Source organism: Copadichromis virginalis, linkage group LG5, assembly GCF_057382275.1.
Source record: "Copadichromis virginalis isolate Kocher_CV1m ecotype Utaka linkage group LG5, C_Virginalis_male_GT1.1, whole genome shotgun sequence".
In the NCBI taxonomy this organism is placed as follows: domain Eukaryota; kingdom Metazoa; phylum Chordata; class Actinopteri; order Cichliformes; family Cichlidae; genus Copadichromis; species Copadichromis virginalis.
This window is the reverse complement of record NC_140622.1, coordinates 17,700,416-17,988,773: the sequence shown is the minus strand read 5'-3', so window position 1 is coordinate 17,988,773 and position 288,358 is coordinate 17,700,416. Positions and strand designations below refer to the sequence as shown.

General features: G+C 41.9%; 8 protein-coding genes and 1 non-coding gene across 20 annotated transcripts; 3 read left to right on the top strand and 6 right to left on the bottom strand.

The window, feature by feature from the left end:
- The first annotated feature begins 116,776 nt into the window (after window positions 1-116,776).
- On the top strand, window positions 116,777-189,748 carry ppfia4 (PTPRF interacting protein alpha 4). 4 transcript variants are annotated; one of them, XM_085456314.1, is made up of 31 exons: window positions 116,777-117,148; window positions 117,349-117,649; window positions 168,250-168,351; window positions 168,489-168,653; window positions 169,357-169,431; window positions 170,346-170,417; window positions 173,001-173,222; window positions 175,222-175,356; window positions 176,061-176,195; window positions 176,365-176,448; window positions 177,174-177,305; window positions 177,481-177,543; window positions 178,141-178,232; window positions 178,352-178,481; window positions 179,000-179,175; window positions 180,719-180,947; window positions 181,051-181,086; window positions 181,189-181,310; window positions 181,519-181,631; window positions 181,925-182,006; window positions 182,111-182,192; window positions 182,395-182,595; window positions 183,178-183,240; window positions 183,606-183,632; window positions 184,991-185,166; window positions 185,307-185,404; window positions 186,186-186,361; window positions 186,843-186,911; window positions 186,996-187,182; window positions 187,322-187,419; window positions 188,208-189,748. In XM_085456314.1, exons 2-30 carry the CDS (start codon window positions 117,392-117,394, stop codon window positions 187,378-187,380), a joined length of 3,561 nt encoding a protein of 1,186 aa, XP_085312440.1. In that variant the 5' UTR covers window positions 116,777-117,148; window positions 117,349-117,391; the 3' UTR covers window positions 187,381-187,419; window positions 188,208-189,748. The 4 variants fall into 4 exon arrangements, with proteins under 4 accessions (XP_085312440.1, XP_085312439.1, XP_085312441.1 ...); XM_085456313.1 differs by having other exon boundaries at window positions 178,979-179,175; XM_085456315.1 differs by lacking the exon at window positions 183,606-183,632 and having other exon boundaries at window positions 178,979-179,175.
- A 708-nt stretch (window positions 189,749-190,456) lies between these two features.
- On the bottom strand, window positions 190,457-192,153 carry myog (myogenin). 2 transcript variants are annotated; one of them, XM_085456318.1, is made up of 3 exons: window positions 191,428-192,153; window positions 190,746-190,845; window positions 190,462-190,657 (listed from the first exon to the last, which is right to left on the bottom strand). In XM_085456318.1, exons 1-3 carry the CDS (start codon window positions 191,959-191,961, stop codon window positions 190,539-190,541), a joined length of 753 nt encoding a protein of 250 aa, XP_085312444.1. In that variant the 5' UTR covers window positions 191,962-192,153; the 3' UTR covers window positions 190,462-190,538. The 2 variants fall into 2 exon arrangements, with proteins under 2 accessions (XP_085312443.1, XP_085312444.1); XM_085456317.1 differs by having other exon boundaries at window positions 190,457-190,845.
- Window positions 192,154-200,305: 8,152 nt separating this feature from the next.
- mdm4 (MDM4 regulator of p53) lies at window positions 200,306-208,910 on the bottom strand. 3 transcript variants are annotated; one of them, XM_085456311.1, is made up of 11 exons: window positions 208,797-208,910; window positions 207,862-207,949; window positions 207,704-207,778; window positions 207,469-207,602; window positions 207,301-207,350; window positions 206,778-206,842; window positions 203,106-203,202; window positions 202,872-203,032; window positions 202,506-202,700; window positions 202,325-202,393; window positions 200,306-202,237 (listed from the first exon to the last, which is right to left on the bottom strand). In XM_085456311.1, the coding sequence occupies exons 2-11, from the start codon at window positions 207,931-207,933 to the stop codon at window positions 201,668-201,670; spliced, it is 1,488 nt and encodes a 495-aa protein (XP_085312437.1). In that variant the 5' UTR covers window positions 207,934-207,949; window positions 208,797-208,910; the 3' UTR covers window positions 200,306-201,667. The 3 variants fall into 3 exon arrangements, with proteins under 3 accessions (XP_085312437.1, XP_085312436.1, XP_085312438.1); XM_085456310.1 differs by lacking the exon at window positions 208,797-208,910 and adding an exon at window positions 208,459-208,742; XM_085456312.1 differs by lacking the exon at window positions 208,797-208,910 and adding an exon at window positions 208,459-208,742 and having other exon boundaries at window positions 202,506-202,685.
- Window positions 208,911-210,427: 1,517 nt separating this feature from the next.
- LOC146709418 (sortilin-like) lies at window positions 210,428-228,727 on the bottom strand. Its single transcript, XM_085456308.1, has 20 exons — window positions 228,417-228,727; window positions 222,672-222,734; window positions 222,519-222,592; window positions 222,316-222,418; window positions 221,789-221,950; window positions 221,568-221,641; window positions 220,552-220,601; window positions 220,011-220,138; window positions 218,840-218,984; window positions 218,595-218,750; window positions 218,388-218,500; window positions 218,129-218,231; window positions 217,876-218,044; window positions 217,590-217,774; window positions 217,312-217,501; window positions 215,905-216,021; window positions 214,490-214,598; window positions 213,416-213,528; window positions 213,185-213,311; window positions 210,428-213,087 (listed from the first exon to the last, which is right to left on the bottom strand). Exons 1-20 carry the CDS (start codon window positions 228,651-228,653, stop codon window positions 213,073-213,075), a joined length of 2,433 nt encoding a protein of 810 aa, XP_085312434.1. The 5' UTR covers window positions 228,654-228,727; the 3' UTR covers window positions 210,428-213,072.
- Window positions 228,728-230,670: 1,943 nt separating this feature from the next.
- On the bottom strand, window positions 230,671-238,659 carry psma5 (proteasome 20S subunit alpha 5). Its single transcript, XM_085456307.1, has 10 exons — window positions 238,575-238,659; window positions 238,211-238,261; window positions 237,751-237,817; window positions 237,521-237,647; window positions 236,289-236,356; window positions 236,096-236,203; window positions 235,938-235,996; window positions 235,738-235,840; window positions 231,170-231,256; window positions 230,671-231,018 (listed from the first exon to the last, which is right to left on the bottom strand). The coding sequence occupies exons 2-10, from the start codon at window positions 238,237-238,239 to the stop codon at window positions 230,941-230,943; spliced, it is 726 nt and encodes a 241-aa protein (XP_085312433.1). The 5' UTR covers window positions 238,240-238,261; window positions 238,575-238,659; the 3' UTR covers window positions 230,671-230,940.
- LOC146709415 (matrix remodeling-associated protein 8-like) lies at window positions 232,292-251,950 on the top strand. 2 transcript variants are annotated; one of them, XM_085456306.1, is made up of 12 exons: window positions 232,292-232,303; window positions 240,497-240,523; window positions 240,608-240,910; window positions 241,666-241,767; window positions 241,859-241,992; window positions 244,161-244,340; window positions 247,083-247,224; window positions 249,456-249,614; window positions 249,709-249,733; window positions 249,813-249,898; window positions 249,986-250,057; window positions 250,139-251,950. In XM_085456306.1, exons 3-12 carry the CDS (start codon window positions 240,706-240,708, stop codon window positions 250,159-250,161), a joined length of 1,128 nt encoding a protein of 375 aa, XP_085312432.1. In that variant the 5' UTR covers window positions 232,292-232,303; window positions 240,497-240,523; window positions 240,608-240,705; the 3' UTR covers window positions 250,162-251,950. The 2 variants fall into 2 exon arrangements, with proteins under 2 accessions (XP_085312432.1, XP_085312431.1); XM_085456305.1 differs by lacking the exon at window positions 232,292-232,303 and adding an exon at window positions 239,469-239,943.
- Window positions 239,075-239,146, top strand: trnae-uuc (transfer RNA glutamic acid (anticodon UUC)). Its single transcript has one exon. It is a non-coding gene; the product is annotated as a tRNA-Glu (tRNA).
- Window positions 251,951-252,809: 859 nt separating the features above from the next.
- Window positions 252,810-271,239, bottom strand: per3 (period circadian clock 3). 5 transcript variants are annotated; one of them, XR_014920444.1, is made up of 23 exons: window positions 271,066-271,239; window positions 264,806-265,233; window positions 264,221-264,381; window positions 263,996-264,114; window positions 263,504-263,702; window positions 263,281-263,332; window positions 262,398-262,546; window positions 262,144-262,222; window positions 261,950-262,056; window positions 260,204-260,360; window positions 259,922-260,030; window positions 259,489-259,617; window positions 259,254-259,362; window positions 259,048-259,159; window positions 258,800-258,939; window positions 258,516-258,680; window positions 258,097-258,348; window positions 256,915-257,777; window positions 256,621-256,807; window positions 256,184-256,370; window positions 255,860-255,920; window positions 254,564-254,714; window positions 254,419-254,480 (listed from the first exon to the last, which is right to left on the bottom strand). XR_014920444.1 is itself a non-coding variant. In XM_085456304.1 (22 exons), exons 2-22 carry the CDS (start codon window positions 265,090-265,092, stop codon window positions 254,358-254,360), a joined length of 3,834 nt encoding a protein of 1,277 aa, XP_085312430.1. In that variant the 5' UTR covers window positions 265,093-265,233; window positions 271,066-271,238; the 3' UTR covers window positions 252,810-254,357. The 5 variants fall into 5 exon arrangements, 4 of the variants coding, with proteins under 4 accessions (XP_085312430.1, XP_085312427.1, XP_085312428.1 ...); XM_085456304.1 differs by lacking the exon at window positions 255,860-255,920 and having other exon boundaries at window positions 252,810-254,480; window positions 258,516-258,677; window positions 271,066-271,238; XM_085456301.1 differs by lacking the exon at window positions 255,860-255,920 and having other exon boundaries at window positions 252,810-254,480; window positions 271,066-271,237.
- A 1,787-nt stretch (window positions 271,240-273,026) lies between these two features.
- On the bottom strand, window positions 273,027-286,373 carry vamp3 (vesicle-associated membrane protein 3 (cellubrevin)). Its single transcript, XM_085456300.1, has 5 exons — window positions 286,265-286,373; window positions 276,521-276,599; window positions 275,080-275,238; window positions 274,763-274,814; window positions 273,027-274,280 (listed from the first exon to the last, which is right to left on the bottom strand). Coding segments are annotated over exons 1-5 (312 nt in total). The 5' UTR covers window positions 286,267-286,373; the 3' UTR covers window positions 273,027-274,260.
- Window positions 286,374-288,358: the final 1,985 nt, after the last annotated feature.

Below are 288,358 nucleotides of genomic sequence, written 5' to 3'. Positions count from 1 at the left end.
CAAAAAGCAGTAATATGCTGTCACTCAAAGACACAAAGTCCAATCTCTCCCAAAGGTCGCAGGCGTGATGAGACTCGAGCTCGGAAATGTTTGTTATGCCCTTTGTCTATAATGGTTAGAGCGCCACCTAGTGGGACGACTATACTCATGGTTGAACCAAATGAAATGTTAGCTGGTGGTTAAATGCATGAATTCCATCAATGTGACATCACATCGGACGTGCTGGTTTTAGGTGTTGGACGTGGCTCGACACGCCAGGGTGCGAGGGCCCTCATAACGCTGCTTGCAGCTTTAATTAGGGCCCGAGCACTGATAGTGCGAAGGCCCTATTGTAATTGCTCTGTTTATTATTATTATTATTATTATTATTATTATTATTATTATTATTATTATTATTATTAGGGCCCGAGCACTGACAGTGCGAAGGCCCTATTGTAATTGCTCCGTTTATTATTATTATTATTATTATTATTATTATTATTCCGGCAAATGAATCGGCCTTTTGAGGGCCTAAACATGCTCGAAAACTCATGAAATTTTGCACACGCGTCAGGTCTGGTGAAAATTTACGTATTTTAATGTTCCCAGACATGGCCAGGGAAAATTAGCTCAGTAGCGCCACCTAGAAAAATGAAAAACGCGAGCCCCCGGTATGGGTATGACCTACATGTTTGAAAGTCGGTACACCTATATAACGTTCAGAGTCGAACAAAAAAGTCTATTATGGCAATGTCCTAAACCCAACAGGAAGTCCGCCATTTTGGATTGAAGGTGACATTTTGGGTCTGATTTTACCGTTTCCATGCCTTGTACTTTAACGAACTCCTCCTTGGGATTTGGTCCTATAAACTTCAAATTTGGACAGTGTCAACTACACCCTTGTGCCATGTTAAATTGCGGAGCTTTTGAGTTTTCACAATACTATGAGGCCGTGGCGCCATGGCGAATTTCGATGACTCGCCATGAAAATCTTATTGCCTCTCATTTTGTCATACATTTTCTGACCTTGACCAAAGTGAACACATATGATAAGGCTCCACCCCTGAACATATTTCAACTGCCATATTTGACACCAGGGACAGCGCCACCTAGTGGGAACAGGAAATGTCATGTTTTACACTTTGGGGTACAGTATAGTGATGGGTGACACCTGCAGCCTCAAATTTCTCCAGGAAAGCCTTAAGGAGTTGGTCTTGGGGTACAGTGAAAACTGTGACTTTTCGCAAAAGGGTGTGACCCCAGCAGCATGGCGAACTTTGATGTCACGCCATGATGAAACAAATTAGTATAACTCAATGAAATCCAGTCTGTTCAGTACCAGACTTTACAGGCATGATGTCAGACCCGCCCTGAACAGATTGATGTGCCCATTGTCGGGAATACGTACAGCGCCACCTAGTGGCAACAGGAAATGTCATGGCTTTAATTTTGTTGTACTGATTTTCACAGGTTCATCGTGGCCACCTCAAAAGCGGTGAATATCAACATCAGTCCCTCGTGATGCTTCAGTGCAAAAATTGTGACTTTAAACTGAACGGCGCACCCTGGTGGCAACGCGGTCCACCATGAAAGATGAAGTGGCTTTTGAGGGGCTTGGAAAGTATATAGAGGCTTTAAATTTAGCACACCCCTCCAAATGGATGAAAGCTTTGTTGTCATGTGATCATTTTCATTGAATAGCGCGAAATGGCTCCACAGCGCCCCCTACAAAATTTCAAAACCACAGCCCCAGCTCTGTGTTTTATGTATGAGTCTGAAACCTGGTAAGCTTATAGGAGATATCAAGATGTACAAAAAAGTCTCTTGGAGCAATATCCCAAATCCAACAGGAAGTCAGCCATTTTAAAATTAATGTGCAATTTTGGCAACATTTTCCCCTCTTTTCAGGCTTCATACTTTGACGAACTCCTCCAAGGGATTTCATCATATTGATGCGATCTCCTGTGTGTGGAATCTAAAGACCTTTGTGATGTTAAATTGCGAAGCTTTTTACGTTCAAGGAAACGGGGTGGTCATGGCGGCACGTGGAGTTTCAATCACTGGCCAAAAAGCAGTAATATGCTGTCACTCAAAGACACAAAGTCCAATCTCTCCCAAAGGTCGCAGGCGTGATGAGACTCGAGCTCGGAAATGTTTGTTATTCCCTTTGTCTATAATGGTTAGAGCGCCACCTAGTGGGACGACTATACTCATGGTTGAACCAAATGAAATGTTAACTGGTGGTTAAATGCATGAATTCCATCAATGTGACATCAGATCGGAGGTGCTGGTTTCAGGTGTTGGGCATGGCTCGACACGCCGGGGGTGCGAGGGCCCTCATAACGCTGCTTGCAGCTTTAATTAGGGCCCGAGCACCGAGAGTGCGAAGGCCCTATTGTATCTGCTCCGTTTCTTATTATTATTATTATTATTATTATTATTATTCACCCCAAACAAGGGCCTTTTTGAGGGCCTAAACATGCTCAAAAACTCATGAAATTTTGCACACATGCCAGGTCTGGTGAAAAATTTTGTATTTTAATGGTTTTACATATGAGCACTGGGAAATGGCTCTAGAGCGCCACCTATGCCTTGTTAAATGCAGCCCTACGACCACATGGTTTGAGCTACATGTATGAAATTTGGCACACATGTGTATCATGCCAAGACGAACAAAAAAGTCTGTGGGCCCATTGACGCAAACCCAACAGGAAGTCCGCCATTTGAAAGAGAAGGTGACATTTTGGCTCTAATTTTGCCATTTCCATGCCTCGAACTTTTGCGAACTCCTCCTTGGGGTTTCATTTCATAACCTTCAAATTTGGACAGTGTCAACTACACCCTTGTGCCATGTTAAATTGCGGAGCTTTTGAGTTTTCACAATACTATGAGGCCGTGGCGCCATGGCGAATTTCGATGACTCGCCATGAAAATCTTATTGCCTCTCATTTTGTCATACATTTTCTGACCTTGACCAAAGTGAACACATATGATAAGGCTCCACCCCTAAACATATTTCAACTGCCATATTTGACATGAAGGACAGCGCCACCTAGTGGGAACAGGAAATGTCATGTTTTACACTTTGGGGTACAGTATAGTGATGGGTGACATCTGCAGCCTCAAATTTCTCCAGAAAACCCTTAAGGAGTTGGTCTTGGGTTACAGTGAAAACTGTGACTTTTCGCAAAAGGGTGTGACCCCAGCAGCATGGCGAACTTTGATGTCACGCCATGAAGAAACAAATTAGTATAACTCCATGAAATCCAGTCTGATCAGTACCAGACTTTACAGGCATGAAGTCAGACCCGCCCTGAACAGATTGATGTGCCCATTGTCGGGAATACGGACAGCGCCACCTAGTGGGAACAGGAAATGTCATGGCTTTAATTTTGTTGTACTGATTTTCACAGGTTCATCGTGGCCACCTCAAAAGCGGTGAATATCACCATCAGTCCCTTGTGATGCTTCAGTGCAAAAATTGTGACTTTAAACTGAACGCCGCACCCTGGTGGCAACGCAGTTCACCATGAAAGATGAAGTGGCTTTTGAGGGGCTTGGAAAGTTTAAAAAGTCTTGAAATTTGGCGCACACCTCCAATGTGGTTAAGGCTTTGTTGTTATGTGATCATTTTCATTTAATATCCCAAAATGGCTCCACAGCGCCCCCTACAAAATTTCAAAATCACAGCCCCTGCTCTGTGTTTTATGTATGAGTCTGAAACCTGGTAAGCTTATAGGAGATATCAAGATGTACAAAAAAGTCTCTTGGAGCAATATCCCAAATCCAACAGGAAGTCAGCCATTTTAAAATTAATGTGCAATTTTGGCAACATTTTCCCCTCTTTTCAGGCATCGTTCTTTGACGAACTCCTCCAAGGGATTTCATCATATTGCACTATTCTTCAGTGTGTGGAATCCAAAGACCTTTGTGTTGTTAAATTGCGAAGCTTTTTACGTTCAGGGAAACGGGGTGGTTATGGCGGCACGTAGACTCTCAATCACTCGCCAAAACGCAGTAATCTGCTGTTACTCAAAAACACAATGTCCAATCTCACCCAAAGGTCGCAGGCATAATGAGACTCGAGTTCGGAAATGTTTGTTATGCCATTTGTACATAATGGTTAGAGTGCCACCTAGTGGAACGACTAGCTAATCATGAATGAATGAGTTGAAATGTTAGCTGGTGGTTAAATGCATGAATTCCATCAATGTGACATCGATCGGACGTGCTGGTTTTAGATGTTGGGCGTGGCTCGACGCGCCGGGGGTGCGAGGGCCCTCATAACGCTGCTTGCAGCTTTAATTATTATTATTATTATTCACCCCAAACAAGGGCCTTTTTGAGGGCCTAAACATGCTCAAAAACTCATGAAATTTTGCACACATGCCAGGTCTGGTGAAAAATTTTGTATTTTAATGGTTTTACATATGAGCACTGGGAAATGGCTCTACAGCGCCACCTATGCCTTGTTAAATGCAGCCCTACGACCACATGGTTTGAGCTACATGTATGAAATTTGGCACACATGTGTATCATGCCAAGACGAACAAAAAAGTCTGTGGGCCCATTGACGCAAACCCAACAGGAAGTCCGCCATTTGGAAGAGAAGGTGACATTTTGGCTCTAATTTTGCCATTTCCATGCCTCGAACTTTTGCGAACTCCTCCTTGGGGTTTCATTTCATAACCTTCAAATTTGGACAGTGTCAACTACACCCTTGTGCCATGTTAAATTGCGGAGCTTTTGAGTTTTCACAATACTATGAGGCCGTGGCGCCATGGCGAATTTCGATGACTCGCCATGAAAATCTTATTGCCTCTCATTTTGTCATACATTTTCTGACCTTGACCAAAGTGAACACATATGATAAGGCTCCAGCCCTGAACATATTTCAAGTGCCATATTTGACATAAGGGCCAGCGCCACCTAGTGGGAACAGGAAATGTCATGTTTTACACTTTGGGGTACAGTATTGTGATGGGTGACATCTGCAGCCTCATATTTCTCCAGGAAAGCCTTAAGGAGTTGGTCTTGGGGTACAGTGAAAACTGTGAGTTTTCGCGAAAGGGTGTGACCCCAGCAGCATGGCGAACTTTGATGTCTCGCCATGAAGAAACAAATTAGTATAACTCAATGAAATCCAGTCTGATCAGTACCAGACTTTACAGGGATGATGTCAGACCCGCCCTGAACAGATTGATGTGCCCATTGTCGGAAATACGGACAGCGCCACCTAGTGGCAACAGGAAATGTCATGGCTTTAACTTTGTTGTACTGATTTTCACAGGTTGATCGTGGCCACCTCAAAAGCGGTGAATATCACCATCAGTCCCTCGTGATGCTTCAGTGCAAAACTTGTGACTTTAAACTGAACGGCGCACCCTGGTGGCAACGCGGTTCATCATGAAAGATGAAGTGGCTTTTGAGGGGCTTGGAAAGTTTATAGAGGCTTTAAATTTGGCACACACCTCCAAATGGATGAAGGCATTGTTGTTATGTAACCATTTTCCTTGAATAGCGCAAAATGGCTCCACAGCGCCCCCTACAAAATTTCAAAACATCAGCCCCTGCTCTGTGTTTCATCTATGAGTCTGACACTTGGTAAGCTTGTGTAAGATATCAAGATGTACAAAAAAGTCTCTTGGAGCAATATCCCAAATCCAATAGGAAGTCAGCCATTTTAAAATTAATGTGTAATTTTGATGACATTTTCCCCCCTTTTCAGGCCTCATACTTTGACGAACTCCTCCAAGGGATTTCATCATATTGAAGCATTCTTCAGTGTGTAGAATCTAAAGACCTTTGTGATGTTAAATTGCGAAGCTTTTTCCGTTCAGGGAAACGGGGTGGTCATGGCGGCACGTAGAGTTTCAATCACTCGCAAAAAGCAGTAATCTGCTGTCACTAAAAAACACAATGTCCAATCTCTCCCAAAGGTCGCAGGTGTGATGAGACTCGAGCTTGGAAATGTTTGTTATGCTATTTGTCAATAATGGTTAGAGCGCCACCTAGTGGCATGACTATAATCCTGGTTGAATAAGATGAAATGTTAGCTGGTGATTAAAAGCATGAAATCCATCAATGTGACATCACATCGGACGTGCCGGTTTGAGGTGTTGGCAGTGGCTCGACGTGCCGGGGGTGCGAGGGCCCTCATAACGCTGCTTGCAGCTTTAATTATTATTATTATTATTATTATTATTATTATTATTATTATTATTAGGGCCCGAGCACTGATAGTGCGAAGGCCCTATTGTAATTGCTCTGTTTATTATTATTATTATTATTATTATTATTTCGGCAAATGAATTGGCCGTTTGAGGGCCTAAACATGCTCGAAAACTCATGAAATTTTGCACACGCGTCAGGTCTGGTGAAAATTTACGTATTTTAATGTTCTCAGACATGGCCAGGGAAAATTAGCTCAGTAGCGCCACCTAGAAAAATGAAAAACGCGAGCCCCCGGTATGGGTATGACCTACATGTTTGAAAGTCGGTACACCTATATAATGTTCAGAGTCGAACAAAAAAGTCTATTATGGCAATGTCCTAAACCCAACAGGAAGTCCGCCATTTTGGATTGAAGGTGACATTTTGGCTCTGATTTTACCATTTCCATGCCTCGAACTTTGACGAACTCCTCCTTGGGGTTTGATTTCATAACCTTCATATTTGGTCAGTGCCAACTACACCCTTATGCCATGTTAAATTGCGGAGCTTTTGAGTTTTCACAATACCATGAGGCCGTGGCGCCATGGCGAATTTCGATGACTCGCCATGAAAATCTTATTGCCTCTCATTCTGTCATAGATTTTCTGACCTTGACCAAAGTGAACACATATGATAAGGCTCCATCCCTGAACATATTTCAACTGCCATATTTTACATCAGGGACAGCGCCACCTAGTGGGAACAGGAAATGTCATGTTTTACACTTTGGGGTACAGTATTGTGATGGGTGACATCTGCAGCCTCAAATTTCTCCAGGAAAGCCTTAAGGAGTTGGTCTTGGGTTACAGTGAAAACTGTGACTTTTCGCAAAAGGGTGTGACACCAGCGGCATGGCGAACTTTGATGTCACGCCATGAAGAAACAAATTAGTATAACTCAATGAAATCCAGTCTGATCAGTACCAGACTTTACAGGCATGATGTCAGACCCGCCCTGAACAGATTGATGTGCCCATTGTCGGGAATACGGACAGCGCCACCTAGTGGCAACAGGAAATGTCATGGCTTTAATTTTGTTGTACTGATTTTCACAGGTTCATCGTGGCCACCTCAAAAGCGGAGAATATCACCATCAGTCCCTCATGATGCTTCAGTGCAAAAATTGTGACTTTAAACTGAACGGCGCACCCTGGTGGCAACGCTGTCCACCATGAAAGATGAAGTGGCTTTTGAGGGGCTTGGAAAGTTTATAGAGGCTTGAAATTTGGCACACACCTCCAATGTGATGAAGGCTTTGTTGTTATGTGATCATTTTCATTGAATAGCGCGAAATGGCTCCACAGCGCCCCCTACAATATTTCAAAATATCAGCCCCTGCTCTGTGTTTTATGTATGATTCTGAAACCTGGTAAGCTTATAGGAGATATCAAGATGTACAAAAAAGTCTCTTGGAGCAATATCCCAAATCCAACAGGAAGTCAGCCATTTTAAAATTAATGTGCAATTTTGGCAACATTTTCCCCTCTTTTCAGGCACCCTTCTTTGACGAACTCCTCCAAGGGATTTCATCAGATTGGACCGATCTGCAGTTTGTGGAATCTAAAGACCTTTGTGATGTTAAATTGTGAAGCTTTTTACGTCCAGGGAAACGGGGTGGTTATGGCGGCACTTAGAGTTTGAATCACTCGCCAAAAAGCAGTAATCTGCTGTCACTCAAAAACACAATGTCCAATCTCTCCCAAACGTCTCAGGTGTGATTAGACTCGAGCTCGGAAGTGTTTGTTATGCCATTTGTACATAATGGTTAGAGCGCCACCTAGTGGAACGACTAACTAATCATGAATGAATGAGTTGAAATGTTAGCTGGTGGTTAAATGCATGAATTCCATCAATGTGACATCAGATCGGACGTGCTGGTTTTAGGTGTTGGGCGTGGCTCGACGCGCCGGGGGTGCGAGGGCCCTCATAACGCTGCTTGCAGCTTTAATTATTATTAGGGCCCGAGCACTGACAGTGCGAAGGCCCTATTGTAATTGCTCTGTTTATTATTATTAGGGCCCGAGCACTGACTGTGCGAAGGCCCTATTGTATCTGCTCTGTTTCTTATTATTATTATTATTATTCAGGCAAAACAAGGGCCTTTTTGAGGGCCTAAACATGCTCAAAAACTCATGAAATTTTGCACACATGCCAGGTCTGGTGAAAAATTTTGTATTTTAATGGTTTTACATATGAGCACTGGGAAATGGCTCTACAGCGCCACCTATGCCTTGTTAAATGCAGCCCTACGACCACATCGTTTGAGCTACATGTATGAAATTTGGCACACATGTGTATCATGCCAAGACGAACAAAAAAGTCTGGGGGCCCATTGACGCAAACCCAACAGGAAGTCCGCCATTTGGAAGAGAAGGTGACATTTTGGCTCTAATTTTGCCATTTCCATGCCTCGAACTTTTGCGAACTCCTCCTTGGGGTTTGATTTCATAACCTTCATATTTGGTCAGTGTCAACTACACCCTTGTGCCATGTTAAATTGCGGAGCTTTTGAGTTTTCACAATACTATGAGGCCGTGGCGCCATGGCGAATTTCGATGACTCGCCATGAAAATCTTATTGCCTCTCATTCTGTCATACATGTTCCGATCTGGACCAAAGAGCACACATATGATAAGGCTCCACCCCTGAACATATTTCAACTGCCATATTTGACATCAAGGACAGCGCCACCTAGTGGGAACAGGAAATGTCATGTTTTACACTTTGGGGTACAGTATAGTGATGGGTGACATCTGCAGCCTCAAATTTCTCCAGGAAAGCCTTAAGGAGTTGGTCTTGGGTTACAGTGAAAACTGTGAGTTTTCGCAAAAGGGTGTGACCCCAGCAGCATGGCGAACTTTGATGTCACGCCATGAAGAAACAAATTAGTATAACTCAATGAAATCCAGTCTGATTAGTACCAGACTTTACAGGCATGATGTCACACCCGCCCTGAACAGATTGATGTGCCCATTGTCAGGAATATGAAGAGCGCCACCTAGTGGGAACAGGAAATGTCATGTCTTACACTTTGTTGTACTGATTTTCACAGGTTCATAGTGGCCACCTCAAAAGCGGTGTATATCACCATCAGTCCTTGATGATGCTTTAGTGCAAAAATTGTGACTTTAAACTGAACGGCGCACCCTGGTGGCAACGCTGTTCACCATGAAAGATGAAGTGGCTTTTGAGGGTCTTGGCAAGTTTATAGAGGCTTGAAATTTGGCACACACCTCCAATGTGATGATGGCTTTGTTGTCATGTGATCATTTTCATTGAATATCCCAAAATGGCTCCACAGCGCCCCCTACAAAATTTCAAAACCACAGCCCCAGCTCTGTGTTTTATGTATGAATCTGAAACCTGGTAGGCTTATAGGAGATATCAAGATGTACAAAAAAGTCTCTTGGAGCAATATCCCAAATCCAACAGGAAGTCAGCCATTTTAAAATTAATGTGCAATTTTGGCAACATTTTCCCCTCTTTTCAGGCATCGTTCTTTGACGAACTCCTCCAAGGGATTTCATCAGATTGGACCGATCTGCAGTTTGTGGAATCTAAAGACCTTTGTGATGTTAAATTGCGAAGCTTTTTACGTCCAGGGAAACGGGGTGGTTATGGCGGCACTTAGAGTTTGAATCACTCGCCAAAAAGCAGTAATCTGCTGTCACTCAAAAACACAATGTCCAATCTCTCCCAAACGTCTCAGGTGTGATTAGACTCGAGCTCGGAAGTGTTTGTTATGCCATTTGTACATAATGGTTAGAGCGCCACCTAGTGGAACGACTAACTAATCATGAATGAATGAGTTGAAATGTTAGCTGGTGGTTAAATGCATGAATTCCATCAATGTGACATCACATCGGACGTGCTGGTTTTAGGTGTTGGGCGTGGCTCGACGCGCCGGGGGTGCGAGGGCCCTCATAACGCTGCTTGCAGCTTTAATTATTAGGGCCCGAGCACTGACTGTGCGAAGGCCCTATTGTATCTGCTCCGTTTCTTATTAGGGCCCGAGCACCGAGAGTGCGAAGGCCCTATTGTATCTGCTCCGTTTCTTATTAGGGCCCGAGCACTGACAGTGCGAAGGCCCTATTGTAATTGCTCTGTTTCTTATTAGGGCCCGAGCACCGAGAGTGCGAAGGCCCTATTGTATCTGCTCCGTTTCTTATTATTATTATTATTATTATTATTATTATTATTATTCACCCCAAACAAGGGCCTTTTTGAGGGCCTAAACATGCTCAAAAACTCATGAAATTTTGCACACATGCCAGGTTTCGTGAAAAATTTTGTATTTTAATGGTTTTACATATGAGCACTGGGAAATGGCTCTACAGCGCCACCTATGCCTTGTAAAATGCAGCCCTACGACCACATCGTTTGAGCTACATGTATGAAATTTGGCACACATGTGTATCATGCCAAGACGAACAAAAAAGTCTGTGGGCCCATTGACGCAAACCCAACAGGAAGTCCGCCATTTGGAAGAGAAGGTGACATTTTGGCTCTAATTTTGCCATTTCCATGCCTCGAACTTTAACGAACTCCTCCTTGGGATTTGGTCCTATAAGCTTCAAATTTGGACAGTGTCAACTACACCCTTGTGCCATGTTAAATTGCGGAGCTTTTGAGTTTTCACAATACTATGAGGCCGTGGCGCCATGGCGAATTTTGATGACTCGCCATGAAAATCTTATTGCCTCTCATTTTGTCATACATTTTCTGACCTTGACCAAAGTGAACACATATGATAAGGCTCCACCCCTGAACATATTTCAACTGCCATATTTGACATCAAGGACAGCGCCACCTAGTGGGAACAGGAAATGTCATGTTTTACACTTTGGGGTACAGTATAGTGATGGGTGACATCTGCAGCCTCAAATTTCTCCAGGAAAGCCTTAAGGAGTTGGTCTTGGGTTACAGTGAAAACTGTGAGTTTTCGCGAAAGGGTGTGACCCCAGCAGCATGGCGAACTTTGATGTCACGCCATGAAGAAACAAATTAGTATAACTCAATGAAATCCAGTCTGATCAGTACCAGACTTTACAGGCATGATGTCAGACCCGCCCTGAACAGATTGATGTGCCCATTGTCGGAAATACGGACAGCGCCACCTAGTGGCAACAGGAAATGTCATGGCTTTAATTTTGTTGTACTGATTTTCACAGGTTCATCTTGGCCACCTCAAAAGCGGTGAATATCACCATCAGTCCCTCGTGATGCTTCAGTGCAAAAATTGTGACTTTAAACTGAACGGCGCACCCTGGTGGCAACGCTGTTCAACATGAAAGATGAAGTGGCTTTTGAGGGTCTTGGCAAGTTTATAGAGGCTTGAAATTTGGCACACACCTCCAAATGGATGAAGGCTTTGTTGGCATGTGATCATTTTCATTAAATAGCGCGAAATTGCTCCACAGCGCCCCCTACAAAATTTCAAAACCACAGCCCCTGCTCTGTGTTCTATGTATGATTCTGAAACCTGGTAAGCTTATAGGAGATATCAAGATGTACAAAAAAGTCTCTTGGTGCAATATCCCAAATCCAACAGGAAGTCAGCCATTTTAAAATTAATGTGCAATTTTGGCAACATTTTCCCCTCTTTTCAGGCATCGTTCTTTGACGAACTCCTCCAAGGGATTTCATCAGATTGGACCGATCTGCAGTTTGTGGAATCTAAAGACCTTTGTGATGTTAAATTGCGAAGCTTTTTACGTCCAGGGAAACGGGGTGGTTATGGCGGCACGTGGAGTTTCAATCACTCGCCAAAAAGCAGTAATCTGCTGTCACTCAAAAACACAATGTCCAATCTCTCCCAAACATCTCAGGTGTGATGAGACTCGAGCTTGGAAGTGTTTGTTATGCCATTTGTACATAATGGTTAGAGCGCCACCTAGTGGAATGACTAACTAATCATGAATGAATGAGTTGAAATGTTAGCTGGTGGTTAAATGCATGAATTCCATCAATGTGACATCAGATCGGACGTGCTGGTTTTAGGTGTTGGGCGTGGCTCGACGCGCCGGGGGTGCGAGGGCCCTCATAACGCTGCTTGCAGCTTTAATTATTATTATTATTATTATTCACCCCAAACAAGGGCCTTTTTGAGGGCCTAAACATGCTCAAAAACTCATGAAATTTTGCACACATGCCAGGTCTGGTGAAAAATTTTGTATTTTAATGGTTTTACATATGAGCACTGGGAAATGGCTCTACAGCGCCACCTATGCCTTGTTAAATGCAGCCCTACGACCACATCGTTTGAGCTACATGTATGAAATTTGGCACACATGTGTATCATGCCAAGACGAAGAAAAAAGTCAGTGGGCCCATTGACGCAAACCCAACAGGAAGTCCGCCATTTGGAAGAGAAGGTGACATTTTGGCTCTAATTTTGCCATTTCCATGCCTCGAACTTTTGCGAACTCCTCCTTGGGGTTTGATTTCATAACCTTCATATTTGGTCAGTGTCAACTACACCCTTGTGCCATGTTAAATTGCGGAGCTTTTGAGTTTTCACAATACTATGAGGCCGTGGCGCCATGGCGAATTTCGATGACTCGCCATGAAAATCTTATTGCCTCTCATTTTGTCATACATTTTCTGACCTTGACCAAAGTGAACACATATGATAAGGCTCCACCCCTGAACATATTTCAAGTGCCATATTTGACATAAGGGCCAGCGCCACCTAGTGGGAACAGGAAATGTCATGTTTTACACTTTGGGGTACAGTATAGTGATGGGTGACATCTGCAGCCTCATATTTCTCCAGGAAAGCCTTAAGGAGTTGGTCTTGGGGTACAGTGAAAACTGTGAGTTTTCGCGAAAGGGTGTGACCCCAGCAGCATGGCGAACTTTGATGTCACGCCATGAAGAAACAAATTAGTATAACTCAATGAAATCCAGTCTGATCAGTACCAGACTTTACAGGCGTGATGTCAGACCCGCCCTGAACAGATTGATGTGCCCATTGTCAGGAATATGAAGAGCGCCACCTAGTGGGAACAGGAAATGTCATGTCTTACACTTTGTTGTACTGATTTTCACAGGTTCATCGTGGCCACCTCAAAAGCGGTGAATATCAACATCAGTCCCTCGTGATGCTTCAGTGCAAAAATTGTGACTTTAAACTGAACGGCGCACCCTGGTGGTAACGCGGTTCACCATGAAAGATGAAGTGGCTTTTGAGGGGCTTGGAAAGTTTATAGAGGCTTGAAATTTGGCACACACCTCCAAATGGATGTAGGCTTTGTTGTCATGTGATCATTTTCATTGAATAGCGCGAAATTGCTCCACAGCGCCCCCTACAAAATTTCAAAACAACAGCCCCTGCTCTGTGTTTCATCTATGAGTCTGAAACCTGGTAAGCTTATGGCAAATATCAAGATGTACAAAAAAGTCTCTTGGAGCAATATCCCAAATCCAACAGGAAGTCAGCCATTTTAAAATTAATGTGTAATTTTGGCAACATTTTCCCCTCTTTTCAGGCTTCATACTTTGACGAACTCCTCCAAGGGATTTCATCATATTGAACCATTCTCCAGTGTGTGGAATCTAAAGACCTTTGTGATGTTAAATTGCGAAGCTTTTTACGTTCAGGGAAACGGGGTGGTCATGGCGGCACGTAGAGTTTCAATCACTCGCCAAAAAGCAGTAATCTGCTGTCACTCAAAAACACAATGTCCAATCTCTCCCAAAGCTCATAGGCGTGATGAGACTCGAGCTCGGAAATGTTTGTTATGCCATTTTTACATAATGGTTAGAGCGCCACCTAGTGGGACGACTAACTAATCATGAATGAATGAGTTGAAATGTTAGCTGGTGGTTAAATGCATGAATTCCATCAATGTGACATCAGATCGGACGTGCTGGTTTTAGGTGTTGGGCGTGGCTCGACGCGCCGGGGGTGCGAGGGCCCTCATAACGCTGCTTGCAGCTTTAATTATTATTATTATTAGGGCCCGAGCACTGACAGTGCGAAGGCCCTATTGTAATTGCTCTGTTTATTATTATTATTATTATTATTATTATTATTATTATTATTATTCCGGCAAATGAATTGGCCGTTTGAGGGCCTAAACATGCTCGAAAACTCATGAAATTTTGCACACGCGTCAGGTCTGGTGAAAATTTACGTATTTTAATGTTCTTAGACATGGCCAGGGAAAATTAGCTCAGTAGCGCCACCTAGAAAAATGAAAAACGCGAGCCCCCGGTATGGGTATGGCCTACAAGTTTGAAAGTCGGTACACCTATATAACGTTGAGAGTCGAACAAAAAAGTCTATTATAGCAATGTCCTAAACCCAACAGGAAGTCCGCCATTTTGGATTGAAGGTGACATTTTGGGTCTGATTTTACCGTTTCCATGCCTTGTACTTTAACGAACTCCTCCTTGGGATTTGGTCCTATAAACTTCAAATTTGGACAGTGTCAACTACACCCTTGTGCCATGTTAAATTGCGGAGCTTTTGAGTTTTCACAGTAGTATGAGGCCGTGGCGCCATCGCGAATTTTGATGACTCGCCATGAAAATCTTATTGCCTCTCATTCTGTCATACATGTTCCGATCTGGACCAAAGAGCACACATATGATAAGGCTCCACCCCTGAACATATTTCAACTGCCATATTTGACATCAAGGACAGCGCCACCTAGTGGGAACAGGAAATGTCATGTTTTACACTTTGGGGTACAGTATAGTGATGGGTGACATCTGCAGCCTCAAATTTCTCCAGAAAAGCCTTAAGGAGTTGGTCTTGGGTTACAGTGAAAACTGTGAGTTTTCGCGAAAGGGTGTGACCCCAGCAGCATGGCGAACTTTGATGTCACGCCATGAAGAAACAAATTAGTATAACTCAATGAAATCCAGTCTGATCAGTACCAGACTTTACAGGCATGATGTCAGACCCGCCCTGAACAGATTGATGTGCCCATTGTCGGAAATACGGACAGCGCCACCTAGTGGCAACAGGAAATGTCATGGCTTTAATTTTGTTGTACTGATTTTCACAGGTTCATCGTGGCCACCTCAAAAGCGGTGAATATCAACATCAGTCCCTCGTGATGCTTCAGTGCGAAAATTGTGACTTTAAACTGAACGGCGCACCCTGGTGGCAACGCGGTTCACCATGAAAGATGAAGTGGCTTTTGAGGGGCTTGGAAAGTTTATAGAGGCTTGAAATTTGGCACACACCTCCAAATGGATGTAGGCTTTGTTGTCATGTGATCATTTTCATTGAATAGCGCGAAATTGCTCCACAGCGCCCCCTACAAAATTTCAAAACATCAGCCCCAGCTCTGTGTTTCATCTATGAGTCTGAAACCTGGTAAGCTTATGGAAAATATCAAGATGTACAAAAAAGTCTCTTGGAGCAATATCCCAAATCCAACAGGAAGTCAGCCATTTTAAAATTAATGTGTAATTTTGGCGGCATTTTCCCCTCTTTTCAGGCTTCATACTTTGACGAACTCCTCCAAGGGATTTCATCATATTGAACCATTCTCCAGTGTGTGGAATCTAAAGACCTTTGTGATGTTAAATTGCGAAGGTTTTTACGTTCAGGGAAACGGGGTGGTCATGGCGGCATGTGGAGTTTCAGTCACTCGCCAAAAAGCAGTAATCTGCTGTCACTCAAAATCAAAATGTCCAATATGTCCCAAAGGTCGCAGGTGTGATGAGACTCGAGCTCGGAAATGTTTGTTATGCCATTTGTCAGTAATAGTTAGAGCGCCACCTAGTGGGACGACTATAATCATGGTTCAATGAGATGAAATGTTAGCTGGTGGTTAAATGCATGATTTCCATCAATGTGACATCACATTGGACGTGCTGGTTTTAGGTGTTGGGCGTGGCTCGACACGCCAGGGTGCGAGGGCCCTCATAACGCTGCTTGCAGCTTTAATTAGGGCCCGAGCACTGATAGTGCGAAGGCCCTATTGTAATTGCTCTGTTTATTATTATTATTATTATTATTATTATTATTATTATTATTATTATTATTCCGGCAAATGAATCGGCCTTTTGAGGGCCTAAACATGCTCGAAAACTCATGAAATTTTGCACACGCGTCAGGTCTGGTGAAAATTTACGTATTTTAATGTTCTCAGACATGGCCAGGGAAAATTAGCTCAGTAGCGCCACCTAGAAAAATGAAAAACGCGAGCCCCCGGTATGGGTATGACCTACATGTTTGAAAGTCGGTACACCTATATAACGTTCAGAGTCGAACAAAAAAGTCTATTATGGCAATGTCCTAAACCCAACAGGAAGTCCGCCATTTTGGATTGAAGGTGACATTTTGGCTCTGATTTTACCGTTTCCATGCCTTGTACTTTAACGAACTCCTCCTTGGGATTTGGTCCTATAAACTTCAAATTTGGACAGTGTCAACTACACCCTTGTGCCATGTTAAATTGCGGAGCTTTTGAGTTTTCACAATAGTATGAGGCCGTGGCGCCATGGCGAATTTTGATGACTCGCCATGAAAATCTTATTGCCTCTCATTCTGTCATACATGTTCCGATCTGGACCAAAGAGCACACATATGATAAGGCTCCACCCCTGAACATATTTCAACTGCCATATTTGACATCAAGGACAGCGCCACCTAGTGGGAACAGGAAATGTCATGTTTTACACTTTGGGGTACAGTATAGTGATGGGTGACATCTGCAGCCTCAAATTTCTCCAGGAAAGCCTTAACGAGGTGGTCTTGGGTTACAGTGAAAACTGTGAGTTTTCGCGAAAGGGTGTGACCCCAGCAGCATGGCGAACTTTGATGTCACGCCATGAAGAAACAAATTAGTATAACTCAATGAAATCCAGTCTGATCAGTACCAGACTTTACAGGCATGATGTCAGACCCGCCCTGAACAGATTGATGTGCCCATTGTCGGAAATACGGACAGCGCCACCTAGTGGGAACAGGAAATGTCATGGCTTTAACTTTGTTGTACTGATTTTCACAGGTTGATCGTGGCCACCTCAAAAGCAGTGAATATCACCATCAGTCCCTCGTGATGCTTCAGTGCAAAAATTGTGACTTTAAACTGAACGGCGCACCCTGGTGGCAACGCGGTTCATCATGAAAGATGAAGTGGCTTTTGAGGGTCTTGGCAAGTTTATAGAGGCTTGAAATTTGGCACACACCTCCAAATGGATGAACGCTTTGTTGGCATGTGATCATTTTCATTGAATAGCGCGAAGTGGCTCCACAGCGCTCCCTACAAAATTTCAAAACATCAGCCCCTGCTCTGTGTTTCATCTATGAGTCTGACACTTGGTAAGCTTGTGTAAGATATCAAGATGTACAAAAAAGTCTCTTGGAGCAATATCCCAAATCCAACAGGAAGTCAGCCATTTTAAAATTAATGTGTAATTTTGATGACATTTCCCCCCCTTTTCAGGCCTCATACTTTGACGAACTCCTCCAAGGGATTTCATCATATTGAAGCATTCTTCAGTGTGTAGAATCTAAAGACCTTTGTGATGTTAAATTGCGAAGCTTTTTCCGTTCAGGGAAACGGGGTGGTCATGGCGGCACGTAGAGTTTCAATCACTCGCAAAAAGCAGTAATCTGCTGTCACTAAAAAACACAATGTCCAATCTCTCCCAAAGGTCGCAGGTGTGATGAGACTCGAGCTTGGAAATGTTTGTTATGCTATTTGTCAATAATGGTTAGAGCGCCACCTAGTGGCATGACTATAATCCTGGTTGAATAAGATGAAATGTTAGCTGGTGATTAAAAGCATGAAATCCATCAATGTGACATCACATCGGACGTGCCGGTTTGAGGTGTTGGCAGTGGCTCGACGTGCCGGGGGTGCGAGGGCCCTCATAACGCTGCTTGCAGCTTTAATTAGGGCCCGAGCACCGAGAGTGCGAAGGCCCTATTGTATCTGCTCCGTTTCTTATTATTATTATTATTATTATTATTATTATTATTATTATTATTATTATTATTATTATTATTCAGGCGAAACAAGGGCCTTTTTGAGGGCCTAAACATGCTCAAAAACTCATGAAATTTTGCAGACATGCCAGGTCTGGTGAAAAATTTTGTATTTTAATGGTTTTACATATGAGCACTGGGAAATGGCTCTAGAGCGCCACCTATGCCTTGTTAAATGCAGCCCTACGACCACATGGTTTGAGCTACATGTATGAAATTTGGCACACATGTGTATCATGCCAAGACGAACAAAAAAGTCTGTGGGCCCATTGACGCAAACCCAACAGGAAGTCCGCCATTTGGAAGAGAAGGTGACATTTTGGCTCTAATTTTGCCATTTCCATGCCTCGAACTTTTGCGAACTCCTCCTTGGGTTTTGATTTCATAACCTTCATATTTGGTCAGTGTCAACTACACCCTTGTGCCATGTTAAATTGCGGAGCTTTTGAGTTTTCACAATACGGTGAGGCCGTGGCGCCATGGCGAATTTCGATGACTCGCCATGAAAATCTTATTGCCTCTCATTTTGTCATACATTTTCTGACCTTGACCAAAGTGAACACATATGATAAGGCTCCACCCCTGAACATATTTCAACTGCCATATTTGACACCAGGGACAGCGCCACCTAGTGGGAACAGGAAATGTCATGTTTTACACTTTGGGGTACAGTATTGTGATGGGTGACATCTGCAGCCTCAAATTTCTCCAGGAAAGCCTTAAGGAGTTGGTCTTGGGTTACAGTGAAAACTGTGACTTTTCACGAAAGGGTGTGACCCCAGCAGCATGGCGAACTTTGATGTCACGCCATGAAGAAACAAATTAGTATAACTCAATGAAATCCAGTCTGATCAGTACCAGACTTTACAGGCATGATGTCAGACCCGCCCTGAACAAATTGATATGCCCATTGTCGGAAATACGGACAGCGCCACCTAGTGGCAACAGGAAATGTCATGGCTTTAACTTTGTTGTACTGATTTTCACAGGTTGATCGTGGCCACCTCAAAAGCGGTGAATATCACCATCAGTCCCTCGTGATGCTTCAGTGCAAAAATTGTGACTTTAAACTGAACGGCGCACCCTGGTGGCAACGCAGTTCATCATGAAAGATGAAGTGGCTTTTGAGGGGCTTGGAAAGTTTATAGAGGCTTGAAATTTGGCACACACCTCCAAATGGATGTAGGCTTTGTTGTTATGTAACCATTTTCCTTGAATAGCGCAAAATGGCTCCACAGCGCCCCCTACAATATTTCAAAACATCAGCCCCTGCTCTGTGTTTCATCTATGAGTCTGACACTTGGTAAGCTTGTGTAAGATATCAAGATGTACAAAAAAGTCTCTTGGAGCAATATCCCAAATCCAACAGGAAGTCAGCCATTTTAAAATTAATGTGTAATTTTGATGACATTTTCCCCTCTTTTCAGGCTTCATACTTTGACGAACTCCTCCAAGGGATTTCATCATATTGAAGCATTCTTCAGTGTGTAGAATCTAAAGACCTTTCTGATGTTAAATTGCGAAGCTTTTTCCGTTCAGGGAAACGGGGTGGTCATGGCGGCACGTAGAGTTTCAATCACTCGCAAAAAGCAGTAATCTGCTGTCACTAAAAAACACAATGTCCAATTTCTCCCAAAGGTCGCAGGTGTGATGAGACTCGAGCTTGGAAATGTTTGTTATGCTATTTGTCAATAATGGTTAGAGCGCCACCTAGTGGCATGACTATAATCCTGGTTGAATAAGATGAAATGTTAGCTGGTGATTAAAAGCATGAAATCCATCAATGTGACATCACATCGGACGTGCCGGTTTGAGGTGTTGGCAGTGGCTCGACGTGCCGGGGGTGCGAGGGCCCTCATAACGCTGCTTGCAGCTTTAATTATTATTATTATTATTCAGGCGAAACAAGGGCCTTTTTGAGGGCCTAAACATGCTCAAAAACTCATGAAATTTTGCACACATGCCAGGTCTGGTGAAAAATTTTGTATTTTAATGGTTTTACATATGAGCACTGGGAAATGGCTCTAGAGCGCCACCTATGCCTTGTTAAATGCAGCCCTACGACCACATCGTTTGAGCTACATGTATGAAATTTGGCACACATGTGTATCATGCCAAGACGAACAAAAAAGTCTGTGGGCCCATTGACGCAAACCCAACAGGAAGTCCGCCATTTGGAAGAGAAGGTGACATTTTGGCTCTAATTTTGCCATTTCCATGCCTCGAACTTTTGCGAACTCCTCCTTGGGGTTTCATTTCATAACCTTCAAATTTGGACAGTGTCAACTACACCCTTGTGCCATGTTAAATTGCGGAGCTTTTGAGTTTTCACAATACTATGAGGCCGTGGCGCCATGGCGAATTTCGATGACTCGCCATGAAAATCTTATTGCCTCTCATTTTGTCATACATTTTCTGACCTTGACCAAAGTGAATACATATGATAAGGCTCCACCCCTGAACATATTTCAACTGCCATATTTGACACCAGGGACAGCGCCACCTAGTGGGAACAGGAAATGTCATGTTTTACACTTTGGGGTACAGTATAGTGATGGGTGACACCTGCAGCCTCAAATTTCTCCAGGAAAGCCTTAAGGAGTTGGTCTTGGGTTACCGTGAAAACTGTGACTTTTCGCAAAAGGGTGTGACCCCAGCAGCATGGCGAACTTTGATGTCACGCCATGAAGAAACAAATTAGTATAACTCAATGAAATCCAGTCTGATCAGTACCAGACTTTACAGGCATGATGTCAGACCCGCCCTGAACAGATTGACATGCCCATTGTCGGAAATACGGACAGCGCCACCTAGTGGCCACAGGAAATGTCATGGCTTTAATTTTGTTGTACTGATTTTCACAGGTTCATCGTGGCCACCTCAAAAGCGGTGAATATCACCATCAGTCCCTCGTGATGCTTCAGTGCAAAAATTGTGACTTTACACTGAACGGCGCACCCTGGTGGCAACGCGGTTCAACATGAAAGATGAAGTGGCTTTTGAGGGGCTTGGAAAGTTTATAGAGGCTTTAAATTTGGCACACACCTCCAAATGGATGAAGGCTTTGTTGTCATGTGATCATTTTCATTGAATAGCGCGAAATTGCTCCACAGCGCCCCCTACAAAGATTCAAAATATCAGCCCCTGCTCTGTGTTTTATCTATGAGTCTGAAACTTGGTAAGCTCATGGAAGATATTAAGATGTACAAATAAGTCTCTTGGAGCAATATCCCAAATCCAACAGGAAGTCAGCCATTTTAAAATTAATGTGTAATTTTGGCGACATTTTCCCCTCTTTTCAGGCTTCATACTTTGACGAACTCCTCCAACGGATTTCATCAGATTGGACCGATCTGAAGTTTGTGGAATCTAAAGACCTTTGTGATGTTAAATTGCGAAGCTTTTTACGTTCAGGGAAACGGGGTGGTCATGGCGGCACTTAGAGTTTCAATCACTCGCCAAAAAGCAGTAATCTGCTGTCACTCAAAAACACAATATCCAATCTCTCCCAAACGTCGCAGGTGTGATGAGACTCGAGCTCGGAAATGTTTGTTATGCCATTTGTCAGTAATAGTTAGAGCGCCACCTAGTGGGACGACTATAATCATGGTTCAATGAGATGAAATGTTAGCTGGTGGTTAAATGCATGAATTCCATCAATGTGACATCACATTGGACGTGCTGGTTTTAGGTGTTGGGCGTGGCTCGACACGCCAGGGTGCGAGGGCCCTCATAACGCTGCTTGCAGCTTTAATTATTAGGGCCCGAGCACCGAGAGTGCGAAGGCCCTATTGTATCTGCTCCGTTTCTTATTAGGGCCCGAGCACTGACAGTGCGAAGGCCCTATTGTAATTGCTCTGTTTATTATTATTATTATTATTATTATTATTCCGGCAAATGAATTGGCCTTTTGAGGGCCTAAACATGCTCGAAAACTCATGAAATTTTGCACACGCGTCAGGTCTGGTGAAAATTTACGTATTTTAATGTTCTCAGACATGGCCAGGGAAAATTAGCTCAGTAGCGCCACCTAGAAAAATGAAAAATGCGAGCCCCCGGTATGGGTATGACCTACATATTTGAAAGTCGGTACACCTATATAACGTTGAGAGTCGAACAAAAAAGTCTATTATGGCAATGTCCTAAACCCAACAGGAAGTCCGCCATTTTGGATTGAAGGTGACATTTTGGGTCTGATTTTACCGTTTCCATGCGTTGTACTTTAACGAACTCCTCCTTGGGATTTGGTCCTATAAGCTTCAAATTTGGACAGTGTCAACTACACCCTTGTGCCATGTTAAATTGCGGAGCTTTTGAGTTTTCACAATAGTATGAGGCCGTGGCGCCATGGCGAATTTTGATGACTCGCCATGAAAATCTTATTGCCTCTCATTCTGTCATACATGTTCCGATCTGGACCAAAGAGCACACATATGATAAGGCTCCACCCCTGAACATATTTCAACTGCCATATTTGACATCAAGGACAGCGCCACCTAGTGGGAACAGGAAATGTCATGTTTTACACTTTGGGGTACAGTATAGTGATGGGTGACATCTGCAGCCTCAAATTTCTCCAGGAAAGCCTTAAGGAGTTGGTCTTGGGTTACAGTGAAAACTGTGACTTTTCGCAAAAGGGTGTGACCCCAGCGGCGTGGCGAACTTTGATGTCACGCCATGAAGAAAGAAATTAGTATAACTCAATGAAATCCAGTCTGATCAGTACCAGACTTTACAGGCATGATGTCAGACCCGCCCTGAACAGATTGATGTGCCCATTGTCGGAAATACGGACAGCGCCACCTAGTGGCAACAGGAAATGTCATGGCTTTAATTTTGTTGTACTGATTTTCACAGGTTCATCTTGGCCACCTCAAAAGCGGTGAATATCACCATCAGTCCCTCGTGATGCTTCAGTGCAAAAATTGTGAGTTTAAACTGAACGGCGCACCCTGGTGGCAACGCTGTTCAACATGAAAGATGAAGTGGCTTTTGAGGGTCTTGGCAAGTTTATAGAGGCTTGAAAGTTGGCACACACCTCCAAATGGATGAAGGCTTTGTTGGCATGTGATCATTTTCATTGAATAGCGCGAAATGGCTCCACAGCGCCCCCTACAAAATTTCAAAACCACAGCCCCTGCTCGGTGTTCTATGTATGATTCTGAAACCTGGTAAGCTTATAGGAGATATCAAGATGTACAAAAAAGTCTCTTGGTGCAATATCCCAAATCCAACAGGAAGTCAGCCATTTTAAAATTAATGTGTAATTTTGGCAACATTTTCCCCTCTTTCCAGGCACCGTTCTTTGACGAACTCCTCCAAGGGATTTCATCATATTGAACCAATCTCCAGTGTGTGGAATCTAAAGACCTTTGTGATGTTAAATTGCGAAGCTTTTTACGTTCAGTGAAACGGGGTGGTTATGGTGGCACTTAGAGTTTGAATCACTCGCCAAAAAGCAGTAATCTGCTGTCACTCAAAAACACAATGTCCAATCTCTCCCAAACGTCTCAGACTCGACTCGGAAGTGTTTGTTATGCCATTTGTACATAATGGTTAGAGCGCCACCTAGTGGAACGACTAACTAATCATGAATGAATGAGTTGAAATGTTAGCTGGTGGTTAAATGCATGAATTCCATCAATGTGACATCAGATCGGAGGTGCTGGTTTTAGGTGTTGGGCTTGGCTCGACGCGCCGGGGGTGCGAGGGCCCTCGTAACGCTGCTTGCAGCTTTAATTATTATTAGGGCCCGAGCACTGACAGTGCGAAGGCCCTATTGTAATTGCTCTGTTTATTATTATTATTATTATTATTATTATTATTATTCCGGCAAATGAATTGGCCGTTTGAGGGCCTAAACATGCTCGAAAACTCATGAAATTTTGCACACGCGTCAGGTCTGGTGAAAATTTACGTATTTTAATGTTCCCAGACATGGCCAGGGAAAATTAGCTCAGTAGCGCCACCTAGAAAAATGAAAAACGCGAGCCCCCGGTATGGGTATGACCTACACGTTTGAAAGTCGGTACACCTATATAACGTTCAGAGTCGAACAAAAAAGTCTATTATGGCAATGTCCTAAACCCAACAGGAAGTCCGCCATTTTGGATTGAAGGTGACATTTTGGGTCTGATTTTACCGTTTCCATGCCTTGTACTTTAACGAACTCCTCCTTGGGATTTGGTCCTATAAACTTCAAATTTGGACAGTGTCAACTACACCCTTGTGCCATGTTAAATTGCGGAGCTTTTGAGTTTTCACAATAGTATGAGGCCGTGGCGCCATGGCGAATTTTGATGACTCGCCATGAAAATCTTATTGCCTCTCATTCTGTCATACATGTTCCGATCTGGACCAAAGAGCACACATATGATAAGGCTCCACCCCTGAACATATTTCAACTGCCATATTTGACATCAAGGACAGCGCCACCTAGTGGGAACAGGAAATGTCATGTTTTACACTTTGGGGTACAGTATAGTGATGGGTGACATCTGCAGCCTCAAATTTCTCCAGGAAAGCCTTAAGGAGTTGGTCTTGGGTTACAGTGAAAACTGTGAGTTTTCGCGAAAGGGTGTGACCCCAGCAGCATGGCGAACTTTGATGTCACGCCATGAAGAAACAAATTAGTATAACTCAATGAAATCCAGTCTGATCAGTACCAGACTTTACAGGCATGATGTCAGACCCGCCCTGAACAGATTGATGTGCCCATTGTCGGAAATACGGACAGCGCCACCTAGTGGCAACAGGAAATGTCATGGCTTTAATTTTGTTGTACTGATTTTCACAGGTTCATCTTGGCCACCTCAAAAGCGGTGAATATCACCATCAGTCCCTCGTGATGCTTCAGTGCAAAAATTGTGAGTTTAAACTGAACGGCGCACCCTGGTGGCAACGCTGTTCAACATGAAAGATGAAGTGGCTTTTGAGGGTCTTGGCAAGTTTATAGAGGCTTGAAATTTGGCACACACCTCCAAATCGATATAGGCTTTGTTGTCATGTGATCATTTTCATTGAATAGCTCGAAATTGCTCCACAGCGCCCCCTACAAAATTTCAAAACAACAGCCCCTGCTCTGTGTTTCATCTATGAGTCTGAAACCTGGTAAGCTTATGGAAAATATCAAGATGTACAAAAAAGTCTCTTGGAGCAATATCCCAAATCCAACAGGAAGTCAGCCATTTTAAAATGAATGTGTAATTTTGGCGACATTTTCCCCTCTTTTCAGGCTTCATACTTTGACGAACTCCTCCAAGGGATTTCATCATATTGAACCATTCTCCAGTGTGTGGAATCTAAAGACCTTTGTGATGTTAAATTGCGAAGCTTTTTACGTTCAAGGAAACGGGGTGGTCATGGCGGCACGTGGAGTTTCATTCACTGGCCAAAAAGCAGTAATATGCTGTCACTCAAAGACACAAAGTCCAATCTCTCCCAAAGGTCGCAGGCGTGATGAGACTCGAGCTTGGAAATGTTTGTTATGCCATTTGTCGGTAATAGTTAGAGCGCCACCTATTGGGACGACTATAATCATGGTTCAATGAGATGAAATGTTAGCTGGTGGTTAAATGCATGAATTCCATCAATGTGACATCACATCGGACGTGCTGGTTTTAGGTGTTGGGCGTGGCTCGACGCGCCGGGGGTGCGAGGGCCCTCATAACGCTGCTTGCAGCTTTAATTAGGGCCCGAGCACTGATAGTGCGAAGGCCCTATTGTAATTGCTCTGTTTATTATTATTATTATTATTATTATTATTATTATTATTATTTCGGCAAATGAATTGGCCGTTTGAGGGCCTAAACATGCTCGAAAACTCATGAAATTTTGCACACGCGTCAGGTCTGGTGAAAATTTACGTATTTTAATGTTCTCAGACATGGCCAGGGAAAATTAGCTCAGTAGCGCCACCTAGAAAAATGAAAAACGCGAGCCCCCGATATGGGTATGACCTACATGTTTGAAAGTCGGTACACCTATATAACGTTCAGAGTCGAACAAAAAAGTCTATTATGGCAATGTCCTAAACCCAACAGGAAGTCCGCCATTTTGGATTGAAGGTGACATTTTGGCTCTGATTTTAACGTTTCCATGCCTCGAACTTTAACGAACTCCTCCTTGGGGTTTGATTTCATAACCTTCATATTTGGTCAGTGCCAACTACACCCTTGTGCCATGTTAAATTGCGGAGCTTTTGAGTTTTCACAATACTATGAGGCCGTGGCGCCATGGCGAATTTCGATGACTCGCCATCAAAATCTTATTGCCTCTCATTTTGTCATGCATTTTCTGACCTTGACCAAAGTGAAGACATATGATAAGGCTCCACCCCTGAACATATTTCAACTGCCATATTTGACATCAAGGACAGCGCCACCTAGTGGGAACAGGAAATGTCATGTTTTACACTTTGGGGTACAGTATAGTGATGGGTGACATCTGCAGCCTCAAATTTCTCCAGAAAAGCCTTAAGGAGTTGGTCTTGGGTTACAGTGAAAACTGTGACTTTTCAAGAAAGGGTGTGACCCCAGCAGCATGGCGAACTTTGATGTCACGCCATGAAGAAACAAATTAGTATAACTCAATGAAATCCAGTCTGATCAGTACCAGACTTTACACGCATGATGTCAGACCCACCCTGAACAGATTGATGTGCACATTGTCGGAAATACGGACAGCGCCACCTAGTGGCAACAGGAAATGTCATGGCTTTAATTTTGTTGTACTGGTTTTCACAGGTTCATCGTGGCCACCTCAAAAGCGGTGAATATCACCATCAGTCCCTCGTGATGCTTCAGTGCAAAAATTGTGACTTTAAACTGAACGGCGCACCCTGGTGGCAACGCGGTTCATCATGAAAGATGAAGTGGCTTTTGAGGGGCTTGGAAAGTTTATAGAGGCTTTAAATTTGGCACACACCTCCAAATGGATGAAGGCATTGTTCTTATGTAACCATGTTCCTTGAATAGCGCAAAATGGCTCCACAGCGCCCCCTACAATATTTCAAAACATCAGCCCCTGCTCTGTGTTTCATCTATGAGTCTGACACTTGGTAAGCTTGTGTAATATATCAAGATGTACAAAAAAGTCTCTTGGAGCAATATCCCAAATCCAACAGGAAGTCAGCCATTTTAAAATTAATGTGTAATTTTGATGACATTTTCCCCCCTTTTCAGGCCTCATACTTTGACGAACTCCTCCAAGGGATTTCATCATATTGAAGCATTCTTCAGTGTGTAGAATCTAAAGACCTTTGTGATGTTAAATTGCGAAGCTTTTTCCGTTCAGGGAAACGGGGTGGTCATGGCGGCACGTAGAGTTTCAATCACTCGCAAAAAGCAGTAATCTGCTGTCACTAAAAAACACAATGTCCAATCTCTCCCAAAGGTCGCAGGTGTGATGAGACTCGAGCTTGGAAATGTTTGTTATGCTATTTGTCAATAATGGTTAGAGCGCCACCTAGTGGCATGACTATAATCCTGGTTGAATAAGATGAAATGTTAGCTGGTGATTAAAAGCATGAAATCCATCAATGTGACATCACATCGGACGTGCCGGTTTGAGGTGTTGGCAGTGGCTCGACGTGCCGGGGGTGCGAGGGCCCTCATAACGCTGCTTGCAGCTTTAATTATTATTATTATTATTCCGGCAAATGAATTGGCCGTTTGAGGGCCTAAACATGCTCGAAAACTCATGAAATTTTGCACACGCGTCAGGTCTGGTGAAAATTTACGTATTTTAATGTTCTTAGACATGGCCAGGGAAAATTAGCTCAGTAGCGCCACCTAGAAAAATGAAAAACGCGAGCCCCCGGTATGGGTATGGCCTACAAGTTTGAAAGTCGGTACACCTATATAACGTTGAGAGTCGAACAAAAAAGTCTATTATAGCAATGTCCTAAACCCAACAGGAAGTCCGCCATTTTGGATTGAAGGTGACATTTTGGGTCTGATTTTACCGTTTCCATGCCTTGTACTTTAACGAACTCCTCCTTGGGATTTGGTCCTATAAACTTCAAATTTGGACAGTGTCAACTACACCCTTGTGCCATGTTAAATTGCGGAGCTTTTGAGTTTTCACAGTAGTATGAGGCCGTGGCGCCATCGCGAATTTTGATGACTCGCCATGAAAATCTTATTGCCTCTCATTCTGTCATACATGTTCCGATCTGGACCAAAGAGCACACATATGATAAGGCTCCACCCCTGAACATATTTCAACTGCCATATTTGACATCAAGGACAGCGCCACCTAGTGGGAACAGGAAATGTCATGTTTTACACTTTGGGGTACAGTATAGTGATGGGTGACATCTGCAGCCTCAAATTTCTCCAGAAAAGCCTTAAGGAGTTGGTCTTGGGTTACAGTGAAAACTGTGAGTTTTCGCGAAAGGGTGTGACCCCAGCAGCATGGCGAACTTTGATGTCACGCCATGAAGAAACAAATTAGTATAACTCAATGAAATCCAGTCTGATCAGTACCAGACTTTACAGGCATGATGTCAGACCCGCCCTGAACAGATTGATGTGCCCATTGTCGGAAATACGGACAGCGCCACCTAGTGGCAACAGGAAATGTCATGGCTTTAATTTTGTTGTACTGATTTTCACAGGTTCATCGTGGCCACCTCAAAAGCGGTGAATATCAACATCAGTCCCTCGTGATGCTTCAGTGCGAAAATTGTGACTTTAAACTGAACGGCGCACCCTGGTGGCAACGCGGTTCACCATGAAAGATGAAGTGGCTTTTGAGGGGCTTGGAAAGTTTATAGAGGCTTGAAATTTGGCACACACCTCCAAATGGATGTAGGCTTTGTTGTCATGTGATCATTTTCATTGAATAGTGCGAAATTGCTCCACAGCGCCCCCTACAAAATTTCAAAACATCAGCCCCAGCTCTGTGTTTCATCTATGAGTCTGAAACCTGGTAAGCTTATGGAAAATATCAAGATGTACAAAAAAGTCTCTTGGAGCAATATCCCAAATCCAACAGGAAGTCAGCCATTTTAAAATTAATGTGTAATTTTGGCGGCATTTTCCCCTCTTTTCAGGCTTCATACTTTGACGAACTCCTCCAAGGGATTTCATCATATTGAACCATTCTCCAGTGTGTGGAATCTAAAGACCTTTGTGATGTTAAATTGCGAAGGTTTTTACGTTCAGGGAAACGGGGTGGTCATGGCGGCATGTGGAGTTTCAGTCACTCGCCAAAAAGCAGTAATCTGCTGTCACTCAAAATCAAAATGTCCAATATGTCCCAAAGGTCGCAGGTGTGATGAGACTCGAGCTCGGAAATGTTTGTTATGCCATTTGTCAGTAATAGTTAGAGCGCCACCTAGTGGGACGACTATAATCATGGTTCAATGAGATGAAATGTTAGCTGGTGGTTAAATGCATGATTTCCATCAATGTGACATCACATTGGACGTGCTGGTTTTAGGTGTTGGGCGTGGCTCGACACGCCAGGGTGCGAGGGCCCTCATAACGCTGCTTGCAGCTTTAATTATTATTATTATTATTATTCACCCCAAACAAGGGCCTTTTTGAGGGCCTAAACATGCTCAAAAACTCATGAAATTTTGCACACATGCCAGGTCTGGTGAAAAATTTTGTATTTTAATGGTTTTACATATGAGCACTGGGAAATGGCTCTACAGCGCCACCTATGCCTTGTTAAATGCAGCCCTACGACCACATCGTTTGAGCTACATGTATGAAATTTGGCACATATGTGTATCATGCCAAGACGAACAAAAAAGTCTGTGGGCCCATTGACGCAAACCCAACAGGAAGTCCGCCATTTGGAAGAGAAGGTGACATTTTGGCTCTAATTTTGCCATTTCCATGCCTCGAACTTTTGCGAACTCCTCCTTGGGGTTTCATTTCATAACCTTCAAATTTGGACAGTGTCAACTACACCCTTGTGCCATGTTAAATTGCGGAGCTTTTGAGTTTTCACAATACTATGAGGCCGTGGCGCCATGGCGAATTTCGATGACTCGCCATGAAAATCTTATTGCCTCTCATTTTGTCATACATTTTCTGACCTTGACCAAAGTGAACACATATGATAAGGCTCCACCCCTGAACATATTTCAACTGCCATATTTGACACCAGGGACAGCGCCACCTAGTGGGAACAGGAAATGTCATGTTTTACACTTTGGGGCACAGTATAGTGATGGGTGACACCTGCAGCCTCAAATTTCTCCAGGAAAGCCTTAAGGAGTTGGTCTTGGGTTACAGTGAAAACTGTGACTTTTCGCAAAAGGGTGTGACCCCAGCAGCATGGCGAACTTTGATGTCACGCCATGAAGAAACAAATTAGTATAACTCAATGAAATCCAGTCTGTTCAGTACCAGACTTTACAGGCATGATGTCAGACCCGCCCTGAACAGATTGATGTGCCCATTGTCGGGAATACGTACAGCGCCACCTAGTGGCAACAGGAAATGTCATGGCTTTAATTTTGTTGTACTGATTTTCACAGGTTCATCGTGGCCACCTCAAAAGCGGTGAATATCAACATCAGTCCCTCGTGATGCTTCAGTGCAAAAATTGTGACTTTAAACTGAACGGCACACCCTGGTGGCAACGCTGTTCAACATGAAAGATGAAGTGGCTTTTGAGGGGCTTGCAAGTTTATAGAGGCTTGAAATTTGGCCCACACCTCCAAATTGATGAAGGCTTTGTTGTCATGTGATCATTTTCATTGAATAGCGCGAAATTGCTCCACAGCGCCCCCTACAATATTTCAAAACCACAGCCCCTGCTCTGTGTTCTATGTATGATTCTGAAACCTGGTAAGCTTATAGGAGATATCAAGATGTACAAAAAAGTCTCTTGGAGCAATATCCCAAATCCAACAGGAAGTCAGCCATTTTAAAATTAATGTGTAATTTTGATGACATTTTCCCCCCTTTTCAGGCCTCATACTTTGACGAACTCCTCCAAGGGATTTCATCATATTGAAGCATTCTTCAGTGTGTAGAATCTAAAGACCTTTGTGATGTTAAATTGCGAAGCTTTTTCCGTTCAGGGAAACGGGGTGGTCATGGCGGCACGTAGAGTTTCAATCACTCGCAAAAAGCAGTAATCTGCTGTCACTAAAAAACACAATGTCCAATCTCTCCCAAAGGTCGCAGGTGTGATGAGACTCGAGCTTGGAAATGTTTGTTATGCTATTTGTCAATAATGGTTAGAGCGCCACCTAGTGGCATGACTATAATCCTGGTCGAATAAGATGAAATGTTAGCTGGTGATTAAAAGCATGAAATCCATCAATGTGACATCACATCGGACGTGCCGGTTTGAGGTGTTGGCAGTGGCTCGACGTGCCGGGGGTGCGAGGGCCCTCATAACGCTGCTTGCAGCTTTAATTATTATTAGGGCCCGAGCACCGAGAGTGCGAAGGCCCTATTGTATCTGCTCCGTTTCTTATTATTATTATTAGGGCCCGAGCACCGAGAGTGCGAAGGCCCTATTGTATCTGCTCCGTTTCTTATTATTATTATTATTATTATTATTATTATTATTATTATTATTATTATTATTATTCACCCCAAACAAGGGCCTTTTTGAGGGCCTAAACATGCTCAAAAACTCATGAAATTTTGCACACATGCCAGGTCTGGTGAAAAATTTTGTATTTTAATGGTTTTACATATGAGCACTGGGAAATGGCTCTACAGCGCCACCTATGCCTTGTTAAATGCAGCCCTACGACCACATCGTTTGAGCTACATGTATGAAATTTGGCACACATGTGTATCATGCCAAGACGAACAAAAAAGTCTGTGGGCCCATTGATGCAAACCCAACAGGAAGTCCGCCATTTGGAAGAGAAGGTGACATTTTGGCTCTAATTTTGCCATTTCCATGCCTCGAACTTTAACGAACTCCTCCTTGGGATTTGGTCCTATAAGCTTCAAATTTGGACAGTGTCAACTACACCCTTGTGCCATGTTAAATTGCGGAGCTTTTGAGTTTTCACAATACTATGAGGCCGTGGCGCCATGGCGAATTTTGATGACTCGCCATGAAAATCTTATTGCCTCTCATTCTGTCATACATGTTCCGATCTGGACCAAAGAGCACACATATGATAAGGCTCCACCCCTGAACATATTTCAACTGCCATATTTGACATCAAGGACAGCGCCACCTAGTGGGAACAGGAAATGTCATGTTTTACACTTTGGGGTACAGTATTGTGATGGGTGACATCTGCAGCCTCAAATTTCTCCAGGAAAGCCTTAAGGAGTTGGTCTTGGGTTACAGTGAAAACTGTGACTTTTCACGAAAGGGTGTGACCCCAGCAGCATGGCGAACTTTGATGTCACGCCATGAAGAAACAAATTAGTATAACTCAATGAAATCCAGTCTGATCAGTACCAGACTTTACAGGCATGATGTCAGACCCGCCCTGAACAGATTGATATGCCCATTGTCGGAAATACGGACAGCGCCACCTAGTGGCAACAGGAAATGTCATGGCTTTAACTTTGTTGTACTGATTTTCACAGGTTGATCGTGGCCACCTCAAAAGCGGTGAATATCACCATCAGTCGCTCGTGATGCTTCAGTGCAAAAATTGTGACTTTAAACTGAACGGCGCACCCTGGTGGCAACGCGGTTCATCATGAAAGATGAAGTGGCTTTTGAGGGGCTTGGAAAGTTTATAGAGGCTTGAAATTTGGCACACACCTCCAAATGGATGAAGGCATTGTTGTTATGTAACCATTTTCCTTGAATAGCGCAAAATGGCTCCACAGCGCCCCCTACAATATTTCAAAACATCAGCCCCTGCTCTGTGTTTCATCTATGAGTCTGACACTTGGTAAGCTTGTGTAAGATATCAAGATGTACAAAAAAGTCTCTTGGAGCAATATCCCAAATCCAACAGGAAGTCAGCCATTTTAAAATTCATGTGTAATTTTGATGACATTTTCCCCCCTTTTCAGGCCTCATACTTTGACGAACTCCTCCAAGGGATTTCATCATATTGAAGCATTCTTCAGTGTGTAGAATCTAAAGACCTTTGTGATGTTAAATTGCGAAGCTTTTTCCGTTCAGGGAAACGGGGTGGTCATGGCGGCACGTAGAGTTTCAATCACTCGCAAAAAGCAGTAATCTGCTGTCACTAAAAAACACAATGTCCAATCTCTCCCAAAGGTCGCAGGTGTGATGAGACTCGAGCTTGGAAATGTTTGTTATGCTATTTGTCAATAATGGTTAGAGCGCCACCTAGTGGCATGACTATAATCCTGGTTGAATAAGATGAAATGTTAGCTGGTAATTAAAAGCATGAAATCCATCAATGTGACATCACATCGGACGTGCCGGTTTGAGGTGTTGGCAGTGGCTCGACGTGCCGGGGGTGCGAGGGCCCTCATAACGCTGCTTGCAGCTTTAATTATTATTATTATTAGGGCCCGAGCACCGAGAGTGCGAAGGCCCTATTGTATCTGCTCCGTTTCTTATTATTAGGGCCCGAGCACTGAGAGTGCGAAGGCCCTATTGTATCTGCTCCGTTTCTTATTATTATTATTATTATTATTATTATTATTATTATTATTCAGGCGAAACAAGGGCCTTTTTGAGGGCCTAAACATGCTCAAAAACTCATGAAATTTTGCACACATGCCAGGTCTGGTGAAAAATTTTGTATTTTAATGGTTTTATATATGAGCACTGGGAAATGGCTCTAGAGCGCCACCTATGCCTTGTTAAATGCAGCCCTACGACCACATCGTTTGAGCTACATGTATGAAATTTGGCACACATGTGTATCATGCCAAGACGAACAAAAAAGTCTGTGGGCCCATTGACGCAAACCCAACAGGAAGTCCACCATTTGGAAGAGAAGGTGACATTTTGGCTCTAATTTTGCCATTTCCATGCCTCGAACTTTTGCGAACTCCTCCTTGGGGTTTCATTTCATAACCTTCAAATTTGGACAGTGTCAACTACACCCTTGTGCCATGTTAAATTGCGGAGCTTTTGAGTTTTCACAATACTATGAGGCCGTGGTGCCATGGCGAATTTCGATGACTCGCCATGAAAATCTTATTGCCTCTCATTTTGTCATACATTTTCTGACCTTGACCAAAGTGAACACATATGATAAGGCTCCACCCCGGAACATATTTCAACTGCCATATTTGACACCAGGGACAGCGCCACCTAGTGGGAACAGGAAATGTCATGTTTTACACTTTGGGGTACAGTATAGTGATGGGTGACACCTGCAGCCTCAAATTTCTCCAGGAAAGCCTTAAGGAGTTGGTCTTGGGTTACAGTGAAAACTGTGACTTTTCGCAAAAGGGTGTGACCCCAGCAGCATGGCGAACTTTGATGTCACGCCATGAAGAAACAAATTAGTATAACTCAATGAAATCCAGTCTGTTCAGTACCAGACATTACAGGCATGATGTCAGACCCGCCCTGAACAGATTGATGTGCCCATTGTCGGGAATACGTACAGCGCCACCTAGTGGCAACAGGAAATGTCATGGCTTTAATTTTGTTGTACTGATTTTCACAGGTTCATCGTGGCCACCTCAAAAGCGGTGAATATCAACATCAGTCCCTCGTGATGCTTCAGTGCAAAAATTGTGACTTTAAACTGAACGGCGCACCCTGGTGGCAACGCTGTTCAACATGAAAGATGAAGTGGCTTTTGAGGGGCTTGCAAGTTTATAGAGGCTTGAAATTTGGCCCACACCTCCAAATGGATGAAGGCTTTGTTGTCATGTGATCATTTTCATTGAATAGCGCGAAATTGCTCCACAGCGCCCCCTACAAAATTTCAAAACAACAGCCCCTGCTCTGTGTTTCATCTATGAGTCTGAAACCTGGTAAGCTTATGGAAAATATCAAGATGTACAAAAAAGTCTCTTGGAGCAATATCCCAAATCCAACAGGAAGTCAGCCATTTTAAAATTAATGTGCAATTTTGGCGACATTTTCCCCTCTTTTCAGGCTTCATACTTTGACGAACTCCTCCAAGGGATTTCATCATATTGAACCATTCTCCAGTGTGTGGAATCTAAAGACCTTTGTGATGTTAAATTGCGAAGCTTTTTACGTTCAAGGAAACGGGGTGGTCATGGCGGCACGTGGAGTTTCAATCACTGTCCAAAAAGCAGTAATATGCTGTCACTCAAAGACACAAAGTCCAATCTCTCCCAAAGGTCGCAGGCGTGATGAGACTCGAGCTCGGAAATGTTTGTTATGCCCTTTGTCTATAATGGTTAGAGCGCCACCTAGTGGGACGACTATACTCATGGTTGAACCAAATGAAATGTTAGCTGGTGGTTAAATGCATGAATTCCATCAATGTGACATCACATCGGACGTGCTGGTTTTAGGTGTTGGACGTGGCTCGACACGCCAGGGTGCGAGGGCCCTCATAACGCTGCTTGCAGCTTTAATTATTATTATTATTATTCACCCCAAACAAGGGCCTTTTTGAGGGCCTAAACATGCTCAAAAACTCATGAAATTTTGCACACATGCCAGGTCTGGTGAAAAATTTTGTATTTTAATGGTTTTACATATGAGCACTGGGAAATGGCTCTACAGCGCCACCTATGCCTTGTTAAATGCAGCCCTACGACCACATCGTTTGGGCTACATGTATGAAATTTGGCACACATGTGTATCATGCCGAGTCGAACAAAAAAGTCTGTGGGCCCATTGATGCAAACCCAACAGGAAGTCCGCCATTTGGAAGAGAAGGTGACATTTTGGCTCTAATTTTGCCATTTCCATGCCTCGAACTTTTGCGAACTCCTCCTTGGGATTTGGTTGTATAAGCTTCATCTTTGGTCAGTGTCAACTACACACCTGGGCCATGTTAAATTGCGGAGCTTTTGAGTTTTCACAATACTATGAGGCCGTGGCGCCATGGCGAATTTCGATGACTCGCCATGAAAATCTTATTGCCTCTCATTTTGTCATACATTTTCTGACCTTGACCAAAGTGAACACATATGATAAGGCTCCACCCCTGAACATATTTCAACTGCCATATTTGACACCAGGGACAGCGCCACCTAGTGGGAACAGGAAATGTCATGTTTTACACTTTGGGGTACAGTATAGTGATGGGTGACACCTGCAGCCTCAAATTTCTCCAGGAAAGCCTTAAGGAGTTGGTCTTGGGTTACAGTGAAAACTGTGACTTTTCGCAAAAGGGTGTGACCCCAGCAGCATGGCGAACTTTGATGTCACGCCATGAAGAAAGAAATTAGTATAACTCAATGAAATCCAGTCTGATCAGTACCAGACTTTACAGGCATGATGTCAGACCCGCCCTGAACAGATTGACGTGCCCATTGTCGGAAATACGGACAGCGCCACCTAGTGGCCACAGGAAATGTCATGGCTTTAATTTTGTTGTACTGATTTTCACAGGTTCATCGTGGCCACCTCAAAAGCGGTGAATATCACCATCAGTCCCTCGTGATGCTTCAGTGCAAAAATTGTGACTTTACACTGAACGGCGCACCCTGGTGGCAACGCGGTTCAACATGAAAGATGAAGTGGCTTTTGAGGGGCTTGGAAAGTTTATAGAGGCTTGAAATTTGGCACACACCCCCAAATGGATGAAGGCTTTGTTGTCATGTGATCATTTTCATTGAATAGCGCGAAATTGCTCCACAGCGCCCCCTACAAAGTTTCAAAATATCAGCCCCTGCTCTGTGTTTTATCTATGAGTCTGAAACTTGGTAAGCTCATGGAAGATATTAAGATGTACAAAAAAGTCTCTTGGAGCAATATCCCAAATCCAACAGGAAGTCAGCCATTTTAAAATTCATGTGTAATTTTGGCGACATTTTCCCCTCTTTTCAGGCTTCATACTTTGACGAACTCCTCCAAGGGATTTCATCAGATTGGACCGATCTGAAGTTTGTGGAATCTAAAGACCTTTGTGATGTTAAATTGCGAAGCTTTTTACGTTCAGGGAAACGGGGTGGTCATGGCGGCACTTAGAGTTTCAATCACTCGCCAAAAAGCAGTAATCTGCTGTCACTCAAAAACACAATATCCAATCTCTCCCAAACGTCGCAGGTGTGATGAGACTCGAGCTCGGAAATGTTTGTTATGCCATTTGTCAGTAATAGTTAGAGCGCCACCTAGTGGGACGACTATAATCATGGTTCAATGAGATGAAATGTTAGCTGGTGGTTAAATGCATGAATTCCATCAATGTGACATCACATTGGACGTGCTGGTTTTAGGTGTTGGGCGTGGCTCGACACGCCAGGGTGCGAGGGCCCTCATAACGCTGCTTGCAGCTTTAATTAGGGCCCGAGCACTGACAGTGCGAAGGCCCTATTGTAATTGCTCTGTTTATTATTATTATTATTATTATTATTATTATTATTATTATTATTATTATTATTATTATTATTATTATTATTATTCCGGCAAATGAATTGGCCGTTTGAGGGCCTAAACATGCTCGAAAACTCATGAAATTTTGCACACGCGTCAGGTCTGGTGAAAATTTACGTATTTTAATGTTCTTAGACATGGCCAGGGAAAATTAGCTCAGTAGCGCCACCTAGAAAAATGAAAAACGCGAGCCCCCGGTATGGGTATGGCCTACAAGTTTGAAAGTCGGTACACCTATATAACGTTGAGAGTCGAACAAAAAAGTCTATTATAGCAATGTCCTAAACCCAACAGGAAGTCCGCCATTTTGGATTGAAGGTGACATTTTGGGTCTGATTTTACCGTTTCCATGCCTTGTACTTTAACGAACTCCTCCTTGGGATTTGGTCCTATAAACTTCAAATTTGGACAGTGTCAACTACACCCTTGTGCCATGTTAAATTGCGGAGCTTTTGAGTTTTCACAGTAGTATGAGGCCGTGGCGCCATCGCGAATTTTGATGACTCGCCATGAAAATCTTATTGCCTCTCATTCTGTCATACATGTTCCGATCTGGACCAAAGAGCACACATATGATAAGGCTCCACCCCTGAACATATTTCAACTGCCATATTTGACATCAAGGACAGCGCCACCTAGTGGGAACAGGAAATGTCATGTTTTACACTTTGGGGTACAGTATAGTGATGGGTGACATCTGCAGCCTCAAATTTCTCCAGAAAAGCCTTAAGGAGTTGGTCTTGGGTTACAGTGAAAACTGTGAGTTTTCGCGAAAGGGTGTGACCCCAGCAGCATGGCGAACTTTGATGTCACGCCATGAAGAAACAAATTAGTATAACTCAATGAAATCCAGTCTGATCAGTACCAGACTTTACAGGCATGATGTCAGACCCGCCCTGAACAGATTGATGTGCCCATTGTCGGAAATACGGACAGCGCCACCTAGTGGCAACAGGAAATGTCATGGCTTTAATTTTGTTGTACTGATTTTCACAGGTTCATCGTGGCCACCTCAAAAGCGGTGAATATCAACATCAGTCCCTCGTGATGCTTCAGTGCGAAAATTGTGACTTTAAACTGAACGGCGCACCCTGGTGGCAACGCGGTTCACCATGAAAGATGAAGTGGCTTTTGAGGGGCTTGGAAAGTTTATAGAGGCTTGAAATTTGGCACACACCTCCAAATGGATGTAGGCTTTGTTGTCATGTGATCATTTTCATTGAATAGCGCGAAATTGCTCCACAGCGCCCCCTACAAAATTTCAAAACATCAGCCCCAGCTCTGTGTTTCATCTATGAGTCTGAAACCTGGTAAGCTTATGGAAAATATCAAGATGTACAAAAAAGTCTCTTGGAGCAATATCCCAAATCCAACAGGAAGTCAGCCATTTTAAAATTAATGTGTAATTTTGGCGGCATTTTCCCCTCTTTTCAGGCTTCATACTTTGACGAACTCCTCCAAGGGATTTCATCATATTGAACCATTCTCCAGTGTGTGGAATCTAAAGACCTTTGTGATGTTAAATTGCGAAGGTTTTTACGTTCAGGGAAACGGGGTGGTCATGGCGGCATGTGGAGTTTCAGTCACTCGCCAAAAAGCAGTAATCTGCTGTCACTCAAAATCAAAATGTCCAATATGTCCCAAAGGTCGCAGGTGTGATGAGACTCGAGCTCGGAAATGTTTGTTATGCCATTTGTCAGTAATAGTTAGAGCGCCACCTAGTGGGACGACTATAATCATGGTTCAATGAGATGAAATGTTAGCTGGTGGTTAAATGCATGATTTCCATCAATGTGACATCACATTGGACGTGCTGGTTTTAGGTGTTGGGCGTGGCTCGACACGCCAGGGTGCGAGGGCCCTCATAACGCTGCTTGCAGCTTTAATTATTATTATTATTAGGGCCCGAGCACTGACAGTGCGAAGGCCCTATTGTAATTGCTCTGTTTATTATTATTATTATTATTATTAGGGCCCGAGCACCGAGAGTGCGAAGGCCCTATTGTATCTGCTCCGTTTCTTATTATTATTATTATTATTATTATTATTATTCAGGCGAAACAAGGGCCTTTTTGAGGGCCTAAACATGCTCAAAAACTCATGAAATTTTGCACACATGCCAGGTCTGGTGAAAAATTTTGTATTTTAATGGTTTTACATATGAGCACTGGGAAATGGCTCTAGAGCGCCACCTATGCCTTGTTAAATGCAGCCCTACGACCACATCGTTTGAGCTACATGTATGAAATTTGGCACACATATGTATCATGCCAAGACGAACAAAAAAGTCTGTGGGCCCATTGACGCAAACCCAACAGGAAGTCCGCCATTTGGAAGAGAAGGTGACATTTTGGCTCTAATTTTGCCATTTCCATGCCTCGAACTTTTGCGAACTCCTCCTTGGGGTTTGATTTCATAACCTTCATATTTGGTCAGTGTCAACTACACCCTTGTGCCATGTTAAATTGCGGAGCTTTTGAGTTTTCACAATACTATGAGGCCGTGGCGCCATGGCGAATTTCGATGACTCGCCATGAAAATCTTATTGCCTCTCATTTTGTCATACATTTTCTGACCTTGACCAAAGTGAACACATATGATAAGGCTCCACCCCTGAACATATTTCAACTGCCATATTTGACATCAAGGACAGCGCCACCTAGTGGGAACAGGAAATGTCATGTTTTACACTTTGGGGTACAGTATAGTGATGGGTGACATCTGCAGCCTCAAATTTCTCCAGGAAAGCCTTAAGGAGTTGGTCTTGGGTTACAGTGAAAACTGTGACTTTTTGCAAAAGGGTGTGACCCCAGCAGCATGGCGAACTTTGATGTCACGCCATGAAGAAACAAATTAGTATAACTCAATGAAATCCAGTCTGATCAGTACCAGACTTTACAGGCATGATGTCAGACCCGCCCTGAACAGATTGATGTGCCCATTGTCGGAAATACGGACAGCGCCACCTAGTGGCAACAGGAAATGTCATGGCTTTAATTTTGTTGTACTGATTTTCACAGGTTCATCGTGGCCACCTCAAAAGCGATGAATATCAACATCAGTCCCTCGTGATGCTTCAGTGCAAAAATTGTGACTTTAAACTGAACGGCGCACCCTGGTGGCAACGCGGTTCACCATGAAAGATGAAGTGGCTTTTGAGGGGCTTGGAAAGTTTATAGAGGCTTGAAATTTGGCACACACCTCCAAATGGATGTAGGCTTTGTTGTCATGTGATCATTTTCATTGAATAGCGCGAAATTGCTCCACAGCGCCCCCTACAAAATTTCAAAACATCAGCCCCAGCTCTGTGTTTCATCTATGAGTCTGAAACCTGGTAAGCTTATGGAAAATATCTGGATGTACAAAAAAGTCTCTTGGAGCAATATCCCAAATCCAACAGGAAGTCAGCCATTTTAAAATCAATGTGTAATTTTGGCGGCATTTTCCCCTCTTTTCAGGCTTCATACTTTGACGAACTCCTCCAAGGGATTTCATCATATTGAACCAATCTCCAGTGTGAGGAATCTAAAGACCTTTGTGATGTTAAATTGCGAAGCTTTTTACGTTCAAGGAAACGGGGTGGTCATGGCGGCACGTGGAGTTTCAATCACTCGCCAAAAAGCAGTAATATGCTGTCACTCAAAGACACAAAGTCCAATCTCTCCCAAAGGTCGCAGGCGTGATGAGACTCGAGCTCGGAAATGTTTGTTATGCCCTTTGTCTATAATGGTTAGAGCGCCACCTAGTGGGACGACTATAATCATGGTTGAACCAAATGAAATGTTAACTGGTGGTTAAATGCATGAATTCCATCAATGTGACATCAGATCGGACGTGCTGGTTTTAGGTGTTGGGCGTGGCTCGACGCGCCGGGGGTGCGAGGGCCCTCATAACGCTGCTTGCAGCTTTAATTATTATTATTATTAGGGCCCGAGCACTGAGAGTGCGAAGGCCCTATTGTATCTGCTCCGTTTCTTATTATTATTATTATTATTATTATTATTATTATTATTATTATTCACCCCAAACAAGGGCCTTTTTGAGGGCCTAAACATGCTCAAAAACTCATGAAATTTTGCACACATGCCAGGTCTGGTGAAAAATTTTGTATTTTAATGGTTTTACATATGAGCACTGGGAAATGGCTCTACAGCGCCACCTATGCCTTGTTAAATGCAGCCCTACGACCACATCGTTTGAGCTACATGTATGAAATTTGGCACACATGTGTATCATGCCAAGACGAACAAAAAAGTCAGTGGGCCCATTGACGCAAACCCAACAGGAAGTCCGCCATTTGGAAGAGAAGGTGACATTTTGGCTCTAATTTTGCCATTTCCATGTCTCGAACTTTTGCGAACTCCTCCTTGGGGTTTGATTTCATAACCTTCATATTTGGTCAGTGTCAACTACACCCTTGTGCCATGTTAAATTGCGGAGCTTTTGAGTTTTCACAATACTATGAGGCCGTGGCGCCATGGCGAATTTCGATGACTCGCCATGAAAATCTTATTGCCTCTCATTTTGTCATACATTTTCTGACCTTGACCAAAGTGAACACATATGATAAGGCTCCACCCCTGAACATATTTCAACTGCCATATTTGACACCAGGGACAGCGCCACCTAGTGGGAACAGGAAATGTCATGTTTTACACTTTGGGGTACAGTATTGTGATGGGTGACATCTGCAGCCTCAAATTTCTCCAGGAAAGCCTTAAGGAGTTGGTCTTGGGTTACAGTGAAAACTGTGACTTTTCGCAAAAGGGTGTGACACCAGCGGCATGGCGAACTTTGATGTCACGCCATGAAGAAACAAATTAGTATAACTCAATGAAATCCAGTCTGATCAGTACCAGACTTTACAGGCATGATGACAGACCCGCCCTGAACAGATTGATGTGCCCATTGTCGGAAATACGGACAGCGCCACCTAGTGGCAACAGGAAATGTCATGGCTTTAATTTTGTTGTACTGATTTTCACAGGTTCATCTTGGCCACCTCAAAAGCGGTGAATATCACCATCAGTCCCTCGTGATGCTTCAGTGCAAAAATTGTGAGTTTAAACTGAACGGCGCACCCTGGTGGCAACGCTGTTCAACATGAAAGATGAAGTGGCTTTTGAGGGTCTTGGCAAGTTTATAGAGGCTTGAAATTTGGCACACAACTCCAAATGGATGAACGCTTTGTTGTCATGTGATCATTTTCATTGAATAGCGCGAAATGGCTCCACAGCGCCCCCTACAAAATTTCAAAACCACAGCCCCAGCTCTGTGTTTTATGTATGAATCTGAAACCTGGTAGGCTTATAGGAGATATCAAGATGTACAAAAAAGTCTCTTGGAGCAATATCCCAAATCTAACAGGAAGTCAGCCATTTTAAAATTAATGTGCAATTTTGGCAACATTGTCCCCTCTTTTCAGGCATCGTTCTTTGACGAACTCCTCCAAGGGATTTCATCAGATTGCACTATTCTTCAGTGTGTGGAATCCAAAGACCTTTGTGTTGTTAAATTGCGAAGCTTTTTACGTTCAGGGAAACGGGGTGGTTATGGCGGCACGTAGACTCTCAATCACTCGCCAAAACGCAGTAATCTGCTGTTACTCAAAAACACATTGTCCAATCTCACCCAAAGGTCGCAGGCATAATGAGACTCGAGTTCGGAAATGTTTGTTATGCCATTTGTACATAATGGTTAGAGTGCCACCTAGTGGAACGACTAGCTAATCATGAATGAATGAGTTGAAATGTTAGCTGGTGGTTAAATGCATGAATTCCATCAATGTGACATCGATCGGACGTGCTGGTTTTAGGTGTTGGGCGTGGCTCGACGTGCCGGGGGTGCGAGGGCCCTCATAACGCTGCTTGCAGCTTTAATTATTATTATTATTATTATTATTATTCAGGCGAAACAAGGGCCTTTTTGAGGGCCTAAACATGCTCAAAAACTCATGAAATTTTGCACACATGCCAGGTCTGGTGAAAAATTTTGTATTTTAATGGTTTTACATATGAGCACTGGGAAATGGCTCTAGAGCGCCACCTATGCCTTGTTAAATGCAGCCCTACGACCACATCGTTTGAGCTACATGTATGAAATTTGGCACACATGTGTATCATGCCAAGACGAACAAAAAAGTCTGTGGGCCCATTGACGCAAACCCAACAGGAAGTCCGCCATTTGGAAGAGAAGGTGACATTTTGGCTCTAATTTTGCCATTTCCATGCCTCGAACTTTTGCGAACTCCTCCTTGGGGTTTCATTTCATAACCTTCAAATTTGGACAGTGTCAACTACACCCTTGTGCCATGTTAAATTGCGGAGCTTTTGAGTTTTCACAATACTATGAGGCCGTGGCGCCATGGCGAATTTCGATGACTCGCCATGAAAATCTTATTGCCTCTCATTTTGTCATACATTTTCTGACCTTGACCAAAGTCAAGACATATGATAAGGCTCCACCCCTGAACATATTTCAACTGCCATATTTGACCTCAAGGACAGCGCCACCTAGCGGGAACAGGAAATGTCATGTTTTACACTTTGGGGTACAGTATAGTGATGGGTGACATCTGCAGCCTCAAATTTCTCCAGGAAAGCCTTAAGGAGTTGGTCTTGGGTTACAGTGAAAACTGTGAGTTTTTGCAAAAGGGTGTGACCCCAGCAGCATGGCGAACTTTGATGTCACGCCATGAAGAAACAAATTAGTATAACTCAATGAAATCCAGTCTGATCAGTACCAAACTTTACAGGCATGATGTCAGACCCGCCCTGAACAGATTGATGTGCCCATTGTCGGAAAAAAGGACAGCGCCACCTAGTGGCAACAGGAAATGTCATGGCTTTAATTTTGTTGTACTGATTTTCACAGGTTCATCTTGGCCACCTCAAAAGCGGTGAATATCACCATCAGTCCCTCGTGATGCCTCAGTGCAAAAATTGTGAGTTTAAACTGAACGGCGCACCCTGGTGGCAACGCTGTTCAACATGAAAGATGAAGTGGCTTTTGAGGGTCTTGGCAAGTTTATAGAGGCTTGAAATTTGGCACACACCTCCAAATGGATTAAGGCTTTGTTGGCATGTGATCATTTTCATTGAATAGCGCGAAATTGCTCCACAGCGCCCCCTACAAAATTTCAAAACCACAGCCCCTGCTCTGTGTTCTATGTATGATTCTGAAACCTGGTAAGCTTATAGGAGATATCAAGATGTACAAAAAAGTCTCTTGGAGCAATATCCCAAATCCAACAGGAAGTCAGCCATTTTAAAATTAATGTGCAATTTTGGCAACATTTTCCCCTCTTTCCAGGCACCGTTCTTTGACGAACTCCTCAAAGGGATTTCATCAGATTGAACCATTCTCCATTGTGTGGAATCTAAAGACCTTTGTGATGTTAAATTGCGAAGGTTTTTACGTTCAGGGAAACGGGGTGGTCATGGCGGCATGTGGAGTTTCAGTCACTCGCCAAAAAGCAGTAATCTGCTGTCACTCAAAGACACAATGTCCAATCTCTCCCAAAGCTCATAGGCGTGATGAGACTCGATCTCGGAAATGTTTGTTATGCCATTTGTACATAATGGTTAGAGCGCCACCTAGTGGAACGACTAACTAATCATGAATGAATGAGTTGAAATGTTAGCTGGTGGTTAAATGCATGAATTCCATCAATGTGACATCAGATCGGACGTGCTGGTTTTAGGTGTTGGGCGTGGCTCGACGCGCCGGGGGTGCGAGGGCCCTCATAACGCTGCTTGCAGCTTTAATTATTATTATTATTATTATTCACCCCAAACAAGGGCCTTTTTGAGGGCCTAAACATGCTCAAAAACTCATGAAATTTTGCACACATGCCAGGTCTGGTGAAAAATTTTGTATTTTAATGGTTTTACATATGAGCACTGGGAAATGGCTCTACAGCGCCACCTATGCCTTGTTAAATGCAGCCCTACGACCACATCGTTTGAGCTACATGTATGAAATTTGGCACACATGTGTATCATGCCAAGACGAACAAAAAAGTCTGTGGGCCCATTGACGCAAACCCAACAGGAAGTCCGCCATTTGGAAGAGAAGGTGACATTTTGGCTCTAATTTTGCCATTTCCATGCCTCGAACTTTTGCGAACTCCTCCTTGGAGTTTGATTTCATAACCTTCATATTTGGTCAGTGTCAACTACACCCTTGTGCCATGTTAAATTGCGGAGCTTTTGAGTTTTCACAATACTATGAGGCCGTGGCGCCATGGCGAATTTCGATGACTCGCCATGAAAATCTTATTGCCTCTCATTTTGTCATACATTTTCTGACCTTGACCAAAGTGAACACATATGATAAGGCTCCACCCCTGAACATATTTCAACTGCCATATTTGACACCAGGGACAGCGCCACCTAGTGGGAACAGGAAATGTCATGTTTTACACTTTGGGGTACAGTATTGTGATGGGTGACATCTGCAGCCTCAAATTTCTCCAGGAAAGCCTTAAGGAGTTGGTCTTGGGTTACAGTGAAAACTGTGACTTTTCACAAAAGGGTGTGACCCCAGCAGCATGGCGAACTTTGATGTCACGCCATGAAGAAACAAATTAGTATAACTCAATGAAATCCAGTCTGATCAGTACCAGACTTTACAGGCATGATGTCAGACCCGCCCTGAACAGATTGATATGCCCATTGTCGGAAATACGGACAGCGCCACCTAGTGGCAACAGGAAATGTCATGGCTTTAACTTTGTTGTACTGATTTTCACAGGTTGATCGTGGCCACCTCAAAAGCGGTGAATATCACCATCAGTCCCTCGTGATGCTTCAGTGCAAAAATTGTGACTTTAAACTGAACGGCGCACCCTGGTGGCAACGCGGTTCATCATGAAAGATGAAGTGGCTTTTGAGGGGCTTGGAAAGTTTATAGAGGCTTGAAATTTGGCACACACCTCCAAATGCATGAAGGCATTGTTGTTATGTAACCATTTTCCTTGAATAGCGCAAAATGGCTCCACAGCGCCCCCTACAATATTTCAAAACATCAGCCCCTGCTCTGTGTTTCATCTATGAGTCTGACACTTGGTAAGCTTGTGTAAGGTATCAAGATGTACAAAAAAGTCTCTTGGAGCAATATCCCAAATCCAACAGGAAGTCAGCCATTTTAAAATTAATGTGTAATTTTGATGACATTTTCCCCCCTTTTCAGGCCTCATACTTTGACGAACTCCTCCAAGGGATTTCATCATATTGAAGCATTCTTCAGTGTGTAGAATCTAAAGACCTTTGTGATGTTAAATTGCGAAGCTTTTTCCGTTCAGGGAAACGGGGTGGTCATGGCGGCACGTAGAGTTTCAATCACTCGCCAAAAAGCAGTAATCTGTTGTCACTAAAAAACACAATGTCCAATCTCTCCCAAAGGTCGCAGGTGTGATGAGACTCGAGCTTGGAAATGTTTGTTATGCTATTTGTCAATAATGGTTAGAGCGCCACCTAGTGGCATGACTATAATCCTGGTTGAATAAGATGAAATGTTAGCTGGTGATTAAAAGCATGAAATCCATCAATGTGACATCACATCGGACGTGCCGGTTTGAGGTGTTGGCAGTGGCTCGACGTGCCGGGGGTGCGAGGGCCCTCATAACGCTGCTTGCAGCTTTAATTAGGGCCCGAGCACTGACAGTGCGAAGGCCCTATTGTAATTGCTCTGTTTATTATTATTATTATTATTATTATTATTATTATTATTATTATTATTATTATTATTATTATTAGGGCCCGAGCACCGAGAGTGCGAAGGCCCTATTGTATCTGCTCCGTTTCTTATTATTATTAGGGCCCGAGCACCGAGAGTGCGAAGGCCCTATTGTATCTGCTCCGTTTCTTATTAGGGCCCGAGCACTGACTGTGCGAAGGCCCTATTGTATCTGCTCCGTTTCTTATTATTATTATTATTCACCCCAAACAAGGGCCTTTTTGAGGGCCTAAACATGCTCAAAAACTCGTGAAATTTTGCAGACATGCCAGGTCTGGTGAAAAATTTTGTATTTTAATGGTTTTACTTATGAGCACTGGGAAATGGCTCTAGAGCGCCACCTATGCCTTGTTAAATGCAGCCCTACGACCACATAGTTTGAGCTACATGTATGAAATTTGGCACACATGTGTATCATGACGAGCCGAACAAAAAAGTCAGTGGGCCCATTGATGCAAACCCAACAGGAAGTCCGCAATTTAGAAGTGAAGGTGACATTTTGGCTCTAATTTTGTCGTTTCCATGCCTCGAACTTTAACGAACTCCTCCTTGGAAATTGGTCGTATAAGCTTCATATTTGGTCAGTGCCAACTACACCCTTGTGCCATGTTAAATTGCGGAGCTTTTGAGTTTTCACAATACCATGAGGCCGTGGCGCCACGGCGAATTTCGATGACTCGCCATGAAAATCTTATTGCCTCTCATTCTGTCATACATTGTCCGATCTGGACCAAAGAGCACACATATGATAAGGCTCCAGCCCTGAACATATTTCAACTGCCATATTTGACGTCAGCGACAGCGCCACCTAGTGGGAACAGGAAATGTCATGTTTTACACTTTGGGGTACAGTATTGTGATGGGTGACATCTGCAGCCTCAAATTTCTCCAGGAAAGGCGTAAGGAGTTGGTCTTGGGGTACAGTGAAAACTGTGACTTTTCACGAAAGGGTGTGACCTCAGCAGCATGGCGAACTTTGATATCTCGCCATGAAGAAACAAATTAGTATAACTCCATGAAATCCAGTCTGATTAGTACCAGACTTTACAGGCATGATATCAGACCCGCCCTGAACAAATTGATGTGCCCATTGTCAGGAATATGAAGAGCGCCACCTAGTGGGAACAGGAAATGTCATGTCTTACACTTTGTTGTACTGATTTTCACAGGTTCATTGTGGATACCTCAAAAGCGGTGAATGTCACCGTCAGTCCTTCATGATGCTGCAGTGCGAAAATTGTGACTTTATACTGAACGGTGCACCCTGGTGGCAACGCTGTTCACCATGAAAAATGAAGTGGTTTTTGAGGGGCTTGGAAAGTTTAAAAAGTCTTGAAATTTGGCCCACACCTCCAATGTGCTTAAGGCTTTGTTGTTATGTGATCATTTTCATTGAATATCCCAAAATGGCTCCACAGCGCCCCCTACAAAATTTCAAAACCACAGCCCCAGCTCTGTGTTTTATGTATGAGTCTGAAACCTGGTAAGCTTATAGGAGATATCAAGATGTACAAAAAAGTCTCTTGGAGCAATATCCCAAATACAACAGGAAGTCAGCCATTTTAAAATTAATGTGCAATTTTGGCAACATTTTCCCCTCTTTCCAGGCACCGTTCTTTGACGAACTCCTCCAAGGGATTTCATCATATTGAACCAATCTCCAGTGTGTGGAATCTAAAGACCTTTGTGATGTTAAATTGCGAAGCTTTTTACGTTCAGGGAAACGGGGTTGTCATGGCGGCACGTGGAGTTTCAATCACTCGCCAAAAAGCAGTAATCTGCTGTCACTCAAAATCAAAATGTCCAAACTCTCCCAAAGGTCGCAGGCGTGATGAGACACGAGCTAGGAAATGTTTGTTATGCCATTTGTCAGTAATGGTTAGAGCGCCACCTAGTGGGACGACTATAATGATGATTGAATGAGATGAAATGTTAGCTGGTGGTTAAATGCATGAATTCCATCAATGTGACATCAGATCGGAGGTGCTGGTTGTAGGTGTTGGGCGTGGCTCGACGCGATGGGGTGCGAGGGCCCTCATAACGCTGCTTGCAGCTTTAATTATTATTATTATTATTATTCACCCCAAACAAGGGCCTTTTTGAGGGCCTAAACATGCTCAAAAACTCATGAAATTTTGCACACATGCCAGGTCTGGTGAAAAATTTTGTATTTTAATGGTTTTACATATGAGCACTGGGAAATGGCTCTAGAGCGCCACCTATGCCTTGTTAAATGCAGCCCTACGACCACATGGTTTGAGCTACATGTATGAAATTTGGCACACATGTGTATCATGCCAAGACGAACAAAAAAGTCTGTGGGCCCATTGACGCAAACCCAACAGGAAGTCCGCCATTTGGAAGAGAAGGTGACATTTTGGCTCTAATTTTGCCATTTCCATGCCTCGAACTTTTGCGAACTCCTCCTTGGGGTTTCATTTCATAACCTTCAAATTTGGACAGTGTCAACTACACCCTTGTGCCATGTTAAATTGCGGAGCTTTTGAGTTTTCACAATACTATGAGGCCGTGGCGCCATGGCGAATTTCGATGACTCGCCATGAAAATCTTATTGCCTCTCATTTTGTCATACATTTTCTGACCTTGACCAAAGTGAACACATATGATAAGGCTCCACCCCTAAACATATTTCAACTGCCATATTTGACATGAAGGACAGCGCCACCTAGTGGGAACAGGAAATGTCATGTTTTACACTTTGGGGTACAGTATAGTGATGGGTGACATCTGCAGCCTCAAATTTCTCCAGAAAAGCCTTAAGGAGTTGGTCTTGGGTTACAGTGAAAACTGTGACTTTTCGCAAAAGGGTGTGACCCCAGCAGCATGGCGAACTTTGATGTCACGCCATGAAGAAACAAATTAGTATAACTCCATGAAATCCAGTCTGATCAGTACCAGACTTTACAGGCATGAAGTCAGACCCGCCCTGAACAGATTGATGTGCCCATTGTCGGGAATACGGACAGCGCCACCTAGTGGGAACAGGAAATGTCATGGCTTTAATTTTGTTGTACTGATTTTCACAGGTTCATCGTGGCCACCTCAAAAGCGGTGAATATCACCATCAGTCCCTTGTGATGCTTCAGTGCAAAAATTGTGACTTTAAACTGAACGCCGCACCCTGGTGGCAACGCAGTTAACCATGAAAGATGAAGTGGCTTTTGAGGGGCTTGGAAAGTTTAAAAAGTCTTGAAATTTGGCGCACACCTCCAATGTGGTTAAGGCTTTGTTGTTATGTGATCATTTTCATTGAATATCCCAAAATGGCTCCTCAGCGCCCCCTACAAAATTTCAAAATCACAGCCCCTGCTCTGTGTTTTATGTATGATTCTGAAACCTGGTAAGCTTATAGGAGATATCAAGATGTACAAAAAAGTCTCTTGGAGCAATATCCCAAATCCAACAGGAAGTCAGCCATTTTAAAATTAATGTGCAATTTTGGCAACATTTTCCCCTCTTTTCAGGCATCGTTCTTTGACGAACTCCTCCAAGGGATTTCATCATATTGCACTATTCTTCAGTGTGTGGAATCCAAAGACCTTTGTGTTGTTAAATTGCGAAGCTTTTTACGTTCAGGGAAACGGGGTGGTTATGGCGGCACGTAGACTCTCAATCACTCGCCAAAACGCAGTAATCTGCTGTTACTCAAAAACACAATGTCCAATCTCACCCAAAGGTCGCAGGCATAATGAGACTCGAGTTCGGAAATGTTTGTTATGCCATTTGTACATAATGGTTAGAGTGCCACCTAGTGGAACGACTAGCTAATCATGAATGAATGAGTTGAAATGTTAGCTGGTGGTTAAATGCATGAATTCCATCAATGTGACATCGATCGGACGTGCTGGTTTTAGGTGTTGGGCGTGGCTCGACGCGCCGGGGGTGCGAGGGCCCTCATAACGCTGCTTGCAGCTTTAATTATTATTATTATTATTATTATTCAGGCGAAACAAGGGCCTTTTTGAGGGCCTAAACATGCTCAAAAACTCATGAAATTTTGCACACATGCCAGGTCTGGTGAAAAATTTTGTATTTTAATGGTTTTACATATGAGCACTGGGAAATGGCTCTAGAGCGCCACCTATGCCTTGTTAAATGCAGCCCTACGACCACATCGTTTGAGCTACATGTATGAAATTTGGCACACATGTGTATCATGCCAAGACGAACAAAAAAGTCTGTGGGCCCATTGACGCAAACCCAACAGGAAGTCCACCATTTGGAAGAGAAGGTGACATTTTGGCTCTAATTTTGCCATTTCCATGCCTCGAACTTTTGCGAACTCCTCCTTGGGGTTTCATTTCATAACCTTCAAATTTGGACAGTGTCAACTACACCCTTGTGCCATGTTAAATTGCGGAGCTTTTGAGTTTTCACAATACTATGAGGCCGTGGTGCCATGGCGAATTTCGATGACTCGCCATGAAAATCTTATTGCCTCTCATTTTGTCATACATTTTCTGACCTTGACCAAAGTGAACACATATGATAAGGCTCCACCCCGGAACATATTTCAACTGCCATATTTGACACCAGGGACAGCGCCACCTAGTGGGAACAGGAAATGTCATGTTTTACACTTTGGGGTACAGTATAGTGATGGGTGACACCTGCAGCCTCAAATTTCTCCAGGAAAGCCTTAAGGAGTTGGTCTTGGGTTACAGTGAAAACTGTGACTTTTCGCAAAAGGGTGTGACCCCAGCAGCATGGCGAACTTTGATGTCACGCCATGAAGAAACAAATTAGTATAACTCAATGAAATCCAGTCTGTTCAGTACCAGACATTACAGGCATGATGTCAGACCCGCCCTGAACAGATTGATGTGCCCATTGTCGGGAATACGTACAGCGCCACCTAGTGGCAACAGGAAATGTCATGTCTTACACTTTGTTGTACTGATTTTCACAGGTTCATTGTGGATACCTCAAAAGCGGTGAATGTCACCGTCAGTCCTTCATGATGCTGCAGTGCGAAAATTGTGACTTTATACTGAACGGTGCACCCTGGTGGCAACGCTGTTCACCATGAAAAATGAAGTGGTTTTTGAGGGGCTTGGAAAGTTTAAAAAGTCTTGAAATTTGGCCCACACCTCCAATGTGCTTAAGGCTTTGTTGTTATGTGATCATTTTCATTGAATATCCCAAAATGGCTCCACAGCGCCCCCTACAAAATTTCAAAACCACAGCCCCAGCTCTGTGTTTTATGTATGAGTCTGAAACCTGGTAGGCTTATAGGAGATATCAAGATGTACAAAAAAGTCTCTTGGAGCAATATCCCAAATACAACAGGAAGTCAGCCATTTTAAAATTAATGTGCAATTTTGGCAACATTTTCCCCTCTTTCCAGGCACCGTTCTTTGACGAACTCCTCCAAGGGATTTCATCAGATTGAACCAATCTCCAGTGTGTGGAATCTAAAGACCTTTGTGATGTTAAATTGCGAAGCTTTTTACGTTCAGGGAAACGGGGTTGTCATGGCGGCACGTGGAGTTTCAATCACTCGCCAAAAAGCAGTAATCTGCTGTCACTCAAAATCAAAATGTCCAAACTCTCCCAAAGGTCGCAGGCGTGATGAGACACGAGCTAGGAAATGTTTGTTATGCCATTTGTCAGTAATGGTTAGAGCGCCACCTAGTGGGACGACTATAATGATGATTGAATGAGATGAAATGTTAGCTGGTGGTTAAATGCATGAATTCCATCAATGTGACATCAGATCGGAGGTGCTGGTTGTAGGTGTTGGGTGTGGCTCGACGCGATGGGGTGCGAGGGCCCTCATAACGCTGCTTGCAGCTTTAATTATTATTATTATTAGGGCCCGAGCACTGATAGTGCGAAGGCCCTATTGTATCTGCTCCGTTTCTTATTATTATTATTATTATTATTATTATTATTATTATTATTCAGGCGAAACAAGGGCCTTTTTGAGGGCCTAAACATGCTCAAAAACTCATGAAATTTTGCACACATGCCAGGTCTGGTGAAAAATTTTGTATTTTAATGGTTTTACATATGAGCACAGGGAAATGGCTCTAGAGCGCCACCTATGCCTTGTTAAATGCAGCCCTACGACCACATCGTTTGAGCTACATGTATGAAATTTGGCACACATATGTATCATGCCAAGACGAACAAAAAAGTCTGTGGGCCCATTGACGCAAACCCAACAGGAAGTCCGCCATTTGGAAGAGAAGGTGACATTTTGGCTCTAATTTTGCCATTTCCATGCCTCGAACTTTTGCGAACTCCTCCTTGGGGTTTGATTTCATAACCTTCAAATTTGGACAGTGTCAACTACACCCTTGTGCCATGTTAAATTGCGGAGCTTTTGAGTTTTCACAATACTATGAGGCCGTGGCGCCATGGCGAATTTCGATGACTCGCCATGAAAATCTTATTGCCTCTCATTTTGTCATACATTTTCTGACCTTGACCAAAGTGAACACATATGATAAGGCTCCACCCCTGAACATATTTCAACTGCCATATTTGACACCAGGTACAGCGCCACCTAGTGGGAACAGGAAATGTCATGTTTTACACTTTGGGGTACAGTATTGTGATGGGTGACATCTGCAGCCTCAAATTTCTCCAGGAAAGCCTTAAGGAGTTGGTCTTGGGTTACAGTGAAAACTGTGACTTTTCACGAAAGGGTGTGACCCCAGCAGCATGGCGAACTTTGATGTCACGCCATGAAGAAACAAATTAGTATAACTCAATGAAATCCAGTCTGATCAGTACCAGACTTTACAGGCATGATGTCAGACCCGCCCTGAACAGATTGATGTGCCCATTGTCGGAAATACGGACAGCGCCACCTAGTGGCAACAGGAAATGTCATGGCTTTAACTTTGTTGTACTGATTTTCACAGGTTGATCGTGGCCACCTCAAAAGCGGTGAATATCACCATCAGTCCCTCGTGATGCTTCAGTGCAAAAATTGTGACTTTAAACTGAACGGCGCACCCTGGTGGCAACGCGGTTCATCATGAAAGATGAAGTGGCTTTTGAGGGGCTTGGAAAGTTTATAGAGGCTTGAAATTTGGCACACACCTCCAAATGGATGAAGGCTTTGTTGTTATGTAACCATTTTCCTTGAATAGCGCAAAATGGCTCCACAGCGCCCCCTACAATATTTCAAAACATCAGCCCCTGCTCTGTGTTTCATCTATGAGTCTGACACTTGGTAAGCTTGTGTAAGATATCAAGATGTACAAAAAAGTCTCTTGGAGCAATATCCCAAATCCAACAGGAAGTCAGCCATTTTAAAATTAATGTGTAATTTTGATGACATTTTCCCCCCTTTTCAGGCCTCATACTTTGACGAACTCCTCCAAGGGATTTCATCATATTGAAGCATTCTTCAGTGTGTAGAATCTAAAGACCTTTGTGATGTTAAATTGCGAAGCTTTTTCCGTTCAGGGAAACGGGGTGGTCATGGCGGCACGTAGAGTTTCAATCACTCGCAAAAAGCAGTAATCTGCTGTCACTAAAAAACACAATGTCCAATCTCTCCCAAAGGTCGCAGGTGTGATGAGACTCGAGCTTGGAAATGTTTGTTATGCTATTTGTCAATAATGGTTAGAGCGCCACCTAGTGGCATGACTATAATCCTGGTTGAATAAGATGAAATGTTAGCTGGTGATTAAAAGCATGAAATCCATCAATGTGACATCACATCGGACGTGCCGGTTTGAGGTGTTGGCAGTGGCTCGACGTGCCGGGGGTGCGAGGGCCCTCATAACGCTGCTTGCAGCTTTAATTATTATTATTATTATTATTATTTCGGCAAATGAATTGGCCGTTTGAGGGCCTAAACATGCTCGAAAACTCATGAAATTTTGCGCACGCGTCAGGTCTGGTGAAAATTTACGTATTTTAATGTTCTCAGACATGGCCAGGGAAAATTAGCTCAGTAGCGCCACCTAGAAAAATGAAAAACGCGAGCCCCCGGTATGGGTATGGCCTACAAGTTTGAAAGTCGGTACACCTATATAACGTTCAGAGTCGAACAAAAAAGTCTATTATGGCAATGTCGTAAACCCAACAGGAAGTCCGCCATTTTGGATTGAAGGTGACATTTTGGGTCTGATTTTACCGTTTCCATGCCTTGTACTTTGACGAACTCCTCCTTGGGATTTGGTCCTATAAACTTCAAATTTGGACAGTGTCAACTACACCCTTGTGCCATGTTAAATTGCGGAGCTTTTGAGTTTTCACAATACGGTGACGCCGTGGCGCCATGGCGAATTTCGATGACTCGCCATGAAAATCGTATTGCCTCTCACTTTGTCATACATTTTCTGACCTTGACCAAAGTGAACACATATGATAAGGCTCCACCCCTGAACATATTTCAACTGCCATATTTGACATGAAGGACAGCGCCACCTAGTGGAAACAGGAAATGTCATGTTTTACACTTTGGGGTACAGTATAGTGATGGGTGACATCTGCAGCCTCAAATTTCTCCAGGAAAGCCTTAAGGAGTTGGTCTTGGGTTACAGTGAAAACTGTGACTTTTCGCAAAAGGGTGTGACCCCAGCAGCATGGCGAACTTTGATGTCACGCCATGAAGAAACAAATTAGTATAACTCAATGAAATCCAGTCTGATCAGTACCAGACTTTACAGGCATGATGTCAGACGCGCCCTGAACAGATTGATGTGCCCATTGTCGGTAATACGGACAGCGCCACCTAGTGGCAACAGGAAATGTCATGGCTTTAATTTTGTTGTACTGATTTTCACAGGTTCATCGTGGCCACCTCAAAAGCGGTGAATGTCACCATCAGTCCCTCGTGATGCTTCAGTGCAAAAATTGTGACTTTAAACTGAACGGCGCACCCTGGTGGCAACGCTGTTCACGATGAAAGATGAAGTGGCTTTTGAGGATCTTGGCAGGTTTATAGAGGCTTGAAATTTGGCACACACCTCCAATGTGACGAAGGCTTTGTTGTTATGTGATCATTTTCATTGAATATCCCAAAATGGCTCCACAGCGCCCCCTACAAAATTTCAAAACCACAGCCCCAGCTCTGTGTTTTATGTAAGAATCTGAAACCTGGTAGGCTTATAGGAGATATCAAGATGTACAAAAAAGTCTCTTGGAGCAATATCCCAAATCCAACAGGAAGTCAGCCATTTTAAAATTAATGTGCAATTTTGGCAACATTTTCCCATCTTTTCAGGCACCGTGCTTTGACGTACTCCTCCAAGGGATTTCATCAGATTGATGCAATCTCCTGTGTGCGGAATCTTAAGACCTTTGTGATGTTAAATTGCGAAGCTTTTTCCGTTCAGGGAAACGGGGTGGTCATGGCGGCACGTAGAGTTTCAATCACTCGCAAAAAGCAGTAATCTGCTGTCACTAAAAAACACAATGTCCAATCTCTCCCAAAGGTCGCAGGTGTGATGAGACTCGAGCTTGGAAATGTTTGTTATGCTATTTGTCAATAATGGTTAGAGCGCCACCTAGTGGCATGACTATAATCCTGGTTGAATAAGATGAAATGTTAGCTGGTGATTAAAAGCATGAAATCCATCAATGTGACATCACATCGGACGTGCCGGTTTGAGGTGTTGGCAGTGGCTCGACGTGCCGGGGGTGCGAGGGCCCTCATAACGCTGCTTGCAGCTTTAATTATTAGGGCCCGAGCACTGACAGTGCGAAGGCCCTATTGTAATTGCTCTGTTTATTATTATTATTATTATTATTATTATTATTATTATTATTATTATTATTATTATTATTATTAGGGCCCGAGCACCGAGAGTGCGAAGGCCCTATTGTATCTGCTCCGTTTCTTATTATTATTATTATTATTATTATTATTATTATTATTCAGGCGAAACAAGGGCCTTTTTGAGGGCCTAAACATGCTCAAAAACTCATGAAATTTTGCACACATGCCAGGTCTGGTGAAAAATTTTGTATTTTAATGGTTTTACATATGAGCACTGGGAAATGGCTCTAGAGCGCCACCTATGCCTTGTTAAATGCAGCCCTACGACCACATCGTTTGAGCTACATGTATGAAATTTGGCACACATGTGTATCATGCCAAGACGAACAAAAAAGTCAGTGGGCCCATTGACGCAAACCCAACAGGAAGTCCGCCATTTGGAAGAGAAGGTGACATTTTGGCTCTAATTTTGCCATTTCCATGCCTCGAACTTTTGCGAACTCCTCCTTGGGGTTTGATTTCATAACCTTCATATTTGGTCAGTGTCAACTACACCCTTGTGCCATGTTAAATTGCGGAGCTTTTGAGTTTTCACAATACTATGAGGCCGTGGCGCCATGGCGAATTTCGATGACTCGCCATGAAAATCTTATTGCCTCTCATTTTGTCATACATTTTCTGACCTTGACCAAAGTGAACACATATGATAAGGCTCCACCCCTGAACATATTTCAAGTGCCATATTTGACGTAAGGGACAGCGCCACCTAGTGGGAACAGGAAATGTCATGTTTTACACTTTGGGGTACAGTATTGTGATGGGTGACATCTGCAGCCTCAAATTTCTCCAGGAAAGCCTTAAGGAGTTGGTCTTGGGTTACAGTGAAAACTGTGACTTTTCACGAAAGGGTGTGACCCCAGCAGCATGGCGAACTTTGATGTCACGCCATGAAGAAACAAATTAGTATAACTCAATGAAATCCAGTCTGATCAGTACCAGACTTTACAGGCATGATGTCAGACCCGCCCTGAACAGATTGATATGCCCATTGTCGGAAATACGGACAGCGCCACCTAGTGGCAACAGGAAATGTCATGGCTTTAACTTTGTTGTACTGATTTTCACAGGTTGATCGTGGCCACCTCAAAAGCGGTGAATATCACCATCAGTCCCTCGTGATGCTTCAGTGCAAAAATTGTGACTTTAAACTGAACGGCGCACCCTGGTGGCAACGCGGTTCATCATGAAAGATGAAGTGGCTTTTGAGGGGCTTGGAAAGTTTATAGAGGCTTGAAATTTGGCACACACCTCCAAATGGATGAAGGCATTGTTGTTATGTAACCATTTTCCTTGAATAGCGCAAAATGGCTCCACAGCGCCCCCTACAATATTTCAAAACATCAGCCCCTGCTCTGTGTTTCATCTATGAGTCTGACACTTGGTAAGCTTGTGTAAGATATCAAGATGTACAAAAAAGTCTCTTGGAGCAATATCCCAAATCCAACAGGAAGTCAGCCATTTTAAAATTAATGTGTAATTTTGATGACATTTTCCCCCCTTTTCAGGCCTCATACTTTGACGAACTCCTCCAAGGGATTTCATCATATTGAAGCATTCTTCAGTGTGTAGAATCTAAAGACCTTTGTGATGTTAAATTGCGAAGCTTTTTCCGTTCAGGGAAACGGGGTGGTCATGGCGGCACGTAGAGTTTCAATCACTCGCAAAAAGCAGTAATCTGCTGTCACTAAAAAACACAATGTCCAATCTCTCCCAAAGGTCGCAGGTGTGATGAGACTCGAGCTTGGAAATGTTTGTTATGCTATTTGTCAATAATGGTTAGAGCGCCACCTAGTGGCATGACTATAATCCTGGTTGAATAAAATGAAATGTTAGCTGGTGATTAAAAGCATGAAATCCATCAATGTGACATCACATCGGACGTGCTGGTTTGAGGTGTTGGCAGTGGCTCGACGTGCCGGGGGTGCGAGGGCCCTCATAACGCTGCTTGCAGCTTTAATTATTAGGGCCCGAGCACTGACTGTGCGAAGGCCCTATTGTATCTGCTCCGTTTCTTATTATTATTATTATTCACCCCAAACAAGGGCCTTTTTGAGGGCCTAAACATGCTCAAAAACTCATGAAATTTTGCACACATGCCAGGTCTGGTGAAAAATTTTGTATTTTAATGGTTTTACTTATGAGCACTGGGAAATGGCTCTAGAGCGCCACCTATGCCTTGTTAAATGCAGCCCTACGACCACATAGTTTGAGCTACATGTATGAAATTTGGCACACATGTGTATCATGACGAGCCGAACAAAAAAGTCAGTGGGCCCATTGATGCAAACCCAACAGGAAGTCCGCAATTTAGAAGTGAAGGTGACATTTTGGCTCTAATTTTGTCGTTTCCATGCCTCGAACTTTAACGAACTCCTCCTTGGAAATTGGTCGTATAAGCTTCATATTTGGTCAGTGCCAACTACACCCTTGTGCCATGTTAAATTGCGGAGCTTTTGAGTTTTCACAATACCATGAGGCCGTGGCGCCACGGCGAATTTCGATGACTCGCCATGAAAATCTTATTGCCTCTCATTCTGTCATACATTGTCCGATCTGGACCAAAGAGCACACATATGATAAGGCTCCAGCCCTGAACATATTTCAACTGCCATATTTGACGTGAGCGACAGCGCCACCTAGTGGGAACAGGAAATGTCATGTTTTACACTTTGGGGTACAGTATTGTGATGGGTGACATCTGCAGCCTCAAATTTCTCCAGGAAAGGCGTAAGGAGTTGGTCTTGGGGTACAGTGAAAACTGTGACTTTTCACGAAAGGGTGTGACCTCAGCAGCATGGCGAACTTTGATATCTCGCCATGAAGAAACAAATTAGTATAACTCCATGAAATCCAGTCTGATTAGTACCAGACTTTACAGGCATGATATCAGACCCGCCCTGAACAAATTGATGTGCCCATTGTCAGGAATATGAAGAGCGCCACCTAGTGGGAACAGGAAATGTCATGTCTTACACTTTGTTGTACTGATTTTCACAGGTTCATTGTGGATACCTCAAAAGCGGTGAATGTCACCGACAGTCCTTCATGATGCTGCAGTGCGAAAATTGTGACTTTATACTGAACGGTGCACCCTGGTGGCAACGCTGTTCACCATGAAAAATGAAGTGGTTTTTGAGGGGCTTGGAAAGTTTAAAAAGTCTTGAAATTTGGCCCACACCTCCAATGTCGTTAAGGCTTTGTTGTTATGTGATCATTTTCACTGAATATCCCAAAATGGCTCCACAGCGCCCCCTACAAAATTTCAAAACCACAGCCCCAGCTCTGTGTTTTATGTATGAGTCTGAAACCTGGTAAGCTTATAGGAGATATCAAGATGTACAAAAAAGTCTCTTGGAGCAATATCCCAAATACAACAGGAAGTCAGCCATTTTAAAATTAATGTGCAATTTTGGCAACATTTTCCCCTCTTTCCAGGCATCGTTCTTTGACGAACTCCTCCAAGGGATTTCATCATATTGAACCAATCTCCAGTGTGTGGAATCTAAAGACCGTTGTGATGTTAAATTGCGAAGCTTTTTACGTTCAGGGAAACGGGGTTGTCATGGCGGCACGTGGAGTTTCAATCACTCGCCAAAAAGCAGTAATCTGCTGTCACTCAAAATCAAAATGTCCAAACTCTCCCAAAGGTCGCAGGCGTGATGAGACTCGAGCTCGGAAATGTTTGTTATGCCATTTGTCAGTAATGGTTAGAGCGCCACCTAGTGGGACGACTATAATGATGATTGAATGAGATGAAATGTTAGCTGGTGGTTAAATGCATGAATTCCATCAATGTGACATCAGATCGGAGGTGCTGGTTGTAGGTGTTGGGCGTGGCTCGACGCGATGGGGTGCGAGGGCCCTCATAACGCTGCTTGCAGCTTTAATTATTATTATTATTATTCCGGCAAATGAATTGGCCGTTTGAGGGCCTAAACATGCTCGAAAACTCATGAAATTTTGCACACGCGTCAGGTCTGGTGAAAATTTACGTATTTTAATGTTCTCAGACATGGCCAGGGAAAATTAGCTCAGTAGCGCCACCTAGAAAAATGAAAAATGCGAGCCCCCGGTATGGGTATGACCTACATATTTGAAAGTCGGTACACCTATATAACGTTGAGAGTCGAACAAAAAAGTCTATTATGGCAATGTCCTAAACCCAACAGGAAGTCCGCCATTTTGGATTGAAGGTGACATTTTGGGTCTGATTTTACCGTTTCCATGCCTTGTACTTTAACGAACTCCTCCTTGGGATTTGGTCCTATAAACTTCAAATTTGGACAGTGTCAACTACACCCTTGTGCCATGTTAAATTGCGGAGCTTTTGAGTTTTCACAATAGTATGAGGCCGTGGCGCCATGGCAAATTTTGATGACTCGCCATGAAAATCTTATTGGCTCTCATTCTGTCATACATGTTCCGATCTGGACCAAAGAGCACACATATGATAAGGCTCCACCCCTGAACATATTTCAACTGCCATATTTGACATCAAGGACAGCGCCACCTAGTGGGAACAAGAAATGTCATGTTTTACACTTTGGGGTACAGTATAGTGATGGGTGACATCTGCAGCCTCAAATTTCTCCAGGAAAGCCTTAAGGAGTTGGTCTTGGGTTACAGTGAAAACTGTGACTTTTCGCAAAAGGGTGTCACCCCAGCGGCGTGGCGAACTTTGATGTCACGCCATGAAGAAACAAATTAGTATAACTCAATGAAATCCAGTCTGATCAGTACCAGACTTTACAGGCATGATGTCAGACCCGCCCTGAACAGATTGATGTGCCCATTGTCGGAAATACGGACAGCGCCACCTAGTGGCAACAGGAAATGTCATGGCTTTAATTTTGTTGTACTGATTTTCACAGGTTCATCTTGGCCACCTCAAAAGCGGTGAATATCACCATCAGTCCCTCGTGATGCTTCAGTGCAAAAATTGTGAGTTTAAACTGAACGGCGCACCCTGGTGGAAACGCTGTTCAACATGAAAGATGAAGTGGCTTTTGAGGGTCTTGGCAAGTTTATAGAGGCTTGAAATTTGGCACACGCCTCCAAATGGATGAAGGCTTTGTTGGCATGTGATCATTTTCATTGAATAGCGCAAAATTGCTCCACAGCGCCCCCTACAAAATTTCAAAACCACAGCCCCTGCTCTGTGTTCTATGTATGATTCTGAAACCTGGTAAGCTTATAGGAGATATCAAGATGTACAAAAAAGTCTCTTGGTGCAATATCCCAAATCCAACAGGAAGTCAGCCATTTTAAAATTAATGTGTAATTTTGGCAACATTTTCCCCTCTTTCCAGGCACCGTTCTTTGACGAACTCCTCCAAGGGATTTCATCATATTGAACCAATCTCCAGTGTGTGGAATCTAAAGACCTTTGTGATGTTAAATTGCGAAGCTTTTTACGTTCAGTGAAACGGGGTGGTTATGGTGGCACTTAGAGTTTGAATCACTCGCCAAAAAGCAGTAATCTGCTGTCACTCAAAAACACAATGTCCAATCTCTCCCAAACGTCTCAGGTGTGATAAGACTCGAGCTCGGAAGTGTTTGTTATGCCATTTGTACATAATGGTTAGAGCGCCACCTAGTGGAACGACTAACTAATCATGAATGAATGAGTTGAAATGTTAGCTGGTGGTTAAATGCATGAATTCCATCAATGTGACATCAGATCGGACGTGCTGGTTTTAGGTGTTGGGCTTGGCTCGACGCGCCGGGGGTGCGAGGGCCCTCGTAACGCTGCTTGCAGCTTTAATTATTATTATTATTATTATTCACCCCAAACAAGGGCCTTTTTGAGGGCCTAAACATGCTCAAAAACTCATGAAATTTTGCACACATGCCAGGTCTGGTGAAAAATTTTGTATTTTAATGGTTTTACATATGAGCACTGGGAAATGGCTCTACAGCGCCACCTATGCCTTGTTAAATGTAGCCCTACGACCACATCGTTTGAGCTACATGTATGAAATTTGGCACACATGTGTATCATGCCAAGACGAACAAAAAAGTCTGGGGCCCATTGACGCAAACCCAACAGGAAGTCCGCCATTTGGAAGAGAAGGTGACATTTTGGCTCTAATTTTGCCATTTCCATGCCTCGAACTTTAACGAACTCCTCCTTGGGATTTGGTCCTATAAGCTTCAAATTTGGACAGTGTCAACTACACCCTTGTGCCATGTTAAATTGCGGAGCTTTTGAGTTTTCACAATAGTATGAGGCCGTGGCGCCATGGCGAATTTTGATGACTCGCCATGAAAATCTTATTGCCTCTCATTTTGTCATACATGTTCCGATCTGGACCAAAGAGCACACATATGATAAGGCTCCACCCCTGAACATATTTCAACTGCCATATTTGACATCAAGGACAGCGCCACCTAGTGGGAACAGGAAATGTCATGTTTTACACTTTGGGGTACAGTATTGTGATGGGTGACATCTGCAGCCTCAAATTTCTCCAGGAAAGCCTTAAGGAGTTGGTCTTGGGTTACAGTGAAAACTGTGACTTTTCACGAAAGGGTGTGACCCCAGCAGCATGGCGAACTTTGATGTCACGCCATGAAGAAACAAATTAGTATAACTCAATGAAATCCAGTCTGATCAGTACCAGACTTTACAGGCATGATGTCAGACCCGCCCTGAACAGATTGATATGCCCATTGTCAGAAATACGGACAGCGCAACCTAGTGGCGACAGGAAATGTCATGGCTTTAACTTTGTTGTACTGATTTTCACAGGTTGATCGTGGCCACCTCAAAAGCGGTGAATATCACCATCAGTCCCTCGTGATGCTTCAGTGCAAAAATTGTGACTTTAAACTGAACGGCGCACCCTGGTGGCAACGCGGTTCATCATGAAAGATGAAGTGGCTTTTGAGGGGCTTGGAAAGTTTATAGAGGCTTGAAATTTGGCACACACCTCCAAATGGATGAAGGCATTGTTGTTATGTAACCATTTTCCTTGAATAGCGCAAAATGGCTCCACAGCGCCCCCTACAATATTTCAAAATATCAGCCCCTGCTCTGTGTTTCATCTATGAGTCTGACACTTGGTAAGCTTGTGTAAGATATCAAGGTGTACAAAAAAGTCTCTTGGAGCAATATCCCAAATCCAACAGGAAGTCAGCCATTTTAAAATTAATGTGTAATTTTGATGACATTTTCCCCCCTTTTCAGGCCTCATACTTTGACGAACTCCTCCAAGGGATTTCATCATATTGAAGCATTCTTCAGTGTGTAGAATCTAAAGACCTTTGTGATGTTAAATTGCGAAGCTTTTTCCGTTCAGGGAAACGGGGTGGTCATGGCGGCACGTAGAGTTTCAATCACTCGCAAAAAGCAGTAATCTGCTGTCACTAAAAAACACAATGTCCAATCTCTCCCAAAGGTCGCAGGTGTGATGAGACTCGAGCTTGGAAATGTTTGTTATGCTATTTGTCAATAATGGTTAGAGCGCCACCTAGTGGCATGACTATAATCCTGGTTGAATAAGATGAAATGTTAGCTGGTGATTAAAAGCATGAAATCCATCAATGTGACATCACATCGGACGTGCCGGTTTGAGGTGTTGGCAGTGGCTCGACGTGCCGGGGGTGCGAGGGCCCTCATAACGCTGCTTGCAGCTTTAATTATTATTATTATTATTCAGGCAAAACAAGGGCCTTTTTGAGGGCCTAAACATGCTCAAAAACTCATGAAATTTTGCACACATGCCAGGTCTGGTGAAAAATTTTGTATTTTAATGGTTTTACATATGAGCACTGGGAAATGGCTCTACAGCGCCACCTATGCCTTGTTAAATGCAGCCCTACGACCACATCGTTTCAGCTACATGTATGAAATTTGGCACACATGTGTATCATGCCGAGTCGAACAAAAAAGTCTGTGGGCCCATTGATGCAAACCCAACAGGAAGTCCGCCATTTGGAAGAGAAGGTGACATTTTGGCTCTAATTTTGCCATTTCCATGCCTCGAACTTTTGCGAACTCCTCCTTGGGATTTGGTTGTATAAGCTTCATCTTTGGTCAGTGTCAACTACACACCTGGGCCATGTTAAATTGCGGAGCTTTTGAGTTTTCACAATACTATGAGGCCGTGGCGCCATGGCGAATTTCGATGACTCGCCATGAAAATCTTATTGCCTCTCATTTTGTCATACATTTTCTGACCTTGACCAAAGTGAACACATATGATAAGGCTCCACCCCTGAACATATTTCAACTGCCATATTTGACACCAGGGACAGCGCCACCTAGTGGGAACAGGAAATGTCATGTTTTACACTTTGGGGTACAGTATAGTGATGGGTGACACCTGCAGCCTCAAATTTCTCCAGGAAAGCCTTAAGGAGTTGGTCTTGGGTTACAGTGAAAACTGTGACTTTTCGCAAAAGGGTGTGACCCCAGCAGCATGGCGAACTTTGATGTCACGCCATGAAGAAACAAATTAGTATAACTCAATGAAATCCAGTCTGATCAGTACCAGACTTTACAGGCATGATGTCAGACCCGCCCTGAACAGATTGACGTGCCCATTGTCGGAAATACGGACAGCGCCACCTAGTGGCCACAGGAAATGTCATGGCTTTAATTTTGTTGTACTGATTTTCACAGGTTCATCGTGGCCACCTCAAAAGCGGTGAATATCACCATCAGTCCCTCGTGATGCTTCAGTGCAAAAATTGTGACTTTACACTGAACGGCGCACCCTGGTGGCAACGCGGTTCAACATGAAAGATGAAGTGGCTTTTGAGGGGCTTGGAAAGTTTATAGAGGCTTGAAATTTGGCACACACCCCCAAATGGATGAAGGCTTTGTTGTCATGTGATCATTTTCATTGAATAGCGCGAAATTGCTCCACAGCGCCCCCTACAAAGTTTCAAAATATCAGCCCCTGCTCTGTGTTTTATCTATGAGTCTGAAACTTGGTAAGCTCATGGAAGATATTAAGATGTACAAAAAAGTCTCTTGGAGCAATATCCCAAATCCAACAGGAAGTCAGCCATTTTAAAATTCATGTGTAATTTTGGCGACATTTTCCCCTCTTTTCAGGCTTCATACTTTGACGAACTCCTCCAAGGGATTTCATCAGATTGGACCGATCTGAAGTTTGTGGAATCTAAAGACCTTTGTGATGTTAAATTGCGAAGCTTTTTACGTTCAGGGAAACGGGGTGGTCATGGCGGCACTTAGAGTTTCAATCACTCGCCAAAAAGCAGTAATCTGCTGTCACTCAAAAACACAATATCCAATCTCTCCCAAACGTCGCAGGTGTGATGAGACTCGAGCTCGGAAATGTTTGTTATGCCATTTGTCAGTAATAGTTAGAGCGCCACCTAGTGGGACGACTATAATCATGGTTCAATGAGATGAAATGTTAGCTGGTGGTTAAATGCATGAATTCCATCAATGTGACATCACATTGGACGTGCTGGTTTTAGGTGTTGGGCGTGGCTCGACACGCCAGGGTGCGAGGGCCCTCATAACGCTGCTTGCAGCTTTAATTATTATTATTATTATTATTTCGGCAAATGAATTGGCCGTTTGAGGGCCTAAACATGCTCGAAAACTCATGAAATTTTGCACACGCGTCAGGTCTGGTGAAAATTTACGTATTTTAATGTTCTCAGACATGGCCAGGGAAAATTAGCTCAGTAGCGCCACCTAGAAAAATGAAAAACGCGAGCCCCCGGTATGGGTATGGCCTACAAGTTTGAAAGTCGGTACACCTATATAACGTTCAGAGTCGAACAAAAAAGTCTATTATGGCAATGTCCTAAACCCAACAGGAAGTCCGCCATTTTGGATTGAAGGTGACATTTTGGCTCTGATTTTACCGTTTCCATGCCTTGTACTTTAACGAACTCCTCCTTGGGATTTGGTCCTATAAACTTCAAATTTGGACAGTGTCAACTACACCCTTGTGCCATGTTAAATTGCGGAGCTTTTGAGTTTTCACAATACTATGAGGCCGTGGCGCCATGGCGAATTTCGATGACTCGCCATGAAAATCTTATTGCCTCTCATTCTGTCATACATGTTCCGATCTGGACCAAAGAGCACACATATGATAAGGCTCCACCCCTGAACATATTTCAACTGCCATATTTGACATCAAGGACAGCGCCACCTAGTGGGAACAGGAAATGTCATGTTTTACACTTTGGGGTACAGTATAGTGATGGGTGACATCTGCAGCCTCAAATTTCTCCAGGAAAGCCTTAAGGAGTTGGTCTTGGGTTACAGTGAAAACTGTGACTTTTCGCGAAAGGGTGTGACCCCAGCAGCATGGCGAACTTTGATGTCACGCCATGAAGAAACAAATTAGTATAACTCAATGAAATCCAGTCTGATCAGTACCAGACTTTACAGGCATGATGTCAGACCCGCCCTGAACAGATTGATGTGCCCATTGTCGGAAATACGGACAGCGCCACCTAGTGGCAACAGGAAATGTCATGGCTTTAATTTTGTTGTACTGATTTTCACAGGTTCATCTTGGCCACCTCAAAAGCGGTGAATATCACCATCAGTCCCTCGTGATGCTTCAGTGCAAAAATTGTGACTTTAAACTGAACGGCGCACCCTGGTGGCAACGCTGTTCAACATGAAAGATGAAGTGGCTTTTGAGGGGCTTGGAAAGTTTAAAAAGGCTTGAAATTTGGCGCACACCTCCAATGTGGTTAAGGCTTTGTTGTTATGTGATCATTTTCATTGAATATCCCAAAATGGCTCCACAGCGCCCCCTACAAAATTTCAAAATCACAGCCCCTGCTCTGTGTTTTATGTATGAGTCTGAAACCTGGTAAGCTTATAGGAGATATCAAGATGTACAAAAAAGTCTCTTGGAGCAATATCCCAAATCCAACAGGAAGTCAGCCATTTTAAAATTAATGTGCAATTTTGGCAACATTTTCCCCTCTTTTCAGGCATCGTTCTTTGACGAACTCCTCCAAGGGATTTCATCATATTGAACCAATCTCCAGTGTGTGGAATCTAAAGACCTTTGTGATGTTAAATTGCGAAGCTTTTTACGTTCAGTGAAACGGGGTGGTTATGGTGGCACTTAGAGTTTGAATCACTCGCCAAAAAGCAGTAATCTGCTGTCACTCAAAAACACAATGTCCAATCTCTCCCAAACGTCTCAGGTGTGATGAGACTCAAGCTTGGAAGTGTTTGTTATGCCATTTGTACATAATGGTTAGAGCGCCACCTAGTGGAACGACTAACTAATCATGAATGAATGAGTTGAAATGTTAGCTGGTGGTTAAATGCATGAATTCCATCAATGTGACATCAGATCGGACGTGCTGGTTTTAGGTGTTGGGCGTGGCTCGACACGCCGGGGGTGCGAGGGCCCTCATAACGCTGCTTGCAGCTTTAATTATTATTATTATTATTATTCCGGCAAATGAATTGGCCGTTTGAGGGCCTAAACATGCTCGAAAACTCATGAAATTTTGCACACGCGTCAGGTCTGGTGAAAATTTACGTATTTTAATGTTCTCAGACATGGCCAGGGAAAATTAGCTCAGTAGCGCCACCTAGAAAAATGAAAAACGCGAGCCCCCGGTATGGGTATGACCTACATGTTTGAAAGTCGGTACACCTATATAACGTTCAGAGTCGAACAAAAAAGTCTATTATGGCAATGTCCTAAACCCAACAGGAAGTCCGCCATTTTGGATTGAAGGTGACATTTTGGCTCTGATTTTACCGTTTCCATGCCTTGTACTTTAACGAACTCCTCCTTGGGATTTGGTCCTATAAACTTCAAATTTGGACAGTGTCAACTACACCCTTGTGCCATGTTAAATTGCGGAGCTTTTGAGTTTTCACAATAGTATGAGGCCGTGGCGCCATGGCGAATTTTGATGACTCGCCATGAAAATCTTATTGCCTCTCATTCTGTCATACATGTTCCGATCTGGACCAAAGAGCACACATATGATAAGGCTCCACCCCTGAACATATTTCAACTGCCATATTTGACATCAAGGACAGCGCCACCTAGTGGGAACAGGAAATGTCATGTTTTACACTTTGGGGTACAGTATAGTGATGGGTGACATCTGCAGCCTCAAATTTCTCCAGGAAAGCCTTAAGGAGTTGGTCTTGGGTTACAGTGAAAACTGTGACTTTTCGCAAAAGGGTGTGACCCCAGCAGCGTGGCGAACTTTGATGTCACGCCATGAAGAAACAAATTAGTATAACTCAATGAAATCCAGTCTGATCAGTACCAGACTTTACAGGCATGATGTCAGACCCGCCCTGAACAGATTGATGTGCCCATTGTCGGAAATACGGACAGCGCCACCTAGTGGCAACAGGAAATGTCATGGCTTTAATTTTGTTGTACTGATTTTCACAGGTTCATCTTGGCCACCTCAAAAGCGGTGAATATCACCATCAGTCCCTCGTGATGCTTCAGTGCAAAAATTGTGAGTTTAAACTGAACGGCGCACCCTGGTGGCAACGCTGTTCAACATGAAAGATGAAGTGGCTTTTGAGGGTCTTGGCAAGTTTATAGAGGCTTGAAATTTGGCACACACCTCCAAATGGATGAAGGCTTTGTTGGCATGTGATCATTTTCATTGAATAGCGCGAAATTGCTCCACAGCGCCCCCTACAAAATTTCAAAACCACAGCCCCTGCTCTGTGTTCTATGTATGATTCTGAAACCTGGTAAGCTTATAGGAGATATCAAGATGTACAAAAAAGTCTCTTGGAGCAATATCCCAAATCCAACAGGAAGTCAGCCATTTTAAAATTAATGTGTAATTTTGGCAACATTTTCCCCTCTTTCCAGGCACCGTTCTTTGACGAACTCCTCCAAGGGATTTCATCATATTGAACCAATCTCCAGTGTGTGGAATCTAAAGACCTTTGTGATGTTAAATTGCGAAGCTTTTTACGTTCAGTGAAACGGGGTGGTTATGGTGGCACTTAGAGTTTGAATCACTCGCCAAAAAGCAGTAATCTGCTGTCACTCAAAAACACAATGTCCAATCTCTCCCAAAGCTCATAGGCGTGATGAGACTCGAGCTCGGAAATGTTTGTTATGCCATTTGTACATAATGGTTAGAGCGCCACCTAGTGGAACGACTAACTAATCATGAATGAACGAGTTGAAATGTTAGCTGGTGGTTAAATGCATGAATTCCATCAATGTGACATCAGATCGGAGGTGCTGGTTTTAGGTGTTGGGCTTGGCTCGACGCGCCGGGGGTGCGAGGGCCCTCGTAACGCTGCTTGCAGCTTTAATTAGGGCCCGAGCACTGACAGTGCGAAGGCCCTATTGTAATTGCTCTGTTTATTATTAGGGCCCGAGCACCGAGAGTGCGAAGGCCCTATTGTATCTGCTCCGTTTCTTATTATTATTATTATTATTATTATTATTATTATTATTCACCCCAAACAAGGGCCTTTTTGAGGGCCTAAACATGCTCAAAAACTCATGAAATTTTGCACACATGCCAGGTCTGGTGAAAAATTTTGTATTTTAATGGTTTTACATATGAGCACTGGGAAATGGCTCTACAGCGCCACCTATGCCTTGTTAAATGCAGCCCTACGACCACATCGTTTGAGCTACATGTATGAAATTTGGCACATATGTGTATCATGCCAAGACGAACAAAAAAGTCTGTGGGCCCATTGACGCAAACCCAACAGGAAGTCCGCCATTTGGAAGAGAAGGTGACATTTTGGCTCTAATTTTGCCATTTCCATGCCTCGAACTTTTGCGAACTCCTCCTTGGGGTTTCATTTCATAACCTTCAAATTTGGACAGTGTCAACTACACCCTTGTGCCATGTTAAATTGCGGAGCTTTTGAGTTTTCACAATACTATGAGGCCGTGGCGCCATGGCGAATTTCGATGACTCGCCATGAAAATCTTATTGCCTCTCATTTTGTCATACATTTTCTGACCTTGACCAAAGTGAACACATATGATAAGGCTCCACCCCTGAACATATTTCAACTGCCATATTTGACACCAGGGACAGCGCCACCTAGTGGGAACAGGAAATGTCATGTTTTACACTTTGGGGTACAGTATAGTGATGGGTGACACCTGCAGCCTCAAATTTCTCCAGGAAAGCCTTAAGGAGTTGGTCTTGGGTTACAGTGAAAACTGTGAGTTTTCGCAAAAGGGTGTGACCCCAGCAGCATGGCGAACTTTGATGTCACGCCATGAAGAAACAAATTAGTATAACTCAATGAAATCCAGTCTGTTCAGTACCAGACTTTACAGGCATGATGTCAGACCCGCCCTGAACAGATTGATGTGCCTATTGTCGGGAATACGTACAGCGCCACCTAGTGGCAACAGGAAATGTCATGGCTTTAATTTTGTTGTACTGATTTTCACAGGTTCATCGTGGCCACCTCAAAAGCGGTGAATATCAACATCAGTCCCTCGTGATGCTTCAGTGCAAAAATTGTGACTTTAAACTGAACGGCGCACCCTGGTGGCAACGCTGTTCAACATGAAAGATGAAGTGGCTTTTGAGGGGCTTGGAAAGTTTATAGAGGCTTGAAATTTGGCCCACACCTCCAAATGGATGAAGGCTTTGTTGTCATGTGATCATTTTCATTGAATAGCGCGAAATGGCTCCACAGCGCCCCCTACAATATTTCAAAACATCAGCCCCTGCTCTGTGTTTCATCTATGAGTCTGACACTTGGTAAGCTTGTGTAAGATATCAAGATGTACAAAAAAGTCTCTTGGAGCAATATCCCAAATCCAACAGGAAGTCAGCCATTTTAAAATTAATGTGTAATTTTGATGACATTTTCCCCCCTTTTCAGGCCTCATACTTTGACGAACTCCTCCAAGGGATTTCATCATATTGAAGCATTCTTCAGTGTGTAGAATCTAAAGACCTTTGTGATGTTAAATTGCGAAGCTTTTTCCGTTCAGGGAAACGGGGTGGTCATGGCGGCACGTAGAGTTTCAATCACTCGCAAAAAGCAGTAATCTGCTGTCACTAAAAAACACAATGTCCAATCTCTCCCAAAGGTCGCAGGTGTGATGAGACTCGAGCTTGGAAATGTTTGTTATGCTATTTGTCAATAATGGTTAGAGCGCCACCTAGTGGCATGACTATAATCCTGGTTGAATAAGATGAAATGTTAGCTGGTGATTAAAAGCATGAAATCCATCAATGTGACATCACATCGGACGTGCCGGTTTGAGGTGTTGGCAGTGGCTCGACGTGCCGGGGGTGCGAGGGCCCTCATAACGCTGCTTGCAGCTTTAATTATTATTATTATTATTATTTCGGCAAATGAATTGGCCGTTTGAGGGCCTAAACATGCTCGAAAACTCATGAAATTTTGCACACGCTTCAGGTCTGGTGAAAATTTACGTATTTTAATGTTCTCAGACATGGCCAGGGAAAATTAGCTCAGTAGCGCCACCTAGAAAAATGAAAATCGCGAGCCCCCGATATGGGTATGACCTACATGTTTGAAAGTCGGTACACCTATATAACGTTCAGAGTCGAACAAAAAAGTCTATTATGGCAATGTCCTAAACCCAACAGGAAGTCCGCCATTTTGGATTGAAGGTGACATTTTGGCTCTGATTTTACCGTTTCCATGCCTCGAACTTTAACGAACTCCTCCTTGGGGTTTGATTTCATAACCTTCATATTTGGTCAGTGCCAACTACACCCTTGTGCCATGTTAAATTGCGGAGCTTTTGAGTTTTCACAATACCATGAGGCCGTGGCGCCACGGCGAATTTCGATGACTCGCCATGAAAATCTTATTGCCTCTCATTCTGTCATACATTTTCTGACCTTGACCAAAGTGAACACATATGATAAGGCTCCACCCCTGAACATATTTCAACTGCCATATTTGACATCAAGGACAGCGCCACCTAGTGGGAACAGGAAATGTCATGTTTTACACTTTGGGGTACAGTATAGTGATGGGTGACATCTGCAGCCTCAAATTTCTCCAGGAAAGCCTTAAGGAGTTGGTCTTGGGTTACAGTGAAAACTGTGAGTTTTCGCGAAAGGGTGTGACCCCAGCAGCATGGCGAACTTTGATGTCACGCCATGAAGAAACAAATTAGTATAACTCAATGAAATCCAGTCTGATCAGTACCAGACTTTACAGGCATGATGTCAGACGCGCCCTGAACAGATTGATGTGCCCATTGTCGGAAATACGGACAGCGCCACCTAGTGGCAACAGGAAATGTCATGGCTTTAATTTTGTTGTACTGATTTTCACAGGTTCATCGTGGCCACCTCAAAAGCGGTGAATATCACCATCAGTCCCTCGTGATGCTTCAGTGCAAAAATTGTGACTTTAAACTGAACGGCGCACCCTGGTGGCAACGCTGTTCACCATGAAAGATGAAGTGGCTTTTGAGGGTCTTGGCAAGTTTATAGAGGCTTGAAATTTGGCACACACCTCCAATGTGACGAAGGCTTTGTTGTTATGTGATCATTTTCATTGAATATCCCAAAATGGCTCCACAGCGCCCCCTACAAAATTTCAAAACCACAGCCCCAGCTCTGTGTTTTATGTATGAATCTGAAACCTGGTAGGCTTATAGGAGATATCAAGATGTACAAAAAAGTCTCTTGGAGCAATATCCCAAATCCAACAGGAAGTCAGCCATTTTAAAATTAATGTGCAATTTTGGCGACATTTTCCCCTCTTTTCAGGCTTCATACTTTGACGAACTCCTCCAAGGGATTTCATCATATTGAACCATTCTCCAGTGTGTGGAATCTAAAGACCTTTGTGATGTTAAATTGCGAAGCTTTTTACGTCCAGGGAAACGGGGTGGTTATGGCGGCACTTAGAGTTTGAATCACTCGCCAAAAAGCAGTAATCTGCTGTCACTCAAAAACACAATGTCCAATCTCTCCCAAACGTCTCAGGTGTGATGAGACTCGAGCTTGGAAGTGTTTGTTATGCCATTTGTACATAATGGTTAGAGCGCCACCTAGTGGAACGACTAACTAATCATGAATGAATGAGTTGAAATGTTAGCTGGTGGTTAAATGCATGAATTCCATCAATGTGACATCAGATCGGACGTGCTGGTTTTAGGTGTTGGGCGTGGCTCGACGCGCCGGGGGTGCGAGGGCCCTCATAACGCTGCTTGCAGCTTTAATTAGGGCCCGAGCACTGACAGTGCGAAGGCCCTATTGTAATTGCTCTGTTTATTATTATTATTATTATTATTATTATTATTATTCCGGCAAATGAATTGGCCGTTTGAGGGCCTAAACATGCTCGAAAACTCATGAAATTTTGCACACGCGTCAGGTCTGGTGAAAATTTACGTATTTTAATGTTCCCAGACATGGCCAGGGAAAATTAGCTCAGTAGCGCCACCTAGAAAAATGAAAAACGCGAGCCCCCGGTATGGGTATGACCTACACGTTTGAAAGTCGGTACACCTATATAACGTTCAGAGTCGAACAAAAAAGTCTATTATGGCAATGTCCTAAACCCAACAGGAAGTCCGCCATTTTGGATTGAAGGTGACATTTTGGGTCTGATTTTACCGTTTCCATGCCTTGTACTTTAACGAACTCCTCCTTGGGATTTGGTCCTATAAACTTCAAATTTGGACAGTGTCAACTACACCCTTGTGCCATGTTAAATTGCGGAGCTTTTGAGTTTTCACAATACTATGAGGCCGTGGCGCCATGGCGAATTTCGATGACTCGCCATGAAAATCTTATTGCCTCTCATTCTGTCATACATGTTCCGATCTGGACCAAAGAGCACACATATGATAAGGCTCCACCCCTGAACATATTTCAACTGCCATATTTGACATCAAGGACAGCGCCACCTAGTGGGAACAGGAAATGTCATGTTTTACACTTTGGGGTACAGTATAGTGATGGGTGACATCTGCAGCCTCAAATTTCTCCAGGAAAGCCTTAAGGAGTTGGTCTTGGGGTACAGTGAAAACTGTGAGTTTTCGCAAAAGGGTGTGACCCCAGCAGCATGGCGAACTTTGATGTCACGCCATGAAGAAACAAATTAGTATAACTCAATGAAATCCAGTCTGATCAGTACCAGACTTTACAGGCATGATGTCAGACCCGCCCTGAACAGATTGATGTGCCCATTGTCGGAAATACGGACAGCGCCACCTAGTGGCCACAGGAAATGTCATGGCTTTAATTTTGTTGTACTGATTTTCACAGGTTCATCGTGGCCACCTCAAAAGCGATGAATATCAATATCAGTCCCTCGTGATGCTTCAGTGCAAAAATTGTGACTTTAAACTGAACGGCGCACCCTGGTGGCAACGCTGTTCACCATGAAAGATGAAGTGGCTTTTGAGGGGCTTGGAAAGTTTATAGAGGCTTGAAATTTGGCACACACCTCCAAATGGATGTAGGCTTTGTTGTCATGTGATCATTTTCATTGAATAGCGCGAAATTGCTCCACAGCGCCCCCTACAAAATTTCAAAACATCAGCCCCAGCTCTGTGTTTTATGTATGAGTCTGAAACCTGGTAAGCTTATAGGAGATATCAAGATGTACAAAAAAGTCTCTTGGAGCAATATCCCAAATCCAACAGGAAGTCAGCCATTTTAAAATTAATGTGCAATTTTGGCGACATTTTCCCCTCTTTTCAGGCTTCATACTTTGACGAAGTCCTCCAAGGGATTTCATCATATTGAACCATTCTCCAGTGTGTGGAATCTAAAGACCTTTGTGATGTTAAATTGCGAAGCTTTTTACGTTCAAGGAAACGGGGTGGTCATGGCGGCACGTGGAGTTTCAATCACTCGCCAAAAAGCAGTAATCTGCTGTCACTCAAAGACACAAAGTCCAATCTCTCCCAAAGGTCGCAGGCGTGATGAGACTCGAGCTCGGAAATGTTTGTGATGCCCTTTGTCTATAATGGTTAGAGCGCCACCTAGTGGAACGACTAACTAATCATGAATGAATGAGTTGAAATGTTAGCTGGTGGTTAAATGCATGAATTCCATCAATGTGACATCAGATCGGACGTGCTGGTTTCAGGTGTTGGGCATGGCTCGACACGCCGGGGGTGCGAGGGCCCTCATAACGCTGCTTGCAGCTTTAATTATTATTATTATTATTATTATTATTATTATTCACCCCAAACAAGGGCCTTTTTGAGGGCCTAAACATGCTCAAAAACTCATGAAATTTTGCACACATGCCAGGTCTGGTGAAAAATTTTGTATTTTAATGGTTTTACATATGAGCACTGGGAAATGGCTCTACAGCGCCACCTATGCCTTGTTAAATGCAGCCCTACGACCACATCGTTTGAGCTACACGTATGAAATTTGGCACACATGTGTATCATGCCAAGACGAACAAAAAAGTCTGTGGGCCCATTGACGCAAACCCAACAGGAAGTCCGCCATTTGGAAGAGAAGGTGACATTTTGGCTCTAATTTTGCCATTTCCATGCCTCGAACTTTTGCGAACTCCTCCTTGGGGTTTGATTTCATAACCTTCATATTTGGTCAGTGTCAACTACACCCTTGTGCCATGTTAAATTGCGGAGCTTTTGAGTTTTCACAATACGGTGACGCCGTGGCGCCATGGCGAATTTTGATGACTCGCCATGAAAATCTTATTGCCTCTCATTCTGTCATACATGTTCCGATCTGGACCAAAGAGCACACATATGATAAGGCTCCACCCCTGAACATATTTCAACTGCCATATTTGACATCAAGGACAGCGCCACCTAGTGGGAACAGGAAATGTCATGTTTTACACTTTGGGGTACAGTATTGTGATGGGTGACATCTGCAGCCTCAAATTTCTCCAGGAAAGCCTTAAGGAGTTGGTCTTGGGTTACAGTGAAAACTGTGACTTTTCACGAAAGGGTGTGACCCCAGCAGCATGGCGAACTTTGATGTCACGCCATGAAGAAACAAATTAGTATAACTCAATGAAATCCAGTCTGATCAGTACCAGACTTTACAGGCATGATGTCAGACCCGCCCTGAACAGATTGATATGCCCATTGTCGGAAATACGGACAGCGCCACCTAGTGGCAACAGGAAATGTCATGGCTTTAACTTTGTTGTACTGATTTTCACAGGTTGATCGTGGCCACCTCAAAAGCGGTGAATATCACCATCAGTCCCTCGTGATGCTTCAGTGCAAAAATTGTGACTTTAAACTGAACGGCGCACCCTGGTGGCAACGCGGTTCATCATGAAAGATGAAGTGGCTTTTGAGGGGCTTGGAAAGTTTATAGAGGCTTGAAATTTGGCACACACCTCCAAATGGATGAAGGCATTGTTGTTATGTAACCATTTTCCTTGAATAGCGCAAAATGGCTCCACAGCGCCCCCTACAATATTTCAAAACATCAGCCCCTGCTCTGTGTTTCATCTATGAGTCTGACACTTGGTAAGCTTGTGTAAGATATCAAGATGTACAAAAAAGTCTCTTGGAGCAATATCCCAAATCCAACAGGAAGTCAGCCATTTTAAAATTAATGTGTAATTTTGATGACATTTTCCCCCCTTTTCAGGCCTCATACTTTGACGAACTCCTCCAAGGGATTTCATCATATTGAAGCATTCTCCAGTGTGTAGAATCTAAAGACCTTTGTGATGTTAAATTGCGAAGCTTTTTCCGTTCAGGGAAACGGGGTGGTCATGGCGGCACGTAGAGTTTCAATCACTCGCAAAAAGCAGTAATCTGCTGTCACTAAAAAACACAATGTCCAATCTCTCCCAAAGGTCGCAGGTGTGATGAGACTCGAGCTTGGAAATGTTTGTTATGCTATTTGTCAATAATGGTTAGAGCGCCACCTAGTGGCATGACTATAATCCTGGTTGAATAAGATGAAATGTTAGCTGGTGATTAAAAGCATGAAATCCATCAATGTGACATCACATCGGACGTGCCGGTTTGAGGTGTTGGCAGTGGCTCGACGTGCCGGGGGTGCGAGGGCCCTCATAACGCTGCTTGCAGCTTTAATTATTATTATTATTATTATTTCGGCAAATGAATTGGCCGTTTGAGGGCCTAAACATGCTCGAAAACTCATGAAATTTTGCACACGCGTCAGGTCTGGTGAAAATTTACGTATTTTAATGTTCTCAGACATGGCCAGGGAAAATTAGCTCAGTAGCGCCACCTAGAAAAATGAAAAACGCGAGCCCCCGGTATGGGTATGACCTACATGTTTGAAAGTCGGTACACCTATATAACGTTCAGAGTCGAACAAAAAAGTCTATTATGGCAATGTCCTAAACCCAACAGGAAGTCCGCCATTTTGGATTGAAGGTGACATTTTGGCTCTGATTTTACCATTTCCATGCCTCGAACTTTAACGAACTCCTCCTTGGGGTTTGATTTCATAACCTTCATATTTGGTCAGTGACAACTACACCCTTATGCCATGTTAAATTGCGGAGCTTTTGAGTTTTCACAATACCATGAGGCCGTGGCGCCATGGCGAATTTCGATGACTCGCCATGAAAATCTTATTGCCTCTCATTTTGTCATACATTTTCTGACCTTGACCAAAGTGAACACATATGATAAGGCTCCACCCCTGAACATATTTCAACTGCCATATTTGACATGAAGGACAGCGCCACCTAGTGGGAACAGGAAATGTCATGTTTTACACTTTGGGGTACAGTATAGTGATGGGTGACATCTGCAGCCTCAAATTTCTCCAGGAAAGCCTTAAGGAGTTGGTCTTGGGTTACAGTGAAAACTGTGAGTTTTCGCGAAAGGGTGTGACCCCAGCAGCATGGCGAACTTTGATGTCACGCCATGAAGAAACAAATTAGTATAACTCAATGAAATCCAGTCTGATCAGTACCAGACTTTACAGGCATGATGTCAGACGCGCCCTGAACAGATTGATGTGCCCATTGTCGGAAATATGGACAGCGCCACCTAGTGGCAACAGGAAATGTCATGGCTTTAATTTTGTTGTACTGATTTTCACAGGTTCATCGTGGCCACCTCAAAAGCGGTGAATATCACCATCAGTCCCTCATGATGCTTCAGTGCAAAAATTGTGACTTTAAACTGAACGGCGCACCCTGGTGGCAACGCTGTTCACCATGAAAGATGAAGTGGCTTTTGAGGGTCTTGGCAAGTTTATAGAGGCTTGAAATTTGGCACACACCTCCAATGTGACGAAGGCTTTGTTGTTATGTGATCATTTTCATTGAATATCCCAAAATGGCTCCACAGCGCCCCCTACAAAATTTCAAAACCACAGCCCCAGCTCTGTGTTTTATGTATGAATCTGAAACCTGGTAGGCTTATAGGAGATATCAAGATGTACAAAAAAGTCTCTTGGAGCAATATCCCAAATCCAACAGGAAGTCAGCCATTTTAAAATTAATGTGCAATTTTGGCGACATTTTCCCCTCTTTTCAGGCTTCATACTTTGACGAACTCCTCCAAGGGATTTCATCATATTGAACCATTCTCCAGTGTGTGGAATCTAAACACCTTTGTGATGTTAAATTGCGAAGCTTTTTACGTCCAGGGAAACGGGGTGGTTATGGCGGCACTTAGAGTTTGAATCACTCGCCAAAAAGCAGTAATCTGCTGTCACTCAAAAACACAATGTCCAATCTCTCCCAAACGTCTCAGGTGTGATGAGACTCGAGCTTGGAAGTGTTTGTTATGCCATTTGTACATAATGGTTAGACCGCCACCTAGTGGAACGACTAACTAATCATGAATGAATGAGTTGAAATGTTAGCTGGTGGTTAAATGCATGAATTCCATCAATGTGACATCAGATCGGACGTGCTGGTTTTAGGTGTTGGGCGTGGCTCGACGCGCCGGGGGTGCGAGGGCCCTCATAACGCTGCTTGCAGCTTTAATTAGGGCCCGAGCACCGAGAGTGCGAAGGCCCTATTGTATCTGCTCCGTTTCTTATTATTATTATTATTAGGGCCCGAGCACTGATAGTGCGAAGGCCCTATTGTAATTGCTCTGTTTATTATTATTATTATTATTATTATTATTAGGGCCCGAGCACCGAGAGTGCGAAGGCCCTATTGTATCTGCTCCGTTTCTTATTATTATTATTATTATTATTATTATTATTATTATTATTATTATTATTATTATTCACCCCAAACAAGGGCCTTTTTGAGGGCCTAAACATGCTCAAAAACTCATGAAATTTTGCACACATGCCAGGTCTGGTGAAAAATTTTGTATTTTAATGGTTTTACATATGAGCACTGGGAAATGGCTCTACAGCGCCACCTATGCCTTGTTAAATGCAGCCCTACGACCACATCGTTTGAGCTACATGTATGAAATTTGGCACACATGTGTATCATGCCAAGACGAACAAAAAAGTCTGTGGGCCCATTGACGCAAACCCAACAGGAAGTCCGCCATTTGGAAGAGAAGGTGACATTTTGGCTCTAATTTTGCCATTTCCATGCCTCGAACTTTTGCGAACTCCTCCTTGGGGTTTCATTTCATAACCTTCAAATTTGGACAGTGTCAACTACACCCTTGTGCCATGTTAAATTGCGGAGCTTTTGAGTTTTCACAATACTATGAGGCCGTGGCGCCATGGCGAATTTCGATGACTCGCCATGAAAATCTTATTGCCTCTCATTTTGTCATACATTTTCTGATCTTGACCAAAGTGAACACATATGATAAGGCTCCACCCCTGAACATATTTCAACTGCCATATTTGACCTCAAGGACAGCGCCACCTAGTGGGAACAGGAAATGTCATGTTTTACACTTTGGGGTACAGTATAGTGATGGGTGACATCTGCAGCCTCAAATTTCTCCAGGAAAGCCTTAAGGAGTTGGTCTTGGGTTACAGTGAAAACTGTGAGTTTTCGCGAAAGGGTGTGACCCCAGCAGCATGGCGAACTTTGATGTCACGCCATGAAGAAACAAATTAGTATAACTCAATGAAATCCAGTCTGATCAGTACCAGACTTTACAGGCGTGATGTCAGACCCGCCCTGAACAGATTGATGTGCCCATTGTCAGGAATATGAAGAGCGCCACCTAGTGGGAACAGGAAATGTCATGTCTTACACTTTGTTGTACTGATTTTCACAGGTTCATCGTGGCCACCTTGAAAGCGGTGAATATCAACATCAGTCCCTCGTGATGTTTCAGTGCAAAAATTGTGAGTTTAAACTGAACGGCGCACCCTGGTGGCAACGCTGTTCACCATGAAAGATGAAGTGGCTTTTGAGGGTCTTGGCAAGTTTATAGAGGCTTGAAATTTGGCACACACCTCCAATGTGATGAAGGCTTTGTTGTCATGTGATCATTTTCATTGAATATCCCAAAATGGCTCCACAGCGCCCCCTACAAAATTTCAAAACCACAGCCCCAGCTCTGTGTTTTATGTATGAGTCTGAAACCTGGTAAGCTTATAGGAGATATCAAGATGTACAAAAAAGTCTCTTGGAGCAATATCCCAAATCCAACAGGAAGTCAGCCATTTTAAAATTAATATGCAATTTTGGCAACATTTTCCCCTCTTTTCAGGCACCGTGCTTTGACGTACTCCTCCAAGGGATTTCATCAGATTGATGCAATCTCCTGTGTGTGGAATCTAAAGACCTTTGTGATGTTAAATTGCGAAGCTTTTTACATTCAGGGAAACGGGGTGGTCATGGCGGCACGTAGAGTTTCAGTCACTCGCCAAAAAGCACTAATCTGCTGTCACTCAAAAACACAATGTCCAATCTCTCCCAAAGCTCATAGGCGTGATGAGACTCGAGCTCGGAAATGTTTGTTATGCCATTTGTACATAATGGTTAGAGCGCCACCTAGTGGAATGACTAACTAATCACGAATGAATGAGTTGAAATGTTAGCTGGTGGTTAAATGCATGAATTCCATCAATGTGACATCAGATCGGACGTGCTGGTTTTAGGTGTTGGGCGTGGCTCGACGCGCCGGGGGTGCGAGGGCCCTCATAACGCTGCTTGCAGCTTTAATTATTATTATTATTATTCCGGCAAATGAATTGGCCGTTTGAGGGCCTAAACATGCTCGAAAACTCATGAAATTTTGCACACGCGTCAGGTCTGGTGAAAATTTACGTATTTTAATGTTCTCAGACATGGCCAGGGAAAATTAGCTCAGTAGCGCCACCTAGAAAAATGAAAAACGCGAGCCCCCGGTATGGGTATGACCTACATGTTTGAAAGTCGGTACACCTATATAACGTTCAGAGTCGAACAAAAAAGTCTATTATGGCAATGTCCTAAACCCAACAGGAAGTCCGCCATTTTGGATTGAAGGTGACATTTTGGCTCTGATTTTACCGTTTCCATGCCTTGTACTTTAACGAACTCCTCCTTGGGATTTGGTCCTATAAACTTCAAATTTGGACAGTGTCAACTACACCCTTGTGCCATGTTAAATTGCGGAGCTTTTGAGTTTTCACAATAGTATGAGGCCGTGGCGCCATGGCGAATTTTGATGACTCGCCATGAAAATCTTATTGCCTCTCATTCTGTCATACATGTTCCGATCTGGACCAAAGAGCACACATATGATAAGGCTCCACCCCTGAACATATTTCAACTGCCATATTTGACATCAAGGACAGCGCCACCTAGTGGGAACAGGAAATGTCATGTTTTACACTTTGGGGTACAGTATAGTGATGGGTGACATCTGCAGCCTCAAATTTCTCCAGGAAAGCCTTAAGGAGTTGGTCTTGGGTTACAGTGAAAACTGTGACTTTTCGCAAAAGGGTGTGACCCCAGCGGCGTGGCGAACTTTGATGTCACGCCATGAAGAAACAAATTAGTATAACTCAATGAAATCCAGTCTGATCAGTACCAGACTTTACAGGCGTGATGTCAGACCCGCCCTGAACAGATTGATGTGCCCATTGTCAGGAATATGAAGAGCGCCACCTAGTGGGAACAGGAAATGTCATGTCTTACACTTTGTTGTACTGATTTTCACAGGTTCATCGTGGCCACCTCAAAAGCGGTGAATATCAACATCAGTCCCTCGTGATGTTTCAGTGCAAAAATTGTGACTTTAAACTGAACGGCGCACCCTGGTGGCAACGCTGTTCACCATGAAAGATGAAGTGGCTTTTGAGGGTCTTGGCAAGTTTATAGAGGCTTGAAATTTGGCACACACCTCCAATGTGATGAAGGCTTTGTTGTCATGTGATCATTTTCATTGAATATCCCAAAATGGCTCCACAGCGCCCCCTACAAAATTTCAAAACATCAGCCCCAGCTCTGTGTTTTATGTATGAATCTGAAACCTGGTAGGCTTATAGGAGATATCAAGATGTACAAAAAAGTCTCTTGGTGCAATATCCCAAATCCAACAGGAAGTCAGCCATTTTAAAATTAATGTGCAATTTTGGCAACATTTTCCCCTCTTTTCAGGCACCGTGCTTTGACGTACTCCTCCAAGGGATTTCATCAGATTGATGCAATCTCCTGTGTGTGGAATCTAAAGACCTTTGTGATGTTAAATTGCGAAGCTTTTTACGTCCAGGGAAACGGGGTGGTTATGGCGGCACTTAGAGTTTGAATCACTCGCCAAAAAGCAGTAATCTGCTGTCACTCAAAAACACAATGTCCAATCTCTCCCAAACGTCTCAGGTGTGATGAGACTCGAGCTTGGAAGTGTTTGTTATGCCATTTGTACATAATGGTTAGAGCGCCACCTAGTGGAACGACTAACTAATCATGAATGAATGAGTTGAAATGTTAGCTGGTGGTTAAATGCATGAATTCCATCAATGTGACATCAGATCGGACGTGCTGGTTTTAGGTGTTGGGCGTGGCTCGACGCGCCGGGGGTGCGAGGGCCCTCATAACGCTGCTTGCAGCTTTAATTAGGGCCCGAGCACTGAGAGTGCGAAGGCCCTATTGTATCTGCTCCGTTTCTTATTATTATTATTATTATTATTATTATTATTATTATTCACCCCAAACAAGGGCCTTTTTGAGGGCCTAAACATGCTCAAAAACTCATGAAATTTTGCACACATGCCAGGTGTGGTGAAAAATTTTGTATTTTAATGGTTTTACATATGAGCACTGGGAAATGGCTCTACAGCGCCACCTATGCCTTGTTAAATGCAGCCCTACGACCACATCGTTTGAGCTACATGTATGAAATTTGGCACACATGTGTATCATGCCAAGACGAACAAAAAAGTCTGTGGGCCCATTGACGCAAACCCAACAGGAAGTCCGCCATTTGGAAGAGAAGGTGACATTTTGGCTCTAATTTTGCCATTTCCATGCCTCGAACTTTTGCGAACTCCTCCTTGGGGTTTCATTTCATAACCTTCAAATTTGGACAGTGTCAACTACACCCTTGTGCCATGTTAAATTGCGGAGCTTTTGAGTTTTCACAATACTATGAGGCCGTGGCGCCATGGCGAATTTCGATGACTCGCCATGAAAATCTTATTGCCTCTCATTTTGTCATACATTTTCTGACCTTGACCAAAGTGAACACATATGATAAGGCTCCACCCCTGAACATATTTCAACTGCCATATTTGACGTCAGCGACAGCGCCACCTAGTGGGAACAGGAAATGTCATGTTTTACACTTTGGGGTACAGTATAGTGATGGGTGACACCTGCAGCCTCAAATTTCTCCAGGAAAGACTTAAGGAGTTGGTCTTGGGTTACAGTGAAAACTGTGACTTTTCGCAAAAGGGTGTGACCCCAGCAGCATGGCGAACTTTAATGTCACGCCATGAAGAAACAAATTAGTATAACTCAATGAAATCCAGTCTGATCAGTACCAGACTTTACAGGCATGATGTCAGACCCGCCCTGAACAGATTGATGTGCCCATTGTCGGAAATACGTACAGCGCCACCTAGTGGCAACAGGAAATGTCATGGCTTTAATTTTGTTGTACTGATTTTCACAGGTTCATCGTGGCCACCTCAAAAGCGGTGAATATCAACATCAGTCCCTCGTGATGCTTCAGTGCAAAAATTGTGACTTTAAACTGAACGGCGCACCCTGGTGGCAACGCGGTCCACCATGAAAGATGAAGTGGCTTTTGAGGGGCTTGGAAAGTATATAGAGGCTTTAAATTTAGCACACCCCTCCAAATGGATGAAGGCTTTGTTGTCATGTGATCATTTTTCATTGAATAGCGCGAAATGGCTCCACAGCGCCCCCTACAAAATTTCAAAACCACAGCCCCAGCTCTGTGTTTTATGTATGAGTCTGAAACCTGGTAAGCTTATAGGAGATATCAAGATGTACAAAAAAGTCTCTTGGAGCAATATCCAAAATCCAACAGGAAGTCAGCCATTTTAAAATTAATGTGCAATTTTGGCGACATTTTCCCCTCTTTTCAGGCTTCATACTTTGACGAACTCCTCCAAGGGATTTCATCATATTGAACCATTCTCCAGTGTGAGGAATCTAAAGACCTTTGTGATGTTAAATTGCGAAGGTTTTTACGTTCAGGGAAACGGGGTTGTCATGGCGGCACGTGGAGTTTCAATCACTCGCCAAAAAGCAGTAATCTGCTGTCACTCAAAGACACAATGTCCAATCTCTCCAAAAGCTCATAGGAGTGATGAGACTCGAGCTCAGAAATGTTTATTATGTCATTTGTACATAATGGTTAGAGCGCCACCTAGTGGAACGACTAACTAATCATGAATGAATGAGTTGAAATGTTAGCTGGTGGTTAAATGCATGAATTCCATCAATGTGACATCAGATCCGAGGTGCTGGTTGTAGGTGTCGGGCGTAGCTCGACGCGATGGGGTGCGAGGGCCCTCATAACGCTGCTTGCAGCTTTAATTATTATTATTATTATTATTATTATTATTATTCCGGCAAATGAATTGGCCGTTTGAGGGCCTAAACATGCTCGAAAACTCATGAAATTTTGCACACGCGTCAGGTCTGGTGAAAATTTACGTATTTTAATGTTCTTAGACATGGCCAGGGAAAATTAGCTCAGTAGCGCCACCTAGAAAAATGAAAAACGCGAGCCCCCGGTATGGGTATGGCCTACAAGTTTGAAAGTCGGTACACCTATATAACGTTGAGAGTCGAACAAAAAAGTCTATTATAGCAATGTCCTAAACCCAACAGGAAGTCCGCCATTTTGGATTGAAGGTGACATTTTGGGTCTGATTTTACCGTTTCCATGCCTTGTACTTTAACGAACTCCTCCTTGGGATTTGGTCCTATAAACTTCAAATTTGGACAGTGTCAACTACACCCTTGTGCCATGTTAAATTGCGGAGCTTTTGAGTTTTCACAGTAGTATGAGGCCGTGGCGCCATCGCGAATTTTGATGACTCGCCATGAAAATCTTATTGCCTCTCATTCTGTCATACATGTTCCGATCTGGACCAAAGAGCACACATATGATAAGGCTCCACCCCTGAACATATTTCAACTGCCATATTTGACATCAAGGACAGCGCCACCTAGTGGGAACAGGAAATGTCATGTTTTACACTTTGGGGTACAGTATAGTGATGGGTGACATCTGCAGCCTCAAATTTCTCCAGAAAAGCCTTAAGGAGTTGGTCTTGGGTTACAGTGAAAACTGTGAGTTTTCGCGAAAGGGTGTGACCCCAGCAGCATGGCGAACTTTGATGTCACGCCATGAAGAAACAAATTAGTATAACTCAATGAAATCCAGTCTGATCAGTACCAGACTTTACAGGCATGATGTCAGACCCGCCCTGAACAGATTGATGTGCCCATTGTCGGAAATACGGACAGCGCCACCTAGTGGCAACAGGAAATGTCATGGCTTTAATTTTGTTGTACTGATTTTCACAGGTTCATCGTGGCCACCTCAAAAGCGGTGAATATCAACATCAGTCCCTCGTGATGCTTCAGTGCGAAAATTGTGACTTTAAACTGAACGGCGCACCCTGGTGGCAACGCGGTTCACCATGAAAGATGAAGTGGCTTTTGAGGGGCTTGGAAAGTTTATAGAGGCTTGAAATTTGGCACACACCTCCAAATGGATGTAGGCTTTGTTGTCATGTGATCATTTTCATTGAATAGCGCGAAATTGCTCCACAGCGCCCCCTACAAAATTTCAAAACATCAGCCCCAGCTCTGTGTTTCATCTATGAGTCTGAAACCTGGTAAGCTTATGGAAAATATCAAGATGTACAAAAAAGTCTCTTGGAGCAATATCCCAAATCCAACAGGAAGTCAGCCATTTTAAAATTAATGTGTAATTTTGGCGGCATTTTCCCCTCTTTTCAGGCTTCATACTTTGACGAACTCCTCCAAGGGATTTCATCATATTGAACCATTCTCCAGTGTGTGGAATCTAAAGACCTTTGTGATGTTAAATTGCGAAGGTTTTTACGTTCAGGGAAACGGGGTGGTCATGGCGGCATGTGGAGTTTCAGTCACTCGCCAAAAAGCAGTAATCTGCTGTCACTCAAAATCAAAATGTCCAATATGTCCCAAAGGTCGCAGGTGTGATGAGACTCGAGCTCGGAAATGTTTGTTATGCCATTTGTCAGTAATAGTTAGAGCGCCACCTAGTGGGACGACTATAATCATGGTTCAATGAGATGAAATGTTAGCTGGTGGTTAAATGCATGATTTCCATCAATGTGACATCACATTGGACGTGCTGGTTTTAGGTGTTGGGCGTGGCTCGACACGCCAGGGTGCGAGGGCCCTCATAACGCTGCTTGCAGCTTTAATTATTATTATTATTATTATTATTCACCCCAAACAAGGGCCTTTTTGAGGGCCTAAACATGCTCAAAAACTCATGAAATTTTGCACACATGCCAGGTCTGGTGAAAAATTTTGTATTTTAATGGTTTTACATATGAGCACTGGGAAATGGCTCTAGAGCGCCACCTATGCCTTGTTAAATGCAGCCCTACGACCACATCGTTTCACCTACATGTATGAAATTTGGCACACATGTGTATCATGCCAAGACGAACAAAAAAGTCTGTGGGCCCATTGACGCAAACCCAACAGGAAGTCCGCCATTTGGAAGAGAAGGTGACATTTTGGCTCTAATTTTGCCATTTCCATGCCTCGAACTTTTGCGAACTCCTCCTTGGGGTTTCATTTCATAACCTTCAAATTTGGACAGTGTCAACTACACCCTTGTGCCATGTTAAATTGCGGAGCTTTTGAGTTTTCACAATACTATGAGGCCGTGGCGCCATGGCGAATTTCGATGACTCGCCATGAAAATCTTATTGCCTCTCATTCTGTCATACATGTTCCGATCTGGACCAAAGAGCACACATATGATAAGGCTCCACCCCTGAACATATTTCAACTGCCATATTTGACATCAAGGACAGCGCCACCTAGTGGGAACAGGAAATGTCATGTTTTACACTTTGGGGTACAGTATAGTGAAGGGTGACATCTGCAGCCTCAAATTTCTCCAGGAAAGCCTTAAGGAGTTGGTCTTGGGTTACAGTGAAAACTGTGAGTTTTCGCGAAAGGGTGTGACCCCAGCAGCATGGCGAACTTTGATGTCACGCCATGAAGAAACAAATTAGTATAACTCAATGAAATCCAGTCTGATCAGTACCAGACTTTACAGGCATGATGTCAGACCCGCCCTGAACAGATTGATGTGCCCATTGTCGGAAATACGGACAGCGCCACCTAGTGGCAACAGGAAATGTCATGGCTTTAATTTTGTTGTACTGATTTTCACAGGTTCATCGTGGCCACCTCAAAAGCGGTGAATATCACCATCAGTCCCTCATGATGCTTCAGTGCAGAAATTGTGACTTTAAACTGAACGGCGCACCCTGGTGGCAACGCGGTCCACCATGAAAGATGAAGTGGCTTTTGAGGGGCTTGGAAAGTTTATAGAGGCTTGAAATTTGGCACACACCTCCAATGTGATGAAAAGTTTGTTGTCATGTCACCATTTTCATTGAATAGCGCAAAATGGCTCCACAGCGCCCCCTACAATATTTCAAAATATCAGCCCCTGCTCTGTGGTTTATGTATGAATCTGAAACCTGGTAGGCTTATAGGAGATATCAAGATGTACAAAAAAGTCTCTTGGAGCAATATCCCAAATCCAACAGGAAGTCAGCCATTTTAAAATTAATGTGCAATTTTGGCGACATTTTCCCCTCTTTTCAGGCTTCATACTTTGACGAACTCCTCCAAGGGATTTCATCATATTGAACCATTCTCCAGTGTGTGGAATCTAAAGACCTTTGTGATGTTAAATTGCGAAGCTTTTTACATCCAGGGAAACGGGGTGGTTATGGCGGCACTTAGAGTTTGAATCACTCGCCAAAAAGCAGTAATCTGCTGTCACTCAAAAACACAATGTCCAATCTCTCCCAAACGTCTCAGGTGTGATGAGACTCGAGCTCGGAAGTGTTTGTTATGCCATTTGTACATAATGGTTAGAGCGCCACCTAGTGGAACGACTAACTAATCATGAATGAATGAGTTGAAATGTTAGCTGGTGGTTAAATGCATGAATTCCATCAATGTGACATCAGATCGGACGTGCTGGTTTTAGGTGTTGGGCGTGGCTCGACGCGCCGGGTGTGCGAGGGCCCTCATAACGCTGCTTGCAGCTTTAATTATTAGGGCCCGAGCACCGAGAGTGCGAAGGCCCTATTGTATCTGCTCCGTTTCTTATTATTATTATTATTATTATTATTATTATTATTATTATTATTATTATTATTAGGGCCCGAGCACTGACAGTGCGAAGGCCCTATTGTAATTGCTCTGTTTATTATTATTATTATTATTATTATTATTATTATTCCGGCAAATGAATTGGCCTTTTGAGGGCCTAAACATGCTCGAAAACTCATGAAATTTTGCACACGCGTCAGGTCTGGTGAAAATTTACGTATTTTAATGTTCTTAGACATGGCCAGGGAAAATTAGCTCAGTAGCGCCACCTAGAAAAATGAAAAACGCGAGCCCCCGATATGGGTATGACCTACATGTTTGAAAGTCGGTACACTTATATAACGTTCAGAGTCGAACAAAAAAGTCTATTATGGCAATGTCCTAAACCCAACAGGAAGTCCGCCATTTTGGATTGAAGGTGACATTTTGGCTCTGATTTTACCGTTTCCATGCCTCGAACTTTAAAGAACTCCTCCTTGGGGTTTGATTTCATAACCTTCAAATTTGGACAGTGTCAACTACACCCTTGTGCCATGTTAAATTGCGGAGCTTTTGAGTTTTCACAATACCATGAGGCCGTGGCGCCACGGCGAATTTCGATGACTCGCCATGAAAATCTTATTGCCTCTCATTTTGTCATACATTTTCTGACCTTGACCAAAGTGAACACATATGATAAGGCTCCACCCCTGAACATATTTCAACTGCCATATTTGACATCAAGGACAGCGCCACCTAGTGGGAACAGGAAATGTCATGTTTTACACTTTGGGGTACAGTATAGTGATGGGTGACATCTGCAGCCTCAAATTTCTCCAGAAAAGCCTTAAGGAGTTGGTCTTGGGGTACAGTGAAAACTGTGGCTTTTCACGAAAGGGTGTGACCTCAGCAGCATGGCGAACTTTGATATCTCGCCATGAAGAAACAAATTAGTATAACTCCATGAAATCCAGTCTGATCAGTACCAGACTTTACAGGCATGATGTCACACCCGCCCTGAACAGATTGATGTGCCCATTGTCAGGAATATGAAGAGCGCCACCTAGTGGGAACAGGAAATGTCATGTCTTACACTTTGTTGTACTGATTTTCACAGGTTCATAGTGGCCACCTCAAAAGCGGTGAATATCACCATCAGTCCTTGATGATGCTTTAGTGCAAAAATTGTGACTTTAAACTGAACGGCGCACCCTGGTGGCAACGCTGTTCACCATGAAAAATGAAGTGGCTTTTGAGGGGCTTGGAAAGTTTATAGAGGCTTGAAATTTGGCACACACCTACATTGTGCTTAAGGCTTTGTTGGCATGTGATCATTTTCATTGAATAGCGCAAAATGGCTCCACAGCGCCCCCTACAAAATTTCAAAACATCAGCCCCAGCTCTGTGTTTTATGTATGAGTCTGAAACCTGGTAAGCTTATAGGAGATATCAAGATGTACAAAAAAGTCTCTTGGAGCAATATCCCAAATCCAACAGGAAGTCAGCCATTTTAAAATTAATGTGTAATTTTTGTGACATTTTCCCTTCTTTCCAGGCACCGTTCTTTGACGAACTCCTCCAAGGGATTTCATCATATTGAACCAATCTCCAGTGTGTGGAATCTAAAGACCTTTGTGATGTTAAATTGCGAAGGTTTTTACGTTCAGGGAAACGGGGTGGTCATGGCGGCATGTGGAGTTTCAGTCACTCGCCAAAAAGCAGTAATCTGCTGTCACTCAAAATCAAAATGTCCAATATGTCCCAAAGGTCGCAGGCGTGATGAGACTCGAGCTCGGAAATGTTTGTTATGCCATTTGTCAGTAATGGTTAGAGCGCCACCTAGTGGGACAACTATAATCATGATTGAATGAGATGAAATGTTAGCTGGTGGTTGAATGCATGAATGTCATTAATGTGACATCAGATCGGAGGTGCTGGTTGTAGGTGTTGGGCGTAGCTCGACGCGATGGGGTGCGAGGGCCCTCATAACGCTGCTTGCAGCTTTAATTAGGGCCCGAGCACTGAGAGTGCGAAGGCCCTATTGTATCTGCTCCGTTTCTTATTATTATTATTATTCACCCCAAACAAGGGCCTTTTTGAGGGCCTAAACATGCTCAAAAACTCATGAAATTTTGCACACATGCCAGGTCTGGTGAAAAATTTTGTATTTTAATAGTTTTACATATGAGCACTGGGAAATGGCTCTACAGCGCCACCTATGCCTTGTAAAATGCAGCCCTACGACCACATCGTTTGGGCTACATGTATGAAATTTGGCACACATGTGTATCATGCCAAGACAAACAAAAAAGTCAGTGGGCCCATTGACGCAAACCCAACAGGAAGTCCGCCATTTGGACGTGAAGGTGACATTTTGGCTCTAATTTTGCCGTTTCCATGCCTCGAACTTTTGCGAACTCCTCCTTGGGATTTGGTTGTATAAGCTTCATCTTTGGTCAGTGTCAACTACACACCTGGGCCATGTTAAATTGCGGAGCTTTTGAGTTTTCACAATACTATGAGGCCATGGCGCCACGGCGAATTTCGATGACTCGCCATGAAAATCTTATTGCCTCTCATTTTGTCATACATTTTCTGACCTTGACCAAAGTGAACACATATGATAAGGCTCCACCCCTGAACATATTTCAACTGCCATATTTGACACCAGGGACAGCGCCACCTAGTGGGAACAGGAAATGTCATGTTTTACACTTTGGGGTACAGTATAGTGATGGGTGACACCTGCAGCCTCAAATTTCTCCAGGAAAGCCTTAAGGAGTTGGTCTTGGGTTACAGTGAAAACTGTGACTTTTCGCAAAAGGGTGTGACCCCAGCAGCATGGCGAACTTTGATGTCACGCCATGAAGAAACAAATTAGTATAACTCAATGAAATCCAGTCTGTTCAGTACCAGACTTTACAGGCATGATGTCAGACCCGCCCTGAACAGATTGATGTGCCCATTGTCGGGAATACGTACAGCGCCACCTAGTGGCAACAGGAAATGTCATGGCTTTAATTTTGTTGTACTGATTTTCACAGGTTCATCGTGGCCACCTCAAAAGCGGTGAATATCAACATCAGTCCCTCGTGATGCTTCAGTGCAAAAATTGTGACTTTAAACTGAACGGCGCACCCTGGTGGCAACGCTGTTCAACATGAAAGATGAAGTGGCTTTTGAGGGGCTTGCAAGTTTATAGAGGCTTGAAATTTGGCCCACACCTCCAAATGGATGAAGGCTTTGTTGTCATGTGATCATTTTCATTGAATAGCGCGAAATTGCTCCACAGCGCCCCCTACAAAATTTCAAAACAACAGCCCCTGCTCTGTGTTTCATCTATGAGTCTGAAACCTGGTAAGCTTATGGAAAATATCAAGATGTACAAAAAAGTCTCTTGGAGCAATATCCCAAATCCAACAGGAAGTCAGCCATTTTAAAATTAATGTGCAATTTTGGCGACATTTTCCCCTCTTTTCAGGCTTCATACTTTGACGAACTCCTCCAAGGGATTTCATCATATTGAACCATTCTCCAGTGTGTGGAATCCAAAGACCTTTGTGATGTTAAATTGCGAAGCTTTTTACGTTCAAGGAAACGGGGTGGTCATGGCGGCACGTAGAGTTTCAATCACTCGCAAAAAGCAGTAATCTGCTGTCACTAAAAAACACAATGTCCAATCTCTCCCAAAGGTCACAGGTGTGATGAGACTCGAGCTTGGAAATGTTTGTTATGCTATTTGTCAATAATGGTTAGAGCGCCACCTAGTGGCATGACTATAATCCTGGTTGAATAAGATGAAATGTTAGCTGGTGATTAAAAGCATGAAATCCATAAATGTGACATCACATCGGACGTGCCGGTTTGAGGTGTTGGCAGTGGCTCGACGTGCCGGGGGTGCGAGGGCCCTCATAACGCTGCTTGCAGCTTTAATTAGGGCCCGAGCACTGAGAGTGCGAAGGCCCTATTGTATCTGCTCCGTTTCTTATTATTATTATTATTATTATTATTCAGGCGAAACAAGGGCCTTTTTGAGGGCCTAAACATGCTCAAAAACTCATGAAATTTTGCACACATGCCAGGTCTGGTGAAAAATTTTGTATTTTAATGGTTTTACATATGAGCACTGGGAAATGGCTCTAGAGCGCCACCTATGCCTTGTTAAATGCAGCCCTACGACCACATCGTTTGAGCTACATGTATGAAATTTGGCACACATGTGTATCATGCCAAGACGAACAAAAAAGTCAGTGGGCCCATTGACGCAAACCCAACAGGAAGTCCGCCATTTGGAAGAGAAGGTGACATTTTGGCTCTAATTTTGCCATTTCCATGCCTCGAACTTTTGCGAACTCCTCCTTGGGGTTTGATTTCATAACCTTCATATTTGGTCAGTGTCAACTACACCCTTGTGCCATGTTAAATTGCGGAGCTTTTGAGTTTTCACAATACGGTGAGGCCGTGGCGCCATGGCGAATTTTGATGACTCGCCATGAAAATCTTATTGCCTCTCATTTTGTCATACATTTTCTGACCTTGACCAAAGTGAACACATATGATAAGGCTCCACCCCTGAACATATTTCAACTGCCATATTTGACACCAGGGACAGCGCCACCTAGTGGGAACAGGAAATGTCATGTTTTACACTTTGGGGTACAGTATTGTGATGGGTGACATCTGCAGCCTCAAATTTCTCCAGGAAAGCCTTAAGGAGTTGGTCTTGGGTTACAGTGAAAACTGTGACTTTTCACGAAAGGGTGTGACCCCAGCAGCATGGCGAACTTTGATGTCACGCCATGAAGAAACAAATTAGTATAACTCAATGAAATCCAGTCTGATCAGTACCAGACTTTACAGGCATGATGTCAGACCCGCCCTGAACAAATTGATATGCCCATTGTCGGAAATACGGACAGCGCCACCTAGTGGCAACAGGAAATGTCATGGCTTTAACTTTGTTGTACTGATTTTCACAGGTTGATCGTGGCCACCTCAAAAGCGGTGAATATCACCATCAGTCCCTCGTGATGCTTCAGTGCAAAAATTGTGACTTTAAACTGAACGGCGCACCCTGGTGGCAACGCATTTCATCATGAAAGATGAAGTGGCTTTTGAGGGGCTTGGAAAGTTTATAGAGGCTTGAAATTTGGCACACACCTCCAAATGGATGAAAGCATTGTTGTTATGTAACCATTTTCCTTGAATAGCGCAAAATGGCTCCACAGCGCCCCCTACAATATTTCAAAACATCAGCCCCTGCTCTGTGTTTCATCTATGAGTCTGACACTTGGTAAGCTTGTGTAAGATATCAAGATGTACAAAAAAGTCTCTTGGAGCAATATCCCAAATCCAACAGGAAGTCAGCCATTTTAAAATTAATGTGTAATTTTGATGACATTTTCCCCTCTTTTCAGGCTTCATACTTTGACGAACTCCTCCAAGGGATTTCATCATATTGAAGCATTCTTCAGTGTGTAGAATCTAAAGACCTTTGTGATGTTAAATTGCGAAGCTTTTTCCGTTCAGGGAAACGGGGTGGTCATGGCGGCACGTAGAGTTTCAATCACTCGCAAAAAGCAGTAATCTGCTGTCACTAAAAAACACAATGTCCAATCTCTCCCAAAGGTCGCAGGTGTGATGAGACTCGAGCTTGGAAATGTTTGTTATGCTATTTGTCAATAATGGTTAGAGCGCCACCTAGTGGCATGACTATAATCCTGGTTGAATAAGATGAAATGTTAGCTGGTGATTAAAAGCATGAAATCCATCAATGTAACATCACATCGGACGTGCCGGTTTGAGGTGTTGGCAGTGGCTCGACGTGCCGGGGGTGCGAGGGCCCTCATAACGCTGCTTGCAGCTTTAATTATTATTATTATTATTCACCCCAAACAAGGGCCTTTTTGAGGGCCTAAACATGCTCAAAAACTCATGAAATTTTGCACACATGCCAGGTCTGGTGAAAAATTTTGTATTTTAATGGTTTTACATATGAGCACTGGGAAATGGCTCTACAGCGCCACCTATGCCTTGTTAAATGCAGCCCTACGACCACATCGTTTGAGCTACATGTATGAAATTTGGCACACATGTGTATCATGCCAAGACGAACAAAAAAGTCTGTGGGCCCATTGACGCAAACCCAACAGGAAGTCCGCCATTTGGAAGAGAAGGTGACATTTTGGCTCTAATTTTGCCATTTCCATGCCTCGAACTTTTGCGAACTCCTCCTTGGGGTTTCATTTCATAACCTTCAAATTTGGACAGTGTCAACTACACCCTTGTGCCATGTTAAATTGCGGAGCTTTTGAGTTTTCACAATACTATGAGGCCGTGGCGCCATGGCGAATTTCGATGACTCGCCATGAAAATCTTATTGCCTCTCATTTTGTCATAGAAGTTCTGACCTTGACCAAAGTGAACACATATGATAAGGCTCCACCCCTGAACATATTTCAACTGCCATATTTGACACCAGGGACAGCGCCACCTAGTGGGAACAGGAAATGTCATGTTTTACACTTTGGGGTACAGTATAGTGATGGGTGACATCTGCAGCCTCAAATTTCTCCAGGAAAGCCTTAAGGAGTTGGTCTTGGGTTACAGTGAAAACTGTGAGTTTTCGCGAAAGGGTGTGACCCCAGCAGCATGGCGAACTTTGATGTCACGCCATGAAGAAACAAATTAGTATAACTCAATGAAATCCAGTCTGATCAGTACCAGACTTTACAGGCATGATGTCAGACCCGCCCTGAACAGATTGATGTGCCCATTGTCGGAAATACGGACAGCGCCACCTAGTGGCAACAGGAAATGTCATGGCTTTAACTTTGTTGTACTGATTTTCACAGGTTGATCGTGGCCACCTCAAAAGCGGTGAATATCACCATCAGTCCCTCATGATGCTTCAGTGCAAAAATTGTGACTTTAAACTGAACGGCGCACCCTGGTGGCAACGCGGTTCATCATGAAAGATGAAGTGGCTTTTGAGGGGCTTGGAAAGTTTATAGAGGCTTGAAATTTGGCACACACCTCTAAATGGATGAAGGCATTGTTGTTATGTAACCATTTTCCTTGAATAGCGCAAAATGGCTCCACAGCGCCCCCTACAATATTTCAAAACATCAGCCCCTGCTCTGTGTTTCATCTATGAGTCTGACACTTGGTAAGCTTGTGTAAGATATCAAGATGTACAAAAAAGTCTCTTGGAGCAATATCCCAAATCCAACAGGAAGTCAGCCATTTTAAAATTAATGTGCAATTTTGATGACATTTTCCCCTCTTTTCAGGCCTCATACTTTGACGAACTCCTCCAAGGGATTTCATCATATTGACGCATTCTTCAGTGTGTGGAATCCAAAGACCTTTGTGTTGTTAAATTGCGAAGCTTTTTACGTCCAGGGAAACGGGGTGGTTATGGCGGCACTTAGAGTTTCAATCACTCGCCAAAAAGCAGTAATCTGCTGTCACTCAAAAACACAATGTCCAATCTCTCCCAAACGTCTCAGGTGTGATGAGACTCGAGCTTGGAAGTGTTTGTTATGCCATTTGTACATAATGGTTTGAGCGCCACCTAGTGGAACGACTAACTAATCATGAATGAATGAGTTGAAATGTTAGCTGGTGGTTAAATGCATGAATTCCATCAATGTGACATCAGATCGGACGTGCTGGTTTTAGGTGTTGGGCGTGGCTCGACGTGCCGGGGGTGCGAGGGCCCTCATAACGCTGCTTGCAGCTTTAATTATTATTATTATTCACCCCAAACAAGGGCCTTTTTGAGGGCCTAAACATGCTCAAAAACTCATGAAATTTTGCACACATGCCAGGTCTGGTGAAAAATTTTGTATTTTAATGGTTTTACATATGAGCACTGGGAAATGGCTCCACAGCGCCACCTATGCCTTGTTAAATGCAGCCCTACGACCACATCGTTTGAGCTACATGTATGAAATTTGGCACACATGTGTATCATGCCAAGACGAACAAAAAAGTCTGTGGGCCCATTGACGCAAACCCAACAGGAAGTCCGCCATTTGGAAGAGAAGGTGACATTTTGGCTCTAATTTTGCCATTTCCATGCCTCGAACTTTTGCGAACTCCTCCTTGGGGTTTCATTTCATAACCTTCAAATTTGGACAGTGTCAACTACACCCTTGTGCCATGTTAAATTGCGGAGCTTTTGAGTTTTCACAATACTATGAGGCCGTGGCGCCATGGCGAATTTCGATGACTCGCCATGAAAATCTTATTGCCTCTCATTTTGTCATACATTTTCTGACCTTGACCAAAGTGAACACATATGATAAGGCTCCACCCCTGAACATATTTCAACTGCCATATTTGACATCAAGGACAGCGCCACCTAGTGGGAACAGGAAATGTCATGTTTTACACTTTGGGGTACAGTATAGTGATGGGTGACATCTGCAGCCTCAAATTTCTCCAGAAAAGCCTTAAGGAGTTGGTCTTGGGTTACAGTGAAAACTGTGACTTTTCGCAAAAGGGTGTGACCCCAGCAGCATGGCGAACTTTGATGTCACGCCATGAAGAAACAAATTAGTATAACTCAATGAAATCCAGTCTGATCAGTACCAGACTTTACAGGCATGATGTCAGACCCGCCCTGAACAGATTGATGTGCCCATTGTCGGAAATACGGACAGCGCCACCTAGTGGCAACAGGAAATGTCATGGCTTTAATTTTGTTGTACTGATTTTCACAGGTTCATCGTGGCCACCTCAAAAGCGGTGAATATCACCATCAGTCCCTTGTGATGCTTCAGTGCAAAAATTGTGACTTTAAACTGAACGGCGCACCCTGGTGGCAACGCGGTTCACCATGAAAGATGAAGTGGCTTTTGAGGGTCTTGGAAAGTTTAAAAAGTCTTGAAATTTGGCGCACACCTCCAATGTGGTTAAGGCTTTGTTGTTATGTGATCATTTTCATTGAATATCCCAAAATGGCTCCACAGCGCCCCCTACAAAATTTCAAAATCACAGCCCCTGCTCTGTGTTTTATCTATGAGTCTGAAACTTGGTAAGCTCATGGAAGATATTAAGATGTACAAAAAAGCCTCTTGGAGCAATATCCCAAATCCAACAGGAAGTCAGCCATTTTAAAATGAATGTGCAATTTTGGCGACATTTTCCCATCTTTTCAGGCACCGTACTTTGACGAACTCCTCCAAGGGATTTCATCATATTGAACCAATCTCCAGTGTGTGGAATCTAAAGACCTTTGTGATGTTAAATTGCGAAGCTTTTTACGTTCAGGGAAACGGGGTGGTTATGGCGGCACTTAGAGTTTGAATCACTCGCCAAAAAGCAGTAATCTGCTGTCACTCAAAAACACAATGTCCAATCTCTCCCAAACGTCTCAGGTGTGATGAGACTCGAGCTTGGAAGTGTTTGTTATGCCATTTGTACATAATGGTTAGAGCGCCACCTAGTGGAACGACTAACTAATCATGAATGAATGAGTTGAAATGTTAGCTGGTGGTTAAATGCATGAATTCCATCAATGTGACATCAGATCGGACGTGCTGGTTTTAGGTGTTGGGCGTGGCTCGACGCGCCGGGTGTGCGAGGGCCCTCATAACGCTGCTTGCAGCTTTAATTAGGGCCCGAGCACTGACAGTGCGAAGGCCCTATTGTAATTGCTCTGTTTATTATTATTATTATTATTATTATTATTATTATTATTATTATTCCGGCAAATGAATTGGCCGTTTGAGGGCCTAAACATGCTCGAAAACTCATGAAATTTTGCACACGCGTCAGGTCTGGTGAAAATTTACGTATTTTAATGTTTCCAGACATGGCCAGGGAAAATTAGCTCAGTAGCGCCACCTAGAAAAATGAAAAACGCGAGCCCCCGGTATGGGTATGACCTAAACGTTTGAAAGTCGGTACACCTATATAACGTTCAGAGTCGAACAAAAAAGTCTATTATGGCAATGTCCTAAACCCAACAGGAAGTCCGCCATTTTGGATTGAAGGTGACATTTTGGCTCTGATTTTACCGTTTCCATGCCTTGTACTTTAACGAACTCCTCCTTGGGATTTGGTCCTATAAACTTCAAATTTGGACAGTGTCAACTACACCCTTGTGCCATGTTAAATTGCGGAGCTTTTGAGTTTTCACAATACTATGAGGCCGTGGCGCCATGGCGAATTTCGATGACTCGCCATGAAAATCTTATTGCCTCTCATTCTGTCATACATGTTCCGATCTGGACCAAAGAGCACACATATGATAAGGCTCCACCCCTGAACATATTTCAACTGCCATATTTGACATCAAGGACAGCGCCACCTAGTGGGAACAGGAAATGTCATGTTTTACACTTTGGGGTACAGTATAGTGATGGGTGACATCTGCAGCCTCAAATTTCTCCAGGAAAGCCTTAAGGAGTTGGTCTTGGGTTACAGTGAAAACTGTGACTTTTCGCAAAAGGGTGTGACCCCAGCAGCATGGCGAACTTTGATGTCACGCCATGAAGAAACAAATTAGTATAACTCAATGAAATCCAGTCTGATCAGTACCAGACTTTACAGGCATGATGTCAGACCCGCCCTGAACAGATTGATGTGCCCATTGTCGGAAATACGGACAGCGCCACCTAGTGGCAACAGGAAATGTCATGGCTTTAATTTTGTTGTACTGATTTTCACAGGTTCATCTTGGCCACCTCAAAAGCGGTGAATATCACCATCAGTCCCTCGTGATGCTTCAGTGCAAAAATTGTGAGTTTAAACTGAACGGCGCACCCTGGTGGCAACGCTGTTCAACATGAAAGATGAAGTGGCTTTTGAGGGTCTTGGCAAGTTTATAGAGGCTTGAAATTTGGCACACACCTCCAAATGGATGAAGGCTTTGTTGGCATGTGATCATTTTCATTGAATAGCGCGAAATTGCTCCACAGCGCCCCCTACAAAATTTCAAAACCACAGCCCCTGCTCTGTGTTCTATGTATGATTCTGACACTTGGTAAGCTTGTGTAAGATATCAAGATGTACAAAAAAGTCTCTTGGAGCAATATCCGAAATCCAACAGGAAGTCAGCCATTTTAAAATTAATGTGCAATTTTGATGACATTTTCCCCTCTTTTCAGGCCTCATACTTTGACAAACTCCTCCAAGGGATTTCATCATATTGAAGCATTCTTCAGTGTGTGGAATCCAAAGACCTTTGTGTTGTTAAATTGCGAAGCTTTTTACGTCCAGGGAAACGGGGTGGTTATGGCGGCACTTAGAGTTTGAATCACTCGCCAAAAAGCAGTAATCTGCTGTCACTCAAAAACACAATGTCCAATCACTCCCAAACGTCTCAGGTGTGATGAGACTCGAGCTTGGAAGTGTTTGTTATGCCATTTGTACATAATGGTTAGAGCGCCACCTAGTGGAACGACTAACTAATCATGAATGAATGAGTTGAAATGTTAGCTGGTGGTTAAATGCATGAATTCCATCAATGTGACATCAGATCGGACGTGCTGGTTTTAGGTGTTGGGCGTGGCTCGACGCGCCGGGGGTGCGAGGGCCCTCATAACGCTGCTTGCAGCTTTAATTATTATTATTATTATTATTATTCAGGCGAAACAAGGGCCTTTTTGAGGGCCTAAACATGCTCAAAAACTCATGAAATTTTGCACACATGCCAGGTCTGGTGAAAAATTTTGTATTTTAATGGTTTTACATATGAGCACTGGGAAATGGCTCTAGAGCGCCACCTATGCCTTGTTAAATGCAGCCCTACGACCACATCGTTTGAGCTACATGTATGAAATTTGGCACACATGTGTATCATGCCAAGACGAACAAAAAAGTCAGTGGGCCCATTGACGCAAACCCAACAGGAAGTCCGCCATTTGGAAGAGAAGGTGACATTTTGGCTCTAATTTTGCCATTTCCATGCCTCGAACTTTTGCGAACTCCTCCTTGGGGTTTGATTTCATAACCTTCATATTTGGTCAGTGTCAACTACACCCTTGTGCCATGTTAAATTGCGGAGCTTTTGAGTTTTCACAATACGGTGAGGCCGTGGCGCCATGGCGAATTTCGATGACTCGCCATGAAAATCTTATTGCCTCTCATTTTGTCATACATTTTCTGACCTTGACCAAAGTGAACACATATGATAAGGCTCCACCCCTGAACATATTTCAACTGCCATATTTGACACCAGGGACAGCGCCACCTAGTGGGAACAGGAAATGTCATGTTTTACACTTTGGGGTACAGTATTGTGATGGGTGACATCTGCAGCCTCAAATTTCTCCAGGAAAGCCTTAAGGAGTTGGTCTTGGGTTACAGTGAAAACTGTGACTTTTCACGAAAGGGTGTGACCCCAGCAGCATGGCGAACTTTGATGTCACGCCATGAAGAAACAAATTAGTATAACTCAATGAAATCCAGTCTGATCAGTACCAGACTTTACAGGCATGATGTCAGACCCGCCCTGAACAAATTGATATGCCCATTGTCGGAAATACGGACAGCGCCACCTAGTGGCAACAGGACATGTCATGGCTTTAACTTTGTTGTACTGATTTTCACAGGTTGATCGTGGCCACCTCAAAAGCGGTGAATATCACCATCAGTCCCTCGTGATGCTTCAGTGCAAAAATTGTGACATTAAACTGAACGGCGCACCCTGGTGGCAACGCTGTTCAACATGAAAGATGAAGTGGCTTTTGAGGGGCTTGCAAGTTTATAGAGGCTTGAAATTTGGCCCACACCTCCAAATGGATGAAGGCTTTGTTGTCATGTGATCATTTACATTGAATAGCGCGAAATTGCTCCACAGCGCCCCCTACAAAATTTCAAAACAACAGCCCCTGCTCTGTGTTTCATCTATGAGTCTGAAACCTGGTAAGCTTATGGAAAATATCAAGATGTACAAAAAAGTCTCTTGGAGCAATATCCCAAATCCAACAGGAAGTCAGCCATTTTAAAATTAATGTGCAATTTTGGCGACATTTTCCCCTCTTTTCAGGCTTCATACTTTGACGAACTCCTCCAAGGGATTTCATCATATTGAACCATTCTCCAGTGTGTGGAATCTAAAGACCTTTGTGATGTTAAATTGCGAAGCTTTTTACGTTCAAGGAAACGGGGTGGTCATGGCGGCACGTGGAGTTTCAATCACTGGCCAAAAAGCAGTAATCTGCTGTCACTCAAAAACACAATGTCCAATCTCTCCCAAAGGTCGCAGGCGTGATGAGACTCGAGCTCTGAAATGTTTGTTATGCCCTTTGTCTATAATGGTTAGAGCGCCACCTAGTGGGACGACTATACTCATGGTTGAACCAAATGAAATGTTAGCTGGTGGTTAAATGCATGAATTCCATCAATGTGACATCACATCGGACGTGCTGGTTTTAGGTGTTGGGCGTGGCTCGACACGCCAGGGTGCGAGGGCCCTCATAACGCTGCTTGCAGCTTTAATTATTATTATTATTATTATTCACCCCAAACAAGGGCCTTTTTGAGGGCCTAAACATGCTCAAAAACTCATGAAATTTTGCACACATGCCAGGTCTGGTGAAAAATTTTGTATTTTAATGGTTTTACATATGAGCACTGGGAAATGGCTCTACAGCGCCACCTATGCCTTGTTAAATGCAGCCCTACGACCACATCGTTTGAGCTACATGTATGAAATTTGGCACACATGTGTATCATGCCAAGACGAACAAAAAAGTCTGTGGGCCCATTGACGCAAACCCAACAGGAAGTCCGCCATTTGGAAGAGAAGGTGACATTTTGGCTCTAATTTTGCCATTTCCATGCCTCGAACTTTTGCGAACTCCTCCTTGGGGTTTCATTTCATAACCTTCAAATTTGGACAGTGTCAACTACACCCTTGTGCCATGTTAAATTGCGGAGCTTTTGAGTTTTCACAATACTATGAGGCCGTGGCGCCATGGCGAATTTCGATGACTCGCCATGAAAATCTTATTGCCTCTCATTCTGTCATACATGTTCCGATCTGGACCAAAGAGCACACATATGATAAGGCTCCACCCCTGAACATATTTCAACTGCCATATTTGACATCAAGGACAGCGCCACCTAGTGGGAACAGGAAATGTCATGTTTTACACTTTGGGGTACAGTATAGTGATGGGTGACATCTGCAGCCTCAAATTTCTCCAGGAAAGCCTTAAGGAGTTGGTCTTGGGTTACAGTGAAAACTGTGACTTTTCGCAAAAGGGTGTGACCCCAGCGGCGTGGCGAACTTTGATGTCACGCCATGAAGAAACAAATTAGTATAACTCAATGAAATCCAGTCTGATCAGTACCAGACTTTACAGGCATGATGTCAGACCCGCCCTGAACAGATTGATGTGCCCATTGTCGGAAATACGGACAGCGCCACCTAGTGGCAACAGGAAATGTCATGGCTTTAATTTTGTTGTACTGATTTTCACAGGTTCATCTTGGCCACCTCAAAAGCGGTGAATATCACCATCAGTCCCTCGTGATGCTTCAGTGCAAAAATTGTGACTTTAAACTGAACGGCGCACCCTGGTGGCAACGCTGTTCAACATGAAAGATGAAGTGGCTTTTGAGGGTCTTGGCAAGTTTATAGAGGCTTGAAATTTGGCACACACCTCCAAATGGATGAAGGCTTTGTTGGCATGTGATCATTTTCATTGAATAGCGCGAAATTGCTCCACAGCGCCCCCTACAAAATTTCAAAACCACAGCCCCAGCTCTGTGTTTTATCTATGAATCTGAAACCTGGTAGGCTTATAGGAGATATCAAGATGTACAAAAAAGTCTCTTGGAGCAATATCCCAAATCCAACAGGAAGTCAGCCATTTTAAAATTAATGTGCAATTTTGGCAACATTTTCCCCTCTTTTCAGGCATCGTTCTTTGACGAACTCCTCCAAGGGATTTCATCAGATTGATGCAATCTCCTGTGTGTGGAATCTTAAGACCTTTGTGATGTTAAATTGCGAAGCTTTTTACATTCAGGGAAATGGGGTGGTCATGGCGGCACGTGGAGTTTCAATCACTCGCCAAAAAGCAGTAATCTGTGGTCACTCAAAATCAAAATATTCAATCTCTCCCAAAGGTCGCAGGCGTGATGAGACTCGAGCTCGGAAATGTTTGGTATGCCATTTGTACATAATGGTTAGAGTGCCACCTAGTGGAACGACTAGCTAATCATGAATGAATGAGTTGAAATGTTAGCTGGTGGTTAAATGCATGAATTCCATCAATGTGACATCGATCGGACGTGCTGGTTTTAGGTGTTGGGCGTGGCTCGACGCGCCGGGGGTGCTCGGGCCCTCATAACGCTGCTTGCAGCTTTAATTAGGGCCCGAGCACCGAGAGTGCGAAGGCCCTATTGTATCTGCTCCGTTTCTTATTAGGGCCCGAGCACCGAGAGTGCGAAGGCCCTATTGTATCTGCTCCGTTTCTTATTATTAGGGCCCGAGCACTGACAGTGCGAAGGCCCTATTGTAATTGCTCTGTTTATTATTATTATTATTATTATTATTTCGGCAAATGAATTGGCCTTTTGAGGGCCTAAACATGCTCGAAAACTCATGAAATTTTGCACACGCGTCAGGTCTGGTGAAAATTTACGTATTTTAATGTTCTCAGACATGGCCAGGGAAAATTAGCTCAGTAGCGCCACCTAGAAAAATGAAAAACGCGAGCCCCCGGTATGGGTATGACCTACATGTTTGAAAGTCGGTACACCTATATAATGTTCAGAGTCGAACAAAAAAGTCTATTATGGCAATGTCCTAAACCCAACAGGAAGTCTGCCATTTTGGATTGAAGGTGACATTTTGGCTCTGATTTTACCATTTCCATGCCTCGAACTTTAACGAACTCCTCCTTGGGGTTTGATTTCATAACCTTCATATTTGGTCAGTGCCAACTACACCCTTATGCCATGTTAAATTGCGGAGCTTTTGAGTTTTCACAATACCATGACGCCGTGGCGCCATGGCGAATTTCGATGACTCGCCATGAAAATCTTATTGCCTCTCATTCTGTCATAGATTTTCTGACCTTGACCAAAGTGAACACATATGATAAGGCTCCATCCCTGAACATATTTCAACTGCCATATTTTACATCAGGGACAGCGCCACCTAGTGGGAACAGGAAATGTCATGTTTTACACTTTGGGGTACAGTATTGTGATGGGTGACATCTGCAGCCTCAAATTTCTCCAGGAAAGCCTTAAGGAGTTGGTCTTGGGTTACAGTGAAAACTGTGACTTTTCGCAAAAGGGTGTGACACCAGCGGCATGGCGAACTTTGATGTCACGCCATGAAGAAACAAATTAGTATAACTCAATGAAATCCAGTCTGATCAGTACCAGACTTTACAGGCATGATGTCAGACCCGCCCTGAACAGATTGATGTGCCCATTGTCGGGAATACGTACAGCGCCACCTAGTGGCAACAGGAAATGTCATGGCTTTAATTTTGTTGTACTGATTTTCACAGGTTCATCGTGGCCACCTCAAAAGCGGTGAATATCACCATCAGTCCCTCATGATGCTTCAGTGCAAAAATTGTGACTTTAAACTGAACGGCGCACCCTGGTGGCAACGCGGTCCACCATGAAAGATGAAGTGGCTTTTGAGGGGCTTGGAAAGTTTATAGAGGCTTGAAATTTGGCACACACCTCCAATGTGATGAAGGCTTTGTTGTTATGTGATCATTTTCATTGAATAGCGCGAAATGGCTCCACAGCGCCCCCTACAATATTTCAAAATATCAGCCCCTGCTCTGTGTTTTATGTATGATTCTGAAATCTGGTAAGCTTATAGGAGATATCAAGATGTACAAAAAAGTCTCTTGGAGCAATATCCCAAATCCAACAGGAAGTCAGCCATTTTAAAATTAATGTGCAATTTTGGCAACATTTTCCCCTCTTTTCAGGCACCATTCTTTGACGAACTCCTCCAAGGGATTTCATCAGATTGATGCGATCTCCTGTGTATGGAATCTAAAGACCTTTGTGATGTTAAATTGCGAAGCTTTTTACATTCAGGGAAACGGGGTGGTCATGGCGGCACGTAGAGTTTCAATCACTCGCCAAAAAGCAGTAATCTGCTGTCACTCAAAGACACAATGTCCAATCTCTCCCAAAGCTCATAGGCGTGATGAGACTCGAGCTCGGAAATGTTTGTTATGCCATTTGTACATGATGGTTAGAGCGCCACCTAGTGGAACGACTAACTAATCATGAATGAATGAGTTGAAATGTTAGCTGGTGGTTAAATGCATGAATTCCATCAATGTGACATCAGATCGGAGGTGCTGGTTTTAGGTGTTGGGCGTGGCTCGACGCGCCGGGGGTGCGAGGGCCCTCATAACGCTGCTTGCAGCTTTAATTATTATTATTATTATTATTATTATTATTATTATTATTATTAGGGCCCGAGCACCGAGAGTGCGAAGGCCCTATTGTATCTGCTCCGTTTCTTATTATTATTATTATTATTATTATTATTATTCAGGCGAAACAAGGGCCTTTTTGAGGGCCTAAACATGCTCAAAAACTCATGAAATTTTGCACACATGCCAGGTCTGGTGAAAAATTTTGTATTTTAATGGTTTTACATATGAGCACTGGGAAATGGCTCTAGAGCGCCACCTATGCCTTGTTAAATGCAGCCCTACGACCACATCGTTTGAGCTACATGTATGAAATTTGGCACACATGTGTATCATGCCAAGACGAACAAAAAAGTCTGTGGGCCCATTGACGCAAACCCAACAGGAAGTCCACCATTTGGAAGAGAAGGTGACATTTTGGCTCTAATTTTGCCATTTCCATGCCTCGAACTTTTGCGAACTCCTCCTTGGGGTTTCATTTCATAACCTTCAAATTTGGACAGTGTCAACTACACCCTTGTGCCATGTTAAATTGCGGAGCTTTTGAGTTTTCACAATACTATGAGGCCGTGGTGCCATGGCGAATTTCGATGACTCGCCATGAAAATCTTATTGCCTCTCATTTTGTCATACATTTTCTGACCTTGACCAAAGTGAACACATATGATAAGGCTCCACCCCGGAACATATTTCAACTGCCATATTTGACACCAGGGACAGCGCCACCTAGTGGGAACAGGAAATGTCATGTTTTACACTTTGGGGTACAGTATAGTGATGGGTGACACCTGCAGCCTCAAATTTCTCCAGGAAAGCCTTAAGGAGTTGGTCTTGGGTTACAGTGAAAACTGTGACTTTTCGCAAAAGGGTGTGACCCCAGCGGCGTGGCGAACTTTGATGTCACGCCATGAAGAAACAAATTAGTATAACTCAATGAAATCCAGTCTGTTCAGTACCAGACATTACAGGCATGATGTCAGACCCGCCCTGAACAGATTGATGTGCCCATTGTCGGGAATACGTACAGCGCCACCTAGTGGCAACAGGAAATGTCATGTCTTACACTTTGTTGTACTGATTTTCACAGGTTAATTGTGGATACCTCAAAAGCGGTGAATGTCACCGTCAGTCCTTCATGATGCTGCAGTGCGAAAATTGTGACTTTATACTGAACGGTGCACCCTGGTGGCAACGCTGTTCACCATGAAAAATGAAGTGGTTTTTGAGGGGCTTGGAAAGTTTAAAAAGTCTTGAAATTTGGCCCACACCTCCAATGTGCTTAAGGCTTTGTTGTTATGTGATCATTTTCATTGAATATCCCAAAATGGCTCCACAGCGCCCCCTACAAAATTTCAAAACCACAGCCCCAGCTCTGTGTTTTATGTATGAGTCTGAAACCTGGTAGGCTTATAGGAGATATCAAGATGTACAAAAAAGTCTCTTGGAGCAATATCCCAAATACAACAGGAAGTCAGCCATTTTAAAATTAATGTGCAATTTTGGCAACATTTTCCCCTCTTTCCAGGCACCGTTCTTTGACGAACTCCTCCAAGGGATTTCATCAGATTGAACCAATCTCCAGTGTGTGGAATCTAAAGACCTTTGTGATGTTAAATTGCGAAGCTTTTTACGTTCAGGGAAACGGGGTTGTCATGGCGGCACGTGGAGTTTCAATCACTCGCCAAAAAGCAGTAATCTGCTGTCACTCAAAATCAAAATGTCCAAACTCTCCCAAAGGTCGCAGGCGTGATGAGACACGAGCTAGGAAATGTTTGTTATGCCATTTGTCAGTAATGGTTAGAGCGCCACCTAGTGGGACGACTATAATGATGATTGAATGAGATGAAATGTTAGCTGGTGGTTAAATGCATGAATTCCATCAATGTGACATCAGATCGGAGGTGCTGGTTGTAGGTGTTGGGTGTGGCTCGACGCGATGGGGTGCGAGGGCCCTCATAACGCTGCTTGCAGCTTTAATTAGGGCCCGAGCACCGAGAGTGCGAAGGCCCTATTGTATCTGCTCCGTTTCTTATTATTATTATTATTATTATTATTATTATTCAGGCGAAACAAGGGCCTTTTTGAGGGCCTAAACATGCTCAAAAACTCATGAAATTTTGCACACATGCCAGGTCTGGTGAAAAATTTTGTATTTTAATGGTTTTACATATGAGCACTGGGAAATGGCTCTAGAGCGCCACCTATGCCTTGTTAAATGCATCCCTACGACCACATCGTTTGAGCTACATGTATGAAATTTGGCACACATGTGTATCATGCCAAGACGAACAAAAAAGTCTGTGGGCCCATTGACGCAAACCCAACAGGAAGTCCGCCATTTGGAAGAGAAGGTGACATTTTGGCTCTAATTTTGCCATTTCCATGCCTCGAACTTTTGCGAACTCCTCCTTGGGGTTTGATTTCATAACCTTCATATTTGGTCAGTGTCAACTACACCCTTGTGCCATGTTAAATTGCGGAGCTTTTGAGTTTTCACAATACTATGAGGCCGTGGCGCCATGGCGAATTTCGATGACTCGCCATGAAAATCTTATTGCCTCTCATTTTGTCATACATTTTCTGACCTTGACCAAAGTGAACACATATGATAAGGCTCCACCCCTGAACATATTTCAACTGCCATATTTGACATAAGGGCCAGCGCCACCTAGTGGGAACAGGAAATGTCATGTTTTACACTTTGGGGTACAGTATAGTGATGGGTGACATCTGCAGCCTCAAATTTCTCCAGAAAAGCCTTAAGGAGTTGGTCTTGGGTTACAGTGAAAACTGTGACTTTTCGCAAAAGGGTGTGACCCCAGCAGCATGGCGAACTTTGATGTCACGCCATGAAGAAACAAATTAGTATAACTCAATGAAATCCAGTCTGATCAGTACCAGACTTTACAGGCATGATGACAGACCCGCCCTGAACAGATTGATGTGCCCATTGTCGGAAATACGGACAGCGCCACCTAGTGGGAACAGGAAATGTCATGGCTTTAATTTTGTTGTACTGATTTTCACAGGTTCATCGTGGCCACCTCAAAAGCGGTGAATATCACCATCAGTCCCTCGTGATGCTTCAGTGCAAAAAATGTGACTTTAAACTGAACGGCGCACCCTGGTGGCAACGCGGTCCACCATGAAAGATGAAGTGGCTTTTGAGGGGCTTGGAAAGTTTAAAAAGTCTTGAAATTTGGCGCACACCTCCAATGTGGTTAAGGCTTTGTTGTTATGTGATCATTTTCATTGAATATCCCAAAATGGCTCCACAGCGCCCCCTACAAAATTTCAAAATCACAGCCCCTGCTCTGTGTTTTATGTATGAGTCTGAAACCTGGTAAGCTTATAGGAGATATCAAGATATACAAAAAAGTCTCTTGGAGCAATATCCCAAATCCAACAGGAAGTCAGCCATTTTAAAATTAATGTGCAATTTTGGCAACATTTTCCCCTCTTTTCAGGCATCGTTCTTTGACGAACTCCTCCAAGGGATTTCATCAGATTGGACCGATCTGCAGTTTGTGGAATCTAAAGACCTTTGTGATGTTAAATTGCGAAGCTTTTTACGTCCAGGGAAACGGGGTGGTTATGGCGGCACGTGGAGTTTGAATCACTCGCCAAAAAGCAGTAATCTGCTGTCACTCAAAAACACAATGTCCAATCTCTCCCAAACGTCTCAGGTGTGATGAGACTCGAGCTTGGAAGTGTTTGTTATGCCATTTGTACATAATGGTTAGAGCGCCACCTAGTGGAACGACTAACTAATCATGAATGAATGAGTTGAAATGTTAGCTGGTGGTTAAATGCATGAATTCCATCAATGTGACATCAGATCGGACGTGCTGGTTTTAGGTGTTGGGCGTGGCTCGACACGCCGGGGGTGCGAGGGCCCTCATAACGCTGCTTGCAGCTTTAATTATTATTATTATTATTATTCAGGCAAAACAAGGGCCTTTTTGAGGGCCTAAACATGCTCAAAAACTCATGAAATTTTGCACACATGCCAGGTCTGGTGAAAAATTTTGTATTTTAATGGTTTTACATATGAGCACTGGGAAATGGCTCTACAGCGCCACCTATGCCTTGTTAAATGCAGCCCTACGACCACATCGTTTCAGCTACATGTATGAAATTTGGCACACATGTGTATCATGCCGAGTCGAACAAAAAAGTCTGTGGGCCCATTGACGCAAACCCAACAGGAAGTCCGCCATTTGGAAGAGAAGGTGACATTTTGGCTCTAATTTTGCCATTTCCATGCCTCGAACTTTTGCGAACTCCTCCTTGGGATTTGGTTGTATAAGCTTCATCTTTGGTCAGTGTCAACTACACACCTGGGCCATGTTAAATTGCGGAGCTTTTGAGTTTTCACAATACTATGAGGCCGTGGCGCCATGGCGAATTTCGATGACTCGCCATGAAAATCTTATTGCCTCTCATTTTGTCATACATTTTCTGACCTTGACCAAAGTGAACACATATGATAAGGCTCCACCCCTGAACATATTTCAACTGCCATATTTGACACCAGGGACAGCGCCACCTAGTGGGAACAGGAAATGTCATGTTTTACACTTTGGGGTACAGTATTGTGATGGGTGACATCTGCAGCCTCAAATTTCTCCAGGAAAGCCTTAAGGAGTTGGTCTTGGGTTACAGTGAAAACTGTGACTTTTCACGAAAGGGTGTGACCCCAGCAGCATGGCGAACTTTGATGTCACGCCATGAAGAAACAAATTAGTATAACTCAATGAAATCCAGTCTGATCAGTACCAGACTTTACAGGCATGATGTCAGACCCACCCTGAACAGATTGATGTGCCCATTGTCGGAAATACGGACAGCGCCACCTAGTGGCAACAGGAAATGTCATGGCTTTAACTGTGTTGTACTGATTTTCACAGGTTCATCGTGGCCACCTCAAAAGCGGTGAATATCACCATCAGTCCCTCGTGATGCTTCAGTGCAAAAATTGTGACTTTAAACTGAACGGCGCACCCTGGTGGCAACGCGGTTCATCATGAAAGATGAAGTGGCTTTTGAGGGGCTTGGAAAGTTTATAGAGGCTTGAAATTTGGCACACACCTCCAAATGGATGAAGGCATTGTTGTTATGTAACCATTTTCCTTGAATAGCGCAAAATGGCTCCACAGCGCCCCCTACAATATTTCAAAACATCAGCCCCTGCTCTGTGTTTCATCTATGAGTCTGACACTTGGTAAGCTTGTGTAATATATCAAGATGTACAAAAAAGTCTCTTGGAGCAATATCCCAAATCCAACAGGAAGTCAGCCATTTTAAAATTAATGTGTAATTTTGATGACATTTTCCCCCCTTTTCAGGCCTCATACTTTGACGAACTCCTCCAAGGGATTTCATCATATTGAAGCATTCTTCAGTGTGTAGAATCTAAAGACCTTTGTGATGTTAAATTGCGAAGCTTTTTCCGTTCAGGGAAACGGGGTGGTCATGGCGGCACGTAGAGTTTCATTCACTCGCAAAAAGCAGTAATCTGCTGTCACTAAAAAACACAATGTCCAATCTCTCCCAAAGGTCGCAGGTGTGATGAGACTCGAGCTTGGAAATGTTTGTTATGCTATTTGTCAATAATGGTTAGAGCGCCACCTAGTGGCATGACTATAATCCTGGTTGAATAAGATGAAATGTTAGCTGGTGATTAAAAGCATGAAATCCATCAATGTGACATCACATCGGACGTGCCGGTTTGAGGTGTTGGCAGTGGCTCGACGTGCCGGGGGTGCGAGGGCCCTCATAACGCTGCTTGCAGCTTTAATTATTATTATTATTATTATTATTATTATTATTCACCCCAAACAAGGGCCTTTTTGAGGGCCTAAACATGCTCAAAAACTCATGAAATTTTGCACACATGCCAGGTCTGGTGAAAAATTTTGTATTTTAATGGTTTTACATATGAGCACTGGGAAATGGCTCTACAGCGCCACCTATGCCTTGTTAAATGCAGCCCTACGACCACATCGTTTGAGCTACATGTATGAAATTTGGCACACATGTGTATCATGCCAAGACGAACAAAAAAGTCTGTGGGCCCATTGACGCAAACCCAACAGGAAGTCCGCCATTTGGAAGAGAAGGTGACATTTTGGCTCTAATTTTGCCATTTCCATGCCTCGAACTTTTGCGAACTCCTCCTTGGGGTTTCATTTCATAACCTTCAAATTTGGACAGTGTCAACTACACCCTTGTGCCATGTTAAATTGCGGAGCTTTTGAGTTTTCACAATACTATGAGGCCGTGGCGCCATGGCGAATTTCGATGACTCGCCATGAAAATCTTATTGCCTCTCATTTTGTCATACATTTTCTGACCTGGACCAAAGTGAACACATATGATAAGGCTCCACCCCTGAACATATTTCAACTGCCATATTTGACATCAAGGACAGCGCCACCTAGTGGGAACAGGAAATGTCATGTTTTACACTTTGGGGTACAGTATAGTGATGGGTGACATCTGCAGCCTCAAATTTCTCCAGGAAAGCCTTAAGGAGTTGGTCTTGGGTTACAGTGAAAACTGTGAGTTTTCGCGAAAGGGTGTGACCCCAGCAGCATGGCGAACTTTGATGTCACGCCATGAAGAAACAAATTAGTATAACTCAATGAAATCCAGTCTGATCAGTACCAGACTTTACAGGCATGATGTCAGACCCGCCCTGAACAGATTGATGTGCCCATTGTCGGAAATACGGACAGCGCCACCTAGTGGCAACAGGAAATGTCATGGCTTTAACTTTGTTGTACTGATTTTCACAGGTTGATCGTGGCCACCTCAAAAGCGGTGAATATCACCATCAGTCCCTCGTGATGCTTCAGTGCAAAAATTGTGACTTTAAACTGAACGGCGCACCCTGGTGGCAACGCGGTTCATCATGAAAGATGAAGTGGCTTTTGAGGGGCTTGGAAAGTTTATAGAGGCTTGAAATTTGGCACACACCTCCAAATGGATGAAGGCATTGTTGTTATGTAACCATTTTCCTTGAATAGCGCAAAATGGCTCCACAGCGCCCCCTACAATATTTCAAAACATCAGCCCCTGCTCTGTGTTTCATCTATGAGTCTGACACTTGGTAAGCTTGTGTAAGATATCAAGATGTACAAAAAAGTCTCTTGGAGCAATATCCCAAATCCAACAGGAAGTCAGCCATTTTAAAATTAATGTGTAATTTTGATGACATTTTCCCCCCTTTTCAGGCCTCATACTTTGACGAACTCCTCCAAAGGATTTCATCATATTGAAGCATTCTTCAGTGTGTAGAATCTAAAGACCTTTGTGATGTTAAATTGCGAAGCTTTTTCCGTTCAGGGAAACGGGGTGGTCATGGCGGCACGTAGAGTTTCAATCACTCGCAAAAAGCAGTAATCTGCTGTCACTAAAAAACACAATGTCCAATCTCTCCCAAAGGTCGCAGGTGTGATGAGACTCGAGCTTGGAAATGTTTGTTATGCTATTTGTCAATAATGGTTAGAGCGCCACCTAGTGGCATGACTATAATCCTGGTTGAATAAGATGAAATGTTAGCTGGTGATTAAAAGCATGAAATCCATCAATGTGACATCACATCGGACGTGCCGGTTTTAGGTGTTGGCAGTGGCTCGACGTGCCGGGGGTGCGAGGGCCCTCATAACGCTGCTTGCAGCTTTAATTATTATTATTATTATTATTATTATTATTATTATTAACAGTAATATTGATAATAACCACAATAATAATTATAATTATAACCTACCATTCAAAAAGCAATTTAGAACTAAAACAAAGACTGTATAAATACAGAAAAAAACATTACCTTTAAAATACTATTAAAATACATAATCAAAAGTAACTTCTGACCATGGAGTTTAAATTGCCAGCCACTCAAGGCAGCATGCTGAATTTTCTGTGAGAGAGGAATAAAGACCGAATTCAAAAAAAGTTTCTTTCACTTAAACTAAACATGCTTCTGTTGAAAAGAACGCATCAAGGTCAGCATCATAAATGTTGGTTTGAAGCACTGCTGCAGATAATCTGTTCTACCACTAGGTGGTGGTGTTAAATAACCAACACTGCTTCTAAAAACTCAAAAGCTTGGACAGTTGCAGTTGTGATATTATTTAGACTGAAAATTATTATTTAGCAACCCAACATTAATACATATAGAGCGTGCCTGACATTACATTAGCACCCTTTTCAGGGCTATGAAAGCTAAACATGAAGTATGTGGTTGTGGGGTTATTAAACTTACAACATCTGGTTGGCATGAGCTGTGACATATCATTCAGACGTTGTCACACATCTCATTCAAAAATCTCCAGCTTCAATTAATTTTTCTCTGTCTTTCAGGAAGAATTTATACATTCTCACATGCGATATCTCAGTGACATCCAGTTTTGCCTTTACTGGCGGCAAAGGCCCATCTGCACATATCGTTACAGATCTGATCATGGTATAATCAGTCATAACTGTCTTCTCTTTGCTCATCATTTTTATATAAATCGCTTTTTCACCATGTTTCACAGTTTGTTTGTTTTTTCAAATGATAACAGCGATTACAGTTGATTTTCAGAAATGCAGTGGCTTAGTTTTGTGGGAGAGCTCTGTTACCTGAGAAAATGTTGCTACATATTCTTTTAATGCATTTGCAAGTTTTGAGAGAACCACAGAGAACCACTAAAAGTAAGAATCACAAAACTGCAACACACAGAATGCCTTCAAACAACAATCTAAATCAACAATTCATTTTCCTAAAGGGCCACCTGAGAAACTGGGACTGTTGTGAAGAGCTGCACTGCAGAAACTGGGACTATTGTGGAGGGCTGCACAACTGAAATTGGGATTGCTGTGGAGGGTTGCATCTCAGAACCTGAGAAACTGGGACTGTTATGGAGAGCTGCACTGGAGAACCTGGAAATACTGTATATAGTTCCGGTTTTTAAAGATATTTATAATAGCATTTCCACTGCTACTTGAACACAGATCAAGATGAGTGTTTTTTATTTTATTTTTTTTAATTGGTGCTTGTTTATGTATCTGGAATGATATACTTATAAAAGAAATCTCAAAGCAATACATCAAACCCACAATGACTCATAAAAAGTCGCGAGAAATAAACATTAAAAGTCTCTTGATCTCTGACACAGTGTGCAGTTGACATAGATTAATGGTTGCACATTGCACATCAAAAATGACAAACTGGCCAAAATGCTATACCCACGGTGATTTCTGTTTCAAGTTTACATCTCCAATTTGCCTAACGCTTGCAATCTTCGGGTTCATTTCAAGTCCTCCAGGGTGTGCTCCACACTAGATACACTGTGTTCAGCTTGGTTGAATTGATGCCACTAGAATGGGCATCGAGTCCCAGGAGCTGTCAGGTCAGCAACGTGCTTAGTGGTGCTGATGTGAGAAGTTAATTACACTTCAGCAATTAAGGCTGAATTCTGAGCCATAACTTGCAGTATAGTCTAAATGTAGAATGTTGATTCGAGGGGACATAAATGATCACTTCACTCCTGTATTATGCACACATGGCGCAGTCGTTTATAGGGTAATCCTGGGGACTAGGTCCCAGTATTCCCAAAGCTCTATAGCCTGGTGGTGACAACTGCAGTGTGTGTATGTGTGCGCGTGGGTTTGTGGGGGCGCGCGCCAGCGAGTGTGTGTTTCTGTGACAGAGGGACTGGGAGGAGGAGTGAACATCGGTTCGGCGGCGGTGTGAAGAGATGGAAGCGGAGAAGGCGGATGCAGATAAGAGTTGCTCTCACTATCCACGGGAATAAGGACGCCGATCTCCTCCCCGATATTTTCTGCTGCTTTTTTAAATTTCCCTGTCAGTGTACCTACTATGATCTCCGTCGCGCTCGTGGGCACCACCCCTCTAAACGTACCCGTCTATCTCTGAGCTGAGCTGTCAATCACATCACGCCGGGATTTGTACATGTGAGTGCATGGCGCGCCGGGCAGGGCGGATCGGCTCACTGGGTGAAAAAACGCCGGTTAATATGGATGAAACGTCAGCGGTCGTCTCATCTTTTCAGTCACTCTGATTAGGTATGGCGATATAAAGCGTAAGATCGCACGTTTGATGCATGAAAAATAGAGCTCTAGCTGGGAGTAAGGTGCGTAACTGCGATTGCCTTGAATGTGCGTTGCTACGGGGCGTTAATGGGCCCTATTTATCAGTTACTGTAAGTCTGTTTATCAGGGTTATAACCCCCACGCATACACATATTCCTTCTTAATCCCGACAGCGACACTGTCCTATAGCGTTGCCCAGACCACAGAGCAGGAAAGATGATGTGTGAGGTGATGCCGACCATCAGCGAAGGAGACTCGGCTGGTCCTCCGAGAGGCACCGGCGGCGTCCCGAACGGCTCGGACCAGGAGGCCAACTTCGAACAACTCATGGTCAACATGCTGGACGAGAGGGACAAGCTGCTGGAGTCCCTCAGGGAGACTCAGGAGACTCTCATTCAGTCTCAAACCAAGCTGCAGGGAGCGCTGCACGAGAGGGACGTGCTCCAGCGGCAGATCAACGCCGCGCTGCCTCAGGTGAGGAGCAGCCGGCCTTTGAAGGAGGGGGAGAGTCAGGTTTGGGTGTGGGATTAGATGGCCTTGGGGTTTTTTGTTTTTTTTTATTTTCCAAGAGGGAGAAGCATCCTTCCTGTTCGGTTTGTTGCTATGATTTGCCGAGTTATGTGATGAGAGGTTATAGGTTGGTCATGGGGATCACTAGCCAATCAGAGTCAGCTATCCTGGGCCCCAAAAGTCTTTGGCACCATAATCATAGAGGCTTACGATCAAGAGAGTTGTGCTGATTTAAATAAAAATGTGAATGAATGAATGAATGGCATAGGTCTGGTGGTAATAGCTCAGTGAGCAAGGTAGATCTTGCTCTTTTGCCAGAATTTGAGACCCTGGGATAGCACCCCTGTTAAAATGTAATTTAATATTTATAGACTATATCTTCTGGGGATCCCATCTAACACTCCTTCATGTCCTGGGATATCTGTGAAGATGATGGGGATATGCAGGCCCATATCACATCAAAAGCTCATAAGTGGCAGCATGCCAGAAAGGAAGATCTAAATGTCTAGTAGGCAGAAAGGTAATGTAGTGGGTTGAAAGGTGGGTCAAAAATAAATGGAAGATTTTGGCTCACTAAGAGATGCTTGACTCTGCGTGTAGAGGTCTGAGCCTGGTGTCGAGAGCCCTCCCTGTGAGAAGGGAGGGCAGAGCCTAACAGTAATTAACTGAGTGGAAACACCTCTGCATGTGGTGACCGGCCTGTCAGTGGCAATTGGAGCAAAAGGACCTGATTGTATTGTTGGCCATCTTTGACATCTGTCACCCTTATGTGTGTCTTTAAGAGAAAGGAGAGCTGAATAAGGGCTGTTAAAGTCACAGAGCATGATGACAATGAAGCCTCAGCACATAAAGCTATGTTAGCCTCTGACCTCCCCCCCCCCCCCAGTCTAAATGCGTGGCATGATGTCACAGTACGGTGTGCATGTGTGTGTATCAGACAGAGAGAGCAAGAGAGAGAATCATGCTGACGATGACAAGCTCGCTGCAGCCTCTTGTGAAAGAAACATGGCTGCTTGCTAGTGTACATGGCCCTGGGCTGCTTGCTTCTACACATGCATGCATATATGTGTGTTTGTGTGTGTGTGTGTCAGTGAGGGAGAGAGTGGGTAGAGGCTGTCATGCTTGTTTTCTAATCCTGCTGGGTTCAGCGTAATGTTTTATTCTAGCAATAATACAAGTATTAGTTATACAGTCAGAGACCTCGGGGACATTATGCAGACATTATGGCTGGCGAGCACATGCATAAGCTGTCTCTCGCTTTCTCTCTCAAAGCACCACGCTCAACTTGTGCATGCACACATCCAAACACACCTGTGGTCATTTCCACAGCATCCACAGAATGGAGAGATGATGCAACGGACAGTGCAGGCAGTGAGACGGAGAAACCAAAAAAAAAAAGTCTCAGTTGCAATTGATTTTGACTCAGTTTTGTTCTGCACAGCTGAGGAATGAGGATTGTCTGGCCTCTATGCATTATTAGAAATTGCAGTGTGCATTTTGCAATGATGAGGGGGAAGTGTGAGGAAAAAGAATAGCATATGGCTTCTGAAATCTCAGGTTTGGGTGGGATGAATACTGTGTGTGTAAGAGCAACGTTGTAGCAGTTGGCAATGATCCTGACCCCACTTTCCTATATGTGTTGGTGGTAATTAGGGTGATTTGCTGCTGCTCTCAAAATGACCAAAGCTGGTGTGTTTATGCCCTCAAGTACATTACAATGTGACAGTTTTGCATTTGCGCTTGCCGCCTCTGCCTACGTGTGTGGTATGTCAGGTTTTCTCTGTATGTGTGCGTTTACTCCTCTGATGTATATGCATTGGCATGGCAATACAGTCTTTTTTCCCAAATCTGAGCACTCTTTTTGTCCTTTTGCCTAAAAAACATTTGTTATCTTAACCTACTAGGCATGTGCATTTGTGTGTAGTGTTTTGTTATGTCTTCTGTAGGTTTCCTGACTCTACGGGACTGGTTTGACCCAAATCTGTCAGATCTATGTCTCTCCTCCAAAGATGCACACTCAAACATGCACACATGTAAAAATGCACTGTTGGAGCAATTCAAAATTCAGCGCTCTTCAGCGTTGTCATTGTTCAAAAGACACAAACCTCCATCACCTTGGCATTTGTGTTTGCCTCGCTAACATCATAAAAATGGGACGTTGCCATTTTGCCACACATGCACAGTCACACAGACACACACACAGACTAGGATGGATATGTTCATTAGCTACAGAGAATAGAGTTTCAGATTAACATGTCAGCCCATTACAGTGCATAATGCCTCTAATACAGCCCTCAGAGATGGGTTTGCCCATAGACAAATTAGGTTTTAAACACACACGCATGCACACAAAAGCTCATGTTATACACACACACACACACACACACACACACACACACACACTGTTACTTTACTGAGTGAAGAAAACAGTTCCGACCTTTAGAGGAGAAAGCAGGCATATCATATGCCTGCTTTCTCCATATGCCACATATGTATACATGTGTGTGTAACGTAGAGGGTGGATAGTGAGCAATAGATTTGTTAAATTTGTAAGATTTTATATATATATCCAGTGAATCCTCTGTTACTCAAAAGTTGCAGGTCCCTTCTTTGTGATGGAAAAGCACATTTTATAAAAAAAAATTGATTAATGGATTTCTAATAGAATACCAATAGAGGCGATCAGAGACCCGATTTCAGTAGCGATCTCTCTTACCTTGTACAAGTTTTATCATGTCAAAAGTCTCAAATCTGGGAGACAGGTGCTTCATATCTAAATGGTAACCACAAAATGCCACTCTCATTATCAGCAATACAGAGAACAACTGTTTGTGTTGCTCTGTCTGAGCAGAGTTGCAAAGACAAAGACAAAACCTAGACTGGCCAGTGAAAGGAGAAGCTAAGAGAAAATACTTTTTTTTCAGTAGAAGATTGGGGGGGGGGGAGTCTTGAGAACTATCCGAGCTGTTTCAGAAAGATTTGTGAAACAAGGCATAAAAATTAAAAGATGCTTGGAGTATTGATTGATACCATCTTCCAAGCATGGTGAAGAAATTTGACAGTTTAGTTTAGAAGGTGGAAAACTGGTTCAGAATGAAAGTGATCTACAACAAGGAACACTATCGGTCCATGCCATACCCTGTGTATAGGGGCTCCATTAGAACCATTTTCCTTATACAACAGGACACTGACCCAATGTGCAGGTCCAAACATGCAAGAACTATTTACAGAGTAAAGAAACTGGTGTTCAGTTCACCAAATGTCAACCCTGCAGAGCTCAAAGCATTAGGTGCTTGAGAAGCACAATCCAGCTTTTTGGAGAGCTCCACAAGTTTATGAAGTTCAAAGAATCAAATGATTATTTCATGATTGATCATTGTTTCTAAAATCTAACTGGTCAACATCATTTTGAAAACTCTTTGATGAATAAAGAGCAGGATGTCTCTTTATTGAGTTTCATAATCTGTGTGTTTGTGAGAGTGTGTGTTGTGATGTTTGGACACCTGTTTCAGTCAGACACAACACTGTCTATTTTTGCCAGCATACAAGTACACAGAGATGAAGGGACACAAACTCACACACAGACAGACACGGACACAGACACGGATCTCATTGCCCTTCCAAAACAACTGTCTCTATTTCCACCCTCCCCGTCCCCACTGATATGCTCCTCCGTGCACGCATATACACAAGTATTTTTGTTGTTTACTTGAGCTCACACACATTAATGACCTTTCCTTTGACTTCTCACAGCAATGATTGCTGCCTTACTGTTGTTCAGACTCATAAACACACATAGCTTTGTGTCTCCACGAAAAATCATATGCAATCTGACTGTTTTGCATATGTCTCCAACCTTGCCTTGCTTCAGGTATTGCTGTTTCGGGGTTGGTGTGTCTTCTCCGAAGGCTAGATTTGAAAACAGCTGACTTTGGTGCATCTTTTTTTTTTACTGCACCTATCTGGCTTTAGTTTGTGGTTCTTTCTCTTGTCCCTTTTCCCTCTCTCTTTCACATTTTTTCTGTTGATCTGACTCCTCAATAACCCACTAGTCCATTAACTGCTCCCTCAGACAGTTTTTGTCTCCTCCTACCCTACTCTTGCAAATGACCTTTGTCCATAGCTCAACACAGTCTATTATCAGAGGCGAGATGAGGCAGAGGTGTGCTTTTCAAACCACGCTGCTTCTGTATGGCAACTCACAAAGTGTTCAGGCACTTTTACTTTTTACATGTTTTAATTTTGAAAATGAAGTTTTTGTGTGAAAAGGACACATTCCATATCTACCTCCAATAACCCTCGACGAGGAGAATGCATGCTTTTAGACCTCTTTTTTAATTTATCAAACTCAAAATGTAAAGCTCCCATTCTAATAGTATTGAAACTATTAATTTCTCATGTATTTTGTGTGTGTGTGGAAACCTACACATGAAGGGTCTTTAGTTGTCTCTGCAGATGTTCTGTAGAGACAACCTCGGCTTTTCTAGGCTACTCATTCACAATATGCTTCCTGTCATTGTTATGCTGAAAGATGAACCTTTACCCCGGTCTCATGCACTCCAAGTATATTTCCTCTAAGTCTCAAGGTCCTCTCTGTATTTGGCTGTATTTATACTCCAGCCAGCTCTGACTGGCCTCCTTGTCCCTGCAGCTAAAAACATCCCCACAGAATAATCCTGCCACTCCCATGCTTGATTGTGGCAATGGTATTAACCAGGTGACCTGCAGTGCCTGATATTTTCCATCTCCAAACAGGTTGTTGTATATCTTTTACCCAACAGTGGTTTTCTAAAAGCCTGACAGACAGAGTACTGATAATATGGTAGTCCACCTCTCAGCTTCTTATAACACTGCAGATCACTGAAGATTGGTGGTGTTTGCTGGGGTTTTTTACCTCCCTGATCTTGGCCGTTTTTCCCTGGTTATTTAGTTTGACTAAACTCTACAGGGAGTGCAGAATTATTAGGCAAGTTGTATTTTTGAGGAATAATTTTATTATTGAACAACAACCATGTTTTCAATGAACCCAAAAAACTCATTAATATCAAAGCTGAATGTTTTTGGAAGTAGTTTTTAGTTTGTTTTTAGTTTTAGCTATTTTAGGGGGATATCTGTGTGTGCAGGTGACTATTACTGTGCATAATTATTAGGCAACTTAACAAAAAACAAATATATACCCATTTCAATTATTTATTTTTACCAGTGAAACCAATATAACATCTCCACATTCACAAATATACATTTCTGACATTCAAAAACAAAACAAAAACAAATCAGCGACCAATATAGCCACCTTTCTTTGCAAGGACACTCAAAAGCCTGCCATCCATGGATTCTGTCAGTGTTTTGATCTGTTCACCATCAACAGTGCGTGCAGCAGCAACCACAGCCTCCCAGACACTGTTCAGAGAGGTGTACTGTTTTCCCTCCTTGTAAATCTCACATTTGATGATGGACCACAGGTTCTCAATGGGGTTCAGATCAGATGAACAAGGAGGCCATGTCATTAGTTTTTCTTCTTTTATACCCTTTCTTGCCAGCCACGCTGTGGAGTACTTGGACGCGTGTGATGGAGCATTGTCCTGCATGAAAATCATGTTTTTCTTGAAGGATGCAGACTTCTTCCTGTACCACTGCTTGAAGAAGGTGTCTTCCAGAAACTGGCAGTAGGACTGGGAGTTGAGCTTGACTCCATCCTCAAAAAGGCCCCACAAGCTCATCTTTGATGATACCAGCCCAAACCAGTACTCCACCTCCACCTTGCTGGCATCTGAGTCGGACTGGAGCTCTCTGCCCTTTACCAATCCAGCCACGGGCCCATCCATCTGGCCCATCAAGACTCACTCTCATTTCATCAGTCCATAAAACCTTAGAAAAACCAGTCTTGAGATATTTCTTGGCCCAGTCTTGACGTTTCAGCTTGTGTGTCTTGTTCAGTGGTGGTCGTCTTTCAGCCTTTCTTACCTTGGCCATGTCTCTGAGTATTGCACACCTCGTGCTTTTGGGCACTCCAGTGATGTTGCAGCTCTGAAATATGGCCAAACTGGTGGCAAGTGGCATCTTGGCAGCTGCACGCTTGACTTTTCTCAGTTCATGGGCAGTTATTTTGCGCCTTGGTTTTTCCACACGCTTCTTGCGACCCTGTTGACTATTTTGAATGAAACGCTTGATTGTTCGATGATCACGCTTCAGAAGCTTTGCAATTTTGAGACTGCTGCATCCCTCTGCAAGATATCTCACTATTTTTGACTTTTCTGAGCCTGTCAAGTCCTTCTTTTGACCCATTTTGCCAAAGGAAAGGACGTTGCCTAATAATTATGCACACCTGATATAGGGTGTTGATGTCATTAGACCACACCCCTTCTCATTACAGAGAAGCACATCACCTAATATGCTTAATTGGTAGTAGGCTTTCGAGCCTATACAGCTTGGAGTAAGACAAGATGCATGAAGAGGATGATGTGGACAAAATACTCATTTGCCTAATAATTCTGCACTCCCTGTAGAGGAATCCTGGTTCTTTCAAATGTAATCAGTTTCAAAGTTACGGAGTCCACTGTGCTCATGAAAAACACTCAAAACTCTGAAATTGTTTTATACCCTAACCATGATCTGCAGAGAGTTCCTTGATTTTTTGTTGTTTTTGTGTGTGTGTGTGTGTGGGGGGGGGGCCTGAAAACTGCCAAGTACTCGAAGCAGCCTCTTTCTTAAATTTGTACTCTTCTTAAAATTTTCTGCATTCACATAAATTTAGACTGTATGTGTGTCAAATGATATGTTCTATGGAGAACATGACTCTGAATATTTTTGTACGAAGATACGTCAAAAACGTAACATCAGCTAACATATTGCTTTTGTTGTCACACAACAGTTTAATTTATAATGTTTAAGCAGTGACCCCACAGAGTGTTCATTCATTTCTGAGCACTGTGATCGGCCTGCTCAGTACCATCAGTTACTCCTGTGCATTTCTGAACACTTTTATGTGACTGTTTCTAAATGGATCAGTGAGAGAATAACAATCATCACCTCAGTATAAGGACTCACGGATGGTAGTAAATTCCTGGTATGTGAGGGAATGTACAAAGAAGCAGAAAAACTTAGAAATATATATTTAAAAAAAAAATTTTTAGCTCCTTAAAATAATAATGATTTAAAAAATGAGCGCAACAAAGAGTAGAGACACAAAAGGGAAAAACAGTCCCTGCATTTTATTTGTTTCTATTATAGCTCGCTGGTTCTGCATATAAATCACCAGCATATAAATCACTTTAATCTTTAAGATAGCTTAATTCTAATATTGCCTAGAAATACACTTTACTAACTTTTTGAAAACGATAGCCTGGAAAATGATTTTTCCACTATTTATGTATCAATGTGGGCAAAGGAAAGGAGAAAGAAGCTAATCAGCTTTAATTAATGTCTGTGTTGCGGTGAATAAACATATATCCTTAGTGCTGGGGTAAGTGTTGTGCTGGCTAACACAGATAGAGTTATTCCACGCTACTTGAACCAAGGCCAACAGAGCTAAGCCTCACAGGCTTGGTACTCAGCCACTTTTACTGTACTAGTATTTTACTTGTAGGTGTGAGTGGGAAGGGGTGTCAGAGTTAATATACATTAGATCGCATAAGAAACAAGGAGTGCTCTGAGGTGCTCTTGCACAGTATTTGGAGATGGCCTGACCTTATCACAAGACAAGCAACCTTTCAGCAAGGCATAAACACACAACTTCACATTTATAGACCAATTGATCGATGAGTTAATCCGAATAAAAAAGGTCAAGTGTTTTGATCATTTATTGGTTTAATAAGTAATTTTGCAGGAAAAAAATGTGATGGTTGTGTTTCATCCATGGAGTGTTGGAAAAATTAAACAATACATCTGAAGACAGTACCCCGAGTTCTATTGAGAGTGACATCTTAGATGTTTTACACACTAACCAATCCACTTATTAATTGAGAAAATGACCCAAAGATGAATCAGTGACAAGAATAATCATTTATTTTAGCCATTCTGATTTGCACCACCCACAGACGAACAATGATGCACACACCGTCTGTATTTCCTTAAATGTCAGCATGCACAGTCTGCATGTCGACTTGAGTCTGTGCATCGGTACGTGTGAACGAATATGCCTGCGGATAGTGTTGCTTATGCATGGATGGCCTAGGCAGCTTTGTGTGCCACGATAGGAGAATATTGAGGAGGATAGGCCAAAGTCAGATGAAAAATTATTGCATCTGATTGGTCTGCTATCGAAGCCCAAATCCTATGCTATGTGTTATGTAAGCGCCAAATAGAGGAATTTGGGTTGATGTAGGGGAAAGTGGAGCATGAAGTGAGCAGCTGAAATTTGCCAAGAAACCCTGAAAGAGGAACAAATAAGAGAGTGAGGGAGATTTTGAGAGAGAAGGTATGACACTGAAAGACAGAGAGGGCAAAGTTCTTACAGACTCAACTGAGATGGATATCCCATCTACATTATAACTATTCACTGAAATCTAAAAAAGTCTGTTTCTTTTGATTGTCTTTGGCCCTTTTTAAGACATGGCTATCATCTGACTACTGCTGTGTTCATTACTGTGGTTGCATTTTTAATTTTGAGACAGACAAAGAGACACAAACGAGAAATCAGAAGTGAGACTAACAACATATTCATCTTCTAGCAGCTGACATCTCACCTCTCATTCTGAGCCTCTTTCTTATCCTCTCTTCTTCTCTCCTTCCACTCCTCAGCATGTTATTCCATAATCCTCCCTCCTGTATGTTGTCCAGTCTTCATTTAAGCCTCCTATTCACCAAAGCTGTGAGCAGGTCACAGTGGACCCTGGCAAGGGCCTTTGCACAGCTTTTGGGGACCCTGAACACTAATAGATTATTAGTGTGCAAAGCTAGCTCCCCCATGCTGCTCTGCTGTGCCATGGCTTAGACGCTCCATCTCTCAGAAGGAGCCATCCTTTGCTCCCTCCTTCTCCGTGCCAGTACCATCTGGCTCTCAGCACCAGGCACATTTAGCTCAGCCGGGCGCCAATTTGTTCCCCTGGCTGCCTGGGTTAGCAAAGGAAGGTGAGGTAAGGAGGAAGAAAGGTGGTAAAAAGAGTCGCAATTACAAAGACAGTGTAAGATTTAGCAACGAGAGGCAGAAAGTCAGGAAAAAAGCTGAATCAAGCATACCTGACAGGTCCCAGCAGCAAGGGACATGCTCTGGTAATAGGAAGAACGGAAAGCCACTATATGTCTATGAGTGTGTGTAAGTTCCTTCTCTCTGGTAATAAGAGCAGAGTGATTGGAGTTGCAGGACCACCAGAGGGGGAAGGCGAGAGTAATGAAGGAGGGAGGCAGGAAAGGACAGAATGAGAGAAAGGGAGGAAGGGCAGGGGGATGTGAGATGAAGTTTTCCAGCCAGCAGTTAAGCCCACAGTGGCCCTGCCATGTCTAACAGCTGCACTATTGGAACTCTGTCAGTTCACTTTCTCTACAGCTACTCCCTCAGAATAGAAGATAAGGCATCAGTGGGTGGGGAGAGGTGTTAATATTGTACTATTGGGATGTGGAAGTCAGAAAGTAAGTATATTTAAAAGAAATGTTGGAGTAACCCAAGGTTATACACTTCAAGGTTATCATGTATCCTCTACATCTGTATGCACCCACATGTTCAGAGATATGGGAGAGAAAAACACATGCATCAACTCTGCTCCCAAAGACATTTTTAAAAAACACCCAACTGCACTAACAATCCCGCATCCAAAAAATCCTGGGACACTGTATAAAAACAGCATGCAATTTTGCAAATAATCTTTAATCTATAAGTCTATAACTGAAAAATGTATAAGGACAACAAAGCTAATCAGATGGTCCCTCTCATTGGCTACCAACTGGACAATCACCTGTCAGTAGCCAATGTGAGTTATCTTCTTCTCCAACAGCTAGAATTGCTAAAACGTATGAAAGTGACTCAATGTTTTATACAGTATGAGCCAAAATCAGCAAAGGAGACTGGAGAGAGGTTGCTGTGGAGGGCCATTTTCCCATGGAGTTCTATAGAACCGGAAGTGTTTTTGCAACCTATCCGGTCATTAAGTCTGACGTCACTAGCCGTGTCTGGGCCTAAACTCCGCTGCAGGTCCATATATCAAACGATCATTATGGCATTACTGAGAGTTGAAAAACTGTCTAAAGTCTTTCATCTTTAATAAAATGATCAGTGTTCTGCTCTACCAGGTGTAACAATTGAGTTTAACATCCAGGCATCCATGAAAACAAAATTTATGACATTTAACGGAGTTAGAAGTTAGCAGGAAGTTAGCTCGCTAGCGTCTATCTAAATACAATATAGCATGTCCTGACTGCGGGGTTTTGGAAACAAATTAAAACGTACAGCTCTGTTATCACTTCCAACATAAATGAAGACAGAAAACTAAACAGCAGTGACGTTTGTAGGGTTACTGAAGTTTGGCTAGCTGGTATATAATGATGTGCTACGTGACCGCTAGCGACACAGCTATGTTAGCATAATATAAACATGCTAACCTTTTTTCCACTCAATAAAAGTTACCGTGAGTGTTCTCGGTGGTCAGGAACAAATGTAATCACATGGCAGGATGCTGTAAAAGGACCAAACTTCAGCCAGGAGAACAGCTGAGATAATCCATCCACAATACGAGGTTAGTCATTCATATACTGCTGCATGGGCTGGGCTGTAGTTACATCCTAAGGTTTTAAAAACTGAGCTTAAATAAATGATTAGCGGTAATAAAAGCCGAGGGAGGTCAACAGTGATCACTGACTGTTTTAGGAGCTTTTTGAGATCAAATAGAAGAAAATACATAACATTAAACATGTTAACAACACAAAAGCCATATTAAACGCAGACTACTTTAGGCCCGGAAGTAGGATTCGTCACATCATCACTTAACGACCGGATACCAAATCTGGTGGCTTCTATAAAGAATGAAGGTTTATGACACTTGCACTTGCACCACCTTTCAGAACCAGAAGCTCCTGTATAAGTAAGTAGACCCATACTTTTGTACATATAGGACCGTCTATTGTTACCTACAATATCTTTTGATAATATCTACAGTTTATTTTGAAAAACATCATCCTTTGATTATTAACCAGTCCTCTCCACAGTCTTGAACATAGTAGTAGTAGCTCCATAGTGTGGTGGTTAACACATTTGGCTAACACGTGAATGAGACCAGGAGGTGACACAAATGTTGGGGGAGGGTTGTGTCAGAAAGTGCATCCGGTGTGAAAGTCTGTGCAGTATCAAATATGTATATTCATCTGCTGTGGCGACCCATTGTGAGTAAGGGAATCGCTGAAAGAAGCTTTGTCTAGACCAGGGGTGTCAAACTCAAATACACAGTGGGCCAAAATTCAAAACTGGATCAAAGTCGCGGGCTAACATTAAAATTTATTGGAAAAAAAAAGTCTTCCTCCAAATATAACAAGGAGTCTTTTCTTATGGACTCAAACAAGTTTTGCTGAAAAACCGAATATGGAACAGGCAAAGCTTAATACTAAACAATATATATAACTTATATAAACATATATATAAGTTAATATTACACACATGCAAAATCAAAATTCCAATTAAACAACACATCAGTGGAATTCATTTCTTAAATAAAAAATTAATTTGCAGCCTTCTGAATAAAATTTTATCATTTTATCATTTATCAGATTTTCATCATATTCTCCTACCTGTCCAGAAAACTCCTGTTTTCTGCCTTTCTTTTTGCCATTTTGGGATAGGTAGCATGGCAGCATTTGCATGGTTGCTATGACTATGGTGCTAATGGGTCCTGTCATGACTGACACGCCAAAACACCAACAGAGCATTCTGGGAATTGTAGTATTAGCAGTACATGCACTGTATAATACTGGCAGGCCAGCTCTAATAGTAATTTTGTATGGCTTTGCGGGCCAAATGTAATTAGGCCGCAAATTTGGCCCGCAGGCCAGAGTTTGACACCTATGGTCTAGACCACATAGAGTGGTGGACACCTCCATCGTATCAGGAAGACTCTGTGGATTTGTTATCCCAGGGCAATATATAATGCATTTTTATCAAAAGTCCTATTTTAGAGTCCTACAAAGGCTTCATGAGGAGGTTGGATTGGTGCTGGTGGCATTGGTTCAGTTTACATCCAATTGGAACATTTTTATTTTGTACTTTTTTGATAAGTTGTTGCAGTTTACTGGAACAACTGCTGGATACATTAAGGCACTAAAACCTTGGTTACTGGCATGTTTTAATTTCCAAAAACAGATGCATTGTTCTTGCGTCTCCAAATAATACATAATGTAGGTAAGATATAGGGTTAAAATGGTTTCAATATTGTGGTTAGTTTTTATGTACATTTCCCAAATGTACATAAAAACTTTTCTGAAAATGTGTTTGTATGGGCACATACACACATATTGGGTTCGGAACGTCTTCTTTTCCACAGCAAGAGACATAAACAGCAGCAAATGCAGCAGCAGCTTGAGAAGCTAAGTCTCCTGCTGGACCCTTAAAAGGATTTAAAGAACTTCAAAATGCATCTTTGCCTCCATGAAATAGAGCTTGTCAGTGTCTCACAACATAGCACCCACCCCCCACTGTTGGCTGTCAATACCACGCACACTCACCAACACACACACACACACACACACACACAGATCTGCAAGAGCATAGCAGTGCAAGTGAAAAGCAGGATTTGGGATGAGGACACAGTAAGGCAAATGTTGCTGTAAATAGCTAATGACTTATTTGAAGTATTTCATGCATTTGTATGAAATGAACTGGCCACAGGCATACATTAACATGTGTTTATTTGTACTTGTTTAATTATTTATGTTGCATCAATTTCAGGATCATAAATGAGCACGTATTAGTGATATTTACCCCATGAAAAATGAAAATATCATTGGACTTCATGAACTGGAGTTAAGTAATTTGAGTGACTTGGAAGCTGCTGAGTAACAGAGCGAAGTTTAGCTTAGTGACACTCGTGATAACATCAAAGTTGCTATGGCTAACATCTCTGCAAACCTTTGCCTCTTTGCACATTTATCAGATCAGCATTAGCATTAATTGATTGTATTTCCGTCCTGTTCCTGGACAGGTACAAGCGATTGCTGGCTCTAATGCTTCTGGCATTAGACGCCCACTCTCTGACACTGCTAGGACAAACTTCACTCTAAATAGGCCTTTCTGTGGAAAACATTGATATAGTATAAACAGGCCAAGACAAATACTGGATACTAGACTTTGTTTTCTACTTGTAATCATATTGGTCGAACATTATAGACAGTGCAAAAGGCATAGTCAAGTAAATAGATAATCAACTGATTTGACTGTTGCTTAGCATAAAGCTAAAACAACTTGCTAAATTTTCTAGAATTACTCATTATTTAATTGACCAGTTGTTAATATATAAATGTGTAAATGCTGAATCTAGAAAATTATTTTTGAAAACATGGCTTTATTGCGCTTGAAGTTAAATTAGTCTGTTCTGTCTTCTTCAGATTTAGTTAAACATGATTTTGTCGAGAGTGAGATCCATCAGTCTGTAAATTTTAGATCTTGTGTCTCCATCTTTTATCTTGATTGCTTGAAATGGAATGGGCGCTGCACTACCTAATGTCCGAGCACTAATGAACTAGCTCGTTTTGAAGGAAGGAAGGTTCAGGGCTGAAGCAATCAGCATCATGGGCTCATCCGGTTAGAATAAGAAAAAGCAGCCATCTAATTCAGAATTATTCTCAGGGTTCTCCTTTTATTCTCAAATAAATAAGGCAAAGAAGGAAGGAAACAAAGACACACATGGACTGCCAATGCTGAAAGAAAACAGAGATTTAAGTTACTCATTACCTTAAACAATACATAAAATAAAAACCCAAACAGAACCTCACCTCAGCTGCCGCCCCATGTGGAAGTGAGGAAAGAGTGAGCCAAAAGTGAATGCAGTCCTTATATACTGTGTGACATATAATGTGTGACAGGTGAGTGCAATCAAGGACAAGCACCACACCCAATCAAAGGTGAGAGAACTAAACAAGGTGCATCTGGTGAAGTGAGTGGGTGTGCTGGGATGTGCTAAAAGGTGGGTCTCTACAACAGCCGCCCCCATATTTCTAGTGAGAAATATGTTGATATGATCAGGATCAGTCTTCGTCAGGAAGCGGGGGCAGGGGGATCAGACAGGAGACAGGGCGGATATAGGTTTTATCCTGTACCAGGACCTCCACAGTTCTGATGCGGTCATCTGGGCTTTTCAGCAAGCGTGTAACTCTTCCTACAGGCCAAAGGGCACGTGGAAGGTGTGAATCCATAATCATGACAACAGAGTTCAATGTGAGATCTGGGTACTCCTTCTGCCATTTGGGTCTTCTTTGGAGGTTTTAAAAAAATATTTGTAAGGGAGTAAAATGCTTAACAAACATAAAACCATAAGCTTGTTTAAGTAATACTGGAAGTTTTTAAATGTATATGTACACAAAAACTTCTCTGCTTTGTTTTTTGCATCCATTTATTTACTTCATGCCTAAAAAGGGGCAAGAGCTGTGAAAAATAAAATATGAGTTTTTATTTGTATTTTACAAAATTAGTCAACCTAACAGGATAGGTCTTCCTAGTACTGGGCTGGACACACCTTTCTGTACAGATCCAACAAGGTGCTGGAAACATTTCTCAGAGGATTTAGTCCATATTGATGTGATAGCATCACACAGTTGCTGCAGACTTGTTGGCTGCACGTCCATGATGTAACTCTCTGGTTCTACTAGATCACAAAGGTGCTCTATTAGATTGAAATCTCCTGACTTTGGAGGCTATTTGAGTACAGTCAATGTATTGTTATTTTCAAAAAACCCACTTGATGTGATGATTTGAGCTTTGTGAGCACATTATCCTGCTGGAAACAGCCATCAGAAGATGGGTACACTGTAAACATGGTCAGAAACAATTTGGCACTAAGAGACTCATAATGTTCCAAGAAAATATCTCCCACATCATCACACCACCATCACAACTTGAATTACTGCTACGAGGCAGAACAAATCTGTGCTTTCATGTTGTTTAGACCAAATTCTGACCCTACCATTCGAATTTTGCAGCAGAAACCAAGACTGATCTGAAAATGCAATGTTTTTCAAATCCTCTGTTAGCCAATTTTGTTAAGCCAGTAGGAATTGTAGTCTCGATTTTCCTGTTCCTAGTTGACAGGAGTGGCACTCAGCGTGGGTTTCTGCTGCTTCATAACCATCTGCTTTAAGGTTTGATGTGTTGTGTGTTCAGATATGCTCTTCCTCATACCTTGTTTATAATAACCGATTATTTCAGTTACTGTTTCTTTCCCATCAGCTCGAAGCAGTCTAACCGCTCTTCTCTGACTTCTGGCATTGAAGACTCATTTTCTATCAGTGAACTGCAGCTCACTGGATGTCTCTTTTTTTCTCTTATTCAAAACATTCTCTGTAAACTCTAGAGATGTTTGTGTGGGAGAATCCCAGCAGATCAGCAGTTTATGAAATGCTAGCCCATCTGGCACCAACAACCATGCCACATTCAAAGTCCCTTAAATTGTCTTTCTTCCACATTTTTAAGCTCGCTGTTAAGTTCAGCAGGGCATCATGACCAGATCTAAATAGCATGCGATTGACTTATATGACATTTGCATTAACAAGCAGTTGAATGGTGTATTTAATTGGCATGATCCTTCTACAATTTTGTTGTACATGCACAGTGACAGTAAAGGGCTGTTCTATTCTATTCTATTCTATAAAGTGGCCATGAACATATAACTACGTACTGAAATCTTGCATAAGAAAACGGTTCCAGTGATGAATTGCCTGTACACAGTCAGCAGTTCCTAGTACATAAGTGTCCAACTGGGCTAATACATCACACTCATGCACAGCTACACACACATCAGTGTATAAACAGTTACAGTGTTTCACACAAAGATGTATGTACTGATGTGAGATGTTAAACAGCTCAGAGCACCATCATGTCTGGCCAGACATCAAAGTACACATGATGACACCCACAGTACATTGACTTTTCCGTGCAGAACAGACACAGCGCAAGGCTGATTTAAACAGCAGGAGTTCACGGAGTACATACTGGAGGAACTAATAAGATATTTTTGGTGCATGTACATTCACAGATAGCTCTTTAGATCATCTAGTCTCTGTATTAAATCAAGAGCCAGTTATTCAGCACCACCTACAACATGCCTCAGTTCTCAGCTGCAGTCTGTTATTCATTTACTTCCAGCTCCATTCACAGACACGTGGGTTGGTGTAGACACTCAACTCAGACACTGTGCAGAGTTTTATGTGCACACACACGCAAACACGCGCACGTGCACGCACAAATACAAGTTCTGTTCCTGTTTCTTTGAGCCGAACTTGTTCCAGCACCTCTTGTCATCATCTTCGGTTAAATTGTTTTTTGTGTCTGCTTGTTTTCCATAATGCACACATTGTATGAAACCAGAAATCTATGAATACTTATGAGTCAGTGAAGATTCAATACCCGTATTAACACATTAGTAAAAGACTGATCTGTTCTCTCTTCAAGGAATGGTTCTCCTTCGCTCCCTGTCTTATCAGTTGTGATGGCTTTAAGTGTGTGCGCTGAGAGGTCTATTAGTTAGCTATCGTTCTGCCACATAATTCTTCATATCTCTCAGCCAGCTCACTGTACTTACAGCTTTGCTCTGAGAGCACTAGATGGGAGCACTGCTGCTAGGATGTTGTACTTCGGCACAAACCTCCACACTCTCCTCGCACAGTGTTTCTGGACCGAGCGTGCGATTGATTTTACCATCTCGTGTTACCGTGATAAAGCAAAACTAGATAAAAGTCACAATTTTGCTTTTTTTATGAGGGTTTTATTAACATGCAAGTTGAAGTGCATGTGTGCACTGACTTGACCCAAACCAGGAAGTCCAGTGAGCCTTTGTAGTAGCCTGAAATCATTACATTATGGGTGTATGTGTGTGTCCATTTATTAAGATTGCCTGTGTGGTATCTTTTAAAATAATTTCCCCCAGGGATCAATAAAGTATTCTGATTCTGATTCTGATTTTTGTTTGCTAAATGCATTGTAAAGCCCCCGTGGTACATTTAATTACAATGCTAACAGCCTGAACCATCTTCCCCCTCATATTGTAATTGCCTGAATAACTGACAGAAGAACACACACACACACTTTTTCTCCGTGGCCAACTTTATCTGTTGATGATGAAGGTCAGTAAGCATTGTGGTGGCCCATTATAATAATGAGGCCTGTGACGTGGTCTGCCCCAGTGCAAGAAAAGCATCATTCACACTTAGCTGCCTTCCTGTCTTTTCTCCGCCATATGCCTCACAACGTCTCTTCTTGCCCTGAATTCCACACGTCAGTAGCACTTTTCATTCACTCACACTGACTCTCAGTCTGTCCCTAACACAATCAGACTTAAATTGATCAAGGATAGGCTCAACGCACAGTAACAGTATTAGAAGAGAAAGTGTCTACTACAAGTTGCTACTGTCCAATTTTCCAAAAGGTTTTTAAGGTAGGAGGAGCTTTCCTTGATTATTCTGGTTTGCGTGTTGTCATCACCGTTCCTTAACAGAGAAACCCAGAAGTTCCTGATTAATTCAATGTGTCAAGTGGTCTGTTTAGTTTGTTTATTTCAACTTTCTTTGTTTTTCTTCCTGTCACTTTGGTGCAGTTGGATGCTTCTGATACCTCTAAGCCCTAGCTGCTGTTTCTCGAGGATAAGAAGTCAGTCAGAGCTTTAGCAGATTCAGAATGCTTTGTTGTTTTAAAAACAAAAAATCCCAGTCACATTTTTCCAAATGTATGCAAAACTGAACCCTTATTTGAGTAGAACTGTGCTGTCCTTAGTTAACGTCAGTGGTAAATCCTCCTACTTCACAAATCTATAAGTCACTCCTAAAACAGTCACCTACCATTAAGCGTTATCCCCCTACACTTTTAGCAGTTTAGAATGATTCATATGTTCACTGTTAGCTTGCAGTCTACAGTATGTAATGGGGACAGTTTCCATCCGTAATATGACACCACAACAGCATGTTATTTCTGGAATTAGGTGGACAAGTGCAGCATAACAAACACTGATGAGCATTACCTTAGAAAAACATTATGACTTTATAATCTTGCGATTTCCAGGTGTAAAGGGTGAGCTAATACCCCTTACATCATCGCAGGGTACCGTAAGAATATAATTTCCCATTTTAATTGCAAGCCCTGTGTAAAATGGTGCTGTAGTGAGTGCAGTAGGCGTACACACTCATCTGCCCAGCTCAAGTTTAGTGAAGGTGACTAAAATCACTCCACGGAAAGGCGTTTAAATTTTGAAGCAGTCCTCTTGTAAATGAGACAGAGAGCATGGCAATGAGGGCAAGTGTGAATGAGAGGTGGAGAAACACTGAGACAGAGAGGAAGTGCCTGTAGCTGAGTTACATAAAGATCATGTAAAGCTCTGTAGCCTGCATTAGGCAATGCCCCCCCCTCCCCCCCCCCCCCCCCCCCCCTTCTGCTGCTATCCTTGGATATTCCTCTCCACCCTTCTACTTCTCCAGTTTCAGTCACATCCTTTTGTCATTGTGACCGGTTCATTTTTTGCCTTCTCCATCTGATCCTGTGTTTCCTCTCTCTGTATCTTATTCTCTCAGCTCGCTCTCAGCCAGCATCTTGTGTCCCGAATGACAAAATCTCTTCTCTTCTCTTCTCTTCTCTTCTCTTCTCTTCTCTTCTCTTCTCCCTGTTATCTTGCGTGAGCTGTGTTATGGGGGGTTGGAGCACCCTGGAGGGCGAACACACTCAAACACACGCACAAACACACACTCTCGCACCCACATATCTGTGCTCTAATTGGTCCAGATTGACTGTAGACTTTCTGCCAGGGCAGTGGGTGCATCGTAGCATTCCCACACAGCGTAAGGAAAAAGACAAAGAAAACATTCTTTTTTGCAGTACTTTTTTCCCCTGCTGTATGTCTTCAGAAACATTTTTTTTGTGTTGGCCGCTTTTCTTCTATCTCTTTATACCATTTCCATAGCTTCTATATTTCCTACTCTTAAAGTTACTCTATAAGAGTTCAAGGCATTTTACCATTTTAATTCATCTGTTCAATTTATGTAATATTCCCACTTTTATTTATTTATTAATTTGTTAATCCTTCCAGGCTGTTAGATTTAGAGAATTTGACCCAGCACACTCTAGGGAATTCTTTTTAAGGCTGTGGCATTATTCTTTATTTATAGCTAATCATTACTACTTGTAGCCAGGAATTTGCAAATAATACAAGTGGAAAAACCTTTTGAGTTGACTGATACTGTAGCCGGGCATTTGTTAAAACTGCAGGATCAGCTAAATGTGTGTGCTCCAGGTCAGCATGTTTATTTTATCCTAGTCATCTTGTTCAAGTTATTTTTATTCCTGTCATTTTTGGCAGTGAAAAAAATCCCTTCTCCTCCCCTTCCTGATCACCCCTGCAGTGCATCACTGTTATCACACACATATGTTCACGTATGCAGATTTACACACATACGCAAACATATAGACTCTGCACAACTACCCAGTGGGAATACACCACATCTAGCTGGCATTTGTTTAATGCTGACCCAACGGAATATACGTCCGTCCCTCCAGTTTTCCCCTCACCCTAACGACACGGTGCCAAAGAGTCCCACAGTCACCCACATACTGCTACACGTACAATATAGCATTCCTGATATAGAGGCTTCAGTCTTGCTTTCTGTCCATGAACATCTCTATCTGTCAGTCGTCAGGTCAGTTGGACTCTACATGGGTGCTTATGTCCACGTGCAGGCTCAGGGTTTTTCTTTTTCCTCCTCTTCTTTCAAAGCCCTGCAAATAAAATCTCCGGGGAAATACGGAGGAGGGGCTATGGTGTTTACTTCCTCACACCCTCTATCCCATAGGGCATGAGCTATCAGCTGCACTGTATGTGTATGCGTGCATATTTTCTCATCTGAGTGGTATGATGTACAAACAGAATTCCTCCTGCACAAGATCAACAATCTGTTGTGTCTGTGTCTTTAATGTGTGAAGGTTTTTTGTGTGTATGTGTGTGTGTGCATGTTTATTCTCTGGCGTGTGTAGCCTAAACCTTGATTGCTGCCGATGATCGACTGCCAAAGCAGAGTAGCTCAGTGTGTTAGTGGGTTTGGCTGAAGGACTGTGTGGGGAATCCTCTGTTCACTGTGAAAGGAAGGTAAATGCTTGGCCAGGGAAGAACAACCGGGAAGAACCGATTGTAGATACTTTATCTCATATATAGTATGGAAAGAGATGCAATGAAGCTCTAAGAATCGCGAAACTTGACACAGGATTGGTCAGACTCAAACTTGCACACAGTAATCACCTAATGGGTATTCACTCAGACTGTGCTCAAGGCAAATTCTAATTAATGTCTGCACCTTCAGACTCAAAATATAAAGGATCATACCTGTATAGAAGGATTTCTCTTCACAAAGAAGCAAAAACGCTAAGGAGACAACATGACCGGCATTTGGATAAAATGTCATCCTCTTCCTCCTCACCTCAAGCTTCATCTCCTGAACTGAAGTCAGGGCTCTAACACATGCAAATGTGCATAAACATACTTATTGATTTATTCTCGATATTGTAGCAATTACTTATAGTCAGCAGATTAGACATGCCATCTTCCCGTTGCCAGACAGCTGACAATGAGAAGGCTAACAACAAGAACAGTTGGTTATAAGCTAACATTATGACAGCTTATGTTTGGACATTCTCACATTGTATGAGTTTGTTTGCTAAGTGTCTGAGTCCAGCAATGCTAGGTCCATTTCAAACACTTCATTAACAGCAGCTAACAGCAGCTAACAGCATCTAACACTAGCCAACAGCAGCACTTACTGACAGAGAAGTTCAGGATATCCTCATGAACTCACCTCTGTATCGCTGTCATCGAACAGAAGTGAGCTTCACTGACTCATCGACTCGTATTGGACTCCTTTCACAAAGTTTTACACCCACTCATTTGGATTAATAAAAAAAAGAGCTCAGTTGACTGCAGTCTACAATCTGCTGATATCTAGTGGTGAGATTTTAAACACTGTACCTTTAAAATGTGGCCAGTTCTTTGTGTAGAAGTACTCAGTCAGATGTTAAGTGAGTGTATACAACTACAAATATTGGAAGCTTGTATAAGAAGATGGTGTTAGTGATGAACTGCCCTCACAGAGTCTGCACTTGCCAGTACTTTAGGTGTCTAGTGACATCACACTCATGCACAGCATACACAAACAATTATTGCCTTCTGTGCATGGGGTAATTTCAAAAGAAATCAACACTGGCTGGATTAGTTAGTACAGATCAGAAAGTGATGGTGGGTACACAAGTTAACTGATTAGCCTGGTACTGCTGGAGGTGTCTTCTTTTTAAAAAAAAAAGAGAATTCATCCCTCTCACCATTGCCAAGTGATTGCTCATTGGAGCTTCACGTGATCACTGGGACTCTTTCTCTTTAATACTGTAGAGTCTCTGCAGATGAGTGGTTCTGAAATGGTGCTATATAAATAAAACTAATATTAACTTTAACTGAAGATGAAAGATGAAAAACGAGCAAAGAAAGGCTATAGTTTGAGCTTTCTTTGATTTATTCAACATCCATGGGCTCTGCATCCCTGTCTACCTACGTACCACACCCTAGCTTTGCCATGGATGTTAGGACTTGGCAGCACAGCTGTGTGTGTGTGTGTGTGTGTATTAGTTAGAGGTGTGCCAGGATGACATCATACAGTAGCTTGCCGAGAAGGTCTACTGCAGGCGCATGGCATCTACAATATTTATAGGCCCCCAGAACAGATGAGCTCACTCAGTCACTCAGTGTGACTGGCTTCACTTCACACACATACACACACAGAGAGCAAAGAAGTGGCAGAGAAGTTACTCACGCAATCTGTGCCACACCCACTCCCATGAATATTTTCTTTCTCCTCCATTTTTCCACCCACCACTTTTGAAGACTCTGTTTCATAGAGCTACAATCAAAAAGGCATCGCAATACATAATTAAAAAGATTATTCAACTAAAGTTTTAAGGACTCTGATGCAATTCAGTATAACTGTTAATTTAAAATATCTGAATGTGCACACACACACACACACACACACACACACACACACACACACACACACACACACACACTGTGACATAAAAAGCATCGGCTGTTCAGTGGGAATGAGCTGTCACAGTGTGAGTCATAAGGAAAGGGAATGGTACTTTGTGTGGGATTAAACCAGCGGGCGAAAAAGAAAGAAAGTTATAGTAACTTCAGACATAAACACAATATAGGCACAAATGCAGGAAGAAACACACTAAAAATTACACACACACACACAGGATTTAAATCCTCATATCCCAAAATAAACAATCATTTTTTGGTAGCGCAAATACTGTAGATCAATGTAACAGTAAAGTATGATTGAGAGTGACCACTCTGTGTGTGTGTCCATGCAAGCGTGTGTGTTTGAGTAAGTGACTGAGTGAATGAGCACGTGAGCTTGCGTTACAAGGCTGAAGAGCTCCAGAAAGAAAAATCACATTTCATAAATAAATCATCCAGAGCCCTGTGATAGATGTGCGCACAAACACACACATACGCACAATTCTGTAATGCTTCATACCATGGCCATCATAATACAGAGCAGATTAGAGACGAATCATTTTTTAAAGAGCTGTCTGTGTGTGTGTGTGTGTGTGTGTGTGTGTGTGTGTGTGTGTGTGTGTGTGTGTGTGTGTTCACATTCCTAAGCTGGTGGCAGAGCCTTTCATGTCCTGCAGTCCAGAGCTCTGTGAACCAGGAATAACATCCTCTGAGGAATTCAGTCTCTAACATACAATTTAGCCGGAGCACACTTTAATATCAAACAGTGTTATACTGGATGCTTATAAGATACCCACTCAGATATTTGCAAACTCAAGCCCTACCAATTTGTTAGCAGGCTAATATTATCCTTGGATATGAGCTATTTTCTGATTTATCAGCATTCATAACAGAAGACAATGACAGTTAAAAACGATGAAACAATGTTATGCGTGTTGATGTTGCATAGTTTATCCTCCAGAGGGCACACCGCAGCTTCCCTCAAGGTGTTTGGAACAAAGACAACAACTATAACAAATGTTAGCAAAAATTATTTATGTTTCACATGTGTGAAAGAGAAAGTACCAAGATATCAGAATGTCCAATTCTTAAATCACTAAATATCGGTATTGGTCTGACAGATCGATTTATCAGTCAGGCAAAATGCACAAAATGAAGAAATAAATGGCCAGATATAGTATAGTTCCACCTATCTTGCAGCTATGTGTCTCTTTATTCTTACATGTCATTAGTGGATTACACTAGAGCCATTGTTGGACAATACTTCTTCATTTTAAGCCCTCACTTAACATGATCTTGTCATCAAACCATAAATCATGAAATTCTGACGACACTCAGAAAGAGATTTTCTTTTCACCATGTCTTTTGGAATAAAATGTTTGAATTAATAGGCTCTGATGAATGAACAAAACTCACAGTAAAAATATACTTTAAATAAAGTATAAATACAGATAATATAGATACATATTATAATGTGGAAATGCTGGTTGAAGCCTTATAGCAGACAAACTGCTGTAAGCCAAATTGCCCTTGAATATACTGTATTGTAAAACTGCAAACTCTCTCAAAACACAATTTTCGGGATAAAGCTGTCACCATGAAATTCCGCTTGACATTAAAGCAATTATTGTGTGGATTACGAGCTGCTTGAAATTGTTACATTTTAAATATGCAAACAAAGCAACAAGCTAGTTTGCATAAATGTCACTAAAATTCGAAAGAACATGAAAAATGTTGCAGTGTGATTTTACAGCCATAATGCCGGCTCGTTGCCAACACGAGCCCCACAGTCTATGCTCCCATCCATGTGCTTTCAAGGACGGAGGCTGTGTGAGAAGGACGGGACAGCAGTGTGATGCCTCACTTTCAGGCACCATGAGAGGTGCTTGTTGTGGCTCTGTCATTATAGTTACAGTTATCGTAAACTTACACACACACACGCGCGCACACACACACGCGCGCACACACACACATTCTCTCACCGGTGTAGAGTTACATCCTGCCACTGCAGTTTGCACTCTGTGAAGGGCAAGAGCAGCCTTCGTGAACTCCACAAACATGCACAAACACACACACTACTCATTACTCCTTGAGATTTTTAACTACATGAACCACTGGGAAGAGCACAGATTATTTAAAATTATGCCGGACACTCCTCTGGAGCAGTTTATTTACTCTGAGTATGAAGATTAATATTAATACAGCTGTGTTTGATGCTTTCCTCTAGAACCGTTATACACTTTCATCTGCAAAAACAGAGCAGCTGGGACAGATTGTGTGTGTGTGTGTGTGTGTGTGTGTGTGTGTGTGTGTGTGTGTGTGTGTGGTCTCTGGAGTATCAGTGTGCTAGTTTGTGTGTTTTTCAGGAAAAGACTCAGTGTATAGTAGGAGTGCATAAATAAAAATAATCAGTCAGTCTTAGTGTAACGCACTGGCTAGTTAGGAATTACTTTCTTTAGAATTTGAATTTAAAAAATAGGGTTAATGTTAATTTTTGTTTTATAAATGTGATAAAATTGTGATGTAAATTGTCCTTTCCCTTTGCGGGACAGACTGGTAAGTAATGTACTCTATGCAGAATCTGTGTAGATGTATTTACAACCCGTGTCCGTTGTTTGCAGTGATATTGTGCATTGTGTAAGTAAGAGGCTTCCTTCTGGGCAAGCCAAGAGATTAAGGGGGGCAGGGTGAAGGTGAAGATGGAAAGACTCAAGCCACGCACAATGACTGAATGATGAGGACAGCAGGAGAGCGAGACAGAGCTGACACAAGTGCTTTAAACAGAGGCAGAAGAGAGGAGGTGGCAGAAAAAATGAGGAGAGGAGGAGGAGGAAGAGAATGAGGTGATGAGGAAGGTGGTGATGAAAAAGGATGGATGAATCTTCCCAGAGTGACTTTGTGCCTGATATCTGTATAACAAATGGGGAAGAGCAGTGTGAATACAAGTGCTTAATTTCTGCCTGAAATGATATAACAGCATCCTGCGTTAAGCTGTTATGACCCAGAAAAATGTTTGCTGTTTCAAGTTTACTGTGTACAAATGTATTTTCTGTAGGAGACAGACAGGGTTACTCCATCTGATTGTTTCAGTTTGTTGGACAGATGTCCAACTGATCATATTGGATTGGTGCTTTTGTGGTTAAAAACAGAAAGCTCACATTTTTACATATTGCTCAAAAATTTAAAGGAACACTTAGAAAACACATCAGCTCTCAATGGGAAAAAAACATCATGCTGGATATCTGTACTGATGTGGACCAGGTAATGTGTTAGGAACAAAAGGGCAATGCCTCATTTGGTGGAAATTAAAACAATCACCCTGCAGAAGGCTGAATTCAAAAACAACTCAAAAACCAATGATGCAGCAGCCTAGTTCATTTTGCCAAGATTTCATTGCAGCAACACAAAATGATACTGTGTAGTTTGTACCAAACAGATGATGGATGGTGTTCTGCGGGACCAGCTCCTGAACAGTCTGAGGTCCAACTTGGTGGCATCAAATGGACCAAAATATAATGTTGCAGATTTAGGTCAGATGATTGTGGGAGCCAATCAATTCAATTCAATTCAATTCAATTCAATTTTATTTATATAGCGCCAAATCACAACAAAAGTCGCCTCAAGGCGCTTCATAGATACAGAGAAAAACCCAACAATCATATGACCCCCTATGAGCAAGCACTTTGGCGACAGTGGGAAGGAAAAACTCCCTTTTAACAGGAAGAAACCTCCGGCAGAACCAGGCTCAGGGAGGGGCGGCCATCTGCTGCGACCGGTTGGGGTGAGAGAAGGTAGACAGGATAAAGACATGCTGTGGAAGAGAGACAGAGGTTAATAACAGATATGATTCAATGCAGAGAGGTCTATTAATACATAGTGAGTGAGAAAGGTGACTGGAAAGGAAAAACTCAATGCATCATGGGAATCCCCCGGCAGCCTACATCTATTGCAGCATAACAAAGGGAGGATTCAGGGTCACCTGGTCCAGCCCTAACTATATGCTTTAGAAAAAAGGAAAGTTTTAAGCCTAATCTTAAAAGTAGAGATAGTGTCTGTCTCCCGAATCCAAACTGGAAGCTGGTTCCACAGAAGAGGGGCCTGAAAACTGAAGGCTCTCCCTCCCATTCTACTTTTAAATACTCTAGGAACAACAAGTAGGCCTGCAGAGCGAGAGCGGAGCGCTCTAATAGGGTGATATGGTACTACAAGGTCATTAAGATAAGATGGGGCCTGATTATTTAAGACCTTGTATGTGAGGAGCAGGATTTTGAATTCAATTCTGGATTTAACAGGAAGCCAATGAAGGGAAGCCAAAACAGGAGAAATATGCTCTCTCTTTCTAGTCCCTGTCAGGACTCTTGCTGCAGCATTTTGGATTAGCTGAAGGCTTTTCAGTGAGTTTTTTGGACATCCTGATAATAATGAATTACAGTAGTCCAGCCTGGAAGTAATAAATGCATGAACTAGTTTTTCAGCGTCACTCTGAGACAGGATATTTCTAATTTTAGAGATGTTGCGCAAATGGAAGAAAGCAGTCTTACATATTTGTTTAATATGTGCGTTGAAGGACATGTCCTGGTCAAAAATGACTCCAAGGTTCCTCACAGCGTTACTGGAGGCCAAGGTAATGCCATCCAGAGTAAGAATCTGATTAGATACCATATTTCTAAGATTTTCAGGGCCGAGTACAATAACCTCAGTTTTATCTGAATTAAGAAGCAGAAAGTTAGCGGCCATCCAGGTCTTTATGTCTTTAAGACATTCCTGCAGTTTAACTAATTGGTGTGTGTTATCTGGCTTCATGGACAGATAGAGCTGGGTGTCATCTGCATAGCAGTGAAAATGTATGCTATGTCTTCTAATGATGCTGCCTAAGGGAAGCATGTATAATGTAAACAGAATTGGTCCTAGCACTGAACCCTGTGGAACTCCATAATTAACCTCAGTGTGTGAAGAGGACTCTCCATTTACATGCACGAATTGGAGTCTATTAGATAGATATGATACAAACCACTGCAGTGCAGTACCTGTAATACCTACAGCGTGTTCTAATCGCTCTAATAGGATATTATGATCAACAGTATCGAACGCTGCACTGAGGTCTAGCAGGACAAGCACAGAGATGAGTCCACTGTCAGAGGCCATAAGAAGATCATTTGTAACCTTCACTAAAGCTGTTTCTGTGCTGTGCTGAGCTCTGAAACCTGACTGAAACTCTTCAAATAAACCATTCCTCTGCAGATGATCTGTTAGCTGTTTGACAACTACTCTTTCAAGGATTTTTGATATGAAAGGAAGGTTGGAGATTGGCCTATAATTAGCTAAGACTGCTGGGTCTAGAGATGGCTTTTTGAGTAAAGGTTTAACTACAGCCAGCTTGAAGGCCTGTGGTACATAGCCGATTATTAGAGATAGGTTGATCATATTTAAGATCGAAGAATTAATTAATGGCAGGACTTCTTTGAGCAGTTTTGTAGGAATGGGGTCTAAAAGACACGTTGATGGTTTGGAGGAAGTAATTATTGAAGTTAACTCAGAAAGATCAATTGGAGAAAAAGAGTCTAACTTAATATCAATGGTACTAAGAGTAGCTGTAGATAATATTACATCTGTGGGATGATTATTGGTAATTTTTTCTCTAATGATAAAAATTTTATTTGTGAAGAAGTTCATGAAGTCATTACTAGTTAACGTTAAAGGGATGGTTGGCTCAAAAGAGCTCTGACTTTTTGTCAGCCTGGCTACAGTGCTGAAGAGAAACCTAGGGTTGTTCTTATTTTCTTCAATCAGTGATGAATAGTAAGATGTTCTGGCTTTGCGGAGGGCTTTCTTATAAAGCAGCAAACTATTTCTCCAGGCTAAATGATGATCCTCTAGATTTGTGACACGCCATTTCCTCTCCAGATTACGAGTCATCTGCTTTAGGGTACGTGTTTCAGAATTATACCACGGAGTCAGGTACTTCTGATTTGAGGCCTTAGTTTTCACAGGAGCTACAGTATCCAGAGTCGTACGTAGTGAGGAGGTGAAATTATTAACAAGATAATCGACCTCTGTTGGGGTAGCGTTCAGATAGCTACTCTGCTCTGTGTTGGTACAGGGCATTGGAGATGATAACAGTGGGTGGATTATATTCTTAAACTTAGTTACAGTGCTTTCAGAAAGACATCTACTTTGATAAAGTCTACTCTTCACCGCTGTGTAATCAATTATTGTAAAAGTAAATGTTATCAGGAAATGATCAGACAGCAGAGGGTTTTCAGGAAACACTGTTAAATGTTCCGTTTCTATGCCATATGTTAAAACAAGATCTAGAGTGTGATTAAAGTGGTGGGTGGGTTCTTTTACATTTTGAGAGAAACCAATTGAGTCTAATAACAGATTAAATGCCATGTTGAGGCTGTCATTTTTAGCATCTACGTGGATGTTAAAATCACCCACAATAATTATTTTATCTGAGCTCAGAACTAAATTAGATATAAAGTCTGAGAAATCAGACAGAAACTCTGTGTAAGGCCCAGGTGGACGATAGATGATAACAAGTAAGACTGGTTTCTGAGTTTCACAGCTGGGGTGGACAATGTTAAGCATCAGGCTTTCAAATGAATTAAAAGTCTGTCTTGGTCTTTCATTAATTAATAGGCTGGTGTGAAAAATTGCTGCCACACCGCCCCCTCGGCCTGTGCTTCGAGATTTCTGGTAGTTAGAATGGCTCGGGGGTGTTGATTCATTTAAACTAACATAATCATCCTGCTGCAACCAGGTTTCTGTAAGGCAGAGTAAATCAATTTGTTGATCAATTATTAAGTCATGTACTAACAGAGACTTGGAGGAGAGAGACCTAATATTTAATAATCCACATTTCACTGTTTTACTCTTTGGTTCAGATGTGGATACTGTATTGTTCTTTCTTTGTGATTGTTTATGTTTAAGTTGTTTGTTGCTGGTTTTTAGTTTGTTTTTTGTCTTTTTGGAAGCTGACACAGTCTCTATGGAGATGGGTTTTTGGGGGGGTAGCAGGAGGAGAGAAGCTGCAGAGAAGCGTGTAAGACTGCAACTCTGCTTCCTGGTCCCAACTCTGGATAGTCATATTTTGGGGGGTTTAATAAATTTGTCCATATTTCTAGAAATGAGAGCTGCTCCATCCAAAGTGGGATGGATGCCGTCTCTCCTAACAAGACCAGGTTTCCTCCAGAAGGTTTGCCAATTATCTATGAAGCCCACATCGTTTCTGGGACACCACTCAGACAGCCAGCAATTTAAGGAGAACATGCGGCTAAACATGTCACTCCTGGTCTGATTGGGGAGGGGACCAGAGAAAACTACAATCAATGGCATCAATTCCTTCATCCTCCAGGAAATGCCTGCATACTCTCACAGGACCAGCATAGGGTCTGACAATGAGTCCAAGGATTTCATACTAATAACTAATTGAATTGAATTGAATTGATATACCTTTATTAGTCCCACAAGGGGAAATTTCATGGCAGTCAGGGTGCCGTTGCATAGCCTGTTGAAGAGATGACCCATCACCCACTGACCCATCACCAAACTGATCGGGCTGCACAATGTAATAGGCAACTGAATGTTGTCCACGGCTTCTCCAGACCCTTTTCATATGTGCTCAGGGTGAACCTGCTCTCATCTGTGAAAATCACAGAGAGCTAGTGTTGGACATGACAACTTTGGTATTCTATGGCAAATTCCAGTTGGGCTCCACAGTGCCCAGGAGCCCTGTTTTTGATTGTTTTGTTAGAGACATTCACGTCAGTGACCTGCTGGAGGTCATTTTGCAGTGCTCTGGCAAAGCTCATCCTTGCACAATGGTCCTACTGATGGATTAAGGAACTTCCACGGCCCTGTCCAGCTCTGCTAGAGTAACTGCCTGTTTGCTGGAATCTCCTCCATGTGCTTGAGATTGTGCTGGGAGAATACTAACTGAGGACCGAGGGAACACAGAAAGGCACACAGGTTCGGGGAGGAGACATGCACATAAATACACGGAGGGTTAACGAGGGAAGTGGGAGCACACGGGGAACACAGCTGATACAGATAATCATAACGAGACACGGCAGGAGTAAACACAACACTGACGGGAGACTGTCAAAGTAAAACAGGAAGTACACAGAGGTGCAGACAGGAGGAGAGAGGGAGAACAGACATAACGGGCTGGGGAAAACATTGAATGAAACACAAGGAGGGGAAACGAGGGCTCACAGATACACAGAGGGGCACACAGGGACATCTTAACAGAACCACCAGGACCTCGGCATAAATAAAGAACAAAATACAAAACACATGAAAACTAAGAATGCTGGGCCAACATGGCCCAGGATCATGACAGTTTTGCTATCAGTAGTGACACTTTGCATAACCAAATGCAAAACTAGAGAGAATAAACAGTCAGAAAAGATGATGGGGGGGGATGTCAGTGGCCTCCACTTGTAAAACCATTCCTGTTTTAGTGGTTTTCTCATTGTTGCCCCTCTAGTTAATGTAATTAACACCAAAGCAGCTAAAACTGATAAACAACCCCATCTGCTACTTAAATAACCAGAGCAATATTGCAGAAGTTGAACTGACTTGATGCAATACTCTGATTAAAAAGTGTTCCTTTAATTGTTTTGAGCATTGCCCAGGAAGCTTTGTTGTTTTCCTGTTTTTAGGGCAAGCTAAATGTGCCAGCTGCTGGCATAAACCAGTATGAGAGTGGTACTGATCATGTCATTTAACTGTCAACAAACAAGTATATTTTGCTAGGCACCAGAACGCAGTTGTATTATATTATGTTTAATGCTTTGCTTGGTTTGCACAAGTCTTTCCATGTGTTTGTTAATGCTTTGTTATCATGTGCTTTATTAGTGGTATAAATTGACATTTTAATTGGAATTGATTGCAGTAACAAAATAAAGGCTAAGTCTGAATTTACCATTGTTTTGTGAGACTTGTGGACGAAACGACAACTATCATTGTAATGTTCTTTGTTTGGTGTCTGTATACACTGGGAAGGCTTAAATCCACCCTACACACCAAACCCATAACCTTTGTATAGATAATACATGTGTTCATTTGTTATTCATGATTGTGCATAGAGAGGGTGCCTTCTGCTCCATGTTACTGAATGTTAGGGTGTAAAATGGCCGCTCTCCATCGAGGGAAGTTTCAGCTGAGATTAGCTACGGTTGAGGGGGGAAAAAACAGGGAAGACTGGAAAGAGGAGAGAAAGAGAGAAGAAGTGTAGAAGAAAAAAAAAGAGGATGAGATCCTGTGCAGAGAGAAGCTAGAGTGGATTGAGTGTGAAAGAAGCAATCAGGTGCAGTTAGACAGCCGCAAAACGAGAAAGGGTGAAGGAGAAGAAACGAAGGAGAGAAAAAGCTGTGAGAGGCTGTCAGATAAAAAAAAAAGTCAGAGGTCTAGCACTTCTGTGGATTCTGCTGCAGAAAATATGCTTTCAAATGTGTTGGGTTTCGAGTGTTTTTGACTGTGCTGTTTGCTGATGTTTGTGTGTCGAGTTGTTTCTGTGTTTTTGTCTCTGACAATAAATCCCAGGTTCTGCCAATACCGGCTCCCACTGATGTCAAGGAGTAGTTATCAACATGCAGCATATTTTACTGGTGGTTGGAACTCTTGTTTTCCTGCATCTCCTTCTTCTCACTTCTGCAAAAGAACTACATGTGCACATGGTAACTTTTTTTCCCTCTTTGAAAACTTTTGGCTGCTCCAAAGCTGTTTATGGAATCCTGAAATACCCATTTGACCTGTTTCTGTGTGAAAGTTTGTACGTGTTTGGTTTGCTACTAGTTTGTCTGAATACCTTGTGATGCCAGTAGGGGTCTCTGCCTCTCCACGTCACTCACCCGGCCACCAGTGGTGTCCGCTGCGTTTGGCTACTCAAAGAGGCTGAGGCACAAGCCTGCAGTAAGCTCTTGTCAGTTACCGTCGGAAGTCACCAAAAATCATTAAAGGATGTTTTGATGTGTGGAGACTTGTCTGTCTCACTGAGTCATCTTCTGTTCTCTCTTTCTCTTCTGCAAACCCCTGTTTCCTTGACAACCAGGTGCAAGCAAGTAGACCTGTAGACAGGAACCATTTTCACATCTTCTTCTACATTTATGCGATGCCACTCCCGAGGGATTGGGATTTTAAATGAGTTTTATTATACATTTTTAGTGACTAAACATGAATGTGAGAGATGAAGAACAAGAGGAGAAGATGAGAATTAATGAGCACACAAAGAGTAATGAAATTTAAATGAAAATAGCAACAGGAGTTGTAACTAAATAGTCATTACATACAACGTAACCATAGTACCACTCAGCTGCAATGCTTGTGTGAACCAGTTTTAGCAATTGTGAATGACTGTATAATTTGAAATAGAATTACCTTAAGTGGGCAGTTTATTTTTCTATATACAAAGAAACTGACTCCAGTCCACAGTAGCAGTGAATATTCTTGTAGCTTACCTGTTTACAAAGCAATACAGATGCATACATAAATGTTAAGATATGAATTTAATGGTTCGATAAGCTTAAACATGTTACTCTGGGGCGCTGTTATAGCTCGCTGGGTTGAGCAGGCAACCCATGCGCTGCAGGGTTATTACAGCTCAGGGCCATTTGCTGCATGCCTTCCTCTTGCTCACTCTCCCACCTTTCCTCTCCAGAATTAACTGTCATAATAAAAGCTAAAGAAGAAAAAAAAAAACATTATTCACAGATGCTTAATGTACATACATTTCTGTGAAAAAAGTATTTACCCAGTTCCTGATTTCTTCTTTTTTTTTAAATCATCAGACAACCCAAGTAAATACAGAAATGCAGTTTTTAAATGATAATTTCATTTATCAATGGAAAAAAAAACTATCCTGAAAACTCTAGCTAGCTCTATGTGAAAAAGTAAGATTTCACTCACCCCTAAATGGGGACAGTCTTAGTATAGTAAGCCATATTATTTGTCTAAAAAATATCATAAAAAAATCTTCTACACAAGTTTTGAATAAGTTTTGTAAGAATTACATCTTCTTTCATACAAAATCCACCATTTCCAGAGGTTCAAAAAATAATCGGAGAGTTGACTAACAAGCAGTTTCATGGCCAGGTGAGGCCTGTTTCCTTGGTATTTAATGACAAATGAAGCAGATGTAATAAGTTGATTCAAAGCCTTGAATATGTATTTTATAACATTTCAGGGTTAGATGTCAGTGCAAATGAGTAAGACCATTACACTCAAAACCACCAACATTGCCCAATCAACAAACTGGTTCATTCTTAAGAAGAAGAAATTCACAACAAAAGCCCTGAAAAACCACAGAAGAGTGCATGAATTATTTCCATGCATAAGAAAAACTTCACAATATCAGACCAAGTCAAGAATACTCTTGAGGAGGTAGCCATACTATTGTATGCTATCATCATGTGTTCATGAATGGAAATACAGAGAACTTTTAAAAAAAGGCACAAACCAGTGGTTACACTCACATCATCTGTCAAACATGGCAGTGGCACTGTTATTGATAATATGGCAGAAAGTGTGAATGAGAGATCCTTCAAAATGCTGCAAAACTGACTGGAGATCAGTTGTACTCTAGCTTTTAAATCCTCAGTGTCAAGGTCAGTCCCCTGATCTCAAGCCATTACAGCGTGCGTTTCATCTATTAAATACAAAGCTGAAGGCAGACGGACCCTCAAGCAGTAATAAAGGAGGGAAATGAGTTTAGGAATTACGTATAAATAAATTACATAATAGTATTTCCTAACCTTACTGCAGCTATGCTTCAAAACTGGTCTTTACAAACCAATTGATGCTGGTTATGTCTATGTTTTCTACACAGTGAATTGTGTTTTGACGTGACATCTTCATATTGGCACTGTGAACATTTCCAGTAATAGTGGTATAGTCGTAACCATAGCGTCCCAAGCTGTTAGCTGTGTTCAACTGCCAAGAATCATGTGGCTCCACTAATTAGGGGTCACGTGATCTGTTTAATTTGGTAAGTTTTAGTGATTATTGGAATTGTAAAATTATTATCACGACTTAGTTTATCCACAGAAAAATAAAAACAAACTAGCTTTGTGATCATAAAGCAGATTTAACAATCTGTATAAATCACCAGAGGGGCTTTCAGACCAGCCAAGTGCATGCACTGTGCTATTATACCGGGAGAGAAGGGACAAAGCAGGCTATCATTTATAAATAGAAAGATTCGGCACACGCAATGTCACGCTGGAGGAAAATGGGTCTGTTGAATTTGTGTTGAGTAAGCAGTGACTGGAGTTTTTTTTTATTAGGAGGAAATAGAGCGTTTAATTTCATGCTAATTCTCAGCATTACAGCCAAATGTGATTTAAAAACTCCCTCTGCACTAAGTGCCAGAACTTTCATGTCTGCGTGCATGTGTATATGTGTGTGAGTAAGCACAACAGAACAGGTGGCCAGAGCCCCAAGTCCTCGTCTAAACCCTGCCCCTTCCTTCCTCTGTCAGCTGATGCGCTACGAGCTGCTCTCTCTCCTCCCTCCTTCATCTTTCTTGTCTCATTCTGTCTTTATCGCTGACCAAATATCATACTTTCTTTTCCTCAGCCTGCCCCTGTTTATCCATCTCTCTACCCTCACTTTTTCTATTGCTCTCCCGCTCCCTGTTTTTGTATTCTTCTTTCCTGCCGTGTCTCATCCCAGGCTGTAATAATATCAGACTGACTAGTGGAGTGCTGTTGTCCGAGCGACTGGCAGAGGGAGCAGTACAGGAGTTTTATTTAGCCCTGCTGCACTCTTTGTGGACCAGGATTCTGAGGAATTATCCCTCCGTTCCACCATCCTCACCCCCTTTACCTACTACTCCTCATCCTCTTCCTGTCTCTCATTTTAAGGGGTGTCCATTTGAAGGCTCTGATATGTTTAGCATTCACCATGAACCCTACAGTCAAGATCCACCTTCAGAATGGGACCCACTTTAACACCTACATGTACCAGGTAGGGACTCGGCATTCATGCAGTGTTTGGATATTTCCAGTGAAGGATTGCCTTCAGCTCAAATAGCTCACTCTGCGGTCTCCACATGTCCTTGCCTGAGTATTGATTTCAGTGCTGATGGCTCTTTTCTAGGTCTGAGATATGGCCTTCTCTCCACCTCCTCTTCCTCCCTCCTCCTCCTTCCTTTTCACCACTATGCCTCAATCACTCTGCAAAGAATGATTAATGTCTCGCAGTAAAGCAAATTGCATATTCGTTTAGAAATGTGGGTACACTGTCACCAACAGAGCCTTTCACTGGTTCATGTGGTTAGTAGCACGTTTTCAACTTCCATTGTTTGTGAATATAATAGAGATAGATATCTGTCATACACTGATTATGAACTCTCTCTTTTTCTGTGACTGCTGTGCATGCTTGACTTGCCTTATGCTTGTTACGGCACGCGTGCAAGAGACAGACTCTACTGATGCGCAACAAAAACTCTTTGTGCTTCTCCTTTCAACCGAGCAGAGGAAGTATTCCCCTCTTATCCTTCCTCTCTTTCTTTTGTCCCCTTTTCTGGCACAGGTTTTGTTTTGCTTTGATGAAGAAAACTCTGATACATGAATGGATGCTATTCTGGGTTTAGGCCTTCAATGGCACGGAGGAGGAGGAGAGAAAGTTGGGAAACTTGGAGGGATTTGACACCTATTTGCACGCTGAATGTGATATTCTGAAACACGGAGACATGCCCGATGTGCCAGCTATGCCATCTTGTGCAATACAATACACCGTGCCATTTTTGTGCTCTGAAGTCTTGCTGTTTTAAAACTTTTGATATGCATATTTTTACAGCAGACTTTCTCCTAGGTTTTATTTAAAACCCTCAAAAAATAATTTAAACTATTTTCACTTTGATTTTTATCAGTGTTTTAGAAAACTACATATCTGGGGAAGTTTTGTCCTTTTATTTCTAAGGTGCTTCGACTGGACTTTAACATATTTCTGTAAAAATCCAGGTAAGCTTGTACATGAATTCTTTAAGAGTAGTCCTGAATACTATAAATGGTGTAAATGGTGATGCCTTTGAAGACAATAATATCAACAGAAAGCTAGGTAGGTGCAGGGACTTATGGGAATGTAAATGTTTAAGATCAAAATGTTAATTTAGAAGGTTTATTTATTTCAGTTCATTCAACTTTGATTGGAGTGGACGTGTAATATGGAATCTGGCAACTTATACTAAGGTTTAATACTGGTCAACGAAAAGGACCTGTAGACCTCTGGCTAGATTTAATATGGTGGGAAAAAAACTACAACATTTCTGTAATTGTACAATTTAACTACAAATACATGGACAGGAGCATAAACTAAAAGCTCATTATCTAGATCACCATCAGAGCATTAAAATAGTGTGATGGCAGCCAAACAGTTAACAGTATTAAGCTTCAAAGCTTGTATTCTACAATAATAGAGAGAAAACCCCAACAGTTAAAAGACCCCCTTTGACCAAGCACTTGCCGATAATGAGAGAAAAAACTCCCTTTTAACAGGAAGAAACCTCCGGCTCAGAACCAGGCTCAGGGAGGAGCAGCCATCTGCCGTGACTGGTTGGGGGTGTTCAGAGAAAGACAGGACCAAAGACACAATGTGGAAGAGAGCCAGACATTAATTCATTCATTCATTTCTTAGAGTTAGAAACTGTAAAACAACAATTTAACTTTGTCAAACTTATCCGCCAGTACTTTAACAGGGAAAACAGTGTAGGCTGAATTATGAGCAATTCAGCCTACGCTGGTGCAGTGGGACAGATGTATTTTAATACATGGCTGGGGCAGATGTATTAAAACACATCTGACCCAGCCATCAGGGTTCGTATTGTTGTTTAGTTTCCACACTGTGCCTTCTGTAGGAAAACTTTCGGAAAAGTTTTTGGTTATACTCGTGCCTCCAGAGCATCAGTCTGAGCTGGGATCTGTCAAGAGCTGCAGTCAGCTGCTGCTGCTGCATCCTTCCCCAGTCTCAAGTGCTGTCACACCATCATACAGAAGGAAAACCTCTCAGCGGCTTTGTGCATGTTTGTGTTGTAGTGTGTGCAACAGAATGTATCTGCATTCATTTGATGAAACATTTTATGCAAAGTTTGTCTGCTGCTCAAACACTTTCCTAATGAGCTGTTGCCGTGGCATTGGCAGCAGTGTGAGAGGTGGCGTCATGGCAACAGATTACTCACTGGCTACTTTAGAGCCAACACCCCAGCTAGGTGTTTTTTCGTCATGGCTCTTGTGTAGGTTCGCGCTTTTGTGTCTATATGAATGTCTGTGTGTGTGTCTGTGTGTGTGCGTGCTGATTAAGATTTGCCAGAGGAAGGTCGAGTCCACCTTTCGGCTGTTTGCCACTTCGCGCTTCCTCTCTCTGCAGTGGTGAAGAGTTACAGAGCTGTGATATCTGAATCTCTCCAGGGACTCACTCATTCTCCAGTCTCTGACCCTGCATTCATCTTTGCTGTGGCATCCCTTGGTGAATTACCAAGATTTACATCACAGTTGGTGTAGACAGTTGTCTTTCGATGTGTGCATGTGAAAGGAATTTAGTCAGTAGGCATAATCTCTGATATTGTATTGTAGCTTGCTTTTCTTTGCCTCTCCACAGCAAATGAACAGTTCTGTGGTTTAAATCTAAAAAGATTTAGCCTCACCAGTGCATTATCATGAGTGTGCATTGTATAACTTTATGCAGAAAAAACACTTGATATCTTGGTGTATTTGCAACAGCTGTTCAGCTAGACTTTAGTGAACTCTATAGGCAGAACTGAACTTTTTCACTGCTATTGCTCATCCACAGACAGAAAAGTGGGTAAACCAAAACTATTTATAGTCATAATGGTGACAGAGAGCTGAATACTGCTGCTCACTTATTGTCGCTTTTGTCTTTACCCTAGCTTTAACAACTCTTCTTGATATAGCTGATCAGCTTACATCATACCATTTAAAAGGTTGCAAACAATAAAATTAAAGAAAATATGAAAAACAACATAAAAATACAATTTATTTAGGATTCAAGATTAAAGAAGATACAAGAAGCAAATTAATTAAAGCAATTGAAAACAGAAGCTAAATAATTTGCAAAAACAAATTTATCGAGGAATTCATTGTTAGGGTGCACTGTGTAGAAATCGGGGTGGTTGGAGAAAAAGAAAAACTAACCACCAGTCATCTAAGTGCAGTATGAACGTGCAGTAAAACTCACTGGACCAAGTTTAATATCACCCATAGCACTAGTGTAGCATAGAAGTGATGTACATTGGCAGTTCTCCAATGAGGGCCTTATGTCTGTCAAATCCCTTGGCCACAGAGACCATGCAACTTTTTCATATAAGATGCCGTGATGAGTACAATAAACATCACCATAGAATAAACCTAATGACATAATGATAAACAGTGTCCAAGTTGATGTTTAGAATGTGTATCTGTTTTGTAGAGATGTAAAATATATTCAAGCTGCTGATGTGCGAGATCATAAATTAGCATAAATGATATCATGTAACACAACCCTGTCCTGTGAATCATGTGAATATGATGTGATGTGCGAATGTTTACAGCTTCACTCGCTTTCCTGTCTTGCTTAGTCACAAGTGTCCCTTGTTTCCTTTCCTTCCACCTGCTGATGCTTAGAGAGGAACTGCTTGACCTCAGCGCGTTCAAGCTCTGGCAAGTGTCCATTCATGTTTGCTTTGGCTTCACTCTCCTGTCTTGTAAATCCTGTCACACATTTTAGAAGTACAACTGATCAGTTTATAAATCCATTCTAAGGACACAACGTCCAGGAGTATCAAGTGAGATAGTTTACATTTCTGTGAATTTTTGACTCTCGTTAACAAATCCCAGTTTGCCAACGAGCTGTGGAGACACTGATGAGAATTTCTGCACGTAAAAAAAAGAGTTGGAAAAGTCACAGTGTAGTGGGTTAGTGCCAAATTGCCAGATTTTCACTGTTAGCATCACCGTGGTTCATTTATGTTTCTGGGCTCCTATATCAACAAGCATACTGTTAAGTGATATTACCAGAAGATAAATGAATTACTCCTACTGTAGTCCAGGACATGTTGATACTGTTTCAGTAGATTCTAAGATGTATAAATTCAATTTAAATCTCTTAAATCTTGGATGAAGTTACATAAGGACATAACACTGTCAAAGCAGATTAAGAGGAAATTCTGTGTTTTCTTTGACTATGATTGACTGTGGCAGTATGATAGTGTGGTACATGATGGTGCACTGTCATCTCACAGCAAAAAGGTCCGAGGTCTGAATCCACTGTCTGACTGGAGCCTCTCTGTGTGGTGTTTGCATGTTTTCCCTGTCTCTTCTTGGGTTCCCTTTAGACACTCTGGCTTCCTCCCAAAGTCCAAAGACATGCATGTTAACTTAATTGCTGATTCTGAATTGGCCGTAGGTGTGAGTGATTTTCTGTGTTAGCCCTGTGACAGGCTGTACCCTGCCTCTTTCCCTTTGACAGCTGGGATTTGCTCCAGGCCCTCTGCGACCCTTAATTGGATAAGCATAAGAAAATGGACAGATGGATGGATTGAATATGATTGCTGTATTAATTTATTAAGGATCACAGTCAGAGAAGGTGCCACGCTGGGTATTTTCACAGTGATTACATCAATAAGAATAGAAATTAAAAGGTCTATTTCATTACTTTCCAATCTCTTATACAAGTAACTGGGAAATTTAAAAGCCAAAGATCAGCCTTTGGAGAAAGTCTTGGATTCCCTTTATGTGGTGCAGAATACTAGAAAGCAGTATTCCCATGGTGTTGAGTGTATAAAGAGTTATAGTCAGTGCTGGGATTTGGTCTGATGAGCAGTACTTTTAACTTTAAGAGCAGACATGAAATACTGCATAGTTCACTGGGATACATTTAGAGGAATTAAATAACAAAAGAAGAAGGAAGGGCTCTTTCTACTGCTGCATCTGGAATGAAGAGTAGTGTGATGTAGTGTTGACAAGGTGTTAAGGTGCGAAGGGCCAGTATCTGTCATGATCAGGTCCTCTGAACTCAGTCAGTTTTCTCACACAGCAGAAAATAACTGGCAAGGTGAAATATAACCACGTCAGTTCTGATGACCACCTCCTAAACCCCCCTCCCACACACACACACACACACACACACACACACACACACACACACACACACACACACACACACATTATTCACCAATAAATTCCACAATCTCACAACGCTTTACCTTTAATGCTGAGACAATGACCAACCAGCAAAGTGAGCTCTACTGTTATTTTGACATTGACTGTATCCTCCATATCTGTTATCATGGATGCGAGAGATGTGAATGAGCAGCTGAGGGGGCGGCCTCAGATATGGTTCAGGTGTGTGGTGTAGGTCGAGTCCCCATAGTACCGACCTCTATGCACGCTGCACACGTACAACGAAAACACAAAAATACACTCACACACAAGTAGAAAAGGATAACCGCAGCCACAATAAGTCTTATACAGCTTTTTTGAATTGCATGTGTGTGTGTGTGTGTGTGTGTGTATGTGTGTGTGTGTGTGTGTGTGTGGTGGGGGCTCTTTTAGCCGTTTTTTTTTTTTATCTGACTCCACTCCAATCTTTTGCCTTCTCCTTCTCTGCACACACACACACACACACACACATATACACACAGCATTTTTTTCATCCTTTAATCCCAAACTGCTTAAGGAAGGGAAAGGGAGAAATCCCTTTACAATGTCTGGGCTCAGCAGTGTTTGGTAACCACTTGCTATCTCACATTGTGGTTGGAGGCAGCCGTGTTCCTCCAGACACCCGGAGTCTTCTCTCTCGGCTCTGTACAATATGCACCCTGACAGATGTCAAAGTTTTTGTCAGCATGTATTGTGCCGTTGTTTCGGAAACGTTAACCTTTTCTTTTTTCTTTGGGTTTTGAGTGGTGAAGGTTATATAGTGCATTTGGTTTTGAAATAGAGCACAAAGTCAAAGGCAGTAACGGCAGTTAAAAGGAAGTCATTCAGCAGATAATGTGTTATATGTTACATGTAACAGGTGTTTTTTATATACTTTATAAATACTCCAAATCATGCATCCGTATCTTTCCTTCGTGACGGTGCATGTTTCTCCCATTTGCATTTTCTATGTGTGTGTTTGCTGTTGTCTTTTTTACATGTTGAGATTGGGAGAGAGATGAAGGGATGAAGAGATGAACTAGAAAACGCAAGAGGTTGCCTGTTGAGCCTTTTTTGTCATGATTGAAAGAGAGAGCGAGCTCTAACATCTGTTGGCGGATTTGGGCTGAGCACATGTCTATTGATGCACCCCTGTGGACCCTGTGGAATAAGGGAAAGTAAAATGAACAAGCTGACCCATTTTCCCCTCTCCTCTTGTCACTCGTTTCCTCTCTTGATCTTATTCATTCGCTCCCCTCTGCTCCAAAGTCATTTTTTTATTATTATTATAATAATTTTTTTAATATATTTTTCTGCTTGCAGCACACCAGACAGGATAAATGGAAATGCAGAGATCAATATGTTTATTTATATATGGTGTGTGGGTTTGTTTTAATGTATTATTTAGATAATCATTTGCAACTCAGCTGGGTCATTATAGAAGAGAATCTGCCTTTCCTGCTGGATGTAATGTTGTTTTTTTATTAAAAAAGTTTTTATATCTCATCTGTATGCTGGAGTCAGATGACAGAATAAATATTAAAAGCACCAAGCAAAATTAAGAGACGCATATCTTTTTTTTTCTCATGACATTCAAATTACTAATCCATGCAGACATATCAGTTCTCACCGTGAACTTAGCCCCATAAAGGTAGTCATGGAACTTTTCCACTACTGCCCATTTCAGAGCCAAAAACTCCAGTTGGTGAACTGGGTAGTTCCGTTCTGCATGACTCAACTTGCGGCTGGCAAACGCTACCGGGCGGAGTCCTTCTGGGCACTCTTGGTTCAGGACTGCTCCTAGCCCATCCAAACTTGCATCAACATGTAGGATGTATGGTTTGGCTGGTATGGTATGCCAAGACTGGAGCATGTGTGAGCTTGTAAACAATGCTCTGAAAGGCGTCATCACAAGCTGGGGTCCACCGATCACCAAAAGGCTCGGCAACTCGAAAGTAGCTATTTTGCTTTCCTTTAGTGACACCCTTTTTGCTACCCTGTGCAGGAGGATATCCCTTGGTCAGTTCTGTCAAAGGGCGGACTATGGCGGAGTAGTTCTTGATGAACCGCCGGTAGTATCCACAAAATCCGAGAAAAGATCTTAGGGATTTCAGATCAGTGGGTTTCTTCCAGTGAGTCACCGCACTCACTTTCTCAGGATCAGTGGCAACTCCAGAGGCAGAGACAATGTGTCCCAAGAACTTCACCTGGGGTTGGCAAAATTGGCATTTGTCAATGGAGACTTTGAGACCACATTCCTCCAGCCGGTCCAGGACTTTAAGTAACCGTTCCTCGTGCTCCTCCAGTGTCCTGCCAAACACAATAAGGTCATCCAGATACACAAGGACTTGAATCAGGTTCATGTCTCCAACAGCTCTCTCCATTAACCTTTGAAAGGTTGCGGGTGCGCCAGTGATGCCTTGAGGCATCCTCTCAAACTGGAAAAACCCAAGAGGACAGATAAAAGCTGTTTTCTCTTTATCAGCCTCAGACATCTCCACTTGGTAATATCCACTTCTCAGGTCCAGTACAGAAAACCACTTGCTTCCTGTCAGACAATCCAGTGCATCATCTATGCGTGGCATAGTGTACTGGTCTGGGATGGTTCTGGAGTTCAGTAGACGGTAATCAATACACATCCGCACCTTGCCATTCTTCTTCCTGACTATGACAATCGGGGAAGCATACGGACTGCGTGACTCTTTGATTATGCCGGCTGCCAGCAGTTCTTGTAGATGGCGTCGGACATCTTCAATGTCAGCAGGTGCGATTCTGCGAGATCTCTCCCTGAATGGTCGAGGGTCTCTCAGCCTTATGTGGTGAGTGACACCTTTGGCTAAGCCGACGTCCCACTCCTCCAGGGAAAAAACATCCGCTCTTTTTGATAACTTTGCTGCTAACCTGGCTTTCCACTCTTCAGGAATAGGAGAATCTCCAAAGTCAAACAGTTCAGGGTTAATAGACCTTTCTTGGGTAGAGGTCTTTGTTAACTCAGTGACAGTGTCCACCAAGTACACCTGAGCTAGCACTGTACCAGTGGGGACAATAGTCTCTCTTTGGGACTCGTTTCTTAGCAGAAGTGTGAAACTGTTAGTGTCCATCTCAGAAGATGGTAGTACTACAGGTGGAACCAACACTCCAGCTGGGAGGTTTGTAGATTCGCCCACCTCCACCATTAGAATACTTTTGTCTAATGGCTGCTGTTGTTCCACCTTGCAAACTGCATACTGTACTGCACAGGGAGGGATAGTGATTGGCCCGGGGCCTTGCCACTTCACATGACCCACCATGCCTGTTTGTTGGCTAATGAGTGATGAGGGCAGTTCTGAGGAGAGACTATTTATCCTCAGTGAGTGAATCTCATCTTTCCCTCCTACCTCTTCACAATCTCTCAGCAGAGAATGCAGTTTCTGGGAGTTAGTGCCAATGATGACAGGAACCGGGTCTGGGCTCTTTGGATCTGGACACACCAAGGCCAAGACAGTGACTGTCTCTACAGCTTCCTTTGAGTTGGGGGGAAAACCCACCTCAACTGCCACATACCCCTTGTATGGGTAGTTGGAATCACTCAGTCCCCATATGGCGAGATCTTTTAAAGGAAGAATGGGCACATTGGGGATGAAACGGGAATACCAGCTCTCAAATATAATGGTGACTCGAGAGCCGCTGTCAAGGAGAGCTTTACATGGTTGTTCTTCTATGGTCACATCGGTCATCATGGACGGGCCGACCAATCCTTCTGGGAGTCCACCCTGTGAGGATGTGTGCACGGAACTTTTCCGGATGGAACCGACCTGTGTGGGCTCAGAAGCGCCACCTGTAGCTCCTTTTCCCTCTTTGCTCCTACGAAGGGCTCCGAGTAGCCTCTGAATTACTTTGGCAGTGTTTTCAGGAGCCATGCAGTGGGTGGCAATATGGCCATTCTCCCCACACCGGTAACAGAAGTAACTTTCTGAATCTTTTGCAGCATATGGTCTGTTTACCTTGCTTCGTCTGGCTCTCCCATCTCTCTTTGTTGAGTCAGTTTGGGTTGAACCCTGTGACACTGCCATAACGGTCAGCTGGTGTTGTAACTGTTGAACTTGCTGCTTTAACTGTTGGACTTCATTCTCCGTGCCAGTCTCAGCAACTTTCTTGGTTTGTTTCAACATTAGCTCGGCATCTGAGCGCTTGCTTGCTAACTCTTTAAGCTCAGAGCGTAACTCTTTGATCTCGGCTTTGAGCTCTTGAACCTCTGTCGATTTGGCTTTTGTCTCTTCGCCAACTTTCACTTGTCTAACTGTGGTGTTTGACTCATGCCTCACTCTTGCATGGTCTTCTTCTTCTCGAATCTCACTGAGCAGCTTCAGGAAAGCGGGTGGCTCTCCCTTTCTTTCTCTGAGTCTTAGCTGCAGTAACATTATCTCTGACTCAGTTGCACCCCGTATAAGCTGGTCAATACGTGCACGGTCGACTCGATGGCTAGGGAGACCCCCTCTCTGCACTACCTTGGTCAGAGAGCGTTCCAGTCTTCTCAGGAAGTCTGACAGCTTTTCTCCTCGCTGTTGACCCAGGCTCCTGAAGGCGAGGTACAATTCTTCACCTGACTCCAGGGATCCAAATGCACTTTCTAGAGACTCTACATAGCTCTCCGGGCTAGCATCAGGGTTATCTCGCCGTACAGCTTGGATGATCTCCAACGCCGGTCCCTTTAGGCTCTCAACTACTCTCCTTCGCTTCTCTCTCTCAGAGCAGTCACACTCTTCAATCATCAGGCGAGCCTGCTCAACCCAGCTATCAAGGCTCTCTTCACCTGCTGGAGTGGGAGAGTGGCCAGAGAATATCCGCAGACGTCGAGATGCAGTATTCTCACTGGTAGGTCGCATAGTTTTCGCTAACAGGTCTCCGACTGCCCGAATGATGGATTCAGGGGAGTTTTCCTGTGGGGTTTCAGTAGACAGCAAGGCACTAACATCATCAATTGTTTTGCCTTCTTCTACCATTAGTTTCTTAAGCTTGGCTGAGAAGTCATCAACAGATTCAGTGAGGAGGGAAATCTTCCAGACAGGACCTCCATTCAATGGCTGTACATGTGGTGGTATGCGGTCTGGCTGAGTAGCTTGACGGCATTCACACAGCACAAGGTTATTGCCTGTCTGGGTGTCTCTTAGTCTATCTCTCACTTTTACTCTTCCAAAAGCTTTCACTGACTGAGCTGTCTCTTCAATGTCTGATAAGTCAAAATCAGAAGGAACATCATGCAGTACAAAAGCCCGGTTTGGGTCTATACCTGCTTTACTGCACCAGCTACTAAGCTCAGGTGCAATTTGAGACTCTTTTCGAGTAGTCATCATACAAACCCTAATGCTGGTGTGCTAGGCTGTGAAAATCTGTAAACAAAATACTCCTTTAAAGAACAAACTAGAAAAGTTAAGCACGGGAGCATCCCAGCGGTGCCTCCATAATTGTGTAACACCCGTCCCACGTTCTATTGAGAGGGGCCCTGGGTTCCTGTTGTTACTTTCCTATTGATACTCCCTTTTTAATGCTTATGGTATTAAATATGCAATAAAACTACACTATATGGAAATAAATCACACACAAGCAGGTCAATTATAAAGTTAACTCCACTTTAGTGAATGCTGAATTAACAACACAAAGAAAATAAGTAAAATCAATAAAGTTTGTTAAACAATGATAAGGTATCTACCTCAACAGAAACAAAATAATCAAATAATATTGTGGGCCCACACGCACTCTCACCAAACACACACACACACCTCAAGTGCTACAGTCTTTCTGCTAGCAAACCCCTCGTTGCAGGCCTGAGTCGTGGCTCGGGTGCGTTGGGACCTAAAACAATATGGTCGCTTCACTTGTTGCCAAGCAGTACAAATAAAAAGCACGTGCAAACAACAGTACTCACACCTCCAGGCAGTTCAAGGGGATAGCGGGGAAACTGGGTCACGGCTACCAGCAGGCCGCGGCAGCAGCACTCACAGTCGTCCTTTCCACGTGCTCCCACGTGAACACATAACTTCAGCACACCAGCAGAAGGGACCTCTCTGACACACCAGCAAGACGTCCGTCTCCTCCTACTCACAGAAGGGTACAACAGTTCTCGACTCCAGTTAACTATCCGTCAACCCGAAAATGCGTCTGTCGCCCTTCTAAGAACTCTGCGTTCACTCGACACTGTTCAGCTCTCGTCTCTCTCGCTTCCTGCAGAGTGCACACGGCTCCCCACTTACTCCCACCCCTCTACCTGAGACTACTTCAGGGTTCACTGGAGCTGTAGTACATATCAATACCATATCAAAAATAATGACATAAACCTCAAAATACAAATAAAAAGGTTGTGCATTTAACTGACACACATCACATACTTTGCAGGCATTTGTATACATTCTTGAACACATTAAACATTTGCAATTAACTATCAATATTAATGAACAAATTGAAATAATGAGCTACTTATATAGCCAGGGCTACACATGTGTTAAATATCACAAACGTGTGGCACAGTGGTAGACACTGGCAGAAAGAGCAGCATCATTAGTGTAAAGCTAAAGGTAAGACTGAAATGTGGGGCTAATTAAAAGTACTGAGAGCAGTGTGGGTCATCCCCCTACATCAGCTACTGACATCATTAGCCTCTTCAAAGTTTACAGTAACAGAACTCAGATACAATTTCACTTCCCCACTAAGATGCATTAACCTCTTGATTAAAATTGAAATCAAACTTACAGGAGAAACAGTCCATCCATCATGCACATTAGTGGGCATAACGTAATTTTTTATCCCTATTATATTTCTCTGTGAAAAGGCTGCACGAACGGGCAGGGCTGCGTGTAAGCTGTTCACACCGAGATTTTATGATTTTTACAAGATATCAAACATTGTTGAAAAGGCAATGCATGATATCTTTATTTATATTTAGTAGTTCATCCTCTCTCATATAAATGTGCATTTTTATCTTATAATGCTAGTATAATATTGCTGAGGGTCTCTAGAGATTCTTCAGTAGTGATAATTTATCAGCACATCTGCTTTGCTGGTGAAGGCCAGTGCAAATGGGGCATGTCTTGGAACATATTTTCACACCTGTCAGTGTATTGCCACTGTGGTGCCAGTTTCATGTAGGGCTGCAGTTGTGGAACATTTCCATACTAACTTTAAAAAACACATCTCCTAGTCAGGGCTGGTGTTTAGGTCATCTGTGGAAAACGTGAGACCAGGAGTGCGGTGTCGTAGCTGCAGCAAGCTTCAGGAAAAAGCATATGTTTGTAAGTGGATGTGTGTGTGTGTTGGACAAGCAGAGAGACCGTAAGCCGCTGGGTATTGGTTTGGACTACAGCCGAGCTCACAGGAAATGCCAACAAAGCACCAAGTGACATTCAGACAACATGGACAAAACAAACGCACACACACTCGTGCACACACAGATGCACAGACTTCGGTGAACAAACAGCTATCCAATTTTTGTTCCAGTGTGATCGATCGGGGAAAAATATTAAAAATCAACTTCCAGCAGGAGATGTGTGTGCCACCGACTGGTTCTCTGATGTAGAGTGTAGCAGCAGCACTCTTAGTACCTCATCTAATCGAGTACATCTAATCGATTGCAGACAGAATAACAGAAAATCACATAGGAAAGTGGATTAGATGTGGGGCTGTGAGACCAGGAAGCACCCTCTGACATAAGGATTGACTTCACATAGGTTACATTAACCATTAATAACACTAGTGGGGTGAGTGGCTATAGCTCAAGTGGTAGAGCAGGTCAGCTACTAATCGGAAGATTGGTCTGTGTGAATGAAATGTCTGTGAATGGTAGATAGAAGCATTTACATAGAGCATAGAAATAAATGCTTGTGTGAATGAGGCAAGTTGTGTAAAGTGCTTTGAGCGCCCAGTTAGAGTAGAAAAGCATTATATACGAACCAGTCCATTACCATTCACCACTAGTGCATAAAAAGCCATGTGGTGACACATCACCTTTCCTTCCACTGATCAAAAGATTACAGTGAGAAGCCTTTCTTGATTTATCGGAGTTTAACGGGATGTGGACCATTATCTCTCAAACCAGTGCATGTGAAGACGTGACAGTATCAGAATTAGCATGGATGTTTTATGTATTATGTATATGTTATTATTATGTATTATGGTTGTAAGGAGGTAGGATGAGCTGCATTGTGTTAACTCATATTCAGATTCACATACTCGTAAAGTACATTGTGAGGTACAGATAGGCCGACAACTACTTTTGTGTAACGTCTACACAAACCTTTTTTACTGCTGTCATTTAAAGCACTTGTTTGCCCCCAAAATGAAGCATTGTATGGTCAGGTGAAACTCCATTAAAGTTTATGTACTATAAAAGAATCAAACTTACGGCAGAAAACCGCAGTTCTATGACAGCCATCTCCCAAACTATTAAAGGTAATGGAGCTATCTATTTACGACGCCAAAAGAGCATAAAATGTCCATCAAATTTATAAAGTGTGGGACATTTGCGGTTGCTTAGAAAGGGAGCGCTGATATCTCTAGTAGATTTGGAGACTTCTGTGGCAGTAGGAACAGAGAAGAACACTTTTTGTATTAAAATTTTAACTTTCAAATGTGCATACACACACTAACATGTTAACAAGCCAGTAAGCTTAGCCAGTTAGCTTAGCTGAACAATAAAGACTGAAAATTGTTTTAAAAAGCCATGCTCTATCCAAAATTAAGAGCAATAAAACATTTTTTAAAAATTAAAATCTTTATCCTTTAAGCTCAGGTCCTCTACCAGTGGCCTGCTAGCTTGAGGGTCCTGTATAGTATCTTTGCTGTTCCTTGGACTGCGCTCTTCTGGAGATTTCAGATGTCAGTCCTGGGATCTGCTGGAGCCACTCCCAGCCCTTGGTCATTCTTGAGCTTGAGCTTTACAACTCCACAACTTTATTAGTGCAAAAAAACCCCATCAATGTATTTTCACTTAAACAAGCAGCTTTTTTATGTACATTAAGGTTATATAAAAAATTAACAGTGCAAATGCAAATCCTTGCTGACAGTTTAACCAAAAGGCATTTCCAGTGGAAATCCTCAGCATAACCATGTATAATATCCACAAAACTTAAAAAGAGGTTATACACACACAATACGGTAATATTATGTTGAAGTACAGTACGTATCACTCCGTACTGAAACATTTGACAGATTTTCGAGCGCCGTGTACGACATAAAATCATTTCGAGGTCAGTAAACACAACCAGAATTCATACATAAGGCACACGGGATTATAAGGGGCACTGTCGATTTTCAGAAAAATCAAAGGATTGATTTTAAGTGTGCGTAATAACGACGGCCCGCTACCAAAAATAGTGCTTTGTTGTGCTTCTGACAGATGAAAGCCAAACCAGTTCCACACCACTGAAGTTGCAGCATTTTTACAAACCAATTCTGGTTCATCCGTTTCTTTCAATGACCCGCTTTCACTCTTCTTATTCTGCGTCGCTGCCATGTGCGTATGTAAACAAAGGCACTGCGCATGTTTTACCCATATCTATCGCGATATTTCATTTTCTTATCAGCCCGACATTACACTGGTATTACTTGCACTTGCAAGTGCGTAAAAGCTTCAGTGAAGTGTATAGCCTTCTGTCAGTAACTGAGGTCGGTGTGTTATAAATGACAGCTGGAGGTGTTCTCATCATTGTCAGTTCTATCACTTATAGAAATGACAATTGCAAGAACTGAGAGATTTTTTCACCGTGGAACAAACTTGTTGTTTCATGAGAAGTTCGTAATCTTATCTTTAGTAGCACTGACGTGACCACACCAACAATACAGCAATGTAAGGGCCAGAAAATTACCCAGACACTGAGGTAGGCAGAGTGGCACAGCTCACATTTTGTTTATTCAGCTCAGATAGTGCTGTTTTTGTACCTAGTGAGTCATGGAATTTCCAGCCTCTTAGACAACCTCTTATCGCAGATGCACAGAAAATTTTTTCCCAGAAATCATCTCTCACACAAGAACACTTTTATTTTTGGAGAAGCCACCCTAGACTGCCCATTATTTAAGTGTGCCCTGACATCCCCTGCTGATAATGTGTTCCTCTTGTTTGTGCTTGTGTCTGGCCACCAAACAGCTCGGCCACATGCACACACTCTTTAACTACGAGACTGCAGCTGGATTCGTGCTCAGTTAAACAAACGCACTCAGCCATTACCTCGATCAGTGATACACTATTAACCTCTGTATGGGTGTTGTGTGTGTATTTGTTGTGTAGGAGTTTGCCACCCTCACAAAGGAGCTGAACATATGCCGCGAGCAGCTGCTGGAGAAAGAGGAGGAAATATCTGAGCTGAAAGCAGAAAGGAACAACACCAGGGTATGTGTGTCTATGTGTGTACGTGTGTGTCTTTGAGGGCGTGCGTGTGTTTGACGCTGATGAAAACAAACAATGTTTCTGGAATTAGTATTCTCTTTGGTCATGCATACATTGGTGTGTGTGTGTTCGTGCTGTAGCTGCTGTTGGAGCACCTGGAGTGTCTGGTGTCTCGTCACGAACGTAGTCTGAGAATGACAGTGGTAAAAAGACAGGCACCCCCACCATCTGGAGTCTCCAGCGAGGTGGAGGTCCTCAAAGCTCTGAAGTCGCTCTTTGAACACCACAAGGCTCTGGATGAAAAGGTGGACTCTCTCGCTCGTTCTCACACACACACACACACACACATATTGCATGACAGAGGTTAGTTCTGACAAGTAAATGACAAATCTAGAAACTTGAGGACACAATATCTTAACAGTTTCTTGCTTCAAATGTGTCTTTTAACAGAATTTTTGCCTTTTTTCACTGTTTCTTAGTTATTGACGAACCTCTGTTTAGGACAAAAACAGACAGTGGCTGAAGTCATGAGACTTTATTAAGAGAAAACAGCATTGGCAACAGAATTGTACAGCAAATGGATGCAGATGAAAAAATAATCTGACTCTATATTAATCTCCTAAAACCTGAACTTTTCCACAGCGTGCATGTTTAATTTCTCTTTGATATTTGGGCTGATTGGGACTCGATGAATGTAAAAACAAAGAATCACCGGTTTGTTTGTTTTTTACACAATTTGTGTTTCTAAGAAAAATGAGAGCCACATATGAAGACATTCGTTTTAAATTTTGATAAAACAGAGGCAGTATAATGTCCCTGTAAGTGGATATCAGGCCCTTGTAGAGCAAAATTTAGTATGTTGGTCTAGACAACCCAAAATGTGATGTCCACATATGTGGATGCCAGGAGGTTAATATAAAAGTGAAAACTAAAAATCATGTAGTTTAGATTGCTTTGCCTTGAAAGCTTAAAATAACTGATTAAACGTGTGGACGGTGTGTTTGGCAGGTGCGAGAGAGGCTTCGGGTGGCTCTGGAGAGGGTTGCCACCCTGGAGGGGCAGCTAGCAACTACCACGCAAGAGGTGAGCAATGCGTATCTATGTGCAGAGTTTTTATGTGTGTGTGTGTGTGTGTGTGTGTGTGTGTGTGTGTGTGTGTGTGTGTGTGTGTGTCTATGTGTGTCGTTGATGGTAAGTAAAACATCTGCTCAATCCCTAGTTGACATCTGGTAATGCCTCGAGTGTGATCGGATATACAATTTGCGTATCACACTGTGTGAGAGTCTTCTCAATCCTCTGTTCATATACATAAAACATCTATGTATAGATGTGTGAAACATAGGGCTCAGGGGCAAAAATCGTCCTCACAAAGACTCCAATTCAGCCCAATTAGGCTTTGGGAAAGGTGAAGAAGCGCATAGATTTAGAACTTTTAACTCTATTTTAATACGTTTCCAGCCTTTCCTATTGATAAAGACCTCCCCCGTTGTTTTTCACTACCTACTATACAAATATCTACTGAAAAATTTGTCCTCAGCAAACAGATCTTTTAATGTACTTTTACACATTTATCATGTAGACAAACTGAGACATGTCGTTGATTGGACTTATTTTCCTCATTAATTCTTATCGGGGATTAAATGTGTAGCTAAATGTCTTTACACCGATGTAAAATGGGTTTGACATTCCTGATTTATACATTAAAAGGTAAACAAAGAACAAATTCTTAATTTGATTCAAAATCAAACCTTGTTACTGTAAATTGCACTGATCAAAGAGTCTTATTTGACTAAAGCGAATCCTCCTTCGCACCTCTTTTCTTTTTTTTTTGAGCATTATTCATATTTGCAGATATGTAAAACATGAGAGATCTTGTTGTCTGGCAGCCATGCTTCCCTTTGGGAGGCTGGGTTCTGTTCTTGGATCGACTAAGTGACAAGAAAAGTAAGTACGTTTATTCAGTGTTCTTTTTTTGGTCTTTTTAATCTACATTGCAGTTGAACATGGTGAGACAGAGGAAGGATGGTGACTCAGTGGAGCGAACAGATGGATCCAAACCTACATGGAAGGTCTTCCTGGCTGTGTGATTGTTTTTGTGCTATGTGTTTTATTTTGTGCCTGCTGATAGTATTTGTCTGCCCGTCTGCTTTTGTATCTCCTTTCTGTCTTCCTCCTACACAGTGACCCACACATATCTATACACAAAGGAGCATAAATCTTCCCTTACCTTTCTGATTGGGTTGCTAACTCTTGCCCTTCATTCAAGCCTGGTTTGAGGCTGGGGCTGAAACAAACACGTGTGACTGTGAGTGGATCAGATAGAAAAACCAAAGATTTACATCTAAAAAGAAATGTATCAACTTTTTATTAAGAAAAAACAAAAGCATGGAGGATAGGCAGTGGGGGAGGAAAGAAGAGAGAACTGGCTAGAGTGTGGCCATTAGTAGGGTGAGTGCCGTTTAGATGTCACAGAGTGTGAAGTGTGCAAACACACACTCTGTTAGGACATTTATCGATGACACCCGCTGCACTGCTGACAGCCACTGCCCTGCAGTGTTTTGCCACAAGTTCCCACTCCCAACTCATTACATGAAGATGCTTTGTCAGGAACCATTTCTTGCTACACAAGGGGTACCCCCATGAGAGCGTTTTCCATTGCACAGGACCACCTATAGTGTCAATTTTCCACATGAGGAAGAACAAAAGCCAAACCAGAAAAGTTTGTCTGCCTGGTACAGTTTTTTTTTTTCATTTCTATGCCTTTTTTGGTTAGGTTTAGGCATTAGATTGCACGGCTAGGTTTATTTTAGCTTTAAAATATGCCAAATCAAATCAAATCACTTTTATTGTCACATCACATGTGCAGGTACACTGGTACAGTACATGTGAGTGAAATTCTTGTGTGCGAGCTTCACAAGCAACAGAGTTCTGCAAAAATACAATAACGTAAAACAAGCAAAATATAAGAACGGCTACATCTGAGACTAATAAATATATGTACAATATATAATAGTATATGCATTACTGGATGTGTATACTAAATATGTTTTTCTACGTGTGTGTGTGTGTGTGTGTGTGTGTGTGTGTGTGTGTGTGTGTATACATATTTTACAAATTAAATAGAGTAAACAATAAATAAAATATATAAAATATACAGAGTTGAATATGTGCAAAACAGTGGCATTACTGTACAGTATGTAGTGCATAATGTTGAAGTTCCAGTAGTGGAGGTGAGGTGTCTATGACGTGTTCAGCAGTCTGATGGCCTGATGGAAAAAGCTGTCTCTCAGTCTGCTGGTACGGGACCGGATGCTGCAGAACCTCCTTCCTGATGGAAGCAGTCTGAACAGTTTATGGCTGGGGTGACTGGAGTCCTTGATGATCCTCCTCGCTTTCCTCAGGCAGCGCTTCCTGTAGACGTCTTGGAGGGAGGGAAGCTCACCTCCAATTATCCGTTCAGAGCACCGCACTACTCGCTGGAGAGCTTTGCGGTTGTAAGCGGTGCTGTTGCCGTACCAGGTGGTGATGCATCCAGTGAGGATGCTCTCAATGGCACAGTGATAGAAGGTCCTGAGGATGCGGGGGCTCATGCCGAATCTTTTCAGTCTCCTGAGAAAGAAGAGGCGCTGCTGCGCCTTCTTCACTGTTTTGTTTATGTGTACTGACCACATAAGCCAGATGTACACCAAGGAAGCGGAAGCTGCTCACTCTCTCCACAGCAGCGCCGTTGATGGTGATGGGGGTGTGTACCCCATTTCACAACATAAAAGATTCAATATAAGGCAAAAATCTCTTTTTCTGTCAAGCAGCTCTGACATTTTCTTGGCTACAGCAGTTACCTGCTCCTAGTGTCATCACTGCATGTCCCCCGACAATGACAACATCACCACATCCCTTTGGCCTTATCACATCTGGGACTTCTGTGTGACCTCTGCTAGCCCACCCTGCACTGTGAAAAACGCCACTAAAGCCGACGAGTCCTGACAAGTTGAGAGTGAGAACGGACTGATGTTGCAACCAGCCCTCAGTGAGGAATATTTTTATTCAAGAAAGCGCAAAATGAAAATGCTTTTTTCAGCATTACAGGGTCCTACACAGTGATAGTGACACACTCTTAGTTCGTGAGCTCGTACCACGCTGTTTTACAGTCACAGGGAGCCACTCATGGATCCCCAGGTGTGCCATATTACACAGTTTCACACTATTTAGCCCTATTTCCCCGGGCATTTGTGTGAATCTTTACGTTTCTGTAAGGAAGTCATGCACAGGCAAAATGGAAACACAACGGAGCAGAGGGGGTCCTGCTAACTTTGGCTGCCCACTGCGTTGCTGTCTGAATGTGTCCCTGAAGATTTGTTTAATTAAGAGCCTGGAATTAACTGCACTCTGAGCTTTGGAAAGAAGAGAAACAACATCAAAACAACAACATAGCAGCCTACCCTCACATAACCCAACCCTGTATGCATAAAACCCACCACTCTGATCTAGGTCACTCAAGAACTTTATCAGCTCTAAAACTCTAAAACAAGAACTTTATCAGATACCCTCCAAACACAGCATGTAGATTTGCATCTGTGTAATACATGAGATGCATTTTATGTGAAAAGTGTATATAATGATGGATCTGCTAATTGTATGTGTCTGCCTTACAGAGACTTCCCAATGGCTCTATAGATGCCCACGATGACGGCAGCAGGGCATCTGAGCTTCAGGAGCTGCTGGATCGGACCAATAAAGAGCTGGCTCAAAGCCGCGAGCACTGTGCCACTCTTAACCACCGCGTCACTGAGCTCGAGGCAGAGCTTGCGAATGCACGCAGAGAACTGAGCCGCAGCGAGGAGCTGTCAATCAAACAACAGAGGGAACAGAGAGAGGTGACAGTAAAGGATGGAGTCAAAAAATGTGCTTTGGTTCTGGGAGCAAGCAGTGGGCAGCAAAAATGTTCAACTTTGCAAGGAAGAAAAATGTAAACATTTTCCTCATAAATCAGTTGCTGATTTATGAGGAAATGTCGTGGACCTTTATTACTCCCTATCTTGTTATTTCACAAAGTAACAAGATTTTTCTTATGCCATTGAGTCATATTCTCAGTCCTTCAAAAAGACCACATTGCATAAAGGCAGATAGATTTGTGTAGCGTGGATGTAGCTATTTCAAGTAATTAATTAGAAGAAACTTTTTAAAGTTCATTACATTTTGGGAAAATATATATAAAATATGTATATATAATATATATAATATTAGTGACCCTTATTCCACCAATATATTTAATATACTTCTTTAATATTTAATAAATTTCTTTTCAAAGCAACATTAGTTATGCAATTAATATTAATATCAAGAAAGAAATATTATAATTATTGCAAAGTTACTATTAGTTAGCATATTATGCAAAACAAAAAACTTTACTTTTCTTTAATAAAACTTTTATTCCAAGTGTAATCCATACTATTATTTTAAAGCTTCCTTTGACTCTAGTATCCGTTCATTTTCAGTAATTTCAAGTAAACATTGTTTTTGTTGTATTTGTATATATGAAAAAACTCTGGGTCTGGGTCATATTGAAACCAAAAACCAGTCAGTCCTCTTCAGCATGTCCTGTACCACAACCACTCACCGAGACACATCCCGGGGGCATCCTGATCAGATGCCCAAACCAACTAAATTGTCTCCTATTAGTGTGGAGTAGTGGCTTTAGTCTGAGTCCCGCTGAAATAACCAACCCTTGTATCCCTGGTCTTATTATTATAGTCACTCATGACCATAGGTGAGGGTGGAATGTAAACACAATTGACCTATAAATTGACATCAGCACCAACCTGCCTGTTGGTCTTCCACTCCACCATCACGTGAACAGGACCCTAAGATGCTTAAATTCTTCCATATGGTGTAGCAACTCATGCTAGACCTGGGAGTGTGCACACCGCCCTTATCCATCTGAGAGTCATGACCTAATAGTCAAAAGTGTTACTTCTCATCCAATGTTTCACACTCAGCTGCAAACAGCCACAGTGCAAGCCGGAGGTCACTGTCTGATGAAGCTACCAGAACCACATCATCTGCAAAAAGCAGAGACAATATTCAAAGACCACCAAACCCTCTACCCTCCACCTCCGGCTGCCCCTAGAAATTCTGTCCATAAATATTATGAACAGAATCGGTGACAAAGTGCAGGCCTGCCTGCTCAGTGTGACTTACCGCTGGCAATGAGACCCAAGCTCTCGCTGCAGCTGTACAGGGACCAGAAACGACTGGAAACAACTTAAAGCTAATCAGACACAACAGGCAGTTTTAGCACACAGTTTGCCACAAGCTTTGCTCAGGGCAGGGCTGTGACAGGAGGATGGAGCAGTTGCTTACTTCCCGTCTGTGATTCAGGAGAAAAGGTAGCGTTTGTTGTCAGCCGATATTCCAACTAAGTGTTGGACATACATGAATGAGTTTTCCTCATTCCCAGAGATGATGAATCCAGCGATGGAGTCTTTTTTCTTTAAAATGACCGACAGAGTTCCCATACATCTCCTGGATAAAGTGTGTTTCTTTAATTTAGGAACCGTGGCAAACATTAACTGAATACTGAAAAATAAATCGGTATACTATCTATCTGGTTATACACAGGGGAGAAGTACAGTATAAGCAGTAAACAAGGATCACTTAGCAGTCACTTCCATCTTGGTCCAGCGTAGCAGCGTAGCCATTTTGATCAGTATACAGTTTAAATTTGCCTGAATGTTTAAAAATGCACTGATGAAAACCTGGAGATGGATAAAAACTAAAGCTTAGCTAAAAACATTTGCTCCCTGCACGTGTAGTAGACATGATCGACTGTTACTATATGACTTGATTGTTAATGTTGTGTTTCTCCACCTGCAGAGAGAAGATATGGAGGAGAGGATAACGACATTGGAGAAACGCTATCTGGCTGCTCAGCGAGAGACGACACACATCCATGACCTCAACGACAAGTTGGAAAACGAACTAGCCACCAAGGACTCCCTGCACCGACAGGTAACACTCGGCAGCATTAGCCACACACAGTTAACAACCCAACAGTCTGCATAATGAGCTTTATTACAGGCTGAGTGCATAATTGTCATTCAGAAACATGCATTTGTAGATAATTGTTTTTAAAACAAAAGTTAAGTGGAAATAGATGATGGTTGACCTGCTTAATGTCACCTTCCTAAACAAACAACAAGGTAGGCATTTCTGTCATAAACAGCCATTCAGTCCGTTTTTAAGAATGTTTTCATTCCTCTGCTGTATTCAGGCATCCTTGACTGTTTTATAATGTTAGTGTGTTGTTAAGGGATACCAGAAATATCACATTTATTTTGATACACTGTGACAAGTATTAATTGTGCATCCAGGCTTATGTGTGCTGTTTTTATTTCTTTTTAATATTTCATGCCTCGGCCATCTGCAAAAATACATTTAAAGTTTGGGAGAGTATTATCGTCAGTGAGTGAGCAATCGAAACACGCTGCTCCGAGGTTCATGTGTAGTTCAGGTTGAATCTAAGTTCAGCTCCGCATGGGAAACACCAGCAACATCCTCTGTGAATGACCATATGTTATGTCCTTGCTACTCGCTGGCTGCAGTAGACTGATTACACCTCTCTTGTGATTGCAATAATATCACTCGTGTGTGTGCGTGCGTGCATGTGTGTGTGTGTGTGTGTGTGTGCGTGTGTGTGTCTGTCTGTCTGTCAGAGTGAGGAGAAGGTGCGCCAGCTGCAGGAGATGCTGGAGATGGCAGAGCAGAGGCTGGCTCAGACCATGAGGAAGGCTGAGACACTGCCAGAGGTAGAGGCTGAACTGGCACAGAGAGTGGCAGCGCTCTCCAAGGTAACACACACACACACACTCACACACACAAAGCTGTAGAAGCTTTTGCAAATGTTACTGATATAACAAGATTCACATGGCTTACAAATAAAAAACATAGATAAGATTGCAGGAGAGCAGTGTTCTTCTTGAGGCAGTTGTACAGACATGTGCGTGTCTCCCCCTTTAGGCCGAGGAACGCCATGGCAACGTGGAGGAGCGGCTCAGACAGCTGGAGTCACAACTGGAGGAGAAGAACCAGGAGCTAGGAAGGGTGTGTGTGCCTGTGTGTATGTGTGCAGCAGCCCTGCAGGTTCTCTCTGACCTCTCACGATAATGCGTGCACGTGCGGGCTGATGCCCCACATTAGCTGGATGCCTTGACTCTTGGCTGTGTGCTCCCTCATGCATACGTGTACATACGCAAACACACAGGAAACACACATTCAAGAAGAGTTCTTTATTTTCCCGGTGCACTGTTGCATGAATTCAAACCAAATTCACATATCTTGCTGCAACACATGCACACACACCCCTCTCCCCTATAAGACTGATTGGCTGCTATCTTTAGACTCTGAATAATTCACGCAAGGCTAATTTCTCTCTCTCTCCATGCGATCTCATGACTATATTTAGTAAAAAGAGCTTTCTGAGGATGCAGATGGGTGTTTGTGTTTCCCCATGTCAATTTAGGTGAATTAAATTACTTCAGAGTACATATTAAGCAGAGCGCTTCACGTTTAAGAGAAGCCATTTAACCCCCCTTTTTTATCATGATGTAAATGACTATAATTAAATCATTCAGACTGTTAGATCCATTGTTGGCCAAGAAGACCTATATCTGGCAGCTGGTGATCTAGGGCTAAATACACACTTCATCCTTTAATCCGTGTAGAGATGCCTGATTAGCTGCATAAATACACCCACGTTGAGTCTGTATCAAAGAGAAAATTTGATGATGTCATTCCCCTCGTCTGGTTTCTCCGTCTCTGCTCATCAGGCTCGTCAGAGGGAGAAAATGAACGAGGAGCACAACAAGCGTTTATCTGACACTGTGGATCGTCTGCTCACCGAGTCCAATGAAAGGCTGCAGCTACATTTGAAAGAACGCATGGCTGCCCTGGAGGACAAGGCAAGGCCTGTGCACACGCGCTCATCAAAGCAACAGCATCATCTCATATTGTTGTTGTTTATGGTTCACAAACCAAATTAATGCGCAGTACAAGACATGTTCTTCTTAGAGGACAGATCTGTTCAGATGCAGGGTCATGTCTGGTTTCTTTTGTTTTGTTTTATTTTTTTCTCAGAACGCTCTCATTCAGGACCTCGAGAACTGCCAGAAACAACTTGAAGAATTTCACCACACCAGGGTTAGTATGGCTTTGGTGAATCACCTAAAAACCATTAAAAAAACACAATTGTCTTCTTGCTTTCAACGTTCCTGCCTCATAATAACTGGTGACTTTTTACAAAAATACAGTTTTCTTGTCCATGTGTCTTGACTCTTTTAATTTAATACAAATTTTTAGGAGGTGATATGAATCAAGTCATGTTATGGATTAAATTTCCCACAACCATACAAAAAGTAGCTGAAATGACCTCCACTTTAAAAACTAGCTAACCACCTTCAAGAGTTAGTCAAACCTATTGGGAATATTTGCTATAAGCAAGGCTAATTTTGGCATGGCACAGTGACCTGGAAGATTTTGTTACTTTCACACAGAGTCAGGTCAATATGTCTCTATTTTTCTTATACTTAGTGCACAAACAACCAATATCCATTTAGTACTTTAGTTGTTCTAAGGCTGAGCACACATTTTTCTTTAATACTTAATAGAATATTCATCCTTGATAAAATATTTTTGTAAGCTAGACTTTTTACTTGGACTTTTACTTAGCCTTAGTCTTGCTATTTTTTGCTTAAGAAAAAAAATCTATTGTCCATAATGCCTCCATTTTTCCTTTAGGAACGTCTGATTGGAGAGATTGACAAGCTAAGAAATGAGATTGACCATTTGAAACGCCGCAGTGGGGCTTTTGGAGATGGAACTCACCCTCGGTACATATAGCTGTTCCTCTGCGTTCCTCCTCGTTCCTCTGTCCTCCCTCATACCACCATTTATACTTTACCGTACTATCCGTCATTTTTTCTGATCTGTTCCACGTATAAAATTGCAGATCTCACTTGGGTAGCTCCAGCGATCTTCGCTTCTCCGTGGTTGAGGGCCAGGATGGCCACTACAGCACAACTGTGATCAGGCGGGCACAAAAGGGCAGACTTTCAGCGCTGCGAGACGACCCAAACAAGGTGGTTATTGTGTTTTTTGGGTTTTTTTTCATATCCCCAAAGAAACCCCACAGCTCCTTGCATACACACACAAACATGATTGCAGAGATCGAGATCTCATTTCAACTGCTCTTCTAACCACATGCAGCTGCTTACGGGTGCTTAATCCAGGTTCATATCTGCTTTGCTAGTAAGTGTCAGTGCTTGGCTGATGTGTGATGATCCTCATGCCTAACTTCCCATTTTCTACTAACCTCTGTGTCTTCCTGTCTCTCTCACTTGCTGCCATGGACATGCTGTGTGATGTAAGTTTCCTGTTCATCCATTTATTCTCATAGCTGGCCACAAGTGTCATATAGTGATTTTTAAGTGTATTGCATTTAATCAGGACTCATCCATGCAACACGTTCTTTATGTATATTTATATGTGTTTTTTTCAAGGATGTGTTGTATTTGTGTTGTATTCAAAAATAACCATTGTTGGTGTGCGTATGCCAATGTGTATATGCTCTCTTTAGGTGTGTGCGGTGTTTGAACAGGACTACCCATCTCTGCGTGGGAGCGTCAGCCACCTCCTTGGCAGCGACATCGAAGCAGAGTCAGACCTGGATGATGATGTTAGCTCAGCCCTGCTTTCCCCCAGCGGTCAATCAGATGCTCAGACTCTGGCCCTCATGCTGCAGGAGCAGCTTGATGCTATCAATGAAGAGATAAGGTGGCGTTTACAGGCACATTACATTGCAGCTTCAGTCCCCGTGGGGAAGTTGGGATCAGTGCAACACCAAGAAAAAAGATACAGATAGGAAAAGTTCACAATACCAAATACAATACCAAACCAGCTACATGAAAAGGAACATGATGACGACTGTGCAACTAAATAAAGGTGCTGGAAAAAAAAGGCCCGGAGTCAGACAGAATGCACCGTGACCGATAGAGACATTTTATTTAGAGTCATCTCAAGGTCCCCATACTGTAACATAAAGACCCTATAATAATACAGATAGAAAACTAATGATCCACTGATCCCCTATGGGCAAGCAGTAGTGGAAACAAAAAAACTTCATTATAACAAAAAGACACCTCCAGGCTCAGGAATAGAGGCCGTCTGCTGTGAACAGTTGTGTAGACGAGTAACCAAAGAGAGGAAGGAGGGCACAAAAAGATAACAAAAAAGCATAAAGGACAAAGCACAAACTATGCCAGAGAGAAGGCACAAAGCTACTGGCATATAATAAATGCATTGACAGTGAAAGAAAGGAAAGCAGAGGAGAGGAGGTGCTCAGTGTATCATGGGAGGTCTCCAGAAGGCTGACTCTATAGCAGCATAACTGACTGGTGTTTCAAGGTAATCTAATACACATATAATGGAAAGTTTGATCAAAAAGATGTCTTTTAATCTTAATATTAAAAGCATTGGGGAAGGTTTAGCTCTGAAAAAAAAAAAGGTCTGGACACTGGTTCCATGCAAGAGGATAGCTGAAGGCTCGGCCTCTACTTTTGGAACCTCTATGAACCATAAGTAAGGCTGCTCTATTGTAATAATATGGTACTGTGAGGCTTTTAAGATGCGATGAAACCTGATCATTCAGGACTTTGTGAATTCAACTTCCTGATTAAAAGAGCTTTTAAAGAGTCAACGGATAAATGCAAAAAAGAAAAAAGTGAGAAGTACAGTTGTGAGTAAATCATCAAGGGGAAGGCAGAAACAAAATGCAATTACTGTATACAAAAAATAGACACAGAGGTGATTTCAGGTTGATAGAACCTTTCACTTATTTTTCCTGCTGAAACAGGATGCTATTTTCTTTTTCTTTTTTTTTTAACAGTTTATACTAAACAAGGTCCTCTTTTTGACACCTCACAATATGCTGCAGGAAAGAAATTGCAAAGTAGCTGCTGATTATGCTGCAAAAGAGCCACACTCCCTCAAAGCAATAAAATCGTAGTTACACTAATGGTGTTTTATATCCATTATTTTGGGATTATTGCTCTTTTTCATCACACTTTAACCAGTTTATTTAATATCATATATTACCGTTTCCTAGATTTACTGAAAACAAGAAACATTTTATCACTGCGTGCAGAACAAGAACTAAAGATGAAAAAAAATTCAAAGTAAATAGGAAAGTAATTATTATGGATTTTAAATTACTTTATCGATCACTGCAAATATATTATCTGTAACGTACGAGTTAGTTAAGAGACAGCAGGCCAAGTGCTCGACTTTACCGGGTATCTGTGCGTGTGCGTGTGACCAGGATGATTCAGGTAGAGAGGGAGTCTGCAGACCTGCGCTCCGACGAGATTGAGTCTCGCGTGAACAGCGGCAGCATGGACGGACTCAATGTGACGCTACGACCACGGGCCCTGCCCACTTCCGCCACTGCTCAGTCGCTGGCATCATCCTCCTCCCCACCCACCAGCGGCCACTCTACACCCAAACATCACGGGCGCAATACCAGCCACCATCTAGGCATAATGACTCTGGTCAGAAAGCACACACGCGCTAAGCCTGTCATATACACACAGACAGCAGTATGTGGAAGTTAAACAAAAGTGATCTTACCATGTGCTGTTTTGTTTCTTTTAGCCAAGCGACTTGAGAAAACACAGAAGGAAAGTAGCAGTAAGTTTGCAAATGTATCTTATATCCAACAGTCTGGGTTTTTGACTGTTTGTCTCACTGTCTACTTTTCCATCTAAGCTGAGTTACCTTTGTTTTTTTCAGTCCCCAGTGGAAGTGGACAAAGCAACTATCAAGTGTGAGACATCACCTCCTTCTTCCCCCCGCAGTTTACGGCTGGAAACCAATTTTGCCCAGTTCACTGGCAGTTTGGAGGATGGACGAGGGTAAATACACACATTCACACGCTCACACTAACAGTAACACGCAGCGAGTAAATGAAGACAAACTATGTCACACTGGAGAGGACAAAGGCAAAGGTCTAAGTACCAGATTTAACAAAAACATACTACTATGTCCTCTGTGGGCACCAAATTATTGTTGATGGTAATGTAAATGCCATATTAATACTATTTTGGCTACTCTTTGCTGCAGCAAACAGAAGAAAGGAATCAAATCATCCATTGGGCGATTGTTTGGAAAAAAAGAGAAGGGACGAATGGACCAAACTGTTAGCAGGGAAGGACAGCCTCTACCAGCTTTATCAGGTACATTGCAGACTACAAACCACATAACTGCCCACGTTCATCCACACTGTATGAGTGATTGTGCATTTACAGAGAAAGAGACACATATACTTATTTAAACTAATTTAATTACATGTAAATCTTCCATATCATTTTGTTACACAAGTACCATATAAAATGTTACATGAATGATTAATTATTTGACTGATAAATAAATCTTTGATTTTATATGTTTCAGTTGCATTTTACTCAAAATCTGTGCTTTATGTTTATCAAGTATGAAGAATCAATATTTTGAGGGTGTCATATTTCAGACTTTGAGATGGGGATCGGTGACACTATGACTCTGGGAAAACTGGGCACGCAGGCTGAGAGGGACCGAAGACTGAAGAAAAAGTAATGATCAATTTGTTTTTCAGTTGTTGCTAAAATGATTTAGAAAGCCATCTTTTTTTATTATTTACTTACATGTCTGCCTTTACTTTTAATACCCTCCTTAGGCATGAACTTCTGGAAGATGCAAGAAAAAAAGGCCTGCCATTTGCTCAGTGGGATGGGCCTACTGTTGTCTCATGGCTAGAGGTATTCCACTAATCTGCAAACCCTTCCCAGTTTCCATAAAAGTGACCTCTATTTATGCCAGGCTGCCATCTGTAGGAGGGGAATGCAGTATTATCAGTTACCGAGCTGACACGTGGCCCGATCTGCACTAACTTCTTCTATAATTATGACCATTTATGGGGAGAGTGGTAATGACGTTGAATGTCTTGATGACTCTCACCAGCTGTGGGTGGGTATGCCAGCCTGGTATGTGGCAGCTTGTCGTGCCAACGTGAAGAGCGGAGCCATCATGTCAGCTCTGTCAGACACAGAGATCCAGCGGGAGATTGGCATCAGCAACCCTCTGCACCGGCTCAAACTCCGCTTGGCCATCCAGGAGATGGTCTCTCTCACCAGCCCCTCTGCGCCGCTCACTTCCAGAACGGTAAACAAACACACCCACTGCACCTCAGATAACACAACTAAATGTTTCTTACAGGCACGTAATTATGCAAACATAAATACTTAATACATGAGTAAATAAGCTCCTCGAGCAAAGAAAAAAAAAATCCAGGAATGTGACATGAACAGTTTTTCAAAAGCTGATCCACTTTTCGTCTTAAGCTTCACTCTGCACTCTCAAGTGATGCCTCCTCACACTTTTTTTGTGCTTCTGTTCAGACTGCAGTAGAGGCTTGATTCATGCCTTCAACTAGGCTGACTTGTCCTTTTCAGCTGCCATAAATTGCATGGGTTACCGTGGGGAAACAACACACAACTAGTGCCAGATAAAGCTACAAGCTACCTGCCTGAAATACACTCCCTCCCTTGGCATCACTCAACACAATGTTTGTCTCTGTGTGTGTGTGTCTTTTTGTCTGTGTGTGTGGGTGCGTGGGGGTTGAAATGTGTGAAAATATACATGAGTGCATTCTTGGGTGTGTTTGTGTGCGCCTGCGTGTATGCATGATTTTTTTTTTTCATGTCTGTGTGTGTGTGTTTGGGTGTGTTCTCGTCCTCTGAGCAGTCCTCCGGAAATGTGTGGGTGACTCATGAAGAGATGGAGAACCTGGCTTCCTCCACTAAAGCGGTTAGTACCATCTGGGTGCTCCCTTCCCCATTACCCCCACCTGACACCCTCTCACGCTCACGCTGTCCCCACCGTGACACACATATGTCCTCTCCTGGAAGACCCCTTTCAAATGTCGACTAAACCATACACTAATATGCATCAATGCTTCTGCTGGTATTTGTATGTGGATTGGATGCTAACTGATGTAAACTGTGGTCATGTGATCTGCGTCTTCATGCAAAGGTCAATTAATACTACGAGTGCTGATATGTAATTACTGCAAAGATCTTGCGTGCGTATGTTTCTGAATGTTTAGTATGTGTGTGCTTGATTAGCTCCTGTCTCTCTAACTCAAACATTATCTTTACCATGCTGCTACTCAGGAGAATGAGGAAGGCAGCTGGGCACAGGTGAGGCTGCTGATCTGCAAAAATCTGTCTACATACAGAGTGAAAGTGTACAGAGGCTCACACACAGATATTGCCACAATTGTGTGGCTACTCTTGTGAGGACATGCGACAACATAATGCATTCTTTTGCCCCTTCCTTATCACTTTCTCAGTGCTATTGTTATCTGTTATCTGATATTAAACCTAAAAAGGTTATAAACCTCAAACAGGCCTTGGTGTGAAAGGGTGTGAGGACTCTAAGGACTAGCATTCGGGTCTTCACTGTTTGATATGTCCTCACTTTGATGATCAAAAACTCAAAGTGGTCCCCATGTAGATAGCTGGACAGGTACACACTTAAATAAAGTTACAATTCAAGTTACAGTGTGTAAAATAGATAAAACCAATAGATATCAGTAGATAGAAAATTGCACTCACCCTTCCGCTTCAGTTACGGTGGCTGCTATAGGACAAAACACTCTGGCTGCCGATCATCTGTGGACAATCTGTAGCTGTCGATATGCCAGCTGTCCATATCTATTCATTCTGATAGAGGATATAAAACTGGCGCTCTACGTCTGTGGCCGGTCTCTGGCCACACGCATAAAACTTGATTAGGAAAAATGGCGATCTCCATCTCCACCACTGTATACAAGATGGAGGGGTAACACAAACCAGCAGTTATTTCTATGTATTTGTTAATGGAGTACGGTAATTCTAAGTTTATGAGGATCCATCAGTTTGTTGGAAGATGTAATTATCAGTGTGTAGATATAAATAAAATAAACACTCAAAAATGAATGACTGTACCTTTAAGTCAACTTTGTTTTCAGATTATATATAAATAGTAATAGCGTATGACATAAATATATAACAATGATATGAAGTGATAATTATTTTCTACCTATTAATAGGTGGGTTATATAGCTTAACCAGCAGCTGTTGTTGAATGTAAACAAAATATTAAGTCTGTTGTTAGCATTCTTGAGTCTGTTAACAGGGGTATAAAAAGCACTGAAAACATTTCTGGCTAAGAAAAACATGAGTGCTACTTATTTGTCTCAGTGTACCACTAAGATATTAGCATAACCCAGATTGCCTCAGGGACAGATAGATAGAGAAAGATAGATTTGTACTATGTAAAAGTGGTACCGTGTAAAGTAAAATACACTAGAAGACAGATTTTTTTTAATATATGTACATAAAATGCAGTGGAAGCGATAATATATACACGTGATATATAGAAGTAATAGATATGTAAAATGGAGCCATAAACATTGTTCAGTCCAAATTATTCCCGGTGAAAAATATCACAGACAGTTTTTCTAGTCTTTCATCTTTCTGTTACACTCATCATTGGATGCTGTTCTCCCTTACAGACTTTGGCATATGGAGACATGAATCATGAGTGGATAGGAAATGAATGGCTGCCCAGCCTTGGTCTGCCTCAGTACCGCTCCTACTTCATGGAGTGTCTGGTGGACGCAAGAATGCTGGACCATCTGACCAAGAAGGACCTAAGGAGCCACCTCAAAATGGTGGACAGCTTCCACAGGTCTGTAGCTGTGGCCATTAGCTTAGCTTCTGTTGGATACGCTTTCTCTTTCATCTGCTAACTGGGTGCATTAGCAATGGAGATGAGGAGGCTAATGGTGTATATGTGCTGCTCTGTGTTTGTGTCGGTCTGTGTATTAGGGCTAGTCTGCAGTATGGGATTATGTGCTTGAAAAGACTCAATTATGACAGGAAAGACCTAGAGCGGCGAAGAGAGGATAGCCAACATGACATGAAAGGTAGAGTTTACACACACCCTGATACACACATAGTGATAAAAAAAAAAAAACATAACACAGATTCATAAGCAAGCACGCATCGACACATCGAGAGTCTCGTCAGGCCAGAGTACCACCTAGTGGTTTTATCTGATAGCGTCAGGTTGGACTGAGCATTCAAACAGCTGCTCCTTCAACTGTCAAAAAGCCAATCTTATGATCTAAAACCTCACTTGCCAAAAGTGCTCCACACACACAGACACATGCACACACTTAGACCTAGCCAGACCTCTCGCTCTTCTGACCTTGAGTTCAGCACATGAACTTGACTCAGCTGTCGTGTCAGATCAGAATCCTGCCCTGTTTACAAACGCATAAACACACACACACATGCACACACCCCGTCTGTTCCAACTTCGAAAGCTGGCTGACAGCTGTGCTTTAAATGAACAAAGGGAGTGTGCCCGTGAGTTGACACTATGTGGACCTGCACATTATCTCTCTATTGCTTTCTCTGAACTTTTCTACAAATGACATTTATTTTTTAATTCAGGGTGGTCTGTTTAAAAAAATGTTTGGATATATTAATCATTCACAGTAATCATATACAGTATATTAAAAAGTAATAACATTTGTCAGTCTCAACATTTAACATTTTTGTGCAATTTTCTGGTATATATAATAATGTTAATAATACATAAAATTTTACACAGTGTCACTGCTTTTTTGGGACAGATTAATGTTGACAGTCTGTCAGCATTGGTATGTACCATGTATCGGATTTATTCTTCCTTTATTGTAGATGTTTTGGTGTGGACCAATGAGCAGGTGATCCACTGGGTCCAGTCCATTGGTCTAAGGGAGTATAGCGGCAACTTGCTGGAGAGTGGCGTTCATGGAGCGCTCGTCGCTCTGGATGAAACTTTCGACTACAGCAGCCTAGCACTCATCCTGCAGATTCCTATGCAGAACACACAGGTGGATATAAAAGAAAATAGATTGACTCCTTACACTCGACATGGAATGACTGAACTGATTTTTAGGGGAAGAAAAGTTGGATTTTTGTATAACAAAATTGAAAGTATAGTTTTGTCCATTTTACAAGGAATTATGAAAAAAGTACAAAGTCTCTGTGCAGAATATTGACTTAAACCTAAAATAAACCAGTAAGTTGTGTTTAATTTCAAATTGCAATATCTCACACATTTTACCCATTCGATTTTTGTATAGTGAACAGGTATCTTTACCCAGAATTCAACTATTTTCTGGCCAGGTTTCAGTACACATTAGCAATCTGGCCCAGTTGTCTATATTTAAAAGTCATAGGCTCCAGCCTGCCTGCAACGCTGAATTGGATATGCAGAAGAAAAGGGATGTACTGATTGATGGATGTTCAACCAAAAAATGTTTCTTTATTTAGAGGTTGTTTTACTGTATTCAACGGGTTTTTGTTTTTCAGGCGCGACAGGTTCTGGAGAGGGAATTCAACAACCTGTTAGCTTTAGGGACTGACCGCAGACTCGAGGAGGTACCTCTCAAGCTGCTATATAAATCAAATACAGTGTTGTTTGAAGAAGGCAAATTTCCTCACCTTGCTTTTCTGTCTTTGAAGAGTGGAGATGACAAGTCCTTTCGACGCTCTCCATCATGGCGCAAGAGGTTTCGGGCACGTGAAGGAGGGACTGGGCTGGGGATGATGGCAGGCTCCATGGAAACGCTGCCAGCTGGCTTCCGCATGCCGTCCATGTCCATGCCGCCTTCTATGAATTTGGCATCCAAGAAACAGCTTCAACCTGAAGGTATGTTACAATACTAAGCAATACCTAGTTCATTTTCTGTATGTAGCTATGAGCCTCACTGTGGTTGCCTTGACTAACTGCATGTCGTGTCCTCTCTGTCTTGCTGTGCTCAAAATCAATTGCGTGCAATGCTCTCAAGCTCCTCCCCCAGCAACCCCGAGACTTGATCCCTCGGCTGTGCGGACCTATTCATGTTAACTACTCTCTACTTACTAACAGGAGCGTTAATGCTGACAGGTAAGCGAACAGAAGCTGGACAGGATACTGTGGTCACAGCTAGCATTGTAGGACTCTAACTTTCAAGAGGCAATTAACAAAAGGTGTGCAGGCTAAGTCTGAGAGTTTACTACTGCATATACAATAGATCAATCAAAGCAGAAGCTGTATCCAAAATTTTAATCATCATCAATCAATTCAGTTCTTTTTTATATAGAGAGAGAGCTCAATCACAATAAGAGTTGCCTGAAGGCGCTGTATATTCTAAGGTAAAGATGCCTTCTATGAGCAAGCATTTGGCGATAGTGGGAAGGAAAAACTCCCTTTTAACAGGAAGAACCCTCCTGTAGAACCAGGCTCAGGGAGACAGGACAAAAGAGACACTGTGGAAGAGAGCTAAAGACTGGCAGCATGTTGTCATCACCTACCTGAGCTGGTGGATGGCGTTAACACCCAAGTAGAGAAATACGACGGCTCGAGAAAGTAGGATTTTCTAATTCATACCATAGTTGCAGTTACCAAAAATCTTGGATGAGTTTGAATCTTGGTGACCTTGAACTCAAGGTCAAGGTCAGAAGTCAAGTTTTCTGAAAATCTTTGAACACAATAAATCAAGTAAGATGTCGTCTGGTATTTTGAAATTGATGCCATAGTTGGATCTGCTAGGAGACTGAGGGGTAGCTCTGGCAACCGCCAGTATTTTTAATAACTTACTTTTAATAACTTTGATGAATCAAGAAGCAGGTGCAACTTAATTTTTCTTTTTTTTTTTTTGTTCCACTTTCCTCATCTTCTTTTCTCTCTTCTAGTGCATTCTCATTACCTATATGGACATATGCTTGCGGCCTTTTGAGAGTGATATGCCAAATCTGGAGAGGGAGACCTGGGTACCTCATAGGGAAGGCTTCGTCCCTTTGTTGCCCAGCCTCACCTTCCAACTTTCACCTCTCACCTCTTCTTCGGACACGTGCAATACAGAGGCCAACTCTGACCTTTGAACTCTTGAGAGTGCACATTGGCTGCGCTCGCTGCTGTAATGGAGGCTCATCCTGGTCTCTCCCAGTTTACCCCCGTGCTCCCAGTAGCCTTGTTGTTGTGGTTGTTGTGCTCCTGCTCCCCTGATCTCAGCTGTGGATTTTTTTCCTGGTTGTAATAGTCTCAACATGGCCAAGCCCAAACCAATCTTCCTGCGTCATCATGTCCTTTACAAGAAAACAGCGTCAAAAAGATTAAAGGAGATGGTGAGCAGGTGTTGGTTTGGATTTGAGAATGATGAATACTTGTATAAATGGCAGATCCCACCACACGTTACCCCTCTACCGGTTATGCAAGGTATTACTCATTTATCTCTGTACATAAAATGGATGACTTATGTTTTTTATAGAAATATTATATATAAATATATATATATAAATATATATATATTGGGAATATATATGGAAAACAATATAATATTGCTGTATGAAACCCAATGCCCTGTATTCAATAGTGACTGTTCTCTCTCTCTTTCTCTTTCTTTCTCTTTCTCTCTGTGTCGGACCTTCGTGTGTCTTTTGCTGTATGCTGTGCGTGTGTGAATCGTTGGTGGGAGGGACTCACTAAGGGAGGTGTGTGTTTCCACAAGGACTCTTCACAGGTTCATGGGTCCAATATCAGACTTCTCTCTTTGCCTCTTCTCCCATTCCTTCTTTTTTCCTTCTCTTCCTTCTCTTTTAACACAATGTAGCTGTTGCCTCTCCTTTCTCTGCCTCTCTCGCCTTCTGTATGACACTATGTAGCCTAGAATAGAGAGAATCCTTTAATATGAAGTGTGTGTGAGAGAGAGTGTGTGAGAGTGTATGACTAAATGAGTCTCTGTGCTTGAGACTAGTAGATTTCGTGTGAAAAGGCCAGCCCCAGCCATGCGACCATGACTTTCTCTGTGGATGGTAGTGTGACCACTGTAGCTCTTCTCTGTTGATTCCTTACATTCTCTCAAAATCAAACTGTAAACTGCTGCTCAACATCAGCCAATGAAATCCACATGAAACTGCTCCACGTGACAGACTTGTCTAATGTTGCTCTGATTGAGCAGTCAGTACTCTTGGCTCACCAACTCCTCATCCAATAAGAACACAGCAAATGAACCAGTGAAGTGCTGGATGGGTGTACAATCTTTTTCTTTTTTTTTAAAAGTTTTTCCAAGGTGTCTAAAAGGTGTAACGTGCTATGTGGCAGCTATGAGTACTGTGTCTTTATTCCAGGTGTGAAACAATGCTGACAAATCAAGATTTTATTATTTGGCTATTTAAAAAGAAGTGTAATGTATTTATGACACTATATAGACATAAGTAAAGCTGTTTTTTAAAGATTTGGTATCCTGTGTTCCTTGTTAAGTTATATGTGCCAGCGTATTGTATTATAGGCTAAAAACAACACTGGACAGTGTATTGAAAATGGTCTTTATTGTAAGAATTAAACAGAAAATATCACTTTTCAGAACATCTACAAATACACAACAATCTTAGTTATAAAAGTCCAAAATAAGTTAGCAAAAAAAAAATAAAAATGGCAAATCCACTCTGTAGAAAAAGGGAACGTATTTACAACACTAGCATTCATAATCAGTTTAAATTAAGCAGATCTTGGTCAAAACTGCCATGGTACATATTGGCCCCATGAATAAACTCTTGTTTTTTAAGCATTAAAACTCACACACACAAAAAAATGAATGAAAGATTAGGGAAAGCTTTTGAAGAGGAAATCTTAAATTAAGTAAGGAAAGAAAACTGGATCTGTCATTCCTCTGTGGCTCTATAAATCTGGAGGCAAGCCTAACAGGGATCACGTGTAGTAAATATGTGTTGGGTTCATGCAGCAAAGTCTTTGAATCTCCTGTAGCTTTGACAAACAGGTCTGGAACATCGCATAAGGCAGGGAAAAAAGGGAACAAAGCCTCAATGTGAACAGGAAAAGTCAGTTTGGCTAGCTGGCCCGTGGATCAACAGAGCTGCAATACTTGTCAAATGGAAACATTTTTTAATTTGGCATAAGACAAAATAATTTAATCAGCAGAAGCACAAAATAGACATAATTTAGGATTAAAGGTCACTGCTTTTTGTTTGCTCGCTGTGCACCTACTGGCCGGCTGGTCTAAGGGTCTATTTGGGAATGTCCACAGGAAAGGCCACAGGTCCATCTACTGCAGAGATGCTGTCCACAATGGAGGTCAAGGCCCGCATGTTCCCCTGCTCTGGAGAGTCTGCAACGCTCAGGAGATCTGCAAAAAGACCCAGTTACACACTGAGTACCTGTGAAGGTGCTACCTAGTCTACCTAGTTTAATGGGACTAAGTGAACTGTGCTTACCCTCGCTGCTGTAGCTCTGCGTGCACTGCTCTGGAGTGCTGCTCCACTCCGGGCTGCTGCAGCAGGTGCTGCCTGAACTGGGCTCGCTTGACGACGACACCTGTTGCCATGGCGATGCACACACACAAGTTGCTGTCAGTCACTCTGTTATGATACAGCACACCATACCACCCCACACAGAAAAACAACACACACTAAAGTGCAGTGTACTACCACGAACGCACATATAGTTAATGCATCCCGTGACCCCACTCAGAGGCAAATGTACACGATGAAAAAGACTTTCCATTACTATGACGCCTGTCACAGGAGTTCTTGTCAGTGTCTTTAAAAACACTAATGAGCTACACTGGATCATGTTTTTAAAAACCTTTTAAAACACAACATTTTTGCTCATTGTATGGCTGAATACATACTCACAATAACCTCAAACCTTATCCAGAATGAATAAATCAAAAGGAACATGAACAGATAATCAAATTTACACATTTTTGATTTGACATTTTACCCCAGTCATTTTTTAATGTAGTATTTATCTTTCTCTTTACTGTACCACTCATTTTTCTCCCATATCTTCTGCCACTTTCCAACTAGTGCTGTTCCCAACTCTGTTTCCCTCTTGGCTGATTTCTCTGTTATTTTGAATTTCTCCCTTCCCTCGTCCTGTCTCTGTCCTACTTACTCTGGGTTGAGTTGGACTGGGCCGGTAGAGCAAACCCTGCTGTCCTGTCTCAGTGTCCTGCTGGTTGAGGGAGGACACCAGGGCTTGGAGCCTTTCAATATACTGGATGGCGCTCCGCAAGATCTCAACCTTGGGCAGCCTCTGGTTGGGGTTCATCAGCGTGCTCCTCTTCAAAGCATCGAAGGCCTCGTTCACCTTCTTTAGGCGTCTCTTCTCCCTCAGTGTGGCTGCTCGCCGGCGGTCCATGGTCACTGTCTTCCTTTTACACAGCTTACAGGCCCAGGGAAGACACTGACCTGGGCAGTGGGGCTCGGAGTGAGGCGACATGCTGGATGGAGAGGCTTTGTCCTCGGTACCTGTCACTCCAACTCCGACACCCCCAGACAGGTTCCCACACAAGCCCATCATGGAGTTCCTGTCCTGGTAGCCAGCTTGGTCATACGCCCCGGGCAGGCGAGAGGGGAAGTAGCTGTCCCCTCCTTCATAGAAGCGCTGGTCAGGGAAAAAATAAGGGTTGGTCTCAAAAAGCTCCATACTGGACAGTTGTGGTCTGGATACAAGGGAACAAAGATCCCAGCTTTCCTAGGAACTAGTCTTCAGTATGCGCTCTTCTGTCCTGTGTCTGGAGTTTGCGTTGGAGTGTACGTGTGTGCACCTATCTTCTTCCCGGCCTGAGTTTGTGATGAGTGGAAGACGTGTGGAGAGCAACTGGTGTGGAGCAACTGTAGACTGGCATTTAAACCCCTCTGCCTTCTGCTGGATCACAGGGTTAAATTTAGCACGAGCCCCCAGAAACCTGACACGACGTTTAGCTGTTGCTGCACATCTACACATCACATCTCTGTTTGGCCCTGCTCTCTAGGGCTTTAAGGCCCAGTTGTACGCGTGCGTGTTTTTCTGTGGGTTTGTGTGCTCATGTATTTCTTAAGAGGCCAGGACATGATCAGGTTGAAATGGGAGAGACTGCCTCAGATCAAAGGTGTCCATCTTAGTGAGTTAATCCCAGACTTGCGTCCCCTTCCGAACATGAAGAGTTCCATCATTAAGTGGGGAGGCAGAAGGGACATTCTGGAAACAGCTGTCACTTCTGCTGGGAGCCAGTGGCACACAGAGACAATACATTGTTTGACTTCAGGTTTTTGATGGGAAGTCAACGAGGCAAGAGACTGTTGCTTACTCTGGACTGCTGTGAAGCACTGTCAGACTCATAATGTGATCAACTTGGTCAATACCAAAAAAAGCTTAGGTGACATTGTTCCTGTGGTTTATGTAACTGCATTCATATCCGCTGACTTTCATCTTGAGATGATTGCACTATGTGATGCAAGTGACCTTCTGAGTTATACTAGCCTCAGAACCATGCAGGTCTGTGCAGGAACCATCAGCAGAGTGAGCTGCTAGGCTGACACTGGCTCACATTACCCCCAGAATTTAAGGGACAGTAATGAGTCAGCCACACAGAGGGAATGGCCTTGGTTGTCCTGACCTCTTCCAGCAAGTCATAGCATTAGCCTAGCCACTGGGTGTTAATCCTTCCAGGACATGTCTCACCTCGTAGCTCATCAGCTAATTCTGACTAGCTTCCGCTAACATTGCAGCACAGCCAAAACACACACTTCTGTCAGCAGAGAAGTGGCCTGGAGTGACAGGCAAATCATGAGGAGTGTTACATGAGTCTGTACTCTATTTCTTTACAATAAGTTTATCACAGTAATACACTACCTCTCAGGAGATGTTTTGGAAGAGACAAATTGCTAGCAGTTTCCTAATAACCACAGTTCATTAAACTTAGAGGGTTGCAAGGTCTGGTGAATACCACTGCCAATGGTATTCTCCAACCAATGAAAGAGTAAATACACGTTTTTTGAAACAAAAGTAAACAATACTATATCATTGGAAACCATGAGTTCAATATTTAAAATAGAGAAAATAAAGAAGAACTAAGGACTTTATAGTGTCACGATAAGACATGAAAAGCTAGGTTTTATACTTTTCCTGCTTATAAAATCAAAGAACAGCAAAAATTCTGGCACAACTTCACCTACTTCCAAGGTGCATAGAGAGGATGAGAAACTCACAACGCAGGGACTCGAGGAACACTTAAGAGTATGACCCTGATGAAGGCCACAAGCCAAAACGCGTTGGTCATTTAATAAAGTTCTTTACTTTTAAGTGTTGCTGGAGTCCCTGCTTATAAAATTAAAGAAGGCATTATTAATTCCGGTCTTATGTGAAAATTTTGAAGGTTCGACATACCAGGGAGCCTTTCCAGCTAGCTCCCTAAAGCTGCTTTTAATATTTAAACTACAGCATTGTAAAACCTTCTTACATGTTAGCTTGCAAGTTAACACTATTATGGAATTTAGTTCTCTCTCTAGACCTCTACCATCCAGTTTTCTATTGTCCAATGTTGGTGAGCCCTTGCATATTATAAGGTTTGATGAGATGCTCTCCTGCATACCTTGGTTGCAACAAGTAGTTATTTAAGTTTCTGTTGTGTTCCTATCAGCTCAAACCAGTCTGTCTATTCTCCTCTAATGTCTGGTGTCAACAAGGCCTTTTCACCCAGATGAAAATCGACATTAAAAAATACATATTTTTATTGCTCAGATTAATTTTTTATTTCTGACTTTTTTCCACATCAGTGACAATCTCACACAGACCGGATTTCGGATGAGAGAACTCAAGATGTTGCAATTTCCTCATTATAACTGCCCCTTAAAGCCTCTATGTATTTATTTTTATTGTGGATCAGCGTTGCCTAAACAGCAGCTTGTTTAAAAGAATATATTTATAGGCCTGGTTTGTGGCAGATATGTTGATATTTCGTGTAAGAGAAAGCACAGGTGCAACCAATGATTTCCATTTAAGCATTCCAGGGTTGTGCTGGTTCAAAGGGTTAATGACACACAATGGAACAGAGCCTCTTATTTCTTACTGTTTATTCTTTACCTGTGTTTTATATCCTTTTGAAGGTAACAAACACAAAGTTTCAGCTAGACACAATCAAAACAAAAAAATCTTACAAGTCAGTGAATTAACTACAGGAAGATTTCAGTCCTGGGATTAGGTGCCAGGCAGAGGTTTGGCAGGCCCGTCTGGTGGCTTGTGGTATCCTCCTGGGGTTTGGGCTTGGGTTTAAGGCAGAGTGCACAGTCTTAGCTTGGCACGGGGCTGGGTCGGCTGTCAGGTTAGTCTGTGATGGATCGTCACTGATGGTGGAGTGAGTACAAAGAAGCCTGTGTTGGACTCAGGGGTACAGCAAGGAGGGGGTTTGCAGTGTGTCAGAATCACTCATAACCCTCTGTCATCTTAACCCATTGTCAGCAGAACTAGATGTGTGTGTGTGTGTGTGTGTGTGTGTGTGTGTGTGTGTGTGTGTGTGTGTGTGTGTCCCTCAGTATTTGAAGTGAACACTTAAGATACAGAACAGTTTGTTTACCTGTGGTTTGCTAATACTGTACTTTATTTTCCATCTTAAAATAGGCCAAACCAGTGAAAAATAGGCTGGCTCTAATTTAATTATGACTGATTGGCCCCATGTAAGAAATAATGCAAAAAATATACAAATTAATACCTATTGTGACATTTGGATTTATTCTAAGTATCAGAGCTATTGATTAAATTACTAAATAAATATCAATAATATAATATAATATAATAACGTATTTCTTGTCCATAGTGTGTAAGGGTCCCCTTGTGTGCAGCGCGGGGGGGGGGGGGGGGGGGGGGTAGCCCTGTCACTGGCAACACTGTTCCACTTCTCCTCAGTGACAAGCAACAGCACATTGTGGGACAGCTGAGCTCTGGGGGAGGAGGGATCAGTCCTCCTCACCCCAGGTTAGCCTCAAGTTTTCCAGTGACCTGGAGAGCTGTCATCTGAGTGCAGTCGGGAAATCTCAGATATGTAAGAGGAGAATAACATAACAACAGCAAGGAACTGTTTATTAGAGGTGGCTAAACCAGGTCTTCCATCCAGTGATACATTACGATATAGGACGCAAAACAGGATACACAAGTTGTTTAAACAAATAAAATACATGCTTTTGTTTCTACTTTATTTGGATGTTAAACTCATAAAACTCATAATAATTCCCATGAGTTTATTTGTATTCTAACAGCTTTATGTGCTTTAGTGTCCAGCATGAGCACTAACCTATTAATTTGACTGGTAGATACTGAGAATCGGAAGGAAGCAGAATCACTCAATTTTGACTTTTGCTTGAAATTTTGTGAACACTTTAGAAACGACCTTTTTTGGCTTCTTTGTTACCTGCCAGGCTATGACCCCTCTTGCTACTGGAGAGATCTTTTTTTTTTTGATCAAGCACTCCTGGGCAGTGTAACAATGATCTTCAATTTTTCTCAATTTACGCTATCTGTCTGACTTTCTATTGTTGGAGTAGAAAGTGTAGCAATAGTTCTGTAACCTTTTCCAGCCTGGTGGGCTTCAATAAGCCTTTTTTCTAAAGGACCTTAGAAATCTCATTTGTGCATGGTAAGATACAGTCCCTCAGACATGGCAATGGATTTTTTTTTTTTTTTTTTTAAATAAAAAGGACTGAAGACAGATGACTTTTTTTTTAAATTAACTTCTAATCCTCAATGTGTTCATAGACTTGCTGGTGTATTTTTTTCACTCTATAAATAACAGTTATGTTCTGCTTGAATCACTGAGTTCTGTGTTTTACACTTTTAGGATTTGTGTAAAAAATCTGGTGACCTGCTTGGATGTCTAAATATTTATTTAGATCATTCAGAATGAGTCAGAAAGTTTAACATTTTAAAGGAAAAAGACACAGGAAATTATTAATTATTTTTTTCCACATGCAAAAAATAAAGTCTCATTCCTGGCCTTTCTGTACTCCTGGAAAGCAATATTCAGTCTGAAATCCAGACTCATGCAGCATTATTATGTACTAGTTTCATGCCTTTGGGAGAGAGCATTGTCACCATAGTGACAGCAACACATGTCCAAGTCTGTCGTCTCAGAGACTGTCGCCATGAAAACTGCACATCCATTCCTAAACTCTTTGATATCAGAGCTTTTCTTCCAGATTACGATGAGGTTATACTTACTATAGAGCATTAATGTTGTATAGGATCATTATGTGGAGATGTGACAAAGCAGCCGACTCCTCCTCGACAATCATCAGTGCATAAAACACAATGAGAGCAAATTAAAATATTCACGGTCAGATCTGATTACTGCGCTGCTGTATCCCACTATTGCTGTTGAGTAATGACCCTTACATAAGTGATACAGTTTGACGACCCCCCCAAAGGTGATGTGACACTACTATGGCCTGGCTAATCATCAGGAGAATACTCCCATTCATTTATACTCAGAATGAAGTGCCCCACCTGTGTTTGCACAGGGCTCTGGAGGCCTGGAGAAAGCCTTCTAAGTCAGGGTAGGGGGAACAGTAGTTCTGTAGCCCAGCCATGCTGCTGGTCACTGGGGCTTTTATTGCAGAGTAATCCCCTACAACAAACAGAATGGCCGGCATGTGCATACGCAGCTGTCGCAGTCTTAGTGCAAGTGGTGTCATGTTAAATCACAGGAATGGACTGAGCCCCTGCACCATCCGCTGCCCTTCCCTTCGCTGGCATCCCACTCACTGAAAGGCTCCAGCACACAGAGACAAATACACATACATACTCATGCCTATGTGCATAACCCACTTCCCACTAACATACTTTGCAGCACATGGCAGCCCAAAAGTTATTCCCTGTAAATAACTTGTGCCCCCTTGCTACAAACAACCAGATTATTTCAATGACATATATTCAGAGGACTTATGATAATCAAAGCAGGTATCACAGGCAGGAAAACAAAGTGACATTTACACCCTGACACTTTCCAAGTATAAAGCACCATTAGCATAGTTCCTCTGGGAAATTCTGAATCCCTCTGAAGCCAGGTATGTATATAGTATATACTGTTGGATGGCTATGTTTTAAACTATTTCCAGTTTTTCAGTCCAGCTCTGTTATCTTACTCTGCTACATTTCAATCATGCCCCTCGCTACCCATCAATATCCTTATTTTTAATCTACACTATCTTCAGGCCTTCTTCCGTATTCCTGTCTTTGTTTTTCTCTGGTTCCAGTGACCTTCTCCCATGTCAGCAGAGGGACAAATTTAGCGGCCTAGTTTCTGGAGCGACCAAATAGTCGGACACAACAGAGGGAATGTGTGTATTTGTGTGTGTGTTTGTATATCTGCATGGAAATTAGAAAAGAAAGAAAGGCCCTAGCCCCACAGATACAGTTATAGATATCCAGACATGTACTATCCTCGGGGTATGAGACAAAGGACACCAGAGGAATGTATCACAAAAATCTATATCTTAAAATGAGTTTTGCATTTATGACATCAACAAATAAACCGATTAATGGCAGTGGCTGCAATAAAACAATAAAAATAGGCATAAGAATGGAAGTAATAACTATTTTCCCTTCAGGAATAATTGCATACGCCACCGAGGATAAAGAAAGAATGTGTTAAGTTATTCTGGGATGTTGAGATGGGAGCACTGTCGCCATGGAAACATGCAGATCCTTCACCACTCCCTGGGTCTTGTCATTCTAGAGCTGCCAAGCTCCGGGTGCCATGTCACCAGGGGTGTTATGCCATTCTTCGTCTCTACTCTCGGTGACGCACCAGATGCCACATACAAAGCAGCAGGCCTAGACTGTTCTTGAATTAGCTACAGAGTAAAGGGAAGCATTTCACAAAACATCAACACCTACCTACCAGCTCGCATGTGAGGTCTTCAGTGGTAAACCACTGGAAAATAAATTCTTTAAATAAAGCACATGAGTGGAAATTGGAGAGAAAAAATGTCCGTGAGTATTGTTGTCTTTCTATTTTGTTTTACCCCACTGCAGTTTTGACCAGAGGTTGGTAACCTTTGCTATCCAAGAAGCCATTTATGAGTAACTAAAGGGATGAATCAGTGTTGGATCTATATATAAGAGACAAACAAGCAAGGAAGAACATTTTAATTGTATCTTTAGACAGTTTTTGTTAGCTGAATTTACAAAAATGCCAAAGAAAATAGTTTAACAGGCATCAAATAGCATTTTTGCACCAATGAGGTGACATCTCAGTATGGTGTGCAGTGTGTCCTTAAAACATTTTAGGAAACTGGACAAGTGGAGGACCAAAGAAGAAGTCACATTCCTAAAAACTATCTACAGCAGTATCTCAATATTCGTAAGAAACAGAAAAAATTACAGCAAAGATCTGAGAAACATATTTGGCTCTTCAGTTGATCCATCTACTGTGGATGGCTGCCAAGCCAAGAAGGCATTCTTAATGAAGGGAAACAGGGAGAAAAGACTGAGGAATACCAAATTACACAAGACCTGGACAGTCATGGATTGGCCTCCCCAGAGCCTGGACCTCAACATTATTGAGGCAGTGTGGGAGCTTTGAATGCTCTCCAAAACGCCCAGAGAACTATTCCTGAAGACTGCTTTAAAAATGACAAGAGATTTTCCCTAAGAGAGTTCAGAGTTGTTGCAGAATAAAGGTGGTGATACCAAATACTGATTTTCAAGCTCATTGCAATTCTACAAATTGTTTTTGCTTTATGTATGTTTCAATATCTTGCTGCACCTATTTTCCATTTTCCTAATAAATTATATAGTCTTATATAAAGACTTTTCCCAAGTACTGCACATCCATGTAAACTGCTGCTACCGAGATTCAGAAATATTCTGAGGATAAGGCACCAGAAGATAGACGTAAGCCACCTTTTAGTTAAATTTTTTTTACAACAATTATGTGGATAAAAAAAAAAGTGGATTTAAAAAAAAAAAAAAAGAAACACAGCCATTCCAAGTGGAAATACTTTGATAATTATTACCAACAGTTTGTTCAATATAAGCATTAAAGGTTGCTTACATATATAGATAACAATAATGTAATAATGAAGAATCTGAAAGTTAACAAATAACTTATAATTTGAATAACAAGCTGTTGCGTTATGACTGCATATTTGGGACTGGAGAACAGTTTAACAGGGGACTTTCAATGAACAGGAAATACACCCCAATGAGTAATTGGTAAATAACTCAGGTGTAAAGTAGCTGCAGTGTTTATACAGAATTTGGATAGCAGTGGTGTTACAGAGGCATACACAGTCGAAGGCAGGGCGTATGCCCCAATTCTCAAGAACAGGACAAAAATAAGGCAAGCACGAGTAAGCAGGAAATGAACAGTGAGTAAGCAGAGGAGAGTCGCAGGTGCTGGAGCCCAGTCAAGGAGGAGAGGATACATGACAGCTGGCCTGTCACACACAATGACTTATTCAACTAAAACACAGATTTCACCAGTGGGTACCGTACACCAACTGTCTCTCTGGTGAAGTAGTGAACAAAGCAGACAATTCCCAACTCTTTCTCGCTTAACAAAACATGTTTATTCCATAACAAAAAACCCCTATAACTGCACCATGTTTTAGAACATTATGGTCTTAATGTGACAAATTGGGATGTGTTAATCAACCAGTATCACTGGTATTAAGTGTTTCATTTACATGAGGTCTGTATTTAATGGGAGCCTTTTCCCCCTTGATGTACAATGCTAATACTTGTTACAATCTATAATTCATCTTTTATTGCATTTACATTACTAATATAGCTCTGACACCAGCTTTGTGCTGGATCTGATTAAGAGGCATGCTCTATATATATCCATTACATGTTATTACAGGGACTGTACAGTTTCTGTAGGCAACGGTTACAAGACTGAAACCTCTCTCCACCTCCTGGCGGAAAGACTAAGCACAAGTAAACATCAGCTCAAACACTTAATATACACACTGTGTTACGCAGAGCCAAAGTTAAATGCCTAAAAGTCACTGAATAATAAGGAACAATGTATTTATTCAAGACCGTTCACACACTCAAGAAGTACCATCTATGTGGTCCACAATCTTCAAATAAAGCTGAACAATCCAAATAAAATCTATAATACACATTTCTGTATAAAGTCATTACATGGCAGTGTAACGCTTAAAATAACCCCTGTGAAGCCATTTTCACTGAGGGTACACCTGGTAACTCAGCCGGTTTCTTCTCTCTATTGTTAAATTACAAATGCAAATTAGATTTGTTTTTTTAACAAGTGCACCATTTTCTGTTTGCTACGAGCTGACCACAAGTAAAACAATAAATAAATACAATACCTACATTTTAAACCGGTTCCAGAAATAATCTAAAGTACTCCGAATTATAATATTTAAACACGAACCAACAACATTATGACATAACTTACTGCAGGCATAGCTGTCAGAGGTTTGACAAATGTACATACTGAACACGTTAACAAATTACCAAGGTTCAACAATTACGGTTAATACTTCAGCTGTGCATTACGGTCTACATTTACATTTCTGGCTGCAAGAAACTAGACTTAAGTCACCATTGTATTTCACAATACATTCACATGTGCTGAGAGTACATTGATTTTGGGAGGAAACTTTCAAGCCTGAAACATCTAAAAACAGATTTAGAGTTTTTCTTCGTTCAGCTGCTTTAAAACTTACATTTTAGAGCTGTGTTATGTAAAGAGATGCAGGAGGGATTAAGACAAAAAACAAAACCCACAAATAAAGGGACAGCTCAAAGAGACCTGTACTTGCATACCTGCATTTATTATTCTGTTCAGTTTCTGTCCAGATGGACAAAGTAAATTAATGAAAAACTTAAGCACATCCTAAAATTTCCAGAAATAAAAATCAGCACCCAAAAACTGCACTATGAATAAGAAATAATGAAGAAAAAAAAAAGGCCATAAACTTTTAGAGGGAAAAAAAAACAAAACAAAAAACAAACAAACCCTTCATAACATAAAATAACTCAAACTGTGTGTGCCTATGTGATAGTTTTAATAAATAAATAAATACTTCTGGATTTGTATGTCCCTTATTTAAATGTGGCACCAAAACAAGCATTTCGTATAGTGAACTGTTAAGACTGAGGTTTCATCTAACAATACTTCAGAGGCAGTGTGACTCAAATAAACCATGCAACAGAGCAAGATTCACCAAGTGCTATATTTTGTCTCTTTATAAATTTGACAGTAAGGTGCAGAGATTTTATGAGTCCACAAGCAAAGACTGGTACTAGGAGCTATGCAGCTGTATGGTTGAATGTTGTTGAAAAGTTTGTATTGTGATTTTTTTTGGTCAGGTCCCCAGGACTTTACAGATGGGTTGTGTGCCCTTCACAGGATGAATATTTTAATAACCTTCTGGATTATCTTCCCACATCCTGGACAAGGAGCCTGGAACTTATGTAGCCTCCTTGCACATGGAAAACAGGTAAGCAGGTGAGCAGTGCGTCCGTGTATAATATTTCCATTACGTGGCCGCACTCGACAGAGCTTGCAAGGCTCTAGCAGCGCCTCAGGCCTAACGTCCTCAACCTCCATGCCCAGATTCTCTTGACTGTCTCCTTCAGAGAGCTGCTCATCTTTGTGGAAGACAGAGGGCCTCGGACCTTTGCCTTTTCCCATTACCATTGTTGGCAATGGTCGATCGGCGGTGGAATGTGAAGGGAGGATGACAGGATCAGAAACTGTCCTGCTGCAATCTGGGACATCAATGCCCGTGTCGCTGTCATCTTCCTCATCGTGGGTAATGAGTGAGCTGCATGCTGGGATGTCAGGAACAGAAAGGGAATGCGCAAGCCGAGGGACATCTTTATACCAGTTCTTCCTTAGAGCCCAGCACCGAACACAGTACCTCTGGAGAGGTATGTTGTATTTTCGGCACTCTGTGCACTGCCATGCATCCTAAGATATAAACACAGCATTCACAAGACTGATATAGTTTTAAACAAATGGCTGTAAATGAATAAACGGAGGCTCAGAGATACTGACCTGTGTGGAGATCTCTGTATCAGTATCATCACTCAGACACTGAGAGTCTTCATCTGGCTCCTCCTGCATCTAATAAATACACATCAGATCACATCACCACTCCACATTTCTTAGTGAAAAACATTTTATTGGCAAGAAAGAAATATATCACAAAATTTAAAAAAGAAAGAAAAAGACATACTTCTCTGTCTGCTTTGTCCTCCTTCATTCCCCCATCATCATCCTCCAGTGGAGGCTCTCCTTCTCTGCTGCCTTCTTCCAGAGCAGCCTCTTTCATCTCCACACTCACCTGTTCACTCTCGCCCTCTGTGAGGAACCAGAGGTCGTCAGTGGTGTCCGACACAATGGCCGTATCCTCTTCCTGTGCAAGAGACAGCTGACACATCAGTCAGACCACCACTGTTATGATCTGATTTTTGCCATTTGTCAACAAGTAATGTCTGTTAGTTTTCCTAAGCTTGAAACCTCTAAAATGAACCTTATTGCCCATTTTAACCATTTTTAATTATACTGGGTGGACTTTCTAGCAGCACGTGAGGTGTCTTACTTGGTTTGTGTGGATGTCAGTGGAGCCATTGCTCCTGCGGCTGTAGTTATTACGGAGATTACCCAGAAACCACCAGGGCAAGCCAGAGAGGTCCCACTCATCCAGAGTAACATCCAGCTTGGGTCGCTTGCAGGCTGAGCGTTGCAAACCTTCAAGAGAGTCTAAGGAGGTTTTGAACATTTAAACAGTGTCTTGTAACGAGGCTGTTAAGTGTGCAATGGACTATTTGATTACCATCATCTGGTTCCCGAGGTCGTCTCTGGGAGGGGGTCTGCAGGAGAGGCCCATCACTACCAGCCTCCAAACCTGCTTTCACCACACCTCCACACATCTGTAAAAGAAGAAAATGCAAACGCAAGAAATTAGAACACAGAGCCGTGACTGGGTACTTGGAGGACTCGCAGCTCCTTTTCAACATGGCCTCTGTTTACAGGTGGGGTGGGATGGCGCAAGGGACAAAGGGCTGGGCAATTTGGGTAAGGGCCAGTAGGGAGGGAGTTCAAAATAATTTAGGATATAAATGCAAACTGAAATGTTGAGTGCTGGGTAAACAAAGCAGAAAGCAAAGGCAAGGAAAGCCAGTATACTAACAGACAGGTGAATAAACAAGAGCATGATCACACAATCCACCGCAACTCTAAATTCGTTGGATTTAATACATTTATTCCAAGGTATGTACTGTTGTCTCATTTTTTTTTCTTAAATGAACAATTTGGCACATTTGTCAAAGCAAAGAAACAGACGCACACAGAATTTAAGTCTAAAGTAACATCTACCAGACAGTAGGGGTGCAACGATTCTCGTATCGATATTGAACCATTCGATACAGTGCTTTCGGTTCGGTACGCATATGTATTGAACAATACAAATGTTTTAATTTATTTTATCAACTTTCCTTCTGACGATGCCATTTGTGTTGAGCGCTCAGTGGATCTGCGCTTGACAGTGCAGCCTAGGCGGAGCAGTTGAACGCAGATTCACTGACCGCAGGGCAAGCAAGCGAGACAGAAGCTAAGCTCTCCTTGCAACATGGCAAATTGAACCTCCCCCACCCTCATTCAGATCTGGCCTTGGGAACTATTTTGGTTTTCATGTGACGTATGACCCTGAAGGTATGGACAAAAGTAAAACAGTATGTCGGATGTGCCACGCAATGCTCAATTACATTGGTGGGAACTAGTGCGTTAGCGCAGTTTGCTCGTTAACCTCTGGGGGGGTCCTAGAAAAATGCATACACTATCGGACCTAGAGCCACAAATCGACCACGCCCAAAAAAGTGCTATAAAAATTTATATATTAATATTTTATTCCACTTTAAATTAGCCAATCTTTTAAAACTACTTCTCCCTGAACTATCCATGTAAAGTTTTAATTATATTTCGGGGGTTTTAACCCTTTTAATCGCAGTTTAATTACATGAGCGCACTGTTTTTTTTTAGCCCCCCAAAACAAAACGAAATTTTTAAAAAAACATTTGAAGTAATATTTGATTGTTATTATAATTAGGCCTTTAGATGGACTAAAGATTGGCACCAACCTTCATTTCGATCGCCTTTTTTTTTTTTTTTTCCAGGACCAGAAAATGGTCTCCAGGCGGCAAATGCTCCTCCTCTAGGCCGAAATCAGTGCATCCTCCCGGGTTAACTCCCGACGATGACTGGGGCATGTTGCGTCGGACCCCTTTTTCCAACACACACGTCCGGTACCACGTCACAACAAATACGTCATTTCCTGTTGATTTAAAAAAAAAAAAAAAAAAAAAAAAAAAAAAAATGCACCCTCAAACGGTCCTAGGGGCCGAAAATGGTCCCGCCCGATCAGCGGGCGAAGCCGCTGCTGCACGCCGGAAATGAGGCTTCGTTTCCCGCAGGTCTGTTTAAGCAGCCCGCTGTTTTCCAGCCCGGGGTCAAATGTGGAGCAAGGGCGCCACCCGGTGGACAAATAAAAAAATTACAACTCTAAGGCCAGTACTGCAAACGGAAACGGAAACATAACCGATCACGATCGATTTGACCGTAATTTTTTTGCCGTGAAAAATAGCGTTTATATTGGGTTTCAATGGGGCACAAATCGACCACTAGGACCGATAGTGTAAGTTTGTCTGTAGCTTAGCCACTGAAGCTAATTTACGGAAGTCATACTGAAATTTTAACAGTAAATGTGACCGAACTTTTTTTTGCAGACTTTCGCTATATTCCATTCAACACAGTGCAAATGGCGTGTAAATGAACAATGAAAAATGGCACAAATCGACCCAAGACCACCCAGAGGTTAACGTGTTGGCCATCCAGCCCCACGCATGGGGCGATCCGCGGTAGCTCGTTAACGGAGATTTGCCGTGTTGTGGCGTTAATGTCATTTCAACGAGATTAGTGCTGTCCACACTAGTGGGAACAATGAATATGACTGCACATTTACGCCGACATCATCCTAGTGCAAAGACAAGTGGAAGCAGACAAAAACAACAAGCACGCATGCTACAAACTTTACCCGAGTCATTTAGACAGCTGTTAGCACATGATTCTCCTTATGGGGACCTGATATATTTAATATGCTGCTGAGAATATAGCCCAGAAGAAGCGTATAGTATAGCTTTTATTTTGGAAAGAGACATTTCTCTGTAATAAACTCTTTTCCAAAGATGAGCGATTTCTCGATCAGATAGATTTATTTTTTATTACTTTGTTTAAAAACTGTACTTTTGAGTTAAAATATATATATTTATAATTTCAATAAAAAAATGACAAATTAAAAAGGCATGAACATTTTTTGTATCGAAAAAAATATCGAACCGAACCGTGAATTTTGTGTATCGTTGCACCCCTACCAGACAGATCTATTATTTTAATCACTAAAATGTAACTAGGAAATATGCAAATTCAACACTTAAATTATCATCTGAAATTTGATTCAATAGCATTCTGAGATGGTTGTGGCACATGCAGCAACCTTTAATTTCATAAAAAGGACAAATATCTTAATATAGCTCAATGTTGCAGCAAACCAAATTATATATAAGCCACGAAGTAAGATCAAAGAGGATTTGGGGAGGGATTGGAAAGAAGGGTGCAGGAACGTGGGATTAGGTGAAAAGGTTTAGGGCAGTCAGACCTGTGGGTGATCAGGAGCTGTGATCCTCCAGTTCGGAGCAGAGAAGAGAACTCTGATACAGACAGAGACAGTGACTCTGCCCCCCCATCCAATGGGTGGAACTGGTGGGTCATAAAACAGTGATGAAAAGCCACCAGACCAAACCAAGAATGGGGTTGTACAGAGACGGTGCCACTCTGTACAACTGCACACCAACGAAGACAGCAGCCCTTACACCACCTTCCCCAGAACACACAACCCAGTAGAAACTAAACTTATACTTTGGGCAAAGCACTTTAAAACAGAGCCCAGCCAAAATAAGATTTTTAAGACTGATACTTGGGGATTTAACCTCTAAATAAGTTATTGTAAGGAAAAAAAAGACAACTTGTTATGTGTAGTTATTTGTGAAAAAGCAAACTGTTGAATTATCTTGTTTTATTATGACAATAAGTCATGAAGTACCAGTTCATGCTCTGCATAACTGCTCTGACCATCTAGGTATGTTTGCTGCCAGCAGGGAAGTTGCAGAGTGCCCTCTGGTGGCCAAACTATGGAACATCAACACTCATGACATGGTTGAAGCACACTTCTCCATCTCCTCTTTACTTTTTAATTCATCTGCAGTTATAAATGCCAATATCAATATACGTATAAGTAGCTAAAATTGTCTGATATATCAGTCGGGCTCCATTTAAAGGCATTATCGGAGTGGCTGTGCACTTATTTTGTGACATTGTTACAAAAAGTTGTGTGTAGTGAAGCGAAAGCAGGTAAGGGTCTCTGTTTCTTCTGAGCACCATGCTTCAGCTTTACCTGACCACGATCCTCCACTCCGCCATCTACACATTCACGGCCCACAGAAAGATTCTCTGCAGCGTCTGCATTTCAAATGAGACACAGTAACAGAAAAAGGACATCCCCCCCCCCCTTTAATTATAGCATTGCACACTCTCACTAAGGCCCTTCAGATATGAAGTTTAAGCAGGGGAAAGGGGTCCATCTGGGACTGTGCAGGATCCCCACATCCTCCAAGCGATGGACAGCCTTTCACAATCACTCATAATATAGTCAACAAGATGGTCTTTGAATATACATGGAATGTTGGTATACCCACAGATCTTCTCATGTAATTTAAAAAAGCCACAATATGATGCAAATAACAGTGAATTCAATAAGGAGCACAGGAAGAGACATACTTTGACTTCAGACACCCACAAATGAATCCACAGATTGTTTTGTTTTTTGTTGATTCCACCTAACAAAAATATAATTTCACCAGAAAAAAAAAAAAAAAATGTGCAAAGGACTTAAATCAATAAATGAAAGAATCACTTACCAGCACAGTCAATAACAACCAAATACTTCTTCAGCATTTCATACACTGGGCTGTAAAATGGGAATACAAGCATTTAAAATTAAGATTTTTCTTCTTTTTTAAAAATGTATAAAGTCCAGATACAAAGCAGAACCAACAATGAGCACAGGTTTTGGTTAAGGTAATTACCTCGGGTTTTTAACAGAGAAGCTCTCCACTTCCAGCAGCTCTCCCAAAGGATCATCCTGGCAGTGGACTATGTGCTGCCTCTGTTTGTCATACAGTTGCTTCCCCATGATGTATTGGCCCAAGTAGTGCATCACCTACACAAAGCAGAAGATTTCTTATGTTCAGGCTACATTTGTACCTTTGGAATGACCACGTGACCGATAGCTCTTTTTCAAAGTCACACTAGACAGCTCACCTCTTTGAGCGTGAAGATATCCTCCTGGGCTCCAGCCACACGCAGTATTTGCAGGAGAGGAGCTTTTGGTTGCACCTAAATGGACAACAGCACCGCCGCTTAGCATTACATGTTATATATGAGGTAACTGAATGCTTGTAGTTGCGTCTTAACTGCACCTGATTCCCTTCTCCCGGTAGCGTCCTGCATGACGAGCTTGATGCCGGAGTCTGGGCTGGTAGGGAGCTCATAGTAAACGAACTAAAGCTGCAAAGCAAAAATGACAACACGCATTATAAACGACTCACCCATTCAGCAGCATTCCACAGCTTGCTATAGTCACCGACTTTGCACATCCCACGCAACACCAGCGCCTACGGCGCCAAACGCAGCTTAGCAATGTCAAGTTATTGACGGACTGAAAAATTCTGACAATGTTTATAGTCAGTGCCAACTAGGCCGAGTTAACTTCCCAATCTGAAACCGTCATGGCCTGTCACTTCTCACACTATTACTTTCCCTTTGGCGCCCTCACAAAACAAAACTAAACCAGGCGAGCCAACGCCGAACATATGGCACAAAAATGTAAAAGTATAGGTATTGCTGTGCACATACACACACACACGTGAGCTGCAGCCTCTCTAGACATCTCTAGCAGGTGGCAAGGCTGCTATCGCTACAGGCAAACGTGTTAGCTAACATAGCAGCAGCGCTAACGATGGCTAACTTTGGAAGCTAGCCAGTTACTCAACAATTCGCTCCTAATATTAACTCACCGTGAGGAGCTGACATTACTTCACAGCCAGTACATTGCTTCGGGCGCAGTATTGGCTTAACAGCTAGTCCGCATCGTAAAGACGTATGGAAAACTGAAATGCTGGCTTTTTAACACTAGCTAACGCTAGCAACCAGGAGACAGTTAGCTGAACTACAGATTCAAAATGATGACTGTGGCTACTCAACTTCCGCATGAGAAGCCAGAATATGGCTCCCCCTACTTTTTAAAAATATTACTTACAGAGGCATTTTTCCCTTTTTAAAACAGTCTTTTCAGATTAAAAGCATGTTGTAAAATACAATGATTTAAAAAAAAAAAAAACTTCAGCGAAAATACCCTGTTCAGTTTAGGAAGCGTTTATGAAGCATAAACCACGGAGTCCACTTCGAACGGTGACAACACGACATCCCAAGAAAGGAATGGTTTTGCTGGTTGTGGCCACAGACCTCTCCAGGCCGCAGGTTTTAAATATCACCCTGGGTTAACACACCTGAATCAAATGATTAATTCATTATTAGACCTCTGGAGAACTTCAAGACATATGGAGCCATAGCTAACTATTGAGGAGGTCATTTAGCCATTTAAATCAGCTGTGTTAGATCAAGGACACAAAACCTGCATGACACGGGCCCTTGAGGCCTGGAGTTCCCCCTCACCCCTGCCGTAGAAGAAGAAGGCTCTGTTGAGTGTATTGAAATCTGCAAAGACGACTGGCAGCATCATCACTGCACTACACCAGCAGATGCTTGAAAGACGCTACTCACCCTGCACACATTTATTGCACTCCCCTCAGGTAGGAGGCTGTAGTGCAGGAGTGGTGAATCAAACAATTAGTTCAATACCAGGCCTCTGGAGAACTTCAAGGCATATCGAGCCATTTAGCTACTTAAATCAGCTGTGTTGGATCAAGGACACATCTAAAACCTGTAGGACACCAGCCCTTGAGGCCTGAAGTTGGACGCCCATTCAGCCTGCACAGGTAGTCCAGCTCCATGGTGATGGCACATACATTTGTGGTCTTCTGGTAATGAACTATTCATTTGATTCAGGTGTGCTGACCCAGGGTGATATCTAAAACCTGCAGGACACCGGCCCTTGAGGCCTGGAGCTGGACAATCCTGGACTACAGGAATCATCCCGTGCTACAAGCAGTGACTAACAAGGAGTCAGCACCTGCAAAGCCATTCACTTCATGAGAATTGTCTTGTTGTTGCCTCTCCAGTGCGTCTGTTGTCGCTTTCATTTGCACCAACACAGATGAATTGGACACAGAGTGTTTTCTGCTTCCTAACTGCACAGGCTCATAGCTCTGAAGTTAAAAGGACTTTGTGTTATGCTGTGATGACTGAGCAACCCCTTAATTCTTTTTGAGCGCTGTCCTTCTTTCACCGGTAGCAGGCAGCTGGCACTCAACAAAAAGCACAGCTAAGTAAGTGTAGCTTTCATTTACCTACACATTATAAAATCCAGCATTTCTTCTTAATAAACTCCAGTGTAGATATTACCTTTTCTCCTATAGTTTTTATTTTAAATATCTGTCTGCGTGAGTAATGCTACATGTCATATCATGAAATTTGAAACTCAGTTTAGACCGCTTTGCATTAAAAACACCACTTTAACTGGTTTGTTTCTATATGGCGTTACCTATTCATAAAATATTAACTTTATGAATGAACCACTTATAAAACAGCACCTTATTTTAAGTGCTTTCAGTAACTTACAAGAACAGTTGATAGAGGTCGTTGATATGTCCCCTTCAATATTACAATATATTTTGTTGTATACTGAGCAGTAAAGTAAACTGATAACAGTAAAAACTAATCTCCTCAAAAAGGAAAAAAACTGACTTTATGTTCTTTTTAGGGTGTATTTTGACACAAAAATACTATTAAAATAATTGCTGCTAAAGTACTGTAATTTTTTCTATGTACTTTGTGTTGTGTTGAAGAAAACTCCAGCACAAGAGCACAGATGTAAAAGAGAGTATTATTTCAGTCTATAAATGCAAACATTGTTATAAAAACATCTGCTCGACAGAATATTGAATCCAGAGTTACTCATCCCAGCAAACAGACAGCGGAGAAAACGAGATGGAAAGAATGTCACCCATCTTGGCCCCTGATATTTTACAAAACACACAAGGACTAGAACACACGCAACATCACACATCTGTAGACGTAGTGCAATAATAAATCATTAAATACAGGAGACAGCTGGGCTTGTTCTTACTGACAGTTAAGTAAATCAAGAAGGATCAAGCATTAAAAACCTGCTTTCATATCTGACAAAGTCCACCAAACGATCCTTGAGTTATGCCTCAGTATTAGGCCAGCTTATTGCAATAGCTTATTTGCTGGGGTGGTATTGCATCTGCTGGAGAATACAAGCATTAGCCATAAGCCCTACATGTGTGTCAAATGTTATACTTCTTCCATCGCAGATAATAAAAAAGGCAGCCAGCCAACATACCAGCTAAAACACTTGATATTACACAGACATGCGTACTGGGACACAGGTGTAGTTAATTTTATAAAGCAAGTGCTCCTTACGGTCACCAGGCACCATTAATCTTAATACACTGTTATTGTGAACAAAAAGTGAGGTTATGTTTTGTGTTGCGCTGATATCAGATGATTATAGAAATGTTTGCACTTCTTTTTAAAACCACTATCGTTATTTATTTGCTGATTATGCCTGGCTGAAATGTCAGTGAAATACAAACAAACAAACAAACAAACAAACAAACAAACAAACAGCAATGTACTGGCGCATCCTGTTAAACAAAAATATCATAGAAGTTCAAGTAAAGGGTTTGGATGAGCATAAGTTTTTATGTTTGAAAAATATCCATTAAAAGTGCTTTGGCAATAATTCAAATCTTTCATTTTCACCACACTCGCAGGAGAGTGAAAAATAATGACTGTGTTGGGCTGGGTTTCACTAGGCACTAAAAATGAAGGACTAAAATCGTTTACTCTTGTTTACTACAGTTTATATACGTAATAGATTGTTTAAATTGTGTAAGAGGTGCTGTATTGTAATCTAGTGTCTGTGGAGGCCATTTGAGTACAGTGGACTCTTTCTCGTGTTCAAGAAACCAGTTTGGGAAGATTTGAGCTTTGTAACATGACGTTATTGAGCTGGAAGCAGCCATGGGAAGAATGCACTGTGGTGTGGTCTACAAGTGTGCCAAGAAAAATATCCACCACACCATTACACCACCACCATCCCAAACTGATGATAAAAGGCAGGATGGATCCGTGGTTTCCCGTTGTTTCTGACCCTATCTGATTGTCACAACAGAAACTGAGACTCATCAGTCCAGGCAACAGCAGATTGTTGATGCCTGGTCTGCAACAATCTGCTGTTGTCTAATACCTGTGATCCTATGCAGATATACCCTCCACTTCCTGTTCTTAGCTGACAGCAGTCTGGTCTTCCGCTGCTGTAGCCCATCTGCTGTGTAGTGGGTGGTACATTCAGAGATGCTCTTCCGCATACCTTGGTTGTAACGAATGGTTATTTGAGTTACTGTTGGAATCCTGTCAGCTCAAAGCTCCTCTGACATCAACAAGAAATCTCCACCAAGAAAACTTACTAACTGCATATTTTCTCTTTTTCAGACCATTCTCTGTGAAGGAATGGTTGTGCAGGAAAATCCCAGTAGCACAGCAGCTTCTGGTTTTTAATATCCATTATTTGCACACTGAACTAGGAGAACATGTTTTAAAAGCAAGAACTACATTAACTTTGACACATTATCTGGTACCTAACAAAAGATGAAAGGTTCTCCTTGAAAAAAGCCAATTCCAATCACCAATTTGAGTCTTACAATTTCTAGTGCATTAAGCGATTCTGGCCAGTTTTTACCTTCAAAGATCCAGACAGTATGGTTGAAAGAAAAAGACTATTAAAAATAGGTACCACTGTTCACAGGAGTTAGTATCAAATACAAAACCCCAATTTCCCAAAACCTGTGACAAAATGAGGAACAAAAAATTATGTTATTGCTTCATTTTAGCGATTAGCGAAACATATAAAGTGGCCCACCATGAACATAAGGACTGGATCCTAAAGTTTTAAATGTACAGAGTACAAAAACTACTTAACTGACAGCAGATGAAAACTCTGAGCTAAAATACTGATTATTTTCTGTGTCCTGTTTCTCCCATGTTTCCCAGCTCTTAATAAAACATTCTGTGCACCCACATGTCCAAGCTGTAGCAGCTGCATGGTGCTTGTGCAGTGCAACGCGGTCTCTTCTCAGGTCATCATGAAAGGAAACATACAGAGCACAATGGAGCACATTTTCACGCTCAAAGGTCTTTACAGAATTTTCTGTGACAGAGAGAACAAAAGCTCTCCGGGGATCCCAGAGGCTTTCTTCTGTCCCCTCCCAAAATCACCAGTGCGCCTATTTGCTGGGAGTCTCAGCCGGTACAAGGAAGCAATATAGGAAGTCGCCCCGCTGCTGCTGAGTCCTCCGGCCTCCAGGGGATAGCGAGAAGTGAGAAGCAGATGTTAATCAGCATGTGGGAGCAACAGGAATGCCCAGGCATCATGAAAGACTGCTTTAGATTTAGTCTGAAGAGCCTTTGAGTGGGAAGAAATCTTATTCTAAAAGGTCCTATGGGGAGACACAAACAGTATAACAGTGTTTTTAGATAATCACAGCGTTTTAGGTAAAACTAATAAATATAAGGGGCCCTTTACACAACATCTACCTGATCCGAGTCCTCATTGTACTGTGCTTTTCCTGTCTCCATGTAGTGGGGGTCCACATCATCCACTCCTTCTATTTTGTTAGCTTCAGCATGTTCCCTCATAACAGAGTAACGGTGCACGAGGAACCTGATGAGGACAAAAGTCCATATTAGGAAGAAACCGAAGAGATGTGAGTGCATCATTTATTACTGCGGCTGCAAAGGGTGAAAAAAGAAAAGAAAGTAACCCACCGTCCTCCACAGACATATTTCTTAACCAGCCAAACACCTGCGACAGCGCTTGTCAGGAGGATCGCTATGACGACCATGACTATGAGAGCAGTATTCGTTGAACTGTTTTCAATCTGTTCAAGAGACGGGAAAAGTTTAAATATGCAACGCAGTGCACTAGGTTCCTCGGCCTACAGTTTATACGTTATTTGGGCTTCCGAAGTGTCTTTTAAAAAGTAAACAAAAACAAACTTTTTAGTAAGGAAAAGGTAAAGGATCAAAACAAAAAAGGAAAATACACACATCCGTTTTATAGATTTAAAACATTCACAAAGCATGAAACTCAATTAGATCTGTAGAACAATGATGAGCAATAATGCTCCTTAAATTCATTCAAAAAGCAAACACAAATGATTTTGCCCACTGCACCGCCTCATTTTCTGTTACACTGGCTTGACGACATCTTGCTTTGGAAATGACAACAACACTGGAGTCTGAAATCACTGAGTAAGTCATTTTACAATGCCATCATGCTGTTTGCAAAAAATGATTCTGTGACACCACAAGACTTAACTTTTTTTCCCCTGTGCTGTTTTTCCCCTTCTTTCCTTTTCAGTTAGTTAACAAGCCTGCGGTTTAATGCCATTCATTCGATAAGAGTCACCAAAAGAAAGCATGAAAAAGTGACTCTTGTAGGTCAAACTGGCAGAGGAATCACTTTAGAACGCTTACATGTACTAATAAAAGATTAGACAGACTTTTGGGGGAAGTGGTAAAGTTTATGGCTGTTACGTCTCATCAAAAAATGTTCTGCTCTTCATCAGTCTGTATCTCCATTTACCTCTAAACTCTAAATATGTGTGTTTCAATAGTGAAGAGAAACATCAATTTACACTTTCTGTTAACAGATGTTAAAATTTTCACATTTTTACTACATTTGATCAAAAGCTCGACTCAAGCTGCTACGTGATTAGCCATTTCACACCTCCAGTGCTGACCATGCTGAAGATCAGACCCTTCCTTAACTTTCATTTTGTCCCAATAAGTCTATATACTAACGTGCACAGCCTGTATTTCAGAATAAGCAGAACTCACTAGGGAATAAGGAATAAGAGCGTTGCTGGTGCACATCTTCCTCAAGTCCGTCTCTTTCCTAACTGGTTGGAAACCTCCCTCGCACTGGCTGCTGGGAATCTTCCGGTAGCTTGAAAAGGAGGGACAGATATATGTAAGGCGAGACAAAATTCAAAGAAAAGGACATCAGTTACAGCAGAACAACTCAAAATATTATTCCTGACAACAGTGGAGGGAGATTAACAAACACAAAAAAAGTGGGAAAAAGAATGGCCATTTAGAAAATCCTGTCTTGAAGCATGGACACCAACAGTTCCTGAAGTGTCTGTTTGTAAATGGACCTGCTTTTGCACAAGAACTTTGTTACAATTCTGGAAGAACGAGGTCTGGATTTTTTTTCCCAGCTGTCCTTTCTGACACATTAATAAAAAAACTTCAAAGTGCAAATGACACCTAGTGACGATATCTGAACACAGAAATGAAGAAAATTGCGTTTTCATTCAGTTTTCATGCTGCTTTAAGATATTAGATAGATAGATTGTCCTGTCTAAAAGAACACAACTAATAACTCAGAAAATAATTTAGTTAAATATGTGTTTTCAACAACTCAAATCATCAAATTTTTAGAATATTTTCTGCTTCTCCATCTAAGATTTGCAGGCCCATTGACCCACTTTCATGCCATTTTTCTAGCAGACTGAAATCAGAGACAGTTGGCTATTCTAAAAACTGATGTTTTATGATGTTTTTATTACAACAAGTGTGTTGTACAGCTCTCTCCATGCCTTTTCATCTGATATATCACTTGATATGGTTTCCTGACATTTTTCTCACCAGTTAAGCTTTGACTTTTATTTTAATTTTAAATGTTAAATTATTTAAATTAAATAAGCTCAAGCTCTTATTTCTATCTAGGCTCACAAAAAACATGATATCTTGAAAAGTGGATGCTAGACTGCTCACAGACAGACAGACAAGCAGAACAAAGGGAGTATATAATCGAGAGTGTGTGTTTTTGATTAGTAAATATGGTATATAATTATATTCCTCCCCATTGCTAAAATAAAACACAATACTTTTTAATGTTAAATTCATAATCACAGAAATGAAGAAAATGCTATTTTCTTTTAACTTTCATGCTGGATTGAGCAAAGATCACAAGCTGTACCACAAAAACAAAAATATCAGTACATAGCCTAACCCCCCCAAAAATGATCTGATTGCCTTGGACGTTGCATTTCACACATGCCAGGTGAGTCCAAGAAGAGTTCAGGGGTGTTGTGGATGTGTAAAAATGGTTTGTGCATCTCAGGCACAGGGATAGTATGTGTAATATGCAAAATGTGTATTATAATTATAATGCATAATGTATCTTGGTTAGTAAGAGGTTTTGGTTTTTTTTGGGGGGGGGGGGTAAAAATGTCAAATGTCCTCACCCACTGGTCTGCAGCTGTTCAGTGGTCCCATTTAAACAGAACTCCAAAGGACGGTCCTTCAACTCTTCCTGCTCCACACACTCTGAGCTGTTCTCTGGTCGGTAATACCCAAAATCACTGCAACACAAAGCTGTGTCATTTCTACACTAATGCACTGTTGAATGCAAAAAGCTGAAGATTCATTGAACTGTCAAATATGCAAATAAGATAAGATAGATCAAATTTAGACTATATGGACAAAAATATTGGGCCACACTTGTTTATCACTGTATTCCAGTATTTTATTCAGTCCCACTGGTGTAGAAAAGCAAACACCTAGCCATGCAGTCTACATTTACACATTTGTGGAAGAGTGATCTCACTGTATTTGAGAGTGGTACTGTAATAGTCAGTTCATAAAATTTCTTCCCTTCTAGACATTCCACGATCACATGTAAGTGATATTATTGCAAAGTGGAAGCAATTAGGAACCACAGCAAGTCACAGGTACAGTTACAGACTGGATGTTGAGGTGTAAAAGTCACCAGTATTCTACTGACTAAATAACTGCACAGGTCCAAACCTCTTCTGTCATTAACATCAGCACAAAAGCTGTGCGCTGGGAGCTTCATGGCAGCTGATCAGCAGCTACATGCAAGCTTTACATCCCCAGGAGCAATCCAAAGCATTGGATGGAGCACGTTGTCACTGGACTCTGGATCAGTAGAAACATGTTCAGTGAAGATAAATCTAAATGCTTCAGCTTACCAAGATATTTTTGAAAATTCTCTCCTTACAGCTTTGTGGGAACAGTTATGGAAAACCCCCTTCTTTCCAGGATGACTGCGCGCCTGTGCACAAAGCAAGGTTCATAAAGACATGGCTGGATGAGTTTGGTGTGGAAGAATTTGACTGGTCCAGACAGAGCCCTGACCTCAAACCCATTGAACACCACCTTTGGGTTGAACTAGAAAAGAGATTAAAAGCCAGGTCCTCTTTACCAACATCTGAGCTTATAAATGCCATTCTGGATGAATGGGCAAAAATTCCCACACACATTCCAAAAATGCTGTAGAAAGCCTTCCCAGAAGAGTGGAAGCTGTTATAGCTATAGTCCAACTTCATATTAATGCCTTTGGAATTAGAAATGGATGTCATAAAGGTTCCTGTGGGTTTGATGTGTACGTGTTCCAATACTTTTGTCCACATAGTGTATTTTGAACTAGTAGAGAGACTGAATAGCAGAATAAATAATGTGTTGAAGGAAAAAGTCATGCATAAAGAGCATTTCTACAAATATAATGTATACCCCACAATCTTCTTATGTAAAAATCAAAATCCAGTTTCAAGAATACCATAATAAAGTCACAAGTTCATCTATTACACCAATCACTTGCACAAAAGGAGATGAAGTGAACAAGGAGATACCAGTGATAATCATCCAGTGTACATGGACAGGGGGACAGCCTCTTGGTGACTGCATAGTCCCTCCCGTTCCAGCAAACAGAGCCTTTCCTCAGGCGTAAGAAGGTCTCTTTATAGCCCAGCAAACAGCCATCATTAGAACCAGTGGTGTCTGAAGAGTGAGCCAGCCACTGCACGTAGTCTCCTTCTGTGCCTGCAAAAGCAAACACGCACATTATCATAGTGAAAACACACTTGCTGTAATGCTGCACAAACATCGCCATCCTCTGTGCCTTACTCACAGTCTCTGGTGAGGAGCTTCCTGAAGTCTATAGTGATCACCACCCATTTACTGAAGTCCTTCCTGTAGCCCCACAGGCTGACGTTCATGGAGCGAGAGCCAGGCTCACTGTCCATGCCACTGAAGTGAAGTGGGTCATTGGTGAAGTTATATGTATGCCAGCACTGTCCTTCATCTGTGGAAAACCTGACGGGTGGTTAAAAAAAACATTAGCTGCAAAAGTGACGCACACAAACACTTACATATATGTCACAAAATGCTAGACAGTGTTTAACAGTTGTTCGCACTTTATCTGGCTGACAGGTAAGTTAGTGTGCTCCACAGCCACCAGCAGGCCTCCTGAGTCCAGTATAGCATAATGATGGGGTCCCTTGAGGGCCAACATCCATGAGTAGCCCCCATCATCAGACACATACACATCAGGGAAAAGAACTGAATCTGCATCTTCAACACTGCCTGGAGAAAAGGGAGGGAGACTATCAAGAAACATTCAGTAAAACTGATTGCACTGAAAGAATTTGGTGGCTTGGTGTGTCTTACCGTGGGCCAGAATGAGGCCCACTGCACTGGGCTGTGAGAGAGGAAGCATGGGGACGTTCATCTTCATGGTGGTGCTGTAGGAGGCGTGGATGTGTAGCCTGCACTGTAAAGACACAGTGATGAAAACAATGTTTACACACTGGCTCGTACTGAGAAATTAAATCCGTTTGAAAGAGTTCATTTTGGGGCATTACAAGAGGTCACATGCGACCACATCCTAATAAAAATATACTCCAATACTTGTGTCTGTGTGTCTCACTCTGTTAGGTCTGTTGGTAGAGGTGTCAGTGTTACAGTGGCTGTTCTCTGGTCTGCGCAGCCTCTGCCACTTTGCTCCTTGGTCATAGGTGATTACAGTCTCCACTGTGCCATCTGCAAAACAAACATGATGGATTCAAAATTCACTTAAATTCCTAGCAGAAGATAATTTTCACATTTTCTACATTTAACTAGTGTGTTAACTGACCGTCTGCGAGCACACTGGTCATGTAGACGCCCCTGAGTGAATGGATGACAGTGAAGTCAGTGTCACTTCCTGTGGTTGTGTAGAGGTGGCGCTCCAGAGACTTGGAGAACACAGTTCCTCTGTCATCTGACACATAGATGGTTCCAACACCAGAGTCTGCCCCGCACAGAACACACGTCTGGATTATACACTTGGATATGTTAACTGATAGCAGAAGAGAAATCATCATCAGCACCAGTTCTTACCACCGGGGTCATCCACGTGCATGAAGATCACGTCCTGATTGGCTGCCAGGATGGAATAAAACTGCTCGTGGGTGACTGTAGGAAGCTGAGCCATGTTCCACGTCTCGCCGCCATCTACTGAGACGTGGATCATACGCTCTGTACTCTGTCACACACACATTCACAGACACAATTACTGCACAGAAGGTGTATTTATGCTACTTTTAGTGGGAATCATTACACCAAAATCCAGGCACCTGTATGACACTGTTGGTTATACAGTATATGCTCATCGCCTACACCCCGTATTATTAAAGACACCCAGTCTGTCTCTTTTATTTGCCTTTACACCAGACATTAAAACATTAAATTTACATGAAATATGTGAGTTCAAGGAGTGTGAGTAAATTCCTCTGCATGCATGGCTTATACTGTATTCCCAGTCAAGCAAAGCATCGTTGGAAATACGTTTATAAAACTGTGCTTTTATCTTGAAAGCTAAGCCAGGAGGAAGATGTAGACGGCCTTTCAACTTTGTGTGAGCAGATCATCATCTTAAGAATGTGGGCCAGGCCAACTCCAGATACAGTCACACTAAACAAACTGCATTCCAGTCACAATCCAAGCATTTACACTACAAGCATGCGATTTTGAGTAGAGACAAGCTATAAATAATATTTATAAGACAACTAATAATAATATATAGCAAGTAAAATCAAATATTTTAATATCCATGCAGGAAAAAGATCGTTTTAAAAGACAATAAAGTCATAATGTAAAGTGCATTATAAATAAAGATGCTATGCTATGCTATAAAATTAAAGAGCAGATGACTCTTTGCCAGACAGATGTATTGTATAACAAATAGTTATTGCATGAGGTATGAAAGATTTCCTGTATCTGTGTTTAGTTACCCAGATAGGATATCCAGATACAGACTGAACATTAATGCCAGATGTCACAAACTATTTGAACGCTTTAAGTGAGAAGATGTATTTTTGTTTTGCAAACTGAGTAAAGAAAGCATAGAAAGAAGAAGAAGAAGAAGAAGAAAATGGGTGTACAAATAAACAACTACACCCAATGCCACTAAATACACAGACTGCAAAAATGCAATGTCTGTTCACAAAGCAAACACACTCAGCTCTTAAAGAATAAAGGTACAAAGGTGCGCGCACACACACAGACGTACCGTGCCAGTCATGATGGAGGCGAAAACAAATCTTCCTCCAAGTACAAATGAGTAAACTCTCGTTGCAATGGTGTGGAAACTTTTACCGTAGTCGAATGTCTTTCGTAGATGTAACATGCCTTTGTCATCTGACAGAAAAAAAAAGGTGAAGTTAGTGAAGTTAGTTATCATTGAACGTGTTAATATAGCGCTTTACCCACATAAAGTGGGGATACATATCTCTGCTGCTTTAATAAGTCTGTTAAAGGAATGGATTGAGTTGCACATAGATGGAATTTCTTGATTGGAAATAAATCATGAAATAAATACTGAAATACGAGAAACTTTTTATACTGTGTGGATCTATTCGTGTGTAAGAATCCATTTGGTTTAGACTGCCAAGTTGAAAGTAACTCATGACTGTCAACAACAAGGCACAACTTTTAAGGAACAATAAACCTGGGTCCGCGTTCGGATACGACACATTCAGGTGGTGTGGATTCATAAAAGGAGTGCATGTCTGAAAGGGCTTCTGTGGAGGGATGGTGTTATCTTCACTTACTGCATGATCCGTTGTTGTTTGTGGTAAAGTAGATGCTATTCTTTGGACCCCTGTGTGTGAGAAAAACAAACCATAATCGGGTAGAATCAGACGGCGGAGGGAAAGATCTAATTGCGCTAACATTGTTTAACATCTGTAAATCAAATGTAGATCCACTTTTGGAACTTATATAAATTGCAGATTATGGTTATGGTTTTAAAGTGCTGGTGTGAGCAAGGCAGACATCAACCCTGGTTACCTTGGTTACCCCCCCCCCCCCCCACACACACACACACACACACACACACACACAGACACCCCCCACAAGTTCTGTCGGGTTTTGTTCGCTGCCAAACAAGATGAAGGTTTTCACACTGCACAGATTCTGGTTCAAGGACTGCGGGCTGAATAAGAATGCCACTGCTGACTCATGATTCAGTCTGACAGCAACCTCAGCTCCCTGGCTCTGCAGTCAATTTAGGTTGAGGCCTAAATGACAGCTGTGGTCGCACAGAGCTATCACAATCTTCCCACAATGCAGCGCTAACAACCGCAGGCTGACACCGCAACCTCATGTGAACTCTGGTGTTCAAATAAAACCAGAGTCAGGATGGGGGATACAGACTGTGGTGAGGAAAGCAGCTGGAAAAACAACAATGGACAAAGAACACACACACTCCTATTTTTACCAAAAGCAAAGACGTACATGTTGACTGTTTGTAAACCCACACGGACAAATGTGCCTGTCAGTGATGGAAACTTGTGTTTTATGAGAAACATTTATTTTATGTGTAAGCACCAGTGGCCTTTAACCTGGGCCCGAAATTCACTCTTGGCTCAGAAACAGAGAGCAGGAATCCTGTCTAAAGGAAGCGCGCACTGCTTTATGTTTATATGTCACTTTCATTAAAGTTGAGGGAAAGTCTCTAAGAAAAAAAAAGGCCAAAGGTAAGGTTCACACCCCTCACCTGTCCTGATTGTCTCCCCTGTCCTTAATTATACTTTAACATCAATCTGATGGGGAGGACAGTTCTTACCATCTGACCAAACACACACTGTCGTGGATCTTCCTCCAGGTGGCACCAAAGTCCTCAGACAACCACAGGTCCATCTTAAAAGAAAAAAGCTTTGTCAGTAAAAAGGGAGTACATGTTTATTTTTAGTATTTACCCATTCCTAATTGAGAAATTAGGAAATGGTTCACTTCAGGAGAAGAGAGGTTTTCTTTTATTGAAACTCCAAATCCCTGACTATATACCATGATACTGAGTGTCAGAAGTTTGTTGCAGTCCCCGGGGTTGTACAGGATCTGAATGAGGGGCTCAAATGGCAGGTCGGTGGAAACAAAGGTCAGTCCAAAGTCCTGCGAGCGAAACAGCCGAAAACCCCCGACGTCGGACACATCACCGCTCAGGATCACCTGATGCCAAACAAAAGAGCCAGAGTTAAATCAATCGGTCACGTAGCTGATGAGAGAGAAAACACATTTAAATCAAACCAAAGCACTGAACATTATTCAGGTGGGGATTCGTTGCTTTTCTTCATTTTATGTCAGTGGATTATCAGATCAAATAAACATTTTGGAGATGCCACCTGTGAATCAGAGGATTACAACTGACATTTATTTACTGTTTTCTTTAGATGTAAACAACAGAAGAACTGAGGAAATTGTGCTGTTTTACTGAAAACACAAGTAGATGAGAAATGATCCACAACTGCAAAAACCTTTGAGGATACTTCATCGTATTGCACTGCATGTACTGACTCTTTTAAAGAATCACTCACCTTCCCTGAGTGGTCTGGACTGATAGCGATGCCGAACTCTGTCTGGATGAAGGTGTGGTTAATCAGATGAGTCACGTCTTTGAACGTCTTCCCATAGTCTTCACTGACACACAGACAAGGTTGCAGTTAGACCCTCAGACCACTGTAATTAGTAAAAGTTTAATAAAGCCACTAAACCAAACCAGCAGCGAGGCACTTCTCACCTCCTGTAAAGGTTAGACTGGCCGAAGCGGATCATGAACAAAGGCACCTGAAAGGTTGTCAACACCAGCAGCACCTGGGGTGAGAGATGAATGGAGTTACACAGAAATCAAGCATCATCTTGGAGTTATATATTGTCATACACATGAACTCACCCCTGATCCATTGCCCACCCAGGCTAAAGACAGTGAACCCAATGTCTGCACCTTGAACGTGAACTGAAAGGGAGGGAAAAAAAGAAGACATTTTAGTGAAAATACAGAAAACACTGCTGTTTACTAAAAACTAGACACATGAACGGAGAGGACAGCTTGAATTTTCCATACTGTCCAAAGCAGCTCGGTCATTTGGATGCACTCTGCCTGTGTGACCTACATTCCTGTGTAAATCACAAAGACGAAGCCAGAGAACAACACACTTTGCTAATGTCTCGAACGCAGCAAGAACACTCTCTCAAACACATGACAGACATTAAGGCTGAATGTAGCCAATTTTTCCGGTGTTTACCTTAACAGTCACTTACTAATACATTCCTCAAGCCCCGAAAGACTCAAAGTTCAAAATAAAAGGAACAGGTGTGACATAATATTAGAGGCACGGAGGGAGCAGAACTACTATTTCCCAACTCTGACAGAAAAACAACATTCCTCTTCATTCATCCCGACTGAAGCTCAAGTGTTTGGTCTCTAGCCACAGCCCACAATGTTTGGAGTCTGAGGGAGCAGGTTACTCCCCTCCTCTCTTTAGCTGGAGAGACAAAGATGTTTTCAAGGTGAGTACAGCCCAAAAGCGTCTGTGTCCATAAAGCCACAGAAGATGGTCACGCCTGCCGTATGCCTCCTGCATCCATCTGTTCCTATTTTGATCGTATAACTATTTTACAACCCCGTTTGCAATCCTCTTTTCATCCTATTGGTCAGTTTTTTTAAAAAGTCATATGTGCTGTCCTCCCCAAAACTCACTCTCTAGCTTGAACCTACAGGTTAAATGTCAAGACTTTAAAGATTTTTACGAGATATAAGAAAGCAAAACTATTAGCATATGCTCCACTAGACATGTTTTAATGAGACTACACAGCTACAAGTATTAGCATTCTAAGTATATCGTTAGTTTTTTTAATCACCTTAACACAATTTATGATACTATTAGATAATGCGAATAAGGATTAAATAAGCAGATATGAATATAAATATGTACATATAGAGTACACACACATATTTAAATTTTCCCAGACAACCAAGGCAAAGTTTTCAGAGGACTCTATGAAAAGTACTCCTCCCACTTCCCAGTCTTCGTTATAGTGTTGCTTCAGTTTATTGAGGTTTGAACTGATGCACAGCTCTCTTAAGGACTTTGACTGGACCATTGCAACACCTTGATTCTTTTCTTTTTCAGCCATTTGGTTGTACATTCGCCCCTGTGCCTTGGATAATTGTCCTGTTGCATGACCCAGTTTCGGCCAAGCTGTTGGACAGATGGCCTCACGTTTCACTCTAGAATACTCTGGTATAAAGAGTAGTTCATGGATCATAACATGGAGAGTCTAAATTTACTTGGAAGTCCACTCTTGTGAAGACTGTGGGGTTGCTTTAATACACCCTTGCATGCTCCAGACCAATAAGCTGCAAAAACTTGTGTTTTTATCGAAGTGTTCACACTTGCTGATGATCATCTAATCAAGGGCATTGGATTAGCAGCAGCTGGCTACTGCTACTTACCCTCTTAATTCCTGTGGAAGCAGTAAGGTTGGACTTATCACTGCACTGAGTCATGTTAAAAACTACTGAAGAGGCTACAGGAGCTTATAGCAAAGTAATGCTTTGAGATAAATGCTTGTGAACATGCTAAAAATGCCAGCAATGCCACTAATAACAAGCAGAGTTTTCAAACCATGCAAATACAAGAAGAGCTGAGGCTGATGGGAATGTCATTAGCTGTGCTGGTATCTTGCTCAAAATCAACATAATTGTAGAAACTGAAATGCGGGATGACTACCAATGCTAAAATCAACAAAGTTAATATAATTCATCCTGAGGAGGACATAAATGACTGTACAATCACAGCAGAGCATGAGAATATAAGGTAAGCAGAGGAGTCATATCATAAAATGTAAAATATTATGATCATTTCAAACTAAACAATATGAAATTTAAGTCATGTCTTGTCCTAATACTAAGTCTTTGCAAATGTTTCTGCCAGTTGCTATCACACCTGTGTTAAATTTAAACCAGTGGGACACTTTCCACATCGGTTTCTCTGAAACTCTATATGGACTAAAGCTGACTTGCCCAGCTGCAGTACACACACCTAAACGATCAAACACTGCATTTATATCATAGGTTGTCTTTTTTTGTTTTTTACCTAGTATTTAACCAGGAAGTGAAAACTCCTCAGATTTATAATCTCCTCTATAAGATTATCACGGGCCAAGATAGACATCTAAATGTAGGAATTAACATCATGTATGTAAAAATGAAGATATGCCTGAACCAGTTGAACATGGCCTCACATACCAGACATGACCTCATGCTGTGTCTCATGTTGGATTTAAGGGTCCAGAGCTGCTCTGTAAAGGCTTCTCTAACCTCCCGAATCTGGCATTTAGTTCAGTAACAACAAAACTTCTGGAGTGTACATCACAAATAGACACATACAAACATCTATACAAGCAGACTCAATAACACACAGTCTGTGGGTGGGAGCACAGTAAAGTCCTCTCACAGGAAAGGCAACACAATGAGCTCCTTATTCTCTCTGCTTCAGCAATGTTTACACGCATAAAACTTCAGAAGGAGGTCAAATGCTGAGGCTCTGATCTCACACATGAAGCAGCGTTGCAAGCCTCTGCTGTTCGACTACGATTTGAGTTCCAAGCTGTTTGCTAGATTCTTATTCTCCAGGAATACCAGAAAAGAAGAAAAAATTAATGCTAATTAATTTTTAACTAATACATTTACAAAGTGATTAAAAAAAAATCATGATTATTGCCCATTTTAAGTCTATGAGCGAAATTTTAATCTCTCAAATAATTAGCTGCTTGGGCAGCACATCAAAATCTTTTTGTTTGGTCTTTTTCATGTTTTTCTTTCCAGGCTAGCAGCATGGCTCGTCAGATGGCAATGCCAATCTGTCATCTGTTGGCTCCAACACTAAATGTTAGCATGCTAAAAAAAAAATGGAAGACCTATCATATCATATTTGATACTTGAGTTTTTGAGACTTCTGCATCACCAGTCTTTGTTTTCCTCACCAAAAAACCTAAACTGCAGAATTTAAAAAAAAAAAAAAAAAATGCTGGATGTGGCAAATAAAATGCAAACTGAAGTTCATATAGTCAAATTAATGGGGGGTTTTTTCTGTCAAAAGCTTCAAAGAGTCTTTTGTTTTTTCAAAAGAAATTAAAATTTTCTGGCAATTATTTCATCATTTGGGCTTTAAATGGATACGGCAGCCTGATCTATGAAATAGATAGCAGTGGACTAGACTGTTAGATCTTCTGATAATTTATGTATCCATAATAAACTGAATAATGAAAAACTAATCAACTGCCCAAATCCAGCTAAACCTTCACATTTTTGCTGGTAGAAACAAAGGAAGTAAAAACTATAAGATATTGACATATCTGTCTTTAAATAAGGGCTTACTGTATATAGTATATACATAAAGTAGCATCAGTTTCATTGTTACATTAACAACGTAGTTCACTGAATAACGGATTAATGTGAAGACACAGCTGGACTCTGCCACATGTGCTGCAGGCTGTGCAGAGAGGATGGTAAACACGGGAATCAAGCATCTTTGCCTGCACCACCCTCTGTAAGGAAAGTTTTCATATCAATACATATCTGCTATGTTAAATACATATTCAGCATGTTTGATTGATGCTATTAGATGCAGCAGGCTAATTTTTCCACTGAAGTAGTGCAAGTTGATCATGGGTTCTACCAGTGCCTCCTTCATTTATACTTTGTCGTTCTTGCATGTTCCCTGTGTATCAACAAGGCCAGATTTCTTTCTGACACACACCATGTGGTACACCAGCTCTGCTGCTTTCCTTGGTGCTCCAGCAGCTGGCTGCACCCCAGCTACCCTGAGGACAGAGCACTTTTTTCCTGTTTGTTTTGTTCTTTTTGGCCTGAGGGAACGGGAGACAGGATAGAGTCTGAAGAAGGGGGGGAAAAAGAAAAGAAAAACAAAACAAGCTAGTTTGTTAACCTGAGTCAGCTAAATGAACCTCGCACAAACGGGGAAAATACGTTAAGGCTTGGGCTGGCTGACAGAACACATCCTGTGTAGTCTACCAGGTCTACAAAAACCACAAAAAGGAGCACAGAGAGAAGGAGGTCAGCTGTGTCTGATCTGATAATTTACACAGCCATCTGGAAAATAAGGAGCGCATAATACAGATCTAAATCCTTTTTCCCCTCCTGATCTAGCATGCAGCTCTGATAACTCAGACATCAGCCCACAGTGGAGATCAGATGAAGTTTAGCAGAAGAACGTGGGGAATGTTTGTCAGGGAGAAAGGCCCGGAGGAGAAGGGAGGAGCCTGCTCTCTGAAAACACACTGAATTATTTTCACGGTCGATAGAAGACCAGGTGTTTCATTCAGTGAAATGATGTAACACCACCTATTACCTTCACACACACCAAAGTGGTGTATCCATGATTTCAGAGGACAATACACTGGTTTACAATCTACCCCTAACTTTAAAACATGTGGCTGACATTATGGATGTGTTTTTGTCCCCATAAGGAAGATAAGTCCCCGCAATGTATAAAGAGATTCAAGACCCCCACAGCATTAGTAATACATGCACAACTAAGACACACACACACAACATGAAAATGATCCTGTGGAGCTTTGTTGTAACTTCTTATGAGTTTGTTGTTATTGTGCTTCTGGTTGGATGCTCAGTTGTTGTTTGTCTGAGAATAAAAAAAAGAAGAAAAAAACTGTACTTCATGCCTACCACCATTCCACTATCTCATGGCGATTCCAAAGAGGTAGTAAAGGTATGCTATCAGCCGGCTCTTCCAAGATCCCTCCAGACACGAGGAACACAGTCAAATGCGTATGACTGTATGCTGTTACATTCTCCATTCACCCAGCACCATTAGTCCATCAGAGCATGAAAACACAGAGTCAGCAAGCACCACACATGTGGAGCGCTGACCTACATTAATCCAGATCAATTAAAAAAGGTTGCAACAGAAAGAACTAGAAAAATAGGAGAACTGGCTGAAACTGGCAGATTACTTAACTAAACCACTTTCACCTTCTCCACGTTTTCTTTGTTTGTTTATTGACTAGTTACAAATAAATATCATACACAATATCAAATATTTTGATATTCAGTAAGTCTTTGGAATCTTTTTAAGGACTGATTGTCCCGTGTGCCAGTAAAAAGTACATCTTAAAGTTTTATACAGGTGCTCGAAGCAAACAAACTGGAGATCCCTGTAAAAACATTTATAAATCAAATAATAATTGATTAAACAATATCAGATTTACTAATAACAGAAAAATTTAATAGTCCTCTATTTTTATTTGTTTTTCTATTAAATAAATCTTTGACATAATCGTATTAGTCTTTTTTTTTCTTTTTATCCCAAACTGTCCTGAACTCACATACTCAACATTAATTAATGAGCATTTAAGTTAGTTAAACGTATTGAGTTAATTTTATTTGACTGAATGACTATCAAAATTTCTTTCCATCGGTTGATCGACTAATCTACAAACCCCTTCAGTAATTAGAAGCAGTTTAATATGCAAGATTCACATCTTTCCTTGTGTGCATCTGTTAGGAAAATGTTTGGAAATGTTACGAGCAACTCCATCATGTGAGGAATAAGCTCACGTGTAATCCTGTCACTGTGGGTGTGAAGTCACTTACAGTGCTGGTGTCGTTCAGCAGGGCTGACTCTACTCCGGGCAAAGCTGTACATGTCTGTTCATTCAGTCCTGCGCTGCGCTTCGGCAGCTCCTTCCTCTCTGGAATAAGTCGCTCCTCATCACCACCCAATTCCCCCTGCAGCCTCCTCAAATGTGAAAACTTTCCCCCTTCGTACTGATGTTTGCCCAGCGCAGACGAAAACAGCCCGAGCGCCAAAATGCAAGATGCGGAGATCATTATGAACCCAGCGGTGTCCAACTCGAGACTCCTGCGAGAAACTTCACTGTCCCACCACCAGTTGGCCGCACATGCCCCCCTCATCACCCAAAGCATCTTCCACAGCGGCCCATCCACCGCGGCACCGGATTGGTCGGGACCAGAATAACCTGTGATATAATTGGACGGCGTCGATCTTTCTCGACTGAGTGTCACACCTTTTCTGGGGTTGAACTGCCCCCTGGTGGAAGGACCGCGCAAAACTTACTAGCGCTTTTGAGTGTTGTTGAATTATTTTCTCTGAATTTGTTTGGGATTCCAAGAAGCAAATAGAAAAGTAGAACAAATAATCTACAGCACGGCTTCCTTCTCTCTCCCTCTCGCTCTTTTTTTTTTTTGCACAGCAGCGGTAGTTTCACTTTTTATTGTGAAACAGCTAGTGAAGGTTCTTACATACAGATCCCTCAAAATAAAACTTAAGTTTTTTAATACAAAAAATATATTTTAAATTTGTTTGGTTTCTTTTTTGTATTAGTTGACAAAAAAAATGCATCAACAGTTGAGGAATTACAGCCATTTTATACTTAGACCCTGTTTCTGAGGTTTAAAATTAATTAGCCAAACTAAGATAATTACAATATACAAGGATTGTTTTCAGTGTTTTGAATGAAATCTTTTGCAGTCAGTGACTGTGTAAAGCACAGGTGTCAAACTCCAGGCCTCGAGGGCCAGTGTCCGGCAGGTCTTAGATGTGTCCTTGATCCAACTCAGCTGATTTAAATGTCTAAATGACCTCCTCAACATGTCTTGAAGTTCTCCACAGGCCTGGTAATGAACTAATCATTTGATTCAAGTGTGTTGACCCAGGGTGAGATCTAAAACCTGCAGGACACTGGCCCTCAAGGCCTGGAGTTCGACACCTGTGGTGTAAAGTCTTGAAACCATGGACATCATGTATCATGTATCTTCCTGGTCGAGATGCTCTGCAGGCTTTTACATCAGCCACCTTTCTTTCGCATTATTCTTCGATTCAGTTGTGAAGCACCGTCCAATCAGTTTTTCAACATTTGGAGTATAAGCAGAGTGTATAGGCCTGTATACTTGAGAATCCTGCTGCTTCCATCAGCAGCCACACATACCCAAGCCATAATACTGCCTCCACCATGTTTGTCAGATAATGTAGTATGCCTCAAATAATGACCCGTTTCTGTCCTCCATACTTTTCTCTTTCCATTATTCTGGTAAAGTCATCTGTCCAAAGAATTTTTTCCAGAACTGTGCAGGCTCTTTCTAGAAAAAAGTCTTTTCCAGCCTTCCTGTTTTTATAATCAGCATTTTGAATCTTGTTGTAAACTCCTTCTCCAATCATAAAAACATGATTGCAGATCTTGACAGTGATGCGCCTGTCCTTGACTCGTAAAGTTATTTTTCTTAAACAATGGAAATAATTCTATAATTATCCACTTTAGCTGTCTCCTGTGGTCTTTCAATCCTTCTGTTCCTGCTGAACTGATCAGTGGATTCCTTCTTCTAAATCATGAAACAGATTGCCAATTTGGCTGCTCCGAAGGTTTTTTGCTCTCTCTGATCAGTTTATTTTAGATTTTCAGCCTAGTCATGGAATCCCTCACTTATATTAGTAAAAAGTTATGAAACACAAATTCAATACTTTGAATAAATTTAAGACATTACATCTGCATTACTTCTCATCAAATAAGGGAGCAGGCCTAACCTGGTCATGAAAGCACTTGCCAATTGTTTAGTTAATTCTGAGCCTCTGAAAATGGGAGACTGTGTATATAAACAGGCCTTTTTGACAAAGGATGATGCCTTCAATTTAGTTTTTGCTAACATGTGTATGGTATCATGAGCACAAAACTAAACCAGTTACGCTGCGTTTGCAATACGGTTTACTAATACTAATTAGATATTATTGAAATACCATAGTTGAAAGACAAGAAAAACAAAAACTGCAAAGAGTCGGCAACTTTCTGAATACAACAGTTTAATTGTACTGATTCGTAACAAAAATACCCCTCCCACTCCTCCCCCACATTTTTCCCCCTTGCCACTCAGTTATAAGTCCCGGTCAGACTCCTGTACAGACACGTACAGATACTGAGAGACGTAAAGAAAAATTATTGGATCGTATATAGAAACTGCTTCTGCACTGCAATTTTGAATGCAGCAAATAATGAGAATGTACGGATAGAAAGTTGTGGCTGCTTTGTGACATTCGGCCCAGGTGCGCCTTCACACCCTCTTCCCTCGTGCCCAGAACTGAAACCGAGACCAAGTCTTTCCTGCTCTAGATGTCCTTGATTACCTCCTCCAGCTCCTCTTTGGAATACATGTGGAAGGTCTTACCAGGCTCTACTGTTGCCAGCTGTAGAGGAGACAGATTAAGAAAGTATGTGTGAAAAACAACCATTTAGACAACAGCAGGTCTTTGCAACTTAAGTCCAAATAACACAGCTGATTTGGTTGGAAATGGACAGATACAACCTTCTGGCATCAAGTATCAGAGTGGGACAAACCTCAATGTTGGTGGCGTTGAGCTTCTCCTCCATCACCTGCTTCAGAATGGTGAGAGATGACTTGATGGCTTCTTTTAATGTCATGGACTGTCAGATTTCCAGAGACAGGGAAAGACAAAAAGACAAAACTATTCAAATCTGCGTGTCCATAGTTTTCACAACATACACCCGTCCATCATGGAGAAATTCTGACTATATTCTAGGGCTGCCACAAACGATTATTTTGATAGTTGACTAGTCACCGATTATTTTTGCGATTAGTCGACTAATCAGATCATGCATCCATTGGACGTAAAACGTCCAGCTTATTGCACCAGCAGCATCTGCTCTTATATAACTATCATTAGCTTACAGCTTTAAGTGTTTAAGGTATGTGCTAACTAAAAATAAAGACAAGATGATAGTTTATTAAATTTTAATGAAATTTGCAGATTGTTTCGGTAGAGTTTAATAAACTCCTTGCTATCTAAAATATAACAGGACACCGGAGTATATTCTCGAGCATCTCACACTTCTGATAATCAGTTGTCTGCTTGACATTTATTCAGCTGTGTAAAAACTATAACTTTAATCTCAGCCAAACCGATTTACAGTGTTGGGGAGTAACGGAATACATGTACCGCCGTTACGTATTTAAAATACAAAATATGAGCAACTGTATTCCGTTACAGTTACCGTTTAAAAAGGTGGTATTTAGAATACAGTTACTTTGTTGAAATAAATGGATTACACGGCGGTACTTTCCTGTTTCATATTGTTGCGGGTCAGGACTGTTTGGGTTTTGTTTGACAGCTGTTCTGTTGTTCCAGGCGGCAGCGTTACGGTTGCCATGGTTACAGGATGACACGCTCTCTGCGACTGTGTTTCCTGGGTGAGAGAGCGGCGCCTTTTTGTTGTTGTTGTGCTAAGCTAATAGGCAGAATGCTACAGGCATAGCCCCAATTATTGCATAGCCCTAAAGAATGTAGCCTCATGGGCAGTGTAGTCCATGCTGCAGGGAGAATGGACTGCGTTATGTGTCTGTGAGCGCGAGGAGGGAGAAAAGGAGCTGTCATCGAGGAGAAAAGGGAGCTGGAAGCATGTAAATATAATAATAACCACTGCAGCTAAGAAGAGTGCCCGATGAGCCCAGTTGTAAGTAAGCTATTAAGACTCGACTGTACGCTGTGTTCGTGTTTTCCTCCGAAACAATCCGATTGTTCAGTCTGACGTCACTAGCCGTGTCTGGACCTAAACTCCGCTGCAGGTCCATATATCAAACGATCACTATGGCATTACTGAGAGTTGAAAAACTGTCTAAAGTCTTTCATCTTTAATAAAATGATCAGCGTTATGCTCTACCAGGTGTAACAATTCATGAAAACGGAATTTATGACATTTAACGGAGTTAGAAGTTAGAAGCTAGCGAGCTAACTTCCTGCTATCTAAATACAATATAGCATGTCCTGACTGCGGGGTTTTGGAAACAAATTAAAAAGTACAGCTCTGTTATCACTTCCAACATAAATGAAGACAGAAAACTAAACAGCAGTGACGTTTGTAGGGTTACTGAAGTTTGGCTAGCTGGTATATAATGATGTGCTACGTGGCCGCTAGCGACACAGCTATGTTAGCATAATATAAACAAGATAACTTTTTTTCCCACTGATAAAAGTTAACGTGAGTGTTCTCAGTGGTCAGGAACAAATGTAATCACATGGCAGGATGCTGTAAAAGGACCAAACTTCAGCCAGGAGAACAACTGAGATAATCCATCCACAATACGAGGTTAGTCATTCATATACTGCTGCATGGGCTGGGCTGTAGTTACATCCTAAGGTTTTAAAAACTGAGCTTAAATAAATGATTAGCGGTAGTAAAAGCCGAGGGAGGTCAACAGTGATCACTGACTGTTTTAGAAGCTTTTTGAGATTAAATAGAAGAAAATACATAACATTAAACATGTTAACAACACAAAAGCCATATTAAACGCAGACTACTTTAGGCCCGGAAGTAGGATTCGTCGCGTCATCACTGAACAACCGGATAAGTTCCGTTGGAGCAGCCTTTCAACGCCTCTCTCTGTCTCTGGCTAGCAAAGTTGACCCAGACAACATGCCCCAAAATACATTTTGGGGCATGTATTCTGTAATCTGTAGTGGAATACATTTTAAAAGTAACCTTCCCAACACTGCCGATTTACTCAGGAACAAATAAAATACTGAAAAAAGCCAAACAATAACATTTTTAAGTTATCTAAGTGACTTACATATCATGTTTAACCTGAGTAGCAAAAGACGGCGGTGGGTTTGAAAACGATTTGCTGGGAGTCCAGTGTTCTCACGGGCTCTAGTGAGCCTTGCCCCCGGCTAGCTATCGAGCTAGTGGGTAACAGACGTCTCCGAAAACGTCGGAGCGCTTTTGAAAATATGTGGTGTCTTGAAAAACTGAGCAGATATTTGAGGTTTATACAGTTACATTCTCGCCTGAAAATATGTTAAACGTTTAATTTTGTGACCCAGAAAGAATAATAAGTAGTATTAAAACTAACTAGCTGTCGCCATAGACTATGTGCACGTTAGCATATGCTACTTCCGGTGCGGAAACTCCTGTGGGGAGCTTTGTTTCCGGTGTCCTATTCGCGCCTTGTTTACGGTCCAAAACAAGTTAAGCAAATGAATGAATCAAGCGGTGATTTACATTTCTATAGATGTCTTGGGCATTTACCCAATATATCTGTAAATGATGTTCATCGACTTGTCGATATTTTTTCCCCACGTCTCAGGGCAAAAGAGAAAATGGATTCAAATGTTATATTTCTCAGCTGTCCCTCATTTATCGCGGGTGTTATGTTCTAAAAATAACCAGCGATAGGTGAAATCAAGTAGCTAATTTTATTTTTTGACGGTGCAAAACGTTTCGTCGACATCGTGGACATACAGTACTGCACTTCAGAGTCACACTGCTAGCGATCGATGCAGCGATTCTATACTGTACAGGAGAGAGGTCACGGAGGAGATCGTCTGCAGCGATCAGGACACAATGTGATGTAAAAAAAAAAAAAAAATAAGCATGCAAACTTGCACTAAAAAATCCGCGAAACAGCGAGGTGAAAGGTGAACCGCGTTATAGCGAGGGACCGCTGTAATTTTGAAGGTAAGTCACAACATACCCTTCGTAAATACTAATGTATAGAAACCGTTACCAGCAATCGTTCAGCAATTTTTCATTTTTTGCTTTTTTGATCATTAGATTTTTTTTTATGACACAACAGTGGTGAGTGTTCCCACCTTCTGCTCCAGAAGGTGGGAACACTCACCACTGTTGTGTCATAAACTTAACGCGATCTTTCCCTTTTCGAGTTTTGGACATGATTTTGGAGTATATCTTCGCAGTAGCGATTGACCGCAAAGTAAAGCTACTGGAAATGTACAACCCCACATCCGGTCTCAAACCAGGAAGTTAGCATTTTCTTGTGCACAGGGTCTATTGTTGGAAACTGTTGGAAACTGTGCTATGAATTCTGGGACAGAGCTACTTCTTCTTCTTCGGGGTTTAACGGCAGCTGGCATCCTTGTACATGCAGTGCTGCCATCTTCTGTTTCCGTTATTACACTCTTAAATCCTACTACTTATTCCTGCGTCTTTTGTGATCTTACAAAGCTTCAAACGACGCGTCGACTATTAAATCAGTCGTCGACAATTTTGATAGTCGACGTAATCTTGACTAGTTGACTAATCGTGGCAGCCCTACTATATTCAAAATGTTAAATGACCTGAGTCAAACCTTCCCTGTAACTCTTTAAGGCGTGGGACATATTTTAAATTGTCCCTTGCCAGCTAAGCCATATATTAAATTATAAATGCCTGTGAGTGTAGTATACATAAGTAAAACACAAAAATTGTATGTTCTCGCCATTTATGACCATTTAATACCAGACATAAATGTCTAAAATATGTCTGTCAACATTTTTCAATACTTCTCTGTGCTGACTGATTTATTTCATGTTCCTTAAACGTCGCTTAACCAAAACCTAAATTAGTCAGCACAGCAATCATTCATCCCAGCCACAAGTTTATGGTTATTCCACAAACCAGGAACTGCATCACTGTTTAGTGGACGAGCGCAGACAGACAGATGTGGCATCTCCAGAAATTTTGTTTTAAATATTTCAGCTGAAGCTTTGGGAAGCTGAGACAGGTTTTTTTTCTACATTTCTTGGGTGCTGTGGCCAAAGTAGCTTAAGAGTGTGTTTTTTTTTACCTTTTTTTTTTTTTTTTTTTTTTTTTTAAGAACTTCTGGTTTCCCATCTTGGACAAATGTCCAAGAAAACTATTTGTATGTTTGTAGCAACAGAGTGATGGAAGTTGAGACACTGATATTGAAATATCCTCATCAGCTGTAACTTGTCTTGTACCAGCTAAGTGGACTCAATCTGACCGCTGAAGCAGGCTGTGTTCCAGCATGACATGGGAGTGTGAAGAAAACACAGGAGTACCGTACTTAACTGGATAACATGAGTGAATTACACAGCGTGTAATGCAGGCATATGGTTGGTACAATGCTATGGTATCATGGCTGTTATTACCTTGTGGTAGACCTCTTGCAGAGAGCTCTGTGCTCCCTCAGATGCAGAACCGATGGCCCGAGCATCACACTGCACAAAAGTTCCTGATGGGTCCATGTGATACCTGTATTACACACACACAAAAAAACGATACATGTGTTTAAGCAAAGCAAGCAAATATCCCTTAAATTTTAAAATAATAAACAATTATCTTGACATACAGCTGAGGTCCTTTTTCATCAACTCCCCCAAACAGAAGCGCTACACCAAAAGGTCGACTCTGTTTAAAACAAAGCAAAGACACAAATAGAAGTTAAACATCAAACTTTTTAGGTCTGCATCTCAAAATTAAAACACAAACACTGACTGAGTGACTCACCATGGCACCAGGGTCTGCATCTTCCTCACCAAACTGCAGCGCCAGGTTGGACACAGCCTGAGTCACACTCTCCACTGTCATCGTCTCATTGTAAGTGAACCAGTGGTTCTGAAACAGAGCACATACAGGTTAACCGCAGATAAACACAGCACTCTAAATATGCCTTATACAGCGCTGTGCTCTGAAATCATACCTGTGTTTCCACTCTTGCTTTGTCGATAAGAGTCTTGGCATCAGCTATCAAGCCGCTCATGGCACAGCCTAAGACGTGAAAAGAAAGAAAACTAAATTGCATTTATCTTTCACAAGCTGTGGCCTAAAGCAAGACTCTTCACCATCAAAGTGAGACAAACGAGATGAAATTTCGTGTAATCCGAAGGAAAGCTTTACTGTGCAAGAATGTGGATGATTAAAATTTGTCTGAAACAGCTACAACAACAGTGTGAAAATTAAAGTTGAGGACTTGATTTGCTTTGCTTTGCGAGACAGTGTTCTGACTAATTTAAGCCACTTATACCAAAGAGTTTTTGCTGAAGCAAAGGAAAGAGAATCATTTCTCGAGGTGTTTTTTTTAAAAAGATGAATACTCTCCCTTAAACAGAGGGCTGCAAAAAAAAAAAACCCAAAACAAAACAAAAAAAACGACACACTGACAATCACAAAATATTTGGGGGAAAAAAAAGAAAAGAGAACTTTAAGATATTTTCACCAATCTTTACATGGAGTAGCCCAGTGATATTCTCTGGTTTAAAGTACTATTAATGGCACTTTGTTTACTTAAAATGTTTATTTATCTATTTTCTGCTTTACAGTCTTGCAAAGGGACCAAATAATAAAGAGATGATGCTTTCAAAAATAATTTCATTAACAGCTTTAATTTGGTCTATATTGTCACACAAACTATATCAGCCAAAAAACGAAATCTAATAATATTTGGTTTAAGCAATGCTTGGTTTAAATGGCTCTGATTTAATTGCAAAAATATTTAAAATCAGTGCTCTGAAGTAAATCAGAGAGGGTCTGGCTGGAATCTTTTTTAAGATTTAATGAATTCACATGGAATGACTCTTTAGGTTGTTTCAATCTATTGATCTAGACGGTTTCAGTTGCTTTTGTCCACATTTCTCTTTTTTGTAAGGGAATAAAAGTTTTTGGAAATTGAAGTGTACATTCAATTAATAATAATATTTTCTGGGCTAAAAAGAAAATAATAAATATTTTTGCTTTTCTTTTTCTTTAACAATATTGCACTGGATTTCTGTGTAAAAAAAACAAAAACAATAACATGCATTTCAAGTCCAATTTTAATCAAAGAATCAATTAACTGGTTTAGCTGACTGGATATCTTTTCTCATTACAAAAAACAGCCAGTAATATTATGTCAACAAAAGCCTTAATCCTTTGTCATGGTCCATTTCCACTTACCAATGTGACTATCAATCTCCACGATCTTCTCAATGCTGTTGGGCTCCATCAGGGGAGAGGTGATCCTCTTCTCCACAGCCAGACATACCCCTTCTGAAGTCTGGATACCGATGGCTGTGGAGCCCAACTAGAAGAGCAAAGCCAGGCCAAAGAAAATAGATGAGCTCGAATATAATCACTTTGTTTAATAACCGCGCAGAAATAGTTAAAGATTCCTGTGAAGTACTCACTTTTATTGCCTCTATGGCATATTCAACCTGGAACAATCTTCCCTCAGGAGAAAATGTGTTCACACCTCTGGAAAACAGAAATTAAAGTTTATAAATTTTAACAACGATTAATATATTAAAGATAGCTGTAAACGTTATTTTTCACTATTATTATTTGCACGTCTATTACCTCATAACAGTAAAGTAAATAAACGCTCAGCTTGAAAAGGATGGCATACCGAAAGTGAAAGCAAACCAACTTTTTCCTAACATTGATTATTAGCTGCTAGCTGATACAAGCTGTAGAGACACTGTTACAATAAGGGTTTAACGAAATCAGTATTTTCTATATTTTCTTTCGGCGTTTAACCGGGCTTTCTTTCTCGGGTAGACAATAAAACACCTGTGTGCTCTCGTTCGTTTGTTCATTTCCCTCTGTTATGCGCTCAATAAATGACAAAGCAGTTTGTGCTGCACCTACCTGTCATATTCCGATCTGGTCAAAAACATCTTTTAACGTTAAACGCAGGATCTAGAAAAAGATAGATGCGTTATTTGCGTAAGATTAATGTACAGTACCAACAAGTTAAAGCAAATATTGAGAGCTGATTCTAGTTTTTGGTTTCAAGTTTGCTGTGACACCGGGTTATCTGCTAGCTGCAGTTAGCGGTGATACCGAGCAGGCGTGCTAGCTAACAGCGCAACCAATTACACAATTAACTGCATATTAGACACAAATATACATCAAACATCAAAATTCCATCAGTTTAACAATGTCCGGGGAAATATATGTGTACAATTTCCCAGTATTATTCAAAATAACTTCACTTGCTCGGCTCGTTTACCTTCAGCCAAAAACCCTTCAATGAGTTCGCTTGTTTCAGAGGAAGCGTTTGGTGTGTTACATCCAAACGCGCCGGTTGTTAGCAATTCCCTAACTAACGTTCCGCGTCTCCAAGTCAAAATATACTTCATTAAATTAACTTTATTTATGTACTCTGAATTTAAACGCTTTTGATTTTGTGGTTGTTATTATGTGTTTTTACTTGTAAAATTCAAAAACAAGAAAGCACATTATAATACTGGTATTTGTGAAAAATTAGGAAAAATAAAGCTGGGTAATGTTGCCTGAAAACACGATGTTGTTTCCTACAATCATAATTTTTCTTTTTGTCTGAAGACAAATTGTTAATGAAATTTACTGAAGACAGATAATTGTTCCAATTCGTGCAAATCAGAATAACAAGAATACAACTTAACAAAAACAGACAAAGGTAATGATCGTTGGGTGCCATGCGTTTGCGTACATGTATTATGCAACATTACACGACTGGCGAGTACAGTGTCCCATATGGTCTAGCGGTTAGGATTCCTGGTTTTCACCCAGGCGGCCCGGGTTCGACTCCCGGTATGGGAACGCCTCTTTTGTGACGATGGGATTCTAATGTCTTTCACGTGAATGTCGAACTTGGCCTTCGTAGTGACAAAATGGCACAATGGGCTCCAAAACACAGTATAATTTATTAAATTATTGTGGTCACTTGAGAGCGGAACCAACCGCTGGGTGTCGTTATTGAGCTGAATTAGAAGAGACGATGACCTGTTGATTTGTCTGATTTCTTCATCAGGTTAAATACCCCAAAATATAAAATATTTTGCGCCTATCGAGATTAGTCGTCGTTAAGTTATCTGCTATGCTCTTGGAAATGATTGTTTGGCTTACTATGCTGAGTGCTACTGGAAAAATAGTGTGGCTTTTGAAATGTGCTCTAATACGAATACCAATATGTCACCACTGCAAAAGTAATGATGTACAGCTATTAACACAACTTAGTGGAAAAGTAAGAGAATGTAAGTGTAAAAACAAAAGTCTCTCTTGAGATTTTTTATTGTAGGCTAATTAGTCGGGGGTTTTGTGAGAGGAGGTTTACTTGGCGGTGTCGGGTTTCATTTCCCGGCTGATTTCAGTTCCGCTCGGTTCTGTTTTGGTTCTGTGGTGAAGCTCTAACTTAATGCTGTGGCAGCGAAGGTCTCTCCAAACTCTGAAATGTGACTAACCTTGACGGGTTGCTGTTGCGAACAGACAGGCTGGACATATTTTCTCATGCTCAGGGCGGACTGCCAGGTGCAGAACACTGACTTATCGGCTTAAAACTGAAAAGATGAAAACCAAGAGGGACGACATCATTTTTCAGACTCTCCTCTTGATCCACAGTAAGTAGGCTGGAGTGAAGCACTGTTTTGCTTTTGTTGCAAGCGTGGATAGACTTTGCATTCGTGAGTTAAAGTATTTTAGAAGTTGGACTCAGCAGTGGAGAACACTCTAAAGAAATTAAAAATATATTTTACTAAGTAACTTTTCCTCGTTTTTCCTTTTGTTCTGAGGTGAAAGAACGTTTGAAAGATTTGTTAAAGATTTGTTTGTTTGTTTCTAGTGTCGTTAAGGTAGATTGATGTATTTGACCTTTCTGGGCTGATTTTAAAACCAGACTTCCGTCCACACTTACAGCGCAGATACATTCTTCGGAGATGAGAAACACTGAGGGAGGGTTCATTTCAATCAGGCCTAACTGCACAGTACAAAAACAAAGCCCAAAAGGGTTTCCAGATAGCAATATATATTAGTTTACACCGGCAGTAAATTGCCTACACACACACATGCACACATGCATTTTCAGATGCAGGGACCTACAGATTTGGTCTGAATATCTGTTTAAGTGATTAACCCTTTTGCTTATTTCTACTGTTTTTTGTTTTGTTTTTTCAGTCCCTGTGGCCTGCTTCTTCACTGCAGGTAGGTTTCTCCTTGTGTGTGTGCACATGTGATCTATGTGTCCATGAGTACTAAAAATGTTACACCCTGTCTGTCCTTTGTCAGTGTCATGTCAGGCTGAGAGCAGCAGCGTGGTTGTGGCAGGTTATAATGTGAGCTCCCGCGCTGGTTCAAAGCTGGTGCTGCAGTGTGTGAGCAGCCGGATGGTGTGGACCAGGGACAGGGTGAGAGACAGGCAGAGGGTGATCCACTGGGATATGTACCGGGCTTATCCGGACTACGCCATGGAAAGGGTAGTGGACATGTTCTCAGCAGGAGAACAAAGGATGTACAACTCCTACAATCTGGGCAGGGTTGGTCTCAACCCGACAGCCTTCAAAGATGGAAACTTCTCCCTGGTTATCAAAGGTCACACACACATACAGACACATTCTGTTTTTGTCTTTCATGTGTAACTGTAACTGGCCAACATTACTTTGTTGGTGTGTCTCACTGTGGCTTTGCTTGTTATGTTCTTATAACAAATATTTCAGATCACATATTAAGTATGTAGACAAATATTTTAAAAGAAAGGTGAATCATTGCCACTGAAATGCAGTTAAAATCAAAGACCATCTAGATATTTGTTAGGGTAGAAAGCCAAATGCATCCTGACACACTCCCCTCACAATCAGATATCATCCCCTTATCACCTCTCTTCCATGCAGAGGTATGGCTAAATTGCATCAGTGTGACCACTATACTGTTACAGGGCAACCATGTCTTCTAATAGAGGCAGTCGGTCTGGCTATGATTAAAATCATTAAAGCTCTGTGTGGAAATTTTTCAAGTGATTTAGTTCGGTATTTGTCTCTGATTTCCCGTCAGTGCGCAACTGGTCCCCATTGCCACCCCATTACCAAAAACTAAAATGCCCAGTTTACATAGATTACCATCCAACACCAAATCTCAAACACAGAGTCAACAAAGGTTTCACAGATACCTAAATGCCACACAAAGGAATAAATATGAAGCCTCTATAAACTACATTACTTGATAATGAAAAAAAAAAATGCCATTAAATCTAAAAGGTTTTGGAAAAAGGTTTGCTTTAATATGAAGTTTGCACTTCTGTTTCCTAAGTGGCCATGCTTGATTTGCTGTACTTCTACATGTGATGACAGATGTGACGATGAATGACCGAGGTCTGTACTCCTGCAACCTCCACCATCTCTACTGCAACTTTTACGAGACAGTCAGAGTCCAGCTCAATGTCACTAAATCACGTATGTATCACACTCTATCAGCTATCAGCACGTGAGCTGAAGTACATTAGTATTAATCCACAAACCCCTTTGACTTGTTTTTGCCACAAAGGCCGTAAAGAACAGCGATACTGGAATGGGCATAATGCCGTGTTCGTGGTGCTGCTTGGGAGCACTGCAGTGCTGCCGTGCACCAACCGACGTAGTGTGTGGACAGACTGGAGCGACCAGGAGGAGGATCAGCAGGTGTTTCTACTTGTTTCCCGAGACAGATCAAGAGCTAACATTTGTTTTTAACATTACAATTGACATGTACATGTCCTGGTTAATCTGCTTTGGATTATTTCTTTGAACTGTTTTTCCAGGGTGTAACAATTGTACAGCATACATGTTTAATGACTTTAATGACAAGAACTGAGTGCAAATCACTCTTTTTGGCAGAAATGGTAGAGGTTATTTAATTGGTTGATTGAGATATCTTTTAAGCATAGTCCTCAAATTTCAATGAGGTGAGTTCGGGAATTTGGGAAAGCCATTCCAGTTGCTTAATGTTAATCTACTTTATTTATTCCAAAACCAGTTTTGACGTGTTTGGGATCATTTTCCTGTTGAAACACCGAACTGTGTCCAAGTTTCAACCATTTAGCTGATGATTTGAGGTGAATTTGAAGAATTTGGAGGCAATCCTCCTTCTTTCTTATTCCATCTACTTTGTACAATGTACCGGTACCACTAGCAGCAACACAGCCCCAGAGCATGATGGTCACCACCGTGCTTGACAGTTGGTACAATGTTCTTAGGTTTGAAAGCCTTACCTTTAACTCTTCAACCATCCCGCTTCTCATTATATCCAAAGAGTTTAATGTTTGTCTCATCTGACCGTCTTATTTTTCTCCAGAAGGCATTTGACTGGTCCATATGGACAGCTGCAAAAAAAAGAGTTTATTTTGGAGCAGGAGCTTCCTTCTTGGTCGGCACCCTCTCTGTACATGGTGATTTAAAATTCACTTCACCATGGACAGTGATGCTGGTCTTCCAGCAGTTTCCAGTTAATGTCAGGCTTGATGCTTGGTGATTCCTGGGTTGTTCCAGAACATCCTCACCAATTTCCTCTCATCAGAGGGAAACTGTCATGGTCTGGGTCTGATGACCCAGAGCTCATGTATTTCTTGTATATGTTTTTCCATATGTTATGGTGGTTTTCTCTCCCTTTTTGTCCTTTCTCCCTGGGTGCTCCCGGATGTTTTGGGGTCGCTGAGGGGACTGCGACCCGGAAGTGTTCCCGCACTGGGGACTGCCGCACCTGCCGCCCATTAGCCCTCACCAGCTGCAGCTGATGGCTTCATGAGGGGCGCCTTATTTAAGAAGGTGGCGGAGCCCCAGTCGGCGCGGGATCATACTAAGTCGAACCTGTTAAGTACCTCCGTAGATTAGTGTGTTGTGATCGGCTTCGCTACTAAAGGCTGCCTGCTGAGCTGTGTGTGTTTTTGTGTCACCAGGAGTCGGGAGTCAGGAACGTCGTCACGAGGGGAAATCACAGAGTGGAATCGGGTTTTTGGAGTTGTCACCTTTTCACTGCTATGGACACGTGCACTGTGTGGGATTCTTGGAGGAATCGCCACAGGAGTCACAGTGCTTGAATTGTATATAGTTGTCGTTTCTGTCCACTCGCCATAAATAAATCCACTGTCCTTCACTTGAGTCTCGCGTTTGGGCCCTACTTTCTCTACAACTCCACGGTCTGCCGTCGCAGCCCGTGACAGAAACTGTCTTTGCCCAAACTGACCCAAATTGCCTTTGCCAAGACAGTTTGGGTCTTTGCCCACATCTTGGCAAATTAATAATGCATCCAAATAACTTGTACATACATAAAGTTGTTTTAAGTGATGATTTTGGATTAAGCAGTTGTTTTAGAAATGGCTCCAAGAGACCTTACTTGTGTGAATCTACAGTTCTCCTTGTTAGATTTTCACTGAGTTCCTTGGAGTTTCCTGTTGTTCTGAGTATTGGTCAGTCCAATGGATGCTGCCAAACAAATCCTTTTTATGTTGCCAAAGATAAACTATCAGTTGTCATCAATCATGATCACAAACAAAAAGTTAAACAAGGGGTTAATAGGCCTTGGCATTGTTAAAAGACATTGTAGAACTTTCAGCACTACTTATTAAAAGATTGAATTAAGTGTGTGTTGACTCGAGGATTTGAGAAAATCCTAAATAAATTCAGAACTTGTGCACCCTGTTCTTGTTGTTTTGTTTTTTGTTTTAATCATTAAAGATGTATGCTGTACAATCATTCCACCCTGGAAAAGAAATCATTAAAAGTCCAAAATTATGATTGCATTCATGCTCATAATTAACATGTGTAAATGTTTGACTACAATTGTACATTAACTGATATATCTGGCTCTTTAGGTGGTTCACTGGGACCGTCAGGCTCCAGGAATTTCCCATGACCGAGCTGACCGGCTTGTGGACCTGTACGCCTCTGGGGAGCAGCGGAGCTATGGACCTCTGTTCCTTCAGAGGAAGATGAATATCAGCAATCACGCCTTCTCCGAAGGAGACTTCTCACTCACCATATCTGATCTGCAGGTGCGTATGTGTGAGCTTTTTAAAAGAGAGCTACTTAAACAAAAGTGGTATAGGCTCACTTCTCATGAGGTTCATCTGTGCTTTAACAAATCTGTGGTCCAATGCTCTTGGCATAAAAGCGTCTGCAAAAGCGTGTATTTGTGTGTATACATGTAAACAGTGTTTCCAGAACAGATGAAACTCTCATTAGTAATGCATCTCTTTTCAAGTCAAACTTTATTGCTCCATTGGGAAAAATGAGGTTTTAAACCACAATATGTTGGGCAACCAATGCAGTTTTAAAAAAACCCAACAGCAACAGTTATTGCCATTTGTTATAATAGCAAGCAGATCTCATAAATCATAACATTTCATTTATATACAGGCTCGGGAAACTTTAGGGAGCCGTTTTCTGGTCAGCTACAAAAAACCATAGGCAGATGTTTTCAAAATGAACACAATTTTTTTTCTCAGATATCAGTTGTGTGTAACGGCACAACTTCTCTGATGCATGAAAACAGATGTGTTTAACATGGGCCTAATTTTTTTCTTTTCTCTGTCTTACATACAGCTGTGGTCAGGCATTTACATGCACTCATGAATGCTTTTAATGCTTTCTTTAAACTGTCCTGTGTTTCCAGCGTTTAATGACTGTACAACATGTAAAATCTTCAATAACTTTAAAAAAAATAAGATTTTGATGCACAGTTTAAATTTATTTTGGATTTTCTTGAATTCACAGAGTGCCCTTAAAGGAGCTAAAACAGCTTGTTTCATACAGAGCATGAACTGAGGGGGTGTTTGAAAAAATCTGTATCAACAATTCACTTCTGACTCTTGCACAAATGTATTTTTGACAAATCCCAGATGTTGCTAAATTCTGCTGTTCAACTCTGTGGTGAAAGTAAACAGGTTTGCCTGTTAGTCTATTGAGCAATATTGTTTTTTTTAGTCTTGCACATGTAGGACCCAAGGAATTGATAATAATTTATGATTTTGTCATACATTTTTTTCCCTTTCTGGTGATTTGTAGTTAGTAGCATTGTTCAGCTGTTATTCTCACCATTATAAAGCCCAAAGATCCTTAGCTGACTACCCCAGTGTTTCTATTGCACTTTGGATCTGATGTAATGACCATCATGATCATTGTCAAGTAACGCTTTTAATTCATGGCCAAATTTGTGTCAGGAAACAATTTTTAAGGAGGTGGCGCAGGGAGAAAAGGCTAAGGTATGCCAAATTATAAAAGAACAGGGTTAGGAGAGGGGCACAACAGTGAGTATCTAGAGCTATCTGTAAAACATGGTACAGCCTCTGTCATGGTTTCCTGCTGCATTTCAGCCAGTGGTGTTGGGAATCTTGTCAAAGACCCACAGATGTTATTGGACGGATCCATGATGCAATACATCTGGAAAGCATGACATTATTCTAAACACACTGACAATGCAGTAAAAACATACCTGGATAGAAAAACGCCCAATGCAACACTATCAGTCATGGCCCAGACCTCAACATTATTGAAGCAGTGTTGGATCATTGTGGCCGAGAATAGAACAAAATTCTGGAGAGCTATTCCTGAGAACTACTTTAAAAAATGACCCGAAAAAAAGCTTTCTTTAGAGAGTTCAGGCTGTGTTGAAGAATAATAGTGGTCATACTAAATATTGACTTTCAAGCTTATTATTATTATGTACAAACTGTTTTTGTCTTATGGTAAATGGCCTGTATTTGTATAGCGCTTTACTAGTCCCTAAGGACCCCAAAGCACTTTACACAACCAGTCATCCACCCAGACATTCACACACTGGTGATGGCAAGCTACATTGTAGCCACAGCCTCCCTGGGGCACACTGACAAAGGCCACCGGGCCCTCTGGCCACCACCAGTAGGCAACGGGCGAAGTGTCTTGCCCAAGGACACAAGACCGAGACTGTCCAAGCCGGGGCTCGAACCGGCAACAAGGCGAACTCCCCACTCTTGAGCCACGATCGCTCCTAATATACTCTATCTCCATTTATAATAACCTATGGACCTATTTCACATTTTCCTAGCAAAATATGAAGAAATGAGGAATTGCTTAAGACTTTTGCACAGTACTGTATAATCACAGAGCTTTACTCTTATTCAAGAAAGTCTTGGGTCATTCCATGAAAAATGAGTGAGGACCTCCTATCTAATCTTCTCAGAACCAGCTGATTTCTTTTCTACTGTAATTTTACTAGTGTTAATGATGCGACGCAAAATTTTACTGCCAGATTGAAGATTTGCAGCTTGTAAGTCATGTAATATTTTTTTCCAGCATTTTTGAGCCTGTATCGATCCCTTGTTGAGTACAGAGGATGGATAAAACACATTTAATCTCACAATCTAAGACCAAAATCTTTTTTTTAGATCAGATCAGCCACTGGGATGGGCTTAGGTGGGGTGGCTGATATAAAACAATCTAGCAACATTTGATTACGGGCTTATTTTCTAGCCATGATTCATTACACAGTGAAAATAAAATATTGATGTGAAAAAAATCTTTAAAGAGAATTCAATCTTTTAATAAACTTGGATTTAATTTCTATTAAATTCATTATATTTGTATAGTTCATATTGTTAATATTAATAGAGTTTGTACTGATGCCCTTTGTACAATCTCGGTCCTATTTTTCACTCTTCTTTGATATTTTCTTCCATTTGTCTGTCTGCTAACAACAACCCATTTTAGGGTTTTGACTTTATATACATATAGTTTAATGTGTATTTGTGTTCTGACAGCCAGCAGACCAGGGGCTGTATTCCTGCCACCTCCACCATCATTACTGCGGTCTCCACGAGAGAAGAGTATTTCAGGTCACAGTGGAGCCTTCGCTGGTTAAGCCAACAATGCCGGCTAAATCACTGCCCAGCGAAGACAAGGGTAACTCACAAAAACACAAACACACAGTCTCTTTCTTCCTGCTCTTGTCAGCATGAGTATCTTAGCAGAGAAAATGTTTTATGACCTGGTGGATTTGAACTATCATGTGTACGATTAGGAGAAGGGGAAACATACACATCTGCTCTTTCCTTCACTCATCCCGTCTTGTTTTGTCCTCATTCACTGACTCACACTCTACAAAAGAAGTAGCAGCAGAGGAAGAAAAAAAAGAAAGGGTGTGGGTGAAGAGACCCTCTTATTTCTTGCACTGTCAGCTTCTTTGATGCCAGGCCTTTTAACCTCCGCCAAAACCCTCTAAGCCTCACCCTCGCCACTTTTCACGTTTGTCTAAATTTCACGTATGTGTGTAGTTGCACATTTAAGGTTTGTAGGGATTGCTCTGTCCACACAAATTTCTCAACTCTTTGCCTGGTCTGAAAAGTTCTTTCGTTGGGTGGACATCAGTAAAAGAGAAAAGACACAGTGGAGAGGAGGAGGAGGGGTGTTTGGCACGATGGCTTGCCAGCAGCCTACCTCAAATTCTTCGATAATGAGAGAGTTTCTGGTGCATGGGTTTGTTTTTCCAGAAGGTAACTGAAGCAAAGTTGCTAATGGCACATGTATCAATGTGGGAAAATCATTGAGACGGCTTTAGAAATGGCTGAGTCCATCTGTGTGTGTAAATATGTGTGTGTGCCTAAAGTTCATGCCAAGAAGACCGATCTCATTTCAGTGGAATCTCTTGCATACAGTCACAGGACTGAAGTCCAGATCTGCCCACTCAATTAATCCTTCACTCCCAGAGCTGTAATAATAAAGTAGGATTTTATCCACGGGAATGGTGCTGGTTTATCTGTTTTGTTGCCTGCTCCTCTGCACTCTCAGACATTACAGTAGTCTACTGCAGTATTATGTCTTCCTATCTCTCTCGTTTCGTCTGTCTGCTGCCGTGTTGACTTTGGCTCTCTCCACGCATTCAGCAAGAATTTGTCTCACTCATTACCCCACTTTTGTTTGCCTTCTGCTGGGTCCTTCTTATTTTTCTGCTTTGATGAGCTCGCCTGACTTTTTCCCTTCACATATAAAGAAAGGAGCCATTTTCTGCAGCTTTTGGACAAGAACAGGAAGCGTGCCTCATCTGCAAAACAGCTGGTCACACAAGACGAAAGTCAAACTGAAAGGTAGACAGAGGGAGAAAGAGAGGAAAGAAGAACAAGAAGGGAGCGAGGAATTTGTTGATGAAATGGGGTCGATGAGATGTAGGTCACCCTTTCCCTCCCTCCCTCCCTCCCATTAGAGTTATTTATCCGTGGAGTTTTAGCACCGTCATTGCGGCCAGTTTGAATAAAAACACACATGTTCTCATGTCAGGGGAGGAAAAAAGTCTTTATAAAACAATCAGAGGATTTATAACGTCGATGTGTTTTCTTTTTATGTTTTCTTTTTTGTGTCCATGTGCTGTGTTTGGGATGTCTGCTAGAAATCTTTTCTAGCTTTATTCTGTGAGGCATACCTCTGGAGAAACATCTCATCGTCTCCTTCCTCTCCCTCGGCTCTCACTGCTTCCTTCACTTCTCTCGCGCTTGTCGCTTTTCTGTGTTTTACTGCCAGGAAAAGTAAATCAGAGCATGACAGTCTGGATCTCATTTTGGCTTTAATATGTTGAGTCTGAGGTCCGCAGCTGCCTCCTGCCTTGCACTTTTTTAACTCTTTTTTTTTTTTTTTTTCCTTATGAAGCTAAATGAAACCAGACTCGCCTTGATCCTCTCTTTGTGAATACTCAGCAGAACCGTGCTGAGATAGAAAAAAGACGACTAATTATTTCTCACTTCCATAACGTGTTTTGCATGTCGTACAGCAGGAAATCTAGTACAACATGTGTAGGATAAAAAAAAAAAGGTCGTCTCATGTGAGCCATGCCACCGGATGTACCAGCAAGGAGAGCGTGTCTTTATGGTGTAAACACAAAATACTAACAACAAGATGAGTCTCAGCAGAAATCTGTGGGGGGGTTTTTTTTTCTTTTCCCTCCAAGTCTTTAGCCGGTACACTGTCCAAAACAAAAAACAATGTGACACTCACGGCAGGAGTAATGTCTGTTCAAATGGAAGCTCCGGTCTTGTTTACTACATCTGTAAACCACATAATGACACACCGGTTTGTTTGTGAGGGAAAAGATGAAGAACAGATGAAAAAGAAATGCTGACTGCTGTCACTCTTCTATTGCTCAGAGACAGCTAAGGCTGAATCACCGCGAGTCATCACCGTCATCTTGCCTGAGCAAAGGCACCACTTTCTCCTGCCTCTGGGCTACGTCCTCACCTCCTTCCTGCTCCTGGCATTTGTTGTCCTCATCATCGTTGTCATCGTACGACGACGCACGACCAAAGGTGTGAAGCTGACGGCTGATTTCAGATAAATCACTCAGAATCTGCTTTTTTTCCCCCTTCTTTTGAATCTCATTAAATGTTCTTGTGTTTGCAGAAATGTATCCTCAGTCGTATATGGGGTGAGTGCTGACAATACACACAGACACACACACATATAACCGCTTTCTTCACCCACGTGTGTCCCCCTCACTGTGATAGGCCCAGCAGAAGTCAGAGCTGCTCAGATGAGTTTGAGATGGACGTTACTGAGGTGAATGTGTGCAGCCCGGAGGAAAGAAGATTCGGTGAGTTAAGAGAAAGAAAAGAGTGGAGTGTAAAAAAATATTGGTTCATCTCTCAGATGGGATTAGATGTGGTCTTTCTGTGTTTAGACTACAAGAACAACCTGCTGAAAGAAAAAGCCCACGTGAAAACTCAGCCAAAATTCATTGATCTCGACAAAGGTACACAGACACATGCGAACATCTATCATAAATCACCTGACACTCTCTTCCTCAAACTCAATCCATCTTTCTTTCTTGCAGAGATGCAGAAGTTCTCTAAGTGAAATAAAAGAAGTGGAACTGGAGTCACTGGCTGGTCCAGAGGCTGCGCTCCAAGATAAACACCTCCATACCGTCTTCTGTCCTGTCAGGAGAGATGCCGCAGAGAGAAACGCAGTGTTGCAAAAATCTGTGTTGTGACATTCAGAAAAAGAACACTGAGGTTTTGTGTTGCCAAATTGTAGATATTAGATACAAACAGGACTGTGAAAAAGTATACGCCCCCTTCCTCATTTCTTAGTTTGTTTGTGTATTTGTCACACTTACATGTTTTAGATCATCAAACAAATTTTACTATTAGACAAAGATAATCAGAGTAAATACAAAATCCAGTTTTCACATGGTGATTTCATTTATTAATTGGTTTAAAAAAGAAATATCCAAAAATGCTCTGGGATTCCAGTGAGCCAGAGTGAGAGCCATTATCCACAAACGGAGGATAATGGACTTGGACCAGTGCTGAACTTTACTAGGAGTGGCTGCCCCACTAAAATTGCTCCAAGAGCGCATCGACAACTCAGGGCAACTCCAGGAGTTCACAAAAGAACCCAGAACAACATTTAAAGAGCTGCAGACCTCACTTTTCTTAGTTAAGGTCAGAGTTCATGATTCAACAGTTGGGAAAAAAATAATAAGACTGAGCAAAAATGGCATCCATGGGAGAGCTCCAAGGAGAAAACCACAGCTGACTGAACACAACAAAAATCTCATCTCACATTTGGAAAATATTCTGTGGACAAAGGCTGAACTTTTTGGAAGGTTTCAGTCCCGTTACATGTTGTGTAAATCTAAAACAGCATTTCATAAAGAGAACATGGTGGTGGCAGTGTTGGCTAATCGATGGAACCATTAATTCTGCTCTCTACCTAAAAATCCCGTCTGATCGTCAGTTCGTGTTTTCGCAACAGGACAATGGTCCAAAACACACTAGCAAGGCCACCTCTGAAATGTTTAAAAAAGTGTTTTGGAGTGGCCTAGTCAAAGTCGGGACTTGAATCGGATTGAGATGCGTGGGCCAAAATTCCTCCACACTGGTGTCAAAGACTCATCGACAATGATCACAACCACTTGATTGTGAAACTTGATTGCCTAATAACTGGTTGTGCCACAATGAGGGTGAATACTTTTTCACACAGGGCCGGCTTGGTTTGGATCACTTTTTTCCCCTTAATAAATAAAATCATCATTTAAAAATTCAGGTTATCTTTGTTTGATGATCTGAAACATATAGCTGTGACAAATATGCAAAAAAATCCTAAGAAATGAGGAAGAGGGAAAATTCTTTTTCACTGCACTAAGATTGACCTGGCTGCGAAAGGAAGGAGAAATGTGTGCACAGATCGCACAGAACTGACTCACTTCTGAGTTGGTTAAGATAAAGTTCCAGCCTGAATCATTATTCCTTTAGTTAGAAAGTTTTTATGCTGATTTTGCTCTTTTTCTTTTCCTCCCATAAGCGCCACTGAAGTGTTACCATAACTCTGCACTGCGTCCAGTAGCTGCTGACTAACTGTATGCTCACTCACCACCAAGCAGAATATGTGAAACGTTCTGTTTTGTATCCACGCTCTGATGCAGATATTTTTTATTGTACACTTGCTTAGTGGGCATCACCCTGCTTCTTTTTTCCTCTGTGAATGTAGGAGGCGTGTTTCACAGCAGTTTCTCTTACCCTTTGTTGGATTTAGTCATGTTATAACCAGTATAGCAACCGTCTCACACAACTTCAAACAATGCAGTTAAATCAAAATACAAACCAGCTGGTTAAACAACGCTGTTGTAAATTCTCTGCTGTCACTGTGTGAAATCAAAATATTGCATTCAGCCAAGTGGCTCCTGGTACTTACAGGCAGGTGTTTTTATTACAGTTAAAACCACCAAAAAATCTGGAAGGTGAAATTTTATTGTTTCCACTCTGTGTGAGAATAGATGTTTACCTCACTTTCTATTTTTGGGCTTCATCTTCGTTCATCCCACAAGTAGTGCCCATTGTGGAAAAGGAAGTTAGAGAGCAGAAGTTCTTAGCCATTTAAAAACTCCTGGGTTTCTGCTTTCACTTGTCTGAGCAGACCTTGTACCCCGGTTTTATTATTATTATTATTATTGTAATATTCTGATGTTGCTTGCTGTATTTGTATTTGACGGCATCAACTTGATTTCTCTCGTGTGTTGTGCGCCCCCTAGCTTAGTCTGCATTAACTACTACAAAGTAAAATCCCAGCATTACAGTGTCTAAGACATAAAGGAGGGCACCATCCTACTTGCAGTACTCTGTGTGAATAACACTCCACTCTTAAAGAAAAAAAGATTGCTGTTACATCTGCTGTGGCTTTTGCTTTTCTCAGTTAGCCATGCTTGATACTAATTTAACTACCTATTGTTGTGTTGTACTGTACTGCTAATCCAGTAAAAATGAAAAACAAAAGACAGACTGTGTGTTGCTGTGTAGTTTCATTTCTAAGCCAGCAGATATGATCTCTCCAGCATTTCCTGCTCTGCCCAGGAGTCTCCTCAAATGACAAAATATCAAATTCAACTTTAAAAATTCAAACATGAAATTTAGGAGGAAGGTCTTCTTTAGTCAAAAAATAAAATAAAATAAAATCCAGGAGCACGAGTTTAATGTTACGTAAAAATTTGACTGACACTCATGTCAAACTGCAATTTAGGTTTTATCTCATTTATTCATTCCTTTGTGTCACAAACAGTCCCTGAATTCAAGACAAATGGCTTTTTATACACTTTGTGAAGTTCATTTTGTGTACATTTCCTATAAAATACATGATACTGTTATATACTTTCAATCTAAAAACGGTAGAAAACCACGTTCTGTCTTGCACTGTTGGACAAGTGTATCGAAAGAAGCAGCTCGCAGTTGGCCAGCACGCACACTTTTACACATCCACAAGCTCACCTGTGATTTAAATTCAGTACAGGAAGAAGAAACGAAACATTCACAGAACTACAAGAGGCTAGTTAGTTCTTCCCGGTCTCCCTTTCATACAAACATGCATCCAATCAGGCAGACAGCTGCAGGGTATAGAAGGAAATTCATTTACTTAGTAAACACAAGATGAGCGGAAATTTGGGGCCACACTGTGTTTGTTTACAATTAAGAGGTAAGCTACAGGTATTACAGGGCGATGACCGGGCAGGATAGGTCGGTGGAGAAAGGACTTGCTACAGGAAGTTTTGAGTAACGGGCTAGATGTGTCTTCTAGCACCAAGTTCAATTTGAAATGATCAAAATGCGGAAAACGGCCCATTCTTATTCCCAGGACATCATACATGCTTGATGGCAATGTAGGGCTAACGCTGAGAACCCAAAAGCACAATCTTTACCTAAACTTCACCAAGAACCTTTTGGTTTCCAAAGCTTTCAAATAGGACACAAACCACAGCCTTCTAAAGCAGATATTATTACTCTGTACAAGTTACACAAAGAACACCTTGTGTTTATGTCCGCATTGCCAGAACGACAGTATATGATACCCTGGGATGAGAACGCTTTGAAGGAAACAAGCCTACGGAACAAGAGTGTAAATTCCAGTAACAACACCATATTCAAATCTAGGTGTCCTAAAACAGAAAAGCAGCAAATGTGTTTTTATCTTAGTGTCCCTCGGTGGGGGGTGAATTAATTAAAAAAAATAAAATAAAATAAATCACAATGTCTTAATTATGTCACCGAAGGAGCTGATGTAGTACACATACTGTACATCCTGGACTCAGTGTTACTGGAGAAGAGTTTGACGTATGTTCTGATACTCTGGGCCAGCACCGTCTTCATCTTCCCAGCCAGTCACTCCTGTTCTACAGACCAGGTGTACACACAGTGCTCATGTTTATCCCAGGGCACTTTCCATATATGGTTCATAGATCTGAACAGTCTTAAATACAGCCTAAACCCCCCTCATTAGGGGCTCTATTAACACATAAAAGGAAAAATGTAATATTCATGGTCCAATAAGAACAGCCACATTAAGCAGAGTGAAAGAAAATGCCCATCTCTCGCCTCCTCTGTTCCTTAGGGCCTGGTCCAGCCTCTGCGACCTTTATTAAACATATTAGATTTTACACTAAAGCACAGGGATCCACTCCTTCAGACTGGTCAAAAGAGATGCATGGTGAGAGTTGTTGAGGTTCCTGACAGGGCTGGCACACTGTAAACCTGATGACGGGTGATTTCTGGTCAGAGTTCTCAAGTGTCAACCACGAGTCCGATCGGGTCGTGCTGAGGGCTCTCCAGAAGTGAGGAACTGTCAGGTGCAGCTGGGTGAGTGGGGTGGGACATGCCTGCACCTGAGCTGCAGCTCACACAACCCTGAGAGAGACAGCAACGCATTAAACACACGGTCACAGGAAACGAAAACAAAAATGTTCACAGTGAGTGATTCGTGGCGATACCTGTGTGTCTATTTCCTGTGGGATGGCATGCTGTTTGATCCATGGATGGACTTCAGCCAGCTCCACTCTCTGCTCTTGGCTGAACCAGGGCTGGAGGGGCTGAAGCACTCGAAGCTTCTCCCTGTCCTCCGCCAAAACCTTGTTCTGGTCCCTGCGGGGAGAGAAAGCATGAGATGATAAAGGATGATGAAGAAAAGGTAAAGGGCATGAAGATGAACTGTCTCCCCCATGTGTGACAAAAGTGGTATTGCACAGGGGTGATTCTCACACCTGTGAGGGGCATATTTGTTTGGGTTTCTAAACAGTATGGCACGTCGACACACCTGAAATGTAACCTGGACATAACTTGGCCGCTCCTGTCCAATCAAAATGGGCTTTGAGGGAATGCAAAGAAGTGACCTAAGTTTATCAGAATGGAAACCAACATGATCTTTCTGCTTTTAAAGGTGGATTAAAGAGATACCACTTCCTGCTAAACTGAAGGGATTCAGTGTAGAAAAGGCGGTTCATAGTCTCTGAGGCTGATTCATGCTGCTCTGTGGTATGCTTTTGGTTTATATCTTTTCACCCATTGCTTGTCTTCTTGTTTGTGCTTTTGTAAAAAAGTTAAATAAAAAAGAAAACATGTATAAGGCATAAGAAGTCCATCTAACTGGTATAAATATAAATAAGCACAGTACTGTGAAGACGGCTTTGGTGTTTATTGTACTCCCCGATTAGATAATATCATTACATAATCAAATCAGCAGGTAGCCCTTTTGCTGTACCATTTGGCTTTGAATAAGCGAAGCCATCAGACAAAAAGACTAAATACCTTGCCACATTAAACAAGGTGAGACATTTAGATAAGATGACAGTGTTTGAGAATCATGAAAAGGACTGCTAAAAAGAACAAAAGAAACAACACTTGCACATGTTTTGACTTTATGAGCCTCATAAAAGCCTCACCTTTAACCTTACTGCGCTTACTCAGTCAACTAGTGAGTATAATCCTCACTTTATATTGAAGATAAATGATTTTTAGTACAAAGCACCAGGTTTCAAAGGCCACTGTGAAAGTGTCACGGGGGGGGAAGCAATGCTGATATACACTGAACAGGCTGACATTATTTCTGTTCATGCTTGCATTAGTTACTTTTGTGCCTCTGTTACTATAAAACAGAACGCATTTGCAATTGTAAATCAAACTTGAGAGCTCGATCGCAAATGGATTACACTGACTTCAAATGTGGCTCTAAAATGTGATTTGTGAATCCTAAAGCTTAGAAACTTGTTTGAAAAGTAGGCGGGACCCACGCTGAAAGATGTACTCTCTCTCTGTTGGCCAGACTCGATTGGAGGGACAGCTTGGAAATATCTACAGTTTATAAACGAGATGGGTGATGGGTTAAACAAATACACGTTTCTGTTAATCTTTAACTGGATTTACATTTTCATCAGAAAGTCATCTTGCATTTAAAAAACAAAAACAAAAAAACTGAGCGCGGTGTTCAGAGTTTGCTCTGAAAATGACAAGAAAGACACAAAAGTAATTCCACACACAAATCTGTAATGCCAAAATAGCTTTTCTCAAGAATGCGTTTCCCTTTTATCCATTATTAATTAAGTGTATTGGTGTACCTGGTGTGGATCTGGTATGTCATCATGACACGCTCGGGCGTGTGCTGGATCATGCTCCACAGGGAGTTTTCCGACTGATTCTCGAAGGTGTGTTTGTGCTCTGCCAGGGTCTCCAGACTCTTACGAGCTTTGCGTGACGTGTCCGATGAATCGTTGCTGGCAAAGTATTTACTGCTGTTGCTGCTACCTGTAACCCAGGGAAAAATTCATTCACATCCTTCCATCCTACTCTTAACTGAAAATGCTGTTCCTCTGTTTTGCATTTGCATGGCATTCTTTTACTTGTTTGCATCATGCAGCAACATTTAGAAGCTTGGTGTACACGGACATTGGAAACTGAAAGTCAAAACTATAACCACTAGACTTATGCTTTACAAATATGGTGCAAAAAAGGCAGTTTTTGCATGAATTGCATGCATGCATATTGCCTTTCTTACCAGTGTGTGAAGTAGAGGTTCCATTGGAGCCAGATCCAGACCCCAGTGAGCCTCCAGACTCCCCTGATCCAGACCCTGAGGCATTGGAGCCAGTCCCTGACCTGGCGTCCTCCTGAAGCAGTAAGTCAAGGAGCTCGCTGGATGTTGACTGGGCATCATGGTTGCCAGACTCTCCTGCGACATCACGCTAATCATAAAAAAGATGGTCAGAAATCAGTCGGCAATTTAGAGTGAGAAAACTATCAGACCTATACTCAACCCATACCTGTTATAAAAGGTGGTAGATTGACTCACCTCATTGGCATGTTGTTCATGGAGGCTCTCGGCGTGGTTGTGCCCAGTGCTGCTCTGCCCTTCACTCGGTTTGGGCAGTTCTTCCTGCAGCAGATTGAGCTGCAGTGGAGAACTTGAGCGAGAACTAGAGAACAAAGCTGTAGGCCCAGCCGCTTCCTCTTCTTCGCCGACAGATGAACTTGCTCTGGGTGAGCAAAGTAAAAGGCCTGGGGATGTTTGAGAATGGGGACCAGGCTGGGCCTGGAACTGAGGCTGAGGGAAAGGTGCACTGACAGGGGCATACCCTGTCATAGTGATGGGTATTTGGGGAAGTATAAACTGAGCTGACTGTGGATAAATGGATGGGTAACCTGGGGTAAAAGTGGGGTAGTTGGGCAGGATGACAGCCATGACTGGAGCCATGAAAGAAGGGTTGAAGGTCTGTGTTGGAGCTATGGGTTGCAGGTTGTGAAAGTTTTGGGTATTCTGAACATTCTGAATGGTCTCCATTTGGATTTGCTGCATGCCTGGCAGGCTCTGAGTAGGTTGCATTATGTTGAAGTTGTAGCTGAGCTGGTCAGGAGGATGGAGCCCCGTAGGAGCTGCTCCAGGCAGCTGTTGTGTCCTGGGTGATTGCTCCGGGCCGGGCTTCCCCATTACAGGAAAGAATGGCACCTGGACTGGAGATGTTTGGCTGTAGGGTGCTCCCACCTGGGGCTGGGAGGACTCTGAGGAGGGCCATGAGGAGTCAGGGACACGGCGAGCGAGTTCAGGAGGGGAGGCATAGCTGTCTGACGAACCCTGGGGTTTGGGACGCTTGTGTCTTGGCTTCCCTTTTCGAGAACGATTCCAACCTCCGGCACTCAGTGGACGCAGGTAGTCTCCTGCAGTGAATGTATAGAGATCATAGAATCTAATTAAAGTTGCACAAAAATTTGCACCAACAGTCAAAGGAGCTTGCAAAGAAAAGCGTCTGGACTTCTTTAAGTTACTAGTCCACCATTTGACCTTAGAACTGAAGAAGCTTCTCGGATGAGAGGTGAAACGTCTTCAAGTAACTTAAAGAAGTCCAGACGCTTTTCTTTGCAAGCTCCTTTGACTACGATGACCTGGATGACTGAGAACCTTCACAGACACATTTGCACCAACACTTTGTCAGATTTCAAAACATCAGCTGCGTTGCTAAAGAAATATTCAACAAACCTGGGTGGTGGGAGTGAGCAAAAGAGCTGTTGTCCAGCTGCAGATATGAGCTGTAAGGGCTCTGAAGGATGCGATGGCGGAATCGATCTACATATTCTTGCTCCTCCTTCTGGGTGTGAGCTGACAGCACCTCCTTGGTGAGACCAACAAACCTTCTTTCCTCTGCGGCAGGGCTTGGAGCTGGACGGACAGGGGTTGGGGCAGGATCAGCAGGCTCACTGCCCATCGGGGCATCCTCCAGTGCTGTGGCTTCTAACAGAAAAACATGGGGGGGGGGGGGGGCAGTGTCAAAAGAAAGCACTAAATGTTTCTCTGTGCAAAACTCCTGAGAGAATTTTGAAATTTTACCATTAAGAGAGAAAAAAAAAAAGAAGCATCTGAGCAGGTCTCACTCATGATATAAGACTATGTTTATATACCTGACTCAGGCTGTGGCACGTGCACTATGGTACTGCTGTATGAACACTGGCTGGTGACCGAGACAACACTCATGGCTTTAGTAGACATGGTGATGTCTGTAAGAGGTGCCCCGACTACAGCTGGAGTTGGAGGGCTCACTGACACCTCAGTCTCCACCACGACTGCTGAAAAGTGAGAAAAAACAAATGCCAGGAGCAAAACGAGTTTATATGACAGAAACATTGCAGCCTTTCACCCTAAAAGTAACAGAATGCTAAGCCATGTGCTGTGTGTGGGTTTATACCATTTGAAATCTCCTGAGCTGTGTCAGTGGCTCCTGCAGGCTTGTCATCTTCTGAGGTAGAGGATGAGGAAGAAGAGGTTACCAAGGAATGAGATTCACTCTTCCGCTTGAGGGCTGGACCTGTACAGCTCTCTAAATATCTGGTTACACACAAGAAATGTGCGCAAACCAACAGGGAAAGCAGGAGTCAATATTATGACAAGGACTGAGTGCTGCAGAAAAAAAAAGTCATGTTTATCGCCACACACCTGATGATGTTATCCACACAGTTGATTTGCTGATAGGAGGGAATGTGTGTTTGCTTCCTGCTCACTTTGTGCTCTCTGACCTCAGCATTGGAGGCTGAAGAGGGTAGAGGAGCTGGCAAAATAAACAGCCAACATTTAAAATATCTGCCAATTTTAAAAAACACATTTTAACTGTTTTGTACTCAGTGGATGTGAAACTGCGATACCTGTGACACGTTTTCCAAGGAAAGCAATTTTGTGGTTGGAATCCAGATAAGCCTGCTGGCCCCAACTCTTCACTCTGTTTACATCAGCACAGATCTGCTGTAAAGTCATCTGGAACACACAAACAGACGAACACAGCACCCCCCAAAAAAGTGCATGAGTAACCATGGCAATAGATAGTTAGGCAACTGGGTGACATGTGAATTCCTGGATGATGACCTCACTGTGATGTCTTACCGGTTCCCGGTGTGAGTCCTCCCATACGTTGCCATTGCTGTCACTTGAAGATGCAATGCTGATGTAGTGCTCGTGAGAGCCGTTGCTGCCTAAACTACCGTAACCACTGGAGCCATTGTTGTGAACGGGCTGTAAAGAAGAGACACAAGGAAGAACAGATTAATGCTGCTGTTTAACAGATATTAATGCTTCTTTTTTCAGCCTGTGTACAGCAACCAAAAAGCAAAAACCACACATACTACAACTCCAACCCATTTAGTATGAATCATTTTTTTATTTTTTCCCTTTTTCTGACAGGACTGAAACATGATCAGCTTTTATATGTTATTACGCTGATACCAGCATGATACCAGCACCTTTGTTGCATTACAGCAACAAAGGATTTAAAGTGAGTGCTTTCTGGAATTCATTTATTCAGCAACGGCATATTCACCTGTAGGAAAAGCTTATAGATCTTTGCCTGAAGATCTTTTATTTCCTCGTGAGTTACTGGAACAAACTCCTTTGCTTTAGCAGCAAACACATCCTCATTCAGAGGACTCCTGTAGGCAAAGGCAGTAAACAGAGTGATGTTATCTTTGTTACTGCGTCATTCATGTAATCGCACACCATTTTCACAGAAACCCAGGGGGATTACACAACAGACACCAAACTCTACACCTCAGCACACATTTTTGTCGTCTTGGGGTTTAGATTTTATGCTTATGGAACTTACGTCCTGACTTTGTGGCGCCCGATGATGAAGGCCACCTTCCGGCTCCATGGGTTGATGAAGCTGGACCAGCTGGTATCCAAGGTGATGTAGTCTCCATTCTGACAGTGCAGACGCACGGGAGAATGTTCAAATGGAGGCTGGCCCGCATGCTTCAAGACTAAGCAAGGCATGAAGAATAAATAAATAAATAAATAAATAAATAAATAAATAAAATGTATGACAAAAATACAGTCACGGTAAAAAGAAATTACTGTCAATTCTAAAGATTTGTATTAGGACATAATAATAAAAATATTATGATATTTAAACTGTTTCACTATTTATTTAGTACTAAAATAAGCCAAAACGCTGAAGCGGTGTGTTAAAAACTAAATATATCCCATGATTCAATAGCTTTTAGAGCCACCTTTAGCAGCAATAACTTGAAGTAATAATTTTCTGTATGATGTCAGAAACTTTATCGGTCTCTCAAATCATTGTGGAGGAATTCTGACCCACTCCTCTTTCCAGTGTTGCTTCACTTCATTGAGGTTTGTGGTATTTGTTTATGTATAACTCTTAACCAAGGGAAAGCATTTCAGTCAGGTTGAGGTCTGGACAATTGCAACACACTGATTCTTTTCTTTTTCAGACAGGCTGTTGTAGTTATTCTGCTTACACGTGCCCTCACAAATGACTGTAGAATACATTGCAGTCCATTAACTCCTCTGCATACCGAAGTGTCCAGGTCCTGTGGCTGCAACACAAGCTTAAGTGATCACCCCCACCCGGCCCCATTACCGTGCTTTACAGTTTGTATGAGGCGTTTGTGCTGATATGCTCTGTTGATGCCATCCAAACATGGCGTTGTGCATTATGGCCAAACACCTCAATTTTTGGTCTCATTTGTCCCACGGAGTCCTGTGGTTTGTTCTATTCTTCAAACCTAAACTGTGCTACGTTGTTCTTTTTAGAGGGAAGAAGCATTCTCCTGGCAACCCAACTAAACAAGCCATACTTGTTCAGTCTTTTTCTAATTGTCCTGTCATGAACTTTAACATTTAAAATGCTAACTGAGGCCTGTGGAGTCTGGGAAGTTCACTCCTGGAAAGACTGGCAAATGTTTGGAATGTTTTCCACTTGAATGTGAATAGTATTTCACACTGCAGAATGATGGAATTCCAATTGCTTGGAAAAAGGCTAATAATCCTTCTTTAAGATCACTGCTGATGTCATTTCTCCTCTGCATCATGTTAACAGATATGTTAACACTCCAGACCACCAAACTGCCCAAATGTCTGCTTTCATAGAGGTGCTCACATTTGCGTCAAGAGCAGCACCCTGGTTTCTACTTATTCTCTCAACTACAGTACTATGGAAGAAGTAAGAGCACTTAGTTTTTCAAACACTGCTTTTGCATTTTTCCCTAATTTTTGTTAATTATGACATAGTGTATTATTTAACTTGCTGTTTATCACCTCAGGTTGATCTTTGTCTAATTAATTAATTAATTTTTATTGTGTGATGAAAGGTAAAATCTTATAATTTCAAAGCGTGTGTAAATGCTTAGGATAAACACCTTGCTTTGGTTGATTAATTTACTACTACTACTACTAGCTATTTTATTATTTGTCTGGCATTTTGTACAGTATAATGAAAAAGAGAATATCTATCTATTTAAATATACAATTTGAGTCAGCTCATTGAAATGCAGAGTTTTCTTATCAGCAGACTAAACTTTTGCACTCATCCTCCCCACAAACTCACCTTTCCGGTGCATGGCTAGCATGAGGGGGCGGTCCTCTGGGTGAATGCAAGTCAGCAACGACGTGCCTATCAGATCCTGAGGAAGGTATCCAAGCAAAGGCACGGCCCTGTGAACAGTCAGCATAAAAATCTGCTCTTTTCATACACTGCCATTAATTTTCAAAGCTTGGGACTGGAAATTTGTGTGTATTGACCTGTCATCAACTTCCAGAAACACACAACCAGGGGAGTGTGTTGTGGTAAAGATGCGCTTGTCCATGGGAATCCGAGGTGCTGCATACACAAATCATATAAACACCAGTGCAAAACATGAATAAACAGTGGTTATAAGTTCATCAGAAATACCAGAAGAGTTTCTCAGAAAGTGTTTGGGGTTATTATAGATAAAATTGCATTGACCTATCAGAGCATCAAAGCTGCATGTTAAAAGACAAACACGGTATCATACCTTCATATCCAGAGATGATGCGTTCAGCCAGTGCCAGGCAGCACGGCTCCTCCTCCTCCCCACTGCTCCCAGATCCCTGCACCTTCAGCTGGTAGGGTGTTATCCGAAATGGGTTGTAACGCATCTCACCCTCACGATCCTTCCCACCCCTAAAACACACAAGACACAAAAATCATATCCGAATTTATTGTGATCAAAGATGAAAACAGGAAACGTTACCTGCACCAGTTTCAAACCCTAAAATAAAGATCTAATGAAAAATGAAAACAATTACTTCAAATTTCAGTGATATCTATTGGTACAAGTTGATGACAGCTAATTTAATTCTTGTAAGAATGTGTGAAATGAATATTTTCTATGGCTATGGAGGTACTTTCAGTCACAAGAGCTGATGGATAATCATGTTTGATTTGGCACACATTTTACACCAGAAGCCCCTCCTAACACAACCCTCATATTTATCCAGGCGTGTGTCTCCTCCTGGTCTCAGACTGGGAATCTTTTGCACATAAAATGAATGTGTTAACCACTACACCATGGACCGAGCACAGTTTCTACAGACACATTCATTAAAAAGCATGTATTGATGGAATTCCTTATAGAGGAAGAGTTGACAATCAGAACGAAACTTCATTACACCCTGCAGGAAATTTTGTAACAGTTGCACAAGCTTGTAGACGTTACACAATTCTAATAATAAAAAAACAACAATCATAATTTAAAAACCCTGAAATTACTGCAGTTTATAGTCTGGATACACAAGGGCAACATCAGATGTAGGGTTTAATGGAATTTAGCTCATATATTTTATTAAATGTGCATTTAAAAAAAAAAATTATTGTTTAAGGAATTAAGGGATATGTAGAAAAAAAAAAGTACTGACCTGATTCGGCAGAAGAAGGACTTGACCTGGGCACAATCAAACAAAACGCCGGCTACAGAGAAAAAGAAGCGAGAGAAGTCAGTTAGCCATATTCTCTTTCATTATTTCTGTTAGATACCCACTGAGACACTAGCATGTGCAAACTAACTTAAAAAACAAAACTGTGCCGTCCCTGTGCCGTATTTTATTTATTTAATCTAAATAAATAAATAAAATACAGCACCTGTGTGCGAGTTGCTCCAAGGTGGCAAATGGGGTTGCGCAGTGTGTGAATAGAAGACGTTGACATCTTGGTGGAAGAGCAGCTCCACAAATTTGGCGGACTCCAGAAACTTCCTCTTGCAGCACAGGATGCTGGGAGCCTGCTCAGACGCGTAGAGGACGCGGCCGCTGGCCAGGGAGAAAACCACCACGAAGGAATCCTACAAACAGGTAAAGAGATGTACGCACCCAGAAGAACATGCACAAGCAAGCAAAGTCACAGACACACACAAAAGCAATAAACACACATACACTCACACACCCGCTCAGGAGTGAGGCAAAATAAATGTACATATGCATGTGTATTTGCATCTTTAAGACTGCCTCAAAACAGGATTTCAGAATAGCTCTAAACAAATGCTTAGTGGGTCCTATGACATCTTCAGTGATGCATTAAAAAAGGGACAATAACATCAGAACCTGTGACCTGTGCATCTAAGTTTGATGTGCATACCGTATTTTTAAGGGTGTGTTCTGAGGTGACTCTCTCCAGCTCTTCCAGGGTGCAAACAGTGGCATTTCTCCGCTCATCCTGCCCATTTTGCATGAGCAGTTTATAGTATTCACTATTAGCTACAGGTGACAAACCAAGGCACAAAAACAGTATCAGTATTTGGAGAAAAATAAATAGTGTTTTCTTAAGATTCTACATGGACTCTTCTGTATTTAGTCAGGTTACCTTGCACTTGTTTGACACAGTTGAGCGCGTAATGTAAGGCCTCCACAGTGCTGGCTTTGCTGCGGCTGCGTTTGTCTGATGGAAGCCTCTTTTTCATCTCAGCCACTGCATTCATCACCTCTCTGTGGTCCTGCCCTTTGCCAGCCTCTGCATGCTCGCTGCTACATATGCACAGAAACAGCATAAAAAGATAAGTATTTCTCACAGTTACTTAAGTAGTTAAGATTCACTCTGTCTGACATAGTTAGCATTTTTGTCACCATTATACCATGAATAGATCATAGCACAGACGCAGAATTTCAGGATCAGCTGGTAAAAAGCATCTTCCCAGTTTATTTTGGGAAACTCTGGCTTGTTTTCTTCTATGCCAAAATTCTTGCAATGCTGCAAGAAAGTTAAAACCCTGGCTGTTGTCACAGTGTGTTGTACTCCATTTGTCAGAGCCACATGCTAACAGTGTAGCAATAGTAATAGATAAAAAGCTCTCACGTGGTGTTGTGGATCTTTGCAGAAATTAGGGTCAGAAAGGCACCATAGAAAGTCCCCAAAAAAGGCTAAATGGTGAGAGCACATGGAGTTAAATACCTCTTAGCTGAAACTGAGGTGGATCCCGAAGCACTTCCAGGGCTGTGATTGGTTGATGAACACAGGTCGTGTGAACCACTCGCCATTTCTTCATCTTCCTGTCCCACCTCTCCACCTGAAACTCCACTTTCTTCACCCCCGAGGTGCTTGGACGTTTCCCTGCCGTTCTGCTTCCCGGACAACTCCTGCTCCACCTCTCCACCGTTCGCTGTGGCTGACAGCAATGCAGGCTCCTCGCCATGTAGTCCGCTGTCACCTCCTGGCATCACCACACTTTGGTCACACATCAATTATTTTTCTTTCCAGTTACAATAGTCGGTAAGGGTCTTCATATGTTCAACCAAAGGGAATGGGTTCCATGTGGTAACAATGAACTGACTTTCATTCAGTCAGTGCTGAATGTTGGATGAAGTGGTCTGTTTTTTCCACTGCAAACAGAAGAAAATAAACAAAAAGCCTGAGTTTAGTTATTATTGCATAGAAGGTATATGGAACAAATTTCCCACGTGTGGGACTAATCAAGTTTTATGTTATGCCAGAGGCAAGATTTAGGAAAATCAGTACAGCTCTGCGATATGACCAAAATCTCATATCCCGATATAAGAATTCTATCGTCCCGATAACGATATATAAATCACAAAAATGTAACATTTTCTGTAAATTCTGTGAATCTCGGGCGGCTCATCTTGCGGGAAGTGTTTCCAGCTGCGCATCATGTAGCTGGAGTCGAGTGTTTTAAGCGATGCATGAAACTATACTCTTTTTTACTTCTCATCAGTAAATAATCTGCTCTTTCACGTGATTCAGTTTATTTTGAAAAGTCTCAACAGGATCTTGAGCTTTATTGTGAAAGGTTTATGTGGAACATAAACAAGCGGACACGCGATGCTGTTACCGTCATTGTTGCTAACCACAACGCATAAAAACAGGCTCTTGTCCGTCCGTAGTGTGGTTATATAAAATATAAGAGAAAGAGAGAACTTTACAAAATTAATATACCCACTACAGTGACCATCAAAACGATGAAAAAATATTGCCGTAAACAGTTTATTTTGCGACACCACGAAACAAACAATAGCGTAAAATGAAATGATAGACGTTTTTATATTGTCATCCGATATATATCGTTATATCGAACAGCCCTAACAGGTAGTACAACAGAAACACTGAACTCTATGAAAGCAGCTGTCTCTCAGTTAGGACTGGGCTATATCATACCGTTCACGGTAATACCGGTGTAATGTTGAGCAACGATAAGAAAATGAAATATCGTGATAGAATATGGGTAAAACGCGCATGCGCAGTGCCTTCGTTTACATACGCACATGGCGGTGATGCAGAATGAGAAGAGCGAAAGTGGATCGTTAACTGAAACAGATGAACCAGAATTGGTTTGTAAAAATGCTGGAACTTCAATGGTGTGGAACTGGTTTGGCTTTCATCTAGGGCTGCTCGATTATGGCAAAAATGATAATCACGATTATTTTCACTGAAATTGAGATCACGATTATTTGACGATATTTATTTAACCCTTTAAGACCTACTATAGAACCAAGTCCACCAGAGCTTATATTATTTTTTTACATGCTGTAGTGCCATTTGTGGGAGCATTTCAAGTTGCTATACATCAATACAACTGTTATAGCCCATATTTTAATAATATGTATGCATTAAGTGCATAGTAATTACATAAATTGCAAAAAAGTGCAATAAACTACAAAAAAAATTGAAAATCGCTTTTGTTTTGTTTACATATATTTCTACTTGGAGAAATTTAAGAGGTTTATCCCTCAAAACTTTAAATACAATAAAGTTGCAAAAAATAGTTTCCCACCACAGGAAATTTATTTTGAGTGTCTTCATAGTTTTATTTAGGAGATACAGCAATTTTCATATACTGCAGGAAAAACAAAAAACAATCCTATGATGCAAATTTGCAAAGAAAACAGCATGTGCATCATTTTACTGTGGGAAGTGTTACGAACAGCTGATAGGAACGGCAAAGCGTGTTTCTGGAATATTATGTTTTTGTTCCTCCAAGCGCTTTTTATGCAATTTTTGCAAAGCTATATGTGGAACGAAACCGTGACCGAGGACAAGCTGATGGCATCAGATGTAAGTACAACTCCTCCGGTTTCATATGCAAAACAAATTATTGCGCTAGCTTACACGGTTCAGGTTCTACAGGGATTTAAAAATAGTTACGCAAAACGGAGCGTGCTGCTCTGACCGGCTTTAAAGGGTTAACAATGACTTTAAAATAATAATATAAAATGGTGTGCAACACCACTGAAGTTTTTTTTTTTTTTAAACTCTCTTTTCAACCAACGGCAGTCACTCTCCAAATAACTTCTGCTTAGCTTTCCGGGCTTCCCTCGGGTCCTCTTAATCAGCGGTCTCCACCCTTTTTTGCGCCACGGACCGGTTTATGCCCGACAATATTTTCACGGACCGGCCTTTAAGGGAGGGGCTAATAATCGGCTCAGTCATTTTTAATGATCGTTGAAAGCCCAGATCGTAATCGTGATTTAAATTCGATTAATTGAGCAGCCCTACTTTCATCCGTCAGATACACAACAAAGCACTATTTTTGGTAGCGCATGCTAGCGGGCCATCGTTATTACCGTGTTTTTTGGAAAACACGGCACACTTAAAATCAATCCTTTGATTTTTCTGAAAATCGACAGTGCCCCTTATAATCCCGTGTGCCTTATGTATGAATTCTGGTTGTGTTTACTGACCTCTAATTGATTTTATGTGGTACATGGTGCTCGAATATCTGTCAAATGTTTCAGTACGACTTTGCTAAGCTACGAACCCGCACCGCTTGATGGATTGTCGGAGCATTACGGCTATCGTAGGCAGGCGCCTCGCGGAGTGATACGTACTGTGCTTCAAGATAATATTACCGTACTGTGTGTGTGTATAACCTCTTTTTAAGTTTTGTGGATATGGTTATGCTCAGGATATGTCAGCCAATTTCCACTGGAAATGCCTTTTGGTTAAACTGTCAGCAAGGAATTTGCATTTGCACTGTTAATTTTTTATATAACCTTAATGCACTTAAAAAAGCTGCTTGTTTAAGTGAAAATACATTAATGGTTTTTTTTTTTGCACTAATAAAGTTGAGGAGTTTTAAAGCATTTTGTCTAGTGTCAATTATATCGTTATCGCAAATTTTCAAATGTATATCGTGATAAATATTTTTGGTCTACTCTCAGTCGTGTAGACTCTCAATAAACACATCCATTGATGTCTCATCAGGCAAGACGTGATAGCATTTTTACCAAACTAAAATAAACGCCATATATATATATATATATATATATATATATTCCAAGTTCACTTAGTTTTTTATTTTCAAAAGTCTTGTTGTTATTTTCTTTTTGGTACATGTTTTTTTTTCCACATCTAGTTTCAGTTTGTAGCTTAGTTTAAGTAAACTGTAGTAAACTTAATCTCATTTATGAGGAGCCAACTCTAAAACTGTATTTTACACCTTACAAATTGAAAACATTCATGTTTAAACAGCGAAACTAAGGCGTTATTGTTGCAGATCTCAGCTGGCTTGGTCTCTGACCACCAATGACACTGAGGATCCTGTTCTTGCATTACGCCCACAAACACGTCCTTGTGTTAGTATTTCATTTCAGATTTAGCCAGTGAAAACATATTTTTTAATAAAGTGTTGTGCAGTGACAGATCTTTTCTCTTACATTTTTCAACAGCACTTCTTGTTAAAGTGTGACTTTTTGGAAAAACTTTAACACTTCTGTAGGTCATCATTAAGTCAACCTACCTAATAAGCAACTGCTCATACCCCTACAGACAGATCATGCATGACACCTTAAAGGCCAATGCGACCTGGAAGCAGATAATCTTCAGCATGGAAAAAAGTCACGGTTGGCAATCATGAAAGTTGGGAATCTTGCCAGTGAACTTTTTCTCAAATAAGTGGCAAAATGTATTTCCAAAGATATTAACAGCATATGCAGAGAATCATCCCCAGTTGGAATCCCCATCCACCTCACATTCAATTCCTCTGCTTGTAGGATCATCCAATCATAAGCAAGTTGCTTTAAAGGGAGGGTTTCCTCCAATGAGAGGTAAAACAGCATGAGTCAAGGAGAATAAACTGAGGGCCTGAGGATTATGGTGAATTACAAATTTTAGAAAGCTACTACAAGCCTACAGTCCTAGAATAAAAAATATAGAGCTAGAAATATATTCACATGTCCACTTTAAACTTGGGGCATGGGTGATGTGCCAAAGGCTTTAAAATTGGAAGCAAACACTTGTCTTCTTTTGAAAGTACGAGCATGTTATTGCCAAACATAAACAAGTAAAAAATGTTCTGTGCAAATGTGAACAAACACAATCTGCCATGTTATTTAATACTACTCAGCTGTCTGGCCATAAAACTGACTCACTGCTTTCTGACTCTCTCCCAGCATCCGCGATTTATGCACATCTCATCCATCAATACTGCCAAGACCAGGTAAGGCTCTGCCAGATATAATAATGTGATACTGGGTTACATAATAGCTGTTACTAATTATGCATTTACATTTTTTGCAATCCCTGCAAACGCAGGTTTTTTAAAAAAATATTTTCATCAGAGTCATCAGAGGAAATCGCTTGTCTTCCAGCCATCTTGGGCGAGTTTTTTTTCTCTATGGTATTGGTATAATTAAACAAACTCCAGCTGCCACCACATCCATATGGCACTGTGACCAGACACTGAGAATAAAGACAGAGGGACAGAAACTGAGAAGCAAAAGCAGGAGGGAGTGAAAGTACCCTGCATCATTCATCAGGTCTTCATAGGAGGATTACATAACTGATTTGCTCAATTCAGAATGCATAAAACATTATGCTATTGAGATATTATACATGTACTGACGTGCACAACACAACGCGTGATTGTTGTTGCATACATAGGATGCTGTGGTCCTTTCTCACTTATGCAGCACAACAACACACTTGACCTAGGCTGTTGCTCTGTACTTGAACCTGCATGCACACTGCAACACAGCTCAACACCATCACAGACTGCTTCCAGAAGTCACCTAAAAAGCTAAGATAAGCTATTGCACAAGCAAAACTGAAAGTCAACATTATTACCTGTTTTACAGGCTTTTTTTTTAAATTTATTGTTAACGTTCAGCAGAAGCCTACAACTTACTCCCCCTCACCATATGAACCCAGTGACCCAAGTAAGTCCAGAGGCCACCTCACAATGCTTTGAAGGAGTGACAGCAACTCCACTCCGGTGGAAGCTATAGCACCACACCTGACTTGCCACTGGGCAGCTTCTAGTTTCAGTGAAGTCCCCTACCCAGAGTTATTACATAGCGCTTTATCTATCAAGACCTCTCATATACATTTTTAAAATTTCTGTTTTATTTTTATTTAGTTCTTTTTCAATTAATTCCCATTAGTTTATTTTCAGTTTGTTTGGGTTTTTTGTGTGCCAGGTTTAGCTGGGTTGCTGTAATATACTGGGTATTTATCAGGGGCAATATCCGCAGTGTGTATAAAACCTGCACTGTCTATGGAAGTATCAGAAAGGTTCAGACAGTAAAATACAAACACAGCATTTAGTGAGGGCAATTAACTCCCACTCATGTAATCATGCCAATCTCAATAATCATATGCACCCATGCCTCATCATGCCTGCTGTGTAAGCACATCTGGACAAAGCGACAAAGCTAAAACTTAATGTAGTTTAGTGTTAAGACCTTTTAACCGCCGTGAGAGTTCGGGTTGCTTGGTGAAAACAGCGCCCCCTACAGTAACTGGATACGAAGGTCGCAATAACGCAATAAACTGATAGCCTGTTAGCTACTGTATTAGCAAGTATAATAGGTTGCTTTTTAAGTAATGCACCGTATGCAAATCTGAGCAACAAAAGCTTTAGTTTGTTACCAACTTGCCAGCCAACACAGCGCAACCCGTGAGCTCCAGCCCCCTGACTTACGGCAGACGTTATACAGCTAACATGAGCAACACACACTGCTTACACCACTGCTTACAGTCAAGTCAGCATTCACTCCTTGGAGAAGCAAAAAGCCCAAACCACAATAATACACATTCGCAACGACTTCACAGCACACAAAAAAGGCAATGATTCAATTTCACATGTTTACATCCACTGTTGTCTCTAGCTGAAGCCGTGCGTCAGGTGGTTAGCTAGTTTATCGAGAAAGCTAACTCACCAATTACGCCCCCAATTTTTCGTCTTTTGGTGGAATATTTACCTTTCCCGCTCCACGCGTGTCTTGGCTCAAGATTAAAAAGTTACGAGTCTCCTTAATTGATCACCGGACCGCATCAGAAAGTATTTTGTTTCAGTTATATCTCAGTCACGTAGCTACGTCGTCATCCATCCCAGAGCGGTGGACACATTTGTGCAACGTGAGCCCGGCATAGCATAACCACGCCCATTAAGCGATGATTGGGCAGGTGGGTTTTACATTTATTATTGGATTGGATAGCAAACCAGATGTAGGCGTGTCTGCCGCGGCATGTCTGTTGGGTGGCTTGCTGGCGATTCACGTGGATTCCCATGTTACGCAACCGAGAAACAACAAGCCTGAAGCACACTGTGCGAGCGATGACACTACCAGCCCGCTGCGTCCCCGCCCCTACCGCTAAATGAATGAACAGAGTCGTTGCATGGTCCAGCTGCTGCAGTGCACGTAGCAGGGAGTTTGGACATTTGACTTCTTTTTGTTTGGTTAAATTGTTGTCAGTTATTGAACATCATCTTAGTAAAGTCTCTTAAGTAAAAAAAATAAAAAATAAAAATTACAAGAAAATGGGAGCTATCAGTAATTTTAATAGATTTTGTCATTAAGCAAATGAAAAGGAAGGCAAAGAATGCCACATACTTGTATATCCTTATTCATTAATTGTAAATAATATTTTACATTATATTTAAAAAATTTGCAACAATAATATGCAATCTAATTATTCTCAGTTGTCATGTTGATTATCTTTATGACACAATGACATTTGCTTGAAAGCACAACACTTGAGCAGCTGTTATATATTCTTTTACCACATCTTTATTGCAATTTGACTTTTTCAGTTAAATCTGCATTTAAATTAAACCTGAACTGAAAATTTCCCAATTCTGTAAAACCAAAATAAAATAATAATAAAATATATAATCGTTAGAACTGATGGGGTTATCCTAAAGACCTTCAAGTGAGTGGAACTGAGATGGAAAAAAGAGGAAGGAAACATGGGGGGAAAAAAAAAAACAAAACAAAACAAAAAAAACAACAAAAAACTCAACAGTACTTGTGTAAAAACTGCTGGACTGTACACCATTGTATGTCACACTGAAGGAATTTATCTTTAAATGACCCCAATAAAAATGATTTTGCCATCATGGCTCCTTTTGGAAAAAGGAATAGCTGGCGTTTGTTACGTCACAGATGAGAAAAATCAGAGGACACTTTGATTTAACATCAGTTTTATTCAAGCAAAAATAAATTTAGGGCCCACAGAGCAGAATTGCACATATTTCCACGTAAATTCCAAAAAAGGGAAGCAAGGCTTGGAAGTTATAAGATCTTAAATTCTGTGGGGGGGGGGGGGGGGGGGGGGGGGGGGGGAAGATGAGGTTGACAATTCCATGTATGGTTAATAAAAAGCTGGCCCATAAAAGCATTTCCATGCCTACAAATTTTAGTTGTGGCTGCAGTCTGATTAAATCTGCATGCTTAACAAAAAGAGAAAAGGGTGCGGGTGAGTACATATTTGTGTTAGTGTTTATTTCTCTATCAGAAACAAGCAAGAAGTATGAAGGGGGGGGGGGGGAAGCTAATGATTGCTAGAAGTCAAGAAAAAAAAATCCTGAAACTGTAACCTAAAACAGGAGCTTTAAATACCAAACAGAGTGAAAATAATATACAAAGCAATCCTAAATCCAGTGTTAGTGTCACATGTATCACAATGCCATGGACCAACAAAATATTTCCACTCTATATCGCCCATGATGCTCAGCAGTACTGACCTAAACATCACAAAAAAAAACCCAAAAAAAAAAAAAACCAAAAAAAAAAAAAACCCCATACTATAGCCTAACTATGATCAACTCTACATTTAACAGAATGCAAATAACTGTATGACAAATATGGCATGTTAGAATTTTTAATTGTTTTGTGTTAGAAGCATTGTGCATCAACAAGAATGTTTCTTCACACTGGCGTTGATCCAAAGGTCTTTATTAAAGGTTAAATTCAACTGATAGCACAGGCTAGCTGCACAGTATCTGCTGGACAGGGAGCTCACAAGGCACTACTTGTTCTCTGGCTGGCTGGTACATGTGTTCAGAAGGTATGGCTGCATTTTTGGCTGTTCTCCATTGGAGACACCTATCAAAGTCTAAAGCTAAACTGCAGATTTTCTTTCCTCTTAATTGTTGATCATTATTATTACATAAAGGCCATTTTTCTGCCACACTTAAGAGCAACTAATTGAGATAATTAATCTCTTGATACCTCATGATGGCACTTCTGTGTATTTTTTTTTTCCTTTTACATTTTATGGCAAATCTGTCAGGCAATGAGCATGCTACTTATAGTAAACATGACCAGCACTCAATCTAAACACAAGCTCATGCAAACTTTTACTGCATCCCAATTACTGCCTGAAAATGACATGAACAGGAATGGACACAGTGAGGTGGTTCAACAGTACGTTACCCATTACCAGTAAGCTTTGTGTTGTCAGAATGACTTTCCTCTTCATTCAGATCTAACATTAACTCCTTAAACATTGGACCTGATCAGCACTTAACCATGTGCAGAAATAAAATGAGTAATTAGATTTCACTAATATTTGTAAAGCTGACCAATTAAGTAAGAAAAAGCATGAGAGAGGAAAAAAAAAATACTGGTGTTACACTATCAAGAGCAGAAATATTTTAAATCTGGGAAGGGGCATCTCTTCCACCATACGCAGGATTACTGTTACAATCTAAACTATACCACTGAACAGCTAATCCTTAAAGGCACTTCTCTTAGCCTGGCACACGGAATCAAACAATTGTTAATAAAATATAAAAATACAAGTTGAGGAGAGTTTACAATGTTCTTCAATTCTAGTCTTAAGGTTTGAGTATGTGTGTGTGTGTGTTCTGCCAAAGTCTGTTTAGACTCATATTTATAACTGGGCTTTAGTCAAGTTATAAACACATTTCTGTACATATGTTTGTTTTCTTTGGTATGTATATATCCTAGTAATGTCTGGAATTTTGTAATGTTATAGGTTAAAACTGTGACTAAGGCACATAAGCAATCACACACGCACACACAGGGCAATCCAGAACAAAGAATGAAGACCCCTGTAGAGGTGGAAAATGTGGAGCTACTCTGAGACACGAGTCACATAGCTCCACTTCTCTTCTTTATCGTATCTTCTACTCCTCCTCCTCCTGTTGCTTACTTAGAGTAATTCCAGACTGTGAATGAATTAACAAGTTTGTTTAAACCAAATGTTTTATATAAGACATTATAAAAGAGAGATATGACACTAAAGGAACTGTGGGGGGGAATTCCATAAAGGCAAAAGACAGAGGCTGCATTATGTAATTGGGTGTACTTCTTCTTGGCTTACTGCATCCATAACATGAACTAGCATGAATAATGATGGGGGAATAGTATGGATAGTAGATGTAAAACTTTAAGTAAATAAAGCTTTTTGAATGTTTGGGGGCAAAGTCCGTAAACTTTATAACTCTTATCAGATAAGTCATCAAATGACACATCACATGATCTTGAACAGTTGATGTGTGTTTGCCTCTTAAAAGAGCACCAATGTAGCAGTACACCTAACACAGTTTGCGAAACTACAACACTGTAGAGAGTTCTTAATGCTTTGTTTTATGTTTGAAGTAACACAAACTGTAACAACACTGTTGATGAGCACATCCTTAATACTCACTAATAATGATGACGATGATGAACACAATGACAGCTATCAGGATCGCCCACATCTGAAACAATTAAAGATAATTTCTACGTTATTACACAAGAACTATATCTGTAATACCTCCTCATTTTGTTGAATAAAAACAGGAAGTCTTCACCATAAGTCATGCAAATATATACTGTAAGTTGTGTAGTTAAATAAAAACAATTAATTTAGTAAACCTCAGTCTTTGAAGACTTTAAAAATAGAGTGCATCATATCAGTTAGAGTAATTGTTATTTAAAGTGGTGGAAAGTGTGTGACTTTTGAACCAAACTTTGTTTAAGCACCTTGCAGTTCTTCCACCAGTACTTCCTTTTCAGCTTAGCTGCACTGGTCTCAAACTGGGAGGCTCCAGCCTGGAGTGCATCGGCTCGGTCATCCAGTTCAGACAGCTTCTGATCACGCTCCAGCACTTTGTCCACATTAACACGCATAATGTCCACCACCTACTCAAAACAAACATAATATTCATTTTTTGCAATCTGTTTCTTGATGTACATGGGTGTTAGGCAATCTTGAGCCCTCACTGTAAATAAATCTGCCCTAATTTGTTTTTCTCTGGAGGGCATAGGAAAGAATCATAAGAGAAAGAAGAAAAATGCCAAATAAATAAATCAACAGGGTAAAATAACTCCTACAGACTCCACTTTTAGTCAGACACACATGCATGTGCATAAACACAGATTACACGTAACCCATATGTTCCACTGATCCACAAACCCAACTACTGCCCCTCCTCTCAGACAGAGCTGCAGGTTGGAGGGGAGGGTGTAGGCCCGTGCATGCCTTACATAACCATGGAGACAGTGATTATGTAAGCGTTTGGCAGCCAATTGGACACTTTCTGTGACGTGCTGAGGTTAAAGATCTATGAGGGAGTGGCTTATCCCAAGAAGGGCTACAACCGAGAGAGCGAGAGAGAGCAAGATGTAAAGGGAATTAAGAGTGAGACTTGGCAGCCTATTTTCTTAGTGGCCTCACTGACATGGTTCTGAATGCTATTTCTCAAAACTGGATGAGGACTGCCTTTCACTGAATGTCCTTTGGCAGTCTTTTGGAGTATTAGAGAGCAAATTATTCCACATTATGGTGAATTGTAACACTGCTGCCAAGAGTTATGCAAGGTTCTGTGTGAGACCAACATCAAGGAAAAGAGGGAGTGACACAAAGCAAGTGAAGACAGACAGGGGTGGAGTTCAAGGCCATAGGCTAGGTGAGAAAAATGATGCAAAGTGAACAAGATGAGGTTATTTAAGGATTTTTAATGCTTGAAAAGATTTTTTATTATTTGACACTGTGACTCCACCAACTATCTTTTCATTATTTAACTATTCACTCCTGGATTACGGCTGTGCTACTATGCAATTATTTAAAAATAAATAAATACAAATTGTTGATTGAATCTTTCTCTACTTGCATCTTCTCCTTTATTTGTGTACAGCTGGACTGGTACATAAGCATTTAATTAACCATATAACCATATAACTGAGAAATGAACCTGAAGTTGGAGATGAAGTAGCATTAAGGGCAGGCATCTTTGGAGAGGTGGTTTCAAATTTCTTAGCTTGAGAGGAAACGATCTGGTGCATTTGTAACACTAAAGCACTCATGAATTAAGATTTGAACATATTTTGGGGATCCTTATCAATAAGCCATAAGAGAATAGAACTGTTGGCCTCAAATTAAATTCTGAAATTAAATAGAAGCCAGTTTTCACATATTTCATACCTCATCCACCTGGGCCTGCGTCTGCTGCAAGCGCTTATTGCCGGCCGCTGCGGCAGAACCTTCTGGACCAACTGCTGACCTGAAGAAATTTACAAAAAAACCCAAAAAAAACCAGTGTAAATCTTAGCCCCCTGTGAAATGTCTTAGAAACATCTGTTACATAACATCACAATCTCCCACTAAAACCTTAAAGGAAACCAGTCAGTTTTAGGTACAAGAAAAAAGAAAAACAGTCCTCTCAGAGGAAATTGCTTGATATAGCACCCAATCTGTGGGATAGCTAAAGGTCAACAGGAGTAACAGTTCATAGTGAGCTAAAACAGAACAATTCAGTGTCTCTGACTGTACACAACAGCCAGCCATGCACGCACAAAAAAAAATTAATTAAATTAATTAAAAACACCTCACTGATGTTCCTCAACTCATGCTCCATTGTATCAACTGAGGATAGACAATAAGTGGCAAGAGATTATTTTTCATACAACAATAGACTTGACAGTGATGTGGCTTAAGTAAATGCTTGCCCAAAATAATGGTTTAAGTATATTCTTAACAGTTAAAAAGCTGACATCAGATAGCATGAAAAGCTATTCAAATAAGATGATGTCCCACACAATCCTGCTAAAATAGCAAGCATCACATTTATTATTATCTGATGCATTTTTTTTTTAACTCTAAGAAACTGTTAAAAACAATAACAAAAATATAAACCGGAGACAAAGCAAAAAGTTTTTTCCTTCTGGTTCCCATTGATTTAATTTAAATAATTATTTATTTAGATTCCTAAATATGATATGCATTCATTGTCCCAATGGCTTTTTAACAGTGGTTATTTACTGCCACCCCCTGACCTGAAAGAGCATTGCTTTGCAATGACTTTTCGTAACATTGAAACTAACTTGAAAGTTGGGTTGTTATTTACACCAGGGCTATACAAAGATTATTATGATTCAGTCTAAGTCAAGTGTGGCCATTAATTACATAAATTCTGACTCAGGCCAAATTACAATATTAGTTTAAATGTAAAACAGTTTAGGCAGATATAAGCAGTCTGCTGCCTGATATTACTGATTTGCCAATGCATTGTAGCAGTCTTTAAAAATGAAAGTAAAGAATAGATGGGAGAAACACCCTCAAAATATGTTATAAGTGTTAATGTTACAGGATTTGTCAACGCAAGGGCATGTTGGTATTGATATTTGTTTTTTTAAATCAACAAATATCAATATCAGTCTTAAATATCTTAAACATCTGTCTGGCCCTAATAAGCAGGCATACCCATGTTTGCTAAAATATAGTTGATGGCAAGAGCTTGCTAAAACTACATGTGTTTATATTTAAAAAACAAACAATCCCCAAAACAAAACACAGGAACAAGCCACAGTTAACTCAACAGAAACAGCATCTGTCTGGAAGCCAAAGGTACCCAGTTTCCTGAAGAAAAACAATCAATGATGCAAGTTATTCCAAAAGGAAGTCTATGTGAAATGGGTGGATTAAGTGCCTCTCCTCTATGCCCCCAAGATAACAACTTTACAGCCACGTCTAATTCACGTATATTTAAAAAGATAAACTATTTTGAATTTTGATTGCATGAATTTGATACAAATAAACACAAAAAACAAGCAAACTATTACAGGGCTCTAGACTAACTTTTTGACATGGGCGCACCGGTACGCCTAACTTTAAAAATTTAGGCGTACCGGCACAAAAGTTAGGCGCACTCAAATTTTTCAACCGCATCGCTTAACACCGCAGTTTTACATGTGCACTTTCTTTGGGGGGGGAAGTCCACACAGACAATATTAATTTCTAAATTATTAACTAACAAACTTGTGCTTAAAGTGCTTTGTCAATATTGTAGAAAATGTTAAACTTAATCATCATCTTGGCCTCCTCTGACGACCTGTTTGCTGCTGTCTGCTGCTGAAAGGCCGTGGGGAGAGGGGACACTTGGGCAGTGCATTTATTGCAGCATATAATGTGTTTTCTGGATACACTGTGCTTTTTCAGCATTCAAATATTGATGGCACCGTGTCAGAGCACTGGCTATGAATTTCAGACAGATCAGGCCTTAACTTAACAAAAAAGTTATCAATAGTTCTTTTCATCTTTTCTTATTACCCACAGCTACATCCACTTCTCTCAGGCCTAGGCTGCTCACTAGGGCTGAGTATCATCACTGATTTCTATAATCCATTCAATTCCGGTTCTCAAAGTCCTGATTTGATTCAATTTAGCCTCAGACAGTCAGAAATATTATAATTCTGATCATTTATCAGTACTGATACACATGAGACTTCATCAGAATTGTGAAAATCACAGCAGATGCCTTTGTGTGAAAGTAACTGAGAATAAAACACAGGAAAACATGAAGGAGATTTTCCTGGTCTGGCTTTTTATAGCAGATAACCTTAAAAATATTCTGCAATTTTGCATAATTTTAAGAAATTTAAATTTCTTCAGTAGTATTGAACAGCAGAAATTAGGCTTTCTTGTCCGAGGTCATTTAAGTGAAAAAAGAAAAAGCGCTGTAAACAACGGTAGACTGGTGGGTAATAAGCGAATGAATAATGCAGAAAACAGATTTGAGACGGGAAACTGTTCCTGAAGTACAGAGAGAGAGAGAGAGAGAGAGAGAGAGAGAGAGAGAGAGAGAGAGAGACAGCTGTGCAGGAAGTGTGATTTTTATCGTGGTGGAAGCAAAACAGCAAAAGTCAGAGGGAATTCATGACGACATTGATCAAATGTGAAGCGCAGTTTGCTGCGTCTTTTACTGCAGGCTCGGCGAATTTTGGTTGGAGAGAGACAAAACCTGCAGCTCAGAATCAGCGCAAAAAGACGTAAACACAGCGCGGACCCGAAGAATCGCTAAGCTCCGACAGCGTGTCCGTGTTCGGGCCGTCGGGTGAGAAAGCCGAAGCTGATTCTGATGTGTCAGGTCCGCTCCGTGTTTAGGTCTTTGTGTGGAATCCGTTAATGAATTGATATCGCTTTATTCAAGCTACTCACCTCTCTCTTCCACCTGCACTTTCAACTGGACCACGGCCAATCAGAGAGGTCCCGCCCCTGACTATCTCTGATTGGTTTAGTCCACGATAGGGGCAAAATGTGTGTCTGTTGTTGACCACACGGAGAGTTGCAGAGATTTTTTTTTTTTGTTACCGGAACAGTTGGTCGCACCTGTGCGACCAAATATTTATTTTTAGTCGCACCACTGAAAAATTTGGTCGCATTTGCGACCAAATTGGTCGCACTCTAGAGCCCTGTATTACAAACAAACTGCAGATATACATTTCCTGCAGCTGCTGCTAGTATCAAAACTACACTACAGCATCAGTGGTGGGCTTCATTCTCTAATATGTAAAAAGGCTGGAACTTACCACGAGTACACACATAAAATTAGCCTCAGATTCATGTAATATTCACCGGAACCAATTGTGTTTGTACCATTGTGCATATGACTGTTTCATAATAATTTTAAATTGATGGTTGCCATATACATACAGCCCACTTTCCTTTAAATGAAAACACATTTTTCTCAACGAGGGCCATGGCAAGAGCTGGGATTGCAATTTTTTTTAAGATTTATTTATTTATTTATTTTTAAAAAGAGCATCTAATTTATGCAACTGGAAAAAAAATAAATAAAAATGCTGGATCCCTTGGGGAATGTGTGGCTCGGTTAAAAACAAATTGATGTCTAACTAGGATACAATGAAGGTAGGTTTAATAAACAAATGCAGTAAACGCTTTTTCTCTTTTGTTTTGTTTGGTCTTTGTATTCGTGAAGAGCAAGTGGATAAAGAGTGGATTACCAAATATGTGTTAGGTTAAAAAAAAGAATTTGGTCAATACTTTTAACCAAACTCATTATTTTTATGTATTCAAGTCTATGAGTTTCTATCTTTGACTTTTTTGGAAAAGCTGTAAATAACAATAATCGATTTTTATTCATTAATTAGTTTAGCAATGTGCATTGGTGTGTCTATGTGTAGGTTTATGTAGTTTCACATTTGTGTTTAGGCATTACTTGTGCAAAGATAGCAACCTTTGCCATTGCACCAGAGTTCACGTGAAGACTCTTTAGTTGAACTATGTAGGTCTGATACCATGTCTACACACACACACACACCTCTTTTCTACTAATGCTGTGCATGTGCCTAATCTACAACCACAGAAATAAATATAGGTGCAGGGCCAAAAAGCTGACACTCACATGTCACCACTTCGCTGGTCCCAAATTGGGAACAAGTGATGACAGTGGCTTTTGAAGGTGTACCTAAAAAATTAACCAGATGCAGCCTAGGATCTTTTGTGCATTATGATTTTCCTTTCCATTTCAGTGAAACCAATTTAAGATAAATGAGGCTACAAGTGGGGCTGCCACGATTAGTCGACTATTAAAATTGTTGACGACTAATTTAATAGTCGACGCGTCGTTTGAAGCTTTGTAAGATCCCAAAAGATGCAGGAATAAGTAGTAGGATTTAAGAGTGTAATAACGGACTGAAACAGAAGATGGCAGCACTGCATGTACAAGGATGCCAGCTGCCTTTAACCCTTTAAGACCTACCATAGAACCAAGTCCGCCAGAGCTTATATTATATTTTTACATGGTGTGGTGCCATTTTTGGTGTACAGTCAAGTCTTAATAGCTTACTTACAACTGGGCTCGTCACGCTCTCTTCTTGGCTGCAGTGGTTATTATTATATTTACATGCTTCCAGCCCACGTTTTTGCTCGATGACAACTCGTACCTTTCCACTCCCCTTTTTCTCCCTCCTCGCGCTCACAGACATAACGTGTATGGCAGTTCATTCTCCCTGCAACACGGACTACACTGCCCATGATGCTACATTCTTTAGAGCTATGCTTGTAGCATTCTGCCTGTTAGCTTAGCACGACAACAACAACAACGAAAGGTGCTCTCTCTCACCCAGGAAACACACAGTCGCAGAGAGAGAGAGAGAGAGCGTCACCCTGTAACCATGGCAACCGTAACGCTGCCGCCTGGAACAAAAGAACGTAGCTGTCAAACAAAACCCAAACAGTCCTGACCCGCGACAATATGAAACAGGAAAGTACCGCAGTGTAATCCATTTATTTCAACAAAGTAACTGTATTCTGAATACCACCTTTTTAAACGGTAACTGTAACGGAATACAGTTACTCATATTTTGTATTTTAAATACGTAACGGCGGTACATGTATTCCATTACTCCCCAACACTGTCGATAGCTAGCCGGGGGCAAGGCTCACTAGTTCCGGTGAGAATACCGGACTCCATTTTCAAACCCACTGCAGTCTTTCGCTACTCAGGTTAAACATGATACAGTGGGGCAAAAAAGTATTTAGTCAGCCACCGATTGTGCAAGTTCCCCCACTTAAAATGATGACAGAGGTCAGTAATTTGCACCAGAGGTACACTTCAACTGTGAGAGACAGAATGTGAAAAAAAAATCCATGAATCCACATGGTAGGATTTGTAAAGAATTTATTCGTAAATTAGGGTGGAAAATAAGTATTTGGTCACCTCAAACAAGGAAAATCTCTGGCTCTCACAGACCTGTAACATCTTCTGTAAGAAGCTTTTCTGTCCCCCACTCGTTACCTGTATGAATGGCACCTGTTTGAACTCATCATCTGTATAAAAGACACCTGTCCACAGCCTCAAACAGTCAGACTCCAAACTCCGCCATGGCCAAGACCAAAGAGCTTTCGAAGGACACCAGGAAAAGTATTGTAGACCTGCACCAGACTGGGAAGAGTGAATCTACAATAGGCAAGCAGCTTTGTGTGAAAAAAATCAACTGTGGGAGCAATCATCAGAAAATGGAAGACATACAAGACCACTGATAATCTCCCTCGATCTGGGGCTCCACGCAAGATCTCATCCCGTGGGGTCAAAATGATCATGAGAACGGTGAGCAAAGATCCCAGAACCACACGGGGGGACCTGGTGAATGACCTGCAGAGAGCTGGGACCAAAGTAACAAAGGTCACCATCAGTAACACACTACAACGGCAGGGAATCAAATCCCGCAGTGCCAGACGTGTTCCGCTGCTGAAGCCAGTGCATGTCCAGGCCCGTCTGAAGTTTGCCAGAGAGCACATGGATGATACAGCAGAGGATTGGGAGAATGTCATGTGGTCAGATGAAACCAAAGTAGAACTTTTTGGTATAAACTCAACTCGTCGTGTTTGGAGGAAGAAGAATACTGAGTTGCATCCCAAGAACACCATACCTACTGGGCCAAAATACCAGCTACTGTGTGTGCAAACCTGGTAAAGACCTATAGTAAACGTTTGACCTCTGTTATTGCCAACAAAGGTTATGTTACAAAGTATTGAGTTGTATTTTTGTTATTGACCAAATACTTATTTTCCACCCTGATTTACGAATAAATTCTTTACAAATCCTACCATGTGGATTCATGGATTTTTTTTCACATTCTGTCTCTCACAGTTGAAGTGTACCTCTGGTGCAAATTACTGACCTCTGTCATCATTTTAGGTGGGGGAACTTGCACAATCGGTGGCTGACTAAATAGTTTTTAGTATATAAGCAGTGTTGGGAAGGTTACTTTTAAAATGTATTCCATTACAGAATACATGCCCCAAAATGTATTCTGTAACGTATTCCGTTACGTTACTCAATGACAGTAACGTATTCTGAATACTTTGGATTACTTAATATATTATCATGCTTTTTACAACTACGTGAATGTACTATTGCTGTGATTTATTACTGTTACTGAAGGTCCGCGGCTCCGAACCCGTAGTAAAGGGACCTCTGACTAATACGGTGGGTTCCGTGTTGGGCTCATAGCCGAAAAACAGCTTTACTTTGTTGTCTGGGTCAACTTTGCTTGCGAGAGACAGAGAGAGGCGTTGAAAGGCTGCTCCAACGGAACTTATTGTTTCGGAGGAAAACACGAACACGGCGTACAGTCGAGTCTTAATAGCTTACTTACAACTGGGCTCGTCAGGCACTCTTCTTGGCTGCAGTGGTTATTATTATTATTATTACTATTATATTTACATGCTTCCAGCTCCCGTTTTTGCTCGATGACACCTGGTACTTTTCCACTCGCCTTTTTCTCCCTCCTCGCACTCACAGACATATAACAAGTATGGCAGTCCATTCTCCCAGCAGCACGGACTACACTGCCTATGAGGCTACATTCTTTGGAGCATGTACCTGTAGCATTCTGCCTATTAGCTTAGCACAACAACAACAACAAAAAGGTGCTCTCTCACCCAGGAAACACACAGAGAGAGAGCGTCACCCTGTAACCATGGCAACCGTAACGCTGCCACCTGGAACAACAGAACAGCTGTCAAACAAAACCCAAACAGTCCTGACCCACCACAATATGAAACAGGAAAGTACCACTGTGTAATCCATTTATTTCAACAAAGTAACTGTATTCTGAATACCACCTTTTTAAACGGTAACTGTAACGGAATACAGTTACTCATATTTTGTATTTTAAATACGTAACGGCGGTACATGTATGCCGTTACTCCCCAACACTGTATATAAGTCACTTAGATAACTTAAAAATGCTATTGTTTGGCTTTTTTCAGTATTTTATTTGTTCCCGAGTAAATCGGTTTGGCTGAGATTAAAGTTATAGTTTTTACACTGCTGAATAAACGTCAAGCAGACAACCAGTTATCAGAAGTGTGAGATGCTCAAGAATATACTCCGGTGTCCTGTTATATTATATTATATTATATTAGATAAAACTTTATTAATCCCTAGGGTGGGTTCCTCCAGGAAATTAGGTATTTTAGATAGCGGCTGAGTTTATTAAACTCCACTGAAACAACCTGTAAATTTCATTAAAATTTAATAAACTATCATCATGTCTTTATTTTTAGTTAGCACATACCTTAAACATTTAAAGCTATAAGCTAATGATAGTTATATAAGAGCACATGCATGCTGGTGCAATAAGCTGTACGTTGTACATCCAATGGACGCATGATCTGATTAGTTGACTAATGGCAAAAATAATTGGTGACTAGTCGACTATCAAAATAATAGTTTGTGGCAGCCCTAGCTACAAGTTCTCAGTTCTAAGGCACCAAGGAAGAGCTGGCTCACCACTGCATTAAAATAAAAAGAAAGGCATCAAGATGCAATTTAAGTCCCGCCTTTCAGCCTCAATTTAACTCACTGAACAAAAATTGCAGATAAATTTTATTTTTGCTTTATTGCTTCATTTGAATTAAGTTTCCATTTGACCATATGTTATGGATTCACAGCCACAGTTTCCAAATGCAAAGGCTACAGTTGCAAGCATTCAACTACCAACCTTACTGCTAATTAAGTGATGGAGACAAATTTAAAACAACTTTGGAGTAAATTGTCCAGTTACATTTGGACCACTTCAAATAAATGACTGAGTGCAGAAACTGTGATCGTGGTTAACTGAATATTCTTGTTAACCCTCTTGCATTAATAGATTTATTTTATTTCAAATCTATTGTAAATCTACTATCCATACATTCCGGGACCTAATTTTACATTATCATCACTGTTGTATCTATACTACAGATCGACTACCATCACTACAATGAACAGAAATGACTATAACATCATGAAAGAATGACTTTTATGGTTTAATCAAATCATCACTCAATTTCAGAAAGACATGCAAATTCTCTGTCAAGGATTTTTGTTTAATATGGACAAAAATAGTTTTAGAAATCTGTCTGTGATTCATTACGAAAACGCTGAGTACAGTGCCTCTATGTGCACTGTGTGTGTGTGTGTATATATATATATATATTTTTATTTATTTATTTGTTTAAAAGGGGAAAAAAAAAAGCTTCCTCTCTTGATGCTGTAAGGCAATACACCTTCCCAGAAAGTAAACACTCACGAAACACGTCTTTTCCCTTGTTCTTTCATTACCCCTAAGCTTCAAAGCGCCTACTAATACACATATTGACCGAGAAACATATCAGAGTACAGTTCCTAACTGTGTCAACAAAGAAAAAAAACGGTAGATGCTGATGATGGAAATAACGTTAGATAACGGCATTACCGACAACGGGGTGTAAGTTATTACTGGAGTGGCAAGTATTCAGCTTAGATATAGTTTAAAACTTATTTTAATTACCCAGTCATCAACATGATTACGACCTATTAAAACAGAAACACTTCGGCCATAAATATTATATTTCCTGTTTACAACTTTGCGTTGCCTTTGATTGTGTCTTGATATTATTTTAGTCATATCCAAATTAGAGCTACAATAATTAGAAATCACAAAGCGACATACACAAACATTTTAAGCTTGTTAAATAAAAGTATACAGCAGTAGTTTTTAGATAGGCCAACGACACAGGAAACGGTAGTTTCTAAGCATAGACTAAAACGCTAGCACATATCGTTGTCTAACAGTAAGATTCGTGTAACAGTAACAGCTGTGGCCTGTATACAAACCGATTGTGTACACTCTTTCTTGACTATCTACATAACTAGCAAAGATAAGTTGATATGATGAGGAGTGAGCAACGTTAGATAACTTTAATGCAGCGTTGCTGCTGTGGCTAAGCTAGCTCACATCTCGAAGACGGGCACTAGCACTTGTTGCAGGCTAGTAGCAAAAGTTCTGGGCGTTGTTTTTGCGCCCGCGTCTTGAAGTATTACCAGAAAAAAAAACGGAAGCGAAATCATCAACATCTGACTGACAAATAAAAGTGTGCGGTATAGGATAGACTTACATTGCAAAACGAAATTTCCTCAAACGACACCGCTGCCGATTTTTGCTTGGTAGCTCACTGTCAAGCCGAAACAGTCCCAGCCGTACCAGCGGTTTTTGTGCCGCTTTCAAGGTTGCCGGAATTAGGAACTATCACGCGTATTTACATTTCACAAGGAAAATGCGCACTTTAATAAAACCAGAAATCATAGAAATTTCTTTTCATATCGATATCGATACGTGACAATAAATTATAATAACCCATTTAGCCTGGTGACTAACCTTTAGTTGACTACATTTAGCATTTAAATAAAAAAATAAATAAAAGAATTTTCCCTGCAAACTTACAGTAAATACATAAACTTTTACAGTACTAAATTATTTTAAAGAAATAAATTACAAAATCGGATCATACTATGTGGTAACTACTTTATTTGATGAGCACGTGAAGGCAACATTAAAGAGGTCGTGGCTTATAGCTTCCGCATGCCTACCATTATTAAAAGCAATTAAAAGCAACGCACACTTCGCACACCTTAGTCAATAATCATTAAAGAGTTAACTACTCAAATCAGTCTTATTCACCTTTTATTTATTTCATTTCTATTTGCAAGCTACAGTAGACATGCAAGGAGCAGGCCCAAGCCCGTGATCAGCATGTGGCTTATGAGAACAAAAAGTCTATGGAAGAAATATAGTATCATCAGAATTCAAGTATTTTTAGACATTGAATTTATGACACTGAATTTTTATCCTCCAAATTTCCCTGCAAAAATATTCACCTGCAAAAATTCACCTGAAAAAAATTCACCTGCAAAAAATTCACCTGCAAAAATTCAACTGCAAAAGTGATGAACTTTAATGACCCAAGCCAGAGCAATCAGCACCAGATCGAGTCGAGTGGCTCTCGGCCAATTAAATTACGCTGTTTGATCACATGACACCGTTAGCCAGCAGTTTGTCTCCTAAAAGAGAGCTGTTTAGAGGTGAGTGATTAAGTTTTTCTCCTAAATAGAGATCATTACAGAACGCCTAGTCCTACTTAAAATCCCATTTATTTTTATTTTATCATCTACTCGAACTAAGGAAAACGTTTGACTAACTCAAAGACAATTTCCACGCCTCCCCTGCCTGACTGCAGAGGCAGTTTTGAATTTAGGAGCAGCAAGATGGAAGCGGCAAACCCTGGCGATTCTCCGGTAAGTATATTGTTTTTTATCTTCAAGTTTGTCTTTTGAAACCTTAATTTTATTTAAATCCGTTGCTCACGTATAAAGTACACAGACGGGGTCTTTGCTCAACTCGTCTGAGGCGTGTCTCACTAAGCGCTACATGCTAGCATCCTGCTAACCGAGCTACCCTTTACATGCTGTGCTTTAGAAAATAGGATACTCGTTAAAAAATACTCCGCAGATATTGATAGATAGACGAACACTGCAAATATAATGTTGTAAACGAAAACGGCCTTTGGTGAAGGGGTAAAATACACCATGAATAAAGCCATAGAGTGAATGGCTGCCATGGTTGCAGAACAGCCTGATTTAATGACAAGAATGGGGAAGAGTGAGGTGAAGTGAACCAAAGCCACAAAACACGGTCAGACAAGGCGGCAAAAGGGCAGTGATCTGTCCGTCAGTATGAAGTTGGTGTGTGCTTTGGTGAACAAAAACTCCAGACTGGTAGCAGGAAGGTGGGAGACTCGTGTTTCACTGGAATAGTGGTGAATTAAAACATCCTTTGTTGGGGACATTTAGGTGTAAATGCATCCATACAGGCAAGACAGAGGCAGACCAGACAGTGAAGAAAACAAGGCAAACATTAGAAATATTAAAACGGAAATATAGGATTAATATAACATACAATTGGGGAAAATGTAAGGAACACAATGTAAATGATATTGTAAAGTCATTAAAACAGCATACTCTGATTAAAAGAAACAGATAATTGGGTAGGATGATGATAAGATAAGATAAGATAACCTTTATTAGTCCCACACGTGGGAAATTTGATGATGATGATAATAATAATAATAATAATAATAATAATAATAATAATAAAATAAAAAAAAATGTACAAGATGGGTATGTATACTTGTAGCCAGAACTTAACAACTATA

What these genes read in the sequence shown, in the direction of transcription:
- ppfia4 (XM_085456313.1), top strand. Translation starts at nt 117,392, where the DNA reads ATGATGTGTGAGGTGATGCCGACCATCAGCGAAGGAGACTCGGCTGGT. An exon ending in AACAGAGGGAACAGAGAGAG is followed by an intron (nt 173,223 to 175,221) that starts GTGACAGTAAAG and finishes CTCCACCTGCAG; the next exon opens with AGAGAAGATATGGAGGAGAG. An exon ending in TTCCTATGCAGAACACACAG is followed by an intron (nt 186,362 to 186,842) that starts GTGGATATAAAA and finishes TTTGTTTTTCAG; the next exon opens with GCGCGACAGGTTCTGGAGAG.
- myog (XM_085456317.1), bottom strand. Translation starts at nt 191,961, where the DNA reads ATGGAGCTTTTTGAGACCAACCCTTATTTTTTCCCTGACCAGCGCTTC. An exon ending in CCAGTCCAACTCAACCCAGA is followed by an intron (nt 190,846 to 191,427) that starts GTAAGTAGGACA and finishes CCATGGCAACAG; the next exon opens with GTGTCGTCGTCAAGCGAGCC.
- mdm4 (XM_085456311.1), bottom strand. Translation starts at nt 207,933, where the DNA reads ATGAGCTCCCTACCAGCCCAGACTCCGGCATCAAGCTCGTCATGCAGG. An exon ending in ATATCTTCACGCTCAAAGAG is followed by an intron (nt 207,603 to 207,703) that starts GTGAGCTGTCTA and finishes TGCTTTGTGTAG; the next exon opens with GTGATGCACTACTTGGGCCA. An exon ending in CTGACATCCACACAAACCAA is followed by an intron (nt 202,701 to 202,871) that starts GTAAGACACCTC and finishes CTGATGTGTCAG; the next exon opens with CTGTCTCTTGCACAGGAAGA.
- LOC146709418 (XM_085456308.1), bottom strand. Translation starts at nt 228,653, where the DNA reads ATGATCTCCGCATCTTGCATTTTGGCGCTCGGGCTGTTTTCGTCTGCG. An exon ending in TGCTGAACGACACCAGCACT is followed by an intron (nt 222,735 to 228,416) that starts GTAAGTGACTTC and finishes CCTCCCTTTCAG; the next exon opens with TTCACGTTCAAGGTGCAGAC. An exon ending in GCACGTGGATGACCCCGGTG is followed by an intron (nt 218,751 to 218,839) that starts GTAAGAACTGGT and finishes TGTGCGGGGCAG; the next exon opens with ACTCTGGTGTTGGAACCATC.
- psma5 (XM_085456307.1), bottom strand. Translation starts at nt 238,239, where the DNA reads ATGTTTTTGACCAGATCGGAATATGACAG. An exon ending in ACCAGATCGGAATATGACAG is followed by an intron (nt 237,818 to 238,210) that starts GTAGGTGCAGCA and finishes TCTGTTTTCCAG; the next exon opens with AGGTGTGAACACATTTTCTC. An exon ending in ATGCCATAGAGGCAATAAAA is followed by an intron (nt 237,648 to 237,750) that starts GTGAGTACTTCA and finishes TTGCTCTTCTAG; the next exon opens with TTGGGCTCCACAGCCATCGG.
- LOC146709415 (XM_085456305.1), top strand. Translation starts at nt 239,892, where the DNA reads ATGAAAACCAAGAGGGACGACATCATTTTTCAGACTCTCCTCTTGATC. An exon ending in CTTCTCCCTGGTTATCAAAG is followed by an intron (nt 240,911 to 241,665) that starts GTCACACACACA and finishes ATGTGATGACAG; the next exon opens with ATGTGACGATGAATGACCGA. An exon ending in CCCGGAGGAAAGAAGATTCG is followed by an intron (nt 249,899 to 249,985) that starts GTGAGTTAAGAG and finishes TTCTGTGTTTAG; the next exon opens with ACTACAAGAACAACCTGCTG.
- per3 (XM_085456301.1), bottom strand. Translation starts at nt 265,092, where the DNA reads ATGTGTGACCAAAGTGTGGTGATGCCAGGAGGTGACAGCGGACTACAT. An exon ending in TTGGAGCAACTCGCACACAG is followed by an intron (nt 263,333 to 263,503) that starts GTGCTGTATTTT and finishes TTTTCTCTGTAG; the next exon opens with CCGGCGTTTTGTTTGATTGT. An exon ending in TGTGTGGATAACATCATCAG is followed by an intron (nt 258,940 to 259,047) that starts GTGTGTGGCGAT and finishes GTGTGTAACCAG; the next exon opens with ATATTTAGAGAGCTGTACAG.
- vamp3 (XM_085456300.1), bottom strand. An exon ending in CGCAGGCCCAGGTGGATGAG is followed by an intron (nt 275,239 to 276,520) that starts GTATGAAATATG and finishes TGTTTTGAGTAG; the next exon opens with GTGGTGGACATTATGCGTGT. An exon ending in ACTGGTGGAAGAACTGCAAG is followed by an intron (nt 274,815 to 275,079) that starts GTGCTTAAACAA and finishes TAATTGTTTCAG; the next exon opens with ATGTGGGCGATCCTGATAGC.